This window comes from Cavia porcellus, unplaced genomic scaffold, assembly GCF_034190915.1.
Source record: "Cavia porcellus strain 051 isolate PalLab524CR breed Dunkin Hartley unplaced genomic scaffold, mCavPor4.1 scaffold_22, whole genome shotgun sequence".
Classification (NCBI taxonomy): domain Eukaryota; kingdom Metazoa; phylum Chordata; class Mammalia; order Rodentia; family Caviidae; genus Cavia; species Cavia porcellus.
The window spans coordinates 15,880,701-16,169,058 of record NW_026947505.1 but is presented as its reverse complement, the minus strand read 5'-3'; the positions used below and the strand labels follow the sequence as shown (position 1 = coordinate 16,169,058).

At 43.9% G+C, this 288,358-nt stretch overlaps 3 protein-coding genes, 1 long non-coding RNA gene and 1 pseudogene across 6 annotated transcripts; 3 read left to right on the top strand and 2 right to left on the bottom strand.

Annotated features, from left to right (window-relative positions):
• Positions 1 to 68,430: 68,430 nt before the first annotated feature.
• On the bottom strand, positions 68,431 to 80,875 carry LOC100727765 (holocytochrome c-type synthase-like; annotated as a pseudogene).
• A 33,048-nt stretch (positions 80,876 to 113,923) lies between these two features.
• Arg1 (arginase 1) lies at positions 113,924 to 125,388 on the top strand. Its single transcript, XM_005003110.3, has 8 exons — positions 113,924 to 114,080; positions 117,672 to 117,744; positions 119,964 to 120,141; positions 121,978 to 122,137; positions 122,927 to 123,021; positions 123,336 to 123,440; positions 123,561 to 123,697; positions 123,936 to 125,388. Exons 1-8 carry the CDS (start codon positions 113,952 to 113,954, stop codon positions 124,103 to 124,105), a joined length of 1,047 nt encoding a protein of 348 aa, XP_005003167.2. The 5' UTR covers positions 113,924 to 113,951; the 3' UTR covers positions 124,106 to 125,388.
• Positions 125,389 to 127,257: 1,869 nt separating this feature from the next.
• Positions 127,258 to 168,319, bottom strand: Med23 (mediator complex subunit 23). 2 transcript variants are annotated; one of them, XM_003468466.5, is made up of 30 exons: positions 168,151 to 168,319; positions 167,907 to 167,938; positions 167,686 to 167,773; positions 165,156 to 165,280; positions 164,225 to 164,336; positions 163,087 to 163,185; positions 161,980 to 162,081; positions 161,474 to 161,543; positions 160,733 to 160,845; positions 157,650 to 157,745; positions 157,091 to 157,108; positions 151,952 to 152,152; positions 149,282 to 149,425; positions 147,818 to 147,963; positions 146,679 to 146,924; positions 145,058 to 145,200; positions 143,548 to 143,722; positions 142,371 to 142,534; positions 139,939 to 140,063; positions 138,487 to 138,692; positions 138,223 to 138,403; positions 137,085 to 137,255; positions 136,444 to 136,660; positions 134,449 to 134,685; positions 133,146 to 133,311; positions 132,492 to 132,564; positions 131,162 to 131,376; positions 130,016 to 130,136; positions 129,599 to 129,730; positions 127,258 to 127,869 (listed from the first exon to the last, which is right to left on the bottom strand). In XM_003468466.5, exons 1-30 carry the CDS (start codon positions 168,196 to 168,198, stop codon positions 127,702 to 127,704), a joined length of 4,134 nt encoding a protein of 1,377 aa, XP_003468514.1. In that variant the 5' UTR covers positions 168,199 to 168,319; the 3' UTR covers positions 127,258 to 127,701. The 2 variants fall into 2 exon arrangements, with proteins under 2 accessions (XP_003468514.1, XP_005003166.1); XM_005003109.4 differs by lacking the exon at positions 157,091 to 157,108.
• Positions 168,304 to 171,630, top strand: LOC106027358 (uncharacterized). Its single transcript, XR_001200952.3, has 2 exons — positions 168,304 to 168,439; positions 170,445 to 171,630. It is a non-coding gene; the product is annotated as an uncharacterized LOC106027358 (long non-coding RNA).
• Positions 171,631 to 189,743: 18,113 nt separating this feature from the next.
• Positions 189,744 to 267,018, top strand: Enpp3 (ectonucleotide pyrophosphatase/phosphodiesterase 3). 2 transcript variants are annotated; one of them, XM_063233481.1, is made up of 25 exons: positions 189,747 to 189,915; positions 192,463 to 192,544; positions 194,544 to 194,666; positions 197,174 to 197,299; positions 207,684 to 207,744; positions 212,807 to 212,904; positions 221,785 to 221,864; positions 222,769 to 222,888; positions 223,778 to 223,887; positions 224,475 to 224,540; positions 225,312 to 225,384; positions 231,763 to 231,871; positions 233,126 to 233,254; positions 233,768 to 233,799; positions 236,354 to 236,481; positions 240,945 to 241,011; positions 246,793 to 246,880; positions 247,773 to 247,951; positions 252,647 to 252,698; positions 254,201 to 254,355; positions 258,707 to 258,845; positions 261,747 to 261,821; positions 262,532 to 262,664; positions 264,511 to 264,664; positions 266,756 to 267,018. In XM_063233481.1, exons 1-25 carry the CDS (start codon positions 189,835 to 189,837, stop codon positions 266,924 to 266,926), a joined length of 2,631 nt encoding a protein of 876 aa, XP_063089551.1. In that variant the 5' UTR covers positions 189,747 to 189,834; the 3' UTR covers positions 266,927 to 267,018. The 2 variants fall into 2 exon arrangements, with proteins under 2 accessions (XP_063089552.1, XP_063089551.1); XM_063233482.1 differs by lacking the exon at positions 261,747 to 261,821 and having other exon boundaries at positions 189,744 to 189,915.
• The last annotated feature ends 21,340 nt before the right edge of the window (positions 267,019 to 288,358 follow it).

The following is a 288,358-nucleotide window of genomic DNA, read 5'->3' as shown; positions in this document are numbered from 1 at the left end:
TGCGCTGCATCCACAGGAGACAAATTAACCTGCTCAACAAGGAAGCAGGATATAGGTGTCAACCAAAATGTAAGATTCTAGCTAAATTGTTTCCAACAAGATGTTTGCCTTGCAGTTTTCTGCTTTAGATGCCCTATAACCCTCCAGGTTGGGGCCGCTCGGTTTTGATTCTAAACGGGGTCTATGTGGGTGGTCGCTGAGCTCAGCTAATAAAATCCCAAAATTTGTCAATTTGGCTGCTTGGATTCCTGTATTGATTATGAACCCACTTCACAAATTCTTCATGTGGTCTTTGGATAAAATTCTTTTAAATATTTCACAAGTCCACAGAAAGCCACCATCATTTAGGAAGGTTTCGTGGTCCCCTCTCTCCATCTTCTCTGACCCTGATTGGGTCTGAACTGGAGCTTAGCATGAAGAGGATGAGAAAGTCAGCCAGCGAGTGGAGTTGCCAAATAGCCCTCCTCCGACTGCAGCCAGCCTCCACCGGGGCCTGAACTGAGAAAAGAGGGCAGCTGAACCTTGATGGAGGTCAAGGATCTACACTCGGCCAAGACCTGAGATTGTCTTTGCTCCCTGAATGTGATCAGAGAAGTCATGAGACATGCCCTACGTTTCTATGAGAGAGCAGAAGACACAAGGCCAGAGAGTCAAGAGGGATAGAAGAGGACAAACAGTAAAGCTTCTTTAACTAAACCCGTGAATTTTACTTGTCCAGTTGAGGGTTATGTCAGAGGTCCACTATAACAGCCTCTCTTAATTTTCTGTGCCACGTCCCTGCCATGAAGAGGAAAGGTGTTGAAACCTTTTTAATCCACACAATTTGGGTACATTTCCAATGATTAAAGAGAGTTCACTTGACTTCATCACTGGGTGAGTGTGGCTGTTTTCAAGGGAGTGTACGTTTTCACCTAACAGCAAATAATTTGAGCATAAATAAAGAATCTCCATGAAATCAGGCATTGACTCCAAATTCTGACTTTTCTACGTTACTGACTGATAATAGCAGCTGACCCTGGGACTGCCTTCTAAGCAGTTAAGCAGGTTCTAACAACTCTATGGAGCAGTAACTATTGGGTTATCTTTAATGCCTATATATTTGTGTGTTCTTCCTGATGGATAATATGTCAGTGGTGTGGCACACAAAAAACTACTAACAAAACACAACTGACTCTGGCAATCATACACCCAAACCAACAGTAGTACATGAGAGACCAGAGAATGCCTGCCACTTCAAAAACAAAGGGAATGTGACTTCAACCACTTGGTTGAAAGGAAGCAATTTAAGAATCTATCGTTTACCTCCAGAAAATATAATCATTTTTCTTAGTATTTGTCTTTCCTGTGGCAGCTCAGTTTCCCAGAATGCCCCAGCCCTGTGTCTCTGACCAGCTGTCACGTGTGTAAATGAGCAGGCTTTGTCAGTCAGCAACCTATGTGACAGTACAAATCACACATGCACCATGGAAGGCTTATTATAAGGAAAACACACCCACAGAGCCAGAGCCAAGGAAGAAAACATCACTGGAATTTCCAAAGGTCCCTGCACACTACATCCCAGCACTGCTGCATTCCCACAGGTGAATGCTAGTCTTTCATTGTGTCTGATGTTTTATTTGGTCCACATATTGAGTTCTTCACTTCAGTTATTAAATTTTTCACTGTTGGAACTTCCTTTTGAACTTTTAAACATATATTTCTATTCGTTCACTGAAATTCCCCATCACATCATGCAATTTCTTCAACTTACTACCCACACATACTTTAGACTCTGGGCCCATGAACTCCCAAAAATGTAGCTCTTCTGTGAGTCATTTTGTATTTTCTGGTTTTTCTCGTGTTCTTTAGCCATTCCACCATATTTCCTCTTATGCTTGGTTACTTTTGCTTATCAGACATTGCGTATGAAAAATTCTAAACATTCAAGGCTCTCACCTGTGGTTTTCTGTTTAGTAAGCAAGCAAGGTGGAGACTGACCATCTTAACCTACTCAGTTTAGCAGTCACTGGAAAGTACCCATTTCTCCAGGCACACAGCCTTTTTTAGGTCCCAGCTGAAAGAAGAGTCCTTCCTCCCCACTAGATTCCATATCCATGAATTTTTGTCCTATGGTCCCTTCAGCTGATAGACATTTTCCTCAATGGCCTAGCATCTCAGTATTACTTATTTGGCAAATGCTGTAAGACGTGGAGCTGAGTGGAGGCCAGCTCCTGTCACTGTGCTTCCTTCTTTCAGGGTATTTGGTCCCCAAGTCACGGATGCTCTTCTGCACCTCTAGTGCCTTAAAATAGATACTTAGATCCAGGTAAGGTGCTATATGCCCATGATCCTAGCACTTGGATAAATGAGGCACAAGACTCACAAGTTTGAGCCCAGGCTGGACAACTCCACAAGACTTTGTCTCAAAATAAAAATTAAAAAATAAAAATAAATAAATGAAAAGGGCTAGGAATATAGCTCACTGTGAAGGCCACAGGGGTCCATTCCCTAGTACCACAAAGAAGAAACACACCTCAGTAATACTCTGCCTAGTCTTTCTGTTTGTTCTTGTCAGCTGCATTGGTCAGAAGGAAGCTGGCAGAAGTACTCAGCAAGCTTGTTGTTTGCGTTACCTTGACTGTTTTTTTCAAAATAAAAATGTGAAGGGGTTCAAAACCAGTTATTCTATAGGACAGTATATTTCTATTGAAACCTAAGCCACTATATCATGATTCTGTACCCACTGAAGTTGGGCAGGATGAAAAAAGCAAAAAAAAAAAAAAAAAAAATGTACCTACTCAGGAATCGATGTTTTTTGCTATAGTCAAGCTGCTTTTTGAACAGCTCTGGAGCACCGGGTCCCCTGCTATTAGCCTCCCGGCCAGCAGGGGGAGACCAGTCATTCCCTGTGCCGCGATGCTCCTGATGGGCAGATTTACCAAACTCCTCTGTGAATGGAGCCTTCTGCTTTACTAGATCTCCTGGAACTCTTAAACTAAGCATTAAATATGGCCTTGAATTTATCCAGTTCAAAGCAAAAAATAGTATCTCATTTGAAACCAACAGTGCCAAAAAATGTGCCTGGCATATATTGTCCTGGATACCTCACCACCACCACCACCATCACCACCTCACACACCTTTTCTGTGCGTTTTATCTCTGTCAACCAACTTCCTTTTAATTATTTGTTCCCAGCAAAGTGACAGAATTGGGTCATTCTGAATCCTAGGTGGCAGATAAAACTGCTCTTGTACAGCAGGAGAAGGAGAAGCCTTTGAATCCCAGGTGCCTTCAGTGGAAGAGTATTAACATTCAAGGCTCCACTCGGCCAGACAGTGGCCTCTTTCAGGGAGTGGGTGTTTATTTATAGCTCGCTTTGAAAAGAGTGGTGTCCATTTTTGATCAGAGGAGGGAAATAAAATAAAAAACAGTTCTCTTTCCAACTTGATGTATTTTCCCTTTACACACATACTCTTTCCTGTGTTAATGTTGATTGCCACATAAGGCACAAACCTGTAAACTCAAATGCGCACTGACGCCTATAAAGTCTATGGACAATCTGGTTTATTTAACTCTGTATACTCTGAGTCCTTAGAACGTTCAAGTCTCTTTTGGAAGGCTTTAAGGATGCAAAACAATAGAGTAAAAATTCTGTATTTCACCATATTTATACTATCATAACATCAGGTCTGATGTAATTCGAACCAGAAATGTAGAAATGAAGGCTTACAATACAGACACAAAACCAGTTATTTTTGTTTGGCAACGGAAATGAAGGATGCACAGGCTGAATTTGAGCGGAATGTTAAAGGGTAGGGGACTTGCACCAAATTCATGTTAAAGTCACTTTTCTGTGAAATAGTTCCTGATGCCTCTCAGAGCACTCTCCCCCCTCATACGGACTTCCTTTGTAAAGTCCAGTTTTTCCTGGACACATCTAAAGCTAACCAAAAGCTTACTTTTGGCAGGTATTATTTCTGGCTAGATATGCCTAACCAAACAGTAAGCTCCGCCCCAAAGGGTCTCCGAGCCTGACCTGAGACTAGTGCTATTTTGGGTAACAGCAGACATGCATTAGCATTGTCTTAACTGTTTGCCCAATCGATTAAAAAAGAGAGAGAGAGAGAGTAAAAACTCTAGTTTCGTAGTTACTATTACAGTTGGGGTCCCCAGGAAGTATGTAATGACTGCACATTCAAATGAGCAGGTGAGGTTTTAAAGCATAGTTTGTTAGGAAAATTTTGTGACATTTACAAAAATAGTCTGAACAGATGAACCTGTCACCTAACTTCCACAGTTACTAACTGCATGGAGAACCTTGTTTCCTCAGGCAGGAACTGTGGCAAGCCAAAGACTTAGCCAAACATGCGTATTAACATTCAGTGTCAAACAATTAAACAAAGAGTCTGCATTTCCAGGAAATGTGATCTTTCTTCATTTTAAAAATTATTCCCAATAAAGGAATTGTTTCACCTAAAGTACAAGAGTGTCAACTAACTGTATGTAAATGCATAAGTGTCACTGACTGAGGGGTCAGTGGTCATAACTCAAGAAATAGTCACTAAAAAAAAAAAAAGAAATAGTCACTAACCAAAATATAACAGTGACTACTAATATAAAGACAGCCCTCCCTTCTAAAGGAAAAATTTTTTTTCTTTTTAGAAATTTTTATAAAAAAATTTTTATTTTCATTCTATTTAATAGAATGAAAATATTCTATTTAATAGAATGAAATTTCATTCTATTTATTATTTCATTCTATTTAATAATAAAAATTTTTATTTTCATTCTTTTACTTACCAAAGTCTTATTTCTGCTTTTCCTACTCAGAGTTCTTTTTATACTCTATTTTTTATTTATTCTCCATTTAAATATGAGAGCTATCATGTGTTGACTCAGTATGTGTTTGAAAAATGCAGTGGCCACACATTGATAAAACGGAACCGCCCATCAATTGGTAACTGTAAAAATTAATCTTCAAAAAGTTTATGTGGTAATAGACTTGAAATGTACAATGGGAATAGACAGAATGAATCTGCATACTACTAAATATTATCAAATCAAGATATTTTAAGGTGTATGATTTTAGTTCCCAAATGCCCCCAAAGCTAAGACTGTTTCTATATTTTTCACATTTTATTTTTATAATTTTTAAAAATTTTTAAAAATTTACTTTAAAAGGAATAGAAGAAAACAATAAAATGGAACAAAACAAAACAGTGAGAATAATATTGGTTTTCAAAACCAAGACAGAAGGAAATTCCCCATAGTTGCTATAATACATGCTGTTATCCTCTAAATAGATGCTCAGACTACTGGCTTTAGGCCTGAAAAGTCAATCGAGCAAAGTAAGCACAAAGCTGTTTTTTTGCTTCAGTTGCTACCGTCTCAGCCTGAGTTCATCTGAATCAGCCCGTTGCTTATTGAGGTGGTGGGTGAGGGAAGCCCTTGTCCCTGAGACTACGAGCCAGCTGGCTCACAGAGGGCAAGTTGGCTTCTTGGTTTGTTTCTACATTTAACCTCTTGTTAAAAACTACTCTAGAACCAGGGATGGTGGTACACAACTGTTATCCTAACACTTGGGAGGCTGAGGCAGGAGGATTGTTGCAAGTTCAAGGCCAGCCTGAGCTACAAAGTAATTTCAAGACCAGCCTGAACTACATAGCAAGACCCTGTTTAAAAAAAAAAAAAAACCTACTGCATAGAAAATCTTGAAAAAGTACATCCTTCAAATGTAGCTGCATCTTTAATATATAAATCAACATATATTTGGGGAGCCTGCATTATGTACAAATTTCAATCATTCTATTTTATTTTTGGTATGTCAAAACCTAAGACTTTTCCCTGACTGGTTAAATGAACAATATTATAGCTTTGACGTCTTGTAAGAATTGAAGGATAAAAGAATTAGATTTTCATTTTGTTACTTCATTTATGCTTCAAACACATGCCAAAAAAGCAGAACAACGTGATGAGCAAAAGAAAAAGATAGACCGCTTACACCCTGAAGCTCTGCCTGTGACCCTGCAGAAAGTCATCCTTCCTTTAGTTTTAATCAGAGAATGTACTTAGAAAATATGCAAATTTTCCTTTAAAACAGCACATTTTCAATCTAAATGTTATTTCATAATTCATACTGCAAGTATTTTAAGACCTTTAGAGGAAGCTAGTGTGGTGACGGATGTTTTATTAAAGTAAGGAGTATTTTGGTGCAAATGCTTCTGTGTTGGAATGTTCCCAATGGTACAGCTACCTGCTTGACATACAAGAAAACAATTTGGGAGACCTGGGAGCAGGTGGAGGATGCAGAGTGTCAGGTGTGGTGCTTTGATCTCCTTTAAAAACTGAAAATATCAGTTAAATGTCATAGTCCTTTAGCATCTGCTATGGTTTAGATTAAAATGTTCTCCCAAAGACTCCCGTGTTCAGAGATGGGGCATTTTGAAGGTGACTGGATGGTGAGGTGTTGTATTCATCAGCTGATTAAGCCATAGCTCAGTTCATGGCTGAATGTGCATATGGGCAGGGCCTGGTCCAAAGAGGTGAGACATAAGGGCTGTGGCCTTGTAAGGGTGTGTTACTGTTCCTGCCTCCTCCCTTCTCTCTCTCTTTTTTTAGCTGCTATGGGTTAAGTAGATTTATTCCACTATGCTCTTCCACCATGGTGCTTCTAAGTCTTGGTGTCAGCCAACCATAGACTGAACTCTTAAAACTAAGAGCCAAGATAAAACTCTTCTCCTTTAACTTGAGGGCATCAGGTATTTATCCCAGGCACAAGACAGTGACCATACTGCACCTAATGATAATTAGGGGGGCAATGACTTAAGAATCATCAAGTCTTTTGTTGCCACTAACAGCTCAGGAAGATGTCAGTGGGGCAGTGCTTTAGCCTTTCATTAGTTGCAAATGAGATAGTATTTTGGGCTTTAAAATGGATTGATTCAAACCCATTCCTAGTTCTTGGTTTCAGAATCCCAGTATAGCTAGTAAAAAAAAAAAAAAAAACACACACACACAATATCTGCAGGCTTCCATCAGAGAGTTCATTAGCAAACCTGCCTCTCAGGCATGGCCGTAGGTCATGGGGTGACTAGGCTCCCCCTGCTGCAGGGAGGCTGATGGGACCCTCACATTCTACAATGGCGGAGCCTATGCAATGGGTGCATAGAAATTATCCCCACCACAGATAAGATAACTTCTCTATTTTTGCCTTTTCCTGTTTCTCCAACCTCAATGAAGACAGAGCTATGACATCATGGCTTACGGTTGAGTAGAAGTGAATTTTACCATAGAAAATTATCACTGAACACCAAAAACATTCTATTTTGAAAAAATTATGAGATATCACAAATGGCAACACTGATTTATTTACTAAAATATTCCTGTAAGCTTTCTGCTGACAAAACCAGCTGGCAATAGCACCAAAAATGCTAAAGAGGATATTAGAAAATACGTATTTTAAAGCACCAGAGAACATCCATGGCTTGAGGACCAAATACCCAGAAAAAAGAGAAACAGTAACAGGAACCCACCTTCATCCTGTTCTGCCTCTCACAGCATTCCCCAAAGGAGCAACTTCGAGCAGCGGGGCGGTTGAGGAAAATGTCTAACAGCAGAAGAAACCCGAAGATTGAAAAAAAGTGGATGTGAAATCTAGTCGGGAGGAAGGACTCTATTTTCAGCTGGGACCGAAGAAGGGTTACGTGCTTGGAGCAGGGGAAGCAGGAGATGAGTGCCCTCCAGAGACTCCAGCGGAGCATGGCCGTGCTAAATCCATGGGTAGGTTAAGATGATTGTCTCCACTCTACCTGCTTGCTAGAAAAAAGGCACTAATGTGAACCTTAAATGTTTAAAATTTTTCACATGCTATTTCTGATATTCAAGCAAAAATGATCAAGCATACAAGGAAATAAGGTGGAAAGGCCAAGAGAAAAACCAGAAAATACAAAATGACCCACAGAAGAGTTAGATTTTTGGGAGTCCATGAGCCCAGAATCTAAATTACATGTGGTTAGTAAGTTCAAAAAATTCCATGATGCGATGGGAAATTTCAGTGAAAGACTAGAAGTGTATGCTTAAAAATTCAAAAGGGATGCTGGATGTGGTTGATGCACATCTGTAAGCCCAGCACTTGGGAGGCTGAGGCAGAAAGATTGCTGTGAGTTAGAGGCCAGCCTGGGCTACAAAGTGAGTTCAAGGCCAGCCTGAACTGCATAGTGAGACCCTTTCTCCAAAAAAAATCAAAAAGAAGTTCCAGAACTGAAAAATTTAAGAACCAAAGTGAAGAACTCCATATGTACCAAATAAGACATCAAACAGACTGAAGGGCTAGCATTCACCTCTGGGAATGCAGCAGTGCTGGGATGTGGTGTGCAGGGACCTTTGGGAATCCCAGTGGTGTTTTCTTCCTTGGCTCTGGCTCTATGGGTGTGTTTTCTTTATAATAAGCCTTTCATGGTACATGCGTGATCTGTGCTCTGTCACATAGGCTGCTGACTGACAAAGCCTGCTCATTCAAACACGTGACAGCTGGTCAGAGACCCGCTGAATGAGATTCCTGTAGCTCATCGTTATGCAACTCACCATAAGCAATATTGCAGGGAGCTTGTTTCCTTTGTTTAACACGGGTTGAAAATGGGTTAGGCTGTTATGCCAGAGACGCTGGCGCCACCTGCCCTTAGCCAAGCTCTAACAGCCTGCTATGGCCTTTCAGTACTCTGCTCCGAGAGCCACCAGTGTTACACGCGTGAAATGACATCAGACTTCACATTTCTGAAGCACTTCTTTTCACCCTGCTGTTTTCTCAATCTTCTCATGCATTCGTTTAGGAAGTTTCAGGCTTCGAGTGGATGGATTTAAAGCCTACGTCACCATTTTTGTTCTGACTTTAAGATGCTAAACAATTTTGAAACAGTAAGCACAAGAAAAGAAAGCACCAGTTAATCATCAGACTCTTCCTATTCCAGCTGGAAAAAAATCAGGCCCTGTCAGTGTTCCAGGGTAGTGGTCCCTAAACTTTTTGGCCCTAGGGAGGGACTGGTTCAGTTGAGGACAATTCTCCTTGGCTGACAGGAGAGGAGATGGTTTGGGAGTGACTTGAGCACATTACATTTACTGTGCACTTCATTTCTATTGTTACCTTATAATGCACAATGAAATAATTATGTAACTCATGGTAATGCAACCTCACAGGGAGTCTGAGCTTGTATCCTGCGGTTAGACAGTCCCATCTGGGGTGACAGGAGTTAACAACACCTAGAGAGTGTTACTTATGCACATAATCTTTCACTGGTTGCAATCATTTCAGAAAAGCCTAGTTCATGAACATTGTATTCTGGAAATGGGAGCAGGCTGTTCATGGCTTTTGGGGCAATGTCAGGATGCTCTGTCTTGCATGCATAGAGATTTGATATTGTGTCATGTATACTTTTGTTTTGGTACCAGGAGTCAAACTCAGGGCCTCACACTTGCCAGGCAGGTGCTGTGCTGCTGAGCTACATCCCCAGCCCTCACATACACTGTTAGGACTGTCATCACTTGTGATCTCAAGCAGATGGCCTTCATTTAACGTGACCAAAGTTGATTCACCTAGTTTATTCACGAATGGGTTCTAGATCCACCTGTTCCCAGTTTGGGGGGGCTTTTGTGTCTGTGAAGTAAGACTCAAACTCTTTAGAATGCTGAGATAGGCGATTATGCTTCAGGTTGGAGAAAGAAAGCCCTAGGTCTCTTTCAAAATCTATGCTAATATTTGAAACATGTAAAAAAATCTCAGTGTCTAACTCATCACCTCCCTAATTCCATTTTGACTTTGAATGCAGCCAGTTTACCTACCTGCTTGGACACAGCTGCCATTCTCCCCTGAAGTGAAGACTGATTCATTGGGCAGGTTTAATATATTACACAAGTAAGCAAATTTTGTGCTTCACTTTGTGCCATTGAAAGGTGCTGCCAGAGGTGACTGTTTTTCTAAAAGAAATCTCTAGAATGGCTCCTTATAACTCAAAAACTCTGGCCATTGATCTGCCTTTAGGAAGCCATCTGTACTGTGTAGAAGAGAACATATGTGTGATTTGTGTCCAGCTCTTCACAGAGCAGAGGAAATAGATGCAAATTACAGGCTGATCATTTTAATCACATCCTGAAAAATGGTATTAGGTTCAGGTACATTTTCGGTATCTAGCATTTTGTTATAGATGACACAGTGTGTGTACTCACATTCGGAAATGACCTCTTTGACCTCACAATGAAGCCAGGAAGCTGCCCAGTCAGGACAGCCTCTCTGTCTGTGGAGGGCCGACATGAAATGACCGATTCAGTTTTCCCTATGTGTAATCATTCAAGGACTTAACAGCTGTGCTGCTGTGGTTATTGGTTGGTGACAAAAATGCACATAACCTGTCCCTGTGCACATCCTCCTGAAAACCACACTGCACAATAAGCATTGTTGCTTTTTGTCAATGTAGGCAGACTTGTCAGTCTGGATTGTGTAACACAGTGGCTCAGTCCTAACACTTGTGCTACAAAATCCTCTACTGTGTCATCAGTTTGTCAAGTTATGATGCTAGGCCCAAAGGGACATTTGCCACTTTTGCAATTGTAGCTTCCCATAGAAGTTTACAACAAATGTCCTTAGCAGCGGCAGGTTCAACTGTTTGCCAATAACAAGGAGGTTCCTGGCTTTGGCAGTGCTGTGAGTCACCAAGACTGATGCGCTCAGTGCAGACACCCTTGGTGAAGGGGTGACCTTCAGTAATTGTTTTTGTTCTCCCTGCTCATGTTTCTTTTCCTCTTGCAAAATTCCAAAGGGCTGTATTTTAATGTCAGGTGCTTTACCTCCAGGTAGCCAAGCAGTTGTGGTGGTTTCATGGTTTTGTTGTATAGCTGGCCCTCACATACCATAGAGTGGGCTTGGAGAATGTGAATTGTCTGTAGCAGTGATGATTATCTACATAGATGCATTTTAAATTAAGTGCCCGCCATTTGACAAGCTATACACTTATTATACACATGCATATTGTGACATATCTTTCACTGGGGAAGCTCATTCACTGATGTGGATGGCTGGCTGGTAGTAACATATAATACACACTCCACATATAATTTTTGCGTAAGAATGAATTTTATTGACTTCACTCTGTGCATACTCCTTCAAAGAAAAAAAAATAAATCAAGTAGATTCCCTTTTCCTTCAGGAATTTAAGTGAATGTGATTCAAAGTTAGTGGCTTCAAGCAGCTCTTCACCACATCCAGTGAGCCTGGGAGTGGGCGCCATGGCTTCTCCCCGGCCCTGTGGGGCTGAGGCTCCTGCAGTGGGCAGGCAGGGCAGCTGGAGGGAGGTGGTCAGGACAGGAAGATGCTGAGTACCAAATCCAGGGTGAAAATGGGGTCTGCTCCTTAATATAATAGTCCTGGGACACACTTTCCCCACAAAGACTGGAATGAAAGTCATGTTATTAGAAGGGACTTGAATTACTCATGTAAAAGGGTCACCCTCAGAAGTAAAACTTTTATGACAAATGATGTTTGACTCTGAAAGCTTTCTGGAAGAAACCTCCAGTGCCAAGGGTGCAATCTCCCCTCCTCCCCCATTCGTGGGAGAGGGCCCATCCATTCCTTCCCCAGATGCCACTGCATCCTATGGAGCAGAAATGAAACCAGGCCAACCTGTCCTCCCTTTACAGCCAGGTGACCCCAAGCATTGGGAAGTGTGGACCTGAGGCTCTGTAAGTTGCAAGGCCAAAAGGGGAGGTGGTCACTGCCTCTTGGCCCAAAAGGAACTAAATAGGAGGCTGCTGCTCATGACAGAGCCTAGAAAGCCCCCCACAAGCTGGTCAAGTAGAACCCAAACAAAGAGAAAGTACTTTTTTGAGGCTGACTGAAAATAAGGCAGTAGAAGTGAGAGGAGGAGAGACTGATGGTCCTTGGTGACGGGGAGGGCCTGGGCCAGTCCTGCTGTCTTTCCCCCTGCTTTCTGGGTCTCAGCCAGAGAGAGCGAAACTAAACAAGAGAGAGACAAACAGACAGGCACAGACACAGAGAGAGACAGAGACAATGACAGAGAGACAGAGTCAGAGATAGAGAGGCAGAGAGAGAAGAGAGAGAGAGAAAGAGACAAAAAGAGAGATAGACACAGACACACACACAGAGACAGAGAGAGAGAGAGAGACAGAGAGAGAGAAAGAGACAGACAGAAAGAGACAGGGAGAGAGAGGAGAGAGAGGCGCCCTTTTAGGAAGCTACAAGTCCAGGAAAAAGTTTTAAACAGGAACATTAGATTTAAATACTGAACAAATGGCAGTCCCAAATTATTTATGAACTCAGAAACAAACTCCTAGATACGGAAATAAGGCAAAGAAATAAATTATATGCACTTACATGTGGACTTAATATAAATGTGCAGTACATAATTTGTGTAACTGTATATATAATATGTAACTATACTAAAATAAATCTCCATAACTCGATCCAATTAGAAATCCAAAATGTCCTTGTTAAATCTGTATAGTAAAAAGAAGTAAAGCACATGTCTGAAATCCAGCTCCTCTTGAAGCAGAGGTAGAAGGATCACTGCAGCCCAGTAGTCCAAGACCAGCCTTGGCAACTTCTCTCACACAGGTGTGTCAGAAAAAAGCGAAGAGAAAGAAGCTTAGCAATAAAAACATGGCACTAGCCAGCCTGGGTCACTGCACTATAGATTCTAACTTAATTAGCAATCATTGAAATGTGCCAATTCGGAAAGCTTCGGGGTTAATTAACGCCGGAACCCAAATTACAGTGGCAGCACAGTTCACCCACGGGAAGGAGCGCATTCATGGTAAGGCAGGGAAGCCAGTGCGGTTGTGTTTCATCACCTGATGTGGAGTTTGCAAACAGAAGCAAAATTTTGCCAGAACGCTTCTCTGGGGAACCCAGCAATTGAGAAGAGAAGCTTTCATGAGCAGAGATATCACCTCATTGTTATACCTGAGATTCACACCCTCTGCCTCTGCAACCTTGAGAAAGTAATCAAACATAAAACACAGGAGTGGGGGTGCCCCGTGTTCACTGCCACCTCCCCTAAATTCTCTTAGTTCTGGAGTGTGGTGCAACAGACCATACATGAGCCACAAAGGCTGTGACATTTAATCGTAATTAAAATTAAAGCAAGTTTTCAGCACTTGCAAATTTGCCTGGTGTTATGGATTAAAAACTGGTGGTCAACTTAACGCCAACGGAATTAAATCACGGTGGTGCTGAGCGTAGATGTTCCACCTGAGGAGAGTTGCCAGCATAAATAGACACATGGAGAAGGAGAAGGGAGGCATTGAGGCACTGAGGCGTTGTGGGTTCTCCTACATGTTGCTGTTTGAGCCGTTAGTTCTCCTGGAAAAGCTCTGGTTCTTACATGGAGCATTGCTTCCTGGCTCCAGAGGGGAAGACGAGTGCTACTTAGTCTCCAGGATGAACTCTTCATGCTGGCTTCCTGGCATGCTTGTTGGAGGAGGAGCTCGGGGCCTTCGTGTCACTGAGAATGGCTGTGGTGCTTTTCAGGGCAGTCCTGGTCTTTGTTGTGAGTGTGACTTCTCGGCTCCAGTGTAGAACTCTCATCCCACCAGCACAGCTCCTTCACCCCGCTGGCATGGACTTTCTGGTTCCCACTGCTGACCTGTGGGCCTTCCCAGCACAGATCTGTAAAAGAGCCTGGCGTGAGTCCTTGTGGGCTCTGGACCTCCAGTTGGACTTGTGGGAGGCACTGTAATGGGCTTTGGGTCTTCATCTGGACTCATGTGGGACATTGTTATGGGATTCAGGCCCGTGGCTAAATATTCTTATGTCTTTGGTGTTTTGGGTAGATTTCCTGCATTTTCTTGTGTTAACTTCCAGTGACCATCATAAAAATAGTATTATAAATTCCATGTCCTGATTCTAATTGTTCTCCTCACAACCCCTGACTACAACACCTGGTAAAATGAGACCCTGTGAACTTCCACTGAAGACATTTATGGAGCCAGTGTAATTTAAATAGGGCCGTATTACATATTATATATAATCTGCATATCATTATAATGATTATGTTACATGTAACATAAAAACATTCCATCAGAAGTATATCAGAGAGGGGACTGTCCTCCCTGAACCTTTGTTTGATATTCCCAATTTCCTCCTGTTTTCCAGTCTGAGCAAAATAAAGGGCATCTTATCAGAGATTCCTACAAACCTGGTACCGGGGTCCCTCATATCAAAGTCTGATACGACCAAAACAATTGCTGTTATTCAAGCAATGGAGGCCCAATATTTTGCTTTTATAAATTTTTCTAGATGTTTTGTTCAGTGCCCATCTCAGCAGCCCCGCCTGCAGTTCACCTTCTGCCCCAAGAGGCACGAACACCGTTGCCCGGACCCTGCTGGCTTGCTTGGAAACAACCAATCAGAACCCCCCGAGGGACAGGACTTGGGTGACACCCTGGACCCGTGGAAGGGCCTCGGCCCACAGAAGCCTCCCCATCAACCTGCTGCTGTGTGTTCTTGGCCTTGACAGCTCCCGCTTCCTGCTGGCCCTAGGTGCTGTAGGAAGCCTGCTCTCTGAGATCAGTGATAGCGGCTACTTTATTTCTGTGTTCTGCTCTGCTGGACCCCCTGTGTCCCTCCGGACCAATGCCTCTGAACAGAAAGCACCCCCACCCCGGTCAGGGCTGTCCAAGGGAATGGCTGCCTTGGTGAGGATAAACGGTACAGGATTCACAAATCAGCTGCGGGAGTGCCGCAGGTGCAAGCAGCTTTCCTGTAAGGAGGACCCCTGGTCTCAGAGTTAGCAGAGCACTGGGGCGTTGTGTTCTTCTAGGGGTCCTTTCCACTTTCTTCTTGTCCTGAACAAAGAATTAGACGGGAAACAAAGTTAGCGAGATTTTAGATTTATTAAAAGTTAGATTAAAGGTAGGAAAGAAATGTGCTGTGCAGAGTAAGTGCAGGCCAGTCGGAGGTGAGAAAGGCACACACACTGCAGAGTGCAGATCAGGCTGGTGCAAAGGCCCCAGCAGCCACAAGGTTAAGGCTGCGGTATTTATACCCTCCGTTCTGACGTCAGGTCTGGGCCATCCAATCAAAAACCTGCTTCATCCCAGGGCAGAGTCAGAACCGACAGTGCTCTCTGATTGGTACCAGATGTTCTGCACAAGTGCGGGGCCTTAGTGATTTACAGGTTGGGCCCACTTTTCCAGCCACAAAGTAGAAACAAAAAAATACAATAGCAGTTCACCCTCAGGAAAGGGTATGCATTGAATCAACAGAAAGTGAGAGTTTATGTGAGCAGCTATGGAAGCCAGGAAGTGTAGGAAGTCAGTCTGACCTCAGGGGCCCAGTCCCCGGGACCTCTCTAGGTAGGGGCACATTTCCTGCCTCTCCCTAAGTCTTCTGCTTTCCTGCTGTTCATACCCTCACTTGAGTCCTTCTGGAATGACCTTCACTGTGTCCTCCTCCATGCCGTCAAAGACACTGAAGGCTTTGGAAGAACCAATTTAAAACCCAAGTTGCCATCTTGTTCAACTTCCTGCAACTAAATAACCCTCCCATCTATAGGTACAGAGGAAGTTTCATTATAATAAGCTTTTCCCAATCTCTGCTGGAAGAGATTAGGCCCTTAGGAGGCTTCTCAGGTTAGGATGGAGGATAACTATCTTCCCGTCCAGGTGAGGCCAACACCCACACAGTCAGGACCTGGCAGTGAGTGGTCTCTGTGTCTTCAGTTAGGGGACTGCATCTTTGTGCTACTTGGCAAAGAGGAATGTTCTAATAATAAGATATAACCACATCTTCCACTGTAAACATGAACATTTTAAATTAATGAATCTTTGAAAGCCAGATTACCTGCCTTCTGTGGGTTACAATTTTTCTGTTTGTAAGAAGAAACATGGTTCTTCATAATATTCTTAGTCCTAAACTACTGAATCAGCATTAGAAATGGACATTTGAGTTGTAGTCTTCTAGTAATATGGAAATACACAACAACCATGACTATTTTAATTCACAGATCAAGATGCAAAATGGATCATGCTTTAAATACAATGTCTTATTTTCCCAACCATCTTGTTGTCACAGTGGGAAATTCAGTGTCACTCACTGCTAAATCTGCTTTTTCCCAGTTCCGCCCAGGCTATTGAAAGGTTCAAGAAGTTGAATGCAGGCCAGGACCCGTGTGAAGAGTCTGCCAGTGTCTGCTCTTTGTAGCAGCCCGTGGAAGGCAGACGGGTACTCTTGTCTATCTACAGGGAGCGTGGGGGTCTTTACCAAGTATCCAAGTCCCCTTCCCAAGTGTAGTCTGTGTAGACATGAGACACAGATTCCTTTCCCAGGGCACCGTGCTGACAACTCATCGACCTGTCTCGTCCCACCATCCCACCGAATTCACCTGCCAGGTGGCCGGGAAGCGTCTCTGCAGTGCTGGTCACTCTGCTGGCACCCTCAGCCACACAGATCTTTGTTCCTCATCTGCAGTCTCAAATGAGACACATATTTTCAAAAATTTTTGTTCTACCCTAGGGAGACAGGAAACCACTGATCTTCAGGACTTTAATCCTTGATTGACACCAGCATTGGAGTTGTGGGGGGAAGGGCAAATATTTTCATTTTTTCTGACTTTCCCAGAGCAAATAAATAAATGAAAGCAAGTGACAGAACCAAAGAAAAACAGCAAACAGCCCCAACTACATTAATATCTTAATAAATTGCCCTTCAACATACATTGACTTTTATGGTGTTTCCACAATCTGAATAGCTATAAATGTCACAATTTATGAAATTCCATTGTTGAGTCTTTGAAAAGGCTATAAAAGAAACTATTTTGATTGCACTTTGTATAACCATAAATACGTAGCTTTCTGATTTTTTTAGATTGGAGTTATTCCAGAAAAATTTTCTTCCTTTCTCAGCCCTTCTTCCCCCCTCCCCGCCTTCCCCCTCCCGGTTCTTTCCCTCAGCTTCCTTCACTCCCGCTTCTCCCCCCTAAACCTCTCTCCTTCCTCTTTCTTCACATCCTCAATTTTTTGTGGTTCGGGGGAGCAAACCCAGCACTTCATGTATACTAAGCAAGTGCGTCACTGCTGACCTGTATCACCAGCTCCATGGTTTTCACTTTTCCTTGTGTAATATGCACACTTAACTCACAAATATTTTAACTCACATTTTGAGGTGAAAGGTACAGTTTCCTGCTACCCTTTGGTCCTCTGATGAGGATAAGGATCATAGGCAGGGAGATGTAATGGTTGATACATTGTATCAACTTGAGACACAGAAGTTTAACTAAGTGACTCAGCAGGGTGCCAGGGTCCTCACTTTGTAAGCATCCTGAGCCTGCAAGAGGAGGACAGGGCAATAGTGTGAGCACTACACCTGCCTTAGAGGGTGGCAGCCTGCTTACCATTGAAGGGGGGGAGAGGTTTACTCTCCCCCTTTTCGCTCTTGCTGCTTTTGCTGTCCTCTGCCACCCTGAAGTGTCACCCCTGTGCCATGCTGCCCTGCCTTGGAACCAGCTGATTATGGATTGAAACCTCCACAAACTGTGAGCTTAATAAAACTTTCCTCCCTTAATTTGGAGTGTCGGGTATTTTGTCTCAGCAATGAGAGAAAATTAACTAAGACGGGAAATTCTGGACCTAACATTTCTTCTCCATTATCCCCCTCCAGGTCACTGCCTCCTGCCAGGTTTCCTGGTGTGGCCAGAGCAGTTTAGACATGTTCAAGAATGCATCAGTTATTTTTCCTCCTACAGAGAAAATCACTTCAGGATAAGGGTATGAGTGTTGGGTTGAATTGAAAGGATTTTTTTTTTACGTTCATTTTCTTTGAAAACCAACATCCTTTAGTTTTCTTGGAAAAACTTAAAATCCTTGCAGAGCTGGTGGTGATAAACAGCCCTCAGCCAGACTTGCCTGTATTTGGAGTTGCGGATACAGTTTCCCTTTTTTCGTTCTTTCAGGAAATTGAGGACACAGAAAGGGAGCCCGAGAGAGCGCATTTCCATTTCTCCACTTACAAACATCCACCCCCAAACAGCGCTGCTTTGTTGGTTGATAATTCACACATGGGCAGATGGAAGCCCTCACTCTTTTCCATCAGAGCTCAGGCAGAACATGCAGGAGTTCATGAAAAAGACTTCACCAAACTGCTCCAGCCTGCAGATTACTTAGACTTCCTTGTGAGGCGCTAGGACTCTAGAGTCTTAGTAAGAGTCATTAGAACCCAGGCATTGCAGTACTACAAAATAAGCCTCCTCTCAATTACATTCCTGGTTCTTTTTCTCAAAAAAAAATTTGTAAATATAATTAATGCCTCTCCCTTTCAAAAGCATGAACTACAAAGTATTTCTAAAGCCACCACCGAGTTCTCCTGCCCCCTGTGGAGGAGCCTCGGGGCGCTGGAGCAGGAATTGAACATCATGCTTGTTCCCGGGTCTCCATTTAATTTTCAGTGACCTTGTGAAAATGACAAGTGTCTTGCGCTTTTACTTGCTTTTAAGGTGAGATGAATAAAATCAGCCTCCTGCCAAGAAAGCGAGGGGGTGAATAGCAAAGGAGGGTGCTGCAAACCATTGCTACAATATATGCAGACCCGCTGCAGGTGAACCCAGCTGACCAGGTGCAGGCTGACCTGAAGTGGGGGAGGACCAACAGCCCAGATTCTGCAGCGCGGGATGTGGAACAGTTTCGGGTTTCAGGGCATGAATAACTCATTTTGGTCTTTAGAAGTGAAACATTAACATTTGCATAATGAGGCATTTTAGCAGGAATTTGGAAGAAATATGCTCACTTCTAGTTTAGCTTAAGATCCTCAAGGGCTCAGATGCCCTTCTGTCACACCTTCCTTTATCCTAGGAGCCTCCATGGCATAGGAAACTCATCTCTGAGCAGGGCCATTCCCCCACGGGAACCGTTGGTCACCTCCCATGACAGCATGTGACTGCAGTTCTTCCTGATTCCCTGCAGTGGCCACACATTGGCTCTAGGCCTTCTTTGCTGCAGCAAAATCAGTCTGTTCCTCTTCAGAGTGATAGACTGTCAGAGTCAGAGGTCGAGGTCCCGTTTGCTAGTTTCTGTCTTCAGGTGACGTATTTCCCATTCCGTCCCTCCCTGGACCTGGTCCCTGTCACTTGCAAGAGTATCCATTAATCCTAGCAAGGACATCAATTGGCCTGTGTTACAGTTTATAGATGCTCCCTCCCCAAGAGCCTTCAGGTGACTGAATTAGCTGACTCGCTGTGAGGCCGTGGGCCCTGGTCAGAAGAGACAGGTCCCTTCGAGAATGGCCTAGAGGGTCCATCTCCTCTCTGGCTCTTTCCTCCCCTCTCTCTGCCTCCCATCTGCTGTGACAGAACAGCTTTCCTCTCCTCATTCCTGTGCCCTAGGGTCTTGCCGAGGGGCCGGGGACCAGCTAAGTACTGGGACTACTGAAGCATGAGCCAAAACAAACATTTTCACCCTTAAGTCGCTGGTGTCAGGTAGTGAGTCTCAGCCACAAGAGCAGTGACCAAGGCACTAACAATAACTGAACTGTTGTGGCCAGGCGAATGGAAGGAACGTTGTCCATCTTGGATCAGGAAGGGCTTTTGGGTTTTTTTCTTTTTGAGATAGGGTCTCATTGTGTAGGTCAGCCTGGCCTTGAACTCACTTTGTAGTCTAGGTTGGCCTGGAACTTACAACAATCCTCCTGCTTCAGCCTCCCGAGTGCTGGGATTATAGGCATGCACAACTATGCCCAGCTATGATCAGGAGTTTGAAGAGAAATTAAAATTCTTGAGACTCATTCAAAACTTTCCGAATTAGACTTTGAGAGGAAGGATCCCCAAAGTGCACCTTTTTACAGGCTACAGAGCAGTTCCTACTGAAGGGGTTCACAGCTTGTATGTTGAGAACACTGCAAGCTGCAGAGAAGGCTTGGACAGGAGAGCACCAGAGAGCTCTCAGATTTGCACCTCCCAGGCTGTGTCACGTTGTGAGATGTTCGGGCTTCTGATGTAATTGACTGGACTGGGGTTCAAACCTGAGCCAACTGCTTACCAGGATGTGTGACCACAGAGCTCCCTAACTCTCCTGCCACTTACTCCCTCATGCAGGGGAAGTGCATGGCTCCAATGGTTATGGAAGGCTGAACCTAATGGGGTTTGTGAGGTCTGCTGCCAGCAGCCCTTTCCATCTTGACCCTCTGCCCATGACTCAGACCGAGCTCTCCCACTGCGCAAGGTGAGGTCCTGCAACTGTTAGTCAGGGCCTGGGATCTCAGTTCTGCTTCATATCGCTTCTCACCTCTAACCTTGCATTGCCAGGATGCGAAACTCTGCGTATCCACCTGGACCCTCACCTTCTCTCTGTCATTCCTTCTACCTGGCCCAACATTCAAACATGGCCCACTTAGGGGACCTCCAGTCTTCAAGATCTGTTCTGAGCCCAGGCTGCAGCCCTGGAATATACAGTAAACTCTCTGTATCTAAAGTTTCCTCATCTTCAGATTCAGCCAACTGTGAGAAGTGAAAAAAATCTTCCAAAACTCCAAAAGGCAACACCTCTATTTGCCACTTTCCAAGTATAATGTTGAGTTCTTGAGAATGAAGTGCTATGTAGGTATCATATTCGGTCTTATAAGTAACCTGGAGGTAGTTTATAGCATACAGGATAGTGTGTGCAGGCACTAGGCCATTTTATGCCAGGGACGATGCTTCGCTGTGTTGGGAATCTTTAGGCTGCCCTGGAAAAGCACCCTGCAGACACCCAGGGACCACTATATTTTCAAGTATAACTTAGTACAAGGAGCACTGTCTTAAAGTGAAAACTAAACTAGGTCTTTAAAAAGTGTGGGATTGTAGAAGAAATAAGTTGCCCCTTATTTTCAGCAGAAAACACCTCAGATTAAGGACTGCAGACTAGAGAGACCCACAAGGTGCCACCTTCCAAAGCTACACTTAAATAAAAAGAGACAGAAAGCTCTGGGTGCTGCACTAAATTCTCCATGTACTTGTTCTGTCATCAACTTTATTTAGGCATAAATGACAAGTAAGGGTTATTTAAGGTATACAAAGGGATGTTTGGACATATAAATATATAGTGAAATGATTGCCACAATCAAGTTAGTTAACACATTCATCACCTCACGTAGACACCTTGTGTGTATGTGTGTTTGTAGGTGCTGCAAACCTCTAAACTTGCTCTTTGTAAACTTTATATATATATATATATATGTATGTATGTATATATATTAATCAACCATAGTCACTGTGCTGTACATTTATGTATATGAATTTATTCTCATGTACTTATTTATGATGGCAAGAACCCTTTAACCAACAGCTGTCACTTTGGGAGAGAAGAGACGGAACATTGGCCTGTAATGTAGCAAGGTCATGGCTCCACGGACGGGACTTGGGTGAGATCAGAATAGCAAAGCTTAGCGCATGGTACTTATGGAACAGAATACCACACTGTAGAAAGAGACTGTGAATGAAATGGCATCAGCACTCTGTTCTCATGTCATCAGAAAGTACTTCCCCAGGCAAACAGGCAGGCCCTCCGCATGCTGCCAAACGTCGGGGAAAGAGGTTTGTACAGCCGCTGCTCTTCGATGAGGATGCTGGGCAAGCACAGTTCTTCCCAGTGCCTGCTTTCCTGGCATGACATCTGCTTTGCTGTAGGCTGCATATTCTCTTCTTCCTGGTGACTGAGCTGATGCCAGAGGATGTCACTGGACTTCTCACCCAAATTGCCCAGGGGTGTTTTTCTGTACTTGGTTCCTTACAGTCAAGTAGCATTTTTCTTTCATAGAACCCGAAGTTGTCAAATACTTTTTTGGGATTTTCTTATCCTGCATTGTTCAGCATTTTCCCCTCCCTGTGTCTTCTTTGTTGAAACAGCACTTACAAGTGTTTGCATCCAAAGATGAAAAGACAGGGTAAACTTTGAAATCCAGATTTTATTTTCCAAATCTATAGCCCTCCAGGGAGGAGAAAATGTATGGGCCAAAGATAAGTGACTTTGTACGCATGGTGGGCAAAGGATTGCTCAAGATGAAAAACATTCTCCAACGGAGAAAGAGACCTCATGTGCTGCTACTGTGTGGAGTTCCAGAGAGGTCAGAAGACCACTTGGGGTCTGTCTTAGTTTCCTTTCTCTCACTGCTGAGACAAAATACCCAATGCTAAATGAGGAAAAGTTTATTTAGCTCACAGTTTATGGAGGTTTCAGTCCATAATCAGCTGGCTTCAAGGCAGGGTGGCACGAGATGGAGGGGTGTATGCAGGCTACCTGGCCTAGGGGTGGATGTAGCACTCATACCATTAGTCCTAGCCAGAACTGTGCCAAACCAATCAGGGGAGTGATTTACTAATCACACATCTTTGACCCCAGTGCCACACACTCCAGATTCAGCCACCCCTGAAAATACTCCATGGCACATGAGGCTTGAGGGGGACATCTAGAAAAAAGCCACAACAGAGTCCAAGAGCAGAAGGGACTAAGACCTGTGCAGTGTAGGCTTTAGAGACACAAGTTCTGTGGACTCCTTAGACGGGACCATCAATGATCATACCCAGGGTCCTGGTGAGTAACACGTATGAAAATCAGGTTTGGACCAGTGTACATGGGAAATTCACAGGGCTGGTGTGGAACTATGAGGGCAAATGAAATGAGTAGATCTTACCAAAATTTGGCCGATGGCCCAGTGACCACATTACATGAGTTAATAATAGTGTCTTATCTAGTGTAAACAGATTACTAAAGTCCAGGAGCTCCCACACCTGAAAGTCATGTAAGCCATTAAGCACTGTCATTAACTCACATGCTGGAGTGGATGGCATCCTTCCTTGGCACTGGGTAGCAAATACCCATGAATTAAGGAAAAAGGGCTTTATTTTGACTCAAAGATTGTAGAGGTTTCAGTCCATAGCTGGCTGGATCCAAGGCGGGACAGCATGGCAGAGGGGTATGCAGGAGAACAGCTGCTCATGACATGGCATTCCAGAAGAGAATCCAGGGAGTGGTGAGGAAGGAAGACAGACCCTTCCAGGTCTCCCCAAAGTAGCCTGCTTCCTTCAACCAGAACCTTCTACTAGCAAGTCAGCTACCTCACCCCAAAAACCTGCCACCTTCCAAAATGCCCACCTTTGAGCATAGGCTTTGGGGAGGGGCTGGGGATTTAGCTTAGTAGCATAAGCTCCTGTCTTGCAAGTCTGCAGTGGTGAGTTTGATCCCTGGTACCGATAAAAATGAAAAAGACCAAAAAAAAAGGAGGCTTTGGGGGACCTGCTAGATATAAACTACGACAAAAGGAGTAAAAGCCTTGAAATGACTTGGGTTAGCTACTTAAAGTTCCAGGATGAGACTTAAAGTAGAGAGTAAGCTGGGTTTTAGAGATTTTCAGAAGGTTCCTGTACACCTACCTGGCTTTGTGGGCTGTTCCCTCCATCAGGGAGGTATCGAGGGTAATTTGGGCTTCAACTATGTAAATCCTGGTGTTACTAACAAGCTATGTGATCTCAAGGGCGATACTTAGCATTTCAAGCCTCAAGTTCTTCATCTATTAAGGGGGAACAATAGGCATACAGGTATTCTTCATTTAATGACCTACCTGCTTAATAACTGGACTTGAACTTCAGACCCATTTTATTGCACAGTTCTTTACATCTTGTTTATAGAACTTCAGTGTCTTTTTTTTTGCACAGTACAACCTGTTTATTCAATATTGTAACTTTTCCTGATTGCCCTGTGCAATACAGTACTAGAGTTTTATGTTCTTTCATACAGTACAATAGTGCATGTAAGAGTTACACAAATAAAAGCAAAGTCACCAAATTGGGGTTCCCTTTGACAGTTTCCTTGTTTTGAATATTGTAACATACATACTATATACAATTCCTTAATTAGTGACCAATCCACTTAATAAACTGTTCACAATGATTATAATTAGGTCATTAAATGAGGAATGTCTGTATTTCCTTAAAGTGTTGCTGGATTAATTGGGACCATTTAGGTCAAAGACCTAGAACAATGCTTGGCTCCTAAGAAGCAGGCTCTCAGTGTATAATAATCAATAATCCTGATACCTGTTGCTCATAGAGTATTTGTGTCATAATACTTGGTGAACTTGAACTTCCGGGAGAACATGGCGGACAGATAACAGCAACTACCGGAGGCTCTCTGAAAAACTAGGCTCAGAAGCCAGGTATGGTGCGGACTAAAGAGACATAAGCAGGTGGAGTTATGCTCTGCTGACTCAGGAACGAACTCGGCTGAGAGAAACCAACTTGGAATGCAGTCCTGGTGCTAAAACAGGAACAGAAAAGTCTCGCTGCTGAGGCTGGACCCTGCGCCATTGGAAGCTGCGATTTGGCTTTCCCGCCGCGCAGTGGCTGGCTGCCTCTACATCGGCTCGGCAAGGAGAGAGACGCGTGGAAACTCTGAGAACGGGAGTCTGCGAACGGAGTCAAAAACAGGACGGGCAGGGAGGCATGTTCTGACTTGTGGCGAGGTGAGTGAGAGAAACTGACACTCCACCACAGTTTGACTCCAGCGGACTTTCTGGGCCCGAGCAGTCCTGCGGGAGCAGGGCGCAGTGGTGACTCCAGCCACACATTCCCCTCTTGGGCGGGATTGGTGAAAAGTGCCTGGCCTGCGTGACACTGCCGGCGGACCCCGTAGGCTGGCCCAAACCAGATCCCAGAGCCTGACGGAGGCCGGGAGGGTCGGGCCCCGCGTAGGCTGCCTGGTGCGCAGCAGTGAGCGGGAACACCTAACCGGCGCAATTCGATCAGGCTGTGGCTGACAGGGAGAGAAGCTGGGCCTCTCATATAAGCTTGCATATATAAGGAACAGAGAATATGGGAAGAGGCAGCAACAAGAAAGGCTCCTCAGCCCCCAATTCTGAAAAACAGGCAATAGCGGACACCGCACCAATACACATAAAGCACCATATAGAGAGCCTCATAGACCAATTCAGGAATGAAGTTATCAACAACCTGAAGCTAGAAGTATGCAAAATAGTTAGAGAAATGCTAAGCCCCACCCAAGAAAAAACAGATGGTGGAATGGAAGAACAGAAAAAGAGGGGAGAATTGTTTGATGGAGAAAACAGGGAAAGCATAGAATACGTGAAGCAGGTTCAAAGGGACTACCAAGATACTAAGAAGTCTATCGAAGACTGGCATAACAGCTTGAAAGAAACTAAGGACAGACTATCTGAACTGGAGGGCAGAATTGTAATATGGGAGAATGAAATGAAAAACTTCTTAAAAATAACAAAGAAACAAACAGCAATAATACAAAGACAAGAAGATGATAAGAGGATCCATAACTTAAGGATTAAGAACATAAAAGAAGAAGTAGGGACACAAACAAATGAACTACAAAAGCTACTCACAGAAATAATCCAGGAGAATTTTCCTAATTTAGCAAAAGGTAAAGATACTCAGATGTATGAGGCATACAGGACCCCAGCTACCTACAACCCAAACAGAGCAACACCCAGGCATATAATAATAAAAATTCCAGAAATTCAATACAAGAACAGAATATTAAAAGCTGTCAGAGACAAGAAACAGACCACTTACAAGGGAACACCCATCAGAATTACAGCAGATTTCTCTGCACAAACCATCAAATCATGAAGAGCGTGGGGGGAAATAATTCAAGCTTTGAAAGATAATAATCTCCAGCCAAGATTGAGATATCCTGCACAACTGTCCCTGAAAATTGATGGAAAAACAAGGTGCTTCCAGGATAAAGAGGAACTGGGGGAATTTGCAACCACCAATTCAACTCTACAGAGAGTATTGCAGGATATTCTAAAAAAAGAAAAATACAAAGAACCCAGAAATAGTGGCAGGGAGGCCACAACGAATGGAGCAGAGAACAAAATGAAGAAGACAAACTGACAGCTACTGACAGAAAAAGAGCTCAACAGAAATGAGACAGAGAAGATTGGATGATAGGAACAGCTATTTTGGAGAAAATGACATCTTAATAGGTAATACTGATTTAGTATCATCTTGTTTTGAAGTCTCATCTAGCTTTTGTCCTTCTGTCTCCAATGGTCTAAATAGGTTGTATCTTACTGGATTTTATTATGTACGATAGTATAAGCAAAAACCTTTTAAAGACAAGGAGATTATACAGAAACCATTATTCATTTTCTGTTAGTCGATTCTAAATACTCTGTAATGCTGTCATTCTCTTAAGTGGTTTTACGTTGTTTTGATATACTTAATGCTACAGTATACGAAGTTGTACTCAAGGATTTCAAGGAAATAGACAATATGGTAACTACTTTTAGGTCAGGATTATCTGGTGGTGAAACACTATTCTGCTTAAATGGTTATGTTTTGATCTGTGCTGTTTCGTTGTTATGCCCTCTTTTATCTCAATCTCCACTCCATTATTTACTTTTTTAATACTTTTTTAAAATTTTTATCCTTTTAATTAAAGGAAAAAAAATAACAGGATATATTATAGTAACCCACTTTGACTTTCCATTACCTCGATTTAAAGCCCTGTATTACTCTCACCATCTGGTTTTTAACTGATGTTCCCCTATTCTATTTTGCTGGATAGTATCAGGTTCGAAAATTTAGGCATCAGCTGTGAAGATAATGAGATTCATTATAACGCCCATTCTCGTTGACTTTTATCTACTTTTGAAGACCTATAATGTCTCCAATGGTTTGGTTTTTTCGGTTTTGTTCTTTACTGTTTTGTTCAATTGTATTATAACTAATGGTATAGGCAATTCTATTAGAGATAGCGGGAGGCATTATGGTAACCATTGTTGATCACCTTGTATTATGTTTTCACATTATCTATTATGTCCACCCTTTTGACTTGACCGATTCTGTTCTGTTATGTCACATTTGGTTTTACTCTCTTCCAAAAAAGTAATAAGAACCGTGAGAGCAATGAAACCCAAAATGTGTAATAGTCATTGTACAAAAGAGAGGAAAAGAAAGTGCTCTAAACTATATAACTGCATGTATATTTAAGTGTATAAGATAGAATATGATATCACAGAGTTTTATTGGATCATTAAACAGAACTGTTTGCAATATCATTGATGGAATGTCCACTTTACAAGCTTTAATTTTGTGACTTGAACAATTATTTCTAAGATGACAATATGTAATCCATTAACTAGTAATTTCCTACTGTTCATTTTTTTTTCTGCAAATCTGTATAACTTGTACCCTTTCTCTGCTTTTTTTTTCTTTTCTCCTTAAATAAAATTAAAAAAAAAATACTTGGTGAACTTTCCTTATATCAATATTCAAGATGTTGCTAATAGAGTCTTTCATCCCATAAGAGGTGTTACTAATCTGACTCCCCTCAAACCTTACACAAAAGAACTCCTAGATTCTCCCCCATCAGTCTCCAGACAGACTCAAACACCTAAATCTTAGAAATCTTAAGAATCGTAGGCTTGATGCATCTTAAGACCACAGTGCAGTTGCGCTTCATGGTCTAGCGTGAGAAGATCATAAAATGAAATGGGCACTAACGTGAGAGACCACACTGCCACCTGTGCTACCTGTGCATGTACAGTCTTGGAATTCCAATTTGGTTAAACCAAAAGCTAGAATATTCACGGAAGTGGAAGAGTAATAGATGTTCCTGTCCTAAAATCTTCAGCTATTGCTTGTCTCGCATGGCCTGCTGAGTTGCTGCAAATCTTTGTTTCTAGAAGTCTGTTAATCTTCATACTTAAACTCTTTTTACTGGGAGGAGAAAAACTATGCAACTCACAGATCTCCAGCCAGCACTTTCCCATTACCTGGAAATTCTGGACTTCCCTTTATCTTTCTCTTCTTTACTATGTTTAATGTCTATTTCTATGGTCTCCTCACTCACTCCCAATACACCGTCTTGTTTTCTACTTGCTCTAGATTTTTCTCTCCTGCCTCCTCTGCAACCACCCTCTGTGCTATATCTTCAGCCTTTCTGTGCCTGTTACCTAAGCTTGCCCACAGAGCTTCTTTAGTACGAAGCAAACAAAAAGTAAAATCGTCCCTGTACCCCGGGTCTCCATGCGGCCAGCCTGCTGTCTGTGTCTGTTTTCCAATTTGGAAGTGCTGTGTCCACTGGTCTCCACTTCCTCACCTCTCAGTCATTCCTCCGCCCACCGGAGTCTGGTGTGTGCCCGTGACCCGTCCCCAGAAATTGCTGCTTCGTGAGAGAAGTCCAATCGCAAGCCTTGAGTCCTCGTCTTCATCCAGAGGTGTCTTCGACACTGTTGATCCTTGACTGTCCTCTCAAGGACACTTTAGAGCTCTCTAACAGGAAGTCATCCAGCCATTACACATCTGTGTTCCTCTTGGTTCCCTCAGGAGCCTTGTCTCTCATTCCTTATTCTCTCCAGGGGTGAGGTGTCTCATTCTATGCCTTTGTTACCACCTCAAAAACAATAGCACAATGGGAATAAGTCTCATCTTTTCACTTTCTCGGCTCACAAATACAATTACCACGTCCCCTCCAGCCTTTGCCTTGGCACCTGGAAACCTGGCAGTTCCCTTTGCTGGCACTGCCCTAGATTCACTCCAGCCTCCTGTCTTTTCTCACTGAGACTTGAGCTAGCTTTCTGGTAGTAGAGTGGGTGGGGAGTTGGGGATGTGCTGTCTCTTAGCTTAGTTCCATCCAAGATGTGTTACAGCCAGACTGATCTTTCTAAACCAGAGGCTGCACCTTCTGAGCAGGGTCAGATAGTAACTGTTTTAGACTTTGCGGATCTTGTGGTCATTATGTCAATCTACTGCTGTAACACAAAATCGGCCATAGAGAACATATAAACAGATGGGCACCTGTAGGATTTGATAAAAGTATAAAATAGGCTACAGGCCAGGTGTGGCCCACAGGCCATAGTTTGATAATCTCATTATACATCAGAAACACAATCATGTTCTTCCCATTGCATTTAGAAAAAAACACATATTCTTACAAACAACCTGTAAGGCCAGCCATCTCCCTCTGACACACACTGAGCTCCAGCCTTGCTGACTCATCTGACTGCTTTGAGTTTTTAACTAAAACTCAGATCTGGGTGAGGTGGACATAATAATACAACTGAGAGAGGCAGGGAGTGCTGGGGGCTTGAACTGCAGTTCTATCCTTCAGAAAATTTAGATCACGAGGAAGCCTCAGTTCTTCACTGAATCAAAATGGAGATACTTGCGTCGTCTGAGCATAGAAATATTACCCACCTTTACACACTTCAGTCGCCTAAAGCATAAATAGCACCGTGGAGAAGGAAGGAGCACTCATGCGCCATAAAGTGCCATATGAGTGTCCATGCTGCCTGCATCGGTTGGCCTGTCCCTGCCTCTCCCCCTTCCGCATCCCTGGCCCAGCCTGTGCTCTCTCTCTGTCTGCTCTTCTCATCTGTCTGCTTCGGAGCAGAGCCATTCAGCTCCAGCTTAGCAACGCCCTAGAGAATTCAGGCCACCTGTGCCCTCCTCACTGGCCCACTTCCTCCCCTGCCTGAGCAGCGCGTCCCCAACTCCCCACCCACTCTACTATCGAGTGACTGCAGCCAAGCCACAGCCCCTGTCCTGTTTCTGGTGCAATTTCTATTCCAGTGAAAGAAAACCAGAAATGACCTCACTCTCTTCGTGTGTGTCTACATGTGTGTGTGCGTGTGTGTGTGTGCATGCGTGTGTGTGTGTGTGTGTGTGTGTGTGTGTGTGTGTGTGTGTGTGTTTTGGGGAGAGACTTTGATAGACAAGGGAAGAATTAGGCTCTGCCCTCTTTTTAGTCCTCCCTTACTCCCTCGATGTTCCAGGGAATGGAAATGCATTTTCCAGGGAAGGAATTATGGAAGGAGCAGGTGTATTAAGCAGAAACAAGTCAAACCAATGCATAATGTATAAACCACATATTCCCTGGAGCCCTGGGATTATTTCTACCTCTTTGCAGCATCAGAATATGGTCCACACTGAAATATCAAAGAGGACCTTTGACTTTTACAGTTGCTTTTATATAAAGCTGATTTAAACCTTCTAGCTTTGGTTGTCTTAATGCTTAAAGAATCTCTGGCTCGTTCAGGCTGCTCAGTGCACCATACTGAAATTTTCTGACAAGCACAGGGAACTTGTCTTCTATACTCTTTAAAAAAATAACAGCTCTCACATCTGGGGGGCTGGGATTGACTTCAAAGGACAGTAAGGAAAGTGCACAGGCCCAGAGTGTGGGAATTTTTACTTTGCTGCCTGGTACTTAAAACATACTTTTAAATGAAGGAAAACTATAAGATGCACTTATTACATAATTTACACAAGGTTCACCTTTTGGGTTATGAATTACCAAAAAGCATCACAACAAGAATTTACATAGATAAAATCCAATTACCATGAATGGCACTGCTTACAAAGAATCTTTTGTTTATACACAAATTTCAACCTCTTTCACAAAGGAAAATGTCCCTCATGGGTTCCTGTAAATGATTTCTGCTTCAGCTTTGTTAGAAACACATCTCATTGTCTTAATCATTCTTTTACCCACTTAAAAATGTTTCTATATCCCTTTATGTGAACTCATTAACTGTACCAAAGCCTCTAAACTTTATACTGTGACAACTGCTTTGTAAATCCCAAATTCAGCCATTGATGGACTGAAGGGAGAGAGAATAAGGCCACACCACGAAGCAAGCCCAGTACGGAACCAGCGCCATGCATGGGCTGCCACTGGACTGGGAATGGGCAGACCGCACCCCCTTCCAGTGTATGGGTTGACAAAACAAGAAGTACCAACCTCCTCCATCCCCACCCTGTAAGCAACCAACCTATCCAGAGCAACACAGGCTGTGATGATAACTAGGAGGTGAAATGCAATTGGATGCCTGTGGTGCTTTGGGGTTTCACTATCATCATAGGTCTAGGGCCAGTGGTCTGATCATCGGCTCAGAGCACAGTGATGTGACATCCAGGGGGATCTCCTTCTGAGGGATGTAGCTATTGTTGACTCCCTATGGTCTTGTTTTAAGGTCCTATACCATTTCTGTTGTTTTGTTGAGTTGGGTTTTATTCTCTTTTGTTTTGTTTAATTATGTTAAATCCAATGGCAGGAGTAGCTATTTCAAGGATAGCAAGATATATTATGGTTGCAATTTTGGATTTAATATTGGGTTGTTTTGAAATCCCTTATTGCATTGTTTTGTTTTTATTGTTTCTATTCTATTCTTTTCTGTTTGATTTTTACTATGTCCAAAATTATCTGCAGCTATTTTGAAGACATCAAAAGGCATTATGGTAACTATTGTTGATTTCATAATGTTTTGAAGCCCTGTATCTCTTACACTGGTTTTTTATGATTGGTTTTATTGTTTTATCATCTTTAAAATAAGATAAATATAAATTCCAAATTCTAGGTTAAATATTAAACTGCAGAACATTTGGCCACTGAATCTATGATTAGACTTCCTGGGCATCTTTGGGTAAAAACTATAGTTCCTTAAAGTATTCAAATGGATACAGAGAGGATTCATTATTAAGCAAATAAATTGAACATCTATATATCTCCCATGGCTTGGATGTAGAGTATGGCCCCAAACTCTCATGTGCTCAGAGGAAGGACTTTTGGCAGGTGATTGGATCATGGAACATTGAAATGTTTGATACACTGTGTCAACTTGAGAAGTCTAGAAGGTTACCTAAGAAACCCAGCAGTTCTACCTCCTAGGGTATAGAGGACATGCCCTTACTTTATAGGACGTTGCTCATTGTGTCAAGTTAAAGTTGAGAAATTTAACTAAGTGACTCAGGGAGGAGCCAGGGTCCTTACTTTGTAAACATCCTCAGCCTGTGAAGAAGGGGGCAGGCAGATATTGTGAGTGCTACACTCACCCTAAGAGATGGTGGCCTGCTTCCAATATAAGGGAGCAAAAGAGGCTTGCTCTCCCCTCTTTTTGCCCTTGCTGCTTTTGCTGTCTTCTACTGCCTTGAACTATTGCCCCTGTGCTGTGCCACCCTGCCTTAGAGTCAGCTGATTATGGACTGAAACATCCACAAACAGTGAGCTAAATAAACCTTTCTCCCTTTAGCTTTTGATGTTGTGATTTTTTTGTCTCAGAAATAAGAAAAGAGTAACTAAGATAAGCACTAAACACAACAGTGGATTTGTCTCCTAGTGAGGCGGGAGCTGGGTGTGCTGTTGGTCAGAGTAAGGCCCTTGAGAGTGTGACCTGAAAGGGTGTGTCTCCTTCCCAAGGTCCTCCTTTTCACCTCTGCTTCCTGGAAACCATGATGTGCACAGCTTTCCTCTGCCCAGGTGCTTCCCCCATTCCATTTCTGTCTTGGAGCTAGCTGACTTACACCTCTGAAAACCATGAGCCCAGCCCTTCTTGCTTTGCTGCCTTCTGCCCACCGTGAACTGCTCTGCTCTGCCACAACACTCTGTCTCAGAACCAGCTGATTATGAACTGAAACCTCCACAAACTGTGAGCTAAATAAACCCTTTCCCCTTTAACTTTGTGTGTCAGGCATTTTTTCTCAGCAAAGAGAAAAATACCTAAGACACTGAGAAACCCAAAGTATAGATAATTTAAAGAACAAAATAAAACAGAGATGAATAAAGAATAAAATAAAACAGAGAACAAAAGAAAACAGGGAGGTAGACTCTATGAAGATGGGAAGGGGGTCAGGGAAAGGAAGAAGAAAGGAGAAAGGAGAAGAGAAAACAAAAATGTAAAATGCATGTACTTTTAAATTTCTCACAAGGAGTACAATTATTAGATATTGCAAATGCATACCATCAATGAAAGGAGAAAACGAATGTACAAAAAAAAATATTTTCATACCTGCCTATGATATATGTCCTACTAGAACATCTGAGACATGTCTTCTGCTTTTAGGAGAAATTGTACCCAAATTGAAGAGAGGTATAACTGATCATAGACCCAAGAGATAAGAATGTCACAACAAAGAGACCAAGTACATAACCTAATTATGGAAGCTTAGTACTGAAAAGATTTTTTTAAATTCAGCACCTATTTTGGAGCATTACCTCTATGTAAAACACTGTTTAGTAGCAAGAGTAAAAATATCCCATAGCCAAGAAGCTTCTATTTGGGTCTATGAGTGTTTCTCAGTGATCAAATACATGCCTTACCAGTAGGAAGGCCTGGGTTTAATCCCCAGCAGTGTAAAATCAAAATGGAAGGTAAAAACTAAAACTTACATCATGTTAAGGGAGATAAATAGATAAAAATAAGCCAGTAACCATTTTAACTAATATCCATACATCTTAAGTGGAAAAATAATGTAGGACAAAAGGCAAGAAGAAAGATTTATTTTCAATGAAGTGGTTTGGAAAGTTTGAGTGGATTCCTAAAATGAGTCAGCAAGAACTATGAAAATGTCTGGGGTGTTTGGATTCTCTTCAAGATGAAAACCAAGAGTATATTTTTAAGGTAGAAATAATCTTGGAGTGTTTAAAGTTTAATTATAAGGTCAGAGTGACCTGAATAGAATGAGTCAGAATAAGATAGATTATAGGAGAGAAGCCAGAAGGTACAGCATTCTGACATAAAACTGGTTAAAATTTGCATTGAAAGTATAATTCAGCTTTAAACATGATGAAGCCATGTGGGTATGGTAGTGCATGCCTGTAATCCCAGCACTCAGGATGCTGAAGCAGGAGATTGCCGTGAATTTGAGGTGAGCCTAGGATACATAATGAGATCCTGACTCAAAAAAAAACAAAATAAGACTCACAAATGCTTAAGCCAGATAGAAACATGTGGAAGCTATTATGAAGAATGTCTTAGGCCAGATGCAATGGCTCACACCTGTAATCCTAGCACTCGGGAGGCTGAGGCAGGAGAATAGCTGCGAGTGAGCTCCAGACCAGCCTGGGCTACAAAGTGAGTTCAAGGCCAGCCTAGTGAAACTGTGTCTCAAAAAGACCAAAAAACAAAACAAAACAAAAAATCTTATTCTAATGAGCATTGTTTGTAACAGGTGTAAGAGTCTATAATATCTAGTAAGTCATGCCTCTCTCAAATTATTTCTTAAAATACCTACATATAGTCATATATATTATTCAATAATTAATTTGACTATCTGAAGTCCTATGTATTTTTCAAAGTGAAATTTGACTATCTGAAGACAATAGAGCAAACACAAAATTCACAACTAACAACCAGTTGCTTAGAATTAGATTCAATTTCTGTGTTAATTGGGAAAAGACTGATGTACTTATGACAGTATTTTCACATTATAGTGATTATGTGTTTCTGCTAATGTATTGAGTAATTTTGAAACAATATTGCATAGTATATTTTATTTAGATCATACAAATACTTTAATTATAATTATTTTTATAATTTTTGCAATATTTTACCTTATAAAATTTCCCAGTTTCAATTTCTCTTGTTCTTATATTATTAATATTATTATATAAAAATATTATTATGATATTAATATAATAATATAATATATTAATATTACATTATAATTTCAGATTTATCTTTTATTAAATTTATTTTGAGCATATACTATTTTTAGTGTTCAGTTATCTTACAGATATATCAGCATAAAGATTATAGGTAAGATAAATTTCTCTCTGCTAGAATTTGCTATGAATTTTCTTTTTCTTCTGTAACTTAAACAGGCAAATTAGTAACAATATTACAGCAATGATGAGAATTAACTTCTAATTTTATGTGTGCTACTTTGGAATTAGTCAATTAGTATAATTTTTGCTTCTAGATATAATAAATATTCTTATTCATGTCAGAGATCATTTGAAATGAAATTTAGTATTAATATATGAACCGAAGTTTTCAAGTAAAAGAGAAAATTCAGTAAAGTTATAAATGGTAAAATTGTAAACTCACTATAAGATTATAGAACAGAAAAACTACTACTAATAATCAAACTATTAACATTTATATTGATTAGACTGTTTTCTTTTTAATTAAGCTGAGAAAATTTTGAAAAATCTTAGAAAAGTTTTTTATTACATTTTCATTAAAACAAGTATTTTTAAATACCTGAATGTAATATTTATACCAAGTGTATACTCAGTTCTTGTGTATGTTCCAAAGACAGAATACAGTAATGTAGAAAACTGCTGTAGAATTAAACTCTGATTACATTGGACAAGTATTTTTTCCACTTCTTTGCCATATTCCTGAATTAATTTTAAGACTTGTGTTTATAGTTTTAAAAATCTTTCAATTTATTTCTAAAATATTTTGTTACATATATCTTGCTTGGTCTCCTTGGTGAGGTGCATCATTATTTAAAATTATCCACTCTTTTTTCGCTTTTAGTTTCTGCGTTAAATGTAGTATTTATTTTTAAATTAGTTTTCCTTTTTCCTTATTGTTTAATTTTAAATCATTTTTGAGATCTTCCTTTAGCATTATTTTGCCTTAACAAAATTGAGTTTATAGCTATTTAATCAAATAAATCACTTCATTTTATTATCAATAAAAACCATAAGTCTAAACAAACCTCTCCTTTTTTAGGTTGGCTGTGTTGGGTATTTTGTCCTAGTGGTGAGTGACTAAGGCAGAATTTGCTACTGAGATGGGGGTCATTGCTGCAAATATACCTGAGCATGTGGTTAAGTGTTGGGAACTGGTTCATGAGTGGAGTTTGAAAAGTTTTGGAGATGCAGACTAGAGCAGCACTAAAATGTTGCCAATCATGGTTGTGGAACACTAGGCAGAGCTCTGAAGGCCAAAATCCTGATAGAAATGCATATATCAAAGATAAGCCTCAGGAGATTCCAGTGGTAAATAAAAACTTCACTGACTTTTGGACTTGAAGTCATGTGCTTTAGCTGAAAATTTGTCTAAGTTTGTCCAAGTTCGTCCAAATCCTGAGATTTTGCTGGAGACTAAGATTAAGGCTAGCAAACTAATTAATCTGGCAGAGGAAATTTCAAGGAAGCCCAACATTCAGGCTGTGGCCAGGGTACTTTGAGCTATAGCTATTGTAATAATCAAGACAACAATCCAGAGCTGAAAAAGTTGAAAAAATTTGCTGTTAGCTAAAAAGGAAACAAAAGTTAGGACCTATCCTATAACATTTAGGCTAAGGAGAGTTTGGTTGCTGAAACAATTAGTATTAAAAAGAATTCAAGTGGCCAGCATGGCTTTCCACCCTATGTCCTCCAGGGTGCACTTTTATTTTTGGGAGGTGTTTTTGTTTTTGTTTTTTGGTACTGGGAATTGAACTCGGGGCATTGCACTTGTCAGGCAGGCACTGTGCCACTGAGCCATATCCCCAGCCCCAGTGTATACTTTTTATCTTGATTTTTTTTCTCTTTTACTGGGCTCAAGCTTGCTCTGCACAACCAATTTCTGTCGTATTCTTCACTTTTACTTTTTCAAGTAAACTTTGCTACCATTTTTCATTAATTTCAGTTAATTCTATGTTCAAAATGAGAAGAACCTGGAAACCAAACCCAGAAAGAAATATGAACTCCACAAAACCCAATAATGTTTATTTTGCAAGCCACTTTTAGGAGGAGCTATCATAAAAGGACACAGACACCAAAAACAGTTTGCTGTTGTGGCTTTCCTCATGATAGCCCACTCGTTTTCTCCAATGTATATTTTTACCTTGCTTTTTCCTTATTTACAAGCTCACTCTGCAGAGCCAGTTCCTCTCTCTTTGATTTTACTATTTCAAATAAATTTTTATGCTATTAAAAATAAAAATTAGCCAAGTACTTTGGGTTGAGACAATAGGAAAGATGCCTTGAGGGGATCTCAAGAATCATCAAGATCTCACTCTTTGAAAACTCAAAGGTACAAGTGAAAGGTTTTGTTTTGAGAAGATAGTCCTAGGGCACATAGCTAGAGAAGAGTCACCTAGGAAATTGGTTTCTAGTATTTGGTTCATAATGTTCTATTATCTAGGCACTGGGAAGCCTCTACAGCCATGATTTAAGGAGATCTGGCTACTGCTAGTGCAGGTGGCAAACTTTAGTGTCATCCACTGAGATGCCAGTTTTATGGGCCTGCAGAATGAAAAGCTTTGAGGGTCAGGGAGACTTCCACCCAGATTTCAGAAGAAGGCCTGGGAAGCCAGCCTATGGGCCTTTGAGAAGGCAGTGCATGAAGCTGTTACACTGAAACCAACAGTATAGTAGAAGCCCCAGGAAGTTAGAGAGCCAAGAACATGGAACATCTCAGGAAAGCCACAGAGAATGAGTGAAGTCATCCTAAGAAAATAGTCATGAGGGCTTAATCAGAAATGGCATAGGGGTGGAACCACCGTATTAGAGCTCACATTTGGCTGCAGTTTGCTCCTGGAAACAGACAGAAAATACAGAATTTAGTATTTTTCCTCTTGGGTTTCAATTTTTCCTTGGTCCCATTCTTTCTATCCCCCTGTTCTTCCCTTTTTGGATGAGACTATTTACGCCATGCTATTGTATGTCTGAAGTACATACATTACAAGAACTCATTGCTAAGAGTTTGCCTTGAGTCTCAAAAGACTTTGGACTCAGACCTTTCAGCAATGCTGGGTCTCTTAAAATTCTGGTGTAATTCTTAGAGATAGATTAATTGTATTAATTTACACAAAGAGATGTGCATGCATCTTTTAGGGGCAAGGGGTAGAATGTTTTGGTTTGGATCTGGAATATCCCCCAAAATTTTCATGCACTTTGAGGTGGGTTTTTGAAAGAGGATTAATCATGGGGATGCCATATGCTCAGTGAATTCAATCACCAGTTACTGAGTGTGCTGTGGGAAATGGGTTCTGGTTAGATGTGAGTCACTGGGAGTGTGACCTGGAAGGGTCTGTCTCTCTCCCAGGCTCCTCTTCTCACCTCCATGTTTTCTGGCACCATGACATAACAGGTCTTACTGAGGCCTTTCCAGCATGTTCTTTCTGCCTTGGAGCCAATTGACATAAAACTCTTAAAAACATTGATCTCAAAATAAATGTCTTCTCCTTTAAGTTGTAGAAATTAGGTATTTTGTCTCAGTGATGAGAAAGGCTAAGATGCCACCTAACAACAGAATCCTATACATAAGACAAATCTGATAGAATTAAATAGAGAAATAGACTGCTAAACAACAATATTTGGACACTTTCTTTTTTATTTTAAAGAGAATAAAACCAAACAAAATAAAGCCAATCAAAACAAAACATTGAAAGTGATATAGGACTTCAAAACAAGATAATAGGAAACCAGTGATGGCTACCATAATGTATCTTGTTATCTTCAGAATAGATGCCCATACGATTAGACATAATAAAATCAAACAAAACAAAACAATGAAAATTATATAGGACTTCAAATCAAGATAATAGAAAATTAACAATGGTTGCCATAATGCCTCTTGTTATCTTCAAAATAGCTGTCCAGATCATCAGACATAGGCATGTAAAATTAACCAAACAATGTAAGCATTAAATTGCTTTGTTACTTCAGATGTTATCTTTCAGAAATTTCAAGTGTTTGATCTCTAATTTCTGCTATGTCTTTGATTCCTGATCTTGTCCTGTGGGCCAGAGGTCTGAGATTGTATTTTGCTCCTTCATCTTGATATTTTCCTGTTCCTTTAAATCAGCCCATTGATGCACCCCAGGTGCTTCCTGCACTGGCTGCCGGTGCCTCAGTGTAATGGATTGGACTAGGCACCACTGGGACTAGGCACCTGGGTTCCTCCAATCTGGGGTTCCTGAGGTGATGGAGAGATATGGGGCAGTGGTTCACCAATGCTCCCCAGAGGACAGCAGAGTCTTAGAACTTGGACACTTTCATACTTTGGATTTTACAATGAACACAACAGCTAGGAAAATGATAAAGAAATCAAAACTTTAAAGAAACTACAAACAAATTAGACCTAAAAGACATATGCAAGACTTCCCACTCCAAATCACTTGAATAGGTATTTTTCTTGAGTGCACGCAGAACACACTCATGGGATATGAAGCATATGGGATGGACCATATGTCAGAACATAAAATAAATCTCAGTCATTTTACAAGTTTGCAACCACCACTGGTAATTGATAACAGAGGAAAACTAGAAAACTCACAAATTTGAGGACGTTAGAGACCATACTCTTAAAGTAATTCATTCCATAGGAAGTAGGATTGTGTTATTTCTCAATTTTGATTAGAAAATAAACTGGCAAAGACCAGTGCTGCCCCTGCCCCAGTCAACTGTAGCAAAGAGGCAGATCTGTAAGAAGATAGAAAATCCTAACATCACCATACCATGGACTGGGTGATTTCCCGGAGCAAGAGGGGCATCTGGTTAGACAATAACGTAGATCCACCACACTGACAGTATTCCGTATAAAGTAAAAATTATGAAGAAACCAATATTCATAATACAAGAGAAGAAAAGAGAAGTGTCCTCTAATTCTCGGTCACCCTGTGCCAGTGAACTTGAGGATGGGTATCTTTGGCTTTCAAAGCCAACGTGAACAGAACCATATCCACATGTTATTAAAATCACAGTGGCCTAATCTGGGTATGGTGGCTCATGCCTGTAATCCCAGCACTCAGGAGGCTGAGGCAGGAGGATTGTTGTGAGTTCGAGACCAGTCTGGGCTACAAAGTGAGCTCAAGGCCAGCCTGAACTGCATAGTGAGACCCTGTCTCAAAAAGACAAAACAAACAAACAAACAAAAAATCACAGGGGCCTGAGCTCATCATTGAAAGCTGAAGTACAGAGGAAAATCAGTGGACTAATTGAGGGAAAATAGGAAAGGAAAACAGGCATATCTTAAGTGAATAGCTCTGGTTGGAATGTTGCCCAAAAGAGGATCTCCTTCACCTTTCCAGAAGCTCAGGGGAATTGAAGTCCAGGTCTAATAAGAAAAGCTGGAACAGCAGTGAACATCAGAGAGGAAGTTATAAGGGTGTCCTCCTGAAAGTCCAGCGAGCCAGGTGTATTAGTCAGGTTTTTGTTACACAAATACCCAACACCTACTACTCAAAGAACAAGAGGTTTTATTTGGTTCAGAGTTTCAAAAGATTCCGTCGATGGTCAGCAGGTTCCAAGGCAGAACATCACGGTGGACACTAGAGTGGAGCAAAACTGCTCACTTAATGACAGTGACCACAGAACAGAGCACACGGGAAGAGTACCAGCACGATGTGTCCTCCTCGGCCCCCAGTGACCCGTCTGCACCTGGACCACACCTTCTCCTGGCACTTTCAGCTCTGCAGCAGTGAGATACATACTCCCATAACCCAGTTACCCCTTGAGGAGTCTAAATACAGTCAGGTTGACCATCAAGCTTAACCATCACACCCAGAGTCTCCAACATTAATAAAAAGACCAAAAAATACACATGAATGGAGAGTCAGTTCCACTCATGGTAGGAAATGGGTGCACCTTGAGACCTTAGTGTTAAGTGACATATATCAGACTCACAAGCTTAACTACCACATGATTGCTCTGGTATGAGAAACCCAAAGTGTACACAAGTTAAGGAGCAAAATAAAAGACAGATAACAGGGAACAAGGAAATAGACCTTTCACAAAAAGGAAGAGGACCAAGAGATGGAGGAATGAGGGAGAGAGGAGAACGAAAACAGAATGAGATGTGTCGTGTACCTGTGCCAGCTCCCCGCGATGGGTGTGATCATTGTGTACTGCAAACAGGAACTCACACAAATAATTTTTAAAAAGCAAAAAGAAATTTAACAAATAGGGTCAAGAAAGAGTAGAATTAGACTGAAACAGACAAAAAATAAAATGGTAGGAAATCAAGTCAGGATAGGTTGTTCTCTGAAGGACCTTGACTGGGGCTTGAAAGGAAAGAAGAGGAAGAAGGAGCAGAGAGGGTGAGAGCAAAGGTGAGTACATGGCCCAGGACAGGACAGGGACAAAGACGTCGAAGGGCGAGGGACTTGGTTCTAGCAGTGGTCAGGCTTAGGAGAAATGACCAGAAATGTGACCTCCAAACCCAAGCCTGTCTCTTCCAGATAATGTAACTGACAACCCATAAATTCTCACTCAGGGAGAGTCCCAGCCAGCTGAGAATTTTGCTGTGATTTAGACACCGCTGTGGGGCCTCGGGAGAAGCCCAGGGCTTCCAGGGTCAAGGATGGATGCTTGGGGCGGTGGTGGGGTGGGATACAGCTGAGCGGCACAGCGCCTGCCTGGCAAGTACCAGGCCATGAGTTCAGTTCCTGGGACCAAAAAAGGGTGATTACTGGGAATCGTAATCGCAGTTGATATTTGCAGGGTATCTGTATGTTAGAAGTGTGACGAGGACTTCGTTTGAGAGAATTTACATAAAATTTCTCTCTTCTCATCTATTCATCTCTAGTCTTCATTTTATCATTTACACATGTCCTAAAATTTATAGTTTCATGTTTACTCATATGGTATAAAAGAATTTAAATTAACTGCAGGTTAGTTTTGAAATAAAAATATCTGACTTCTGACACCTGAGACCTACTCTTCTCTCTCTTTATGATTCTGACCACCCCTGAAATGCCAATCAGCCAGGTCTCCCCGACACTATTCCATGTCAGCATTTCTATACTTAGCCCAACCACATGCTGATGATCTGCACTTCTCTTCCTGGGCCTCCTGCTGCAGGTGTGCATCCTATTTTCCACTTTGCAAGCTCCTTGGGGAGAGAGTCTTCTGTCTCCTTAGCATCTCTCAGGTCTATTACAATTTGTTCTGGAAACCACAGGCGTGGAGTGCACCGTACTGAGTAACAAAACCGAGTCCCAGCCTGAGAGGATTCTAGTAACAACCTCTTTGCCGTCTTCTTCTTTCATGCAGTTCCATTGGTTTCCTTGCCTCTCTCGGAGGTGGAATGGGAAGGACCAGGATGAAAGGTTTACATTGCTGCTCACTCACAGAAGACCTGGTCTTTGTTCCCTGTGTAACCCTGCCAGGTGCTGGTGCTTTTCCAGCTGTGCTCATCTCCTTGGCTGGTAATTAGCAGACTCTCTCTGCCCAGGTTTAAGAGAATTTCCTTTTCTTCTTGCCCCTGGCACTGACGGGCCATACTTCTTAAAATAGTTCAGTCAAATCCTCAAGAGAGGAAGAGTAAGACTAGTTCTCAGCAGATGATGGCCAGGGGAGCTCCTTTTGTAGGGAGTTTAAATTACGAAAACTATTGAGTTTAAATATTTTGGTTCTGTTTTAGAAACTTAGTGGAGCGTCTTCAGATACTTTAAATTCATTCATAAATTTTAGATATATTTGTGTTATATATAGTTTCTTTCTTAAGCACCTACACTGTGTGACTTAGCTAAGCAACAACAGCAAAGAAATTCAAGGTAACTTAAAAATACAAAAATCTAGCCAGTCGTGGTGGCTCCTACTTTATAACACCAGCAACCTAGGAGGCTGAGGCAGGAGGACTGCTAGCTTGAGGTCTGGGTAACTTTCTGGTTTAGTGAGCTCTTGTCTCCAGAATTTAAAAATTTTTAAAAAGGAGGGTTGGAGTCTTTTTTTTTTTTTTTTTTTTTGGCAGTACCGAGGATCACACTCACAGCTGCACGCTTGCAAGGCAGGCACTTATGCCCCTGAGCTAAATCCCCAGCCCAAGAGTTGGAGTCTTGTTCAGTGCAGAGGCCCTGGGTTCACTTCCCGATTCCGGGAATATGTCTCCTCTGCCAAACAAGGGAATGGGGGTGGCAGATAACATAAAGACAAGCTGACTGGGGCTGGCACTTTCGATCACTTTTGATCAAGGTTCAAGGCTAATAACGTTCCGACCAGGTCTTACTTTGTGAAAGAGGGTGTATACATAATATATAGTATGTAATATTCGAGGAAATTTTCTCTTAAATGTATTCAAACTTTCAAACTGTAAACCTAGTAAGATTTCATTTTAAAATCACAAGTCTAAGCTACTCAGTTACACATTTTAAATTTTATGTACAAAGCTGATCTGCTACTCTGGGCAAATTCTTAGAAATCTAACAAATGTATAAAAGATTTTTTAAATGTACAATATCCCAAATACCAATGCTGTGGTTTTGACTCACTCATTTCTGTATTCAATTCTAAATCTTTACAGAGCTGAAAATATGCTTAGATACCAAGGAAATAATTACGCCATCACAGGTGACTTGGAAGTGGTTCTCCGACCAGCTCATTTTGCTTCTCCTGGTATTTTCAGGTACATATACATTTGTTGCTGAGTTTTCTATCTAACGGAGATGATTAAAAAAAAATCCAGGACTGTAAAAGCTAGTGTGAGCTCCCAGATGCTGGCCGCAGTGGTCAGATAGAAGTAAACTGTGCTCAGGAAAGTCTCCTTTAGCTTCAGCTGATGCTCTAGGAAGGGTGGAGCAATTCCTCCTTACCCAGCTGGGCCCGTCAAGTGGGTCTGGAGAGCCATTTGCCTGATGGGCCCTGAGCCTCAGGGTTGCCAGACTGCCCTCCCTTCCTCGGCTCAAGGGCTGTCTCTGGCTCTGTAGCACTCTCCTCTTTCTCCTCCAAGTACTGCTTTCTCTGCTGTGCTCTAACGCCTTGTGCAGCTCTCAGAAATAACTTCCCGTCGTTAAGGGGGCCCCTGGGAGGCAAAGCTACACTCATGATTCAGGGGGATGATTTCAAGTCTCAAATGCCCTCTAAATATAGAGCTTATTTGCTTGAGAAGAAAAAAAAAAGTGTCAGGTTTCTAGCCCCCTGGAGTGTGGACGGGAGGGAGGAGGGAACTGTGCAGTGAGCTGGGGTCCCCCCACTCCCCGCAGGCTGAGCTGTGTCTGCACCAAGCGTGGCACGCAGTGGGCGCTGTCTCCTTGTGGCTTTGTAGCTGAATGACCTGAGCGTCACTGTTTCAGTTGTTTAAAAGCGAAGTGTGACTGGTGGGAGAGCTTTGAGCCATTTTTGATTTATGACCTCATTTCCAGACACTAGACATCACCAAGAAGAAATGAAAAGGAGCGGAGCACAGCAGCTGCCCTGGGATGGTGATGCGTTGCTGGGAGCCAGCGGGACCTTTGTCAGCAGCGGGGGGACAGCCCCGGCCTGGCCCTGAGGATCTGCTGGTCCCCTAAGGATTCATCACTGGCACTCCCCTGCTTGTCATGAACTTTAGCTTCAAAAGGCAGATGGGCTGGCTTTTTGGAACCTGTTAAAAGAAAAACAGAAAACAGAACCAAAAATCTCTTGTAGCTGTAATGACCTCATGCATGCGTGCTCTCACATACACATACACACACACACACACACACACACACACACACACCACTCACACCAGAAGCCAGGTTCTGTCTCCTGTCCTCTACACTTCATTTACCCAATTTTTGAGTGAACAGAGCCCTCTAAGCATCATGCACATTTCTGGAATTACACACAGAGATGGAAGAATCCTTTGCTCTGGAATTTGAAGGACTTCAAAATCCAGAGATACCTTTCTTCTTGCTTTACACACCGTTCCGTGGACACTTAGTAAGTAGCCTTCCAGAAAACAACCTTATATAAAAACCAAGTGTAGAAAAGGAGCATCACGATCCAGTATACCCAAAATAGTAAAAGAAAAAGGAGGGGGAGGGAAGGGGGAGGGGAGAGGAAAGGGGGAGAGGGAGAAGGAGAAGGACAGGAAGAGGAAGAGGAAGAGAGAACATGGGAAGAAGGCCACCCACTTGGGACCCCTTCTGTCCCTCTTGGATAACTTTCTTTCTCTCAGCAAATATTTCCTACTCTTTAAAAAAATACCAGCAGGAAGTAAGATTTGAGCTAAAAGACTTTAATGCTGATTTGACCTTTTATTCACTGAATATGACTTTGTCTGATTCAGCTAATTTTACCTCGTTTTTTCCTCAGACACTGTCAGATTCATTCACACACGCTGCACCGGCTAGCATGGCTGTTTTAGTTTGCTGCATTAGCTGTTATTACTGAAATTGGTTATCACTAATCCTGTTTCTGATGTTACTGAACAGGAGCTAGTGTATTTTAATTCAAACTGTTCCCTTTGTTTTTGGAGAGTGGATTAGGGAACTATTCCAGTTCCTCCCCCCATCCCTTTAGGGAAGGCTGCCTCTCCACTCTGTCTTGTGGTGGAATCTGCGTCCCTGCCCTGCTGACTTTGGAGGTGGCCACGTGACCATGTTTGAATCCAGGACATCTACTTATGTGACTCAAGGAAAGGTTTCACATGTGTTTCTTCTAACTGTCATAGAATGAGCACACCCCAAATAGCTGGTAGCTCTTTTTAGAGGACTGAGAATAAAAATATGGCAAAAGAAAATGGAACTAGAAATGGATTTCAGCTTGGCATAGCAAAGTCTACTCTAAATCAGCTAAACTGCTGCAACATACAGACCTGTGATAATGAAAATAAAAGTTTATTGTAAGCCACTGGAATCTTGAGTTTACAATGCAGTAAGAATGGGTGGACTCAGACATTGATCCTTCAAGTGTGAAGTTAGCCATGAAAAACTTCACCTGTGCAATGTTGTCATTGGCAGTAGGAGGTGGGTGACGTGAACCACTGCATCGGCACCTGGAAAACTTAACAACCAGTGTTGCATGCTGGCAAAACTCTCTTTCCTTGGCTTCCCAAAAGCTGAGATTATAAGGTATACGCCACCATCATGCCTGGCAACGTCATTTTTTAAAACCAGAAAAAATTGAGACTTCCAGGAGAACATGGCAGACAGATAACAGCAGCTATGGAGACTCTCTGAGATAGCCAGCTTAGAATCCAGGAATGGTGCAGTGTGAGGAATCCTAAGCAATGGGAGATACACCCTGCCGACCCAGGAATGAACTAAGCTGAGAGAAACGAACTGGAAATGCAATCCCGGTGCTATAACCGGAACAGATAAAATCTCAGTGCGGAAGCTGGAACCCGCGCCTCTGTAAACCGCAATTTGAATTTCCTGCTGCCGCTGCTGCATCTGAATCAGCACACAGCAGGGACAGAACACAGAAGCTCTAAGAGCAGGAATTGGCCAATGGAGTTGAGAGCAGGACTGGTGGGGAGCCCTGCATCGACCTGCAGTGAGTGAGAGGAATGGGACCCTTTCATAGACTAGGAGGCTCCAACAGAGGACATTCTGGGACCGAGCAGTTTAGCCGGAACAGGATGCTGCAGTGACTTTAGTCACATATTCCCCTTTCAAGCAGGATTGGTGGGGAGCACTTGGCCTGGGTGATGCTGCAGACTAAGACCCAGTAGGCTAGCCCAAACCAGGTCCCAGCACCTGGCAGTGTGCCCTAGCAGTGAAGCCTTTAGTAGGTTGGCTTTGGAGGGGCAGGACCAGCAGAGGCTGCCCAGGTCTGTGTCTCCCTAGTACACTGCAGTGGGTAGGAACACCTAGCCGGTGGATTCAAACAAACTGTAACAGACAAAGAAAGAAACTGGGCCTCCTATATACACTTCTATGGAAGGAACAAAAAGTATGGGAAGAGGGAGCAACAAGAAAGCATCCTCAGTCCCCAATCCTGAGAACACTGATCCAGGAATGGTTAATGCAAAGGAGAATGAGGACAGAAAACATGCAATATCAGACACAGCACAAATAGACATAAAGCGATATCTCCAGAGCCTCATAGAGGAGTTCAGAGGTGAAGTACTTAACGAAGTAAAGCAAGATATAAGTAGAATAGTTAGAGAAATGCTAAGCATTGCCCAAGAAAAAACAGATGGTGGGATGGAAGAACAGAAAGAAAGGAGAGAATTGTTTGATGGAGAAAATAGAGAAAACATAGAATACGTGAAGCAGGTTCAAAGAGGTTACCAGGAAACTAAAAACTCTACTGAAAGCTGGCATAATAGTTTGAAAGAAACTAAGGATAGATTATCTGAACTGGAGGACAGATTTGTAATGTGGGAGCATGAAATGAAAAACTTCTTAAAAATAACAAGGAAACAAATAGGAATAATACAAAGGCTAGAAGATGATAAGAGGATCTATAACTTAAGAATTAAGAACATAAAAAGAGAAGTAGGGACTCAAACAAATGAACTACAAAGGCTATTCACAGAAATAGTCCAGGAGAATTTCCCTAATTTAGCAAAAGGTAAAGATACTCAGATGTGTGAGGCATACAGGACCCCAGTCACCTACAACCCAAACAGAGCTACACCCAGGCATATAATAATCAAAATTCCAGAAATCCAATATAAGAACAGAATATTAAAAGCCATCAGAGACAAGAAACAGATCACTTACAAGGGGACACCCATCAGAATTACAGCAGACTGCTCGGCACAAACCATCAAATCATGAAGAGCGTGGGGGGAAATAATTCAAGCTTTGAAAGACAATAACCTCCAGCCAAGATTGATATATCCTGCACAACTGTCCCTAGAAATTGATGGAAAAACAAGGTGCTTCCAGGATAAAGAGGAACTAGGGGAATTTGCAACCACCAATTCAACTCTACAGAGAATACTGCAGGACATTCTAAAAAAGAAAAATTCCAAGATTCCAGAAATAGTGGCAGAGAGGCCACAATGAATGGAGCAGAAAGCAAAATGAAGAAGACAAACTGACAACTAATGACAGAAAAAGAGCTCAACAGAAATGAGGCAGATAAGGTTGGATGGTAGGAACAGCTATTTTGGAGAAAACAAGACATCATAATAGCTAGCATTGATTTAATATCATCTTGTTTTGAAGTTCCATCAAGCTTTTGTTCTTCTGTCTCCATTGGTCTTAACATGTGTATCTTATTGGATTTTATTATATGTGATAATATAAACAAAAACTTTTATAGACAAGAAGATTATACAGAAACCATTGTTCATTTTCTGTTAGTTGATTCTAAATACCTTGTAATATTGTCATTCTCTTGAATGATTTTACATTGTCTTGATATGTTTGATGCTACAGTATACAAAGTTATACTCAAAGATTTCAAGGAAAGAGACACTATGGTAACTACTTTTATGTCAAGATATCTTGTGGTGAAACACTATTTTGCTTAAATGGTTATGTTTTGACCTCTGCTGTTTTGTTGTTATGTCCTCTTTTATCTCACTCTTTTTTTATTATTTACTTTTTTATTTTTATATTTTTAATTAAGGGAAAAATAAAAAATAGCAGGATATATTATAGTAACCCACTTTGATTTCCTATTAACTTGATTTGAAACCCTGTATTGCTCTCACCATCTTGTTTTGACTGATTTCCCTCTGTTCTGGTTTGCTTGATAGTACCAAGTTCGAGAGTATAGGCAAAAACTGTGAAGACAGTAAGATTCATTTATGACACCCATTCTGGTTTGACTATTATCTTCTTTTGAAGTCCTGTAATGTCTCTAATGTTTTGGTTTTATTGGTTTTGTTCTTTACTGTTTTGCTAAATTTTATTATAATTGATGATATAGGAAATTCTTTTTAAGATAGCAAGAGGCATTGTGGTAACCATTGTTGATCACCTTGTATTTTGTTTTTACATTATGTATTATGTCCATCCTTTTGATTTGACTGACTCTGTTTTGTTATATCACATTTGGTTTTATTCTCTTCAAAAAAAGTAATAAGAACTGTGGGAGTAATAAAACCCAAAATGTGTAATTGTCATTGTACAAAAGAGAGGAAAAGAAAGTGCTCTAAAGGATATAACTGCATGTATATTTAAGTGTATAAGATAGATAACCATATTACTGAGTTTTGTTGGATCATTGAACAGAACTGTTTGCAGTCTCACTGTTTGAATGTCCACTTTATATGCTTTAATTTTGTAACTTGAACAACTATTTCTAAGACGACAATATGTAATCTATTAACTAGTGATTTCTTACTGTTTATTTTTTCTGAAATCCTGTATAACTTGTATACTTTTTCTGGTTTTTTCTCCTTAAATAAAATTTTTTAAAAAAAGGAAAAAAACCTGAAAAAATTAAAGTAATGGTAGAAGATTCTTATAGAAATGTAAAATTGGCTGCAATTCTAGTTATAATCAGAATTTTTTGGTGATTAGTTCTTCTAGTGTCTTATCTAATAATTTTTTGCTTGTCTCAGAGTCAAAAAGTATTCTTTATTTTCTTCTAGAAATTTTACAGTTTAATTTTCCCATTTAGGTCCAAGACATTTCAAGTTAATTTTTGCCTATGGTATGAAAAAAGCTCAACTTTTTTGATTTGTAGATAGCCAATTAGGTCAAACATCTTCTTCTCTTTCTTTTTTGTTTTCAGGTGGGATCTCACTAACTTGCACACCTGGCCTTGAGCATGTGACCCTCAGCCTCCATGTAGCTGGGATTCCAGGATCCTGGCACTGCTTTCATTTCAGGATCATTTATTGGAAATATTTTCTGTCTCAATTAATTTTTTAAAAAATTAATAAAAATATTTTTATGTTTAATCATATATTGTTTTTTCCAATATTTTAATTCTTTCCCAAAGCTCCATACTTGATCTAAGATACTTTCTTTTCAGCCCAAAGAACTGTCAATAAAATCTCACTTGTTCTGCTGGCCTGGAATTCTCTCAGCTGTGTCACCCTCTCTCATGCCTTGGATTTTCAGCAGTCTACTGTGGTGTGCCTCGTGGGATTCTTTCCTTTTATACTGCTTGGATTAGCTCTGAGGGGTAGTCCGAAGGATACTTTCCCATGAGTTTTCACCCTTCCCCACACTGTTTTAGCTTTGTGATTATGAATACCCCTAATTAGCTGGCCTGGTTAAATCCTGTTTGTATAACAGGCCATCCCTGATCAAAAACCCTCAGCTCCAGAAGAACAGGGAAACTTACACAAACACACAACGGACCAATAACCATGGACCAAGACAAATGACCTGATCCTAGAATGGTTTCCAGCTTCCTCATCTCTGCTGCTGTGTACAAACCCTTACTCTAAGACAGCGCTGCTCTTGTGTCTGGGAGCCAGTGACCCCTCTCAGGGCCTGTCTCAATAAAGCTTTCCTGGCTAGGAGTCTTCTCTCACTGCTTTATTTCTAGTGTTAGCTGAAACTCTTAAATCCATGAAATATTTCTCCTGCTATGCTCTCCTCCACTTTTGAAACTTCAGCTTTTTACACTGGCCCATTTGACATTGTCTCATTTGTCTGTTTTTGTATGACCTGTGAGCTAAGAATAGTTTTGACATTTGAACTCCAGTTATAAAGTTATCCCCACACCAAGAGCTTTATTCTTCCCTTTAGTACATTTCAATGACAAAAATCTTAGTGCAGTGGCACACACCTGTCATCCTCGCTATGCAAGAAGCTGTGGCAGGCAGGTCACAAATTAGGGGTCAGTGTGGGCAACTTAGCAAGACCCTATCTTAAAATAATAAAATAAATTACAGGGCTGGAATTCCCACTACTGCAAAGAGAGAGAGAAGGAAGGAAGGAAGGGAGGGAGGAAAGAAAAAAGAGCTCAACTGTTTAGATACTTTCAATTTTATCAATAAAAATTATTCTTATTATAACTACCTTTCTACTGTCCTGGATTTTACTTCTTGACCTACAAACTCTAAGTTACCTGCCTCTTGGCAGAAAAACTCATTGGCTTCTAAGCTAGGCAACAGAAAAAAAATTCACTAAACATCCTGCTTATTTGACATTTTAAACTATTGATTTTCCAGTTTAACATAAAGGAATCGTGTGACTAACCTCATTAGTTTAGGTGCCTTAGGTTTTTTTTTTTTTTTTCATGTATCATTTCTGAATAGGTTAACATTTACATATTGAATTCAAGTCAGAAGTTAGAAGGCTTTGTAATGGCCTTTCTCTATTACTCTAGAAACTTCTATGGCTACAGCTGAGGGTTTATCACTTAATAGTGTCTTTGCTTTATACTTAGTCTGAAAATAAAAGGGAGTAAGCTGCTTGAAGGACAGAATATTGCTTATCAAAACTGTCTTTTTGTTTCCTTTTCTCCTTGTAGCAAGTTACTTGCATGATTTAGGGTGTTTTTCTTTGTTTTGTCGTGTTGTGTTCAGCACTCAGTATAAATTGCCAACAAATTAGAGCTGGTGTTTCAGCTATGGGGTATGTTACCCTTGGGTGTGTAACAAATGACTCCAAAACTTGGTGGCTTAAAGCAGTGACAGTTTAGAATCTCTGTGGATTGTCCAGGTTCTCCTGCAGAGAGAACCAGGGTGTTATGGTGTCTGAGAGGGACAAATGACCTTATCGACATTGCTGGCCCTTGGCGGTAGCTATCAGTTGGGTCTTCCCTTTGGGTGGTGGGGTGGGATTTAAGTAGGTTTTTCCATGCAGCTTCCTGACACTCTGTGCTGCATGGAAGCTGGACTTAGGCAGGAACATGACATTTCAGCACTACAAGTTCTGCACCGTCACCACTGTCCCGTGGTTGTGGAACCTGTTATCTGTAGGGAGGTCTGAATGAAAGTGACATTATATTATGTTTACAGCTCCTCTGGGAGATAAACCTATTTTCAAGTAAACAGTTTAAAAAGAAATAGGTCACATAGTCAACCTAGATTTAAGGGGAGAGAAAACAGACCTCATCTTCCAGTGGGAGGATGACAGGGTTATATCACAAGACGGCTTGGAGGCATAGCATAGCTGTTTGATCTTGAATGCTTTTCTGAGTCAGCTTTGTTGGTACCGCGGCCCACTCTTGGCAGATCTCTGCTGAAAGTGACTCAGCGCGGTGCAGAAAGAATAGATAGTCTTAGGTAAGACTAAGGAGCAGTCACTGACCTGACCGTTGTGTGTCAGGTGACCGGAGGAGGCAGAGTCATCTGTTGAGTGGAAACAAAATGAGCTGAAGCAGAGTGTTTTGTTCCAAAAATCTGGGTCTGCAGGCTGCACCGTGACTGCTAAGGCTGAGTTTTAACGTTGTGAGCTGCTATCCCACAACACACCACCATACTTGGAAGCTTTGTTGTAATAATTTGCAAATTGCTTCTAAACTCTTCAGAATTCATTGATGATCACATTTTACCTTCTGCCTTGGTCTTCTCTGAAGTTGCACTTTCTGCTCTTTTAACTTTCATATCGGAACATTGGGAATATGGAGTTTATAAGGAAAAAATAAGAAATCTGAAGTTATTTGGCATAGAAATTCTATCAAAGTATCACTGCTTAGGAAAGCACCATGTTCATAAATTAAGTTCATCTATGTTCTATTTTTGTGCTATTTCAGATTTGGCATAAAAGATATGCTAGCTTTCTAAAATGATGTATGTTTTATTTTTGTGCTCTCCATATCAGATTTGGTATATGAAATTGGTAGTTTTCTAAAATAAGTTCAAAAGAGTTTCATCTCTTCATGCTTAGCAATAATTTAAATAACACAAGTGCCCTCTAGGCTTTGAAAGTCAAATAAAAAGTACATATCTATAAACTCAGCTAGACTGTAAGTATTTCTTAGAAGTAAATCTTTGATAATACTTAAAAATTTCAGTGATTATTAGTCTATTCGAGTTTTCAATTTATTTTTCAATTTTTAAAATTTATATTTCTAAGAAAAGCAGCAATTTCACCAGGCCTTCATATTTGTTGGCAAAATGATAGTCATTTTGAGTCATCTCCCTGCAGTATAATGAATAATTTAAAAATATTTAGAGTAAATCAAGCATAAAGGACAGGGAAGAATAAAATGAGCATGTTTTAATGGCATTTAGGTGGATACAACCTGCCCTGGCTGCTGTCAGATTGAAACTTTGGACTTCTAAGAAAAAAATTACTTAGAAGGCTGTATTTCAAGAATCAAATGCATGAAATGTCTTGTTATTTAATGATAGTCTTTCTCCAGTCAGCATTATGTCCTTCCACATTATGAAATGGAATTTCTCTCTCTTCTTGAAGCAAAGATAGATAGTGAGAGGCACAAAGAGGTTTCTGAGTCACTGGGAAGCGACTGGCCTGCCATCATTTTTACAGTTTAGGGAGGACAACTGAGATTGACTTAGAAGTACAGGGTTCTGTTTCAGGCTTCAGCAACTGCAGGTTATAATAAAAGAGTAATTTCTTGGTTTCAGATTCCTCTGGCGTCATAACATAGGTCCTAATTTTAGTGTAATACTTTTTCGAGTATTTCATTTAAGTCAGACAATAACTAGATAGATAGATAGATAGATGGTAGATAGATAGATAGATAGATAGATAGATAGACTGACATATGTCAGTCAGTCTTGTCCAACAATGATAACAAATCACAACCTGGAACTCTGCCCCAAGTACAAGATGCCCTCTGGGTCTCTGGATCTGTACAAAGCATCGTACTACCCTCATCTGTGCTATTCTTGTGTCCTCCCAGGAGATTCCTATCTTTCACTGTGGGGCTGGGCTGACCCACTCTGAGCGTGGACCATCATTGAATCTGTGCCACCGTTCTCTTTCCTCTTCACAGCCACTCACTGCCAATCCAACCTTTGTTCCTTCAGCACTGTTCTACTTCAGACTTCCTTTGCTAGCTTTGTGTTTCCTGGGACAAGAGAACTCAGATTCATTGAGCATCTGTCCTACGTTAGAAGCTGTAGGTGTTGGCTGCTTCTTTTGTCTTGTTCTTTGTTTTGTGATCCTTTACGAAAGAACTGTCATGGTTTATGTCATGCATTTGTGATTGGTTCATTATCTAGAGCTTGGATTGATGATGTCAGTGCTACAACCACATAGGGGTGGAATGTAATGGCAGGAAGAAGGCTGTCTCTTTCTCTTGCGGTTTTCTGCCTTGCTGTTTGCAGCCACCATGAACTGCAGCCCCGCCATGCCTCCTTGCCTTGGAGCCAACTGAGTACAGACTGAAACTTCCCAAAACTGTAAGAAATAAACCTTTCCTTTCCCAACTTTGGGCATCAGGTATTTTGTCTCAGCGGAAGAGTAAAAAGTAACTAAGACAAGAACCATAGCTAACAGGACATATTATAATAACCATTGTTGATTTCCTACTATCTTGTTTTGAAATACTATAATTCTTTCATTCTTTTGTTTTGATTGGTTTATTCTATTTTGTTGTATTTGATTGTGTTATATGTGATAGTGTGGACAACTATTTTGAAGAAAGCAAGAAATATTGTGGTAGCCATTGCTCATTTCCTATTATCTTGTTTTGAAATCCCATAATGTTTTCGTTCTTTTGTTTTCATTGGTTTTAATCTGTTTTTTATTGTTTGATATTATGTATGAAAGTATGGACAGCTATTTTGAAGAAAACAAGAAACATTATTATAGCCATTGTTGATTTCCTGTTATTTTGTTTTGAAGTCCTGCAATGCTTTCATTCTTTTGTTTTGATTGGTTTGTTCTGTTATTTTTTATTTTATTATTTTTTTTTCGTGATTGTGTTGTATGTGATGGTGTGGGCAGCGATTTTGAAGAAAATTGAGACCTTATGGTAACCATTGCTGATTTCCCCGTTGCCTTGTTTTGAAGTCCTGTATCACTTGCATTGTTCTGTTCTGATTTGCTTTATTCTGTTTTGTTTTGTTTGATTTTATTCTCTTTAAATAAAATTTAAAAAGAAAACCATAGCCTGGATTAGAGGCAACAGAAATGTAATTTCTCCCAATTTTAGGGGGTGGAGGTCAAGATTAAGGGGTTGGCAGAGTTGAAATCTCCGGAGGCCTTACTCCCTGGTTTGTCAGTAACCATTTCTTCCTCCCCTTGTGTCTGCATCCTAATCTTTCCTACTTGTAAGGACACCAGTCATACTGGATTAGGTCCCACTTAATGGCATCACCTCCACTAGCCATCTCTTTAAATGTCCCCATCCCCAAATACATTTACCTTTTGAGATAATATTGAGGGACAAAGTGGAGGCACAATTCAGCCTAGAACACTCTTCTGTACGTTCTCTCCTAATCTGCTACCCCTGACTTCTCTAAGATGAAACTAGGGAAAGAGGTAAAGATTAAAGGACAAATACCTTTAATTTAGCTGATGTTGCTTACCCTACTAGTGTGTCCAATGACTGTCCTCCTGCCATAATAGAATTTAAACTGCTGATATTTGTAGTTTTTCTGGATACCCCTTGCTCCGAGCAGTGGCTTCTACCTTGCACCTTCTCTACTGAGGTTCACAGAAGCTCAAAACCCACACATCCTTCTTTGGTCCCCGCAGTTACAGTTTTACCTCTGCCCTTTCCACCAGAGGTGAATCCAACCAATCTCTACTTCAGCTCCCACATCCTCAGGTATGTAGAACATATGTTAGTTTCTTCCAAGAAATTGTGATTTTACAATGGGCAGAGGCCATGTGTCTCTAGTGAAGGACAGGGTGACAAGTTTCTGGGCCACAGCAAACACTCCCCTGGGCATCAGGGCCCAGGCTTCTCACAGCCAGGACTTCCTCTCCATGAAGTGCTCTCTTTGGGCTTCCTTATTAAGCTGAGGTAGGTGCAGCAGGGAAATGACACAGGGCCGCACTACTGCAGAGTTTCTTCAACATTCCTCTTACCTATCAAATCATCAAGGTGGCTGGTGATGCATCAATAAAAGCCAGAGGGAGGATGACAGCAAGCTGTGACTTCCAGAAGGAATGATTAAGGGCAAGGCATAATTTTTTTTCAAAGTACATTAAATAAGACAGTAAGGTGATAAATAGTAGAGGCAATTAATCTCCTTGTTAACATTTTTAATAAATCTACAATTACTTTAAAGGTCAAAACTAAAATAATAAAAGCAATGGAAGAAGAACACAGAAAAATCAGGGGACAAAATTACAAAAACAGGATTTTTGGAAATGGCTCCCCACTACCTCAGTGTGTCAGGTCAACCGCCGCCATTTTCTAGGTCGTTCCTTCTACCTTCCTGCTTTACTCCCCCACCTTCTTCACCGGGCTTTGTGTGATTGTTCTCCACTGCCGTGAGTCCTTCATTTCTCACCCCCAGACAGCTGCAGGATCATGTTCTTGGTTTATTGAACAATGGCAGTTTTCAAGATAAGAATCAGAACACTGGTGCCAGAGATGTTAATGGATGTTACCACAACAAAACAAGGGTGCCATGTAAAACACATTTGGAAAATGCCAAGAGAAACAATGTTAATAGGTATCACTCTAGTTTGGCTCTGTGTATTTTTTTTTTTTTTCTTTTCTAAGGTTAACATCAGGATTTTGGTTGTGGAATCGATTTTGCCCATTTCTCAGCAGGTCCATAGGATAATGTAGCTCTTTCTTATACTACCACCTATCGTTCTCTGCTTTCAGATTATAAAATGCAGTTTCAGTTGCTTTGTGCTGTGAAAAATGCTTTTTCTTGTTTTCTTACATTGAAAGAACTGCCATTGACAACCTGCTGGGCTGTGGCCTAGCTTCCCCGTAACCCTTCTGCGTCCCCTCCACCAGAGGTGAGAAGTAATTGCATCCATTCTTGTGCCAAACAATCCCTTCTAATACACCGACACTGACTCTGTGCATAACGGGCCTCCTATTGTCACCATGACGACACACTATCCTTGGTCTTATTCAGACCATTAGGCAAGCATTATAAATAGACTATTCGGCTTCATTCCATACAATTTTGTCTTAACTTTTATTGTAAGAAAACTATAGCTAATAAGTGGCATATTAAGTTTTGGCTTTAAAACTCATAAATGTAAGTTTTATGAAGCTCTTATTTACTGGTTCATGCAGTCATCCAAGACCTACATGATTACTTCAGTTTTAGAAACTGTTTTGTTCCCTAAACAAGTAGCAGAAATCCACTATCTGCTAGATGTAAAATGATGTTCCAGAAACACAAAGATAAGCAAAAATATCTTTCCTTCCCTCAGGACACTGACAACCTAAGGGCTTATATACATCTATATAAACTTTGGATCTGTAAGGTTAAAATTAGAATACTAAAATAGAATAACATGGTTGGAAAGTGCTCCCCTCATTTCCTCTAATACAAACACAACCAACTATCTTTGTATTTGTAGATTATTTCAGGCTTCCAAGTCTCTTTATCATGGTACTGTAGACTTTATAACTTGTCAGATGACGAACCAGCCACATTAAGGGCAACAATGCATTCATTCCAATTTTCTTCTGTTATGTTTCAAAATATATTGGTGAGAAAGCATCTTGCTTTAATTCATACCATAAAATGTGCTCCAGGAAAGTTTTCAGCAAATAAAAAATGTCCACATTATTTAATTATATTTTATATCATCTTACCATTTTCAGACTGTTCTAGAGACAGGGAAGATGTACAGAGCTGGCTGGAATTGCTAGTAATGATGACAATATAGTTATTATGGAGCAATGAGCATGTGTTGGGCACAGTGATCTGCCTGTTTACAGTCATTACCATTAACCTTGACAGTAATCTAAGGGGGATGAATCACCACCAGTCCCATTAAAGATGAGGAATCTGAGGATCAGGGAATTGAATAATTTGCCTGGCTCCTCAATGGTGGAGACAGAGGGAAGTTGTTCATTCTTGTTAGTAAATGGCCCACTTTTATTTGATTTTCAGGTAAGTGACAGATAGACCATGTGTAGCAGTTTTTACAAGTGATTAATGTATTAAGCCAAGGCATTTCTAGTCCTTTGTCAGATATCTTGGGTTGTTAACTTCCTTTATGGCAAAACCTACTTCTTGTCACTGGTTAGTATCAAAACATCTCCATCCAGACTGGATCCTAAAAGTACCCCGGAGGTCACCACAACGCTTTTTCTCTTTAGACCTTCCTTCCTCCAGAGCCCTGTCCAGCCTCCAGTCAAGGGACACGCTAATGACTCCAGGGAGCCACGCTGCCCTGCACTTTGCCCATTAGCAGCCAACACTGTGTGAGTGGAAAAGAAAATAACTCTCTGTTTGGGATAAAATCAAAATGCATCATTCCTGAACTCTGTCCACTACATGCCAGGAGCTGGCCCCTTTTCACACTTACAACATCCAAACATGTCTCCAGATATTGCCAAACGCTCCCCGTGATGCAAAACCACAACCAGCGGAAATCCCCTCTTAGGGAAGACATTTTTCTTGCAAGATCTTGCGGTGTCTGGTGCTGCAGCTGCCCAGTGCCAGCCCAGTGGGAAGAACTCCTGCAGATGGCTGCAAAACCCAGCTCTTTCATTTACTATCTCTGATCCTTAATCAGACTGCAAACTAATATTAGCATTTACTTCTTGGATGATTATTATTCATTCATTTATCCAATCAAAATATTCTGGGAACCAGGAAAAGTACTGAGTGTTGGAGATAGAGAGTTGTACAAAAATAACACTGCCTTCTGATTTTGTGAAACTTACAGCTTAGCAATAAGGTGGATATTAATCAAACAACCATCCACAGAGGTGCACAGTAGTTACCCTTTCCGATGAGTGCTGTGGAGTGCATGGCACTGGCATAGGATGTGTGGTTGGAGGAAAATAACTAACATTATTCAGGCATTCTGAAAAATCAGCAAGGCTTAACCAAAGACAGCAAGTTTGCCATACTCCAAACACTACTTAGGAAGGTTCCATGTGGCCTAGCCAGGTACCAGTGCTGTTACTGAGCATGTGAAGGTTTGTGATATAATCTCTCAGCTCGTCAGAGGATTAGAGAATATAAATGCAGGGATTCAAGACCAGATCTGTTATACCTTTGAGCCTTGTGTACTTTAATTACTCAGATATGACTACTTCATTATTCCATCTTTTATTTTATTTAATTGACTTACTTTTCATAATGAAAATTTTCACATATGCACAAAATTATAGATCACAATAGAATAGAAGCCCATTTGGCCATCACTCAGCTCAAGAAACCAAATATTGCCACTTCGTGTAGTCAGGGTTCGCAAGGGAATATATTTAATACAGGACATATAATTTATAGGATTATTTTATAATATCCACCCAAAAATTCAAATGCAGAAGAATGAAAGGGATCTACCCACCCACTAGAGACTCAAAGAATCCAGATGATCTCATGTCAATATCCTCAGCTGAGATCAGAGGATTAGAGAGTCATGTAGAGCCCATGGCAGTGCCCTCCATGAATTCAGCTGGAGGCCTAGAGCCCACGACAATGTCTCATGAAATCTGCACTGAGGATCTGTACTGGGAAGACACAAAGGTCAGTGGTGGAAGCTAGAAAGTCTGCCCCAGGTGGATGAAGGATCTGTGCCAGGGCTGAGGGATCTGCACTGGAACCGGGAAACACACTCAAAGTAAGGACTAGAGCTCCCCCAGGAGAACTGCAGCCATCCTCGGTGACTGCTCCAATGCTCCAAATGCTTCCAGTGATTAGAACAGCTGGAGTTCATATCAGGACAACCAGTGTGATAAGCTCCAGGAGAATCTACAACACACCATCTTCCCTTCCAGTTCTCATTTTTATGCTGTTGGAAACAATCCTCAGGAGGACCTTCTGCACCACGCTGATTCAGTTCAGCTGGATGTTCCAAGCTGACCATTGTATATCCGGAGCCCTCTGCATACTGCTTCCTGGTCTTAGTGTCACCTCCAAACCAGGTTCTCCAGAAACAACCCCCATCTCTTGAGTCAGGTATGAACCTCTGCCAGGCACCCCTTTCCACCTTGACTGCATATACTGATAGCCGGCCAGAAAGTGCAGAGTATGGTGAGTACCAGCTCTCACAGTGCACAAAACTTTGCCATGCCACATGCATCCTGCAGCTTGCTTAGCATGCTTTCTTTCAAGGTTCATCCAGGCTGACATATAAAATTCTAGTCCATTCATTATCCATCAATAATATCCACCATATAAAACTTTTATTTATTTATTTATTTATTGACTCGATTATTGACAAACTATACTGTTTTCAAGTTTTTCACTGCAGCAAACAATGCTGTGATAATAGGTCTTCTCCATAGCCTCTTGGGTACAAGTGTGTGTTTTTCTGAAGCCTTTGTGTGGAAACTACTAGACTGAAGAGTAGAAGCCTCTTCAGTTTTACTACACTTTGCCAAATTGAGCTTCAAAGTGCAAGTAGAAATCTTAATCAAGTAACCGAGAGATCTGTTTGTCTCGTGTCTTGGCCAGTCTTAGCACACTGTCAGCCATACAACATTGTGTGCCTCCCAGGCTGTGGGCTGTCAGTTCACTTTATTTATGATGTTTGCTGGTAAGCAAAAGTTAATTCAAATGTAATTGAATATATCAATCTTGTCCTTCATGGTCTGTGTTTTTCTGTGTCTTGTTGATGAAATCATAGAAATTAAGGATTATGAAAGTTCATCGCATATTCTGACTAGCCGTGTTTTGTGAGTGACATATACTGGTTTCTTCCTCACTTCTTCCTGCCTGTTGTCATTTGGTTCTCTGTCCTTTTAACCCTGATAGATCAGTGATACAGGTTGCAAATATCTTATCCCAGTCTACAGCTCTTCACTCTGTTGATGCTGTCTTTTCCCAAGCAAATGTCACTAACAAATGATGCAAATGTATCATCTTCTCTAACGGGATGAGCATTCTGCATTTCATTTAAGAAAACACACCAGGTGTGGTGGCGCACACCTGTAATTCAGGCACTGGAGGCTGAGGCAGAAGGATCATTGTGAGTCAGGGCTGCCCTCGGCTAAATAATGAGTTCAAAGTCAGTCTGAGCTATGCAGTGAGACCCTGCCTAAAAACAAACACAACACAACACAACAAAACAACAACAACAAAAACTTACATTATCTCAAAGCCACAAATATGTATTCTTCTGGACTAGTTTTATTTCACAACTAGGTCTTTGAGACACCTACAGATGATATTTGTATATGGTTTAAGATGAGCACTGAATTTTATGTCTTTCATGTAGATGACTAATTGTCCTACCGCTTCCCCCTCTGCTAGTCCTGCTTTGTCTATCACGTGATCAGGAGCCAAATATACGCATGACTCTGTCCAGGCTGCATCTTTTCTTCCATTTGTTTTATTTCTTATGCTTTATCAGTTCTTAGTTTTATGATGTCTGATTAATGTTGGTATTCTGAGTTCTTTGTTTCTCTAATGTTGTTTTTATAGTGAACTTTCCAGTTCTACCAAACTCCTTCAGCATTTTTATTGGAATTATATTGAATTTAGAGGGTAATATGAGATGTTATATTTTCTGAACTCAAACATGACCATGAACACCTTTTCCTTCAAGTCTGCTTTATAATGTTTCCCCACAAGTCATACACATATTTTATTGGATTTATTTCTAGATCTCTTTTCTATTAGTTTGCATGCACTACGTTTACCCTCCTGGTGTGGAGCTGCTGCAAGCACATAACACATCTTGCTTCATTCACCCCCTTCCCTTCCTCCATCCCTTTCCCTCCATCTCTTGGTCTCCTTTTTTAGAAGGCTACTTCTCCCTACTTTGTACTATCTAGGTCTTATTTTGCCCTTTATAATCTGAGTTCTCACATGAAAAGAAACCGTATGATTTTAAACTTGCTTATCTGATTTATTTCACTTAACATTGTGGTATTAAGATGCTCCGATTTTCCTACAAACAGTGCAAGCTTACCTGTCTTTATTGGCAGTGTAGTACTCCATTGTGTGCATATGGTGCATTTTCTTCATCCATTCATCTGCTGATGGACATGCAGGCTGCTTCCCAGAGCTCTGTCTATGAATTGTGCTGCTATAGCCATGAGTATGTGTGTGTCACTGTAATTCCTAGATTTCATATTTTTAAAAACCACGTTCTCTCTGATGGTAGCATGTGAAGAAACAGTTGAGTTTTGTGTAGTGTTCTTTTGTCTAACAACCTTCTTGAACACTGCTTAGACCTTACCAGTTGCCTACAGATTTTCTGTGGAATTTTTGTTAATTTCTTGCCTTAGTGCATTCTGTGCTACTATAACAAAGTGTGTAATTTATCAAGAACAGAAATCTATTTACTGTTTGGGAGGCTTAAAGTCCAAGACCAAGTCTATGGCTTATTCTGTGAGTCTTTGTACTGCAGCTTCACCGGGAGAGGAGAGAAGCCAGGAGATGAATGCTGTGTCCTCGTAGGCAGGAGACTGCAAGAGGAGCAGCCTCTCCCAGGAGCCCCTGACACTGTGACATTAGTTCATTTGCATCATTTGCACACACACACACACCCGTCAGGCTCTGCCTCTCAATAGTACCACAGTGGGGATTAAATTTCCAATACATAAATATCAGAAGACACCCAGCAAACCTCGAGTATTTTCTATATTTTTGTCCTCTATTAGTTAAGACTTTCAGTAGGTCTGATTTCCATTAAACTACTAAATATATGCAACAGAGAGGACAATTTTTTTTTTTTTTTTTGTACCAGGGATTGAACTCATGACCTTGCGTTTGCCAAGCAGACACTCAGCTGAGCTAAATCCCCGGCCCACAGAGGACAATTTTATTGTTTTATTTGAAAGTTGTTTCTACCTTCCCATTTCAAATATAACATTTGCCATAGGTTTTAATATTTTTTTCTTTACTGATTTAAGAAAGTTCTCTTGTCTGGAAAGATGCTAAAACATTTTACTATCTTTGGAAGCCAGATTGTTTTTAGTGCATGTTTACCTGAATGCTTTAGATGTTTTTCTTCAACATATTATTGTATTTTTGTACGGTAAGGAGCCTGGTGAGTCACAGTAACAGCTTTGAGCATTGGTTTTCTGGGCGTAAATTGCAGAAAATAATCTTTACTCTGTTAGAATTTTGTGAGGGTTAAATCAGAGGGCATCTGAGAATTTCCAGGCAATCACAACATAAAAGCTGAGCCGTTATCTCCCTTCTTCCTTTGCAGGAGTGCCCACTACTCCGCCTCTGTGCCCGAGACCCACTCAGTGGCTAGCTGACTTTCTCACTGACTCTGACTGGCACCGGCTTGCAGCAAACATAATCACTTTCATCTCAGGAAGCTGGTACAAGCACGGGGCACGTCGCGATCACTTCCACCCTTTCTACTCCTCTCCAGCCTCCTCCTCCCTTTGTCCCCAGATCCTCTCCCCACGTCCACGGAGTCCACCTTCCTCTCTTTTGTTCTGCTCTTTGTATCATTTGCATGTCGGATGTTGTCTACTGGAGAAACCTGCAGTATTTAACCTTCCGTCTCTGACTGATTTCACTTGAACTATGGTCTTCGAGCCATCGATTTTCCTACAAATGACTCACATTTATCTTTATTTGTGGCTGAGCGATGCATTTTCTTTATCTCTTGATTCCCTCTCGGGAAGGGAGCGGCAGGGTGTGGAAGGTGAGAGAAGTGGGTGAAATCAGAACATTGCTCTCCTGTGGCCTCCTTAGCAGGCCGCAGGCAAGTCACCCGCTCCTCCTGGGGAGGACCCTGTGCCCAGGCACAGCACTCTCCGTACAGCTGGCTGCTCCTTCCTGCTGCCCATCTCAGGGGGCAGCCACTGTCCGCTCGGCCCCACGGCTGCTGGCCCTTGAATGGTGCCCTGCCCTGCACTGAATCTTAACTTTGTAAACTTTATAAACTTCATCCTCACCTTCAGAACTGTCCTCACCTCACTGTGCTCGAATCACTCCTTTTGTACCTGTGCTGAGTAAACCGACTGATAGAGAAGGAAGCAAATTGTTTGTGGCTGCCCACTACGATGTGGAGAAGGGAGAGATCGGCTTTTAAGCATTTCTGTTCCGTGGAACAGCGATTGGTTATCCCGAATGACTGAAAAAATTGGGTTAATAATTCTGTGTCTGGTGGTGTTTTCTGATTGCTCTCTTTCTTTTTCTTTAATTTGGACTCTTTAAAGCTTTCAAGTAAGATTTAAATAAACAGTGTTTTTAAGGAGCCTCGCACAAATCTTGGAAGCATTAGAAAGGCCCCGAAGCATTTATTTTGCTTAAAAGAAAAAATGGAAGGGTTAGCAAAGGGTTTCAGAGTAGAGACTGGAGCTGTTACCATGATTTTCAAGGGCGCTGTGCTCTGCAAACCCAATATTACCTCCAACCTGTGATATTATAATGGAAATTACAGAGCAGCAGTCAGATCCGGAGAGCAAAGATAGTAGAATTGTTTAACATATAAAAGGGACCTCCACGCACCGAAACCTTCTTCGGGTTATGCTCAGTCTTTTTCATTTCCCAGCATCTTCCGGGAGCTCTGTGAGAGCTCACGGGCTGTCATAATGGCAAGCGGGAACCCGGGAATGGTTAAATAATCGGCCCAGTGAGAAGGGGGTGACCACCATGCTGCTGCTGTGTATTTGGAACTATTCTAGGATAAGAGATGCCTCAGGTGAATTTTAACACTCAGGGCACTGTAGGATATAGTTTTCCAGCTCTTCATGAGGGAGCAAATACTCCTGGGCAAAATGAAAACTGAAAGCAATAACCAGGAAGCCACTGTCTTCTCGCGGCTTCCAGTTCTGCGTTCCATCTATGCAAAGTATAATTTGACTCCTGTTTAGAGAAATACTCAACAAGATATTGCTAAGTTTGATTATCTGAAGAAATGTTCAAGGAATGTAGTTTCAAAATAGATAAATATTTTCAGAACAAATATAGATTCAAAAATGTTCAGATATGTCATTTCAAGTAAACATAGGGCCACATTATGGAATTGCTGTGTATTCCAACTTCCTCACAGTATTGTTAGAACTAACATCGACCTCTGAGGAGTAACGTATACCAACTACTAAACCAAATAGTAGTTATAGAAAACAAACGAAAGTGAAGGACACAGCTGGGCATGGTGGCACATTCCTGTCATCTCCGCACTTGGGAGGCTGAGGCAGGAGGATCACTGCAAGTTCGAGACCAGCCTAGGCTACTAAGTGAGCTCAAGGCCAGGCTGAACTGTATAGTAAGACTCTGTCGAAAAAAAGATCAAAAAAAGAAAAAAAAAAAAAAAGAAAACACACTTTGATTCTCTGGATCGGTCCATTTAAAATATATTTCACTGTCTCTTCTTGTTCTGTAAAACAATCAGGTTTCCCAGGCTCTCTTAAAGGAAGAATTTCAGATAGAAGTTAGGTTCTATCATCTCAAAGTTGGCCTGAGAGATCTTAATCGACCACTGAGTCCTGTACAGAGAAGGCCAGAGCTCCAAGGCTCCATGTCACCAGCACTGCTCATGGCCCTGCTTGCAAGTTTGCGCTGGCAGGTGTGACGGTGGCTTTCTGGTCCCACAGCTTCTGATGGTGGAGGAGACAGCAGCTCCTGGACAATCCCTTAATTCCCTGGCATGCACTGGTGGAGTGGAGGCTGCAGCCTGCCTTGGAAACCCCGCTGAATGCAGCGGGTTAGGGTGCACCATTGCGTTCTGGGCAGAGCCCAAAGGAATCCTAACACGGAAAGAGGACAGCCTTGGACCCCAGCCAGGAGCGGCTGGCTCGGGGCTAACTGCTCCGTGCGGCCTTCGAGCTCCTGTGAGCTGGTTACAGCTGTAGGAGTGGGGTGGCAGCCAGGAAGGACGACAAAAGGTGACACAGGTAACAGCCAAACGTTAAACATGGTTTCACGTAGAACATACAAAGTTTGCCACTCTTGGAAGCCTTTTGAAATCAATTGGGTAAGCAAGAAAGGAGGAGACAGAAGAAATCACGAATCATTATTTACATTATGAATATGTAGAGAAGAAAAGGGAAAGAATATTTATAAATGTCACTGACCTGCACAACGCACAAACATTATTGCATTTAAAAATTCATACAAAGTACCAAGGAAGAGTCAGGAATATGGACTCCATTTTAGAGATGAGAAAATTGAGTCTCAGAGTTTGGGATTTAAATCCATATCCATCTATCTTGCAGCCAACGAGCTTTTTCTTTTTCTTTCTTTCTTTCTTTTGTTTGTTTGTTTGTTTGTTTGTTTGTCCTTTTGAGACAGGGTCTCTGCAGTTCAGTCTGGCCTTGAGCTCACTTTGTAGCCCAGGCTGGCTTCAGACTCACAACAATCCTCCTGCCTCAGCCTCCCGAGGGCTGGGATTATAAGCATGCGCCACCAAGCCTGGCTTGACATTTTTCAATGTAGCATAATATAACAATGATAAAGAAAGACTTATTACAATTTCCAGTTATCTTTGCCAAGTCATGAATTGAATGTGCACCTAAAGATGTAACTGTAGGATGAGACTTAGAGCCGTGAGCATTCTTTTCCTTGGGCTTTACCAAATCCCATAAAAAATTTTTTTTTGCTCTACATAAATTCAAATCTGTACAGTCTGCATGTTCCAACTAGGCAAATTTGAAACCAGAAAATGGGTGTTTCCAGACACTTTTCAGACTGTTCCTGAGCGTTTTGCTGACTTGGCCTGTTTGTCCCTCTGACTATGCTGGTGGGATGAGGGAATGGAGCATTGGCAAGGGCCAGCACGACAGAGTGGCCTGGGCAGTAATCACAACACAGCTCAGATATAAATTAAGCAGCCATGTAATGAGCAACCTTTGGAAGGACATGCTGCGTGACCAACAGGGTTTACTTAATTCATTTTGGCAGCTGCTTCTAATTAATAAAACATATTACATGGTAATAAAAAGGCCTAATAGTATGAGGCCTCGGGGCTTTCTCTGATCAATTGAGGGGTGTGTGTGTGTGTTCAGGGATTCAGAGAAACTTTTTGATTCCCAGCTATGAAAGGAGGTCAAGTTTCATGCAGAATACAGAAACGATTGTTTAATTACTAAATATTGACAATTCTCAGCTCAAAAAAAAAACACCTAAAATTTGTGTTAGGTTACAATACATGCTAAAAGTTAACGTTTGTGGGGTCGCCCATTCTATGTTGATCCAGCGCCCTCTTGTGGGGTAGATTTCAAAAACAAAGTCTCAGCGCCAGTACTGGCATTTGTACATTATGCTCTGATCTCTAAAGGATGCGGACAGCAGATAATGTTGTTATTTTACCTTCTTTGTTTCTTATGTTTTATTTAGAGACATGGTCTTTCTTGGTGCTAGGTTTCCTAGGCTGGGCTCAAACTTGCAGTTCTCTTTCCTCTGCCTCCCTGAATACTGGGGTTCTGGTGTGTCACCAGCAAACCCCGCCCTATCCTTTGTTTTTTTTTTTTAATCTCCAAAGTGTATGTAGCAAAAATATGGAAGTAAATCTTGGCTAAGGTAGTACAGTCTGTAATAACAATAGCATAAGTACAGTCTAGAAAATGACAAACTGTGATGACTTAATTTGCACCTTAAACCATGAGTACAAGATTTATAGTTATAGGCATGAAAAAAATGATTGCACAATCATAATAAAATCTCAAAAAATCATAAAATTACATACAGCAAATATTTCCTCAGTAGAGAGATTTTTACCCAAAGGGGAGACAATTTTTAAAAAGATAAAAGGGAAAAATAGAGAAATTAAAGAAGAGAAAGATTAGAACAAGGGTAAATGGTAAAGAAAATTTACTCAAGATTTGGGAAACTTGGGTGAAGAAGACAGAAGGGAAAGAAACAAGAAAGAGACAAAAGCAAGAACAAAACAAAATTAAAAAACAGTATTCACACGTGTGAAGAAAAAAATCAAGAAAAGAAAAGGCAAAGACAAAAACGATTCCTCCGTGATCTCAACAGAAGTCCAGGCAGGTCCCGTCCCCCCGGTGTGGGGCTGGGGGCTGGGTCACTCAGCCTGTGACACTGGGCATCCCTTGCCGGCCTGACATTGGCTGCAGGCACCCCGGTCTCCCAAGGTTGTCCCCAGCCAGTCCCTGGGGACCCCAAGAGGAGTTCCACCTCCTGGCTGCTCCCAGGCTGAGTTGGCCTCTTTCTAAAACGTGTCAGGCCGGGCTCCCTCTCCCTGGAAGGGGACGCTGGGACTGTGTCACTCACCAGCCGCTGTGACTCACTCACTGTGCTTTGTGCCTGGAGGCCTCTGCAGTCACGGCCTTCTCTGTGTCCCTGTAGCCTCAGCCCGGGAGTCGGGGAGACAGTGCACCCCCCTTTTTCTGCATGGAGATCTATCTCCTTATTTCCCTGCAGGTGCCAGGGCTCCCTTTAGAGCCTTCCTGCACCCTGGGACCCACCTCCCTCCTTCTCTTCCCCGGCTTATTATATTCCAGGGTCTGGACTCCGAATCTCGGAGAGCTTGATTTGCTGCTCTTTACCTGCTGTCTTCACCTCCTCAGAGCACTTTTTTTTTTAAACCATTAACTAAGCTTTATTTAAAAATATGTAAATATTTGACATGTACAACTTAAAATTATTATATTTCTGAAATCCCACACAGAACTGACACAACAGAGAAACCACATCAAGTTAATCATTTACATTGTCAATTCCATCCACTAATTTAGCACTACAGTATTCGAGAAAAATGAAAGATTTAACATTAACTGCAATAAAGAAAAACCAGTCATTTGTAACATGCTGCTATAACTAGAATAACCAGTCCAATAACCAAATTCCAACCGCAAATTTAAAGCTTCCTTAAAAACAAAAACACATTCAAGTCTCTGTATTGATGCCAATACTCTACATTTGAGGAAAAAAATACTCTTCTTGTGAACTTTAACCCAAAGACAAATGTCCTCGTGTCTTACAGAGGGATCTGTCCTGGCCCTGTGACTTCAGCAGGACTCTCAGAGTTTGGATTCAGCCTCTCAAGCTGCAAAGGAATGTACTCCAAGTTGGGATGACCTGTTAAGTGCCAGAGACAATGATACTCGTTTTGGGGGGAATAGACTTACATATTAAAGTTACAGAAATAAAAAGGAAAAATTTAAAGTTAAAATATGAGTTCCAAAATATATGCGTTACCACTTCCCGGTGTTTTAAATTTCTATAACAAGGTCCAGTGTGAAAAACTCGCATAAATGAGAATTTGGAGAGCTGAGATATGCTTATTCTTTTTTTTTTTTTTTTTTTTTTTTTTTTTTTTTTTGTCTTTTTCGTTTTTTATTGGTACCAGGGATCGAACTCACGACCGCCTGCTTGCAAGGTAGGTGTTTATGCCACTGAGCTAAAACCCCAGCCACGATATGCTTATTCTTGCTGGGTACATTTCCAGTGTATATCTTTGCATATTGTTCAGGGCTACTCCTACATTGCAGGGACTTTAGAAATGCTGGTCATTTTTTAAAAAGCATAACTATGTCTTATTTCTAAGTTTCAGTTATAATATTTGACCAGGAAAAAGTTCGTGAACATTGCACTGACTTTCAGGTTTTACATCTCATTCTTGAAAAAACAAGACAACTTTAAACACTTTTCAAAAGTTCTTTTATAGAAGTTAAGACTTTTTAGCTGAACTACACAGGCAATATGAAGTTAAAGAAACTCAGTTTAGGGAAATAGTTTAATGTACTCCTCAGAAAAAAATAGTTTATATTTTTCCATCACAATCAAAACAGTGGTTATGACGTCCAGCGCCACCAAGCGACCTTCATCTGTCCCACACAGCCGAAAGCGAATCCAAGGCTGGGCACACATCCAGGATGGCAAACTGGCAGTCCTTGCTCACTTGGCCGCTGTCATAGTAACTGATCACGTATCTCACTTCCGTCCCACAGCGGTTGATGATCCAATCATGCCTGTCGAAAGGCAGCTCATACCCCATCCAGAAATGAATGCTGGCCCTTGGTGAATACCGTTTTGCTTTCCCTCCGAATCGGATCAGCGAGGGACCACAAGGACACTCCTCAGCATAAAGGGCTTCCCATTTCAAAATCTCCTTCCAGGCCTGCTCGTTATTCTGATTGTGAACCTCAGTGATATTATACACACCTTTCTGACTAATGTCCTCATCCATCCACCTCCACCCTTTCCTTAGCACTGCATTCCAGGACATCTGTTCGGAAGGGTAGACCCACTTTTTCTCAGAGTCTGCTCTTGGAATGGAGGATTCCTCTCTGACCGTAGACAAAACAAACGGCTGGTCGGGGGCTGGTGTTTGATTAGGTGGTGGCATCAGATCTGAAGGATCCAGGTTCTCCTTATTGGCCCTGGCACCAGTAACCGGACACTCCACATACTCGTACACTCGATCTGGTGGGCAGGCACAGAGGAAGCTTTGCTGTCACTAGCTGGACTAGATGGTTCCTCGCTCACTGCACAGCCTTGACTCCTCCTTTCATGCCTTGGGCATCCTGAAGGTGGTGATGCTGTCTGATGATCTGAAGCATTTGGGGTCAGTATTCCTATTGAAAAAAATTAAATATTTTGGTAAGTTTTTGATCCTTACAGCCCCATTGCACTGAGAAGGCACAGTTAGTCAGGGTCCGTGCCCAGGGAGAAGCACAGTGCCGGCTCTCAGGAGCATCAGCTCAGAGCCTTGGACACACAGAGCCCTAGCAGAGCCGGAGCTTGGAATAAAGTGAACCCAGGATTTTGGGCACTGGGAACCCCACACGCCCTGCATCTCTGACATCAAAGGAACTGCAGTTAATCTAAATAAATTCAGGAAGAGGGAGCAGGAAGAGGAGCCGCTGCAAGGCTGGGGTGCATCAAAGAGTTGGACATTCAACTATCACTGCACACGCAAGCTCAGCTCCAAGGGAGCCCGATGTAACCTGGATAAGGCTGATAACCAGGGTCTTGATTTTTCTCCCTCATCCTTTGTTCTTGTGTAGCTCACAGGTGATCTCAGACACTGCCCATGGGTCCTCTCTCTACCCACTAACCCTCTAACTGGGGCAGAGACGCTTCCAAGTGCTGAGTCCTCTGATTGGCTCAATGAATCTCACGCCATTGGATTTTATCTCTTCATTCCTGTCCCTGATCTGTACTGTCCGAGCTGCTCTCTCAAGCTGACACACATGCTTATAAATACAAACATACGCTTTCCCGTCAACTTTTATGAGACTGGAAATCCCCCTTCTTTAGGAGGCCTTCTGTCATGGACTATGTCACGAGGAGGGCTGAAATGTAAATTGCCTACTTTTACGCTTCTCACTTTGGACAGGGACGCTAGATGCTGTCCTCGGCATCGCAGGTGACAGTGTCAAACAGCACTAAATGTTCCAAACGTGTTTGCTCTTCTTTCCCAACAGCACCTTGCACTTCTCCCCGTTCCCAGGCCAGTGGCTCACACATTATAACTTTGGCCAATAGAGCTATCTGCAAATGACCTTATAGAACAGAAGCTAATGACCTTCATTCAGGACAATCTGATACTTGACTCCACCCCCTGGCTCAGAGAGCCTGGAGCATTTGTTCACGTCTCCTTGACTTGGTCCCAAATTTAATTTTATTAGAAACTTGGTATCGTTGGCAAATTGGTGAGTTTGTCACCAAGCGCGCCCCTGGGGTGACCTGGTCCTACTGTCCGATCTCAGGAGCAGGCGTCTTCGCCATGCTCCGATGTCATCACAGACTCCATCGTGTGAGAATGTAATGTCGAGACATGGCGTGCTTGATATTTTTAGGAGCTTCCTCCTGTTCTCCCTCTATTTTTCTCCATTCTAGAGCAATTGCCAGTGTTAGCACAGGGAGAGCCACAGGGACAGAAGCTGTGTGCTGTGCATTACTTACGGGCCCTCCACTCAGCGCGGCTGCCCTGGTTTCTCACCTCCTTGGAGACATCCTGCCTGCTTCACTTTGACCATTAGCAACCCTGGCAGACAATGGATTTTAGCCAAATCTAGGCAACCACATGACCCTAAAACTTGCCAAGAAAGCAGAAGCCCTTCTTGGGAAGCCGATGGCCAAGACACTTACCATCTACTGGAACAGCCTGCTGTTCTGAGATGGTTCTCCAAGGATCTGCTCATGGGACTCATGTCAGAAGGGTGTGCGAGGCACAGTTACCTGGGTTAAACTTGCATGTCTTCCAGCCACAGAGGTACCAGGGAGCTTTTGGTGAGTGCATCTGTCAGTGTTGTCATTGCTGGGATGAAACACCTGACACCTACACCTGAAAGGAAAACAGACAGTTTTAGCTCCCAGTTTCAGACCGTGATTAGCTTGCTCCAAGGTGGGAACATCAAGGCAAAGGGCTCAGAGGAGAAAGAATGCTCAGCTGATGAGACTCAAAAAGCAGAGAACAAGAGAAGAACAGAAAGGAAGGACCAGACACAATCCCTAGCTCACGAGTCACTTCTTCCAACCCGCCCCCGCCTGTTAGTCCATTCAGCTAGGAGCTCATCCATCTAATGATGGGCAGATGAAGGTGTGTCCTCCAATCCAGTGACCTCTCCAGAAGACTTATCCCAGGCAGGTGGACATCAACACTCCCTGACACAGTGAGGATGAGTGATGCACACCTCAGCCAATGGTTCTCATTTTTTTTTTTTTTTTTTTTTGGTCTTTTTGAGGCAAGGTCTTGCTATGCAGTTCAGGCTGGTCTTGAGCTCACTTTATAGCCCAGGCTGGTCTTGAACTTACAATGATCCTCCTGCCTCAGCCTCCCAAGTGCTAGGATTACAAGTGTGCACAACCATACCCAGTTTGGTTCGCAAATTTTCATCTTTATCATAATCACTAGACATATTTGAGGAAAAAACCCAGAAGTCTCTCTCTCTCTCTGTTTCTCTCTGTGTGTCTGTGTGTGTGTGTGTGTCTGTCTGTCTGTCTTTCACTTTTACCCTACACAGAGTCTCTGATTCATTGGACAAAGGAGGCCGGGGTTCCAGGAGCCAGCCTGTCACCTGAGGACACTAGGGAGTTGTTGCAGGTAGTCCACAACCAAAAATGTGAGAAATACTAGTAGCATACATTTATAGCTGCATGCAGGGGAAACCACACAATGGAAATCCACTGAATGCACAGGGTTGAAATTAGACATTATGAACAAAGATGAATGCATGCAGCACATCAAAAAAGGATATGAGACTAGGCATGGTGGCATATGCCTATAATTCCAGCACTCCAGGAAGCTGAAGAATGAGGATGGTTTCAAGTACAAGGCCAGCCCAGACTACATAGTGACCTGCCTCCAAAAATCAATAAATAAATAAAGAATATGAAACACTGATAAGATAATAGCATCTTGCATTTGTGTGGTGTTGCACAATATTTAAGTGTGCTTGCGTTCACTGCCTCCTCGCCGCCTCACCTACGTGAGAGAGGCAGGGGAATGACTGGTATTTTCATCTCGCAAAATGAATGTAAGGAGTTTCCCCAAGTCTACCTGATAAACTCCGTGATGGCTGCTATACGACAAACACAGGTCAAATCCAGGACTTCAGACTGCTAGGCCAGGGGAGCAAAGCTGCAGTGACAGGTGTAGTAATCCCCAGAGGACAGGGGAGATGTCCACTGCTGTCTTCATCATGAGGAACAACTGGGAACCCCCCAAATAGTCACCCATGGCAGACTCATGTTTTAAAATGTAAATACCATGGACCCACTTGGTGTAATATTCTATAGTCTCCCCCAAAGAGTAAGACAAGTTTTGATTTACATTGAAAAATATTTATGATGCATTGCTTAAAAGATTTTTAAAAATTTATTAAAGTCTCAAAACTCTGTAAACTCTATCTAGAGAGCACAAGAGATGGAGGGAGAGAGAGACTGCAGGAGGCTTCCTGATGAGCAAGACCAACAATCTCAGGACCTAGGACCTCCCCTGGACCTTCGCGGGGACAGGGCACTCACAAGATAATCTTTCTTAGTTAAGTTGCATGTTAATTAGAGAAGTGTTCAGAAAAACCAAAGAGAAAAGCAAAATTATAAGGAAAAACTTACATTTGGCAAGATGGCTGTGAGGGAGAGATTCCTCCCTGTTTCTAATTATGATAAACTTACCATGCCATTTCAAATGGCACGACAGCACAAAAGAGATATGTTACATTATTTATTGTGTTATTATATATTAACACAATGCAGCTACTAGCTTAAATGAGCCAAACATTATGAAAAGCCAAAATCTATACTTTTGTCAAAGCATACTATGTTTACTTCAAAGATTTTGCCATGCAAAAGGTAAATCTTTGAGTCTCAAAAGGCTAGATTTGGCTAGGAAGAAGAAAAATACATATTTATTAGAAAAACAACCCAGAGAACCTTTCCAGAGCATCATAAAGATAATACTTTAGGCCAGGCATGGTGGTGCGTGCCTGTAATCCCAGCATTCAAGAGGCTGAGACAGGAGGATTGTTGGAAGTTTGAGACCAGTCTGGGTTACCAAGTGAGCTCAAGGCCAGGCTGAACAGCATAGTGAGACCCTATCTCAAAAGATTTTTAAAAAGATAATATTTTAATACCCTGTCTGTGGGGCTTTTCAAATGTGAGTAATGCACGTTGTCAGTAAGGCTCAGCTCTCAACCTTCACAGGCTGCGGTCCTCTCCTTCACAGGCCGTGGGTGCACGAGGATGCTAGCACCCCTGCCCTGGGAGAACAACAGTCTCACCCTGTACTTTTCAAATTGCAACAAATTCTATCAATAACACAAAACAAGATGGACCTTCATCTGCAAAATGGCTCTTTGATGAAGAGGTTTGTGTCTGTAGCACCTGGTTTATTATTATTTTTTTTTAACAAAATGAAATGTTTTCTGTGCTTGCCAATATTGAAGTGGGGCAGTCCACAAAAGAATATTTTGTTTTTCTATATTAATGGAGATAAAAACCTAGAGGGAAATGACACTTAATTCTCTGCCAAGTGGCTCATCCCGTTTCCAGGTCGAGGTTCCCCCTCGTGAGTCTGACGAAAGCCCAATGTGGTAGAACACGCTTGGGAAATCAGCTGCTCCGGAGCCTGAGGTAGGAGGAGGAAAAGGCTGACAAACACCCAGGGCAGCACAGAGACCACATCTCCAACAGCAGTCACAGCCACACACCTAAGAAATGCGAAGCCAGAACAGCAAATGAGAGGGAAGCGAAGCCCTGAGCTGGCAGGGCCCGCCTGGGCGAGACTGCAGACCTGCAGACAGTCCTGGCACAGGACATTTTCAGGGAGCTGGTTAAGCAACACTTCGAGCAATGTGTTCTTTCCAAATTCACATGTTGCAATTCTGATTCAGCAAATCTGCAGCATCTGTCCTGTGCAAAAGCTATGTGTGTTGCTGTGAGGGCCCGGGTACCTCTGACCCTCGCTCGTTCTTGAGCCCCCCTGACTTCCATCAAAGCCCCCTCCATTCCTGTCCCGAGAGCTGCTGATTTATTTGGTGTGGCATGAGAGGCCAGTCTCTGGAGTCTTTTGAAACCTCTCAGAGAATTCTCACATGTAGCCATCCCTGGGACCCCTGGGGTTAATTCTGCAGGGGTGCTTGCTGGTCCTGGACACACATCTATAGCTTTAAGAGGAGAGTCTGAGGCTCCCACTCAGCTGCAGACAGTCCTGCCTCTGCCATCCGCCCCAGGGACCTGGGCATTGTGCTCCCACCCCAGCCTCACTGGTCCACCGTTAGAGAGCAGGAGCCATGAATTTTGCTTTCCTGCTAATTAAGTCTGGCTTTTTAAATGGAGAAGCAAAGGCACAGACCCAGAAGCCAGGAAATCGAAAATCCATTTTTAGGGTGGAGGCTTTTATCTTCCAGTTGCTGTCCTTTGTGATAAACAGATCGATTTTCGTTACTAATTGGCCACTCTGCTAACAGTTACCGTGAGACACTGCTGTTTCACAAGTAATGGAGAAATCTTTGAAGAGTTTCTAGGTTATTAATTCACACGAGAAATGATCTTTGCAAGTGTCTGTCCTCTGGAATATTCACCTTCAAGGGGCTAGAGAAGTCAGATACGAGCCACTGCCTGGCCTAAGAGAGTGGTTTTGACTAAATAAATCTCTCTTTCTCTTTCTCTATTTATGTCCTTTGCACTTTATTATAAAACTTTCCATTCTGCCAAGACACAGAATTCTAAAGTTTACATCATACTTCTATAAGTTACTGTACCATGCACAAACTTGTGACAGAACTCCCAAGTTTTGTAACTGAACATTTAAATCTTTTTATTTATTTATTTATTTATTTTGGTACCAGGAATCGAACTCATGACCTCGAGCTCACCAGGCAGATTCTTACACCACTGAGCTAAATCCCCGCCCCCCCTTTTTTAATCTGCTTTTTTTTTTTTGAACATTTAAAATGTTAGCAAAAATAGCTACAAAACTCTCCTCTTCTCCCTTTTTTCCTTTTTCCTGTGAAAGCTGCCTCTGTGTTGGGCTGACAGGATACTCTCATACAACACAGGACTTACTTATTTGAGAGCCGATAGAATGGATTTACCCAGTCACACTCTCATCTGTTACTGTGGTCAAGGAACACTGAGTAAAATGCTGCTCTAAGAATTCTGTGCTTTTCGGGGAAGCTGCGCCGTCTCCCAACGGGCCAGCAAAGGCCCTGCTGGCCGGGAAGAAGCATCAAGGAAGCGCTTCTGCCTCCTACCCGTAAGCAACCAGACACACACTGGCTGAGATGATGATAACCCAAACAACAGAAGCCGGGAAGCACCCTGACATTTATGCTGTTTGACTGACTTTGCAGGCCTGGGGCTGGTGGTCTGGGTAACTATTCAGAGGATAACAACATGTAACATAGTAATGATTGTAAATTTCCTACTGTCCAGTTACTGTTTCCTTTCATTGTACTGTTCTGTTTTCCTCCCTTTAAAATAAAAACAGACTAACGTGCTTTTTTTTTTTTTAGCAAATTGCAGAAAAGCTCACATTTTATAAATAAGAAAATGCCCACTTAAGGCCTAATTAATGTGATTTGTCTTTGTTAAAGAGTACAAAGAAGCTAGGCGTGATGGCGCGTGCCTTTAATCCCCGCACTCAGAAGGCTGAGGCAAAAGGATTATTGCAAATTTGAGACCGTTTGGGCTACAAAGCAAGTTCAAGGCCAGCCTCAAATGCATAGTGAGACCTTGTCTCAAAAAAGAAAAAAAAAAAAACAAGACAAAGATACAAGTTGAATCTTCACTCCGTTTAGTGACATGTTGCTAACATGACAATAGCTTGTGGGAAGGGAAAGATTTAGGTAACACAGAATATTGGTACCTACTTATGACTTAACACCATCAAGATCCATCAAGTATTAAAAATTATAGTAGTTTATAACAAAATGGTGTCCCCTAAAAATAAGCATTAGATGCAAAGTTTATAGTTTCTGTATCTCTCCAATTATTCTCTTAGAAGCCAGGTGTTGTAGTCTGGAGCAGTGAGAACAATTAGAAGCAGGACATGGAGTTTAGAATATTATTTTATGATGGTCATCCAGAGTTAATGAAAGAAAATGTGGGAAATCTATCCACAACACCAAAGACATAGAATATTCAGCCAAGGGCCCAGACGGTCTCGAATTTGCAATAATCCTTTTGCCTCAGCTTCCTGAGTGCTAGGATTACAGGCATGCACCACCATACCTAGATTCTCATTAAAAAAGACAAATCACATTTAATTAGGCCTTAAGTGGGCATTTTCTTATTATAAGCTACGAAGTCTGTGCCAGCTGGGTGAAGGAGCTGTGCTAATAGATTAAGGGTTAATGAAGACCAGGGCTGCCCTGCAAAGCATGACAGCCATCCTCAGTGACACAGAGTCCCCAAGCTCCTCCAAGCACAGTCCAATACAGGCCAGGAAGCCAGTGTGATGAGTTCATCCTGGAGACCAAGTGGCACACGTCTTTCCCTCTGGAGCCAGGAAGCAATGCTCAGTGTGAGCACCAAAGCTTCTCCTGGAAAATCAACAGCTCAAACAGCAACTCATAGGAGAACCCACAGTGCCTCAAAGCCTCCCTTCCTCTCCACATCTCTGTTTATGCTAGCGACTTTCCTCAGGTGGAACATCTACACTCAGCATCATGGTGAATTAATCTCACTGGTGTTAAGTTGACCACTAGTTTTAATCTATAACACCAGGATTCCCTTAAAGTTTCTGAAGAAGACCTTAGAAATCATTCAGAAATCACTGACTTGTTCAGGCTCTCATGTGGTAGGCAGGATTTACAGTATCATTAGATGTGATTACACATTATAACCATGTACCTGTTTCACCTCAAATTGTGAAACTGATTCATGAATGACAATTTATAAACTTCTATCATGTTGGATTATATGAGCCCATTTTTATAAGAAAAGAAAAAAATAATAAAGCAACCAGTTTATGGACAAGGAAAGTATCATGCAAAAATGACAACAAAATTTTGACCCAAATTCCATGTTTTCTCATGACATCCATGGCCGTTAAATGCTTATACCTACTATTGTCTGGAAAGGCCAAATTGTTTGAGATAATACATATTAGGAATATTGCTTTCTACTTACAAAAGGATATTTTTTATTTGATAGACCCTGCTAACTTTTCAGAAAAGAATAGTTGTCAATCCATACAATATTGATCGTCAGTAATAAAAACTTTTGATACAGATGAAAAGAAAGGTCCCTAAACACAGCAGTTATGGTACTGAATGCCACTGTCCTTCATTTGCATAGCATTGGTACAGTTTTGGGAAATCAAATGTCGAAATAACTTTCAAAAGCAATACTGTACATCCTCCCTTGTTTCTCTTACCATTTGAACATTTTCTTCCTATTTCACAATATCCATTACACATTTTGGTTCTTATTTACTCTTTTGGCTTCTCATACCAGAGAAATAATGTCATATTTACATGTGTGTCCAATTTATTTCACTTAAGAGTGTGGTCTCAAGATACATCCATTTAGCTAGAAATGTCTCAAGCTTATCTTTCTTTATGGCAGAGAAGTACTCCATTGCATTAAAAAAAAAAAAAACACATCTTATTTATCCATTCATTGATGGAGTGGGATTTGGGCCATTTCCAGGATTTAGCTATTACAAACTGTGTTGCTATAAATGAGTGTGCATACATCACTGTCATATGATGCTTTTAACTCTTGGGGAAAGATACCAAGAAAGGGAATTATCTGGGTCAGATGGAACCTCTAGTTTCAGTTTTTTGTGGACTCTCCACACTGATTTCCACAGTGGTTTCACCAGTCTACACCCCACCAACAGTGGAGAAGGATTCCTTTTTCCCCATAGCTCCACCAGCGTTTGTTATTGGCTAGATTCTGGATAACAGCCATTTTAGGGGAAGTAATACAGACTTGCAATTGTTAATTTGCATATCTCAAATGACCAATGATGTTATTATCTGCTGTTTCTATATCTTCTTCTGAGATGTGTCTATTTCAGATGCTCATTCTTGGACTGGGTCTTTAAATTTGGCGTGGGGTCTGATTTTTTTGAGTTCTTTATAAATTCTACATAGTACACCTCAACCAAGTAGGATTCATTCCAGGGTGCAGGGATGGTTCAACATATGCAAATCAATAAATGTAATACACCAGATTAACAGAGCCAAGGGCAAAAATCATATGGTCATCTCAGCAGATGCAGAAAAAGTGTTTGATAAAGCATCATTCATGGTTAAAAACCCTACAGAAAATTAGAATACGGGCTCTTTATCTCAATCTGATAAAAGCCATGTATGACAAACCAACAGTCAACATCATACTAAATGGACAAAATTGAGAGCTTTCACTCTAAAATCAGAAACAAAACAAAGATGTCCTCTGTCACCATTCTTATTCAATATAGTTCTGGAAATTAGCCAGAGCAATTAGATAAAAGAAATAAAAGGAATAAGGATTAAAAAGGAAAAAGTTAAATTATAATTATTTGCAGATGACATGACACACTACATAGAAGACCCCAAAAACTCCACCGAAAGACTTCTAGATTTGATAACGAAATACAGTAGCGTAAGTATATACAAAGTCAGCATTCAAAAATCAGTAGCCTTCCTGTACATAAATAACAAACTCACTGAGAGAGGAAATTAGGGAAGCAATACCTTTCACAGTAATATCGAAAAAAATGAAATACCTAGGAATCTAATGAAGAAAGTAAAAGACCCTTTACATTGAAAACTACAGCACTCTGAAAATGGAGATTGAAGATGATATCAGAAAACACATTCACTATAATAGGAATAAAATACTAATTTTGTCCATTAGCAGGAAGAAAAATAAACGTTATGGGGAGAGTGGCAAATCACCTAATAAATAACTAAAAATTAACTACTGAAATGTTAAATATTCCTAGTCAGTCCATTAGAGATACTCATGCTGTAAACCCTGTAAAAGGTCCAGGTTGGTAGCATGTGTCTTGGAAGTCTGCTCTTACAAGAGCTTGGTTTGCATGTGTACATTGTTTTCACGTTGAAAACAGAGCAAAAGCCCCTGGCACAAAGTGGACACTGAATAAATATTTGTTGATTCAATGAATGAATGAATATGTACAAAATGATGCCTCAGGCTGTTCTGAGTGGAGAGGTCACTGCGGGACCACTTCCTTCTCCCCTTGTAATCTTAGATTCCCTTGTTTTTAAATCAACCTACACGTATGTTTACAAGCATTTTTTTCTGTAAATGTTTTGATCATAATTTTCTCTATATTTTCTGTAGGAGATTAGTTTTAATGTACTCATCATACTGACCGGAATCCAACTAATGCTAAAAGTACATGTGTCTTAGGGTGGGTCTGATTTAGTTTTTTCAATCGATAGAAAAGAAAATGTCAGATTTTGAACTTATGCACAACTGTCTGAAAACATACAATCAAAGGCTCCTCCCCAAAATTTCCCTTGTAGATTTTGGCAGCCAACTTAATAAACATTACAAGGTAAATGCTGCTCGTAGCATCACCTCTCAATGCCTTGTTGGCAAAAATTTCAAAATGCTAGAAAGTGCATGCTCAGAAAGTAGACCTCAGAGGAATGGAAGGCAGTGCATAACCTTAAACCCAAGAAAAGAACAGTCACCACGTCCTCTCACCTTGGAAACGATTTCTCCACAACAGTAGTTGTATTTTTATACTCCTGGTGGTTTGCAGCTGTTCCCTAAATCTCATTTTTTCCACTGGCTCTCCCAAACAATTTAGCACCTCTTTTTTTTGACAGCTACAGGTAAATCAGTTTATATTTCAAGATAAAGAATGTTTTTAAAACATTTTAAATTTACTATGTAGTTATTGGGTTTTTTTTTTTTTACATGCTTTGAGACTACTCAGAATTTGAGGTTGCTTTTGGGAAAAGTGTAAAATATAGTAGTGAAAAAATTAAAAATCAGGACCAAGATCAAAATCAAAGTGTGCACACACACACACTTAACCACGCCCACAAACATAGTGCTCAAGTATACTGTGACACGCTGGCTACAGGTAGAAAATAAAATTGCTTTGAGCATCCTGGAAACAGCTTAAAAGAATCAGTTGCATAGTGTTCATTTCCAAAGGAAGAAAACATACATAGATTCTTGTCGATGTCCGCTCCCGGCCGGCAGGAAGGACACACGACATAGTCTGGTAGTGGACAACCTTTTCTTTTTATTTTTCTTCTCCGTACAGCCTGCCCTGGGTTCTCCCAGCTGAAGCCTCCTTTGGTCCGCTCCCCGCGGCTCCTTTTGGGCTTCACTCCGAAGCCTCTATCGGTCCGCTCTCCGCGGCTCCTCTGCTTCCGGGCTTCTACCTGGCTTCTACTTCCGCCCAGGGGTGGCACCGGTATATATACGGGTACAGTGTCCAATCATGTTAAAGTAAGCAAGGCAAGCTGATTGGCTAACATCATCAGTTGCCAGGCAGACTATATTGTTGAGCGGGTTGTTTACGCGGTAAGCAGGAAACTAACATATTCGATGGGAGGGGTAATCTACCTCAGGCCTCACTCTTTACTACAGGCCTCACGTCCGCCAAGTGAGGCGACCGGGCTCGGGGCTGCGGCTCCCAACATCTCCCCCTTTTTTATTTTTTATGAATGTGCGCATCGTAGCCCTTCCTGGACTGGGTGCAGAGGCTTATGCCCTATGTGTAGGCCCACCGTAGGTCCTTGGCTTAGACCCTGGTCGGCCGTCCCATGGTCTGCCAAGGCCCTGAGGCCCTCGTCCTTTTTCTAGGGCCAGGCACAAACTGGACGGAACCTGGATGCACACAAGCTTGCACTCATTCTCTCTCCGTAAAGAAATCCCCTCGGAGAGAAATTTAGACCTGGGCAGCATCTAACAGTCCAGCGGCTTACGTGCAGGATGGGGTAGGGCCTGGCTTAGGTCGAGTCGTGCTGGGGAGGCACGCTCTTACCCGTCATTGACTCATCTACCCTGCTATATCATAATTTTTTAGAGGAGGAGTGTGGGAAGCTCACCGTCCCTAGACTCGGTCGTAGGCTAGGCGAGCGAGCCATGCATATGCCTGAGGATCTTCTTGTCCATTTTGGGCTACCGCTATTTCTATTCATCTTGTTGGTTGGTCTGTGATGGATCTCCAGTAGGGCAGGTCTGATCTTCAGTCGAGGGCTTTGTTGCCCGTGTCAGTCTCTCCGGTATCCACAGTGGTTCTCGTCCCGGTTCCTGTGGGAAAACACAAACCGCGCCTCGGTTCCAGCTGATTACCGGATCCGGGCCCATCCATTGTCCTGTCAGGACATCTTTCCACTTCACCCACCCTTTATGGTTGGGGGAAGGGTTGCAGTGCTCCACAGCTGGGGAGCGATTATCATTATTTAAATTTAAAAAATTGTGTGTGAATAGTGCCATGGATAATCGTGCCTTTGGGGCCAGGCCTTGGCCTACTCCCCCTTTTTGTTTTTGTAAAATTTTTTTGAGGCTTCTATGAGCCCTCTCAATGATTTCTTGACCTTGGGGATTGTATGGGATACCATGTTTTAATTGAACCTCCATCATTTTGCAGAACTCATTGAAGGCTTTGTCTATATAGGCTGGTCCATTATCAGTTTTTAATATTTTTGGTTTGCCCCATGCGGCCCAAGCCGCCAGGCAATGATTGATTACATTAGACACTTTTTCACCTGTTTCTGTTGTTGCAAATATGACGCGAGAACAGGTGTCTGTGGAAACATGAACATATTTAAGAGTCCCAAACTCCTGTATATGTGTGATGTCCATCTGCCAAACATCACCAGGGATCAAACCTCGAGGGTTTACTCCCATCGGTATGGCAGGTTTGTATGTGGCACAGGAGTCACATAGTCGCACGATATCTCGTGCATCTGCTCTAGAAACATGGAAATGGTTTGCTAGTGTCCTGGCATTAACATGAAATTTATCATGGAAGGCACGGGCTCGCTCGATTGGTGTTAGTAAGGTAAAAATCCATAACGGGCGAGTGGCAGTGTCAGCAGCCGCATTCCCCTGTGCCATGGGCCCTGGCAGGGATGTATGTGCTCTTATGTGGGTGGTGAAGACCTTATGGTGTCTGTTCTGAAGCAATGTCTGGATAGACAGGAACAGTCCAGCCACTGTGGAAGTGGATCTAATTAAACCGGCAGTCTCAAGCACTTGCATAGCATTGACCACATACCTAGAATCGGAGACAATGTTAATGGCCTCTGAGAACCGTTCAAGAATCATTTTAACGATCTGCAGTTCCACCACCTGAGGCTGATCTGGTTCAAATTGTATGGTAACCGGGGGCTTGCCTAGGATCACATAGGCGCCTATCCCCGTCTTAGAGCCATCTGTGTATATTGTAGTTGCTGGGACTAATGGCTCAGAGGCAGTAACCTTTGGAAAAATTATAGGGTGCTGAGTGACAAATGACAAGATGAACACCCATATAAGTCTGGAGGCGACACTGAGGTCCACACCTGCTGACCCAGGGGTGGCCCTTGTTGAAGGCTGCCACCCTGAGCTGTCCTGTCTCTGGGGCGGGGGCCCGTCTGTGAAGGGGGCCCCCTCTGGCCGTTTTTTGGCTCTCTAGCATCTTGTCCACAAATACGGTTGCCCTGAGCATCAAAGACCGACCTACACTCCTCAGCTTTGTGTGATCCCTTTTTGCATCGCCCACAAACATATGGTTCTTCATTCCTAGGGCAAGGCCTAGCATCTGCATTGTTTGGGCAGTGACGTTTAATGTGTCCTGGCTCCCCGCAGGCAAAACACCCTTTAGCCTTACATTCCCCTTCTAACCCGCGAGGTCCCCTCTGCTGTATAGCCGCGGCCAGGAGAGCAGCCACTCCCGAGTTGGAGAGCGGCCCCCCTATCTCTCTGCATATCCTAATCCAGGCATTGAGGTCCTTGTTCTTATGAGGAGCTATCGCCGCCTTGCACTCCTTTGTACACTGTTCGAAAATCAGCTGCCTTACCAGCGGTCGAGCCACTCCCGGATCAGAAAATATCTTATCGGCAGCATCTTGCATTCGGGCCACAAAGTCAACAAATGGCTCTGTGGTACCCTGAATTATTTTTGAAAGACACAAGGAGGCTGTTCCGGCACCACTTACTTGCTTCCAGGCGCGGAGTCCTATGGCATTGATTTGCTCATAGACAGCGCCGGGGAACTGGGTCTGGTCATCAGCGTGCCGACCTTCTCCCATAAGCATTTCCTTGTTCCACCCCCGGTTTCCTCGATTGGCGTTTTTCTCAGCCTGCTCGGCAGAGAACTCTGCATACCAGGCTCGCCAATCCAGGTAACTGCCCGAGGGCAGACAGGCCTTTGCCAGCTGAATCCAGTCCGCGGGGGTGAGGGGCCCAGAAGACAGATTCTCCAGCATGGCAATGGTGTAAGGCGCAGTCGGCCCAAAGGTTGTAACTGCATTTTTAAGTTCTCTAATCTGCTTTATCTCAAAAGGCTCCCATGCATTGCGTCCCTGGCCCATAGCTACTTGTACAGGAAATATCTCGTAGGGGCCACTATCTATCCCAGGTGGATGTACCTCATGAGACAAGCGTCCCCCCTGCCAAAGCCGCCTGTAAAAATACCGACCTGCCGGCGGCGGAGCATAAGACAGCGGCCGTGATTGGGCGGAAAATGGGGGCCCGTGCATCACTTCCTGTTCTGGCGAAAGGGGAGGGAGCTCCCAGACGGCCGCCTCGTGGCGAGGGATCGCCTCCCTCTCGCGCCGGGGCGCACTCAGGAGCTCTCTACTCCTCCGCAGACCAGGTTGAGCAGAGCGCAATTCGCGGCGTGATGCTGGAAAAGAACCCTGCGACTCCTTATTGAGCGACTTAGGCTCCTGACAGCTGGTCTCTTTGGCCTCCCTGCCATTTAACTTTCCCTCGTCCTCGGAGTCAGACGACTCCGAGGCTAGAGCCCCGTCCTCCTCCTTAGCATCCTTGTTCCCCTTGACAAACACCTCTCGGGAGCTCCCTGACTGGGCCTGCTCAGATACCCTGCATACTTTTGTAAGCTCTTGAGAGCTTTCTCCACAACCACCCTCGCTCTTAGTGCCGCTACCTAGCATGTTTCCCATTTTTTAATATGTTACTCACCGCGTGAGGCCCAAGGAATCCGCCACTTACGCGTGAGCCTGAGGGGAGTCTAAAAGCCCTGTAGGTGCGCGCCACCCAGAGCCCAGGCTTATCCCCAACTCACCTGTCTCGCAGCTCTGTACTGGAGCGTTGTCCACTTCCACGTCTCGGGGGTGATCAGTCCCCGTGCGGGCCACCAAATGTCGATGTCCGCTCCCGGCCGGCAGGAAGGACACACGACATAGTCTGGTAGTGGACAACCTTTTCTTTTTATTTTTCTTCTCCGTACAGCCTGCCCTGGGTTCTCCCAGCTGAAGCCTCCTTTGGTCCGCTCCCCGCGGCTCCTTTTGGGCTTCACTCCGAAGCCTCTATCGGTCCGCTCTCCGCGGCTCCTCTGCTTCCGGGCTTCTACCTGGCTTCTACTTCCGCCCAGGGGTGGCACCGGTATATATACGGGTACAGTGTCCAATCATGTTAAAGTAAGCAAGGCAAGCTGATTGGCTAACATCATCAGTTGCCAGGCAGACTATATTGTTGAGCGGGTTGTTTACGCGGTAAGCAGGAAACTAACATATTCGATGGGAGGGGTAATCTACCTCAGGCCTCACTCTTTACTACAGGCCTCACGTCCGCCAAGTGAGGCGACCGGGCTCGGGGCTGCGGCTCCCAACAGATTCTCAGTTCAAGCAAAGATTTGATAGTACCCACTTCTGAATGAAGTTATTCTGTGGACTGAGATGGTGAACACGTAAAGGTAAGCTGCCCATGACCTTGGCATATCCGGATATAGATGGCATAAGACAACTTCTTATGCACTTCCAAATAGGTCAGTTTCATCATGTAGGAGACAGAAGGGAGAGGGAGTTAAGGTGAGCACCTCTGACTCAGTGCTGAAGAAAAGCAGTTACTCCGGGGCAAAGGTGAAAGATACAGTCTGATAGGAACAGTAAACAAACAAACAAACAAACAAAACCATGTTGGACTAAGATCCGAAGTTTTGAGGGTGAGTTAAGGGAAACTGGCCCATGCCTGTAACATTGTACCCCACATCCCACCTTAGACCTGACACCTAGGTCATGTTATGAAAGAGCCAGTAAGGTGCCCTCAGAGACAGCCTGGATTATCAAACACATCACAGTCCAGTCATCCTGGGTAACTCCGGCCCAGGATATTGAAGAAACTGAAAACAATAGGGAAAAGTTTCACAGGCATGCATTTCATAGGCATGCATTCTAGTTCCTAGAAATGGTGATGCTGAGACAGCAGGAGAGAATCTTCTCCCAACCCAGGCAATTTTTAAAAAATAATAATAAGATAATAAGCTATTTATTTCTCCCACTTACAATCAGCTTCCTACACTATTGTCAGTGGCCTCCACAGAGAGAGGGACACCAACAGGGAAGGACAGAAGGAAAGAACCCTCAGTTCTGTGATAAAATCAGAAAATAGCTCCCAGATAGAGAAATAGTATCTGGAACATAAAGAGCTCAAAAAAGTTAGACCTCCTGTTACGGTTTGAGTATGGATGTCCTCCCAAACTCTCATTCAGTCCTGGGGGCAGGCTTCTGGAATTTCTGATTAACTCATGATCAATGCTTGGATTTGGCCGTGCATGCTACACTCACCCCAGGGTGGGTAGCCTGCGTACAATATAAGGGACCGAGTCTTCTCTTGTGCTCCTCCTTTTTGCTCTGTTGATTTTACTGTTTTCTGCCACCATGAACTGTTGCCCTCTGACATGCCACCTGGCCTTGGAGCCAGCTGCAGACTGAAACCTCCACAAACTGTGAGCTAAACAAACCTCTCTTTCCTTCAGGTTAGGCATCAGGTATTTTTGTCTCAGCAATGAGAGAAAAGTAACCAACAGAATTTGATACCAGAAAAATGTGGTTGCTGCTGTGACTATAATCTGACCATATAATTCAAGAGCCTTTGGGAAAGGCTTGGGGGGAAGTCTGGAAAGGTTCAGAAATGTTGCTTGAAGGAGTAGAGCTGGAATACCTTAGGCTGTTCTGTATGGGAGATTCTAGTCTAAGCTCAGAAGACTAAAAGACTGATAGAAATCCTGGGAGTAAAAACCAGGCTCAGGAAGTTTCTGCTGGAAGGAAGAACTGCGTTGGTTTTTGGAGTCCAAATGATATTATGGCTTGACAAAACTTTTGTCTGCATTTTGCTTGTGTCCAAAGACTTTGCCTAAGACTAATGTTAAGAATGGTAGACCAATTAATGTGGCAGAAGAAATTTCAAGGCAGTCTAATGTTGAGGTAGTGTCATGGCTATTGTGGGGGGGAGGGGTAGCCAGATTTATGTTGAGAATCAAGATTAAAGAGCCCAGCAGAATGATTTTAAATTTTTGAGAAAGAAAGCTCCCATAAAGCTGTGAACTGGAAAGATAGAGCTGAGGGCAATTGCTGAGAAGGAGCAGAAGAATGTAAAAGGTGGCCTGAGAACATCATGAGAGGCAACTAGTCTTCATCCTTTGCAGTCTCAAAGCTACAAAAGTAGTGAACTTTGCTTAGAGGAAAAAGCCACAAAGAACATGCTCTGGAATGGTGGCAGCCATATTATGTTCCAGAAGGCAGCAGCAACTGTTTAGGTACCAGAATGGCTACAGCGTAGAGAATTTGTTTCTCCGAATCAGGTTCAGAGTGCTCAGCAATGCAGGCACTCAACAACTACAGCCAAGAGAGAAGAAAGCCTGGCTACTGCTCCAGCTGGCAGCAGACCATGGCAGGATCCATGTGGTGTCCTGAATGAAAAAAACAGAAAGCTGAAATGAATAGACTCTTCTCAGCTATGTGGAAACTTTGGCAACTCTTGGAGATGGACTAAATATCTTTTGCATAAATCACGTACATGAGTTTTTGAAGGGTCGGGGCAGAATATTATGGTTTGATTCTGGATGTCCCCCTGAAATCTCCTGCAGTTAAGGGGGCAGGCTTCTAAAATTGGTGATTAATTTATGGTACAATGCTGGGATTATGGGTGTGAGGGCTGCATCACTCCAGGGTTCATGTGGCCTACATGTAAGATAAGGGACAGAAAAGTCTTCTATCACGCTCCTTCCTTTTTGCTCCTCTGATGTTGTGTTTCCTGTTTTCTGCTACCATGAACAGGTGCCTCTCTGCCATGCCATTCTGCCTGGGAGCCAGCTGATTTTGGACTGAAACCTCCACAAACTGCAAGCTACATAAACTTGTCTTTCTTTCATTTTGGGCACTAAGTATTCTGTCTCAGCAATGAGAGAAAAGCAACCAACACACTCCCCAAAATAAAAAACTTGAATGAAAAAACAGGCAACTGAGATGAATAGACACGTCTGAAAAGAAGTATGAGTGCCAATAAACACGTGAAAAACTGTTCAGCCTCACTGACCACTACAGAAATGTAAATTAAAACAATAGCAATATTATATCTTACTCTAGAAAAGATGCCCATTGTTAATAAATCAAATAACGACAAGTGATAAAGATGGTGTGGGAAAAAGGATCCCATCTACATTGTTGATGGGAATGGAAAGTAATATACTTTCCATTTATGGATATTTATGAATAAATATTCATAAAACTAAAACTAGATATTCCAGTTTACCCAACTATTCCCCTTCTATCTCCCAAAAGTTAAAAACATCATATTACAGTGATACAAGCATACCCATGTTTATAGCAGCATAATTCACAGTAGCTAAATCCTGGAAGCAGTCTATATGTCTATCAGCAGACAAACAGATAAAGAAAGCATGGCTTATATTCACACAATGGACTACTACAGGACCATAAAAGATAAACTTGAGTCATTGCAGGAAAATGGTGCAACTTGAAAATACAATGCTGAATGAAATAAACCCGACACAGGTTCTTAAGTACCATACGGTTTCTCTCATGTGAGAAAAACAGTTTAAATAAAGTAAACAGCAACATAAAAGACAGAAGAAAATAGGAAGTTAAGTATTTGCAAGTGGTAAGGGGAGCAAGAGATGGCAGGTGGAAGTGGGGGGAGGATGTGGAAAGAGCAGATGTGTGTTACATACAGAGACTAACTTCCCCCAGTGACCATGACCACTGCATCACAAGCACAAGCAAGAAAATTAACGAAATAAAAATGTGGGAAGGGGGGTCTAGAGACAGAAATAGGGAGGAGGGAGTAGAAGGCAAGGGGAATAAAAAGAATTAAAATGTGTTAAGTACACGTACCTACTCCTTAAGGTGAATGCAAATAATGTGCGCTACAATCACGTACCTACGAAGAGATCGTTCCGTTTCTGAAATGAGAGTCCAAGGGTGTTGCTTTCTAAGATGTTGGCATGAACCCTGGGTAAAATCTACATAGAAATAGAAGAGGTGGGTTCCTTTCCCTTTGATTTTTTTTTATCTATCAATAGATAGAGATACTTAATATTGTGGATTTCAGGAGATTTCAGACAAATACCCTAATAGCACTCAAATGCTGAGGCTTCTTCTTTAATAAACGAATCCATCCTCAACAGCCATTCTATCTTGGCTAGCAAAGGCACCTGCATGTGGATTTTGTTCCAATAACCATCTTGATACAGCTGATAGACTGAGTTGTGTTTTATAAATAAATGTATGTTAGAGTGACAGCTTATAACACTTGGTGCTTTTATGAATTTAAAACTGTAAGCATGTGGGATAACACAGTTTGAAATCACCCAGGAAAATAACACTTGGCCTAAAAACAACTTATTGTCACCCATAATGTCAGACCCAGTGGAGTCAGCCTGCCTCACTGAGCTTTTGGTCACTTAGAAAACGGGGATATGTGATCAAAGAGCAAATGACATAAATAACTGGATGGTGCTTTGTACACTCAAAGACACCAATCAAACACTAGAGAATGTTATCACACTTGCTAATGTTTTTAAATTACCATCAGAACTTAGTTCAGACTAAATATCCTGATTATGACTCAAACAGTTTCCCATAAAGATTCTTTACCACGGTGATACTTAATTTACGTGTCCACTTGACTGGACTAGGGAATGCCCACAAGCCAGGGGAACACTACCTTTGGGCGTGCCTGTGCGAGTGTTTCAGGAAGCACTCATCACCTGAGTCAGTATCTGAGTAAGGAACACTGCCACCATCAGCAGTTGGAGGAACCATCCAATCCACTGTGAACATGACTAGAACAAACGGGATGGAGAAAAGGGCAACTTTTCTCCCTCACTCGAGTGGGGCCATCTGCCTTCTCCTGCCCTTGTACACTCTAGCCTTCAGGTTTGGACTGGGCCTTGCCTTGTTGGCTCCCTTGGTCCTTAGTGCCTTAATGTTGAGCTGGAACCATAACCTACATCAGGCTTTCCTGGACTTCCAGCTTGTGTATGGCAGAGTGTGGTCATCATAACCTTGGGATCCAGTCCTTCCGAATAGATCTCCCTGCATATGCCCACGTACTCCCTGTGGGTTCTGCTTATTCAGTAAGGAATACATCAGTGGACCAGTCCACCTAATGAAGGCACAGCCCCCATGGTCAGCCACTCCCCAGAAGCCCAGGAGCTAGGAACGAGACCTTCAACACAAGGAGCCTTCAGGGAAACGTTCTGTATCACAACCTTAGCAGAAAGCAATGCTTAACAATTGCCCCTGGTTGGAGAACAACAGGCCATTTTCCATCTAAGATTAAGCTTTATTCCTTGAGCTTAGATCTTAAGAAATAAGAAAGCCTGAACCATTTTCCATCCCACAGACAAGGGAAGGCGGTTTCCTCCTGGATACCCGGAGAACCATGCGTGAGATTTGATGCAGAGGCACCTTAAGGTACCAATTTAGCTATGTGTAATGAAGAGGAAAACTCACCTACTTCTTTTAATTTGGGGAATCTGGATTTAGTGTTTGCTTTCAAAATCAGGACACATAAGAAACGTACCCAAAATCAGATTCTGACATTCATTTAGAAAATGAAATGGCCCAAGAAATACCAAAAGAAGTAAAAGTACTCAAGGAGGGGGCTAGGGATTTAGCTCAGTGGCATAAGCGCCTGCCTTGCAAGCAGGGAGTCGTGAGTTCGATCTCTGGTACCAATAAAAACGAAACACACACACACACACAAAGTACTCAAGGAAAAAGTAAGCATTTTAATTGCTCAAACCAACAGATGTCAAATAATTCCAGTTATTAACTAAAAAAAAAAAAAAACCAGCTTGGAGTTATTGTAAGAAGTTTTTTTTTTTTTTTTTTTTTTTTTTTTTTAAATTTTAGATTCAAATCTCATTTCAAAGATGCCTGTGGGGAGTGGGTCATGGTGGACTACAAGCGAGCAGCGCTTAACAGCTGCTCCAGGATGTCTGCCCAAAGCAGCAGGTGAGACTGGGGTGCCGGAAGTTGCTGGACTGCAATTTAAGCAAGTTAGGCTCACCTAGCAGGGGCAGAGAACCTCCCTCTAGAGGGCTACTCGTGCGAATGCAGACTTCACTGCCACACAGGTGAGCAAGGCTGCCTTGAGTTCTGACCTGAGTTTCCTGGTAGGAGGGAGGTCATCCCAGCACCTCCAGTGGATCAGACAGTGCTGGGATGGGAGGCATCCAAGAAGCTCCCAGTGTCTGGAATACTGGGGCAGGAGAATGGAAACACTCCAGTTTTTGCTCTCTCCAGGATGCAACAGCTGCTTCCTTCCAGGAATGTAGAAGGTACCTCCCTGAGTCAGCCTGGGCCCAGGAAAAGGCTGGCTGTGACACAGAGTGGCTAAGAATGTGAGGCAAGAGGGTGTGGACCAGCAGCTCCAGGCTCCAGGAAGACAGTGATGCAGCTGCCTGGTACTGTGAAACCCAGATTTGGGGGATTTCATTTGGCCAGGTCAAGGGAAGTGTCATAAAACAAAACAAAACAAAAAATGGTGGTTTGAATATTGCGGCAGGAGAAGAGACTAATCATGTGGGGTCTTTAACCAGGAGCAGCGCTGCTGGGACTGGCAGAAAGCCTGTTATTTCTCAGACTGGTACAGACCCCTCATGCCCAGCTGCCTCTGCCCTGCTCTGGAGCAGAGTATACAGCGCTGCACAGTCACCTGCCAGCCATGCTTCCAAGAGCACTGACTGTCGACCTTTGGAACCGGAGCCACCAGAGCACACCAGTCCACAGGCTGAGTGAGAGGTTGGTGGGCAGCCCCAGCCGTTCCCACACCTGCATTCCCAGGTACAAAACCACTGAGTACCACATGCAAACCTAGCCCCTCTGCCAACAACCTTGCCTTAGCACTCAACTACAACACAGAGGGGCAGAGACTGGCCTGCAGGTGGCCCTAGATAATCTGGCCAACTTGGACAAGGGCCTGAGCAGGAGAAGTGCAAACTACAAATACTTCTTTGCAACACTCTTTATATCAGGCACAGTCCAATACTGGAAGTCTCAAGGGGGGAAATATCTCCATTGTAAATATCCCCACAATGAGGAGTATCTAATTTTATGAATATCTATTGATTCTTTAACTGGTTTAATCTCCCTGTTTTCTCCCTTCCTGTTTGTATTTCCTTTGCTTCTCATATCTCTGTCTCTACTTCCCCCTTTTTCATATATATAGGATGTATTTATCACTAATACCTAATTTTTCTAGTCTATTTTAAATTTCTAATGTCTTTCTCCTATTTTAGGTAAACAGTGGAAATCTTTTCAAGTTCATATTATATGTTGATATATGTTTGCTTTTGTAGTTGTCACTATTACCGGTAGTTATTCTCTTTGCTTAAAGCAGTGCTGAGAATGGAACCTGTCACTCTGAATAGGCTGAGTAGCTGTGTTCTCACAACATCTCAGGAAGCATTGTAAAAAGAAAGACAGTTACAAAAAAAACCCAAAATCCCACACCCCACACACTAGTGGAAAAGATGTCAATTCTAACAGGCTCACAAATCTCAACACATAAACAAGAAAACAGGAAAACCAAGTGCTTCCAAACATTAATTACTCTAATAACTGATTCCATACAAACAGATGTGGATGAAATGCCAAAGAACACACAAAAATTATTGTTAAAGTGATCAGTAAACTCAAAGAATATACAAGTAAACAGCTTAATGAATTAAGGGAGGTAAAGCAAGGACATTGAAGCCATTTCAAAAAGAGACAGAGATTCTGAAAAAGAACCAACAGAAATCCTGGAAGTGAAAAGCCTCGTAAATCAAATTAAAAACTTCAATTTAAAGTCTCATTTATAGCCTAGATAAAGAAAAAGAGCAGTAAGGCTTGGGGACAAGAAGCAAGAACGTTTGGACAGTAATAAAGAAAAAGAATATACATATTCTTTTGGGTGCAAAGAGAATATACAATATTTTAGTATGAACAGAATACATAAGAGCTCTTTGACAGCATTAAAAAGCAAATTTAAGACTCATTTTTTTAGGAAGAGAAATGGAAAGAAAAGCAAGTTATATCATGTACTGTTAAATTCTCTGTGATAAATGTGGTCATTACATATAGCTAAAATGTACCAATAAAAACTAACAAAAAAGACTCATTTATCTCAAGAAGAAGGAATTCAGGTTAGAGACATGGAAAAAATATTCAGGAAATCATAAAAAAGTTTCCCAAATATGGGAAATAAGGTGGACATTCAGGTACTAAAGATACTTAGAACCCAAAATATACATAAGCAGAAAAGAATTCTCCACAATTTATCACTGTCAAAAGGAGAAAAGTTCAGGAGGAAGAAAAAACATTAAAAGCTATGGGAGAAATGACAAATCACTTATAATTCCAAACCCTTCATAATAACAGCAGGTTTCTCAACAGAAACTCTAAGCCTGGAAGGGCTTGGAATGATGTATTTCAAGTTTTGCAAGAAAATAACTTCTAACCTAGGTTACTGTATCCTGTAAGGTTGTTCAGAGTTGAGGGACAAATAAATATCTTCCAAGACAAGCATACACTAAAAGACCACTAGGTCAGTATTGTAGAATTTACTGAAAGGAATCCTAAACCCAGAAGACAAGTACAACCACAAAAGTACAAAAAAAAGAGTAACTCTCATTAGAAGATCAGATAAACAAGTGAGAATCGAGTGAATCCAACATTAGAAATGCAACAAAATTCCTTTGATAATGGTTGAATGTAAACGGCCTTAGTCTTCCAATTAAATGACACCAATTATCAGATTGGAAGAAAAATAAAACCAAGATCCAACTATATGTTGCCTGCAGAAAACACACCTCATGGAGAGGACAGTGGCCTATGAGGGTCATTACAGACAATCTGTCAGTCAAGCAAGTGCTATCGTGCAGTAGCAGGACCTCATGCCAGCAGGGCAGCCTGGGCTTTAGCCTCCCTCGGTTTCCTGAAAGTGGGTTGCTGACCAGTGAGTGGTAGTAGCAGAGGCCAAGGTTCCAGGGCATCGCTGTCCTGGGTAACTGCAGTGAATTTCCTGCTTCGGAATGGAATTTTCTTCATTAGGATGTGGAGATCCTTCAAGTACCAGGATGTGATGCATTTGTTTGTTCACTGTATGATAATTTATGGAACACATTCTTTAGCCTAGCATCTGTCTTATAATGGACATGCCAAGTGAATACTTTTACTCTACCAGACATAAAATTGATAAGGGTTAGTGATAATTTGGATGCGAAGCAACCAACCTGTGTTAAGAAGAAATAAATTCCTTCTGGTACAAGCCTCTCCTTCCATCTGCTTTATCTCATTGTCTCTGTGTTACTGCACAGTGGTTTGTTCTAAACAGTTTTACCTTTTCATAGTCAGCTTGTGGGCAGGATGCAAAGTTATCACTGTTGTGCTGGATAAAGCAGGGGGAAACTACCATCCTTTACTAATTTTCTATGAAGTTGTACAATATCACCTATGACAGAAAGTAATGTAGAACATGGGATATGGGATATTAGTGACTGAAAATCTCTTCATTCTTTTTGGAACATTTATAATATTAGCACAGAGTTTATTATGTTGTTGTGGACAGTACAAAGATTTCTATAACTAGAAAAGAACTCTGCAAATATTAGCTCATGAAGACAAGAAAAGCTGAATTGCTGGGCTTTGCTAATAAAAAGATGTTTAAAATGCATGAGTGGCCAAGTGTGGTGGCACATTCCTGTCAGCCTAGCACTCTGGAGGCTGAGGCAGGAGGATCACCATGAGTCTGAGTCCAGCCTGGTTTGAGTTTGAAGCCAGTCTGAACTGCTTGGCAAGTCCTGTCTCAAAGAGATAGAAGAGAAAGAGAGAGAGAGAAAGAAACAGAGAGAGAGAGAGAGAGAGAGAGAGAGAGAGAGAGAGAGAGAGAGAGAGAAGAAGGAAGGAAGGAAGGAAAAAAGCAAGCAAGCATGAGTGTATCCAAAATCTCTCAGCTCGGGCCAGGGGTTTAGCTCAGCGGCGTGAGTGCCTGCTTGGCAAATGCGAAGTCATGAGTTCGATTCCTGGTACAAAAAAAAAAAAAAAAAGTCTCTCAGCTTTGGGAGATTTTAAAGATTACCGGCGGCCTGTCCAGGAATGTTACATACTTTGTGGTGAAGGTTTATCCCAAGGACTTGAATGGATGATGTCATGATTTAAGATCTAAGATTAGATGTCTATATTGACTTCTTCTTGCAGACTTTGTATAAACAAAGTGCTGGAATTTATTTGAAACTCACACAAATTAACTCTCTCTATACATGCATATATACATGTATATAATGAACATTTTTTTCTATTAAGAAGAAAAACTAAGACCCACTTATTTGAAAACAAAGCTAGAATTTCCCCTTCTAATTTACTTTCTCATTTGTTCCTTCAAAAGTGTGTTATTAAAGTGGTGATTGATAGCTTTCTGTGTGGCCTGTGGTAAGTAAAAAGGGAGAAGAAGATATTTTCAACTTTAAATGCTTTATTATCCCTAGCTGAATATGGTTGTCTGCAAAAGCTCCCCCACACCAGGTGTCCTCTGTGAACACCTGGCCTGCCAGCCGCCCTGTGTCTGCCTGCCTGCCTGCTGCAGCATTAAACTGAAAACATTGAATGGTGATACACGATCCAGGGAGATAGTTAAGGTCCTGTGGGGCCATGTGCAGAGCTCCCAAAACAGACTCCAGGAGCTGTGGTGTAAAAGGCCCTAGAATCCCCTTATTTATTTCGTTGTTTTAATTCCTTCGATGCCTTCCACCCCATTTCCTGATATTCATGTGTCACCTGTTGGAGATTATTAGGGTCTGGCCTGCCTACAACGGGGAGCAACAAGCCCCGACCAGATCCTTGCTGCCAGAGCTCTTGGTATTTAGACAAGCTGGGGTGGCCTCCACTAACCATCAAAGCTTTGGGAAGTACAGGCCATGAAAGGGGTTCTTCATCCTCCATGTGGTCTCCTCCCTTTCCTTTGTGGGGGCGCAGAGGCAGTCGTGGTAGCTGTAGCCCTACAGAAAGGTTCCAATGTGGCTTTTATCAGATTCCACACTGAAAAAGTTTCTGGGGCAATCAGTTCATCCCTTCCATGGGCTCTTCTTAGATTTCCTCCCACGGTCACCCAATTTTCTGCATCTAAGGTTCCTGCCCTGAGGAACCAGGCATAATGCTTGATAGTAACCTGCAGCCTTTTTGAAAGAGACACAGTGGTGCCTGTCTGTAATCCCAGCACGCAGGAAGCTAAGGCAGGAGTATCGCCACAAGTTAGGGGCCAGTCTAGGCTACAAAGTGAATTCAAGGCCAGCCTGAACCGAACAGTGAAACCTTGCCTCAAAACAAAACAAACAAACAAAAAAACCAAGAGCTAACCTGAGCTCTGGGCTGTTTCAACAACATACACAAAAGCTGTATATTATGGTTGATACATTGTGTCAACTTCAGAACTTTAGAAATTCAACTGAAAGATTCACAGGAGGCCAGGATCCTCACTTTGTAGAAATACGTCATCCTGTGGAAGAGGAGGGCACACAGATTTTGTGCTACACCCGCCCTGGGGGGTGGGGGTGGCCTGTGTACAATATAAAGGAGGAAAAGAGCTTGTTCTCCCCTCTTTTGCTCTGGCTGCTTTTGCTGGCTGCTGCTTTGAAGTGTTTCCCCGGTGCTATGCCTCCCTGCCTTGTAGCCAGCTCATCATGGACTGAAACCTCCACAAACAGTGAGCTAAACAAACCTTTCCTGCGTTAATTTTGGGTGTCGGGTATTTTGTCTGAGCTTCGAGAGAAAAGTAACCTGGACATTGTACATATCTCTGCTCCTCCACCGACAAATTCTGCCCTATTGCTCCAGGTGAGAAAAGCCTTTCCATACCATGACGCACTTTCACCTTTTCCAAAAGCTGGCTTCTGGATTCGTCTTGACCTTTCTACTCCGGGGGGAGTTTCCCCTTTGAGTGTCAGGTCCCCAGTTCAGATGCCAGCTGTGGGAAGTTAATCAGCTCCCTGAGAACCTGTTGGGGGAATGGCAGGGAATAAATGAAAGGCAAAGACAGATCTTCAGAGATCAAGGGGAGACCAGGAGGAGTTTGCTGCTAGTGGACTGGCTCCCTGACCTCCTTGCTGGCCCATTTTATTAGCGAGAAGCACAGAGGTAGTGCACTTTCTCTGGAACAGCCAGTGCAGTAAGAACAGAATAATAAAATGGGGATCAAGTTTAGCATTTCAAAGAGAACAAATTAAAGGTCCTCCCACATCTGGATGCCTGCATTTCGTATGCTGCCTTCAGCAGATATTAGCCTGCCTCAGGAGACTGTGAATATAAAATTTCCCAACACAGCTGGAGAACATGCAGCTATTTGCAAATTCTCTGGTTTCCTGAGGCCGGGAACACAGGCACGTAGCCTGCTCCCTAGCACAGTAAAACATTACTTATATCCTCTGGTTCCTGACAGTACTCTTCTGGTATCTTTGAGTCAAAATACAAATCAGTACCAATACTGTTTCTAACATTTTGAAATGCAATGTTGCTACAGGAAGTATTTTACTGAAGGCTGTATATACTAAGGTTCAAGCTTATGGCTTTGATTTATATTCTAAAGGAAATCAAATGATATCCTTGGTTACTACTACAATGCCAGTGATGAATATGGCATTGGTGGCAAAGCGCTATTTTGCACTTTTCCCTGTAATAACTGTATTCTGCTAACCAACTCCCCAGATCACTGAGCTGCTCTTAAAAAAAGCAAAAACAAAAAAGAAGAAAAATCTTGACATAGTACACCTATTTTTTTCTTGTTCAGTAGCACCCATGAAAATGTGCTGCCACAGAGTGGATGGTCATATTCTTGGCTTAGTACTACAAATGTGCAGAATTTTACAAGGAACAATTAATTATCAGACTGGTCCTTTTGTTGGTCTTTATTCCATCTAAAATGCTGACTAAAGCATTAATCCATTAATCGAGTGACCATAAATCATGATCTAAACTTTCAAGATATTTCTTCCTATTTAATTTATGTTGAAACATGTCTCTCCAGAGTGGTAACATTTTATAAATATTATTAAATAATTAGCTGCAGGCTTTCCAAGTATTAAATCATATGTCAAGAAATTAAAGTGAATTTGAGAACACGAGTAAGGCATATTTCCCAGAAAGTATTGATAATTTATAATTTGTGAATTTTTTAATTTGCAGATTTCTTATTTTGGTAGTTGCAATAGTTTTAGACTTTTTTGTTTCTGTAAATTTCTTGTCTTCTACCATATAAATGCACTGTTTGACAGTTATAAGATGTAATATTTAATGCTTCTATCTATTTGAAAAATTGATTGACATGATATATTATTTGTACTAAGAAAGAAAAAAAAAGAGAAACAGAACTCACCAGCAAACTCACACAGACTGACAGTGAAAGGACAGAAATCTTTGCTGTTGGAATGTAAAAGTAAGTAGGAGTAGACGTGCTTAAATCTGACAAAACTGACTTAAATCATAGTCAGAAGAGAAAAAAGGTCACTACGAAATGGTAAAAGGAAAATCCACCCAGCAGGTGTAACAGCTGGAATTATATACGCACCGAATGTCAGTGTAGCCGAGATCCTAAAACAAATAGCTTGACATAAAGGGACACGCAGACCCTAACACCGTCATTGTCTGTGATTTCAGTCTCCCACTCACACATACTGAGGTCATCTAGACAAAACAATCAACAGAAACAATGAACAGAACGATGAACAAACAGAAACAAGAGTTAAAGTGCACTATAGAACAGCCTCTGCAGAGGCTTTCAGCCAACAATGCAAAATACACTTTCTTTTCAGCAGTTCACTGGGTGTTTCTAAAATAAACCACTTTTAAGGCCATAAAGAAACTCTTAATAAACCTGTAGAAAAAAATGGAATAATCTCATGCATCCTATTAGATCACAAAGGAATAAAGCTAAAAATAAGCAGCAGGAGAAGCCACAGAAACTAACAAACACATAGAGATCGAGTAATGTCCTTCTGCAGTCAGAGAGATCAGTGACAGGGAAGTAGGATGGAGACTAGACAACGGGAAGGGGGGAGGGATGACGAGATTAGGAAACATAATCATTGTGTGCTGCAAATACGTACTAATTAAGAAAGATAGAGAAGAGAGCCTGGCGTGGTGGCGCATGCCTGTAATTCCAGCACTCGCGAGGCTGAGGCAGGAGGATTGTTCAGAGTTCAAGACCAGCCTGAGCTACGAAGTGAGCCCAAGGCCAGCCTGAACTGCATAGTGAGACCTTGTCTCAGAAAAGACCACAAAAAAAAAAAAGAAAGAAAGATAATAGGCATATAAAAATAAAATATTTTATATGTATACACATTATATCAAAATTAAACACACCTTTCTGTATAAACACGTAAAAATTTGTAAATGTTGCCTTTGGGTATTATTTGATCATTTATCAAAGAAATGACTGAATTCTCAAAAAAAAAAAAAAAAAAATCCAAAGCTGTAGACTTAGATGCAACTACACCCTAAACCTTAAAAGATCTAGCTGCAGGGCATCCGCTCTTTCCAGCTGTAAAGGTCATTCTTTCCCCCTTATCTTCTTGGATTTTCCCTGATACAGCTTCCCTCTCCCTTGCCTGTAGCTAATGCCTTTGACTTTGGGACAGATTGACATCTAAAAGCCTCAGAGGTTGGCTGATAGATCAACTTCAAATTGTAGCAGAAATTTCCAGGATTGTAGTAGTTACTATGTTGTTTACTTCCTTGAATAATTTTTTTTTTAAATTTTATTTAAGGAGAAAAGAAAAAAAGCAGAGAAAGTGTACAAGTTATACAGATTTGCAGAAAAAAAATGAACAGTAGGAAATCACTAGTTAATGGATTACATATTGTCATCTTAGAAATAATTGTTCAAGTCACACAATTAAAGCTTGTAAAGTGGACATTCCATCAATGATACTGCAAACAGTTCTGTTCAATGATCCAATAAAACTCTGTGATATCATTTTCTATCTTATACACTTAAATATACATGCAGTTATTTAGTATAGAGCACTTTGTTTTCCTCTCTTTTGTACAATGACTATTACACATTTTGGGTTTCATTGCTCCCATGGTTCTTATTACTTTTTTGGAAGAGAGTAAAACCAAATGTGACATAACAGAACAGAATCGGTCAAGTCAAAAGGGTGGACATAATAGATAATGTGAAAACATAATACAAGGTGATCAACAATGGTTACCATAATGCCTCCCGCTATCTCTAATAGAATTGCCTATATCGTTAGTTACAATACAATTGAACAAAACAGTAAAGAATAAAACCGACAAAACCAAAACATTGGAGACATTGTAGGTCTTCAAAAATAGATAAAAGTCAACGAGAATGGGCGTTATAATGAATCTCATTATCTTCACAGCTGATGCCTAAATTTTCGAACCTGATACTATCCAGCAAAACAGAATAGGGGAACATCAGTTAAAAACCAGATGGTGAGAGCAATACAGGGCTTTAAATCGAGGTAATGGAAAGTCAAAGTGGGTTACTATAATATATCCTGCTATTTTTTTCCTTTAATTAAAAGGATAAAAATAAAAAAAGTAAATAATGGAGTGGAGATTGAGATAAAAGAGGGCATAACAACGAAACAGCACAGATCAAAACATAACCATTTAAGCAGAATAGTGTTTCACCACCAGATAATCCTGACCTAAAAGTAGTTACCATATTATCTCTTTCCTTGAAATCCTTGAGTACAACTTCGTATACTGTAGCATTAAGTATATCAAAACAACGTAAAACCATTTAAGAGAATGACAGCATTACAGAGTATTTAGAATCGACTAACAGAAAATGAACAATGGTTTCTGTATAATCTCCTTGTCTTTAAAAGGTTTTTGCTTATACTATCGTACCTAATAAAATCCAGTAAGATACAACCTATTTGGACCATTGGAGACAGAAGGACAAAAGCTAGATGAGACTTCAAAACAAGATGATACTAAATCAGTATTACCTATTAAGATGTCATTTTCTCCAAAATAGCTGTTCCTATCATCCAATCTTCTCTGCCTCATTTCTGTTGAGCTCTTATTCTGTCAGTAGCTGTCAGTTTGTCTTCTTCACTTTGTTCTCTGCTCCATTCGTTGTGGCCTCCATTATTTCTGGATTCTTTGTATTTTTCTTTTTTTAGAATATCCTGCAATATTCTCTGTAGAGTTGAATTGGTGGTTGCAAATTCCCCCAGTTCCTCTTTATCCTGGAAGCACCTTGTTTTTCCATCAATTTCCAGGGACAGTTGTGCAGGATATCTCAATCTTGGCTGGAGATTATTATCTTTCAAAGCTTGAATTATTTCCCCCCACGCTCTTCGTGATTTGATGGTTTGTGCAGAGAAATCTGCTGTAATTCTGATGGGTGTTCCCTTGTAAGTGGTCTGTTTCTTGTCTCTGACAGCTTTTAATATTCTGTTCTTGTATTGAATTTCTGGAATTTTTATTATTATATGCCTGGGTGTTGCTCTGTTTGGGTTGTAGGTAGCTGGGGTCCTGTATGCCTCATACATCTGAGTATCTTTACCTTTTGCTAAATTAGGAAAATTCTCCTGGATTATTTCTGTGAGTAGCTTTTGTAGTTCATTTGTTTGTGTCCCTACTTCTTCTTTTATGTTCTTAATCCTTAAGTTATGGATCCTCTTATCATCTTCTTGTCTTTGTATTATTGCTGTTTGTTTCTTTGTTATTTTTAAGAAGTTTTTCATTTCATTCTCCCATATTACAATTCTGCCCTCCAGTTCAGATAGTCTGTCCTTAGTTTCTTTCAAGCTGTTATGCCAGTCTTCGATAGACTTCTTAGTATCTTGGTAGTCCCTTTGAACCTGCTTCACGTATTCTATGCTTTCTCTGTTTTCTCCATCAAACAATTCTCCCCTCTTTTTCTGTTCTTCCATTCCACCATCTGTTTTTTCTTGGGTGGTACTTAGCATTTCTCTAACTATTTTGCATACTTCTAGCTTCAGGTCGTTGATAACTTCATTCCTGAATTGGTCTATGAGGCTCTCTATATGGCGCCTTATGTGTAATGGTGCGGTGTCTGCTATTGCCTGTTTCTCAGAATTGGGGGCCGAGGAGCCTTTCTTGTTGCTGCCTCTTCCCATATTCTCTGTTCCTTATATATGCAAGCTTATATGAGAGGCCCAGCTTCTCTCCCCGTCAGCCACAGCCTGATCGAATTGCGCAGGTTAGGTGTTCCCACTCACTGCTGCACACCAGGCAGCCTACGTGGGGCCCGCCCCTCCCGGCCTCCCTCGGGCTCTGGGATCTGGGTTGGGCTAGCCTACTGGGTCCGCCGGCAGCGTCACGCAGGCCAGGCACTTTTCACCAATCCCGCCCAAGAGGGGAATGTGTGGCTGGAGTCGCCACCGCGCCCTGCTCCCACAGGACTGCCCGGGCCCAGAAAGTCCTCCGCTGGAGTCAAACTGTGGTGGAGTGTCAGTTTCTCTCACTCACCTCGCCACAAGTCAGAACATGCCTCCCTGCCCATCCTGTTTTCGACTCCGTTCGCAGACTCCCGTTCTCAGAGTTTCCGTGCGTCTCTCTCCTTGCCGAGCCGCTGTAGAGGCAGCCAGCCACCGCGCGGCGGGAAACCCAAATCGCAGCTTCCAATGGCGCAGGGTCCAGCCTCAGCAGCAAGGCTTTTCTGTTCCTGTTTTAGCACCAGGACTGCATTCCAAGTTGGTTTCTCTCAGCCGAGTTTGTTCCTGAGTCAGCAGAGCATAACTCCACCTGCTTATGTCTCTTTAGTCCGCACCATACCTGGCTTCTGAGCCTCGTTTTCAGAGAGCCTCCGGTAGTTGCTGTTATCTGTCCGCCATGTTCTCCCGGAAGTCTTCCTTGAATAATTTTGACTCTGTTTTTAAAAATAAAGGCAGTTTATTTTAACCATCAGATAATACTAGTATTACAGCTTATTGTATACCACGTTTACAAAAAGAAAATTTCCTTCCTTTCCTAAAAGTCCCCTTGAATCTTACGTTATAGCTCTCCCTTCGCCCAGTGAAAAACTCCAGTCCTTAGTAGTTCTCTCTACCGCCTCATCCTGAGACGGGTCAAGACTTTGTCCAAAGCCAGGTTTCACAGCAAATGGGGTCACGTGGAGTTGTTGGTCACCAGGATTGCCACGGATGTGTCTGTGACTCAGTGTAAAAGTTCCCGTCGGCCCACTGGTCCTCAGTAGCTGCCAAGTTGTTGTCAGGGGCAGAAACCTTTCTGACTGCTTCCCATACGTGAGTCAAAGCACATCTCCCTCTTGTGCCCTCTGGGTGCTGCAAAATAGAACCAGGAACAGGAAAGAGAAGGATGAGCCGTCCAAGAAACAAGGATCTCACCACCTCTGTACCAAGGAACAGAGTACCGTTCTCACACCTCCACATGCTTAGGAAATCCCCAGGGTTTTCTTGGAAAAAAACTTCCCTTTTTATGTTTCTAACCCAAACGCGTGGTCCAGACTGTATACTGACTTTCAATATGCACACTCCCCGAATCCTCTGTCCACACCAAGGACTTTAGGAAATCAACTTGGGTGTACTTTCTGCCTGGCTTTCTCCCTCTGATTGTCACTGGGATAACATGGAAGAGGAAAAAAAACACAGATTTACTGCAAAATCTTATTGCTCCGCATCTGTGCATAATTAGATTTTCCCAGGGTTTTCCTAACTTGTTATTGTTCTAATAACAAAGCAGGAAGATGGGGAACATGAGGTCAGCTGTTGCATGCTATTTGAGAACGATTCTTTCAAATATTTTCTAAAATGATCCCAAACAGCATAGATTATTTTTAGGCATAGCTGTGTCTTTTCCTTCTCTGCTCAGCAGACCATGGACTTCTGCATTCCCACTAAGGCTCAGGTCCACCCAAACCAGTTATTTATAATATAAATTGTTTTGTGCTAATTTATGCATTTCAAATCATCCCTTCATTATGATTATCAAATGTGGGAAATAGGAATTACATCAAAGTCTAATTTTTAAGAATTTTTTTTCATCCCACTTTCTCCAACAATCATTCCCTTAAACAAAATTGAGGGAACAAAGACCCTAAAATATGCAAAGACCCAATGATATCATGAGTTTTTATATAGAATCCATCACATTTTTGATAGGCTATTGATACTCCAAATCAAAAAGTGGAGTAAGTTGAAAATTCCAACCAGTTAAACTGAATACACAGATCATCAATAAATGTATGTAACAATGCAAATATATATAACATGTAATTTATTACATACAATTTAGTTCCCATTTAACATTTATAGTTATTTTCTGGGCTTGTTTGCAATTGAACAGCTGGTAGATTTAAACACTGGCTATTTAGAATATAAATAACGTGATATTTTGTGAAAATCTTAAACCTAGTCAAGGTCATCTACAGTAAGTAGTCATATGCTAGAAGTATGATTTCCTTGTCATTGATGTGCCTGTTTTATGTGTCTGCTACTTCAAAGTGCTCAATGTCTTGGTTGTCACTTTATTTGAAGACCAAAAGGAGGTATTTTCTTAAATAATTTCATGGCCAGCCTTTTCCCCCACACTGGCCTTCTGCTATGGAGAGCTATGAATTTCTCCCACTTATACGAGCGTTGACTATACCAAAGTGAAAGACAGCTCCTGAGAGAAGGGGATTCCAGTTTGATTCAGTCACCCTCCTGCAGGAGGGTGGTTAGTGCACATGGCCCCCCTTTCTTTTAAGAAAGTAAATACCAGATGAGGAATTTGATGAACTAATTTCTCAATCAAACTTAAGTTAAAAGGAAAGCTTCACTGATATGCAAATGATATGCTCAAGTAGCATGTTTATAATGCGCACATTTCGATGGGTGTGGACATCTGCATAAATCTGTAATACCATCACCACAATCAGCATGTTTATCACATCTATCTAATGTATCTGACATATCTATCATTTCTAAAAAGGGAGAGACCATTTTTCAGTACTGCAAGGCAAGAACAAAAATGTAAAGGAAAACAACATACTTGCGCAATGACGAGCTAGTAGCCTCAATATAAAGGAACTTATAAGTTGGGGAAAACAAAGGAGAAGAAAAGATAGACAAAAGATCTGACGAGAAATTTAAAAAGAAATGCATACAGCATATAAAGATTGTTGAAAATGGAAGTCAGGACAGACTCCAGCCTCTACCCTTTAGTCAGGGCCATTTGAAGACCCAGGAGAGAGAGAACAAGCAACACCCACAACAAGCTCAGTCTGGGGACCAGCATCATGTGTGGGCTGCTGCCAGGCTATAACAGACAGACCCCAAACCCCTTCCAGTGCACCAGCTGGCAAATAAGAAGTACCAACCTCCTCCACCCCCACCCCATAAGCAACCAGCTTCTCCAGAGAAACACAGGCTGTGCTGATAGCTATGGAGGTGGAATGCAATTGGATGCCTGTGGTGCTTTGGGGTTTCACTAGACTGCAGGTCTAGGGCCAGTGGTCTGATCACAGGTTCAGAGGATAGCGGTACACAGTGTGGCATCTGGGGGGATCTCCTTCTGAGGGCTGCAGTCCTTGTTGACTCCTTATGGTCTTGTCTTCTATATCATTTTTCTATTGTTTTGTTGGGTTGGGTTTTAATCTCTTTTGTTTTGTTTGATTATGTCAAATCCAATGGCAGGAGCAACTATTTCAAAGACAGCAAGATATATTGTGGTAGCAATTTTTAATTTACTATAAGCTTGTTTTGAAGTCCTTTATTACATTCATTATTATGTTTTTATTGTTTCTGTTCTATTCTGTTTGATTTTCACTATGTCTGAAGTTATCTGCAGCTATTTTGAAGATATCAAAAGGCATTATGGTAACTTGTTGATTTTGTAATGTTTTGAAGTCCCATATCTTTTATACTGGTTTGCTTTGATTGGTTTTATTCTGTTTTATCCTCTTTAAAATAAAAAATAATACATTTTTAAAAAGAATGAAAATCAGATTTTTCACAAGAAAAGAAACTCTGTGTAAGGAAAGACAAATGGCTAGAATCAATTCCATTCAATTCATTTGGAGGGTCCATATGAATGTAAGGATTGAATGTATTTGCAGGTGTTAGATACAGAAATAAGAATAGGTGTGAGTGTGTGTGCATGTGTGTCTGTGTGTAACTATATATCCTAGCTCTGTTTTGAAAGAACCTAGAGACAATGATTTCACATTATCAATAGACACACAGATTTTGGTCCCCCCATACCATTTTCAGATAAACAGTACCAGGGGTTCTGGGGTAAATGAGCAGCCTGCTTAAAAGACAGACATAATCTGGGACAATAGGAGGAAAAAAATAAATAATGATAATAATTACTTATATTCCATACAGTAAAATAGGTTCATAGTGGGGTAAATTATTGAATAAGAGAACTGGGAGAGAAATGAAGGGTCTTCCTAAGAGCAGAATCCCAACTAACAAACATAAACAATGGTAATAGACAATTGGTATTTGGCAAATATCACGGTAACGATCATTGTATTGATAATCATCAACATATGTGAGGCTTTAGAGGTTAGGTGTGACGAAAGACAGGATAATCATACAATATTCAGGCTTCGCTCTCCACCCTGTACTTAATGATTACAAAGAGAAAAACAGTTTACAGAGAAGAAACACTGACTACGTCATCCAGGTTAAGGTCAACTGGAGTGGGAAAAGTCCACGTCCCTTCTTCCTATTATAGTAGGCCGAGATGTACACAATGTTACTTCTGTGTTCTTGAGAAAATGAAAGCCTGAATTGGTCAAAGGACACCTCAGAGAAACACAAGTTTGTGAAGTTCATGTAAGTCAAAGAAAAAAAAAAAATGGAGCATACTACATTAGTAGGTGATTAAAGGTGACAATTTCACCCTGTGATTCTGAGTTAAGGGTACTGACCCATGTCACCTAGCAAAACACATAGAAGCCAGCACTATACAACATAATCATTTAGTAAGTATTCTGACTCCTGTGTTTAAAGAATAAATAGCAAACTTGCTAATAGCTACAAGGAAAAGGAAACCACACAAGAAATGAATAATACAACATAGTAATTAAAATTAAGAATTCGTCACACAGATTTCACTGAAGAGAGAATTGGAAAACATGAAGGATATTACCCACAATGCAACATGAAGACAAAGAGATAGGAAAATAGAGGTAGATCTAACATGCATTTATCTTTACTGCTGGGAGAAGAAACAACATGAGCACAGAATATAAGATGTTCACATGCATAAAAATGACTGGGAATTTTTAAAAAATCTGATAAACCATATCAATACACAGATTTAAGTTCAAAAAATATTGAAATTCATACCTACATAGCACACTAAGCTTATAGAACATCAAGGTCAAAGAGAAAAATCTCAAAATACGTTAGACACATCCGTTTTTCTTCAGAAATGTCTCAAACAAAACTCAATAAAGTAGTTCCTACAGCATGAGCCAAGATATTTTATGTTGCAAGAAAACCACCATCCCCTTAAATAAATGTTTTCTTTTAACAGAAGAAATTTGTATCCAGTGATAGATACACTGAAATTCTTCAACAGAAAATAAAAGTTTTCTTTTAATTTTAGTTTCATATTTCAGAGAAGTTAGACTTGAAGGACACTAATCATTTAGTAGGATGACCACTATGCAGTAGTCAACTCGGAAGAAAGAAAATGTGAAAAACCAAAACATAAACTTGGTTTGACCTTCAGGGTTTCATGGAGGAAGTGATTAATTTTCTGCAGATCTTTGCAAGGTTTTAGCGGGGTGATTCACTTCTCATCAGGTTTTATTTCTGAGATTCTAACAATCTCTAATATTTTAAGAGCGAAAGGCTGGATCTTACTTGTTATAATGAAAAAGTCTTACAGGTTTGGAGAAGGTGGCATGAAAGGGACAGCTTTGAGGGACCCAAAGAATTGTGGATTTCATTCTTAGTTCTGGGCTCAGTTGGCTTTGTAATTTGGACACATCAGTCTACTTGAGTGGCCACGGCTGCTTCTTGTGTCTCTAATTCTATGCCCGAGGCCATGATTACCTTACAGTAAACCCATCCCAGTAACGGAGATACACAGTAGCAACTCTTAGCTGCGAATTTGAGGTAGTGTCAAGTACCCACGGTCTTTCTAGGAACACACAGAAACAGCTCGTGTGACCGAGGACCTAGTGATTTGAATAAGCGGTGATCTATGCCTCCTTCCTTCTCCTGTTTGTAGGCTCCTGGGAACCTGGAGCTGCGGCTTCCAAAATGAGACAGATCCCTGACATCAGGAGTGACGCTGAGGGTTTTATTTGGGCACCAGGTGAGCCCTATGGAGGCCTCATACGGCATCCAAGTGAATAAAGCTCTCTCTTTGAGTCACCGTCTGTCCCAAGCACTCCTGCCTTGAGCTCACTGTGTCCACAGGGATCAGGGATGTGGCTGTCTGATGATGCATGTGGATGTCTGATGACCCCTGCGCCATTCCCCAGAGCTGCTTCCACTTGGGTGAGCGAAGCAGTCAAGGAGAAGGTGAGAAATCCAGGCACCAAAGGAAACAATTCCCAGAGTCCCCCCATTAGATATGGAGCCCTACAGGCTTTTCTCAGCTTTTCAGCTTTCATAAAAGTGCTGAGGACCCTGGGCTTCACCTAAAAAGTGTGTTTGATCTTTGCTGGTGGATGAAAACCTAGCGCAGGAATGGGTCCGTAGCGCAGAGCATCAGAAAGAGAAACAGAGGACCAGAGATGCGTCCATTTTTTGGCTTTGCTTATCATACAATGTTTTATTATTTCAAAAACCTGAGTGGAAATGCCTTAGAGGCTGAACATATCCTCCCCAAGTGTGTGTGGAAACCTTTACTGTCACTGCGGTCAGCTGTGGCTCTATCTGGAACCAGGTCACTGCAGGTATAATCCACTAAGAGGAGACCGTGTCGGAACAGGGCAGGTTCTTAGGACACTATTATCAGTGTCCTCATAAGAAGACAACATGTGAGTGTGAAGCACTGCAGAGATGCCTATCTGCAAGCCACGGAGCCCAGAGATTTCCAAAACACCACCTGAGGTTAGGAAAAGGCACAGAAAGATTCCCACTCAGATTTCAAAGGGCGCGTGAGTCTACCAAAGCCTTGATTTCAGACCTCCAGCTCAGAGAGAACAATATTTCTGCTGTTTGAAGCCACCTACTTCGTTAGAGCAGCCATAGGAAAGTAAGAAAGATGACCACTATGCACAAGGTCCTATTCTAGTGTCTTAGGCTCAAGGTCAAATGTGATGCGCTTCTACTGCAGGAAACACCAGGGAGGGGGCAGGGCAAGATTGGTTAAGAGGCCTTTACTGTTAGAAGAGCTTTAAAAATCTCCCCTACATACATATACTCCAAGATAAATGAAAGAATGAGCCAGAAAGAGGACACACGCACACGCACACGCATGCACAGCTTCTTTAGAAGTCCTGAGATGACAGCTTTGGATACTGAAATGAGACTTTGTGCTTATGACAAAAAGAAAGTGTGATCCTTAGAAGTCAGCGTGAGGTCACCAGGAACAGGACTTTCCAGCAGCTGCTCATCTCCCTCTACCAGGAAGTCAGAGTGGAAGATGACGAAAGCTCTCCCAGAGACACTCAACAGATTTCTCTTTGGGGCCAGATTGGGCGGTTGGGCTGGGACTTAGTCAACAGCTAACCCTACGGCCTGGTGCATGGCAGGGGAGCCGGGCACGGAGGGCTGCGCTTGCTGGTACCCATGCGGCTCTTACACAAGTGATTCCTTGGTCAACAGTGTTATTCATGGGCTGGAAAATGCAAGCATTGCCAAACTTGTGCTTGACAGAGCAGATGACCCCAAGTACAATTGGGTGTAAGGACTGGTTCTGGGTTTCCACTTACATAGATCAGAGGGAAGTTGTGAGATGTTTTGAAGGAAGTAACCAAGTTGATGACCTGAATGAAATAATAACCACATAATACAAGGAATCAGGAAGTAGATGGTGACACTCAGCCTTGACAAAAGGGATCCAAGAAAGACGTGACAGCCAAGGAGTCTCTGTTTCGCTTGCATCAAAGTGCTGTGACCTGTGGCTTACATGACAGAAAACCAGGGTCAGTTTGGTATGCAAAAGCCTTTTAAAATGTTAACATTCAAGCCAGGTGTGGTGGTGTGTCCCTGTAAATCCTAGCACTCAGGAGGCTGAGGCAGGAGGATTGCTGCAAGTCTGAGGCCAGTCTGGCTTATAATGTGAGTTCAAGGCCGGCCTGCACTGCATAGTGAGATCTTGTCTCAAAAAGACCAAAAAAAAAGAAGGAGGAGGAGGAGAAAGAGAAGAAGCAAATAAATTTCTGTCATTGAAATTTGACAGATAGAAAATCTGTTACTTCTGTCTATGCAATAAGATATAACATAAAGCCATAATAATAAATAACAATAAAACATTCTTGATCTAGTACAGACATAGATTTTTTTTTTTAAGCCAATGAATGGCACAGAAGAAATTTCACAACCATGACTCTTTTTGAAAGGGAACTGAGTATGAGGAGATAACACTCTAAGCCCTGGCAACACAAGAGGGCTGTTTGATGGATGCTCTGGATGAACCTGTTGGATGATAAAGGAGAGCAGTACATTTGGAATTCACATAATGTGCAAAGGTGGTGTTAGGTGGCCTGAAGAGTGAAATGTGAAAGAGAAACTTTAAAACAAACAGAAGAAAAATTTAGAAGTAAATATTTGTGGTTTGGGGAAAGGGCAAGATTTAGAACACACAAAGCACAAGGCAGGAGGGCAAAATTATTCAGCTATTTTAGAACTGAGGATTTTGAAGGATAACACACATAAAATTATCAGATTCTGACAGATTAAGAAAAGTCGCTTGCAGTGTCAGTACTGTAAGAGGTTAATAAGTAAACTATACAAAGAATATTTGGAACATAGACGATGTGACTGAAATATAGAGGGAAAGTTTACATTTTAAAAAGTGTTACAGTAAGAAACAAACTGTCATAAATCCTTCCAAAATAGTCTTCCTTGCTTTGAAAACACCTATGCTGTCATTCGTGCCCCTTTCTGATACAGTTCTGACAGTCATCTTTTGTGTCTCTAGTTGCACTCTTAAGGTTGCTTCTGTGTCCTGGATCAGCTCAAAATATTTATCTTGCATGGTCATTGGACTGTGGAGCAGTGACGCTTGTCAGACGGGAGGACACGCTGTGTTGTGTTTATGAGCTGGCTTTCCACTGAACTTGGCAGCAGCGTTCACCGCGTTTTTAATCACATCTCTTGAGGAAAGATGCTGCTGCGGGGGGACTTCCAGACCTGCTCTGGTAGCGGCAGGAGTGGTGGGGTAGTGTGTTCAGAGCGAGGGGGAGACTCAGTTAAAGGCAATGTGCCTTTTACTCCGCTAAAACTTTTTTTTAAAGAAACAAATTAAACATTGGCCGTATGTTTTGACTATATGGTGAATCCACAAGTGAAACAGGAAGCTCATCTGGAAAACAAGCCTGACTCCATTTATCCACCGAAAACTATGTACTCAGTGCCAGTCAGCTGTGTTGGGGGCGTGGGGTAGCAGACAAAACCTCTACCTCATGGGGTTTAAATAACCCATGGCTCTCCCCTCCATAGGAAGGAGGAGGATTTTCCTTTAAAATCGTGATCATACAGTTTTAAAGTTGGGAGGGCCCTTGGGTGCATGTTTTCTAAATTCTTTTTTCTCTCTTGAGTAACAGACAGCCCAGACCCTTGTCTGAACCACACCCCTTTCTTTTCTATGTTTTAACTTAGTGATGTTGGTAATGCAGGTCAGCAGGCTTCCCTGGCACACTGGTAACGGTAACGCACAGATCACGCTTTGATTGTGCCCATCCCCCTCCCTGCATCTTCACTCTCCCTCGAGCTCCTTCCTGATCTCCACTAGTTTACTTTCTATTTTCCTGACCTTGCTCTAAAAAATCCCTCTTACAGGAGGAAACGGGATACTTATCTGAGGCTAGCTCACCGCACATAACCAGCTCCGGTTCCAGCCATCTCCCCCAGAACACTTGATTTCACCTCCTCTGTGGCTGAATCACAGCCCACTGTGCACCAGCCCGCTCTTCCTTTTCCTGCTCACCCGTGGATGGGCCGCAGGCTGTTCCCACAGCTTTAGCTACGCGAGCTGCGCCTCCGTCTGTGGGGATGCAGGAGTCACTGCAGTGCATCATCGCAGTTTTCCCAGGAGTGCACCGAGGAGCGGGTGTAGCTGAGAAATCCGTCCACACCCTCCCACAGGGGCATGCGACTTCCCAGGACTGTGTGCGCACTTAATCTCCAATGCTCTGGCAGTGTGTTTACTGCCTAAAGAGAATATTTAATGTAACAGTGGCATAAGGAGGTAATGAGAGAACATAAACTGATCATCATGCACATAATTAAAGCTCAGGTATGGAGGTGCACATCTGTAATCCCAGCATTCAGGAGGCCGGGGCAGGAGGATTGCCGGGAGTTCAAGGCCACCCTGAACTCCATAGTGAGATGCTATCTCCAAAACACCAAAGAAAGAGAAAATGAAGCTCAGTGTTAGCTATTCCTGTATCTTGATTACGATATGATTTTAAAATGCTGTTTTCCTCCATGTGCATATCAAGAATGGTATCAATCAACTAACTGATTTTCCAAAATAATAATCAAAAAGGAGATTTCTTTATCCAGGATTAGCGGACCTGTGGTACTTGGTTGTTCTCCCTCGAATGACAAGGCTTTAATTGTCTGGGTCATAACCATCACCTGAGTCCAGTACCAAAGGATGGGGTGCTGAGCCAACTTCTCATCTCTGATAAAGTGGGAATGTGGGATCTTGGGACAGACTTAAAGCCTGAGAACCACCTACCCTTCGACATTTCAGGGGAACAGACAATCTTCAGGGAAGCCTGGATACTGGTGGCAAAGTTCTTCCCAAACAAATTGAAAGCATCATACCACAACAACATATGCACACCCATGTTTATAGCAGCACAGTTTGTAATAGTTAAATCTCGGAAATGGCCCAAATGCCAATCAACTGATGAATGGATAAAAAAGATGTTTTTTAATGCAATGGAATACTACTCGGTCATAAAGAAGGATAGATTTGACACATTTATAGGTAAATGGATGCACCTGAGACTATATCCTTAAGTGAAATAAATCAGACACGTGTAAATACTGCCTTGTCTTTCTGGTGTGAGACACTGAAAATGTAAGTAAGAACCAAAGTACAGTAAATATTTTGAAATAGGAAGAAATTTCAAAAGAAAAAGGGGAACTAACAAGGTGGGAGGGGGGAAAGGAAGAAAGGGAAAAGAAAAAAATGAGAAAAACAGTTTTGTCAATAAGGAGGGGAGGAGGAGTTGAAGGGAGGGGAGAGGAATGGCAAAAGGAATCACGTGTGTCACGTACAGCTTCAAGTTCCCCGTGATGAATGTGATAGTTATTATGTACATCTAAATGGTACCAATAAACTTTAATAATAATAATAATACAAAAGGGAAGTAACACACCATCCCCGAGAACACCCTCCCGGGGTGCACAGCGACACGTGGTGGGTCAGCCAGTCACCCCAGCACAGGGCACCTGGACTCCGGAGTGGGCCGGGTGGGAGTGTGCGACCCTCAGCCCCCTCAGCCGTCCTTCTGCAGCTGCTGGTGGAATTCCGCGCCAGGAGGAGGTGCCTGGCCCTGGGAGGTGAGACCTATTGTGCTTCTTCCCAGTTATGAAACCGCATGTAATTGCCACTTGTCCAAGGAGGATTAATGGCACTCAGCTAGCTTTCCAAAAAAGGGTGTGACCAGGAACATGAATAACGCTCACTTCATTAGAGATCTAGGCTCCCAGGAATTCGCAAGATCCTGGAGGGCCAGGCCTGCTAGGGGCGGAGCCAGCTGTCCTCATTAGAATAAAGTAAACAAGGGCAAACCTATTTATAAGTGGAAAACATGCATGCTCATCTGCAGGCGGCAGAGAGTGGCCACTGGTCGGACAGCTCAGGCGGCGGGACCAGCAGCAGGCAGCATGAGTTCCAAGTCAAAATCCATGGGGGTCATCGGAGCCCCTTTCTCCAAGGGGCAGGTGAGTAAAAAGCCTGCCTTGGAAGGACAGGTCCTCCTGGGTATTTTGGGAACTTTCAGATGCCTCCGTGGTTACTGCCTTGTTAATTCAGTTTCCCCACCTTATCTGGCAAAAGCATGCATGCTTTAAAGCCTGCTTACCATCTTGTGACATTATCTTACTAGGGTCTCATCTCTTGCTACCTATGCTTTTGAGCCCTGCTCTCTGCCAAGCTGAGTTTCATTTAAATCTACTGAATGTTTGCTCACATTTCAGCAAAAAGAATTTATTTGAATGGAAATGCCAGTTTCTGCCTTGTGGCTCCTTCTCTGGTTTTGTTGGGCTGTCTCCTGAGGATGGAGAGGAGAGAGAACTGTAAAAACGCCTCTGCTTGCCTGGGTGATGGATGCTTAGGAAGTTTTCATGGATGTGTGGGAAGCTTTAGGCTTCTTTAAATTTGGTAAATGTGAATATCGATTGCTTTATGTGACTTTGTGTGACTCACCTCCTCGGAGGGCATCAGTGAGCCTGGGAAAGCTCAAGGCCTAGAACCCTTCATGGACATCTCTTGGGGTGGGGAACAGCTGACCTACATATGGGCCCCGCTGGCAGGAAATGAGCTGCTCAATCTTTTCATCACCCCAAAGCCACCAAAGTGCGAGTCCGCACCTGACAGCAATGTTTAACTTGTCTCTTTTTTGCCAGTCACACGTACTCTGGCAATCACGAGATGACAGAATACCTTAGAACTGGCAGTTCTGTGCTTAAAGGGAGAGGGGGCACCCAGCGAAGGCAAGATGTGAGTCGCAGTTCCTGAGATTGAGTCTCTCTCACAGCGGCCTTCCGGTTCTCTTAGGATCTAGGACTTTCACCTCCTCTTAGTTTTGAATTCTTTCTGTGAACTCTGACTTTTTATTGCAACACGGAATTGGGAGAGGTCAGAGCCAGAACCCAAACGGCATTTGCACTGTGAGTAAATATTACTTCCCTGCCCCGGAACCCTCCAAGAGCTCAGCTGGAACACAGGGGTGTGTGCTGACCTGTGTTTCTTTTCAAAACCTACAAAAGACTCATCTATTCTTGGCATGGATGATGACTCAGATAGACTGAGAAAACTGACTGGAAAGAAGAAGGAAATAAGGGGAAAGGAAGAGGGGAGAGAGAGGAGGAGGAAGAAGGGAGAGAGAAGGAACACGCTCTGGCCTCTGGGCCTAGCAAGTCCCTAGCCTGGAAGGGGACGGGATGATGTGTTAAGATACATCTTGATATATTTCCCATCTCAGGAATCCCCCCCAGCTCATCTCCCATTAAAACATGACCATAAAAAAATGAGATTTCTTAGACAGCTGTGGTTGTGCACACCTCAAATCCCAGCACTCAGAAGACTGAGGCAGGAGGGTTCCTATGAGTTCAAGACCAGCCTGGGCTCCACAGTAAGTTCAAGGGCAGCCTGAACTACTGTCTCAAAAAACAAAAATGATGCTTACTATCCCATGATTGTAAGGGCTGACTGAGATCAGTTTTTCTGTGCTAAGCCACAGAGGTGCAAAATGGCCACTTGTCAGCATCTCTCCCCACCTAAAAAAGAAAAAAAAAAGGTTAAAAGAGAGTAGAGGGCAGGTGACCGCACAGTTGCATCTGAGAAAGAGCTGTGTCCTCTGCCCTGACCCCTTGCAAGGCAGCTGGTAAACGGTGAGACAGGTATTATTTTTCTCTTTTGGTTAATCAGGCTCAGAGAGGCCTGGTAATTTGTTCAGATCACACAGCCCTGACCATGTGACTGTAGCAAGACTGCTTGATTTGAATGCCAGTCCTCCAGTCCTGCGCTGATGCCCCTGAGACAGCTCAGCATAGTGGATCTCATACCTACGGCCAGTGAGGAGCTGAGCTCTGTCCAGGAAGTCTGTGGGTAGATAACGGAGAAATGAGGGGAGACCCCGTGACAGCCAGGCGCGGTGGTGCACTCTCCTAATCTCAGCACTCAGGAGGTTGTGTCCGGAGGACTGCCACAATCTCAAAGGCCAGCCTGGGCTAGTTAGTGAAAAAAATCTCTTTTTTAAAAAAAGTCACGAGAAGCAGTTTGAGCCAAACAAATAGGAAAAAATACTAGAAAGTGTCTGAGAAATTCTACGACTGTCTCAGAGCAAATACAGCGTCATCTAAAGGTTCTCTGCGGTTTGTTCTGACTTCTGAGAGGGGAAGGGCCAAAGGGGCTAGAGGGCTTCATTGAATTGTTAATGTGCTGAGAATTCACTGTGCGTCAGAACTGCGCACGTCCAGTGTCCTAAAGATAAGGAAGTTTAGATTGAAATTTGACAACAGAGAAAAAAACAAAAACAGACACAAAACTAAAGGCAAAATATAAACCAAGTAGCACCTTAATAAGGGTCAAACAGGGAGGAGACACTGCAGCTTCTCCATTGGGGAAGAGCTTGGTAGGAAGCACAGTTTGGAATGAATTCACTGTGAAGAATAAGAGCTCGAGGTGACAGACAGGCTGATCACCTTGAGTCGTTTCTCTCAAGGTGCGGCTTAGGTGAATGAGGACATCACATAGACTTGAAGTACAATATCACGAGCCAATCCAAAAAATAAATAAATAAAACAGGAAAACGGAAGTGGAGTGAAGGGAGAAAGTATGGCAGGCAGAGCACATGGGGTGCCTTGACATCAGGGAGAGGAATTTGACAGGGACTATTTGCCTGACATTCGGGGCAGGTTCTGCTCTCATTTGACTGCAGAAGAAATAATTGCCGATTTCAGGGCTCCAGTGCCGATCTGGGAGACAAACGCGTGTCTCTTGGCCCACTGCTTGCTCATCTGACAGCAGCGCACAACTTCCAGTGTCTGGAAGGTCCGGTTTAGAAAACAGGATGGGGAAGGCACAGGCGGGAAAGAGAAGAGCAGCTTCCCCCTGGCGCGTGGAGGGGAGCATCTCAGGGGCTGCAGGGCCAGGACTGAACCTAAGCTCCCTGGGTTGGGCTCACGTGTCCTTTCATCTTCCAGGAGATGGTTTGCTCTGTGTCCCTAACTTTGTGCTTTGCAGACTTGCATGCCGGATTCTTTCTCTTCTGGGGTCTTTGTCTAAGCTGCTCCCCGTGTACATTTTCTCCCTCATCCTATCCCGTTTTCCTGACCTCTCAGTCCTGCCACAAGACTGAGCTCAAAGAGGAGGCAGCCCTTGCTGACACCCCCGTCCCTGTCCAAGTCAGAAGGACCCCGCCTTTACCCCATGACCTCGAGCACCCACACTGCTGGGATTCGATATCCACATGCTCTGTTGCCTTACAGTTTCTGTCTGCTCTCCGTTATGTTGTCCCTGCTAGCAGAATGATTTGCCAGGATTCAGTATGTGGGCAACAAGGGGGTACAGGTCTTGGGACCCAAAGCACTGGGATGATCCCGTGTCTGCCCCTCGTTAGCCCTGGGCCAGCCGTCCATCCGTCTACCTTACTGTGAAAGTTACACAGAAGAGTCTGTGGATGTGGCATCTCCGGAGGAGCTGACATAGAAACAGTTCCAATTCAACTGATGCAAGGGTGAAACAGCTCTCTGTGTGTGCTTCGGATGGCTGGGATGCAGACTGCAGTGCTTTATGTTCTGATTGTGCAGCCTCGAGGCGGGGTAGAACAAGGCCCTTCGGCGTTGAGAAGAGCTGGCCTGCTGGAGAAACTGAAAGAACAAGGTAATTTTTAAGTTGAAAGGAGATCAGCCTGGCTTCCTCCCTGCCCTGGGAACAGGGGGTGCGGCGGTCAGAGTGCTGTTTACAGAGCGGTGGCCCTGGTGGTCACTGCCGCCACTTCTGTTAGAAAGCAGGGCACTGGAAATCATTCCTCAGGTGGTTTGTCATTCCAGCAAACTACTGTGCAAAAGCACGTACATGTGCAAGAAGTGGCATTGGGTGGGTGGGAGGGGAACCAGAGAATTGAAAAGCCACAGGCACAAGAAGTACCCTAGTCTGGAGTGGGTACTTGTGGGGCAGCTGGAATCCTCTGTGTCCGGTGGGACATAAAGTGGTAGAGTCACTTTGGAAAGTAATTTGGCAATTTCTTCAGTGAACATGTATGTTTATTTAGCAGTTCTACTTATTGATATTTCTTAAGAGAAAACAAATGTCCATGTAAAGGCTTGTACTCAAATATGTAGCAGCTGTATTTATGATAAGAAACAAATGGAGCCGGGTGTGGTGATGTGTGCCTGTAATCCCCACCCTTGGGAGACTGAGGCAGGAGGATCGCCAACTGGCAATATAGGGAGCCAACTGGGCTATATAGGGAGACCCTGTCTCAACACCAAACAACAACAACAACAAAGTGCCCATCAGTGATGGATGAATACATAAAATGCGGTCCTGTGATAGTGAGGTGGTACCCGGCCTTCAAAAGGACCAGGCCAATAACGCAGACTCCTGCTCAGAGGCCAGGCACAGAGGCCCACCTGCTGGCTGATTCTCTGGGTGGGACATTCTGGAGAGACAAAAGCATAGGAAGAGACAGCAAGCCCCAGCTGCCGGGTTGGCTGTGTTTCACCCACTGACTGTTGCAGCAGTGGTTATAAGATGGTCGATACTACCCGAGCTCACTGACCTGTGCCCTTAAAATGAGGGAGTTTTAGTGGCTAAGGATCAGATCTCATAAATAGGATACAGTGGCACACTCTTAGCCTGAGAGGCTAAGAAAGGCGGGTGGAGAGTTCCAGTCCAGTTAGGCAAGTTAGTGACCTAGTAGACATTGTTTCAAAATTTAAAAAATGAAAAAAGGCCTGCAGATGGGACTCAGTGCTTTAGAGCACTCAGCTGCTCCCTACCAGTTCTGCAGGAAACTCTAGTTGTTCTTTTTTTTTTTTTCCAATACTGAGAATCAAACCCACTGAGCTATATCTCCACCCATTATTATTGTTGTTGCAGTACTAAGGATTGAACCTAGGGCCTTCACCTGAGCTACCTGCCCAGTCTTTTTATTTTTATTTTTTGTCTTTTTAAGACAAGGTCTCACTATGCAGTTCAGGCTGGCCTTGAGCTCACTTTGTAGCCCAGGCTGGTCTTGAACTTGCAATGATCCTCCTGCCTCAGCCTCCCGACTGCTGGGATTACAGGCGTGAGCCACCACGCCCGGCTCAGTCTTTTTATTTTTATTCCTTGTGGTACTGCGGATTTAACCCAGGGCTACTTAGCTACACTCCTCGCCTTTTGTCTTGTCTTATTTTTGAGATGAGTTCTCACTAAATTGCCAGATTGCCCAGGCTGGGCTCAAGTTTATGACCTTCCTGCCTCAGCCTCCCAGAGTGCTGAGATCATAGGCTGACACACCGCTCCTGGCTGAAACTCTAGTTTTAAAGCCTTTCTTGCAGGGCCTTCCTGGAGGCACACCCACATCCTGAGTTACTTGCAAATTTTCCTTTAAAAAGTATAAAGGTTTTCTTTTCTGCGTGCTCTAAAATCTGAGGCTCAGAGCTAATTAAGGGCCCTCCCTTGCACATCACTACCCAGAGGCAGGTGAAGCCCGGAGAGGAAAGCCGAGCTGCTTTGGCAGTGATGAATGGGATCAAACCCAAGGACCATTCGTGGTTAACAGAGTTGGGAAACTGAGACAACGTGCATGTGTTTTCCTTTGGACCCGTTAACTGTTTATTAAAGAACCCAAATGCCCTTGTTACAGAAAGACAGAAAGCGCACAGGCAGGGACAGGGATGGAGACACAGCAGCGACGTGCTGATCAGGGCACGGTGGGAAGTGAGGGGCGCTGCCCCTGGAGTCCTGTTTAACTGGATGGACTGAGGCAGCGCAGGGCTTGGCACCCAGCAGGTGCAGGGCGGTGGCAGGGCGGGGCCCGGCAGGCAGCCCTGAATCATCCCACACGCACCCTTGCCACGCATTTTAATAACTTGGAACTTTCCATTTAACAGCAGAGTGTGATGTGAAGGACTACGGGGACCTGTGCTTTGCGGACGTCCCTAACGACGCTCCTTTTGGAATCGTGAAGAATCCCAGGGCTGTGGGCAAAGCCACCGAGCAGCTGGCGAGTGTGGTGGCCGAGGTGCAGAAGAGCGGCAGAGTCGGCGTGGTTCTGGGTGGAGACCACAGGTGTCGTGTGGGGCCCCATCCCAGGTGGGGCACCAGGGGGCGGAGAGGGCGAGAGGACGTGTGGATGGAAAAGCACCGACTGCTACCTCAGCTTAACTTCTTTCTGTAAAGAATGCAGTGCACACAGGTTGTAAACTATGGAAACAAATGTTTGAAGTCACAGGGTGTCCTTAGTGTAGCAGGAAATACACCCAAAATGAACGGTGACAGCACAGCATTAGGTACAGGCTCACGTGTCTAAATCAGTAGGGGTGGAGGAAATCCATAGCTTATTCCACGTGGCTATGAATGATACCAACAGCACAAAAGTACGTGCTTTCCATTATAAAACTTTTGAAAGTGTGTGCACACATGCATGCGCATTATATCCTTTATCTTAATCTACAGCACAGATTTCCTTGTTACTGTCCCACATGCACAAAACCCTCATAACCATCACTTTTGATGGCTGCACAATATTTCATCAAGGAATGACATATATGCATATACATATATATTCATATTGTCAGCTATCGAGGCTTTTCTTAAATTCCCACCATTGGGGCTGGGGATTTAGCTCAGCGGCATAAGCACCTGTATTGCAAGCAGGCAGTCGTGAGTTCGACCCCTGGTACTGATAAAAAGGAAAAAGACAAAAAAAAAAAAATTCCCACCATTAAGGACAATGTGGCAGAGACCGTCTCTTTGCACCGAGCCTTCTCCTGCTCAATGTCAAGGACGATGTTACCACAAGAAGCACCCCCATCCTGACCCCTCCCCCAACCCTCACTTTCTTCTCCTCAAGCCAAGTGCTGTGAGCAACAAATTGGCAGTCTTGAGCCTGGAGCTCAGAATTTCCACTTTCTTTTTTAAGTGGAAACATTTGTAAGTGGAGATTTTAACAGTGGCAAGCAGCCAGAGGAGAAACCTAAAGGAAAACAGGACATCAAGCAATGCCTGGATGTCCCAGCACGATTACTCCACTTTGATAACCCGAGAGTTCACGATCCTTTTTTTTTTTTTGGCTTTTTGTGACAGGGCCCCACTATGTAGTCCCGGCTGGCCATGCATTCACTATGTAGCCCCACCTGGCTTTGAATTCCTAGCAAACCCTTCCGCTTCAGCCTCCAGAGTGCTGGGACTATAGGCGTGCGCCACCAGAGAGGCAGGTTCCGGATTCCTTGAATGATACTTCCATGTTCAGAAGTGAGAAGCTACAGGCATTGTTTTTACTTTTTTCTTTTCATAGTACGTTTGCACTACAATTGATTATGTTTGCTATGTGGAGTCGCACACGCCCATAACTGTTCCTCTTTCCTCATTCTCTTCCCCTTCCCTCTCCTCTCCTTCCATCTCATGTCTCCTAGTGAGTCCCAGTCTGTTAACTCCTGAGCAGCGTAGTACGTGCATCTTCCATTCTGGAACACACTTGGAGGCTGGGGTTTCTGGGACAGACGTTGTCAGTTCTGGATCCAGCAGGCATGGCAGGAGGGCGGCGGTCAGAACGCAGTGAGAGAATTATTTACCAAGAGACTGGGGGTAGTGAAAGAGAAGGTTAACCCTGAGAATTTAACAGTGTCTCACAACAGGGGATTTCTTGCTGGCTGGCATTTGGTTAGGCCATCACCTGTGACTCCATGAGACACTGTAGTAACTACTTTAGTAACACCTGGGCTTCATTCAGCCAGCTGGCAGAGCTCCTGTTCTCTGTTGTCAGAAGTGTCTGATGGTGACCTCTAAGGCCCAGCAGAAGCAGCTGCTCTGTCTCGGAGAAGCCAGCAGCCACACACAGCAGCTGCTGGTATGATGACCTACGTGACGGCTTTGCAAACCTCACGTGTGCACTTCTCTTCCCAGCCTGGCGATTGGCACCATCTCCGGCCATGCCAGAGTCCACCCTGACCTCGGTGTCATCTGGGTCGATGCTCACACGGATATCAACACTCCTGTGACCACCACCACCGGGAACTTGCATGGCCAACCTGTGTCCTTCCTCCTGAAGGAGCTGAAAGGAAAGGTAAGACTGGCTGGAGCCCAAGCTGAGGAGCTCGGAGGCGAGCCGGAAGTGTCTTTGTTGTTATGAGATAGAATCTTGCTAAGTAGTTTGGGTTTGCACTGAGCTCACTTTGCAGCGTGGGGGCCTGCCTTGAATTTATGACAGTCCTCCTGCCCCTGCCTCCCAAGTTTTTTTTGTTTTTTGTTTTTTTGGAAGCATCTTATGCTATTTTGAGTAATCGCAAGCCATTTTCTCTGTAGCACACAAGCAAAGGATGGGTTGATGAAAGTGGTGATTCTCCTGCGTCAGCCTTGCTGGTGCACCACCATCCTAGCTGTTTTGACTTTTTTTTTAAGTACAGGGGATTGAACTCACAACCCCTCACTTACCAAGTAAGCACTTGAACCACTGAGCTAAATCCCCAGCCACTGTTTTGACTTTTTAAACCATCCCTTCTAGCACAGCGGCAAGTATTCTTTTACAAACAAGCCTTGCCTAACTTTCCCCAGCTACTCTGGGCCGTTCTGGGGATGGAGGCCGTACTGACAGCCCAGCAGAGGAGCAGAGCCTCGAGGGGACGCAGGTGGGGCTCAGGGCTGAGCCACAGGTGGCCTTTGTAAGCCTAAAACCACCAAGCCTCCTGCAAGCAGAGGCAGCATCTACCTCTTTCTTAATTTTGTGATCTTTGTATGATTTCCTATAAATCTATATTCTAAAAGTAAGATGTGCAATCCAGCTGGTGTCCTCATCATCGCCTGCAGCACTGGCTGGAGAGAAACATGCCACCAACGTGCTCCCCTTCCCTTTCAGACCCCAGAGGTCCCGGGCTTCTCCTGGCTGACGCCCTGCCTGTCTGCCAAGGACATTGTGTACATCGGCTTGAGAGACGTGGACCCCGGCGAGCAGTGAGTTTCCCCGTGCTGGGATCTGCTTTCACTATTACGCCTCTGCGCACTTAGATATGCTTACTGGCCAAATCCCTATGAAAGTAATTTAAACAAGTCATATATGTGTCTGGATTTACGTACGTATAACTATACAGGCAACTTGCCTCTGAGATGAGATTGCTGTTAAAATAAACACAGCTACACACATACACATACATTTCCAGAACTGAAATATCACAAGCTTCACCGTGTCTCCTTCTAGAAGGTGACCGAGGTGGGCACAGAGTCACCCTCACTAACCGCAGATTATCTTAATCACTCTCCATTTACAGCTACATTGTGAAAACCCTGGGCATCAAGTATTTCTCAATGACCGAAGTGGACAGACTGGGGATCGGCAAGGTGATGGAGGAGGCGCTGGCCTATCTGCTGGGAAGGTAGGTGCCCTGGACCTTCACGACGCCACTACATTCTATAGAGCAGGCTGCTCACTGTACTTGTCCCCCAAACAGTACCCCATTGCCTTTAAAGTGAAACCCTTTTCTACTCCTGAAAAGGAAGAAAAGGCCGATCCACCTGAGTTTTGATGTCGACGGGCTGGATCCTTCCATCACACCTGCCACGGGCACCCCGGTCGTGGGAGGTCTGTCTCTCCGAGAAGGCATCTACATCGCAGAGGAGATTTACAAGACAGGTAGGCGACATGGGGGTAAGGGGCACCGGTGTGACCCGGGGCTGTTTGTATTCATGTCTCCCTGACATGGACACCAAGCCCCAGTGGACACATCCAGGATGCCGAGTGCATGACGCAGTAACTGAATGGTTTTTCGCCGGTTACCATCTCTGTGCTACAAGTTCACCTCTTAGGTCTGCACTCATGTTTAAAGGTCAGCTACTGTACAAATGACATTCTCACTGTGTGTTGATTGTAGGGCTCCTCTCGGGACTGGACATCATGGAGGTAAACCCTGTTCTGGGGAAGACGCCTGATGAAGTCACTCGAACCGTGAACACGGCAGTGGCAGTGACTCTGGCTTGCTTTGGAGTTGCTCGGGAGGGTAACCATGACCCAGAAGAGAACTACTTGTCACCACCTAAGTAAACGTGCAAAGAGGAGAGTCTCCCAGCTGATGGCATCGTTAACAAACCGATAATTTATTTAAGCCTGTGATTATCCTCCCAAAGATCTGTTCTTTCAGAAAAATGTTTTCCCAATCAGTCTAATGATGTGAGCAGGACGGACACAAACCAGCTCACGCCCCCGTCTGTTTGGAACTCTGAGTTTAACTAGTGTGTGATGGTGTGGCGGGCACCAGCCTGGGCACCTGTGTGACACCTACCCTGTGACCCCCTCCTGAGACACTTTGGACAAAAGTTAGCTAGAAGTCTACTTTACCGTGAAGAAAAGTGTATTTTTACACTGTAAGATCAGCACCTTGGGTCAGGGCTAGAAGCTCAGCAGCACAAGTGCCTGCCTGGCAAGCATGAGATCGTGAGTTTGATTCCTGATACCCTCCACAAAAAAAAAGTCAAAACAGATCAGCACGTTGTATTGTGCATGTCGTGGAGGGGCCTCAGGCTGCCCTAGGCTGGGGCTCCTGGGTTCCACAGCTATCTGTGGCCATCATCCTTCCCCCGTCTGGAGGCTTGGGTGGCACCTGGCTGTCCTGGTCTCTGATTGCCATGAGTGCTGCCCCCTGTGCCTGTGCCGTGTTGGCCAGCTGGCTGGATGGAAGTAAGGTCCTGCGCCATGGGCACCCCGGCTCTGCACTGCTGCCGTGCTGAGCTCTCCTTGTCCCGCAGTGGTGATTGATGCCCAATAAACCACGGGGCTCAGGATCGAAGACTCCCAGCATCTTTGTCTGGCAGATGCGTGACACATTCCCAGGGCTTCCCGGCCTCAACAGTGGCCTCCATGTCCATTACAAAGTCTACCAATTTCCTTTGCTATGAAGTTCAAGATTTGGCAATTCTAATTTGTGTGACATTCAAGTTTGTTTCCTGCTTTGGCAAAAACCCCTGCCCTCCCCCAAACTTACCATTCACTTAAAGCAGCATACATTAATTTCCCATTAAAAATGCACTGGCACAAATAGAAGATAACACAGATAGATACCTCCTCTCCACCCCCACCTCAGGGTGGGTTTCCTATTTGAACACAAGGCTGTCCAACCTGGAATGGTACCATGTCCATAGTTCAAAAGGGTTTTTTGAAACAGGGTCTTGTTATGTAGTTCGGGCTGGCCTTGAACTATGTAGCTCAAGCTGACCTCAAACTCATAGTGATCCACCTGCCTCAGCCCCCTGAGTGCTGGGATTACAGGTATGTGCCACCACTCCCAGCTAAAAGATGTGATTTTTGTAAATAAACTCTTTATAATAAGACTTGGTTGTCCACGTGTTTCTGAGTATATGCAAGACACACAAACACATATTCTCTCTCTCTCAAGACTACCATAAAGATCATTACCCTCTAAACATTGTAAGCTCTCAGTAAAGCTATTAAAACTCTAGTGCTGGTTTCTTCATCTGTCAAATGAGTAACCACAGATTCAGGACACCTTCAGCTTTATTAACATTATATAATCTTCCTTTTTCTAAACCTTGAACACCATCTTTTTGTTGGCTGTTTGCATACTGAGACAGGGTCTTGCTATGTAGTTTTGACTCCCTCAAACTCACACCCGTCCTGCCTCGACCTCCTGAGAGCCGGGATTATATGGTATTGTGGATGCTGTAAGCACAGACAACTATTTAGATGGGCTTGGGAAGTAGGAGTTACTCCTGAAAATCTACTCAGGAGCTCGCGAAGTCAAACTGACATTTGATTTTCAAAACCTAATTCAGACCGGAATTTCATTTAAAATTACCTGGGGCTTCAAAACATCCCACCCCTCACTCACCGCCATTGCAGTCTCCTCAGCCCCCTACAAACTCCCCGGGGCTCCGGAGGAAAACACGTTGGGGATAATACAGCCAAAGGGGAAAGCAGCCTCTCCGTCCTCCCTGTGTGCACAGGGCCCACGCGGACTCTGCAGTGCAGGAGGCCCCATGGAAGGGCTTTGTTGGCCTTTTTTTTTTTGGATCCGAGAACTTGGGATCTCACATTTGCCAGGCAAGCACCACGCCACTGAGCTATATCCCCATGGAAGGGTTTTTACTGCGCTGCTTTCACAGCTCTGCATTAAACAGCCTCGCCTGACCTCGTGATGTATGCCTGTAATCTTAGCCCTCAGGATGCTGAGGCAGGAGGAGGAGCGTCTTGAGTTTGAGCTCAGCCTGGGCTACAAGGGAGTTCAAGCGCAATCTGAACTAAAAAAAAAAAAAAAAAAAAAAAAGGTAAATAAAAATTAATCATTATATAAAATTTAAACTGGCCTTGTATTAAAATTGCAATATTACTGATTGCAATAACGTGAACTATGAGGAAAATAAATATCTGAGAGGGATGGATTTAGAAGAATTTTCAGTGTAATTTTTTTTTTTGAGACAGGGTCTCTCTATGCAGTTTGGGCAGGCCTTGAGCTCACTTTGTAGCCCAGGCTGGTCTCCAACTCACAAGGATCTTCCTGCCTCAGCCTCCCAAATGCTGGGATTACAGGCGTGAGCCACCACGCCCGGCTATTTGGTTAATTCTCTAAAAAACAAAACAGTAACTTTGAATTCCTAGGCCAACTGAGTCACAAGTACTAAAAAACACATGGCGTGGGCCACTGCCCTGCCAGGACAGCCTGCGGCCTGCAGACCGGTGTTAAACAAGCCACACTTCATTCAACCGACAGACTGCAACAGTCTCTCTCTCGACGTCTGCTCAACCCCCAAAACACAAATGTACATTGCATATAAAAATATAAACATTTTAAAATTTAAGATTATAAAAACTCAAAAGACTCATATCATCTGCCAGTGTCAACACACACAATTAATTACTTAATTGAATTTTTTTTTTTTTTTTGGTACTGCAGGTCGAATTTATGACCTCAAGTGTGCCGAGCAGGTACTTACACCACTGAGCAAAATCCCCCGGCCTTGTTTTTTTTTTTTTTTGGTAATAGTAATTAATTTTTAAAAACACTGGAGAATCAATCACAAAGGCATGATTTTTATTTAAACTGAAGCATTGGCAGATGTTATTTTCTTACTCAGCTTCCAACTCATTTCATAGTTTCAAGCAAGGCAATAAAACCTGCCAACTGACCTTAATAAAAGTATTATACTACTTTTTTGGAAATTTACAATAAAATTTTCAAGCTGTTTTTTAAAAAAATATGAAACTTTATTTGGTTCTGCAATGCAATGAAATCTACAGTCCTCCAAGTGTAAAAGTCTCTATTCTGAAGTTATGCCAGAGAATTCTGTACAAAGGCCTTGTGAAGACGACTTGGTATGTACTGTATCTTTAAAACAATGTCCCTGAAGACCCAGTATAGCACTCAAAATCCAATCAATGTCAAAACGGGGGGCTGGGTGCCAGGAGCAGTCATCGGGTCACCCCGCCGAATCTGAGGGCGCCAGGCTGCTGTCGTGAGTGCAGACCTCATAGTCTTGGAGATCACACAGCTGGGCAGGTGGGAAATCAGGTGTCCAGAGTCAGCAACTGAATGGGAATAAGCTACCTGAATGCGCAGCCACAGCAGGCCGAGTTCAGAGTGACAGACGCGCATGCGTCCTCGCGCTCAGCCCTCGACGGGTCGGGCGTCACTGTGCTCCGGGGAGGGGCGCAGGCACCGGGTTGGACTGGGGCACCGGGGAGCCGCTGCTCATGGCCTGCGGGGGCACTGCGGCCGGCTCCATCTTGCTGATGTGGGTGATGAATCGCAGGCGAAGCTTTAGAGCTGGTTTTAAATTACAGATAATCTTTTCTACCTAGGAAATGAAAACACAAAACTTACTTGCTCTAGAGAACTTCAACTCACCTTTTTTTCTGCAGGGCTTTTTGAGACAACATCTTGCTCTGCAATTCAGGCTGGTCTCCAACTTGCAACGATCCTCCTACCTCAGCCTCCAGAGTGCTGGGATCCCAGGCATGCACCACCATGCCCAGCTAACCATCTTTAAAGAAGACCAAAAGGCACCTAGCTAAAAAACAGAATATGCAGTGCCAGCCAGGCATGATGGTGCACATGCCCAATCCCAGCGTTTTGGAGGCTGAGGCAGGAACAATGCTGCAAGTTCAAGGCCAGTCTAAGCCACACAGTGAGTTCAAGCCCAACCTCAACTACACAGTGAGACCATCTCAAAAAATAAAATGAGATAAAATGAAACAAAGTAAGAAGGAGCCCAGTGGGGCAGATGAGAAGCCTCTGTACCCCTTCTGAGTCTGTTACCTGGGAGGTGACATGTGTTCTCCCTCACCCCCACACCACACACACTTCCAGAAACCTACCCTTCCCCACCCAGTCATCGATGCTGAAAGCTAGCAAAGCTTGCACTGGCAATTTTCCATATCCAACAATTTGATCATCCTTTTAAAATGCTGTATCACAGAAGCAAGAAGCATAATGACTGTGAAAGTCCTTGGTGCACTCAAGTCTGCAACGCCTGTCTGTCCCTTTCCTGTTTTGATTCTTTCTTGGATTCAAACTGAACATTAGATCTACTCTTCAAGTGGTTTCCCAGCATTCTCAGCTTTATTCAAATGCTCTTTGGCCTTAGGAGGAACAATCAGTCCATTAATAATTTTCTTTTCCGTATACGTTTGTGTAAAAGCTACTTGGGGTCAAGGATTATGTGTGTGTGTGTGTGTGCGTGTGTGTGCGCGCGTGCGCACATGCATGTGTGCATGTGCATTTTTTTAAATTAAAGTACTGCTTTCCTGGTTCTCAACATGTTGTTTTAACAAACTGCTTAAAGAAACACAGCTCCTCGTTCTCAGGACAGAACATGTCAACTTTCCTTGACATTTCTCCAGAGGTATGAAGGAGTCAATGTGCTCCCCACTCCAGCTCTGAAGACAGAACTCAGAAGACCAGGATTCAAAGGGTTCTACAGCAGTTTTTGGTCCTCTCTAGTAGCATAAGAAGTGTCCCAGGAGCCCGGGCCCAGCGGCGCTTCCTACTCCGGGAAGTGCAGCTGTGACCGGGAGTCTGCTGGCAGCTGGCTCTGTAGGAAGCGCTTCTCCTGCGTGGAGCAGGGACACACGGCCTCTGTTGCTCAGGTTCTCATGCGTGCTGTGTCGTCACACACCCAAGGCTCACCCAAGATGGAAGCCTCCGAACAGCGAGGACTGCACGAGGCACTCGCCATGAGTCTGTCTCCGGGTCCCTACAGTGTGCCTCAGGCACGGGGGGAGAGTGACCTCAGACCTCCCAACACACCATACTGTCCCTCTAGTGCAACCACGATTCAGTAATTAACCATCACTCTTAACTAATCAAAGACTCCCGCTCTGTTTTGTATAGCACTGTTTCATATAACCAAAAAGGAAAAGTGAGAGAAATTAAACATAAATTTATTTCACTACTATGTGGAGAATATATATATATACATACACACACACACACACACACATTCTCACCCCAACAAACTCTACCATCACATACTTAAATTTTATATGTTGAGCTCCATTAAAAAACATGACATAAATTTAACTTACTTGCTCTTTTACACTGTCACCGGTAAACATATACTTCATGTGATACAGGAAGTCACAGATGGGGTCCATGTAGTGTAAATGTGTGCTACACTGGTCCACGTTCAACAGCATGTCATAGAAGGCCACACCAATCTAGGCAACAGACAACAGAAAGTCATTCGATGGCCCAGGTCATCTAACATGGCGCAGCCGGTGGCACAATGCCAGCATGTGGGGACCACAGTTCTGGGTCAGGTAGCAGCCTGCATCTTTAATTTCTTCTTCTTTAACTCCACAATGGCCGTTCCTGCTGCAGCCCCAGTCTGACACACCCCATGCCAAAGGTGCTCCTAGTCACCCAGAACTACTACCTTACTAATGCCATGACTTCCAGTAAAATAAACTTAAATAGCTAATGCGAAACTTATCCTGTTTTACCTCTATCATACAGCGAGTTCTCTCCTGCTGAAATCTCTGCAAAAAGGGTCCTACAAGATGGTAGACATATAGTAACTGGAATTCAGTCTTCACTATAGGAATAAGGACTTCAGTGAGAAACCTAAATTGGGAAGTTAAAAACAGAAATCTCTTATAAAGTGAAATCAGTCGAATTCTTTGACTTTTGTTAATATTTATAAAAGTACTAAAAGTGTTTCCAAAACCTGTGATTTTTTTTAAAGTTCCTTTTCATTTTTGGAACGATATTTAAGTTATCTCACATCTCTGATTCTCCCTTTCATTTGATTTATTTCAATTGCTTCATTTAAAAATCTTTTTTTTTTGTCTTTTTGAGACAGGGTCTCGCTATGCAGTTCAGGCTGGCCTTGAGCTGGTCTCGAACTTGCAATGATCCTCCTGCCTCAGCCTCCCGAGTGCTGCGATTACAGGCGTGAGCCACCACACACTGCTAAAACTCATTCTTAATAGTGTACTTATTAAATAATAGAAGGTGAATAATCTAAAACAAAGAAAAAAAAAAAAAAAAAAAAGAAGCCAGGGATTTAGTTCAGCGGCACTAAGTGCCTGCCTAGCAAGTGCGAGGCTATGAGTTCAATCCCCAGTACCAAAAAAAAAAAAAAAGAGAACAATCTCACATAAGTGCTATTCTCAAGAAATCTGAAACTAATACCAATTTTGTGGTCAAGAAATATAAGCAGAAAATGGGTTGACAATCAGTTTTTCAGTTCAACAGATGACTTTTGGGGTACATTCTGGAAACATCATGCATTGACTAACCCTCCTGAATCTATAATGGAAAAACAAGATACCATACTATTATGTACACATACAAATACATTTTTAGATAGTCCTGAAATAAGATACTTTCTGATTAAACAAGAACTCTACTTAAACCACTCTGCAAATTGTCCTCCTGAAAACCATATATACTTCAGGGCGAGGTAGGACACGCCTGGAATCCCAGCATTAGAGAAGTTGAGGCAGGAGGACTGCACAAGTTCAAGGACGGCCTGAACAGGTTAGAGAGAGTCTATCTTTCCAAACAAACAAACAAACCAAAACAGAAGAGATACGTACTCCATCTGTAAATGAAATCTGAACACACAAGGGACCTGTGACACTCACTTGGGGATAAGCGAGAGCTGCCCGATGCTGGAGTGATGCCACACAGCATGCGCCAGTGCCAGCGTGTAGCTGCAGCTCATCTCTGAGTAGGATTGGTGGCAGGCGGTGAAGTCGAAGAGGCGGAATGGGTAACCCACCCACTCGGTCTCGGATGTCAGGCTGCTGCTGCTGATCACGCTCACAATCCTGTCGTGAAGTACGATCCAGTACGGCTCCTTTGTGGCAGAAGAAGGCGGTGAAAAGACCACTTCTCCAGGGAACACCCCAAAGCCTACCAGCACACACCCCTTCTCATCCATCCTGTCGGTTGCAAGGCTACTCATGGGTGTCTGACTCGCCTGTTATCTGCCATTTCACATGCACTAAACTGGTACCTATTGCCAGCGTTTACCACACAGACGCAGTGATATAGAGACACGATTCAGAAATAAATGTGTGTATTCTGAAGGTGAGTAAGGAAAGCACTATCCACAGAGCTATGGCATCAGACAAGCCAGAGCCCTCCATATGAGACAGCGCTACTCAGAGGGCCAGCAGCCAGCTGAGGATGCTGGTCACACACCTGATGAGTGGGGTGTGAGCCGAGGTCAGAGCTGGCCCTGGAGGAGGAGGGAGAGGGAAGAAGGGTTCGCCTGCCGACTCAGCACTGACCTATCAGAGACCAGCACCTGTCTCAACAAGCATTGTTCGTGTGAGGAAAGACTCTATAGGGTGTCATGAGCTAAATGGACAAAAGCAGATCATGCCACAGTGTCAAAACTAAGCTTGGAGCAGGAAGATGGACAGCAGGGGGTTCAGAAATCTTTGAGGAAGGTAGACACATTTAGATCTGATGCACAAAGGCAAACACAGTCACTGTAGATTTTTAAAGTAGGAGTAAAATGAAAAACTTAGAAAGTATAAAGCGGTTCATTAACTGCTGGGAGCCGTTGAAGCTGGAGCATGAGCATCCCAAGAGCACCTGGGGCAAGCTGCGTGAAGAAGATGCTGCAGTCCAGAGAACCCTGCCTCAAGACAGTCTGAACAGTGGGTTGCTAGGACAACAGGGTGCCATGTGACATTAACCTGCTAAATGGTATAAACAAACACCCTGCAATGAGGAACCAGTACCTCCCCTCCCCTCAGGAGGATAAAGGCTCCACCTATCCCAGCTTTGTCTTTTTATTTTCTCATCCTCTTAACCCCAAGAACCTCAGGAGCCACATGGCTTGTGGCAATTAACGCACACAATGTCCTCACACACTCCTCCTCTATGCATCTTTTTCCTTAAGTCAGCATCAGAGGGCTGGCTGCATGCCACTGCTGAGCAGGAGGTCCCACATTTACTCACTGGGAGAGCCGTGATGATCAGACCAATGGCGTTCATCCACGCTGTGATGTTCTCTCTGGGCACTAGTGGCTGACTGTAAATGATGGAAAAAAGAACACAGTGTGAAATTATGAAATCATTTTGCATGACAGACCCTAGTCTGAAAACATCTATAATTCAGAGGAATGACAGTTGATCTACTCCAAAAAATATGACTTTTTAAAGTAAAAGTTTAATATATACCAAGTCAATAAGGCTTTTTATGAGGGTAGGGTGTCTTTTCAATAACCACTGCTAGTCTGAAAAGATTATTTATACTTAGTTCCACTTCTCCTTCAGTCGTCATCCCCTGGTTTACACTGCTCTTTAAGAAGACTGGTTTTCTTTTTCATTTCTGGCAGCGCTGGGAACTGAACCCAGAGCCTCACAAGTGCTCTATCACAGAGCTGTGACAACACCTTGAGACAGGTTAGGATTATCTGTATGCCACACCAGTAGTAGGGGGTACAAGTGTGCACAAAACTAGGTCTTCTGAACCTGGCCCGGGCTGCTCTCACAGACGAGAGCGGAACCAGAAGGTGCTGTTTTTCAAAGAGTGCCCGCCTTGTCTAACAGTTCTAAATAAACTTGCACTCTCTCTCCAAAGTGTCTCTCAGCACAGGACAGGATGATCACCTCTTCAGGACGACGTTCAGGAGTGCATTGCCAACATCCTTGCCTGACACCGCCAAGGCCATGAGCTCCACACACGTCACGTGCAGAGCGTGGGCAGCTGGGTTGGGAAACTCATTGAACCTCCAGTCACAGTTCGGGAAGGGACCAGGAGACTTGCCAGCCATGGGTGCAGACAATTAAGGTAGGAACCGTGGATTATTCTGAGATGAATGACACATTTGTGGGGGCAGAGACACAGCTCAGGGGCAAAGCACCTGCCTGGCAAGTACCAGGTCCTGAGTTTAATTTCCAGTACCAAAAACACCCCAAAAACAAACAAACAAAAAACCTGACATAGTTGCATAAAACTTCAGAGTTTTCAAAACATTATGGGGCCAGGGATTTAGTTCAGCTATAAAGCACCTGCCTGGCAAGCCCACGGTCATGAGTTCAACCCCCGGTACCAAAAAAAAAAACGTCTCTTGTGAACATCTTATCTCATCATCCGTTGAGCTGATTATGAGCTGCTAGCAGCGATCAGCTCTGGAAAAGCCTGAGGCAAGCAATGCAAAGCAGGTGCAGGTAGGCTGGACACGGCTGATGGGCAGTAACAGCCCTGGGCCTTCTCAGCCTATTTTTTTTAACAGCGTCAGGGCAATGTGATACGAAAATTATCTCACTGTAAGCAATAATTTTATCTCAGGAAATAAATTCTTTTGCCTAGTAAAATAAATCACATTCATTTATGTGAAATTTCTGTTAAATAGTGGTTTGGTGTAAAGACATTACAGAGTATGCTGATAAATGAAAACATGAAATCAAAATGAAGAAACACAAATATTAATAGAATAGCCTTTTCACTAAAAATTAAGTTTGGTTATTGTCTATTCATATTAATATTTTAAAAGTATTCAAGGGGGCCGGGGATGTAGCTCTGTGGCACAAGTACCTGCTTGCAAGCGCAAGGTCCTGAGTTCCACTCCCGGTATCCCCACCCCATCAAAAAGGTATTCCAGGAGCTATTTAAGTCAACAAGACTCTCATGTTCTCTAGTACCAAACAGATGCATCTGCCATAATACACACTATGTATATATTTAGAAACAGGATCCTTTTCTTTGAAACAAAGCGCCATAAGATGTTTTTAAATATAAAAATTAATGGAAAGAATTTCAACTTATCTGGCATGATACCATAAATTTAAGATTTCAAAACTTTTACAGATATAAAAGTAAAAAGATCATTAAAAGCTCAAAGTGCGAATACCAGTGACTCAAACCACTGTCATTACTGGGCAGTCTGCAAAGTCAGGATAAAAAGGATATTATCTACTAGTCTGCCAATCAGCTTGCAGTAGTAGGAGTCATCTGGGACCCATGGATTGTCCTCTCGTGGATTCATGACATTCTTCAGGTAAGTGTCACTCAGACACCAGCCCTGTGGTCGGTTATCCTTGAGCGAGCCAATGATCGCATGGACGAGCTTCCTTTTGAGGTGGTCGCGGTTTCTCAGGTAGCGCTCATAGTAGTGCAGTGTGTTATACAGGTAAGTCACGGGGCGGTCTGTCACAGGAAAAACAACACAGAACGCTCACAGGGTTACTGACAACTGTGAGAATGCACCACCTGCTTTTAAGATTATTGAAAAGTGGCTCAGAATGTCATGAAACTACTTCATGAGCTGGACAGCTGCATACCACGAGTCTTCTACTTTTAAGACAGGGAGGAAGATCCAAATGACGCACACAGTTTCGTATTTAAGGATGATGCTCTTGCTTTGAGTGAACAACCGTGCTGCAAAAGTCCTGCCCGCAATATGGAATGTTGCTGTAGTCTTCTTCACTAGCAGAAGATTAGAGAAGACTGAAACAGTCATGAACAGAGGACAGGGAAAGGAACTTACGCTTGACTGAAGCAGGCCTTACTGTGTGGGATCAAATGGTTGGCTCCCACACACAGCACAGGCAGAGAACACATGTGTTTACCAGGTTGTATGGGGCTAAAAACAAGTATGGGGATCTAGGTGAGGACACACAAACATTAGAAGTGGCTGCATCGAGAATGAAGCAGATCAGTCCGCTCGCAGGCAGGCCCTCCTCTCCTCAGGCCACTCAGCACGTATTACCTAATGCAAACGTTTTTAAAGAACCTGAACGCTGTACCTCAAGTGATAGCACACAATTTAACCCACCCACGAGACAACACCCTGCCCCCTCTGGGGCTACTCGGTGACCTTCCACTTATTGCTGACCACGCGTTCTCCAGGCCCATGCTTGGGACTGCAGGTCACCGCTGGCTTTTGCTTTCTCTGTTCACTCACTGAATCCTAGCCTTTTTCTTGGCCGTCTGTCCCTTCTGTCTCGTCTCCAGGGCCAGTGTCCTTGCTTCGATACTAACCACATCCCTGAGCTCGGATGGGCCTTTGAAACGCTGTCTTCTTTCCATGTCAACTCCACCTGCTCTGAACTTTCTACATTACTGCTCCGTGCCCCAGTCCTACACAGTACTCCCGGGTGCCCGTTATCTGAGCACTGTAATGGCGGATCTGGCATTGAGGGTGACTTGACAGTCACCTGCAGTCTCTTTCCAGCTTCACTTCCACAAATTCCTGGCGCAGGGGAACTCGGCTCAGTCCAATCCAGCAGTTCTCCTTCAAATATGCCTGGGTTTTTCTACCTCAAAGTTTTTCCCAAAACATGGAAACAAAGCTTTTGCAAATGGGGAGGAGAAGACAGGTTGAAGGAAGAGTAGGGGAACGAGGGGGGAAAAGTTCTATCATGTATTCTCTATGATGAATGTGATTATTATATCTAAAACGTACCAATAAAATCTGATTTAAAAAATACAGTTTTTCCCCAAGTGATCCTTTCTACTCTTTCTGCTTAGTCATATGCATTGAAGTTCAAATCCTACTCATCTAAGAGGGCCAAATGTTCAGTTTACAGTAATATTTTGTTCTAAATTGAAATTTGCTCTGAATTGAAATTGAAGTAAAATCTTAAAACCACTATCACCACATGGTCCTGCCCAGCCTTTTGGCCCTAGAGCTTAGATGGGATTAAAACTTGAAAGAAAAGGGGCTGGGGATTTAGCTCAGCGGCATAAGCAACTGCCTTGTAAGCAGGCGGTCGTGAGTTCAATCCCTGGTACCAGAAAAAAAAAAAAAAAAAAAAAAAAAAAGACAAAAACTTGAAAGAAAAATAAAACAACTCATTGCTGCCAGGAATGTAGCTCAGTGCGTAAGTACCTGTCTGGCAAGTGCAAGGTTCGATTCAGTTTGCTCCCGCCCCCAAAAATTAAAAAAACCCAAAAAAACCTCACCATGAAATTTATACAAGCCTCCTAGGTGATCCAGCAGGGTCTCCAGTGACTTAGACACGGGGAGTAACTCTAGAAACCTGTGGATCACTATATCGAAGACAGGCAGGAACCGGAGACACACGTTCCCGAAGTAGATGGGCAGGTAGGGGGACTGGATCTGCACGGGAGGGTCGACCTGCTCGGCCAGCCCCTCAAAGTACAGCTTCTCGGGGTATTTCTGTGGAAATGAGGAGGGAATAAACGTTTAGGGCATCCTGTTGTTTCCTCTTAGAACAGCTAAATAAACTGAAAACACTGTTTGCATCTTTTTCATACAGAAACTTTTCTCCTTTTTCAGTATGAGAGACTGGTGCCAGGGCCTGGTCAGCAAAGCACAGTTCACCCCCGAGCGCCACGTGAGTCCCTGTGTACGAACACTTGCAGTTTCACTTTATCACACCCTTCTCCATCTTCCACTATCTACTAAAATCTAGTAAAATTGCAGTTTTAACATGTTCCACCTTCATTGGAGCGACCCAGGGCTATTCCGCTTCCACAAAGCCGGAAGGTGCACAGCAGAATCAGAGGAAGCGGTCGAGTAATCAGCTGAAGGACGGAGTGTGGTTTACAGGCAGGACGTGTGGCAGGACCTGGAACTGTACCTTGTGGTAGTTCATGTGCTTGGTATGCCAGTCGTTCTGTAGCCAGTGCTCCGGGGAGTTTTCCTTCACAAAGTCACTTACTCGATTTCTGAAGTCATTTGGTTTGAGTAACAGCAACTGGATTATGAAGTAACAAACCTGGGCTTCATTTCCTTCATGACTACGCATGGCCTTTAGAGAACAGAACAACAAAAGGAAAACTCCAGTCCGTGCAAAAGCAGGTGTCCACTGTAGTCTAAACCTTAACAGGGTAACACCTCCCTATCATCAGAGTTTCCCTGGCTGTCAGGGATACCCCAAGCCACCAATCAGGATGCTCCAAGCTCATCCCTCCCCTGCCTTATTTTTGGTACTGGGAATCGAACTCGGGACCTTGTGCTTGTCAAGCAGTTGCTTATGCTGCTGAGCTGTATCTCTAGCCCTCATCTGACCCCTTCTTAGCTATTCTGTCTCAGCATTCCTCTCACCAAATGCCCAGTTTTATTTTTTAAAATCTATCTTTCGCAATCCGTCATCTAAGTAGAGAGGAGGTCTCATCGCCTCCCACCTCTGTCTTAGCCTTTAATTCTGTCAGCTTATAGACTTACCTCATTTTCCATAAGATTATAACTACTCTCCTATCTATGTTCCAGACCTAGAAGAAAAAGCTAGTGATACTCCAAGTATCACAGTATCTTTTTAAATGTACCATTTTCCTAGTTTGCTTGGAGTCTCTTCTTAGAAATTTGTGTGAAATAGACTTTAATGTCAGGAGAAAAAAACACATGGTGGACGCAGAGTGGCTAAGCGAAGCGCTCCGGCCTGACGGGGCTGCCGAAGTGAACAGAAACCCTCATATTCGTGCTCAGCAAAGACACAGGGTGAGGCTGAGCTCTTTCTGCCCTAGCTGGAGCCTCTGGATCAACTCACAGTGAACTGCTCACCTGTTACAGCCTCACAAGGCCAAGACTAAGTCTATTTATTTGCCTCTGCACTGTGTGTGCACAGAACAGTAGATAATAAATAAGGAATGAATGCTTGATTTTCGTATAAATCCATTAAATCCCTTGAAGCACTATAGAGCAGACCAGCATAAGGTCAATCGGTCACATGCTTAGATCTAAGAGAGTAATAAAGCTAGAAACACATGGATTCTTACCAGGCAGAGAATTAATCTGTCCAGAGTAACGATGTTGTACTTCCACACCATGTCATTAAGAATTTCTATGCATTTATTGAGCTGCTGACCTCCTGCTGATGTAGAGAACTCATATACCAGGAAATCAGCAAACGTTCTCACATGGGCAACCAAGGCCCTGGCTCCAATTCTCTCTAATACCCTGGAAAGCAGATAGCAAAGAGTTCTGTCGCTACAGGGACCCGCAGTCTGCCGAGTGCAGCACACAGCTAGAGGCTGGCTCACCTGTAGCCGATCTGGTTAATGTGGTCTGTTTCTAAGAGCATCTTCCAGAGGAGACAGAGGAAGAGCGGCGGGGAGCCCTGGATGGAAAAGTGGGTGATGATGTCACTCTCGTTGGTCATGGACTTCCACTTCCTGTACTCCTCCTCCACGTTTTTCTTCAGATTGAAACGGCTTTCCTGAGGGACATTATTTTGCTTGAAGAATGCCTATCAGGAAGACAAAAGCCTTTTTATCACAATGAAACAACACCTGACATGGAGCTAAGAAGCCACTTCTAGATTCAGTTCTGACATCAACACATGCATGAAGTGACCTGGAGTGTACAGGCAAATAAGGCTTAGTTAGACCCGTGTCCTGACTAGGAAATACGCAGACCTGGCCGGCTAGGAACTCTAAACATCCTTTTCCTCAATTTCCCAAACAAAAACTCCATGTGAGCAAGAATTCAAAGTTCCTGTAGTCATTTATCGCTGCTCTGGGGTGTGTGTGTAATATATTTATCCTTTGTATGTATTTTAGCATCCCTATATAGAAAATTCATTGCATTGGGCCAGTGGTTCTTACCGTGTGAGTTCCAGACTAGCAGCACCACTGTCAACAGAAGTTTGGCCAAAAAACAAAACAAGACAAAACCAAAAATACAAATGCAGAAGCCCCATCCCAACTTGATGGCCCAGAAGGCCCAGCTCTGCAAGCCTGATGAGCTCCAGGACCAGCATTCCCAACAAAGGGCATGGAAAACGGATGCTCATCCGGTCTACATTTTTTCTGAAAGTGGACGCTAGACACATAGTTGTGCTGTGCGAGTAAATAAAATTTAGTGAAGTACAACGCATATGTACATGGAAAGCACCACAAAGCCTATTTCCCTCCATTTCAGTTCTGCAAGCACTTCTCATATAATGCATTTGTTCTTGTGAGACTCTAATAAAAGTGTGAATTAATATGAAACATAATACAAGTTTAGAAATATGTCCAGTTTTAGAGTCACATGAGAAACAACTGAAGAGATTTTGGAAGTAACAGCAATTTTTGTTATTGTTTGTTTGGTTTTTGGGGCTGGGGATTTAGCTCAGTGGCATAAGCGCCTGCCTGGCCAATGCGAGGTTGTGAGTTCGATCCCTGGTACCACCAAAAAAAAAAAAAAAAAAAAAAAAAAAAAAAAAGAGCATCTGTTTGTTTTTTGTTTTGTTTTTCTGAGACAGGGTTTCTCTATGTAAGACTGGCCTTGAACTCACTATGTAACTCACACTGGCCTGAAATTTGAGGTAATTCTCCTGCCTCAGCCTTCTAAGTTTTGAGATTACAGGCCTGTGCTGCTATGCCCAACTGGTTTTTAAAAAATATATGAAAGCTAATATTCTTTGGTTGTCACCAAGACTAGAGAAACCCCCTGAAAGAAACTAAATAGTAAGACAGATTCCATACATATCCAATATGGGAAAGAATTACCTGCAATGGGCCTGGAAAACAGCTAAGAGTATGGGAAGCCCAATTATGAGGAGTAAAACTCATGATGGTTTGAAGTATATCTTTACACCATGTTCCCTGAATTGAATCAGAGCCTGTAAAAAAATCTAAACATAAACAGACAGATGTAATCCAGATATAAACGATCATAGCCACAACTCACCAAAAAAAATATATAAACGAACAATACACACTCCATGTTTCACTGCAGTATATTCATTGCCACTTAGCTATATTCAACCCACTTAGGACTCACATTTTTCTAGTTTATGAGTGATCTGGCTCTACCATATTAGGAAACAAAAACAACTGAAGAGACAACGAAAGACATCGGGAACTGGAATCTCTCTCTCTCTCTCTCTCTCTCTCTCTCTCTCTCTCTGCGGTGATTCACTAGTTCTTCATTGAATGGAGGCAACAGAACTGCAAAAGCTGATGCCTCTTCTGATGACACAAATACAAGTCTCTAAATCAAAGAAGTTTACTTATGCAAAATAATACACATGAAACAGTCTGAGGCTGCTAAATTCAACAACTGTTTTTGTAAGCAACAGTTCTTAAAGAGTGGTCTGCTGATTTCTGGGGGTCCTCAATGACCTTTCAGGGATTCAATAAAGTCAAAACTGCCCAAATAATATGAAGATAGCACTGGTTCTTTTTTTTTTTTTTTTTTTTTTTTTAAACCGGGGATCAAACTCATGACCTAGCATTTGCCAGGCAGGCACTTATACCACTGACTTAAATTCCTAGCCCAATCACTAGTTCTTTTACTTGATATACACACTAATGGGTCCAAGCTACAGCAGCGACACTGCTGTCTTTATACAAATCAATTAGCATCAGATTATATTAACAGCTGTGATATGCTCCACCTTGATTCCCAGTGAGAATCAAATGCCCATTTTACCTAAAATCATCACCAACAACATACCATACAATGTAAAAAAACTGCAGGAAGGCTTTGAATGTTTTTATCACAAAGAAATGACAAATGTTTGAGGAAATAAATATAATTAGCCTGATTTGAAAGCTACATAATGTACACGTGTTGAAACATCACGTGTTTCAATGTACACGTGTTGAAACATCTAATACATATGTATAATTCCCTTTGTCAATTAAAAAATAAAGACAGTATCACTGATGAACCTGTAAAAACTATCAACCTATCTTTAGTATTCTGTGTGGCAAAAAAATAAATAAATAAAATTTTAAAAAATTCTATGTAGCACAATGGGAAGCACAGATGTGTCCCAGGGTACAGGATCAGAGGAAAAGCACGCGTGGAACACAAGTGTGTGAGTGCTGGGTTGAATCAACTGCTTTTTTGTCTGTGATTTAATTTTACTTGAAAGAATACCTGATAGAAAACTAATTTTTCAGAAGTATGTGTTCAGCAAACGTTTTCTTACAAATTAACAAAATGACACTGGCATCTGAAGGAAAGAAATGGCAGTATCTGTTGTTACCAGTGATAGAATTTGATGTTTCAAGTACAAATTAAAAATTAAAAAAAACTTATATCCATTATAAATGTGAGTTTTCCAAAACTTATAGATTTTCTTATTAAATTTGCAGTGATATTAACAATTGTAATTTTCTGATATCATTTAATGAAAGGTGGCCAACATCTGCAAGAACTACAAAACTTAATGAATCAGTTTTTTCCAAACGACCAATTCACCAAGCTAAAAAATACATGTGGATTAAAAAAAATTCCTTCAACATACAGAATCAAACAACAGATTATAACGTAAAGAAGTATAATCCGAGCACTGGTGAATTCTGGATTTCACATTGTGGTCTCCCCTTCCTAAGTCCAGGGGTGCTCAGAATGATCCTCCTCTCCCTCTTCATACCTATGCGAGGCCATGTTTCATCTGCTTTAACTAAAATACTACTGCCATACTGCACAGATTCAATGTAGAAGCAAATAAGAGAAGACATTCCCCTAATACTATAAGCCCAATGTGAAGTACAGAACAATGGCACTTCTCACTGAAACTTGTTTGACAACACTTTTTCATAAAAAAATTATTTATGAAAAAAAAAAGCGGGGGGGGGGGGGCGGCTGGGGATTTAGCTCAGTGGCTTAAGCGCCTGCCTGGCAAGTGCGAGGTCATGAGTTCGATCCCTGGCACCAAAAAAAAAAAAAAAAAAAAAAATTATTTATGTTAACACATAATGATTTGATTTTTTAAAATGAAATTTCAAGCATCTCCATTTTAACATCTAATGGTATAAACAACTACAGGTCTGTCAATAGATGCAACATTTTTAACACTGACAATACACAAGGGAAAACAACAAGCATCTGCTACACGAATGGGCGGTCTTCAGAGTGTTCTCACAGTAATGACTAGGACGAGAACTAGTTTCCTCTGTCACCGTGGCAGGCTACAAAGAACCCCTACCTGTCACATGAGTGGCCCGGGCCAGGGTCAGTATCAAGGCTCGGTTCAGTTCTTCGGACTCTGCAGACAGCACGGTCTTGGGGTCACTGAGGAAGCGGGTGAACTGCGGCTGAACCTCGGAGCTCCCGAGCGCCGTTATCAGCCTGAGCGCGGTGCTCTCCACACTGCATTGGACAAACAAAAGGAAAGAGAGGCTTGCACATGAAAGTGTAGAACTAGGGACTTAGATCAAATTCTAGGTGATTAAAATGTAAAATATTAAAACTATAAATGTCCCTTCTTAGACTAAAAAAAAATTTTGTACGAGAATGAGCCATACTTAATTTGTTTAAAAAACAAACAAACAAACAAACAAAAAACCTAAGGTGCCAAATTATTTTTTTGTCTTTTTGAGACAGGGTGTCACTATGTCATTCAGGCTGGCCTTGTGCTTACTTTGTATCCCAGGCTGGCCTCAAACTCACAACAGTCCTCTTGCCTCAACCTCCCAAATGCTGGGATTACAGGTGTGCACCACTACACCCAGCTAAAATTATTCCAGGACAGTTTTTTGGGTACTGGGGATCGATCCCACAACCTCGCATTTGCCAGGCAGGCACTTGTGCCACTGAGCTACATCCCAGCCATATGTGCCAAATTTTCTACTGAAAAGCCATCTGATACTCTTACACAAATGAAAAACAACAGCTTGCAGCCAGTAAAATTAAACATTACAAATCTGAAATATATTTTCACTTAAAGCAAACAAGAAAGATGTGCTAACCATGATCTACATTCAATGTGCTACTGGGCGTGGTGGTGCACATTCTGTAATCCTGGCACTCGGGAGGCTGAGGCAGTAGAATCGCTGAGATCAAGTCCAGCCTGGGCTACAAAGTGAGATCAAGGCTACCCTGAACTGCACAGTGAAATCCAGTCTCAAAAAGACAAAATTAATTAACTCACTGTACTAAATTAGAAGTACTAATTCTTACTCCAAAGATCCTAACCAAGGTGCTCAACTATCTATTAACACAACAAACTCCACTCCTACCATATAATAGAAATACAGAATTTTAAAAGCAAACTCATTTTACAGTGAGTTGACTACATTTTACAGTGAGTTGCGCGAAGGACAAAGTCCCTGGTCCCACCATAGCCTGGCCTCACCCCGGCACCGGCACGCGCTGGAGCTCACCAGAGGTGCAGCTGGTTCTGGTTGGTCTGTGCCACGGCAGCCAGCGTGTGCAGGTGGCTCAGCAGCTGCACCCTGTAGTGCGGCTGGATGTGATGCATCCGGTAGCTGAACATCTCCAGCAGTGTGTGCAGGATGCCCCAGGCATGGGACTTGAAAACAGTCGGCAAGAGCTGACCTGGAAGAACGATTTAAGACATCAGCTAGGAAAAAGCTATGCAGTAAAAGACCGCTGAAGAATATAATGTTGAATAAAATGTATATGAAGATTTGAAAACACACACACATTCTCTGCATTTTCTCCCTATTTTTTACTTTAACTGTAGTCCAGGTCCCAATTATAACATCCAATCTTTCCTCACTTTCTTTGTCCCTGGGACGAAATACCCAACAGCTACAACAGACAGGAAGAGAGGTTTACTCTGGCTCAGGTTTTGTTCACGGCTGGCTGCAAGGCAAAGGGGCATGGCAGAGGCAGAGGGAGCTGCTCACATCAGGAGAATGGGAGAGGAACTGGGAGGGAGGTGAACCCTCCACAGGACACCCCCGGGCTCCTCCTCTGCAGATCACGTATGAGGCTCCAGGCCAGTGATGGCCAAGCTTTTAAGGCTTCCATGGTAACAAACAGCCCACAGGAGCATGAGTGCCACAGGCTCACCACCGCCACTTAAGGAACCTACAGTCAGAAACCTAACACCAAGTTTGTTTTCTCCTTGTGCAATTTGACAATGAGTCTCAAGTTAGTCCACAACACTAAAATGACAAATGAGACAATATACTGCTATACCTCCCTCACTTTTCCATGATCCATATTCCAGACTAACAAGCACCAGGTTTGGTTTTTGCAGAGGGAGATGCCAGAGAGGCTGAGCTGGGGCATCAGGCGTGCTAGCCAGCCCTCTACTTCCAAGCCACATCTCCAGCCCCTAGGTTCACATTTTAACATGAAATGTCTGATCCCATCTTCCCTGGCTGTCTCCTCCCTCCCAAGAAAGTTGTGTTCAACTCTCAAATCTAGAAAGGAGATTTACTGTAGTTAAAATTACACACTATTGCTGAAAAACTCTATCAGAAAAATACATCTGTAGTAGAAAAAAATCTATTAATGAGAACTGCTAAAAACTCAGACAGCTTCTGCAGCAGCAGCAGCAAACTCCCACCCTGCCAGGCTTAGCACAGAGAGCACAGCACTGCTGCCAAGGTCCACGGCTGCGTGCCTGGGTCAGGGCCAGGTCTGTCCCAACCACTGCACCCCAGCATCCACCCTTCACCCTTCTCTCGCCCTTAAGGGTGTAGCTGTCCCCCCTCCCTAAGCTCGGCCCTGCTTCCCTCTTCTTTGTAGCGCACAGCACCTGCAGGGCACATATTTCATGTCTGCTTTACTGCCTGCCCCAAGTCTGTATGGACGCCCCATGATGGCAAGGACTTTTGTTCACTGATGGTTTCTAGCACCCGGAAGCACACTCAGCTTAATAAACAGCAGATTGTTATAAACACCAGAAAGGAGCCTTACTGATAAATCCTTTGATGCCCAAAGACTCGATTTCCATATAGACCAATAAACGACTATAAGTTTCCACCAGGGCTGGAGCTAATGCCACGCTGGACTTTGCATGAGCAAGTTTTATCACCCTGGTTGCAATGCTGTGAATAAGGCTGAAGAAACAAAAGGGAAGACAATAAATATAGAATTTGCACTTTTTATAAAAATACAGTGGTTACCTGCTTGGTAACACTGTAACACCAGGTAACAGTGGTTACCTATGGGTAACAGTATAAAACGGTACTGAGCTGATTCAAATTGACTCGACTCCCTGAATGTATTCAATCTGCTGGGGACAACTGGTAACGAGAGTGCAGGACGTGAACTGAACTCTGCTTTCTACAGCACTCTTGGGTGGGGGGTGAAGGGAATCACCGTGTCACAGAAAAACAAATTTTGGGTACAATTTCTAAGATCATACTTTTTCAAATATATAACTGTATTTGAGAAATTAAGTCACTTTTGTCAGAGAATTATTTAATAACTCTCTGCTAAAGCTAAGTGTTAGGGTGCTTAGCTCACATCTGTCACACATACACATACACATACACAGGGCAAACACAGTTCCACAGCAGTGTTTACCATTAATGACCGCATAACTTTTCTAGACCTGATGCCCCATTGGGAGGCCTAGAGATGTGTTTCTTGTGGCAGAAATGCTTTTGCTGTAAGTCTGAGCTGCTACCTAGAAGCTGCAAGACTACAGCTACAAATCTGAAGTTAGGGTTAGAGATGGTTCTTTTGGAAAACTTTTTAAGACCTAGATCAATTATCTGCACTAGCCTAAGAGCAGAAACGCGCTCATGGGCAGCACTGATTCCAGACAGAGGCGCCCCATCCCTGGCTGGCCTCGGCCCCCAGTGTGACTGCTCCCAGACCCTGCTAATCCACACTCTCAGTTGGCTCCTCTGGACCCTGGACGTTCTAGGATCACGCCCAACAGAGGCCTTTTTGTTTTTCAGAAAATAGGTTGACAATTCAAGAAATGTCCTTATGTGTATTCAATACAGCAAAAGTCTTCAAACTGTCACATTCCTGGAGTCAGTAATTCTGCTTCCAGAAAATGATTTAAGAAATATGCAATTAAGTAAAAAAAATTAAAAAGAAAATATAATTATGGTGGTGCAAAAACTCCCATAAGGACTGCCTTCATTGTCACCTTTATAATGCAAAGACACTGAAAAATCTCCATGTTCAACATTGTGGAACTGTTTAAATCATTATGTATCGATGCACTAAAAGCTTTGCAGCAATTTAAAAATTATCTCTGAAAAACTGAAAAAGTGATTATATTTATAGGAAGAACACAATCATGGAATAGTTCATTTTCATCAAAAGCAAAATAAACTCATGTATTTAGTCATATTAAAAGGGAAATTAAAAACAATTTTATAAGGTATACTTTTGATAGAAATTTATGGCAATTATTTTCTTTATTTGCATATGGTAGAATTCCTAAAATTAACATTTCATCTGTACAACAAAATAAATTAATTATGTATTTGACCATAAAACTTACACAATCATGAAACCCAATTTTTACTACCCTGACAGTAGTAGCCAGACATGGAGCCACATAAAAAGAACATACCTCATTTTGGCATGAACCGTTAGAGAATCCAGAAGATTCATTGGTAAGGGAGTTATAGACCCTGAAGCCAAACAGCTCGTTCCAGGGAGGGGTATCCTCATAATTCCGTTTCCATAAATAGTTTCCACCAGAGCACCCATGGGTAGCGTGAAACACTCTGAATTTGTAGAGTATGCATTACACAGCAGGGCAATTTTATAGTCATTCATCTGCAAGCTTTTATTTCGCAGACTTTGCTGGAGGAACCTAAAAATTCACATTATTTAGAAAGAAAGAATACAATTTCCACAAAGGCAACTTGTATTTTTAAAAAGCTCAACTTGATGCAATTACTAATATGACCATATTTTTATTTTACAGATTTTGTGTGAAGTACCAAGGGGAATCACATGTAAAAGCTGTATAATAGTTCAGAAGAAACCCAAGTAATTGTAAGTTAAAAATTAATGGATATTTTGCTAAGCACATGCTATATAAGCACTATATTTGGCTATGTTTCTCACAAATCCATGAACTAGGCTTCTGCTGTTTGCCTCTCTGCTAAAATACAACATATGCCTCCATTAAAGATGCCCATCTCTCATGGAATGAAGCCTGAAGGTGTCATCTGAGCATCTACCAGAAGCTTTGAGCTGAGCTCGTCCCAGCCCTTGGTCCTGGCGCTCTGTGGGAAGGGCGCCCCCCCCCACCAGTGCATCCCGCCCTTACCCAGAGGCCGACTGAGCACAGGCAGAGCTCCGAGGATCAGCTCGGATCAGCTCGGATCAGCTCGGCAGATTCTGGTGCCGAGAGTCAAACATGTTTGGTCATCAAGCTCAAATCCTAAGTACCTGAGAAGTTTCATAAATTTTCACATAAGTCACTCAACTAAACTAAGCACCAGGTAAAAACAGATCAGCCTTTAAACACAAAACCCCGCTCTACACAAGCACACATAAGCAGATCAGTCAATCTGTTCCTCCTTTCCTGGCTCGGCTTCCAGCCAACTCTCCAGCTCCGACACACACATGAAACACGCGGCCTCACCTCAGGAGGGTGTGGGGGCTTTCCAAGCCTCTCATAAACAGAGACCAGCATCGGTCTGCCGTCAGACTCTATTTATTAAACAAGAGCATAGCCATTAGGCCAAAATGACTTACTCATGGTGCAGTTTTAGTGAATGAGGGATGGGAATCTGTAGCTTGGAGTTGTCATTCTGGGCTTTTCTGTTGAGATGAATCCAAATACAAGTCATTGCAAAGGCATGAGTTGACTGGGGTTTGTTAATATCAGGAACTGGGATATACTAAAAAATAACAAGTAGCATGTTTTAAGACAGAATTAACTTTTTTTTTTTTTTTTTTTTTTACCTTTTTGAGACAGGGTCTTACTACATAGCCCAGGTTGGCCTCAAATCTGCAACGATCCTGCTTCGGCCTCTCAAGTGCTAGGATTACAGGCATGTGCCACCAGGCCCAGGCAAGAATTAAATTTTTAATCATATATATTTTAGTAATCCTTTTCAGGTATATCTTTTTAACATATCTTATTTTAAGTTAGCCCCAATGGTTCTTTGTATAATAATACAAAAGATCTAACAGTCATAAAATCTTAAAACTATTACAAGACTCTTACTTGGCCTGCTTTGACTTGGCAACAAAGTAACAGAGAGAGGCCTAGACAGAAGAATGGCAAGTGTGAGCCCCTTTAGCAAGACCCAGTCTCAAAGCAGTAACATTTCAAAGGTTGAGGATGTAGCTCAGCAAGAAGTCCCTGGGTTAAATCCCCAGGAAGCCCCTTCCCAATTTAATAAACATGCAGTCTAAATAGCTATCATTGAACATACTGAATATTAATGAAAGGATATGGATGTCCAGAATTTGCTTTAGAATTGTCCATAATCGGCCAGATGTGGTGACACTGCCTGTAACCCCAGCACTCGGGAGGCTGGGGCAGGAGGATCACCATGAATTCAAGGCCAGTCTTGACTCCACTGTGAGTTCAAGGCCAGCTGAACTACACAGCAAGAGTATGTCTTTTAAAAAGCTGTCTATAATTAACAATGAAAAAGAGGAAAATGAAACAGGAATATTTCTAGGTGATGGGTACATGGAGGTTTACTGCTCTGGTCACTCTATTTTTTGTGTATGTTTCAAGTTTTCTGTTAGAAATGCTCCAAAACATGGCAACCCTCAAAATGCCCTACTTTCATCACTGTGTAACGGAACACTTGGGAGGGAGGTTGCTGAGAAGCACTGGCAACAGGTGGCTGAACACAGAAAGCAGGTACTAACTGACACCTGTTTGGGCCATGCAATATTACGTACTGACTAAAAGTTAATAGTGCTTTCAAAGACTGCAGACCTAGAGAAGGAGCTGCTGCACTAGATACTCACTGTGACTCAGGATAAGCTTTAGACATAACCTCATTCAATCTCTTTATAAGTAAGCTAGTAAAAAAAGACTGACTACCCAGTCAATCATAGGGTTAACCACAAAACTGGGGAGAAAACTCACCCAAATCCAGTGCTATTTTTTTTAAAAAACAAAATCCATACTAAACACCTTAAACACAGAGTACATGTAATTCACTCATCCCATTGTTAACTGTCAGTAAAACTTGCCTCTTTCTCTGGGTACAGAAGATCAAAGAGCTTCATGACCGGGAGAAAATCGGCGAGGGCGTTTTTCTGAATACTTCCAGAGATGAACTGCAGGAGAACCCACATCAAGTGGTCTCTGCCTTTTATCAGTCCTCGCCCCGCCAACTGCAAGAGATGGGGAGGGGCTGCTGTATGCACGGCTGCTTCAAGGGTGGCCACACAGGTCTCAGGGCTTTGCTGATGCTTTCAAGAAACACCCTGGTGTTACAGTTTGGATCTTAAATGTGCCCAGCAACCCAGGTACTGAAACCTTGATTCCGAGTGGACGGTGCTATTGGGAGGTGATGGGACCTTGGAAGTGGGCTTCTGTGCTTCGGCAGCACACACATGAAGAGCAGAAGTGGACCTCATGGAGGAGGTCTCTGAGGGGGACCCCTCCAACCCCCGAGAGCCACAGGTTTCCACAACCACATGATCCCACTATGAGGTGCTGCCTCGCCACAGGCCCAAAACAAAAGGCCCCAGAACCAAGGCTGGAACCCTGCAGAACAGTGAACCTGAGCCACTCTCCCCTCCTGGCAAGCTGCTTGTCTCAGGTACTCTGTCAGCACAATGAAAAACTCACTAATGTATATATGTCTCGTCGAAAATCGGAAATTCAGTGTTTCAGAATATAACTTAATTGATCTTGTGTATTTAAGAATCAAGATCGAGCAAATTAAAACAATACTGAGATACCACCTCACCCCGAAAAGAATGGCTATTATCAAGCAATCAACCAGTAATAAACGCTGGAGGGGCTGTCAGGAAAAAGGAACCCTTCTTCACTGTTGGTTTGAGTATAGACTGGTGGAACCACTGTGGAAATTAGTGGGTTGATTCCTCAAAATAATAGGATTAGAGGTTCCATTTGACCCAGCTAGTCCCCTTCTGATTACCTTCCAAGAATTAAAAACATCATACCACAGTGATATATATGCACTCATGTTTAGAGCAGCACAATTTGCAATAGCCAGATCTTGGAAACAACTTAAATGTATACAGACTGAGGAATGGATAAAAAAGATGTGATATTTTTATATAAAGAAGCACTACTCAGCCATAAAGGACAGACTTGAGATTTTGATAGGTAAATGGATGCAACGTAAGAACATATTCATAATCGAAATAAATCAGATACCCGTGTAAACATCGTAATGTCTTACTAGTGTGAGAAGCTGAAACTCTGTGTGTCTATGATAATTAAGAATTTACACTACTGATTTCTGAGTTCACTGAAGAGAAAGGTTTGTGCTAGTATTGTTCAGACAATTAAATGCAGATATCTTGTTCCAATGCCTGGAATCCCAGTACTCTTTGGGAAGATGAGGCAGCAGAACTGCCCCAAGTTCAAGGTCATCCTGCGTTAATAGTGAATTCAAAGCCAGCCTGAATTACTTGTCTCAGAAAAACAAAAAACGAACAAAAAAAAAAAAAAAAAGAATAATTCTTGTTAAAAGTACCTCAAAACAAATACTTTGTTACATAATTTTTGATATCTAAAACCCCCAAGGACTGGCTACCATAAAGCATTGCTTGACTCACTGAGGTCAGAGAGACACCAGCAGCAAGGCCAGGGTCTGACAGAAAGCCTTCCCCTCCCACCAACACAGGCACCCATGCTGCAGAGATGGCACCACCGGATCAACACCTGCCTTACCCCCTCAGGGTGTGGACAGCCTTCCGAGGAACGTCCTCCCTTGTTCCGTGGGTTCGCAGTCCCGTCCTATCCATCATCACGCAGGAAGCAGGAGCAAAGCTTGCTGGTCCTCCGCTACCTGCCAGCCATCTGGACCCGCACACGGCCCTTGGCACACCTGACCTCTTCCTCCCCTGCCTGGGCAGGGCCTTCAGCGCCTGCTCTGGCCCACTGCCATGACCCCACCACCCTCCTCCTCTCTGGTGCACCCTATGCCCATCCCCACACTACTCTTTCTCCATGGGGCCGTTAGTAAAGTTCACAACCTATATACCAAAGAAAATGGAAGTGCTCGATAAACAAATAAGCTTATAAAGCTGACATAAAAATGCTGATGTCTATTCTAAACACCCGGTATATATTAAGAATTTTTAAAAATAATAAACAGGCTGAGTAAAGTTCGCTGTGTCTCCCTTTGCCTTTCTGCCTTCCTATCACCAATATTTCTCCTTTTTTATTTTCCTTTTCAGTGCTCACACATCTCTATCTCTTTCCAAATAATGATCTCATTGCTGGGAAGACACTTTGCTATTTTTCTTCTTGGCAAATTTCAACATCCTTCAAGTATTAACATAAAGATCTCTGCTACAGCCAGTGCTGATCTTTATTAGTGACTACTCCTTTCCACGCCTACCCAGGAGAGCATGGCTCCACGATGCCGACTACATTCCCAAGGAACTGCTAGTCCACATATCTGCCCCTCCAGGGAGGCGGTCCTTGGGGGCACTAGGAGGCCTTTTCATGTTGCATCCCCCGGTCCCTCAATTGTGAGTATGTAGAATGAATGACTGAATCCAGTATCAAGAAAGCAAAAAAAAAAAAAGAAAGAAACCATAAGAGTCCTCAACAGGACAGAAATGGGGACTGCAACTCCTGCCGCTTGTGCAATCACCGGGCGGTGCCCACACCAGTGTGAAACACGCCAGTCCATGGGCTGCGGGACACGGACATACCTTCTGATGCAGAGAAAGGACCATGTGCGGGAAGCTGGCAAACTGGAAAAGCACAAAGAAAATGAGCTGGCTGGAGAGATGCTGCCACAGGAGTTGGCTGGTGCCTCCGTCGTCGAACTTCTCCTCGGTCTCCGACCGCTCCATGGCGTACACCACCAGGTCCACCAGCTGGTCCTCCAGCACTGGGCAGCGCTGCTTGTGCTGTGGGGCAGAGAGTGGACACAGTATTCCACAGGCTTCCCGATTAGTCCACACACCACCAGCTACCGGACATCAGTATACAGACAGGCTGAGAAGCACGGAGTGAGGCAGAACCCAAGAAATTAAGGTTAGATTCAGTCTATTAAAGCTGCATCACGTCACAGTAGCAGAGGAGGCGTCTGATGAAAAATTCTATTTAGGTCTTCCACAAAGCAGATTTCCCATTAAGTTTTAACTCTTACAACAGACATCACTGTTCCAATCTGACAATGGCACAACACAGTACAAAGTTTCATTTATCCTTTGGGGGAAAAAATAACATTTTAAGGGTCAAACAAAATGGGAAAAATGGTATTAATTTTGCAATTTGGCTCAAAGATGAAAACCCTAAATTTCCAGGGATCAAATATTAAGAAAGAACAAATAACGCAGTACGTGAATCTATTGGAAATTAACAACTCAGAAATTTATTTATGGACATTAATCTAAATAGCTGTTGTATTTAGTATGTGATAATAATCCTATTAAAACTGAAAATTCCTCCCCAATTAACAACAACAAAAATCATCTCAAAGTTAATCTCTGCTCGTTCTCCCTGGAAGACAGACATAATGCAGCTTTAATTTTAAATTAGATCATTTTAAAATCTAAAAGAATTGAGTTTAAACACTAACAATGAAAATGCAACTTCCCTTTCTAGAGGCAAAAAGGTTTATGATTCTAAAAAATGATTTAAAATATATATATGCTTTTTTTTTTTAACCAAAAGATGTTGGGCCACATTTGAAAAGCCACTTATTTTTCCTTTAAAAATATATGATTTAGTAGCAGGCAGTTGGAAGCCTTTCAGTGAATACAATTACGAATACAGATACTTTCCCCAAACTTTAAATGTAATTAACAAATCTTTTGCCATGAAAAAGGGATATGATTTCTTTAAATTTAGAGGAAAAAATGCAAAGTGGGGATTAATTTGGAAATAAACAAACATAATGGATCGCATCCCCTTTTGCATGCTCTTTGCCAGCTCCAAATTGTAAAGCTCCAATATAGCTGCACTTTCTTCAGACATGCAGATACAACAAACATCTACCCAAACAGGAAGCATTAATGCTTGTTTCGTATTCTTCCCAAAACACAAGGCCATGATCACGGTTCAACCACACTACAGGTTTACGAAGAGCAAGATTAACACCACCGGCTGGGACTACAATACTGCTCCTCCAGATGGAACTGTCATTACGCAGCAGAGCAGAGTGCAACAGACAACACTACAGACTAGTTCCCAAGTCAGCATGCAAACTACTGTGTACAGGGCTTGAAATTCACTAGTTCTGCCAACCACCAACAACCTAGGAAATGTGTCAGACAACACAAATTTAGAGTGAGATCATCTGAAGAATGCAAGAGTCAGGAAAATTTGTGAAAAGAAGTAAAGCCAGGATTTCCAGTAGGAATTTTTCACAAGTGATGAGAATTTGCTTCCACTTTGGAAATTGATTTACAATCTATTTCTCCATCCTAGGTGGTGATCCATCAGTTTACTTCAGGAAAAAAAGAGCACACAGATAAAATTGGTGTTCTGCACCTGAGCGACTTTGGCGTTTGTTTCCATTTTTAGTTTTAGCTATATTTTCTTAAAAAAGAACTAGATTCTCACCTGTTTTCTTAGGTGTATCATGATGGTCAAAGAGTTAATGATTTAAAGGGAAAGCAAAAAAAAAAAAAAAAAAAAAAAACCCACTAAACTTTTGACAAGATAAAAACAACTGGGAAGCTTATAGTTAAAACTGAAGATTTTTCAAGGTACACCAGCCATGACCCAAGATTCTCCCCCACCAATCTGCTAAAGCTTTGGTATATCACAGTAGGGGGACATCTACCAGGATTAACTATAAATTTCCCAGAGGGTTTTGGATAAAAACCAAGGATATTTCTCAAGCCAAGTTTAACGACTGCTTTAAACATGTTGCTTTGTTTTGATAGTATCAAAAAAATTGTGAAATATAAAATGATCTGACCTACTTTTGAAAAACACCTTTTGCTTTAATTTGTAATTATTAAAAATAGATGCATTAAAATTAAGATTCTTTAACACATAGTAGATTGTTTTACAATGTGGGATAAATGAATATCTGTTAAGCAGTTTAATGATCTATGAATAAAACTATCAGTCACTAGGCTAAGCTAATTCTGGCAGTCAGCAATGCTAGACCTTTGGCTACCCCTGTTTTCTGAAGATATCAGTCAAGTTAAGGCTGTAGAATACTGACATTAGTTAATTTTTTTGTTTACCTCAAATCTGTAAGTATATTTAGTGAAAGCTTGTTTTAATAGTAAGAATACCCCTAAACTAAGTATTTTAACAATTCTATTTGTACATCATACTCCAAACTGTGAAGATAATTTTGAATTTTCAGCTTTGGTAAAAGCTAAATGTCCAGCACAAGGCACTAAAATAAACATTGGTATTAACCTTTACTCACTTCCCCGATTCTTTCCCACCACTACGTCACCTGGCAAAAGGACATTTTTCATTCTTAGTATCCCAAATCCTATGAGTGGCATTTGACATTTTGCCTGGTACCAGTGAAAACGTAATTGTGCTAACAGGGCTTATGTTAATTCAAATCACTGTATCAGTGTTCTACCTCTGTTTTAAACCAATACTTATTCAGGTCAAGTTGGGATGGGAAAATTCCTTTTAATGGCATTTATGAATTTTCTGCTTTTCCCAAAGAAGCTGCCAATTGGAGCCAGAGGCCATGCTGGGTGAGAACTTTCAGGTTATTTTATGGAGAAACCGAGCAATCCGGTTTGAAGTGGGCTCATGGCAGCCAGAGTTCAGTGCACCACCTAAGAGCTAGAGCAGTGTAGCTGATTCATTTTAAGTGTTTTTGTTTAGCAGAAAATAATACAAGCTATTATACATAAACACCTAAAGGATTTTTCCACCATGCTGGTCATAGACCTGGGCTATTTATGACCTGAATGTCACCAATTTTAGAATAAAATACAGCCCAATTCCTACTGGAAAATGCAATATGACAGTGCTTAAAAAGTTTCAAGCTTCAAGTAAATTATTGCATTGCTAGAGGAAAGACCAGAAAGTATAGTAGAAGACATAGTTCTGTAATGATAAAAGTTGTGATAAGATGATTTGGTTATTTTTAATCATATGCTTTTTATTTTATGTTCTCATTTTTTAAAATCTACTTTCTCGTAGGTAAAAACAATATATCAAATCCGTTTAGCATATTATCTTCCTATGAGTCCCCTCGCTATAGTTTTCTATGAAAACAATCACTGATGAAGTGTGAATTTTTGACAATGTTACACCACAGTGGAACCAATATTAATGTTCTGTCAGCATTTCCATTATAAACTTTATTTTTTATGGATTTATGTCTTAGTCATAAACTTTTTTGAGGTTGAAACTTGTTACTGAAATTATCAGATCAGAAACACTCTTTTGGGAGTTGTTTTTGTCAATTTCCATTTTGAGAAGATCTCCCCGCAGAAAAGAAAAAGCCATGGACAGTGAAAGCTTTCTGGGGGAAGGTACTCAGCTCAAAGGACCATGAGTACGTTTCTCCACAAACTGTAAAAAAATTGAGTCAGGTATGACTTAAGGTTCATAAATTACTGTTAAGACATCGCATGAAGCATTCTTCCCAAGTTAGTTGAATACTTACCTCCAACTCAAGAGAAAGGTGGTCAGAATTAATGACTTGGTACTTAAGATGTTAAATTGGTAGACTACAGGAGGTAACTGTCAGGTACTCTAGTGGTGAAGCAGTTTCAGTGTCACAAGTACAGAAGGCTTGTCCAAACAAGGAAACTTGGTCAATTTTTCAGAAGAAAAAACTTAAAATAATAAGAGATATTGCTACTGGGGTGAGGTTTGGCATGCAAAGTTTCAACACTGAGCAAGTTTTATGGCCAAGCTATATGTCCTTAAAAACAGGGCTTTATAAATGGAAGCACTGGCACAACCTTCACTATAGTATTGCAAACAGGAACGCTATTTTATATAACCTAGACAAGAACGTCTTTTTAAAATCAAAAAGCTGGTCTGTTTTAACATATTGGGCTCAAAAACATTTTATCAAAAAAGAACTGGAACCACTATTTTGCTTAAAATCTCACAGGTGAAAAGTCCTGGAACCCACTTGGGACTGCACAAGAGTCTGGCTGACAAGCTGTGGCCGTGGTGTCGCCCCCTCCACGGGGGCTGCAGCTGAGGTGCCCGCACATGGACCAGGACACATCTGGCAAGACTGAGAAAGACAGGTGTGCATCCAGTGATGCGGGTCACCTACGGGTGTGACATTCCTCAGTCAGTCTCCGAGGCCAAAAAAGCCTTCCCTGATAACATTACCACTCAGACTTTCACAAGTGGTAGAGCTATCACAGTGCTTTGTTTTTCTTTCTTTTTTGTTTTAACTTGTTTTTGTTTTAAGGCAAAGCAACATAAGCGTTTTTGTTGTGGTTTTATTTATTTTACTAGTCTGGAAAGATAGATAGAGATTACCCCCAAATCTTTCCATCTTGAAAATTCCATCAGGCTAACTTTAGCCCTAAAGCAGGCAAACAGTAAAATTGAGTGGGAAGGAAAAAGAACCTGTCAAAAAGTGACAGGTGTCATTGAGTGCCAGGTGTTGTCTCTTTCTTTAAAAAAAAAAAAAAGAAAAAAAAAAAAAAGGAAAAAAAGAATATAAAAAAACAAACACCGAAAAAAACCAAAAACCAAAAACCAAAAACCATCCACCAAAAATAACTCTCATATCCCAAGAGGAGATTTTGTAGTGGCCTTGGTCTCAGCACGGCCCTGCCAATTTCAAGCCCCGACCACACGCGTATCCGCAATGGGATCAGTGGCTACAAAGCGGCCAGCGTATAGTTAGTCACAATACAACAGTAAGGTTGTGGACGTACCTGCGCAACGTTCAAGGTCTAGAGCATTGGAGGGTGGGCAGGACAAGACAGGACAGAACAAAAATAAAGGAAGAAGAAAAGAAAAGACAAAACAGTGACTATGAGGCCAGCCTCAAGGGACCCAGCGTCAGCATAAACCCTCCCACATGTTAAACCACCAAGAACACCAACACACACCAAGAAAAGAAAAAAATCACCAAGGCGGCCACGCTGAAGACACCAGGGTGATAAAAACAGACACCCCAAACAACAAAAAAAAAGGGCAAAAATTATGGTTAAGTCATGTGTAGGTTTCTCTGGCAAAAGGTATACTTGAAACTGGCCTTATAGAAAAAAAAGCAATGCAAAATAAACCAACTTTAAAAATACTGTTTTAAATTTAAACATTCTTAAAGCAATATATAAATGGTTAAAATAATACATTGTTTGATACACTATATTCTTCAAAAACGTCACCAAAGAGTTCTTAACTGTTTTGCTCAGTCAGCTACAGCAAAGAAAAGAGAAAAGAATAGTGCAGATTCTATGCAGATCACACCAGGTTTCCAGCATACAGTACCTGCTTATTTAAACCTAGCATATTGCAGACCATATCCCTGGAATAAGGCTGCTCCAATACATATCTCAACAAAGCAGTCTGCGGTTCAAACAGATCCTTTAAAGAAAATGAAAACAATTATTGCTTCAAGAGAAACATAAATGTTAATTCAGATTATTTTAAATTGAGCATAAGTCTTTTAAAGGTACTTGTTACCTTCCCATAGTAGGCAGAATCTAGTGGAAAAAATTACAGGATTTTAGTGCTTTCAGTGAATCTGCTGACACCCCTCATTTGACAGCTGAGGAAGTTATAAGGTCACGCAGAAGGACAGTGATGACACGAGGTTACTCCTCTCCCCAGTGCACACACAATCATACACACTTCTCAAGCTGAGAGTCTCACAGTGTCTATTTATATGATTTTTGTCCTAGGTGACAATGGTTTTGATAGAGGCCTTATCAAGCTGTTTGCTTCCTTTCTGTGAAAACCTAAGACAATTTTGCACAAAAGTCTAGATTTATAAGCTTGCAAATTCCAATAACCACATCTAGTTTATAAAAACTACAAGGTGTATTTAAAAGTAAAGTCTTTTTAGTGTACCGTCATTTTATCCATATGCCTTAATGGAAGCTTATCAATCTCTCATTTCCCTACGAGACTGCCAAACTGGCCAGGCGTGGTGGTACACGCCTGTAACTGCAGCACCCCACAGGCTAAAGCAGCAGGGTCACCATAAGTTTGAGGCCAGCCTGGGCTACCTAAGTGAGTTCAAGGCCACCCTGCACTATGCTATATACCCTGTCTCAAAAACAAAACAAAACAACTCAAAAAAATAGTAGTAACAAAAAAATTGCCAAAAAAGCTTTCTTGAATTTAAATACTTTCAGAGAAGCAGATGACACCATCACATGCCTATTTATATTTTTTAATTTAGTTCACTTATATTTAAAATAGACTGATTTTAAAATACTTATACTGATTAAATGTATCAATTTTTTCTTTTGTGTCTGACACAGGGTCTGGCTACATAGTTCTGAATGGCCTCAAGCTTGCAGCGATCCTTCTGCTTCAGTCTCCTTAGTGCTGGGATGGCAGGCATGCATCACCACACCCAGCTAGATGTATTAATTTAGAAAGATTTCTTCTAAGTTTATTCTAACCCTTCTATGCATGCTGGACAATTTCTGAATTACATCTAGTTTCATATAGCACATCATTTCCATTTTGATCTATGTTGTCGGAGACAGTGTTCTGACCCAGCCAATCCGGTTTCCTTTGAGCAGCCCCTTTGAGCAGCATGATGCTGGTGTGTTTTCACTCTGCACTCTCGAGCTACTGGCAGCAGAGATAGGGGTGGTGGGAGACACTTCATGTACTGTGTTTGAAGACACTGAAAACCATGCTATTTAGGTGTGGTAGAACACTCCTGTAATCCCAGAACTTGGGAGGCTGAGGCAGGAGAATCATTTGCAAGCTCAAGACCAGCCTGGGCTACAGAGTGAGCCCCAGGCCAGCCTGAACTGCATAACGTAACCCTGTCTCAGAAAGACCAAAAAAAAAAGAAAGAAAGAAAGAAAAGAAAACTGTGCTATTGTAATGGTAAAGTAAAAACTCTGGCATAGTTACTCCCTAAGTTTCTTCCTTTTTTCTTTTAAACAGATTATCAAGTTGTAGTCTCACTCTCTCGATTCAGCCCCATTACCAGAACTTCCCAGGATTCTGCATCTTTCCTCATTTAAATAGTCAAGATCTGTGAAGGTGGACAGGTACACAGCATTCACTTCAAGGATTAGTTTAAGGGATTCCTCAGGTCACTTTAAAGCCAAATTACTAAGAGCTGATTTAATGTGAGTACATTTGTAAGAAAAGGACCAAGATGCAACATATGCATGGATGAATATTCCACAGTGATTACATGTCATGTATTGCAATAATGCTCATTAGAAGCCAAGTGTGACGAATCACACCTATAACCTCAGTACTTCGGAGGTTGAAGCACGGGAATCGTTGCAAGTTCAAGACCAGCTTGGGCAACAAAGTGAGTCCATGGCCAGCCTGAACTGCATAGTGAGACCCTGTCTCAAAAAGACAAAACAAAACAAAAAAAACTCATTAGAAAAGCAAAACAAGTAAGGGTCCTACAGAAGACCCAAAAATCATAACCAGCCAGGCGTGAAGGTGCACATCTGTAATTTTAGCACTCAGAAGGCTGAGGCAAGAGGATTCCCTTGAGTCCAAAGCCAGCCTGGGCTACACAGTGAATTCAAGGCCTGCCCGGACTGTATAGTGACATAGTGTCTCAAAAAAAAAAAAAAACCAAAACCAAAACCAAAAAACAAAGTCTTAATGAATAGGAGAGGAAAAAAGAAAGAAAAAAAAGCAACTGTCTCAAAAAGCAGCGGTCCAGTCGCCAATACTGCTCATCAATACAACAGTCTAGGAGTGGTGCTCCTGGAGCAAATGTCACAATTCCACACCTCTTCCCCTGAAAACTAGCATTGAAACGGGACTGCCGATACAATCCTGTAAGTTTTAAGCATCACTGAATGGGAAGAATTTTCTGCCCAGAACTCTAAAGAGAAAGGAAGGGAGCTTTCAAACACTTTCCTACAAGAGAAAAAGTATAAATATTATTTCTAATTTTGGAGAGGGCAAACGGCTTGATAGCACAGTGGTTAAGAGTAAGGATTCTGGGGGCTGGGGATTTAGCTCAGCAGCATAAGCGCCTGCCTTGTAAGCATGTGGTCGTTTGATCCCCAGTACCAATAAAAAGAAAAAAAAAAAAAAAATAGAGTATGGATTCTGGATCAGACTGAGTTCAAATTCTTTTTCTTGAAATGTGTGGTCTTGGTCTAGGGGTCAGTTTAAAATGTGAATTCTCTAAGTATTTTGCCAGAGCTGAACTGCTGAAAAAGAATACTCACAAGAGCACCACCACCAAGCTGTACTTGGACAGTGGAACAATGTGACATTCTACAAGCAGTCTTAACTTAAACCCTGAGTTCTTCAGGCCAGGAAGAGGTAGTTGGTGTCATTCTCTGTATAATCCAGGATGAAGGCCGTACAGTGAACCGCAAGTGCCATTACCTTTAGAAACATACCTTGTCATACGGCAACAGGCCTTTCAAAGGAAAACGAAGAGTTGCAGGATCTAATTTCCAAGAATTACAAATGGCGCCTGAGTTATTTACAACGGGCAGGAGACTGCAGCGGCCTGTACGTATTGCAAAAATGTGTTTAAGTAAATGTGAACGCAACAGTGCCAGCCCCTCCATCCCCTCCACGGATACTTAACTGTATATGCTGAACTAGGCACTGGTTTAAAAATGGCTTTAAAAATGTTCTAATGAGATTGAAATGTGGGGATTTTCTTTGATTATATTTCATCCTGATGGTTCAAGATCAATTTGTTCAGAACTTCCACACTTAAAAAGGTTGCATTTTGTCTCAAAGTCTAAGCCAACAATCAGCAAACTATAACCTGCCGGTCAAATCTAGCCTGGTATCTGACTATGAAAGTTCTTTTGGAACCTGGCTGCTCTTGCAGTAGAATAGAACGTAGAGCTGAGCAGCTGCAGCACACTGCACCGCATAAGAGATGACCCTTCTGGCTTTCAACAGTCAGAGCTGGGTACGGCGGTGAATGCTGTGGTCTCAGCACTATGGGAGGCTGAGGCAGGGGCTTACAAATTCAGGCCTAGCTTGGCAACTCAGCCAGACCAGCTCTCCAAATAAAGATAGGGTGGGGGTTATGTCTTAGTACAAAGGTGCCCTGGTCAAAGATCGAACAAAGGCAAAAATCACCAAAACTCAGGCTCTATTGAGCACTGTTATAATCCTACCACAAATGGAGTTTATCCTCGCTGTGGGTCTGAAGGTATCCACAAAGTCCGACACTAGGTTTCCAAGTATCTAAAAAAAAAGTATAAAAATACCCTGAATTGAGGGGTTACCTATATACACAAATACATGAAAATATATAATGTAATACCTGGCACACAATAATTAGGTAATTATTCAAACATGAGATCCCTTTTTTTTCCCCCAAACAACTACTTATCAACTCATGAATAAAACTGTGTTACACCACTGTGTCCTTAGCTACTTGAGAAAGTTGTGTATGTAACAGAGGGCATAAAAATGTCTCAACTGGCCATCATAAAAATGAAACATATGATGCAAAAAAAAATATGATGTGTTATCTAAAGATGAAAGTAAACATTTTAACATAAGCATAGAAGGCCTTGGAATCAATCAATCCCTGGTCCGTAAAAAAAATAAGCATATAAGCAAAATTAATATAAATATTTTAAAATTTCTGTTAAATTCTTAGAACAATGAAATGTACCCAGTGTGGAAGTTTCCCCTCGGGATACAGCTTCCTGATCTCCGTGACTGCAAAATAGGCTGGCAGGAGGCAGGCGTTTCTCTCCAGGATGTACGCGATGACCTAAGAGGAAGAAAGGGCAGCGGTCCTCTCACCACCCACTCCAGGGCCTCAACACTCCAGGAGGCAACAGACAACGTGAAACACTGCAAGACTGCTTTCCTGGGAAGACGCTGATCAAGGGACACAACGTCAGTGCAACACAAGGAATAACTTCCAGAGACTGACTGACTATCTTAATGACTACAGTTAATAATTACATATCGTACACCTGAAACTGCTATGGGAACAGATGTGAAGAGTTTCTCCACAAAAAAGTAAGTACTAGGGGACTGGGGATTTAGCTCAGCAGCATAAGCGCCTGCCTTGCAAGGGAGGCGGTCGTGAGTTTGATCCCCGGTACCGATAAAAACAAACAAACAAAAAAGTAAGTACTAAGGTCAATATATATATACATAAATGTCAATATATACAGATTTTTACTTGTTAATTAAACAAAAGGAAATTAGCACCAAAGGATTCCTTTAAAGAACATTAAAAATGTCTAAAAATGAAGGATGATGAACAATAAAATGGACTGTGGTTAACAAATGTCTCTAAAATGCTTTACATATTATTGATTTAGGAGAGCAGTAGACCAAAATAAAATTATTGCAACATTAATTATAAAGCAGAAATATTTCAAGTGGTTCACAGGTTGGTATATGCTTCAAAATATTTTAACATTTATATTGCTGTTACATAATTAAAACCAGAAATTGCAATTAAAATTTCATTTTAAAATATAGTAATGTTGAAAGATCACTATTAGGAATATAAATGGTTTTTTTCTGTAGAATAAAACTCTCCACAAAGTAGTATAGGTTTTAAGAGCAGAACCCAAATAAAACTAGACTTTTGTTTTTTGAGACAGGATCTTAGCATGCAGCCCAGGCTGGCCTCAAACGCACAGAAATCCTCCTGCCTCAGCCTCCCAAGTGCTGAGATTACAGGTGTATACTATCATGCCCAGCTAAAACTACACTTTTTTGGAGCTGTGGGGAACAGATCTGACCAACATCTAGGTACCTCTCTTGCTGTCAGAAGTTGCTGTACGACAGCAGAGCTCACTGTATTAGGAATTGTCAAGATTTTCTCCAAAATCGCTTTTAAGAGATCTCGAACACCCTGATACAAGAAAGAAAGACACAGGTTAAAATGAAGTAATGAGCGCTCTCATGTTAGCCAGAACATTCAAAAGTTTCAGTATTATGGACTCCTTTCAGGTTACATCTTTAAGATTTCCAAATCAGAATTAACATTTAAATTCCCACCACCAACTCAAGCAGAGAGTCATGCTCCAAAATAGAATTCTCAACTCATGTCTCACGTATGAGTTAAGCTGCTAATAAATAAAAACTAGAATTTCTGTACCCCACAGAACTTTTCAGCCCTCCAAACATTAGAAGAGTTTCTAATGTTCCAGATGAGTCAAGTTTCCCTTGTGCTGTGGCGAAAATCAAAACACGACATGGACACAGTGGAAACGCAGGCAGCTGTGCTCAGCTCTCTGCAGAGGACTCTCTCTGTTCATTCACTCCTCTCAGTGTAGTCTAACTGTATCCCCGTTTCATCCAGCACACACTTGAACCCCTCAGGGGTGTCCCCCACGTTATTCTGGTAGGCATCTCTACATATCACTACCAGCTGTATTATCACCTGATACACAGACAACCTTTTATTCAGCCCCGGGCATTTATGGGGTCTACGCTGTGTGCCCAAGCTTGTAAAAACAGGGCAGACACATGGATGACATGTACTTGTCACCACACAAGCAGAAGGGACAAACTGGCTAGGTCGAGGGAAAAGAAAATAATCAGAAAAGGTTCCTCAAAGTGAATCTGAGTTGAATCATGATTGAAATAACGATCTGCCAAGTCAGTAAGTCACTTCAGGTTGGAGAAAATACAGACATAAAGCACAAGGTAAGGTATTAGCAACTCTGAAAAAGAACAGTAGAAAATACATGTCTTCTGCAGCTCAAAAGGCAAAATAAAACAAACTAAAATAAGAGTGCAAGGTCATGACTTCAATTCCGGGTACCAAACAAACAAAAATTAGACAAGTTATGCAAATACTTTCACTTGGTTTCTCCTGAAAGTCAGATAATGCACTCTGAAAAGTATACAAAAGCAACTACTTTTTGCAATTAGAAAAAAAAAAATACCTTGTAATCCACACCCCCAATTATTTTCCGAACCAGTTTAAAAGTTAGGGCCCACAGCTGTGTTCGTTCCCATTCGAGCGTGTCGGAGTTTATCAGGGACTCACAGACCATCCTGGAAGAGAGGGAACACACGTGTCACCAAGCCACCGGGACCAGGCACATCCCCGCAGCTGTGACCCAAGTGCCTGGGAGACTCGCTTGGCAGAGCAGGCACCTGTCATAAACTCGGCACACCTGACCAGACTTTAGGACTGTATTGGTCTACAGTTCTTACTTGTACAAAAGACCAGACACCAAGTAGAACTAAATGATCTTCATAATACACTTTACCAGAAACTGCTTTTACTAGAAAAAATCTACTAAAAAGCTTTTAGTTGGTGGCAGAATGTACTTTTTCCAACACAGCTACACCACACTTTGCAATCCCACCTGCTCTTTTCTTTTTTGAGACCAGGTCCGAACAGTCTGAGTGTGGAATGCTCGAGTATACTACTGATGCAACGTACAGTCTCCGCCATTCTGACAGTACATCAGACACTAATACATACACTCACTGTACATACACTACTACATACGTGCTAATACATATACCCTTCTTTTATCCGCATAAAACTGAGGTAAGACAGTAAGGCTTGTTACTAGAGTCACTTAGAGATTACCGAGTTTAAATCATTTCCCGATGTTTCTTAGGAAACATTCTCAGCCTGCTGCAGTTTAAGTCCAGCAAGGAGAGCTTTCCTGTCTGTTTGAGGTGACAGACAGTCACAGAGGCAGGCGTCTGCAATCGGGCGCTAACATGGTGGAGCTGCTCAGCAGCAGGCTGTGGCTGAAGCCTCAGCTGTGCCGTCTCCCAGCAGAAGAGTCACTTTTATTTCACTACAGGAACTTGCCCAGGCTTCATTAAAACCCAAGCATGCACGGGCACACGCACCTGGGTGGCAGCAGCCCGGTCTCAACAGCCATTGCCAAGCAGTCATAAAGAAACGAGATCCGTTTGGGACTATGCTGGCCATGGATAAACTTAACGATCCACTGGATGCACTGCTCATGAGACTCCTGCAGCCAGAGAAGAGCTGTACGTTACATGTGAAATTACATTTCCTCACCTCACAGACACAGCAATACAATGAGATGCAAGAGACTGCACTACCACTGGGAAAAGTGTCACACATCTGCAATTCCAGCACTCAGGAGGCCAAGGCAGGAAGATCATCGTGTGTTTGAGGCCCAGCTGAGTTACACAGTGAGTTCAAAGCCAGCCTGAACTAAAATGGCAACATCTCAGTTCAAAAAAAACCAAAATATAAGTAAATGAATAAATAAGTAATACTTAAAATTTAACACCAATGGATGGAACTAGTCTCTTAAAAAGTAAAATGTGGCGTCGCATGGCAGTGCACGCCTATAATCCCAACACTTGAGGGGCTGAGGCAGGCGCCAAACCTGCCTTCAAGTTTGAGTCCATCCTGGGTTACGAAAGTTCAAGGCCAATCTGAACTGTTTAGTGAAACTGTCTCAAAATAACAAAAGAGAAAAAGAAAAAATATTAAAAGATAAGAACAATTCAATATTTGTTATATTATGTTTAAAACCTTGCAACTGATTGTTTTTTCAGTTTGCTACATAATTCAGATTGGCCTTAAATTTGTAGCACTCCCCCTGCCTCAGCCTCTCAAGTGCTGGGATTACATAGGCATGTGTCACACTCAACTCAAAATAAAACTTCAAGACATGAATGCACTCCACGATTAGCACCAGTGGCTCACACAAACAGAGGCCATTTCCCTACAGGCCAACCAGAGGAGGAGGAAATGGATGAATGGAAAGCAAGCTCTTGAAGGACACTGTACTTCATCTCTTCTATGGACATGTTTTCTGCTTTCTGTTACTAAGTCTATGGCTTCTTTTCTTGTTTTTGCTACTGTATCTGGGTATCCTCTTTACAGAATGTTCAAATTGTTACTGTATCTTTGCTATAGTATCTTTGTCATTTTTCATTCCATGATGTGCTTTGAATAAAAAAATGAAATTATTGTTTTATGAGAAAAGTTTTAACATTTGTTTTGAGATTCTTCAAATAAATCAAAACAGGATGAAAATGATTTTTACTAACATGAGACATTTTTAGTTTGGTGTTTTTGTTTGTTTGTTTGGTTTTTTGTTTTTTTGAGGCTATGGGGTTTAGGCTGGTCTTAGGCTCACTTTGTAGCCCAGGCTGGTCTCGAACTCACAAAGATCTTTCTATCTCAGCCTTCAGAGTGCTGGGATTACAGGAGTGCACCACCATGCCTGGTTATTTGTCTGCTTTTTGAGACAGGCTGCCTCTACTATATAGTGGAGGCAGGGCTCAGAGTCATGGTGATCCTTTGTGTCAGCCTGCCAAGTATTCAGATAATAGGTGTGGTTCAGCATGTCTATCATTATGGGGGACATTTTAAAAACATCTCCCACTTTCTGATTAAACTGGCAAAATAACCAGCTATGGGCTATGAAGCTCAATGGAACAGAACAGAGGATGCAGAGACAACACAGGCAACTTGGCTGCTTCATCTGTCAAAATTGTGCACAGGAGGAAAGAGCATCTCTTCAACAGACGGTGCTGGGAGAACTAGCTTTCCACATGTGGAAGACTGAATCTAGAACTGTATCTCTCACTATGTACTAAACTAAAAAGCAGAGTGGATCAACGACCTAAACATTACATCAGAAATACCTAATCTGGTGAAAAATGAAATACGTGTAACTCTTGAAGATATAGGTATAGGCAAGAACTTTTTGAACAGAACTCTAATGACACAAGAATACTAAGAATCAACAAGTGGGATGGTATCAAACTAAAAAAACTTCTATATAATAGGATAACCAACAGAATGAACAGTCAACCTACAGCACAGGACAAAATTTTGGCCATCTATTCCAAGGGCATAAGACTAATATTTAGAATATATTAAGAACTCAAAAGCTTAGACCCACCCCCCAATAAAAGACCAAATTTTATAACAGGCAACTGAAATGAATAGGCATTTCCCAGAAGAAATACAAAGGGTCAATAAATATGAAATGTTCAACATTGCTGGTCATCAGAGGGATGCAAATTAAAACAACACTGAGATTCCATCTGACTCCAGAAAGAATGGCTGCCATCAGAAAATCAAATAATGGACTGAAGGGAGGGGAAGGGGAATGAAAAATAAAAACGTTATAACATGTACAGATATAAAATCCCTATGATGAATGTGATCGCTATGTAAATCTAAAATGTACCCATAAAATCTGATTTTTAAAAAATCAAATAATAACAAGTGCTGGTGAGGCTATGCAGAAAAATCCTTCTACTCTGTCGGTGGAAATGGAAATTACGACAAATATCACAGAAATCAGTATAGAGAGCCCTTAAAAAACTAAAACCAGAGACCGCATTTGACTTGGCTATTGCCCTTTAGAGGCACGCAACTGCTCACCTGAGAAAGTCCACTCCAAAACTGTTTGAAGGCGCTCAAACAGCTAATTAATTTTGTTTTCTCGTCTTCAGGTGTGTCCATAAACATGCTATCAAAACACAACCCATGTTATTTGCTATTTTCGAAAAGCGAGTAAAACCCGGCCCCAGGAGCGGATGTCCTCCTAACCCTCAAGACAAACCCAGCACTCAGCAAACACGACGTGCCGCGCGCACACTCACCCAGGGAACGCTTCTTCTATAATCTCCGTTTTCTGCAAAAATGAAGCAGAACATACAGACAAGTAAAGGGCCGGAATGAGAACGGGGCGCACGGACGAGGCCCGGGGCCGACCCAGCAGGACGAGGGTCGCCGAGGCCGCGCACAGCCCGAGGTTGACACCGAGGGCGCCCGGGTCGAGCCGAGCCACCTGCAGCCCCGCGTCTCCCGTCCCCACAGCCCCGCCCCGCGGGAGGCCGCACTCACCACCACCTCCTCGAAAATGCTCTGCAGCTGAGTCTCCATCTGTACCATCGCCCCACGTCTCCCGCGGCGCTGGGACGGGACAAAGCGCGCCCAGCGCCGGGAAGAAACCGGTGGAAAGACGGAGACACCGCCTCGCCCCACGGCCCGGAAGACAAATCCCGGAGCCCGACGGACGCCGGGAAGGGCTCGTACGCTCCCTTTACGAACCCCGCGGAAACTAGTACCTCTGACTGCTGGTTCCGCGGCGGAGAATGGCGGCCCACAAACATGAGCTTGGCTCCAAGTGCAGGTATGAGGCCGAGAGTCACAGTCCCGGTGACTGCAGGACGCCACCTGTTTCCTGGAGCCAGAATTGCTCTTATTCGGGGTTGGCTAGGAGCATGGTAGTCTGAGTGGCCTTCCATGAGAAGCACACCTTTCGGTGAATATTGGAACAGTTATTAAAACAGTATGAACTCATCATTATTGATTTTCAATTAGAATCACTGGCTGGGCGTGGGGGCACGCCTGTAATCCCAGCACTTGGAAAGCTGAGGCAGGAGGATCACCGTGAGTTCCAGGCCAGCCTGGGCTACATAGTGCTAGAGCAACCTGAACTAGATAGTAGGGCCCTGTCTCAAAAAAAAATTTTTTTTCCGTATCATCCTGGAAAGTTCCTGATGCACCATTTTGTAGCCAACACCCTCTCTACCAGACACTACTTTTATAAGCATTAATTAATTGCTCATGTTCTTAATCTTCGTTATGGTTGATACTCTGTGTCAACTTGAGAAGTTTATAAGTTTGAGAGACTCAGCAGGGAGCCAGGATCCTTACTTTGTAATATTCTCATCGGTGCAAGAGGAGGGCACAGAGATTTTGTGCCTGCTACACCTGCCCTGGAGGGGTGGTGGCCTATGTATAATATAAAGGAGAAGAGGCTGGTTCCCTCTTTTGTTCTGGCTGCTGCCTTGAAGTGTTGCCCCAGTGCCCTGCCACCCTGCCTTGGAGCCAGCTGATTATGGACTGAAACCTCCACAAACAGTGAGCTAAATAAACTTTTGCTTCCTTCGTTTTGGGTGTTGGGTGTTTCATCCCAGTAACAAGAGAAAAGTAACCAAGACAGTGTTTATATGATTAAGTTTTTACTCATTATTATTATTATTTTTGTCTTTTTGAGATAGGGTCTCACTATGCAGTTCAGGCTGGCCTTGAGCTCACTTTGTAGCCCAGGCTGGTCTCGAACTTGTAATGATCCTCCTGCCTCAGCCTCCCAGGTGCTGGGATTACAGGCATGAGCCACCACACCTGGCTTTTACTCATTATGAATCCTACAGCTTCTCATAAGTGTATTCATTTGTAGAAATTCCATAACACATTCCATATTGAAGTTCTTCACTGTGGTGAATGGTTTTTTTTCTGGGCTAACCTCCTTATTTTTTAGGTGATACCCTTGACTATTACAAAATTTTAATTTTTTGCAGCCAGTTAATTATTTTTAAAATGTGATGGCTATTGTTTTAATAGCCTTAACAAATCTTGCATTACCTGATGTTATCTTTTAATGTTTTCTTCTAGAAATTTGACAGTTTTAACTTTGCTGTTTAGGTCCATAGTACATTTGCTTTTTTTTCCTGAGAGAAGTGTTCACTGTGTAGTTTTGCTGGCCTTGAACTCACTATATATTGTAGACTGGCTTCAAACTTGAAGTGATCCTCCTGCCTTAGCCTTCTGAGCACTGAGATTACAGGTATGGGCCATCCCGATTGGCCTGTCTTTTGTTTCTATGTCATGCTTTCTCATAAGAGTGAGGACCTGGGGTTGGGGATTTAGCTCAGCGGTATAAGCGCCTGCCTTGTAAGCAGGCAGTCATGAGTTCGATCCCTGGTTCCGATAAAAACAAAAAAAGACAAAAAAAAGAGTGAGGACCTTCTGCAGTACAATGTCGAAGCTGAACAGAAGAGATGAAAATTCATCTATGCCTCGTGCAGCTCTAAGGGGAAATACTTAGCTTTTCATCTTTAAGTCTGACGTTGGCTGCATGGTTTTCATTGTGATCTGTCACATGCTGTTACCGCACTGAAGGAGACCTGTTGCTGAAGATTTTTATTGTGAACCTGCATGGGAATTTGTCAAATGCTTTCTCTGCCTCGCTTAAGAGCTCTATAGGAGTTGATATTTTATTGTGTGGTGAATTTAATTGATTGACCTTGAGATGCTGATGCTGACCTTGAAGATGTAGTCAGGGTTTGCAAGGGAATAAATTTAATACAAAACTCATAATTTATAGATTATTTTGTAATATTCACCAACAGAGTAAGATTCAGACGAGTTCAGGAGATCTGACCACATACCAGAGACCCAAAGAATGTAGCTGAGGATCCGGATCCCACAGCACTGTCCTGTACAAGTCCACCTGAACACCTAGAGCCCGTGGCAGTGGCCCCCAGGAGTACAGCGGGAAGCCAAGAGCCCATGACAATGACTCACATAAATTTGTACCAAGAATCTGGACTGGGAAGGCCCAAAGGCCAGTGGCGGAAGCTAAACAGTCTGTGCCAGAGGGATGAAGGATCTGTGCCAGCAGGCTGAGGGATCTGCACTGGAGCCAGGAAGCAGTGCTCAAGGGAAAGACCAGAGCTCCTCAGAAGAGAACCACAGCCACCCTCATCCACAGCAAGGACTGGAGTGCCTATGATGATGAGAACAGCTGAGATCAGATCAGGAGAACCAGAAGGACAAGCTTCTCCAGAATCCACAGCACATCATTTGCCCCTCTGCTCTAACACAGTTGCCAGTGATCCTCACGTGGACCTTCCACCCCCAGGACCGCATGGACTCAGTTCAGGTGGGTGTTACAAGCAGACCGTCAGTCAACCCACCCCATCAACTTTGCTCATGTGTTGAGTTTTTCTTATTACTATTTATTCATTGTGTTCTTCATATGTCATGGTGATTGCCAGCCTCTAATCCTCTGTATGCCTGGTGGGAAAATCACCACTAGGAGTCCTCACCCCAAAGAGCCTGTACCATGCCAGGGGCTGTGCACAGTGCAGACCCCTGAGCATGCGCAGCGCTATGTGGCTGCTGGGCCCTGGGCTGAGGAACTCGGTCCTGTCCAGGCCAAAACTGAGTCTCCTAATGATTGCAGTGTGCACCCACAACCACTGAATGTTGTGTAGTCCTGCCAGTTGATGCTAAAAACAGATGAATCATTCAAATTCCTACAGGAGAATAGCTTTAAGATTCAGGTATCCCTACAATGAATGTGATCATTATGTGTATGGGGGGAACTGCTCAGCCTGAGACAAGGCTCGGATCATGTAAGGGTGCTTCCAGACAGCCCTGAAGACATGACCCTGTTGTCAGCCCGGAGCACATGGAGCACAAATGACCACAACTTGGCTGTGTACAATTGTTCATGGACCAGGGAGGCCTGCATGTAAGAATGTAAATCAGTGATGCCAACCTTTATACACAATAAAGATTCCGGTGGCTGTAGTGCTGTGCTCCATGCTGTCTGCTGTTGTTGCTGATGCCTGTTACTATAGAAGACCATCTGGAAGGCGCTCCTTGAATGCAGAACAGTCACCTCTGCATTAATTAAAGTAGGCCCTGGCTCCTTGTACTGATATGTACAGAGCTGGCTGAGCTATTTCCTTCTCTCTTCAGCTGGTTCTAAGCAATGTAAATAGGGCTGGCCGAGGTACTGAGATGTAATCTTTGAAGCCGCCAACAGTCTCACCTCATGTCTCCCTGTAAATGGTTGAGCACAGTGCGATAGCAGAGCCACATAGCTGCAGGAGTGTCAACAGGCTTCGAGCCTCAAGATGAGAGGCTATGACTTTCCAGGGCACAAAAGTTTACGTATCAGAAACTGAAGAAACAGCCTCCTAAACACTCAAATGCTTCCACAATTGAGTTATGCAGATTGGTCTTTCTGAATGAATTTTGCCCTAGAATAAGTTACATGATATTATGGTAGTGGGAAGCTGAATCAGGGGAGGGGGAACCAAGGGATGTTTACCTTAAGGTCACTTCCTCCTTCCCCTATTACCACTTCCTTTTTCCTTTCCCAGTGCACTTGAAAAAAGTTCCAATCAGCTCCTTACACCTCATCAATGCCTTCCCTAAGTGCCACCCCAGTCATATATATATGACACACATATATATCCCATACCCCACGTTCTGGTCACAGGAAGCTAGACCGTCTATGGTCATGGACTCCTCTCCACCTTCTTGGAATAAAGGCTACTTTTTACTTTCTATTTTGCTTTTTTATCACACCAAAACACTAACACTTTCTGCATACCCTTCTCTCTGCATGTTGCAGAGGTCTTTTTGACCACCTAGTTCAGCCTAGCTCACACACCCACATAATTCCCACGGTTCTCACCGTCACTCATCCTCAAGCCACTCCCTTCTTCACAAATTGATAAATTCTGGGAGAGGCACTGGGGTGAGGGTTTTGTTCTGTGAACCCTCACCTGGACCAGACTCGGGACCCCTCGGCTGTCCATAACTATAAATACGTCTTAGTGTCTTTATTCTCACTGTGGGTTGCACTAGAGGTGACAGATTGGAATTAACTCACTGGATTTCCAATAATGTTTCAAAGGGATTGCAAGTGTAAATTTCCTGGTCCCTGAGAAAGATGGTAAAAAGGGATTGCAATATTTGGATAATGATATCACACACATGCATTCTTTAACCTTAAGTATCTCACCCTTGAAAATCTCCCTTACCCTCCACTCCCAAGCAGGCCAACAGTATATCAAAAATGTACCAGTAAAATTAACTTTAAAAAAGATTTAGATTTAAACCAGGCATGGTGATGCATGCTTATAATCCCATACTCGAGAGGCTGAGGCAGAAAGATCACAGCAAAATCAAGCCTGAACTACACAGCCAGTTTGAAAAAAAAGAACAAAAAATGAACATCATCCTCATGGTCATAGTAATTGAATAAAATAGCAGACCATGAGCCCACCGAGCCATGAAAATTTTGAAAACAAGCTGGTGTGCAGGTTAGTGACGGGCTGCTGGCCTAGCATGTTCAACCTCCAGGACAGCTCCCCGGAAGTGCCTCCAACTGCTTCCCCCTCCTCCACTCCTACCACACTGGCAGCCTCTCCACAGGTCCAAATGCAGCAGAGCCAACCACAAAGGACCACACCCTCAAACCAGAAGCTGAGATAAACTCAGGAGGCTGGGGCAGGAGGGTCCTTGCGAGTTTGAGGCCGCTCTGGAATACCTAGTGAGAGCCTGTCTTAAAAAATGCAAAGGCAGAGGCAAAGCAAAGCCCCTTTCTCCTCTTAGTCACCTGAGGAGTCGGGAGGCTGTGGCCAAGGAGAAATCAGGTGAAGAGGGGGTGAGGACGGAGGTGGCTTTCAGGGCAGGATAGGCAGGGGACTCTTTCCTGAGTCCCTCAGGTTCCGGGCCTCTGACACTCTGGCTTTAGCAATGAGATCTGTGCTGCACTTGGGGTCAGTATGACTGTAAATAAGAAATCTGTGTTGTTTTAAGCCACCCAGTGTGCGGCAGTTTGGAACAACAAGCACAGAAGATTAATCCAAAAGTGTAAAGCTAACGTAATGCCTAGGTGTCGGGTATCTTGGTTTCCTGAGGGGCACGGATTATCTGACCTGTCTGACCATTTGCTCCAACAGAGGGGGTTTCTTGAGTGGCTCATTATGTGGCCTTAAAGGACAGTAATCCTCCTGCCTCAGCCTCCTGACTACTGGGATTATGGAAATGGGCATCCGTGCCTGGACTGAGCTGAGTCATTTTAAATTCACGTCTTTGTTAGAAGATGTTCTTGCTTCACTCCGGTGCCAGTGCCGAGGATTTCCAACGCCGGCTCCATAAAATGCTCCAGGACTCCAACAGACCGGGAACTTCAGGGGCGTCTCTCTGGGAGACAGAGCCCTGCTCCAGCCAGCTCTGCAGATCCCGTGACCCTCCTGCTATGGACAAAATCTAGAGTCGCTAGGAGCCGCCCTCCCCTCCTGTGTCCCGCTGCCACTGACTTGCCTGGGTGGTTGTCACCGTGCGCTGATGAGTCTCTAAGAACAGAACAGCCTCACACACACACACTTTCTCACACATACCCACTCACACCCACACCCCAAGGTGCGATGTGGGCCGCAGGCGCGAGGTCTCCACGAGTGCCACCTCGTCCCGGAGCCTGCCTAGTCCCTGAGAGGAGCCGGCGGCCTCTGCACAGGGGCTGCGCTCTGCTAGCTCAGAGCTGGATGCAGAGCGCCCCCTAGCGTCCGTCATTCACTTTGCCATCCTTGGGAAAAGCTAGTTTTCCTTCATTGAAAATACCCAAAACGTAGTGGTGCATGCCTCTAATCCCAGCACTGGGGAGGCTGAAGCAGGAGGATCGTTGCGAGTGTTAGGTCCACCCGACTGAGAGACAGCACAATAATCATGGCAATGGCTCAAAGCTGTGCCACGACAATGCACACCTTCTTCCCAGGGGCCCTATGGCTTCTCCCTCCCAAAAGTCTATGCCAAAGCTCAGGCATATAAAGGTTTACCCAATCCCTGTGCTCTCACAAAATAACTCAGCTCACGCGAGCCACCAAAGCCCCTCCCCCATCAGAGCCTGTATCAGGCAGAACCTGCCCTTTGTCTGTAGAGAGCCACCACAGCCTTCTCTGTGGTGACCTCTCTGTGCCTCCCTGCTTATTAAACTCTTTTCTTATCTACGTGCCTCGTCTTTTTAATATTCTGCATTGCTCTAGATTGAGGACAAATCACTCCTTGAGTTGGTTCCATGACTCCAGAGGTTTGAGGCTGTGTGGCTCCTGGGGAATCTGTCCCCTGGCCTGAGCCCCCTCCAGCCTACGGACCTCTCCTCTCTGCTTCTCTCTCTCTCTCTCTCTCTCTCTCTCTCTCTCTCTCTCTCTCTGGGACTGGGGACTCCTCAGTCTTGCCGTTTCTAGCCAACATCCAACACTGGCCTTCATCTTGTCAGGTCCAACGTGAGCCTCCCCTCTACTTTGGGGTGCCTGTCCAAAATCGTGGCCACATCAGGACATCCCCCTACTACTCTACGTCATTCTGGGTCCTCTGCGTCCTTTGGGACCCCACAGGCCTCCTCTGGTGAGGACTAGAGAGGTCTTGTTGGGACTACGCTGCTACTGGCTGTGCCTCACTGGAGGGTGAGGATTCTCCGCTGATTCCCAACCCTCCGGACACTGGCTCACCTTCCTAATTGGAACACATGGGTAATAATTGTTACTCGACAAAATCATTCCTCTGGGCTGCGCTTAGACACACTGGGGCTACAAACTCTCAGACCAAAGAGGCTCACATTAAGAGATTGTGACTTTTACTACTGAAACGACAAGTGGGGTAAATACCTTATGGACAGCTGCGGGCACACCCTGACCTATTCCAAACCTGCAAGGCCTCCTAAATTCTTGTAACTCACTTCACAGGTCCTCCTCCTTTATCAGCTTGCCACTGTGACTCTCTCCTCTCTTGTTTCTGAGACCGGTAGATGAAATACCTCCCCGCTATAGCCATAACTCACAGTGAGGCCCCTGCTCTCTCTGCCCCACCCCCGCCTTCTTCCTCCTCCTCCTCCTCATCTCACAGTTACTCTCAGAGGACTACACCACTGTGAGCTCCTCCTCTGTTTACCCAACTCTGTCCCCCCTTCTCTCCCCCTGTCCATCATACTTGAACCTGTGGTCTTCCTAAACTCCCATTTTATTTCCCAAGCAGCACCAAACTTTCAGACTAAATTCAGAACATCCGACCCTGGTCTTCAATCCCCTCAGGGAGACCTCTTACATATGACTTTCCATGTCTTCAATGATAGACCGAAAAAAACAGAAATAGGATGACCTTAAAAAGGTTATGTTCCAGGCTAAAACTCTAAGGCCAATTTATGGCCACAGCAGCTATAGCTGCAGTGAGCGGCACTCCAGGCTCCAGATAAAACACAGGCTGGAGGAAAAAAAAAATCTAAAAACCCGAGGACCCCCCCCCAACATCATGTTTCAAGTTTGGCATAAAAACAGCGCTGGACACAAGCCTATCCTGACTTGCAGCCATGACTGGGAGCCGGACCTATCTGCAACCAAGAAGGCCACTGGAAGTACAACTGCCCTGTCCACACCAGAGTGGGTCAGTCATCACCTGCCCCAGCCTCACAGGACGGGACACTGGTGCCTCGGCCTCATCACCAGCTGATCTGCTCTGCATGGCTGCTGAAGGGGATGGTGGGGCTGGGGCCACGGCCTCACCAAGGTCTCTCTCTCAGAGCCCTGAGTCTCCCTGCACATCTCAGGTTAAACCTTCTCTTTCCTTACTGACACGCAGGCCACCCGTAATGCTCTTCCCGAGTTCCCAGGCCAGTGTTCCCGTCTGCAGTCTGTGTCGTGGGAGCTGACAGCCAACGTACATGACCTCCTCAGACAAAACCTGCTCCTGCGGATTCTAAACGCTGCCCTTACACACAGCTGTGTTACTATCCCAACCTGTCCTGTGCTTCTTTTTGATTAAAGTTCTACTCCAAAAACTCAATTTCTCTTACACTCTCTCCCTTTCCCCACAGACTCCAGTCTCACCATCATAGACCCTGACTCAGCCCCTCCCCTGCCCTCCTCCCTCAGGGACCCTGCAGTCTGAGACACTCATGCCACCCACATTACTCCACTGCTAATTCACCTCAAACACCCCTCAGTCTTCCCTTCTGTTCCCCAATACTTAATGGCCCCTAAACATCAACAGGGACTTAAACCTATTATCTGCTGCTTGTTAACTTGGGTTTCTAAAAGTCACTCACTCGCCTTATGACACCCTGTTCTCCCTGTCTTCAAATCCAGCAGCTCCTATCGCCTAGTCCAAAATCCCAGAGTCATCATCAGTACGATAACGCCAGTTCACCCGGGGGTGTCAAACCCTCACACTACGCTGTCTCACATTCCTCCACAGATCTCTCACTTTCCTGCACTAGACATAAAAGTACATTTTTCACTATTCCTTTATATCTGATGCCAAGACCTTTTCATGTTTATATGGATGGATTCAGTTACTTTTCTGTCCACTCAACTACCACAGACAGTGCTACCCCAGGAATTCAGAGACAGCCCTCACTCCTTCAGCCACGCCTTAGTCAACGATCTTATAACTACAAATCTACAGCCTGGTACACTCATTCAGTACATAGATGACTTCTCTGTTCCCCTTCCTGTGCCACAACAACACAACACACAGCTTCCTTACTCAACTTTCTCTGTAGTAGAAGACACAAGGTCTCTCACTCCAAAGCTCAAATCGCCTCACCAAAGGTCAAATTTTAGGCCTCATGCTTACATTCACCACATGGTCCATAACCTCTGACCACAAGACTCCTTTCTGACTTACAGACACCAATCACAAAACAAAGAATATTATCCTTTTTAGACCTATCAAACGTTTTCACCTCTGGACCCCCAACTTTGCTTCCTTAGCTCAGCCACTATACCAGGTCTCTAAAGGGCCTCTTTCAGAACCCCTAGACCCCACTATGCCAATTGACACTTCCTTCACGAAGCTTAAGGCCCCCAAACAGCTACAGTTAGAGGATGGCCTCCCTGCCATCAGGTGATAGCAGCAACAGCCATCCTGACACAAAAAGCCAAAAAGTTCACTTTAGGACAGCCAATCACAGTCTACTCACCACACCAGCCAGTCAATCTAATTTCTCACAAGATACTCCCAGGTCTAATGACCCCGTCACAGCTACAATAAATACATCTAACTCTACTATGAGACCCCACTGTCACAATCTCAACCAGCAACACCCTATTGCCCACTCCTACAGCAGACACAGAGATAAGTCCGCTATGTGGCTGCACAGATGTTCTTCAATGAACTCATACTTCCTTCTCACATACACATGATTCTTCTCTCTCTACTCCTACCTCTAGCCCCTACAAAACTCCGAGCTCTTCCCAGGTCACCTACTCAGTCAAGCCCCTCTGAGCTTATGTACAATACACCATTTGTCTTGCAAAACTTGACTTCACCTTCTCATCTTCCTCCCTTAGCTGACTATAGTGTGGTTCTCTCATTCCTCCAACACCTCCTTCAATAATATGTAGATCTTTGTCTCCCTCAACCCTTCGAGGGACACACACCAGATCCTCCTTTATCTCCATGACACTTAATCTATATTAAAATTCCTAAACCCACAGGTTCAACTTCAACTCCTCAACCTGAGTAAAACAGACTTCACCTGGTAAACCTTGTGACTTCAACTGCAGTCAAGGTAGAGGGATTCTCATGCTGGTTTCACATCACCCAGAGGAAGAGATATCATCTGCTGCCTGGTAATCTCAATCCCAAACATACTAAAGGGAATTTATGGCTTTCATGTTCAGTAGTTCCCACCCATCCTCGATTAACACAACACAAACACTAACGCTTTGCTGCCCCACCTGGTTTTGGCCTATATAGAGCTCTGCACTTCTCCTCTTCCTCACAGGTGCTCTAACACTCTACTCCAAAAAAAAATGCACCAAAAGGCTAACAGTTATCACACTCTTCATATTAATAATCTTACTGTTTCCATTCCTCAATTGCCTTAGTCAACATGATAGGCTTCCTCCTCTACCTCAATCTATTCCTTCACCTAACCCTACAATACTCACACACCCCCAAATGTTAATTCACTCCAAGATCAAATACACTCACTGGCCACAGTAGTTCACCAACAAGAAGGAGACTCAGTATTCTCACAGCAGGAAAAGGGCGACACTATGCCATGTTAGGAGAAGAATGCTGCTACTTTGTCAACCAGTCAGGTATAGTCAAAGATCAGATACAAAAACTCAAAAAACTAGCAGCTGATATACAAGGAAATAATATTTTCCAGAGCCACCCCTTGGTCTTCATGGTGGGATTCCCTAGGGTCCTGAGCACCCATTCTAATGCCTCATAATTACCATAGTAATGGGTCTCATAATTACCATAGTAATTTTTTTGCTTTTTTGCTCCCTGTGCCTTTAGGCTCCTCTCATGATTTGTCCAAGCCAGAATGTAGGCATTCACTACCAAAGAAATCCTACTACTGAGCAACATCACTACCCTACAAGCTCAGACTTGAAAGGGATCCCTCAATCCCATTCTCTTCTACCTTAGGCTCCAGTGGCAGCCTCCTCTCAGCAGGAAGCAGTCAGAGAGACTCCACAGTGCTCCCTAACACCAAGAGATGGGAATGTTAGATCCCCCATCTGAGAGACAGCACAATTGTCATGGCAGTGGCTCAGTGCCGAGCCATGACAATGCATACCTCCTTCTTCCCAGAAGCCCTGTGGCTTCTCCCTCCCAAAAGCCTGTGCCAAGCATGTAAAGGTTTACCCAATCCCCTGCACTCCCACAAAATAAATCAGCTCACACCAGCCACCAGAGCCCTTCCCCATCAGAGCCTTTGTCTGCAGGGAGAGCCCCCAGCCTTCCTCATGGTGACTCTTCCATGCCCTCCGCACTTAGTAAACTCTTATTTACTTGCTTCCTCTCTTCAATATTCTGCACTGCTCTACATTGAGGACAAATCACCCAATCACCTTTGGCTACTGAGGACCAGGAATTCACATGGACCTGTGGGATGAATGGAGGCTTGGGATTATGGCATCACCCTTTTGAGACTTCCCGTTAACTCTTGGGATGGGCCATCCTCTTCCACCACTAAGGCTACATTTAGATGAAAAAGAGCGCTCCAGGGCAAGATCCTTCTTAGCATAACATCGTCTCTGCCTTTTGAGTCAGCCCAGGACGACCCATTGCCTGCAGTGTCATCAACCTCTGAATCTTCCACTGGCCCTCCTGTCACTGTGCACACACACCCTGCACTGCACACACCCAGTAACAGTGGCTGGCTGGAGCATCTGGGTCTTTGCCCGTCCTGAGGCACTGACCTCCCAGGCCCCATCACACATTACTAGATTTGTCTCAGTTTCTTATTTCCTCCATCATCTACCCCTCCTATACGCAGTTGGAGGGTCTTGGCCGGGTCCCTGATATTTGGTGACTGACCTGGTTTCTCCCTTATTATGATGATCTCAGCTGCAAAATCTTCAGTATGGCCATTGAAGTGCAGTAAGCTGTCCAAAAAGAGAGAGAGGGAGAGCCTGTGAAGACCTGGAAAGTATGTGGAAGTAAAATTGTTTCAGAAATTTGAAACAGACAGGAGTCTTGCCATTTTATTTTTTCGAGACAGAATCTCACTATGTCATGCAGGCTGGCCTTGCACTATGTAGCCCAGGCTGGCCTCACATTTGCAGAGATCCTCCTGCCTCAGTCTCCCGATTACAGGTATATGCACTGTGCCCAGACTGCAGAGGCAGTCAGCATAGGCTGGCACCCAGAACTGGTGTCAGGGGACTGCAGGTGACCTCAGTCCCACATTAAATTCCTTACTGCCCTTGCTGCTTGCTCACAGGGCCGAGCTGCTGCCGCTAAGCAGGAGTCCACTCTTCCACTGTTCCCATCCAGCAGTGCTGCATTTCCCTCCATTCACTCTCGGATCAGCCCTGCCGCTGTCCCATTCCCTGCTGGGTCCTGAATCCACTGCTGCTTGGCCTTGCTGGCTGCAGAGAGCCGGTCCTCACCCAGCTCATCCTGAACCTACTTGACAAGGCGCTACCTCCGTCCTGCCCATGCTTGTTGCCCACGGGCTCGGCCTGTTCTATGCGTGGTCCACCATCCTTCTCTGCCTTTCTTGCATCTTTGGCCTTCCTGAAGTTGACCCGTCTGCCTCTGTTATTATGTGATCTGAGGTCTCCTTTCTATTTATTTATATATTCCTGGTTTTTGAGGCAAGATCTAACTATGTAGCCAAAGCTAGCTTCGAACTGATGGTGATCTTCCTGCCTCAGCCTCCCAAGTGCTAAGATTACAGGTGTGCATCTCCATGACAGGATAAAAAATTTAGTGACTTAGAGATCATCTGAGGTCACTATGAAATGAAAGATTTAGCTGGGCCTGGTGATGCACATGTGTAACTCCAGCACTCAGGAGGCTGAGGCAGGCGGATTGCCACTGAGCTCAACTACATAGTGAGACTGTCTCAAAAACAATGAAAACTAACCATCGCGGAAGTGACCAGAGTCAAGCAGTGTAGAAAGAGAATCCCAAGTGCAAACAGCAGATCAGAACCCAGAAATCCACAAAGCTGAAGCACATGACAGCTGATTATACAAAAACCAAACATCTTGGGGTGCTAGAAATTTGAGCCCATCTTTGATATCAGTTGGATTTTTGTTTTGGAAGTACCCGTGCCAGGACGGCAATAGATGGGGTTGATGTGGGTTTTCATTTCTGAGCTACACTAGCCATATGCAGGGGCACCGTCTGCATGCAGGTTGACCCCACAGCTCAGGGGGGCTCCTCTGAGAAATGAGCAAGTCTGCCTGCAAAGGTCAGAGTTTGCCCGAGGCACAGCGGTCAAACCCCCACCCCAGGGTCCCTGCAGCAGGAAGCTGAGAACATCCGGTCTGCCCTTGCGACATTGTGACCCAGCTAGACCCAGGATCAGAATTAAAACAAAACAAAACAACAACAACAAAAAAAAAACTGGGTGCAGCTCGGTGTGAAGGTCCCAGGGCTCCATCCTAGGACTGGAAAACAAAAAAACAAAAAACAAATCCAAATCCTGGGTTCTGTTATAACCTAAGCCCCCCTAACTATCACACCGAAGCCGGTGGGCCCGTCACAAATTGTGTTAATTGCATTAGATTGTATTAGATTGTACATTCTTCACAAAAATAGCTTCGTTTGTATCATACCTATAACTTGGCCTTACTGTAAATGTGTGTTTTCCTTTTCCCTCTGAGTAAAGGATTGATATATTAATCAATGCTCTCCTCTGTAAAGAATTGTAAAATCTTACCTAATTGATATGTTAACCATTGTTGCCCTCTACAAATAGAACAGTTGTGGTGCTAAAGTAAGGTAACTAAGGTTGTTAATTACTGTTAGACTTCTCTATTCTTTGCTAAGGAAAACAAGATTTCTTCTTATCTAAACTTGCTAGTATGCAGGGAGACTTGCATAGTATGCAGGGAGACTTTCTGCTTTGTAGTGCGTCACACCCCCATCCCCTTCCTTAGATTGTGTGACCAGCAGCTGCTTGTGGATTTTACAAGATAAAAGCCCTGACTTTTAGCTGTGAGGTGTGCAGTCTCCAAATTGGCTCCTGGAGGCTGTGTCACCAGGCCTGAAAATAAAGCCTTTGCTTCCCAAATTTTAATTTCTTGCTTTCTTGAATTACATACCGGGGTCCGAGTTAACACAGGTTCAACAATTTACATGGAATCCCCTAATTTTCAAGTTTTCTTGGGGAGGGGATTTGGGCAGAGTGCTAAGCACCAAAAGGTTACAATCAATGGGACACACCATGGTCTTTGGTTTCAGGGACCAGCCATGCTCACACTAACTGGTTCAGTGGGGAGAAACAGTGAGGGGGGGTGAGGGATGGAGGGAGGAGGCTCACAAACCCTCACCCTGGAGAAAGCCCAGGCTGCAGTTTTTTGTGCGGGAAGCCATGGGAAGCAGACAGGCAGACTGCAGGCAATGGATTAGGGTACTGCAGGGCTGGCAGTGTGGCACTGTCAGTCAGGGAGCCCAGGAGGAGCATGGGGAGAAGGGCCACGAATGGAGGGGAAAGCTGGTTTGTATTAGTTTTGGTTTTTTTAATTCTACCGGTACATTTTAGTTATACGTAATGATCACATTCATCACAGGGAATTTGTACCTGTACACGATGTTTCTTGCTTCTTTTTTCCATTCCCTCCCCTCTAACTCCTCTTCCCTTACTTATAAAAGCTTTGTTTCTATTTTTTCCTCCTCTCTCTTTCTTTCTCTCTCTCTCTTTCCTTATCTGGGACCCATCTAAGAGTGCTGGCTTCAGGTTGCAAGAAATCAAATAGATTTTTAATAGGGTGCCCTAGATTTGCCCTAAGGAGTGGGGGGCACAAAAGACTGTGGTCTCTGAGCCAGGGGCCATTGCAGCTCTGTCTTCAGGCAGGTCTGCACCTGGTACTGTTTGTTTTAACAAATGTAAAACTGTAGAGAGCCCTTTCCCATCCTCATCTTGGTCCAGGAAGGTTTGTAACTGTAATCCCAAGGATTATTGATTGCAATTCCAGTGGGTTAGTGCCAGTCTACCATTCCCAGTGCAACCCACAGGGAAAAGAAAGACACTGAGGCATAGATATAGTTATGGGAGCCAAAGGGTCCTAAGTCCAGCCAAGGTGGTGTTAACGGGAACAAAGGCCCTGCCTAAAGCCCAACCCGGGCTTTATTAATTCTCCCTGAGGGGAGTGTCTCGGGGATGTGTGACAGTGAGAGTGGTGGGAGGTAGTGACTGCCTGACTGCCATGAGTGACTACCATGAGCTGGGCTGGGTAGGAGGCCTGAGACCACTTCTAGGATAAGCAGAGGGCAAGAATCGCAGAGAGAGCAATCTGCATGACACAATCGTGTAGGATTTAACAATTTGGGGTCGGTGCTTCAGTTCTCATGCACAGTCCTGTTTGTCCTGGTGATACCAGGGAATGTAACTCCCAACCTACTATGTCCAGAACTAGTTTGTGTTCTCTAAAATCAAAGAATGAATTTTAGGAACAACAACAGGTTAAGAGCAGAATGTATTTATTGAGAAAAAGAAAACTTCTGAGAGAGACAGAAGGGGACCCGAGTGGGTTGCCAAGGACTCTGTCTTTTCCAGGAACTTCTATAGAACAAAATTGTGAAATTAGATGGGTCAAAGATACAGGAAAATGGGAATTTGCAAGGTGGGCATAAGGTGGGACAGAACTGTGGTCAACCAATAAGATGAATTACTCAGGGAAAATTGATTCAATTAGGAGCAAATAGGGGAGGAGTCCCCTAGTGAGCAGGCATGCTCAACACCAGGGACTCTTCCTGTAGGGGAGTGGGATGTGACTCCTGACTTCTCAGGTGATAGAGAACTGTTTGGACTCTGGATCTTCAGGATGTGGGTATATTTGCTTTGCCTTTGTCTTGAGATCTGGCCCACAGCAGGTGATGTCTCTTCCAAGGCTGCAATGTATTTGAACTTCTGTCCTGGCTCCTTTGAGGGCCCAGCCCTGTCTGACCCCTATAATATTTCTAACTCAGCTGCCTGTAACACTGGAAAATCACAGTGTCTTTCTCCAGGCTCAGTCCCAGCCATCAGTGTGGAGCACGGCTCTTTATGCTGCGTTATGCAACCATGTTTTTGGGGAGTCACTGGGTGGGGTAACACTGACCTGTGGTTTTGCTTTAGAGATTATACATCAGCTCCTCAACCAGCCCAATTCACATTGCTTAACGCCAACTGAAGGGACAAAGAAATAACCTATAGCTGGGTACATATCAGTACATGGAGATAAGGCCACGTTATGCAAAACGGACATAACTGCTCTTTTCAAAGACAGTCAAGTACAGTCATCTTCATGGTTCCCCACATAAAACCTGACTTCCCTTTTTCTAATCATTTTGACTAATTCATTGTTTAGGGCAATAAGAACTCAGGAAGAGCCAGGCATGGTGGCACACGCCTGTAATCCCAGCACTTTGGAGGCTGAGGCAGGAAGATTCCCATGAGTTTGAAGCCAACCCAAGCTGGATAAGGAGACCCTATCTCAAACAATAAAACAAAACAGGAAAAAGCTTTAGACATGATTTTTAGAAATACTGTTCTAAATTTTTATTTCTGTTAATACATGTTTCTATTAGAAATTCATTGCTGCTCTTCTGAGTCAGGGTCTCACTACACAGTTCATGCTGGCCTTGAACTCACTGTGTAGCCTGGGCTGTCCTTGAACTCCTTGTGATCCTCCTGCCTCAGCCTCCTGAGCACTGCATTGATAAGCATATGCTGCCACAGTTGGTTCCTTAACTCATTTTTGACAAGAAACAGTGGTGGCTGGGGATACAATGGCACAGCAGACACTTTCAGACCCGCTTCCTCCCTCCTGTACCTGGACCTCTTCCACTTTTGCCTGTGGGGGTAAAATGGGACCTGGGTCTCTTGCTGAGGTGTCTGTATCTTCTGTATCTTCTGTCTGGCCACAGGCTGAACCCAGGAGAAGTGGGGTTTTAAGCCTATCGCTGGGTCATGGTGCTGGTATTATAGACAGCTAAATTTAGGTAGAAATATTCCAAACAGTCAGACAGGGCTGGCCCTTAAGGGAGTCAGTGCAGAAGATGAGAACCCATCAGGACTGTGGCTGGAGGTGCATCTGAAGATTAAAATCACAATGGCCAGTTTTACATGTGTTCCCTAAGGGATGGCTAGAGGCTCGGAATTATGGGTATCCCCCTTTGAGACTGCCTATTATCTCCCACCCACTAAGACTAAGACTACTAAAACCAAAGACAGGTTTAAGACTGCAGATATTGACCAGTATTATTTCGACAATGTCACTCCTGCACCTTGCTACCGTTAGACCAGTATTACCTGAGCTGCTATACTTGCAATCTAATTGGCTAATCATACTTTTGACCAACATTGTACTCTCCTCGTGACTGTGCTCTATAAAACTTCTCCTGAGAAGTGGGCTCCTTGGTAACCCATTCAGGAGGCCTACCCCTCCTGGCTCAGTGATACAAGGGAATGAAACTCCTAACCTACTAGATGTCTCATATGAGTTCACATTCCCTAAAACTGAAGAATGAATTTTAGGAACAGTGGAGGTTGAGTGGAATATATTTATTGAGAGAAAAAAAACTTCTGAGAGACAGAAGGGGTCCTGAGTGGGTTACTAGGGACTGTCTTTTCTAGGGACTTTTGTAGAGCAAAATCATGAGGATAGGCAGGTCCATAGTGGGGAAAACATGGGAACTCACAAGGTGGGCATAGGGTGGACAGAACTGTGGTCAACCAATAAGATGAAATGCTCAGGTAAAATTGATTAGATCAAGCACAAATGGGGAAATGGGTCACGTAGTAAGCAGGAATGCTTAACAGCATTCTGTAGGGGATTGGAATGGCAACTCTGGACTTCCTCAATTTTGTCTTGAGATCTGGCCCACAGCAGGAGGTGCCTGTCTCCTCAGAGGTCACTTGTGACTTTCAGCATTTGGCTTCTTTGAGGCCCCAGCCCTGTCTGACTGCCTAGAATATTTCCAACTAACTAAGCTGCCTGTAACATCAGGAGCTATTCCTATTCCCCATTCCATTTCTCCAATAGATTTTCCTACTATTTACCTCCATTGTGCCTTAGAATTCATTCTTAGACCTGATACTCGCATTTCCCCTGTATCAGTTGGAGGTGCACCCCTTGGTGGCCAGGCTGCAAGATAAGACAGAATGACCAGGACTACATGGCCTCCGCAGCAGATAAGCAGTACGCTGTAACTGGCGTCACCAGGCCCAACAAGATCCAGAAGGATATCAGCGCTTGGGTGGGTGGCCAGCACCTCCGGATTCATCTCTTCCTTGCTCTTTCCATATACCAGTGACAGTACTGGCTTTCCTATTGGACAGATATTACTTTAGTAGCTGTACTTGTAATTTTATTGGTTGATCATAGTTTTGCTCCACGTTGTAACCACCTTGTGGTTTTGCTCTACAAAACTTTCTCTGACAAGCAGGTTTGTTGGCAATCTGTTTTCTATGTCCCCTTCTGTCTTGCTCAGGAGCTGTCTCTCTTTCAGTAAAATCTTTCTTTCTTTCTTTCTTTCTTTCTTTCTTTCTTTCTTTCTTGTGTGTGCGTGTGCATGTGTGTGCGTGTGCATGTGTGTGTGTGTGTGTGTGTGTGTGTGACAAGTTCTCGCTATGTAACCCAGGCTGGCCTCAAACTTACAGCGATCCTTCTGCCTCAGCCTCCTAAGTGCTAGGATTACCAGTGTGTGCCCCCTCACCCATTTTAAAATTTGCTACCCTTAACCTCCATTGTTCCTTATGCTAAAGAGTGTATGATACAGGGATGATACAAGACCTCCAAGTAATTCACATGACATAAGGGAAACATAACTCCTGACCTGCTAGAGGTCTGAGACTACAAGTTCCTGTTCTCTAAAATCAACGAATGCATTCTAATAACAAGGGAGGTTAAGCGTAGAAAGTACCTATTGAGAGAAAGACTCAAAGGGTAACAGAAATGGGGTCCCGAGGGAGTGACCCAGGGAACCTGCTTCTCAAAAGAGTTTATAGAATACAACCACAAGGTGATATGGGTGTAAAGTGAGACAAAACTATAGCCAACTAATAAGATTACAGGCATGGTCGCTCAGATAGCATTGATCCAATGGGAAATCACACGAGGGGGTGGGACGGGACAAAACTACGGTGAGCCAATAGGAGTGCGAGGATAGGTGCTTAGGTAATAGCCACTGCATGGAGAGCCAATGGGAAATAAGTCAGGTGCAAGGGCATCTGGGACTTTCCAAGGACTTTCCTGGAGGGGGCATAGCAAAGAGGTTGTGGTCCCCCTCACAGGGTGGGATGTCACTGGAGAGCATCAGTGCTACTGTTGATTTGATTATATTTTTGGAAAACTTAAAGCTGAACTAATATTCTTATTTGGATAACCAGCTATCACCAAGCTCGATTGGCTTTTCACCTCTTAGGGGGCGTCAGTGGGTGCGGGGCTCCTCTCCTGTCCTGAGCCCCGGCCTGCAAGTGCACCTGGCCAGGCTGGTCCTCTGCGCTGACCTCCCAGGCCCAGCCCTCACCGCCTGCCTGCGACAGAAATCTCTAAATAACTTAGCCACCTGGGATGCTAGGAATCCTTTCTTTGATTTGGGGAGAAGTGTGCCTGACCTTTGGCCCGTTGGGAGCGATCACATTTCTCTACCGCGCTATTCCAAGGTCCTGTGTCACCAGCTGGTGACACGGGCACAGAAAACCCAGTTTCTTGCTCCGCGCGCCCTCTGCATCCTTCTCACCCACTCATCCCCGGAAGATCACAGATGCTTTTGAGGGAAGATGTGTGGGTCCCAGAGTGAGGTATCAGGAGGTTTTTTTTTTGGGGGGGGGGCAGGTAGCCTGGGCTGTGACATGTTCACATAGGTGGTGAGCGCTGCAGTACAGCTGGTTTATACAAAGAAGACAGAAGTGATCAATGTTGCCATGTGGGTTTGGTTTTGGTTAAGACAGGGTCTCGCTATGTAACCCCGGCTGGCCTCTTCAGAAATCCTCCTGCCGCAGCCTGCCAGCTGCTGGGATTATAGGCATGCACCACGGCCCTGCTGCCATTAATTCATCTGTTATAATCATAAGCCTGTAACCCTCAACTCAACACACAGTAGAGTATTTGAACTCCGCAGCTATGTACATCAGAAAATAGGAAATTTTAGTGGATTCGTGAAAATTACCTTGAATCGGGAAGTTAGGATGTTTGCATTTTAGTTCTGGTTCTGGCATCTGGTAAATATGTGACTCAGGGGGAGTAAGTCACACAGTGTGCACCATTGCTGTAGTTCACCTACTAAACCCCAATCAAGTGGTTTTTCAGGGATACCACTAATTTTGACACGAGCTATCAAAACATGTCTTAAACTGTGAACATGTAAAGTGAAAGACACAACTGTCACAGACTTCAACACTTTACAATGGTTCAGTGCAGTTTAAGGACTCTTAAGATATGGGAGGCTGATGCAGGAGGACCGCCATGAGTTTGAGGCCAACCTAGGCTACATCGGGAGTACAAGTTCAGCCTGCATTACGCAGCTAGACCCTGTCTCAAAAAACAAAAAGCCCCAAAATAAAGAATTCTTAAAATGATAAAACAAGGCTCATTTTCTTTTGAGACAGGATCTCATTATGTAATCCAGGCTGGCCTCAAACTTGATCTTTCTGCCTCAGCTTCCTGAGTGGTTGGTGTCATAGGCACACACCACCGCACAGCAAAAACACATTCTATTATGTTAACTTTCAACCATCACATGAAGTGTATATCAATGTACAACCATCTTGTAATAATACGTCTTGTAATAAACCATCTTGTAATAAGACTTGCTGTTTTGGGGTTATTTTTAAAGAAGATAAATCCAGCGTGGTGGTTCACACCTATAATCCCAGCATTTGGGAGGCTGAGGCAGGAGGATCACCACAAGTTTGAGGCCAGTTTGGGATGTGGAAGATAAATATAAATGATCAAATTACATCGAAATTTGATGATTGTATCTATCTATCTATTTATTTTTGTCTTCTTGAGACAGGGTTTTGCTATGCAGTTCAGGCTGGCCTTTAACTCACTATGTAACCCAGGCTGGCTTTGAACTTGAAGCAATCCTCCTGCCCCAGGCTCCTGGCCAATGATCTCATCATTCTTGATCAGCATTCACTATAAAGGAAAACTGGGCCCACAATCTCAGCATGCAGGAGACTGAGGCAGGAGGATTGCCTCAACTTTGTGGCCAACCTGGGCTCCATAGTGTCTGATGCCAGCATGGGCCATGGAGGGAGACCTTGTCTCAAAACAAAAGGAAACAAAACAGAACAAGTCAAGTGTGAAGAGAATAAGAAGACCTGCTTACCTGGTCCTGAAATGGACCTTGGTCCCAGGTCCCTGGGTCAATAACATCCTCCCCTTCCCTCCCCTCCCCCTCTCCCTCTGGTCCAATCCCCGAGGGCGGCCAGCGTTTAAGCCCAGCGCAGCCTGCGCCTGGGTCAGTTCCTCCTCGCTGCAGAGGGAAGCCAGCCGAGGCCGCTGCCTTTCGGACAAGCAGGTTCTCGCAGCGCTCACGATGGACTCAGATTCCAAGCTGACCTTGGCCGAGGCGCCTGCCGGGAAGGACAGCGGGAAGAAGTACAAGGTCCTCTGCGTGGTGAGTGCCGCCCTGCAGCCCAGTCCCTGGAGACGGGAAGCCAGCTGTTCCCGGGCTCCGAAGTGGAGACTCCGGGCCCCTGGGTAAAGTCTGAGCCCAAGTCAAGCCAGTGAGCGCTCTGCTGCCAGCAGAGCCTCTGTCACTTTATGCTGCGCCAGGGTGACACATTCTTCCTGGAACTCTTGGCTTCTCTTAAATTCCGAAGCCTGTCAGTACCCTTTGCCTATCCCTCCTCATCTTTTTAGGAGGTGTGATCCCCATCCTAAAAGATGCAATCAGAGCTCTGCTTGACTGTATTGCTTTCTCCTCCCCATCAAAGCTCTAGGGGCCACTGCCTCAGTTTCCTCCTCACCCAATGCCCGGGCTTTGCTTTCACTCTGCCAAAGGCAGGCTCAGAGTAACCCCTCCCCCTCCATACTCCCTTGGCCCGAACAATGCATGCAAATTGCTAAACCCTCCCTTCCTCCCTCTCTTTGGTTGTCTAGATAGGGCCTTCTCACTATCTAGGCTGGCCTCCAACTCCCAGTGATCCTCTGCCTCAGCCTCCTGAGTGCTGAGATTACTTGTGTGCACCACCCTCCTGCCCAATTTATCTTTCTCCTCATTGCACCCAACCCATAAGAGGTTCCCAAAGCCTGGAGATCTGAAGGGGCTGTGCCGGAGTGCTAGCTAAATTGTCGCTGTCTCCTGGGTTCCTCCTGCCAGCCCCTCCATCATCTCCAGGCAAAACCCAACATATTCTCCACTGAGTTTCCCCATAGTGCCCTCAGCTCAGGCCTTTGCACTGAGCTGCATACACCCGGGGGCTTTTTATTTTGAGACAGGTTCTCACTAAATTCTAAGTTGCCGAGGTTGGACTTGGACTTGTCCTCCTCCTACCTCAGCCTTCCAGAGTGCTGGAATCACAGACATGGCTGCCCCACCGGGTTCCTTCCAGCATCAGTAAGAGGAGTCCAGGAGACAGTGCGAGTCAGCACCGAGCCTCCTAATTACAGCAAAAGAAACTATCAGTGTCTTCTGATAATTCTTTAGGAAATTAAAAAAAAATTTTTTTTAAGACAGTCATGCTGTGTAGCTCAGGCTGGTCTCAAACTTGTGGCTAAGCCTCCTGTCTCAGCCTCCTGGGCGCTGGGATTACGAAGTCCACCCTGCTGTGCCCGGTGTCTATGCTTTGTACTTTGGCGACGGTGCTATAAAACCCTTATGGAAGTCCTCTGTGTTTGTCCAAGCTCTTTATGGCACTGGTGCATCTGCCAGTCCTGCACCCAGTGCTTATCAGGGCCATCGTGGGTTGGGGAAGGACTCAGGAAAAGGCGCAGGTGCTGCGGTGGCGGAATCGAGTTCCAGCCTAAAGTCCGCAGTGAGGACCTCAATCAGCAGCGCGGACCTCAATCAGCAGCAGGGAGGGTGCTGGGAGCCGGTCCACACTGAGGAGCCGGGAGCGCGCGGCTGCAGGCACAGGAGTCACGCAAGCTGCACGCTGTCCTCCTCCGTTGGAGGTGACCCAAGGGCTCTGTGCCCAGGGCTGAGGAAGTCAAGCAGCTCGCAGCTCTGCTCTGTGCCGGATGCCTCTACAGAAATGATCTCCAAAGTGATGCCCACTTAAAAAAAGAAAAACGACCCGGATAGTGGAGCACTCCTGTAATCCCAGCACAAGGGAGGCTGAGGCAGGAAGATCACTTTGAGTTTGAGACCAACCTGGGCTACATAGTGAAATTTTGTCTCAAGAAAGAGACCGGGCATGGTGGCACATGCCTGTAATCCTAGCACTCAGGAGGCTGATGCAGGAGGATTGTTTCGAGTTCAAGATCAGCCTGAGCAACAAAGTGAGTTCAAACCTGTCCTGAAATACATATTCAGACCCTGACTCAAAGAGACAAAAAAAAAAAAAAAAAAGAAAAAAAGTTGGGGGTTTAGCTCAGTGGCACAAATGCCTGCCTGGCAAATGCTAGGTTACGAGTTTGATTCCTGGTACCAAAAAAAAAAAAAAAAAAAAAAAAAATAGTCGAGGATTTAGCTCAGTGGCATAAGCGCCTGCCTTGCAAGCCGCAGTTGTGAGTTTGACCCCAGTACCAAACAAAAATAAAATAAAACCAATAAATAAATAAATAAATTTAAAAATAAAATGAGAAAAAAAGGAAAAATGGGCAAAGATAAATGGCTTCCTGGATACCTGGGGTTGAACCCTGGGTCCTCACACGGCTGAGATACATCCCCAGCCAATTTTATGTTGAATTTTGAGCAGGGTCTTGTGCAGTTACCCTGGAACTTACGGTCTGCTTGCAGCCTCCTGAGTAGCAGGGGCGGGAGGCACACACCCGAGTACCTGGCGCTCTGGTTTTAATTCCATCTGGGTAAGCTCATAGCTGATGAAGTGTCTCAGTTGGGAGATCTCTAGTAACTGGGATTTTGAAATGTCTGATCTGTCTGGCGTTAAGCAAGGTGCTCACCTCCCTCCCTCTGGTCTCCCACGTAGCTGGCGAGATGAGGTTATTTTTCATTACATTAAAAACAATCATGGAAATGCCTTTTCCTCCTTCCCCACAGGTTCTCCTGGCTTTACTGGTGATAGTGACACTCGGATTGGGCTTGGGGCTTGGACTGAGAAAATCAGAAAAGGAAGAGCAAGGTACAGGCAGCCCCTCTCTTCCAAACTCCGAGCTCCTCCCCTCCCCACCTTGAGCCCCACACCCCAGCAGAGGGCCCCCCCCTCCCTAATCACTCTCCTTTCTGCACTTTACTCTCTGTCCTCCTGCCAGAAGCCGCCCCTGGAGATTTCAATTGCCCATCCCAGGAGCTCTGATAACTGTCGCCAGCCTTTTGTCTCAGCTGGCTGTGATCCTAAATACCTGCTGACACAGTGTCTAGCTCTCTGAGCCTCCCCACCACCTTCTCCTTACTTTAATAAATACCGAGTTAGAACTGTTCTGTCTCACACTGGGTGTGGAGGTGCACACCTGTAATTCCAGCACTGGGGAGGCTGAAGCAGGAGATTCACTGCAAATTTGAGGCCAGTCTGGGCCACACAGTGAGTTCAAGGCTATTAACATTCAGTTAATACCACAGGACACAGAGGAAGTGAAAGGGTGACTATTAGTTGGAAAACATTTATCATCTGGCCATTGTGTTTCAACAGTGATGTGGAGATCGGCCACAGGAGTGGGATTCTGACATTGCAGAAAAACAGACACTACGTGTTGGTTTTTGTTTTCTTCTTCTTTTTTGAGACATGACTCAAGGCATTCCTCCTGTCTCAGCCTTCTGAGTGCTGAGATGATAGGCATGCACCACCATGCCTGGCCTTGCGCTGTGTAATATTCAAATCAAGATAAACATGTGTCTTTTCTGGTATCACTCCTTTAGGATGAAAACACCCGAATTCCCTCTTCCTAGTTCTGTTTGAAACACGTCCCACTGCCATCTTGCAGTCACCTTCCTGTGTCACCCCGCCCGGCTTTGACTAACTTAGCTCCCTGGGACAGCCTTCCCTCCTCCTCTCTCCAGCTCTCCCTAACCTCTGGCGGCCACCCCTCTACTGTCTCTCGGTGAGGTCAACTGGTTAGCAACTTTCATCACATACGCAGCTATGCAAGGTGGCGCACACCCGACATCCCAGCAATGGAGAGGATGAGGCAGGGGGACTGCTGTGAGTTCAAGGCCAGCTTGGGATACACAGTGAGACCCTGTGTCCAAAAAAAAAGCCAAAAACAAAACCAAAACCACACACACACATACACACACACACCCCAGAAGTCTCATCTGCACAGCCTGGCTGTCACATGAGACATGAACGCGCGGCCAAGGGACGAGGGTGTGGCATGCTCTTGGGGGACCATAATTCCGCCTGATTCCTCCTCACTTAAGTTTCCATTCCTGCTCTGGCATCGGCTACCTTGCTTTCTGCCCGCAGTGCCCTTTGCCTTCTGTGGCTGTGAATCCTGGGAGGTGGGGGTGGGGGTCAGCGCCGAGAGCGTGCGCTTGCGCGATCCCGAGCTCGCTCCCGGCTTCCTCCTGTGGTTTTCTGCACTTGGGGGTCTTGACCATGCCTTTCCATCCAGCCCAGCCTTCCTCTGTGAGCAGAGCCTCTGCCCCTCAAGCCCTCCTCGCTGTCCCTCTGTTCCTCTGCCCAGTCCCCAAAGGGCTGAAGCATTGACGGCTGGGAAGCAAAAAAAAAAAAAAAAAAAAAAAAAAAAAATTGGTTTTTGAGGCAGGGTCTTGCTCCCAGGCCCAAGCTGCCCTCGAACTCGCAGTGACCTTCCTGCCTCAGCTCTGCTCTCCTTTGCTTATTTATTTATTGTGTTTTTGAGACCGAATCTCGCTGTGCAGTTTAGGCGGGACTTAACTTGTAAAGATCCTCCTGCCTCAGACTTCTGAGTGCTGGGATTACAGGCATCCGCCAGCCACCGTGTCCCGCTGCTTCGCTTATTCTTTAAGCATTGCAGGACCTGTCAGGTTGAGGCTCCCAGTGCAGCCCACCCTCCCCTCCCCCACCCCACCTTTGACCACCCCCCCCCTAGTTCTCCCAGCACCCCTGCACCACCCTGCCTGTCCTCCTGGCCTGGACCAGGCACTGCTCTGGATAGAGACCCCGAGACCTCTGCCCCACCGTCTTGCCCCCTGTGTCACAGGCAGCTGCCGAAGGAGGTGCTTCGAGGCGGAGTTCCGAGGCCTGGAGGGCTGCCACTGCGATAAGGACTGTAAAGGCCGAGGCGACTGCTGCTGGGACTTTGAAAACACCTGCGTGGAACCAAGTAGGACTTAGCGTCCAGCTTCACCCACACACACTTTAGTTAGTTTCCTGGGCCACCATAACAAACGGGGGCAGCTTACAAAACAAAAATCCAGCCAGGTGTGGGATACATGCTTGGGATCCCAGCACTCAGGAGGCTGAGGCAGGAGGATCACGAGCCTTAACCACCCAGTGAGACCCTGTCTCAAAAAAACAACCGAAAAGTAAAATCACTCCAAACAAACTCCTTGTCACAGTCCCATAGGCCCAAAATCCAAGGTCTAGGTGCTGGCCAATAGAAACTGCCCCTTCTCTCCAGGTTCCAGGTGGGTTGGTGGTAGTGTTACGGGGCTGCTGGACTCAGTTGCCCTGATATCCAGGCTCTTTGTATCCTGAACAAAGAACTGAGCATGGAGTAAGTAAGGCCGGATTCCTGCGAAAGAAAGTGGGGACTCCCAGCAGCCCCTCTGGCTTTAGGTTTTGAGGTTAAAGGACACTGCAGGGGGGCGGGTATGTGTTCTTGAGCAGGCAGACCCAGGAAATGGAGTCCACCCCAACAACAGAGGGTGGCCAGCACCCAGGAATGGCAAAGGCAGTGAGTTTGGCTGCCTTTACCCCAGGGGGCATAAATTTCCATTGCTTGGCCAAGCATGGCGGTGCCAGTCTGTGATCGGGGAGGCCGAGGCAGGAGGATTGCCAGGTGTTCAAGGCCAGCCTGGATTATGCGATGAGACCCTGTCTCAAAACACAAAATGAAACAAAATTCTACAGTGCCAGGTGGGAATGTAAATTAGTACAACCACTGTGGAAACGGTTAGGAGAAAGGAAAAGAAGAATCTGAGGTGTGAGCTGGGCTCACCCGGGCTGGTTTATTGCTGAAGAAGAAACCTGAGAGGGACCACTGAGGAGCTGAGACTGCACTAGCTGCTCTCCTGTAAGGGATGGGGAGGGGGGCAAACCTTAGGGGGCCGTGGGGAGGGGAGAGCAGTGAGATTTTGTGGCTCCCTGCAGAGAACAAGGCTTGAGAGCTAGAGCTGCTGAGGACAGGTCTGGGGAAGCATGGGAGCAGTGCTGCTGCCCACAGCAGGGCTGACCTGTCCTGAGCCCTGGGTGCAGTTGGGCTGGGAGGGGGCTGTGTGGCGGGGGGGTCTCTGATCAGGATGGTGGGGATCAGATTCCTTTGAAGATTACTGTGGAGATTACTGAAAAAAACTCAATAGAAACTGGGGCATGCTTATAATCCCAGCCCTCAGGGAGGCTGAGGCAGGAGGATTGTTGTGAGTTTGAGACCACCCTGGGCTATAAAGTGAGCTCAAGGCCAGCCTCAGCTGCATAGTGAGAACCTGTCTCAAAACGCCAGGAAGGAAAATAGAAATCGTCCTGGACCCAGAGCATATTTTCAGGTTTAGGTCAGGGTGCTGGCCCACCGGCAGTCCGGTCTGTGGTCTCCAGGGCAGCTGTGTGTAGAAGCTCTCTTTTGCTGCGGCTCTCCTGTCTCAGGCACAACCCCAAACTCCCCCTGGCTCTGTCCACTCGGCTCTCCCACTTGGTGTCCCTGCCCATGTCCCCTCTGAGTCGCCCCCCAGCCCAGCAGGGTGCATGTGACTCATTAGGAGAGCAGAAAGGTGACCTTAGCCCCAGTACCAGCACCGAAGAGCAGCCCAGCCTGCTGTCCCTTGGGGAAGCCTGGTTGTTTTCAGCATTTAATGCCTAGGTCTCCAGAGCAGGGCCCCTAGTGGTCGGGGAGCAGTGATGGGCTAGCAGAGGCCTTGATGGTCCCAGCAAGGGCCGGAGGAGCTGACCTGCTAGAGCCAGCGATCTGTATTCATTCATTTCCCCTAATCTTTTTTCTTTGTAAGTCACAAGTGACAGAAAAGGCAGAACTCTAAGCATAAGACCACTCACCTATCCAACGAGTTGGGCTGCTTGCCGGGGTTGTGGGGTGGGGGTGGATTTTAATCACTGGCTCCTATCTATCGGGTGGCAGTGGGAAGCAAATTTACTCCAGCCTCTCGCCACTACTGAAAACTCAATTTAGTTTTTGAGATAGGATCTTGCCGTGTAGCCCAGGCTGACCTTGAACTTGTGGCAATCCACCTGCCTCAGCCTCCTGAGTGCTGGAATCACAGATGTGTACCATCACACCCTGCTTTTTCTTGCCATTTTTAACAAGTGAATTTATTTAAGCTGCTGTCACAGAGTCTGAAGCCAGAGAAGCCCCATAGGGAGGCTGGCCTGGGGTGATCTGTGTGGAATCCTGCTGCTGTTGCTGGGCTCCTGTACAAGGCTGCCCCTGGGTGGGAAAAGTAGCCCCATCAGAGCCAGCGGTGCAGCTGTGAAGGGCCTTTCTCTGCCATCCATGCTCAGGAGAGCAATCCGGGGCTGCTGGCTCCGTATATGCTTTCACTGATTAATGCAGGGAATCTCACTGTTTTATCATAACACCGGGAGAAATGTGTGACACTTGCATTTGTGTGTTGCACACTGCAAATACATCCAATGCTCAGAACTGATGGAGAATTTTTTCAGCTCGGATCTGGACCTGCAACTTGTTCCGCTGCGGTGAGAGACGCCTGGAGAACAGCCTGTGCTCCTGCGCCAACGACTGCCAGCAGGTCGGGGACTGCTGCACCAACTACGCCAGCGCATGCCAAGGTGAGAGCCGCGCATGCGCGACGGTAGCTTCCTAGAGTCCTCAGGGGCTGCGCTGTGGTGGCTGGTCAGGGACCCTGCTGCGCCTGCGCCAAGGAGAAGGGCGGTGAGGGCAAGTGGTCCAGGAGCTGGGACAGGGCTTCCTGAGGTCCAGCTTGGGACCCATGCATGTGCGGAGCAACTGTCCTGCCAGGTCCGGGAAGAAAGTTAAAATTCTCCGACCCCTGGTTCCATCAGCTCTTCCAATTCTGTATTTTGTTCTTTGGAGGGTCTCAATAGTTGCCCGGGGTCCCCTCAAAGTGCTGGCAATCTTCCTGCCTCAGCTTCCTGAATGCTGTGTGAAATTCTTTTCTAAAATCGCTAATGCCTCAGAACATCCGATGAAGTATATGAAAAAATGAACACCATGCTCAACCAACCTAAATAAACTTATACTTTTAATAATTCTGATGTTCAAGCCGGGCGTGGTGGCTCATGCCTGTAATCCCAACGCTTAGGAGGCCGAGGCAGGAGAATCATTGCGAGTTCAAGACCAGCCTGGGCTACAAAGTAAGCTTAAGGCCGGCCTGAACTGCATAGTGAGACCCTGTCTCAAAAAGACAAAAAAAAAAAAAAAAAAAAAAACACAGAAAACTGAAGAAAAGAATGCCTGCTTGCTACATGACTTGCTTTCCCATTTGTCCCTGATTTGGTCAACTTTACATGAACAGTTAATCTTATTGGTTGACTACAGTTGTGTCCCACCTCTAGCCCATCTGCCTTGCAAGTTCCCAAGTCTTCCCCACCTGACACCTGCCTCACTTGGTGATTTTACTCTATAAAAGTCCCTAGAAAAGACAGTCTTTGGCAACCCACTTGGCACCCTCTTCTGTCTCTCTGTCAAACAGAAGCTTTCTTTCTCTCAATAAATATATTCTGTTCTGAACCTCCTTGGTTCCTAAAACTCATTCTTCGATTTTAGAGGACATGAACCTGTACTGAACATCTAGTAGTTTGGGAGTTTCATCCCCCTATATCACATAAACCTTTTAGCTGATTTTTAATTATATTTCACAAAAAACTAATTCATCTGTTATTATGAAAATCATTTTGTTTGTAATCTCAGCACTTATGAAGCTGAAGCAGGAGGATCACTTCAAGTTTGAGGCCAACCTGGACTATATGTTAAGTTCAAGGCCAGCTTGGACTACATACCCTGTCTGGAAAAAAAAACCATAATCTCCTAACAGATTATAGTTAATAATGTTCTTACTATAACATTTTTCTCATTTGAACGTCAGAATTTTTATTTTTTATTTTTTTGTCTTTTTTGAGACAGGGTCTTGCTGTGCAGTTCAGGCTGGACTTGAGCTCACTTTGTAGCCCAGGCTGGTCTCAAACTCGCAATGATCCTCCTGCCTCAGCCTCCCAAATGCTGGGAGGTACTTGGTGGTATGCACCACCAAGCCTGGCACAAACAGGCATTCTTAAAAAACAGTGACTCTGTAGGGGTTTGGGATGGTGACTTCTGGCTTCCTCAAAATGATCCATACCTATTTAGAATATCAATCCCTGATGTTTATACATAGGGTGTGATTACATTTGTTTTGCCTTTTGTCTTGAGATCTGGCCCACAGCAGAAGTGTCTGTCTCCTCCAAGGTTGCAAGGGCTTCTGCACTGGCCCCTTTGAGTGTCCAGCCCTGTCTAACTCAGCTGCCCATAATGTTCCTCCCTCTGAAGAAGTAACCAGAACTGCCATGAGGGAGCAGTGGGCATTGACCATTCTGGCTTCTTCAGGCTGAAGGAGCTTGTAGCTGTTGAGCAGCAGTCAGGGATACTCTGCAGAGATTCTAAGTAATGGCCCTCAGTAGATACCAGGCATTTTCATCTTGGCTAGGCGTACAGCTTTAAATCTGAAGGACACAAAGCCGAGGAAACAATTAAGTATGCAGGGGCCAAATAATAGCATCAGGAGGATTATTATGAGTACAAACAACAGAGATTTCCACCAAGAGGATGTAGTAAGGGCTTCCCAGAAGGAGGATAAAGAGAAGGTCCAGGACATTTTAGAATCTGATATGTCATTGATTTGTCATCTAATATTTCGAACAGTTATTTGAGATATTAGCAGAAAGATCAGGAATGTACACACTTTAGTTTTTTTTTTCAGTTGTGTAAGTACTTTTTGTACTGTTAGAATATCTAATGCCATCGAATTTTGGAGGATGGCCTGGTTTATTAATTTTACCTTTCTAGTCAGGCAAGAAAGATCAGCTTTAAAGTCTGTTGAATGAACCGGGGATTTAACTCAGCAGCATAAGTGCCTGCTTGGCAAGTGCAGGGTTCTGAGTTCAATTCTCGGTACAAAAAAAACCGAACTATAAAACCCATGGAGTATAGTTAATTAAGGGCTCAATTTTTTCTCCAGACAAGATCTGATGGATCCCAGTAAAAGAAATCTAAAAGTAATCTAGCATATGTGTTATTGGTTTTATTTGTATGATGCCTTGGGGCTTGGCACCTTCTAGGCAAGAACAAATTTTAATCAAAGCACATATAGTCTAAATATTTATACAAAGGCCTGTATGATCAAAGCATGAGCATTAGAGCTGACAGGTAAGTTTAAAAACTTTTTAAGGGAAAGCAATTTTGTGACTGATTGGCTTTTAAGTCCCTTTATTGATGGAGGCTAAAGTCCCTCTAGCTTTAGTTATAGTTATCTCTATGTTTTTGATACATATGAGAACCAGATTAATATATTATTTTATATTAAATGAAAATACAAATGAAAAACTATCTTAAGATTTTGTACATGAACAACAATATGTGCTGTATTTGTAGAAACCAATCTCAGCATCACTGATAAATTGGCAAGCTTGATCTATATTACAGCATTTAAACAGGACAAAATCTCTCTGGGATGGGAGCTGTGCTTTTAGGCCGAGCTAAGAGGAATGATTACTCAGGGCTCCTCTGTGGAGATGACAGGCAGAGATGACAGTCTGGCCAGAGGAAGGAGATGAGTGCCCTGAGGCCCTTTAGTCCCGTGGGACCAGCTGATAGCATGGGTCTGAACTCTGGGGCCTTGGCCTCAGAGGACAGTCCAACCTCCAGTGGTCACCTTTCCAGTCAGGGGATGGCTTGGGGGCCTCTTAAAGCAGTCCCTCTTAAGTGGCCTGGCCTGTGGCAGCGATAGCAGGTCAGTGTAGTCTTCTTTAAGGCCACAACAAAGACAGCAGCTTCTGGTCTCTGTTTTCTCCCTTTGTCTTTATTCTCTCAGTCCAGGTTATAGAATGCTAAGGAAGACGGTTTTTACTAAAGTGTCAGATGAACTATCTGGAGCAAAGGCTATCATTTGCAAATTTTTCTAGTATCTGGAGTTGACTGGGTAATAAACTTTTCTTTAAGAATAATTTGCCCCCCTAATTGAATCAGGATCTAAGGAAGTATGTTTTATTAGTGCCTCTAGTAAACAATCTAAGAAGTCAGGGCAGTTTTCATCTCTCTCTTGAAAAATAGCTGACAATGTAAAACAACTAGAAAGCTTGGTTTTTGTTCTTTTTAGACCTTCAAGAAAACACACTTGAAAATGTCTGCAGTTTTGATATCCTGTCTGGTTGCTAGACTACTAGGGGTCTTGGATGGGAGCTGCTTGTGCCCCAGTGGGAACTGGTGTTTCCCCTGGCTGTCTATCTTTTGGCCTTTTAAAATTAACAATATGATGTTATCTCCAAATGCAACAGCAACTGGTAATGCTGTTTGCCTCTTCCTAGAAGTCAGTGTTTGATTTAAGAGTAACATTACATCCTTCCAATCTAGCTCATAGGTCTGAGTACATCCTCTAAGGACTTCAATGTACTTATCAGGGCCTTCTGAAAATTTTCCAAGGTCGAACTTAATTTGTTTTAAGTCCCCTTAAAAAGAGGGACTTAAGAAAAAGGCATGTGAATTCTTTTAAAGTCCTAAGTTGTCCATGTACTTCCTGTAAAGGATATTGTCCTTGAGGAGCTTGCATGGACTCAGCTACAGATGGATGCATCCCTCCAGATGCCAGGGTGACAGCTAGAAGCCCCATCTTTAAGACTAGAAAGGCAAGTAGGGGAAACTTCAGGTTCAGTAAAGGTGGATGCAGTTTTGATTAAGGCTGTCTTGTCCTCAGATTCTAAAGGTTTGAGAGGAGCAATCTCAGGCTCCAGAGTAGTAAATGCCTTAAGGGCCCGAAGTGCTGAGTTTTCCTGTGCCTCGCGCTTACATTTAGAAATAAATAAGGAGTATTTCTCAGCGCAAAGGAAGACTGAGCATAAGCAGTTCTGACCACTTCTTTTTTACAGTGTACCTCCGGTAGTAAAATAGCATCATAATTAATACTTCCCTCTGCTCTGCATTTTGCCTCTAGGGGGTAGGTAGATGACATACATGTGCAGAGAAATATCAAATGGCTCTTGAACATGGAAGGGTTGAACATCTCCCAGTGCTTAAGACTCAATTCCAAAGGAGTGAGGGGCTTTGGCATTGAGTTGCCTGTGTCTGTAATGTAAAAGGCAGGGCATAAGGGTATGAAACTTCTTTTTTTGTACCAGGCATCAAACCCAGAAACTTTTGCTGAGCTATGTATCTAGCTCTTTAGTGCAAAAGACTTTGCACCACCTATATGCAAAAACAAGGAAACAATTTAGATGTGGATGCCATCTAGAGAGAGTAGTTTGGCCAGATTTTCCACCCTCGATCTAGTACTGGAATCTTATCTCCCTAGGTAGCTCCTAAACTTTGTTTCCATAAGCCTAGTTGTGACAGGACTGTTTAAAGATGGAAGCTTAACTTTGTTATAAACTACTGCTTTTGTTCATTAGAAGAGGGCAGACATAAAAAGTTGAGTTAGTAGTTACAGGGTTTCTCTGGCTGCACGGTGAAGGAGATGGCCTTGGGAGATAGATAAGGCAAGGCATGACTTGCGGAATTCCAGCCCTGGGCCCTAGGGCAAAGAAACCTCTCAGACCTTTGTGTTACCCATCTAATCACCTGGGAAATCTTTCCTAGTAGCAGGACATGGCTATGCTTTATTTAAATTTCTATATCTTTGAGGCTTATAGTCAACCTTATTAATTATCATGGAACAACCACATTTTGTTAGCAAAGGCATATCACTCTTCTATCACACAGACAAGAAAAGGCTGGCCACTTACTCTTTTTTTTTTTGTCCTTTTGAAACAGGGTCTCTATGCAGTTCAGGCTGGCCTTGAGCTCACTTTGTAGCCCAGGCTGGTCTCGAACTCGCAACGATCCTCCTGCCTCAGCCTCCCGAGTGCTGGGAGTGCTGGGATTACAGGCGTGAGCCACCACTCCCGGCTGGTCACTTACTCTTAATTAACATAGGCAAGGCACAAATGCAAACCATGCCCCTCCCTAGCTGCCTGGAAATGTAAACAATTGTTGGAGGCTGGCCTGAGTCTAATGTCTGAAGGGAGGGGGTCTAAATGATTGTAAAATCCCCTGAAAAGCTTGAGAGAGTTTCTAGTCTACTAAGAGAAAAATAAATATGAAAGATAAGTAGAGATTTTCAGTGGTCATAAGCCAGTGTCCAGTGAGGAACCTTCTTGGGTGCCCTGCAGAGTTGCTTTGGCCAGCAACCCTCAGTTCTCTGTTTCTATCGGCTCAGATAACCAGAGGTCAGTCTCCAGAAAGGAATCCAGCTGTCTGTCTGATCAACATTCCATTGACTCCACTGGCCACTGGCTTCAATGGGGAGTCACGAAACAGATGCTAGGGAATCTGTCCTCTGCATTTAAGGGTGGCAGCTGCTGTAAGAGCAGTTAATTAGCTGGCAGAGTAACCACTGTTTGTCAAAGTTCTATAAAAGATAGTTAAAAGCCTGAGCAAGATCATTACCTACCGCTCTTTACAGTCAGTCCACAGCTTGAAAGTTTGGAGAGCCTCCTTAGTCTAAAAGTGTTTTGGTCCTGTAAGTGTGCTGCTTTTGGGAATAGCGCCCTCTGGTTTCACCCAGAAGTCAGTTCTTTCTTCCTCACCTAGAACACTAAGCTGGGACATGGCTTTTCTGTGTGTTCTTCTGATGGGCAAAATTCAGATGTCTCATTTGACACAGAGAGGAGTATGGGTCTATCATCTAAGATGATTTCCCTGTCTTCAGTGTTAGCAAACCCTTATTTTCTATGAGCTTATCTTAGGCAGAAAAGGTTCCAATAGTCCAGAATTCTTTTGTTTCTAATTTCACATGCCTCTAAAAAGGAGAGTACGAAGTGGGAGAAAAGATTAGAAGTAAGGCCAACGAAAGGAAACTGAAGCAGAATAAGCTTGACATTTCCTCTAGAGTGTAGAGGAGAATCAGAGGCAGTCTGTCCTAGTGAAACCTGTCCTTCAAGTCTTAGATGCCAGCCACCATCCTAGAGCTTTTTAAGTGGTGGAAGTAGTCTTGGTTTTATTATACACATGCATATTTCTAAGTCTGAGCTAGATTTTATTTAAGAAGACTCATTTTATAAAAGTTTATATTGAATCTACCAGGGGCATTCTAATGTTACTCTCTGTAGTGCAATTGTCTAAATAAAGTCAGGCAAGAAATACCAGTAAATGTAGCAACTAATTCTTTTGTGTGTGTGTGTGGTACCAAGGATTGAACTCATGACCTTGTGCTTGCCAGGCAGGCGCTTATACTGCTGAGCGAAATCCCCAGCTTCTTGTAGCAACTAATTGAAATGTAAGATATATGAGAATAAAATAAAAATAAAGATGTCCTATTAAAGAAATATAACTTTGTGACTTTCCCATGTTTTAACTTAGATTTATCAGTTATTTAACAAAACTAAATAAGAGACAGAGCAATTATAAAACATGGACAAAAACAAATCACAAGCAGTGGGCAAAGCTGAAGCAAAATTTGAAGCATAAACATTTGTTACCCAAATGAGTCACAGTCCAAAGTCTATGAAGAAAAAGCAAACTCTTACTTCCATCTGATGATCTCGGTGGAAGACCTCCAAATACATAGGGGAATGAAAATCCCAGTCTACTAGATGTTCAGTACGAGTTTGTGTTCTCTAAAATTGAAGAATGAATTTTAGGAACCACAAAGATTAAGAGCAATATATATGTTTTGGTACCGGGATTGAACTCATGACCTCATGCTTGCCAGGCAGGCACCTATACCATTGAGCTAAATATATTTATTGAGATAAAGAAAGCTTCTGTCTGGGAGAGAGACAGAAGGGGTCCCGACTGGGTTGCCAAAGACTATGTCTTTTTTAGGGACTTTTGTAGAGCAAACCAGGAGGTGAGATGGTTGGGTCCAAGATGAGGAAAACATGGGAACTCGCTAGGCGGATGGACCTGAGGTCGGACAGAACTATGGTCAACCAAAAAAATTAATTGTTCAGGTAAAATTAACCAATGCAGGGACAAATGGGGAAGCAAGTCACATAGTAAGCGGACATTCTTATGGAGCAGTGACTCTTCCTGTAGGGGTTGGGATGGGGACTCCTGGCCTCCTGAAGGTGATCCATACCTGTTTAGGATATCAATCCCTAAGGTTTATACTTAGATGTGGTTGCATTTGTTCTGCCTTTTGCCTTGAGATTCTGGCCCACAGCGGAGGTGTCTGTCTCTGCCAAGGTTGCAAGTTATGTGGTCTTCTGCACTGGCTCCTTCTAGGTCCCAGCCCTCTCTGATGGCCTATAATATTTCTAGCTAACTCAGCTGCCTGTAACATCAGGACAAGAAATAGCCTGAGGCAGCAATTTCTTATTTTTTTTATTGTTTATTGGTACAATTTAGCTATGTATATAAGGATCACATTCATCAGAGGGAATTTGTACTTGTGCATGATATAACTTGATTGCTTTTTCTTCCCGATTCCCCTCCCCTCCTTCCAACCCCTCTTCCCTTCCTTATTTACAAAGCTTTGTTTCCATTTTGTCCTTTTCTCAGTTTTATCTTTTTTCCTCCTTCTTCCCTTTCTAAAATAATAAGTATATGTTACTTAATATTGAATATTGTCATTAAAAAGAGCTGTGAGTTCACAGAAGTAAGACTAGGTTTAATTTGCTGCTTGGCCTCTTCAGTCTCCCTTCTGTTCCTACTTTGTAATTTTTGAATTCTTGTAGCAAAACTAATACTTGGCATTAAGCTCATTTTGTAGATTTTCCACTGAGTTTATTGCACAAGATTGCTTGAATTTAACAGAAAAAAGTAATTTTTATAGCTAGTGTTGAAATTTAACTGCATCACTCAACACAATAGACTTACTTTAATCATTTCAGTGTATTTTATTATTTATGTATTTTTGAGATAGAGCGTGTATCGCTGTGTATCCCAAAGCTGGTCTCCAACTCTCCTGTCTCAACCTTCCAAGTGCTGGCACTTGGAATTACAGGCATGAGCCACCATACCCTGCCTAAGCAGTTAGTGTTTGTATTCCTGGAGGCTTTCCTTTGCGCAGCTAATCTGATAGGTGGGGCTCAGAATTGAGCCTTTGGGGTGGAGTGTTCTAGGGTGTGTTTTTCTATCTCTGGCACACATCTATAATCCTAGCGGGTGTGTGGTTGGCAAAGGAGGATCACCAAGAGTTCCAAGGCCAGTTTGGGTAAAGCAATGAGTCCAGGCCAGCCTGAACTACATAGTGAGTTCAAAAACCTGCCTGAACTACACAGCAAGGCCCTGGGTCAAAAAACAAACAAAAACAGAACAGGACCCAAATACATGGGATTTATTGTAAGTGGCCAATATATTTAAGTCTTGAATATATGTGCTCCCTTTCCCCCTTTGTCACAGGCGGCTGAGCTAGTTAGAAATATGCTAGGCAGTCAGACAGGGTGGGGCCTTGAAGAAGCTGGCACCGAGGACCAGATGTCTGGGGACCTTGGAGATGCACCCCTCTTGCTGTGGGCCAGATCTCAGGACAGAAGGCAAAACAAATGCAACCACTCCCTTAGGTATAGTCCTTAGGGATTAATTATGGATCACTTTGGGAAGCCAGGAGTTATCATCCCAACCCCTATAGGAGGAGTCACTGATTCATAAAGAATGCTGTCTCTCTCTCTCTCTTTTTTTTTTTTTTTTTTTGGTCTTTTCGTTTTTTATCGGTACTCGGGATCAAACTCACGACTGCCTGCTTGCAAGGCAGGCGCTTATGCCGCTGAGCTAAACCCCCAGCCAGAATGTTGTCTCTTGCTACACAACTGGCTTCCCCATTTGTCCCTGATTTGGCCAATTCTACCTGAACAATTAAACTCACTGGTTGACTATAGTTTATTCCACCTCATGCCCATCTAGGTTCGAGTTCCCAGTTTTTCCCCCTTTAAATCCACCTCACTTCATGGTTTTACTCTATGAAAATTCCTAGAAAATACAGCATCCTTGATAACCCACTTGGGACCCCTTCTGTCTTTCAGACAGAAGCTTTCTTTCTCTTAATAAATATATTCTGCTCTTATCCTTCTTGGTTGCTAAAATTCATTCTTTGATTTTAGAGAACACGAATTTGTTCTGGACATAGAGTAGGTCGGGAGTTTCATTCCTCTGTATCACCTTTCTTGTGTTTATTACTAGAGAAATGGGGTCATTTGTCCTATGGAGTTTTTCTGGCTGGGTTTTGCTAACTGCATCCTTCATGATTTAATAAATGCTTCGTTCCATGTATTTCATGAAAATTTGTAGTTAGAACCTGATGACTGTTGAGATTCTGATGTTATTTATTCATGTATATGTTCAAGTTACTTCCATAGAGCATCCTGTCTACTTACCCCTTTGAGGGAGTCTGTCAGTGGTAATCACTCCTAGATCCATTAGGGGCAGAACAGTGCATAACTGTCACCTTCTGTCAACTCTCCTTCATTATTTAGCTAGAACGTACTGCAAAGAGAAACACCCGTGAAGCGTTACATTTTTGTTAAGATTTTAAGCATTTGTTAAAATTTCCCCACTGGTTACCACTATTTCTCTTTTCTATGCTTTCAATTCTTCCTCGGTTGTGTACCTACTTCTATTTGTGTATTTATTTTGCAGTACTGAGAATGGAACCCAGAGCTCCCAACCCTATTTAAATTTTCTCTTTGGAGACAGGGTCTTGCTAAGTGGCTGAGTTGCCTGGGCTGAGCTGGAATTTGTGATCTTCCTGATTCAGTCTCCTGGGCACTGGGATTACTCACTGTGTATCTGTGTTTATTAAACCCGGTTAGCTTAGCACTCGGGAAAACACTGTCATTCCGGAAGCTCAAGGGACCGGTTTTTCTTGGCTTCCCGGTACTCAGCAGGTCAAGCTTGCAAGTCATTGGCAGTCCTGTGATCGCCAGGGGTGACATGTCGGAAGAATTAGCCCTTCGGGAGGCGCGCAGGCCCGAACCCCTTGCTCTGCTGTGCGGGGCAGGCATTCTAAAGACTGTGTTCTGCTTGCAGGAAGAACCCCCTGGGTGAAAGCAGAATGCAACTCGAGCCAGGAGCCACAGTGTCCTGAAGGGTGAGCATGGGGTGCCCACGCATGCTGCTTCCACTATTGTGGGGAGGAGGTTGGGGCTGGGGTTCCCTCTGCGCTCTGATTCTTCATGTAGAGGAGTTAGCTCTAAATTAGAGTCCTCTTCGACTCAAAGTGAACACACTTTTGTTTGCTTTATCATTGTATTTTTTGTTTGTTTGTTTGTTTTGGTCTTTGTGGGACAAGGTTTCACTATGTACTTCTGACAAGCCTTGAACTCACTTTGTAGCCCAGGCTGGCCTTGAACTGGCTGCGATTTTCCTGCCTCAGCCTCCTGAGTGTTAGGATGATGGGTGTGCACCACCACGCCAGGCTGGTTCTAGTGTTTTTAGAGACAGGATCCCACTCTGTACCCAGGCTGGCCTGGAGCTCAAGGCAATCCCACTGCCTGGCCTCCTGAGTGCTGGGATTACAGTGGGTGCCACCGACCCTCGTGGTCTCTGTTCCCCAGCACTCACACCCAGCGGCCCGCTCTACACTGACTGAAACAGCTGTGTGTGATTGGAGGCCTGGTTTTGCCCACGAGGTCTCATATAGGTCCTTGCTCTGAACTTCGCCTGGGGAACTGGCTCATTTTAGTTCCTAGGTGTGGCACAGAGCAGGTGTTCACGAAACCATTCATATTTTTTCCTGTGAGGATTTTCCTTCAGTCACTCATTTTGTTCGATAAAACCTGGCCTTTAAACCAAACCCATGGGTTTAGACGGCCTTTTCTCAGGGCCGCACTCAGGTTACACTCAATTCATCTCTGACAGCAGCAGAGAGATGACCCAGGTAGACTGGCGGTCAGCTCAGTGGAGGAGTGTAGACCGAGCCTGGGCAAAGTCCTGAGTTCAATTCCCTGCCGCGCAAAGAGGATTAGTGTGAACCACTTACTGTGAACCACTATGATCTTTACACCATAGCTGTCTGGCGTGTTCTGCTGTGTAATAGCCCTCTGAACTCGGCCCCATTGTCGCTGTGCACTGGCTGTGAAACGCAGCTCATGAAAAGGAAGCACGAAGCCTGCCCAGGTCACACTGTCCGACAGCTGAGACCAGAAGCAGCTTGGGCTGTGAGGTCTCTGTGGCTGTTGCCACCCCCTCCACCCGTGACAGTCGGAGCCTGTGACACTGTGCAGATGACCATTGGCAAGACTTCAAATTGACTTTGGCAGCTGTTTGGACAAACTTCCCAGGGCCCACAGTTTAAGGAAGGAGAGGTTTACATTGGCTCATCTTTCTTTCCATTGTGAGGCTGCTCCTTTGCAGGACAGCGCAGCACAGGGGCCTGGTGGAGGCAAAGCTGCTCAGGGCATGGAGGGCAGGAAGCGGAGTATCCAGGGGCGCACACTCTTCCAGCCAGGCCCCCTCTCCTGAGATCAAATCCACCATAGGCACCCATAACCAGTCACGGCCCTGAGGTGTGCTGTCAACGACTGCATGAGGCTTTAGGAGGACATCTAGATCTAAATATGATAGCACTTTGAATCAGGGTAAGACCAGACAGGAGGAAGCTGGTGATGAAGGGGTGTGGGGTGAGGTGGGGCACACTGGCTGTCTCCCCTCAGTCCGTGTGGAGTCAGGCCTCTCTCACACTCTAAAGCCCTGTGTGCTGTGTGTATCATGATTCTGCCCAGTGTTGGCAGTGTTCACTGGGAACAGTTCCTGGAGATGTTACATTGCCCGCAGCCCTCTTTCTGCACAGCTAAGCTGTATTTTTTTTGCTTACTGTTTTTAGACAGAGTCTTCCTCTGTAATCTCAGCTGGCCTCAAAATCCAGACCCTCCTGCTTCCTGCAGGAGCTGCCATATTTCACTCATCACAGGGTGAAAAGGAGCCCGGACCCTAAGACAGACAGATATGCCCAAGTAGTCTAGGTGTGACACCCCTGGTGGGGTGGTAGGGGGCACGTGGAGAATGAGTTGGTCTTTTCGCTTCCTATATTTATTTGCTGATGATAACACAAAATATGAGATTTGGGATGCCAGTTTTTGATACCCTTAGTACCTTTATTTAACTCTCATGATAGGCAGGAAAAGCATCATGATGCAGTGTCCAGCGTTACTAACAATCGAAAAAAAAACAAAACACAAGATAGCATTTTAATTCCCCAAAGAAGCAAACACTGCACCGTGGTTTGCAGGAAATATCAGTCACCTGTTGTGACCATAGGAGGCTAAATTGATAGGGGTCACTGGAAGGGAACTGTGACTTCCGTGAGCAGGAAAGTAAATCTTTAGGAATGTAGACCAACGACATAATTAAGGATGTTTCAACTACATGGGTCTTCATGATAGCAGAGTGCAAAATGTGCTCTGAAGGGCAAGGAGGAGCTCTTGGAGAGCAGGGAGGCCATTAAGAAAGAGATGTGGGGTTCGGCAGCCATGCTGGTCATCCAGCCCTGCAGGCTGAGGCAGGAGGATTGCTGGGAGCTACACACTGAGACATGAATAGTATTAGATTAGTAGATCTCATTCTATAAATAGTTGGCCTTGTCTTTAAGCTGCAATGATATTATGATGGCATATTTATAATTATAAAATTTTTAATGAGAATTATGCTAATGGCTTCATGAAAAAATAAGTAATTGCCCCAGGCCTTTTTATTTATTTATTTGTCTTTTTGAGACAAGCTCTCACTATGCAGTTCAGGCTGGCCTTGAGCTCACTCGGTAGCCAAGGCTGGTCTGGAACTTGCAAGGATCCTCCTGCCTCAGCCTCCCGAGTGCTGGGATTACAGGCATGGGCTACCATGCCCGGTTTTTTTTGTCTGTTTGAGACAGGGTCTCCCTACAAAGTCCAGATTGGCCTTGAGCTCAAGGCAGTCCTCTTGCCTCAGCCTCCCAAGTGCTAGGACTACAGGTGTGCACCACCACACCCAGTCTAGGAATCTTCAATTTTATGATGAATTTCCTACATAAGTCATTTCACACCATCCCTTGTCATGTTTTGATTGAGATATAATCCATACACACTGCACTGCTCAGATCTCATGTCTGTGGCATAGTGAGAAGTGGAAATTCATAGACTTGCAGCCTATTGACAGAATATTTACACCACCCCACCAGGCTCCCTCATTCTCTGCCCACTCCCTACTCCTCAAAGCAACTGCTGCTCTAATTCCTACCACCGCAGGCTCCTGTTGCAGAATTTTTCTTCACTCTGCTGAGTCACGCTTTTCCGGCCTGACCCTGTATTTCCTTGACTCTGAGTATTACTGCAGGCATCACAGTGGGCTTTGGCACGCTGTGGTTCCCTGATTCAAACGTGGATTCCATGTCCCTTCCACCTTATTCCCACTGCTAAAACAGTGTCTTAGTCATCTTTCTTGTTGCTGAGACAAAATACTCCACACCCACAAGTTATGGAAGGGAAGGTTTGTTTGGCTCACAGTGTGTGGAGGTTCAGTCCCAAGTTGGCTGGCTCCAGGGCAGGGTGGTGTGGCGGAGGGCACTGAAGAGCAGAAGACAAGCAGCAGCAGCAATAAGCAACTAGTGAAAGACGAACAACCCCCACCAAGCCTTTTTCTGTCTCTTATATCTTATCTTATCAGGTGGGTAGCACTCACTCCCTTAATCTTTTAATCACATTTGAGTAATTTGAGTAATTTATCAGAATATCAACAGCCTCACCCTAACCAAATTTCTTGGAAAAATGTTTTCTTTCAAGAATTTAGACAATGCAACTACGCGGCACTGCGTTGGAAATGATTTCTTTTGCATACTCTTTGTATGTTCTGTTTGGAATTTAAATGTAACCTTGTACACAGCTGCTACTCAGAGTGGCCTCAAGTTGGAAAAAATCCAGATTTCCATCAAGAGTAGAAAGCGTGAGCTGTGGCTCGTTTGCCACCAGCATTTCTAGGACACCGAGGACACGGTCTGTGAGTGCGTGAGGGAGAGGGCCCTGTCTCCTGTGTAATTCAAGCCAAAGGTGCCTGACACAGCAAAGGCCTCCTTGGGCTTCAATGGTGTGCAATTTGCATGTGTAATTTGCATATAATTTACATGTTTATATCAGTACAAATCCAGGCAAAACTAATCGAGGCTACTGGAAGTGCAGACATTGCTCATTCTGGCAGAGGTTGTGGGTGGCAAGGTTGAGGACTGGAGGGGACCCCAAGGAGCTTTTAGGGCTGTCGAGGTCTGCTGTCCTTGGTGGTTGGTTACAAGGCAGGGTTCAGATAGTATCAAGTATAGGTCTGTGGCTTGGGCATGTGTGTATACACAGATGTGAATACTACAGGTGAAACTCAAAGTCAAGGGAATACTAACTGCATTTATTCCTTTTTATCTTTTTGAGACAGGGTCTCTTTACGCAGTTTGAGGCTGGCCTTGAGCTCACTTGGTAGCCTAAGCTGGCCTCAAACTCGCAGTGAGCCTCCTGCCTCAGCCTCCCAAGTGCTGGGATTACAGGACTTGCACCACCATTCCCGACTCAAGAGTACTAAATCTAAAAAAGACAGTTTCTGGCTATAACCCCAAAGTTACCTTTGATCATTTTTGCCTTAGAAAAATGTAAGAAATTAAAATGCTTTGAGGTATATATCAGTATTCTTTGGATATTGGAAGACTCAGTAAAAAATACAGAACTTTAGAATAATACATCCATAAACTGCTTTCTGAATTCCATCTCATATGTAGTTCAGGTTGGCATTAAACTCCCTGTGTAGCCAGAATGGCCTAGATCTCGCAGCAATCTTTTTGCCTCTGCCTCCTGGGTGCTGGGAGGGCAGGTCTGTGCCACACACTCAGCTAATACTAAAATTTAAAAAAGACAATCTTTGGCTATAACACAAAAACTAACCTTAACTATTGATTTACAAAGCAGTTGCAATGCTGAAGTGTACATATATATTAGTTTCTTTAGATGTCGCGATGCTAAGTTAAAACACTCAGACGTTTAGAATTAGAAGACCTCACAGAGAGGGTTTCCAAATCCCAAATCCGAATGGCCCTCAGGAGCTGGCGGCCTCCGCGCCCTCGGGGTCTGAGTGTTTCCCGGGGCCCACGGTGCACACCGCGGTCCGAGGACGGAAGCGGTGGCGAGGCGCTGCTGTGTCCGCAGGTTTGAGCCGCCACCCGTGATCTTGTTCTCCATGGATGGCTTCCGCGCGGAGTACCTGGACACGTGGAGCCGGCTGCTGCCCAACGTCAAGAAGCTCAGTGAGTGCGGCCGCCAGGGGGCGCAGGCGAGGGGGGGGCGGGGCCGGGGGCGGGGCGGGGCGGGGCGGGGCGGGCCCGGGCCGGGCCGGGGCGGGGCGGGGCCCGCTTTCCTCCGGTTCCCCAGCCGCTGGGTCTTCCAGGCTCGTCCACTTTTACTGCTTGGCGCTTGTGGATTCTCAGCTGGGACGGCATGGACTCCACTTTCCATTGTTTGGTTGTTTGGTAGCTGGCTTATTTGTGTGTTTAATCTGATTTGCTTCGTGTTTGAATATAATACCTGTTCTGGGGAGATCTGTTTGTATCTGCTGGCTTTTTGTTCTGGGACAGGGTCTCACTATGTGTTCAGGCTGGCACTGAACTCATGGCGATCCTCCTACCTCAGCCTCCCTCCGCAGTGCTGGGATTACAGGGTTGTGGCCCAGCTCTATGATAATTTCACTGGTATCCTTTTTAAAATTGTTTCAGAATTATTAAGAAAAACAGCTGTTTGACCTTGAGCAAGTGGATTGACTTTTCTGGGCCTGAGTTTCTTCTCTTTTTCTCTCTCTTACTCCGCTGCCTTTTTGCAACAGGGTTTCACTATTCAGTTTAGATGGGGCCTTAAACTCACTTTGTAGCCCAGGCTGGCCTTGAACTGGAAGCAGTCCTCCTGCCTCAGCCTCCCTACTGCTGGGATTACAGGCATGTGCCACCATGCCCAGTTTAGGCCTGAGTTTTCTCATAAAACGAAGAATAAAAACCAGGTGTGGTAGCACACACCTGGGATCCAGCACACAGGAAGCTGAGGCAGGAGGATCATTGTGACTTCAAGGCTGGTTTGAACTATAGAGGGATACCCTATGTCAAAAAAATCTCCACAAAAACAACAACAAAAAGAGTCTAGATCAAATGTGTCCTTCTGTCGATTTCAATTCCAGCTCTAAAATTACCAGGACTGTAAAAGGCAATCACTGTACTTTCCCTGCAATGCAAGGGTCACTCTCTTTGGCTTTTCCCTTGCCCTCTAGGGCTGGTCTTCAGCAGAGTTTGAGAACCTTCCAAATCCAGGCCTTGTCACTTCCCGATGACTGATACCGGCTTAGAAAGTTCACTAACTCCTCTCTGTTTTTGCTTAATTATCTAAACTTGTCTTGACCATTTGGGAGCCAAATCCCAAGTCCGGAGGGAACTGAGCAAGCCGGGCTGAGCTGAATTCTTTCTGAAGGGGACTTGTTAGGCTTTCTCATCCAGCTGAAAACTGGAAATGACACGGATGAAAATATACTGGACCACTGAGAGCTCTCTGGGTTCCAGTGTATAAAATAGTTTTATTAGTCAGACAAACATCCCCTTGATGCTCGAAGGCATTGTGCATAAGTACTGACGTCTGCCGGGTCCGAGTCAGAGCAGGTGTGAGGTGGGGTTAGGAGTCGGGTAGCTTAAGGCTGAGATGGTGAAAACAGTGCCACTTCACGGAAGCAGCCTGCATCCCTCATGTCCCTCCAGGCCTGGTTAGGGCCACAGAGCTTGCAGGATCTGGTCACCTGCAGTGACTGAGGCTTGAGAACGCTGCTCTCCGGCAGCTCACAGTGAGGTAAGGACTTGGTCTAGTGAGGGCAGGGGACACAGAAGGGGCCGAGCCAAGGCCAGGCACTGGGCAGGGAGACAGAGGGAGGCGACCTGGGTTAGAGCCAGGCTCCCGGAAAACGAGGTGAGAGACTGTGCTGCGGGCATAGGATGGGCACCGTGCACCTGTAATCCCGACACTCGGGAGGCTGAGGCAGGAGGATGGCTGTGAGTTCAAGGCCGCCTGGGCTACGCAGGAAGACCTTGTTGCAAAACAATAACTAAGCAAAAGCACAACGTGGACTTGTTATCTATACGTGCAGGGCTACACAGCAGCTCTTGAGAACTTGGCTCATTTTACAAAACCAAAATTTTCTACGATTAATGATTTCACCCAGGTCCTGGCTAGCACCCTTCTCCATTGTCCTTTCAGGATTTTAACTGTTTTAGGCACCATATATGAGTAGAATCGCGCAGCATTCATGTTTTTGGTTTTTTTTTTTTCACTTAGTATAGTGTCTTATCTAAGGTTTATCCATGTTGCTGCGTGTTACAAGATTTCTTTCTTTCAAAGGGGAAAATTATCAATGTGTACCCCACATCATTATTGCTATTATTTTTAGTTTCTCTAAACTATTTGGAGCTGGGCATGGTGCCTGCAACCCCAGTACTAAGGAGGTTGAGGCAGGAGGATTGCTGTAAATTGGAGGCCAGCCTGTACTACATTGTGAGATCTTGTCTCAACCCCCATGCCCCAAAAAAGAAACTGACATAGGTTGGAGGTAACTGGGGGCTGGATACAGGGACTTCACATTGAGCTACTCTTCAACCTCTTTTTTATTTTTATTTTGAGACAGGGTCTTGTTATATTGCTAAATTGCCTAGCCTGGGCTTGAACTTGCAGTCACCTGCCTCAGCCTCCCAGAGCATCCCGTTTGTCAGTACTTGCCTCTGTCAGTACTGTGAGCAGAGCACAGCGGTGCTCGTGTCTCTGGGATCCTGATTTCTGGGTGTCTACCCAGAAGTGACATTGTATTATCATATGGTCATGCTGCTTTTAATTTTTCTGTTTGTTTTTGAGCCAGGGTCTCCCTATGTAGTCCAGGCTGACCTTGCACTCACAGAGATCCTCCTGCCTCAGCCTCCTGAGTGCTGGGATTACAGGCGTGTGCCACCATGCTAGTTGCTATTTTTTGCACGACTTCCATGCTGTTTTCCTTAGCAGCGGCACTGTTTTGCATTCCACAAGGGCTCCCGTTTCCCCACACTCTTTTCAGCACTTTTTTTGGGGTGAATGTCCGTATACAGATTTTGCTGCTGTTCTGACTTACATTTCATCATAGTCACTGATGCAGCTTTTCGTCTGTCTGCTGGTGACTCTGTCCTTCACCAGAAATGGCTGCTTCAATTCTTGCCTTTATTTTTTTTTTGGTACTGGGAACCGAACTCAGTACCTTGCACTTGCCAGGCAGGTACTGTGCTTGCCCGTGGCCCTGCTTTTTTTCTTTCTTTCTTTTTTTTTTTTGGTCTTTTTCATTTTTATCGGTACCAGGGATCGAACTCACGACTGCCTGCTTGCAAGGCAGGTGTTTATGCCGCTGAGCTAAATTCCCAGCCCCGCTTTTTTTCTTTTTATAGACAGGGTCTCACCGTGCAGTTCAGGCTGGTCTTTAACTCACTGTGTAGTCCAGGCTGCCCTGAAACTCATGGCGATCATCCTTCCTCAGCTTCCAGAGTGCTGGGACCACAGGACAGGCACGTTTCATTATGCCTGGTTTCTCCATTGTAAAAGGCGATCATTAGTTTTTTAGAATTGCACTGTAAGAATTTCTTGTCTATATTCACTGTGAACCTTTGCTAGGTAGGAGTTGCAAATATTTTCTCCTGCCCCAGAGCTGTGTTTCCGCCCGCTGATCATTACTCTGCCATGTGGAACTCTGTGGTTTGGTTTGCCCTCCTTGTCTGTCTCTGCCTCTGTGTCACTGTGAAATCAAGGTCAAACTGAGTGCCGGTGAAGCTTCCCCCCACTTTTCCTTCCAGGTGTCCCACAGTTACAGTCTGTGTGAGATAAAGGTTTGCGTTTGTTCTTCTCTGTGGGAACTTGAAGTTTTCTAACCGGCCACTTGTTGAGACACCTGGTTCCCCGTTTGTATTCTCTCCACACCCTCCCTGGGGGCCAGCTGATAGCATCTGCCTGGCTTCACTTCTGGGCGTTTGAGCTCACCAATCTGTGCAGCTGTCTCTATGCCATACTGGACCATAGTGTTTCAACTACTGTAGCTTTGAAGTGTATTTTGAAATCCTAGATTGTTCTGGCTATTTGAGGTCTTTGTGCTTCCATATGAATTTTTTTCTACTTCTGTAAAAAGTATCCTCATGAGTTTGACAGGGTTGTAATGAATCTGTGGATAGCTTTGGGTGGGATGAACATTTTAACAACATGTCTTTCAGCCCATGAGCGCTAAATGTCCTTCCATTTATTTTCTTCTTCAATTTGTTTCCTCAGCATTTCTCAGTTTTCAGTGGACAAGTCTTTCACTTTCATAGTAAAATTTACTCCTAAGAATTTTATTCTTTTTCATAGTGTTACCAATGATACTGTTCTCCTAAATTATCCAGTGCATAGAAACAAACAACTGATTTTCATGTTAATTCTGTATCCTGCAACTTTACAGGATTTCTTTTTTAAATTATTTTTAATTTTTTTATTTTAAAAGAATAAAACTAAACAAAATAGAATAAAGCCAATCAAAACCAAACAGTGAAAGTGATACCGGACTTCAAAACCGGATAATAGAAAATTAACCATTGCTACCATAATGCCTCTTGTCATCTTTTAGAGTAGCTGCCCACACCATCAGACATAATAAAATGAAAGGAAACAACACAATAGAACCAATAAAAACAAAACATTGAATAAAACAAAGCAATAAAGTGGAGCAAAACAAAGTAGTGAGGATAACATTGGATTTCAAGAACAAGACAGAAGGAAATCTCCCATAGTGGCTACATTGCATATTGTCATCCTCCAAATAGATGCTCAGATTTGCAAAGTCAATCAAACAGTACAAGCATTAAGCTGTTTTTGTACCTCAGTTGCCATCAGCTCCGCCTGTGTTCCTCTGACTCTGCTGGCCCCTTGGTAGGGGGGTGGGGGCTGAGGTTGGCGCTTCTTGTCTCCAACCCAAGTCCCGGCTGGATCATGGGAAGGGCTTTCCTGTTTCTCCTCCTTTCGTCTTTGTTTCCTGAGACAGGGCCTTGCTGTGAAATGCAGGCTGACTTTAGACTCTGTTTCGTAGGTGTGGAGAGGCTGAACATTTTGCCTCATTTCTGATCTTAGCAGGAAGCTTTCTGTTTATAACCAAGTAGGATGCTGGCTGACGGATGGCAGTCATGGACTTTTACATGTTAAGGAAATTTCCCTCTATTCCTAGAATGTTGAGAGCCTTCACATGAACATGAATTTTATCAAAGGCTTTTCTGCATCTAGTGAGATAGTTATGATTTTTACTCTCCGTTCTGTTAATGAGGTGTACTGCAGTAACTGATTTACCTAGGTTAGACCATCTTCGCATGAATCCCACTCCATTGTCATATGTGGTAGTTCTGCTGTTCTGTTGAATTCAGTTTGCCCAGCCCTTCTTTGTAGTTAGCTGAGTTGTTTATTTGAAATCCTTCTTCTTTGTAAATTGAGGCACTTTTACAATTTAGAATAACTTTTGTTGTCTTTGTACATTTTGCTACATTGCATTTTCACCTTTATTTGTCTTATCTCAAAATGTTTTTTACACTTCCCTTTTGATTTCTTCTTTTGTGGCATTGGTTCATTTGTGTTCATTTCCACATATTTGTAAATTTCCCAGTTGTCTTTCTAATATATAGATTTCTGGTTTCAATTGCTTGTAGTTAGAGAAGATGTCTCCTATGACTCCAGTCTGCTTAAAGGATGTATTTTATTGCTTTTTTGGTACATATTTACAGTACACAGCGATCACAGGCCCTGCAGGAGTCAGTCCATTTGCAGCGCGCGGTGGTTCTGTTTTCATCCCCTTCTGGTTCCCTTTTCCTCCCTCCTCTCTCTTCCCCTTCCTTTTACAAAAGAGTGATCTTCTGAAGACCTGCCTGTTATGTCACCGTCCAGGTGTAAGTGGGAAAATCGTGTGGGCCGGGGTAGTTGATTTTTCTTACGTATGGCATTGGTACTCTATTCCCTGTCTACTGTTTGTCGTTGTTTTGGGGTTTTGTTGTTGTTGATCAACGTCTTCCCTGTTCTCCTTTTATATTTTTTATCTTGAGACTAAGTTGTTAAATTTCCACCCTTGGGCTTGAACTTGTGGTCTTCCTGCTTCAGCTTCCTGGGTGCTGGGTTGCAGGTCTGCATCAGCCCGCCTAGCAGGTCCATGCTTCCTCCCTGACTTGCTGTCTGGCTCCTCTCTGTTATGGGAAGCAGGATCCCCAACTCTCCTGCTGGCCCTTTCCCTTCTGATCTGGAATCTTTATGTGCTCAGGGGCTCTGATTTGGGCTGCATACACGGTAAAGATTTATAGTCGTTGTACCTCCTGGTGGATTCACACTGCTGCTGTTGTACGGTGTCCTCCTTGATCTATTTTGCGAGTCTTTGAAAGTCTGTTCTCTTACATCAAAGTTTATCTGCCCCTGCTTCCTTTTGGATGCTGTGTGATGGAGCCTCCTCTTCCATGGCTGCACTTAGCCCATGGGCTCTTAAATTTCAGCAGAGTCTCTGTTGCTGCAGAATCTTGGATTTTGTTCTGTTTTTATATTGTATGTTTGCTTTTTGAGACAAGGGCCATGTAGCCCAGGCTGGCCTTGAAGTCTCGGTGATCCTCCTGCCTCAGCCTCCAGGGTGCTGGGATTATAGATTCGCACCACTTTTCCTGGCTATTGGATGTTGTTCTGTAATCCAGCTATACTCTGTCCTTTTATTGGGTATTTTAATCACTTTACAATTAATGTGATTATTAATATGAAATGATTTCCGATTGCCATTTTGTTGTTTAGTTTGCTTTATAGTTGTTTGTTCCTTTTTTCCCCTCTCTTGCTATCTTTTTGCTTGTTTGTTTGGAAACAAAGTTTTACCAGTTCAGACTGACCTTGAACTATGTAGTACAACTTGACTTTAAACTCCTGATGACCCTCCTGCCTCAGCCTCCTGAGTGTTGGGAAATATGATGCAGCAAATCATCAAGAAGATTATACACCATGACCAAGTATGATTCATCCGAGGCATGCAAGGATGGTTCAACATACATAAATCAATAAATGTAATCCACCATATCATAAAGCCAAAAGTAAGAATCACACGATCATTTTTATAGATCCAGTTTGGATTTTTTACTTGTTTGTTTTTGTTTTTGACTTAATGTGGGTGATCTAAGATGCTTTACCTAGAAGCGATCTCTCAGACCTTTAACTCTGTCTCCCAGGGCCAGGTTTCTGGGCTTTTCCCCATCTTCTGGGTGGAGGATAAGAACCCAGGGTCCCTAAGGGACTTGGGGCATGGGATCTAGAAGAAGAGAAGCCAAAACATGGGGGCCAGAGGTGTCGTGCAGCCTTCGAGGCTCCCATCTGGACTACCTAGTGAGACCAATACAGAAAACACACAAATAAAATAAAATGATACACAAGAGCAGTGGGGAGGATCTCCTTTGTCTAAAGGGATTAGGGCCCACTGACCTGTATGACTGCAGAGATGGCTTCCTCAGGGTGCCACCAAGGCCAGTCCCCTGCACTGTGGCTCAGTACCAGTCTGTCCTGCAGTATGTGAGAAAGCTTGGCTCGAGGTGCCCGGGCAGAGGGGATCTGGAGACACAAGCCTCACTGTGCAGGTAATTCTTAGAACATGTAGGTTAGATGCATAAAGAGATTTACTGGATAGAATTTCAAAGATGGATAGCCAAAGACAAGAGTGTGGGCCCTCAAGACAGCTTTTCTTTACATGATCTCTTAGCAATCGTGAGTTTTTGCTGAGGACGTGAATTATTTATAAATGTCTTTGACTCAAAAAGAAAAATAAAGGGTAGTTTAATTTTAAATTATCTCTTGTGAACCAAGTCTGAGTAATTTTTACACTTAAGTGTATCTGAATCATTTGGGGTACTTGTTAAAAATGTAGATTGTTTTGTCAGGTATCAGGGGCACACTTGAGCTCTTGGAAGGCTGAAGCAGGAGGATCACCCCAAATTGGAGGCCAACCTGGGCTACATAGTGAGTTCAAAGCCAACCTGCACTACAAAGCGAGACCCTGTCTCAAAACACGAAACAGAAAAAGACTGTGGGACTCTCTCTCCTCTGCCTCCCCTCAGAGGGCCCTGAGTTGTGTGCTTGTCCGGGGCCTGGAGGGTCCCCAAGGAGGCAGTTCCCGGAACATACTGGAAACTGAACAGGGGCTGGGAAGCAGACCAACCCTGCCTCTGTCTGAAAACATTTATTGTTTCCAGCTGCAAAGCTTGTGACATTTTGGCCAGCAATTAGTGTCACTTTTTATTTTAAGTAAAGTAGAATTTGTAACAGGGAAGCTTTCTTTCCAAGTCAGAGGCGCTAAGATTTGGGTATGGGGAATTTCTTGTCCTGTATGGTGGCAGAGGAGACAGTCATGTGCCCCAGGAGCTCTGTCCTCCTGCAGGAAGGTCAGGGCCCTGGTGGAAAACAGCAGAACGGTGAGTGCAGGACAAATGCCAGACTTTGTGCACAACAAGTTATAGGTGGCTCGGAGACCGAATGGGAACTGAGCTGCAAACAGAAAGCAGGGAGCTGTGCTCGCTTTGTAAACATGGCTGTGACGTAGCTCATGCGGTTGTAGAAGTCAAACCAGTTTGGGTTTCCTGGTCAGTTTCGATGGTTTTTGTGGTTTTCTATGCTTCATACACAGGCCAGATCCTGCCCGTTCTGCTTGATTTTGCACAGCTGGCCGCATAGTAGCTTTTGCTGTATGTTTTGAATGGTTTAAAAAAGAATGTCTTGCAAGGAGTGAAAATTATATGAATTCACATTTCCTGTCTGTCAATAAAGTTTTATCAGAACACAGACATGCGTATTTGTTTGCCTCTGTGGGTGCTAAGATACAACACATGTATTATCCGGCTCTACAGAAAACATTTATAGACTTTGACTGGGCACCCTCCTCTCCTAAAAACTGACCTTCCTTGGAGGGGAAGAAGGTGAGGGGTCAGAATTTCAACTTCCTTGCATTTTTGATCCACACTTGTTAGTTTTCTGTTCTTCTGGAAAGCTTTCGCGTTCAGAGTTTTAGTTATCCAAAATACTGCAGGGGAAGAAAAAAACTTTTTCTAATTTATCACCCTGTTTTGTTGCAGAAACATGTGGAATTCATTCAAAATACATGAGATCTATGTATCCTACCAAGACATTCCCAAACCATTACACCATCGTCACGGTGAGTGGTCTGCCCCATGGGGAGACCAACGGTTCACAGACAGGAAGTGGCTTCGCAGGAAGTGGCTATGTCGCTCAGAGAGCCAGACAGGAAGTGATTGTGTCTCATAGACGAGGTTGCATGGTATTGGCTGATGGCTTAATTCAGGCCAGGAAGGCCTGGGTCCTATGAGGTCAATAGAAGGATGTGAGGCCTTAACAAGAACGAATGTCCTAGCATTCACATGTGTGAGCAAACAAGATAAGCCTTGCCCTGAGAAATACCTTTGGTTTAACAGAACTGCTGGGAACAGTAGGCTATTCATGAAGTAAACTTTGGCATGGAAAGTTTTGTTCTTTCCTAATATTTTTATGATTATTTGACCTGATAAAGATTTCTTTTTTATAAATGAACCCATCAATGGAATAATTTAACAAACTCAATAATCTCAGCCAGATGTGGCGGTATACACTTGTAATCCCAACACTTGGAAGACTGAGGCAGAATTGCCATCTATTTGAGGCCAGGTTGGGCTACATAGTAAGTTCAAGGCCAGCCTGGCTGGAATACATAGTGAGACTCTGGCTCAACAAACTAAAAAAGAAAATAAATAAATAAAGGCTTCTACCTAATACATTTTTGTAGTTATGGCTAATATAAACAGTGGCAATCATTATGGTAATGTGGAGACTTTTGTAACAATTACTGAGTGCCCACAGTTAATTTATAAACACACCAGCAATACAGATATCTGTCTGCCTCTCTCTGTAGCTCCTGAACTTTGGATCCAGGTCCTGGTGTTTTATGTGGGTAGATGTACACCACCCTTATTAGATATGGATATGGAGCTCACACTACTGTAACTTCAGTGTATGTTTTGCCAGTAAGTTACTTTGTCTTAATCTCTTTTGAAACTCACATTTAGGGGCTATATCCAGAATCCCATGGCATCATTGACAACAACATGTATGATGTGACTTTCAACAAGAATTTCTCACTGTCTTCAACAGAGAAGAACAACCCTAAATGGTGGGGTGGACAGCCGGTGAGTGGCCCCCACTTTGGTTGCCAAGGGCTGGGGTGTGAGGCTGTTTCACTACTATTTAGCACTAAAATTTGAATTTTTTCTTTCTTTCTTTTTTTTTTTTTTTTGTCTTTTTCCTTTTTATCAGTACCGGGGATCGAACTCACGACTGCCTGCTTGCAAGGCAGGCGTTTATGCTGCTGAGCTAAATCCCCAGCTCCTAAAATTTGAATTTTTTAAGACATTCATGATGGGTCATCCAAATAGTCTTGTGTGAAACTTGGGTGATGTGTTATAAATGGATCAATTTGACCTGGACATGTGGGGTACACCTGTAATCCCAGTACTGGGAAGGCTGAGGCAGGAGGATTGCTGTGAGTTCAAGGCCAGCCTGGGCTATCTAATAAGACTCTGTCTCAAAAGAAACATACCAACAAACAAAAAGGAACACAGAAAGATGAATCTTCCCCTCAATTTGTTTTGTAATTTATTTTAATCATTTAGCGCACTTATACATATATGTATGTATTTCTCTTTTGAGACATAGTCTTACTAGGTTGCTAAGTTGCCCAGTCTGGCCTCCAACTTGCATTCCTCCTGCCTCAGCCTCCTAGTACGCTGTGATTATAGAGATGCACCACCGTGCCCGACTGTAATTCTTTTACAGAGAAAGGAAAACTGTATAATTTTATCAATTTGAAAAAAAATGAACTTTGTTTTTATTGTTTTCCCTATGCTTTTGTATTTTGGAGGAAGATATTTGACTAATTATACATTTTAACCACCATGAACAAATTGTAATAATTACAACAAATTTTACAACCAAAATCTTTGTTCCTGGTAGCTTGCACCATGACATGAACATTGATTCCCCCACTCTTTCTGCTTAACCTGTTTTCCCTCCCCCCAGATCTGGCTGACAGCCAAGTACCAAGGGTTGAAGACTGCCTCTTACTTCTGGCCTGGATCAGACGTGCGGATCAATGACTCCTTTCCTACCTTCTACAAGAATTACAATGGGTAGGCAGGCAAGCACTTGCAGATGAGGCTCCGTCTAGGCGCAAGCGGTTAGGCCTTGGTGTTTCGGTTTGGTGAGGCAGCCTCCCGCTGTGTAGCCCAGGCTGGCCTAGAATCCATGGCAATCCTCCCGTCTCAGCATCCTGAGTGTGGGAATCATGGGTGTGCACTCCGGCACCCAGGCCGATGGGTTTTCTGTTTTCTCTAGCACCAGTCACCTGGCAACACACTAGAATTTTCACATCTGTGTGCTGTTTGCTGCTTGCCTGCCTCTGCTGAGCTGTAATCTTTCGTTTGCACACTGGTGATTCGGTTTCAAACAAGCCTGGGTGTTTGGCAGTAGGTGCTGGAGGTTTGTAAATGAGCAGGGGAGAAATAGACCAAGTAAACTGAGCAGAAAACAGCTCACCACCCTTCGCTGAGGCTGAGGCCCAGCGCTCTGAACGCGAGAAGGTACAAAGCCATGCACTGCACCCTGTGCAGGGCTGAGCCCACAGAGACCCATGTGGCGTCTGCACTGCCTGGAGAGGAACGGACGGAATTAGTTTCCATTCAATTACCTCTTAACGGTGTTTCATGCTTCTTCTCAGCTCCATCCCTTATGAGGAGAGGATCACCACACTGCTGAAGTGGCTGGACCTGCCCAAGGCTGAGAGGTAACATCTGCAGCTCCCGGGCTGAGGTCTTGTGTAGCGGGACAGAGGCCAGTCAGAAATGCTTTTTTTTGTCCTTTTGTTGTGCTGGGAATCGAACTCAGGGCCTTGTGTATGCCAGGAATAGAGCTCTATCCTGCTGACCCACACTTCCTAGCCGCCCATGAAAGTTCTTGAAAAACAACTTGGCATTGCCTCTTTGATTTTTGAGATGGGATCTCTATGTAATTAAGGCTTGAATTCACTGGGTAGCCCAAGGTGGCCTCTGTGTCCCGGAGCTCTTCCTGACTCAGTGTCCCAAGGGCTGGGATTAAGGGTATATAATTGGCTTTTAGTGGGCACTTTTCAAGAGTTACTCCTGAGAGCTGTTTGCTCTTGAGGAGACAGTTGACATTAGTAACCACAGAGGCAGAGCTAGTGCAGGAGAGGGGAGGCTGCACCCCAGGGTGAGGCAGAGTCACGGAGGCACCGACTGTCACTACAGAGGCTTCAGGAGCGAGAGGGCCATGGAGGGAGCGCTGGGTGACACCACAGATCCTGGAAATGCTCCTAGCAAGTGTCCTAGACTAGCTTGCAGCCAGGGCTTTCAGAACCCCACAGTATGGGCCCACCACAGGTGGCAGCTGTGGGAGCTTGGTGGGAGCCCAGAATGAGGCACCTGGCGCTGTCCCCATGCCCGCCAGGCTCAGGGAGAGGAGGAGGAAGAGGGCAGTGGCAGCAGGTCCGCAATGCGTGCCCCCTCTCAGCCCTGCATCTCTGTTTTGGTTCCCCCAGACCCAGCTTCTACACCATCTACGTGGAGGAGCCCGACTCAGCGGGCCACAGCAATGGACCAGTCAGCGCTGGGGTAAGAAGATGGGAATGCATTCACCCATAACCCACAAGCCAAGATGGTGCACTTCCTACTGAGCACAAGTGTGTTTGATGAATGCATGCTTATTCAAATAGTGAAAGTCTCAGAAGAGTTAAAATTTTAACTCTGGAATAGTCACAATTCTCTAAAAGGCCTTAGCGCAGATCAGCTCCTTTGATTAAACACTTACTTGATAAACACTGAACATTCCAATGTGGCACTGTTGAATCATGCATTCAAAATTTCAACACCAAACACTGTATGTGGCTGGGTATGGAGATGCACACTTGTAATCCTAGCAATCAGGAGGCTGAGGCAGGAGGGTCGCTGTGAGTTCCAGGATAGCCTAGGTTGTATACTAAGTTCAAGGTCAGCCTGGACTACATGATGAGGCCCGGTCCTAATAAATACATACACACAGACTACATTCTTGTGTACATATGTGCACAGGTACAGCGTGTGCCGACTCACTGTGCTAATGGCCCATTTATAATCGGATGTAGATCGTGACTGCTACACGCTGTGTTAGGCTCCTCCCAGGCCCTGTTATTGTTGGAGTGAGTTTAAATGTTACTTTCTTCATTAGCTAGTTTTTGTTGCTGTTGTTCTGTTCTTGTTTTTATTTTTTCTTCTGTTTTCCTCCTGTCTCCTCACCAGTTTCGCAGTTTGTGCAATCTGCCTTTGTCCTCCAGCCTTGGTTCTACACTCTCCCTCTTCTTCTCTATCTTTTCCCCCAACCCATTTTAAATTTTCTCTTGAGTATAAAATTGGCATATTGAGGGCCTTTGTTGCAACCTTCTGGGTTGTTCAGATTTTCTTATTTAATCACACATGGAGTTCACATGGCTAAGGGAGACAGCCTAACAGTTCCACAGTGTCAGTTCCTAGGCTATGTCTGATGCTGTTGCTGTTCCTGACTGTGCTGCTTTAACTAAGTGCTGTAATGTTCTAATCATTTGTTCTTCCTGGAATGAAAAGACTGAGATTACCTAAGAGTCACAAAAAAATGCTATAAGCTTGTGCCAAAGAACCAAAGGTGAGGTCAAGCAGGAAGCGACTTCTCATCCCCAGTAAACCAAGGAGGTCTCCGACAGACTCAAGCTCAAAAGCCAGCTACCCCTGGAAAACATCTCTGAGAAATAGTTGTTTCCTAAGGGTTCTAAAGACTAGCAATAAAGCTGACTGCCAAAAGCAGTTTATGAGCATCACCCCAGGAATTAAACTAAAAAAATTAAAAAATGAGAAGACATTAAGGAAGATGCAACCCCAGGCTTCCAGCTCACCAGATGCAAACCCAGGAGTAAATGAGATGGAACAGCTCTAAAGCAGCTAACCTGAACTCTGTAGTGTTAAGAGCAGAAATAAAGCAGATGAGTGAGCCAAGAAGAAATCAAATCAGAGACAACTTCTCAGATAACTAAGAGATGATGATCATAATGAGAGGCAAGGATAGTGATTCTAGGACAGACACTGATAGAAAAAAAATGGAGGCGCTTCAGAAAATGACAGATATTTCCTAATCAGGAAGAGCATTTGACATAAAGACAAATGAGTTATATAGAACTCCAATTAGTCATGATCAAAAATATCATATAATAATTAAGATTCCAGAAAGTCAATAGAAGAACAAAACATTGAAAGTTGTTAGAGAAAAGAAACAGATCACCTATAAAGGAAAACCCACCAGAATCACAGCAGGCTTCTCAACACAAGCCTTCAAGTCAAGGAGAGCTTGGAGTAAAGTATTTCAAGCCCTAAAAGAAAGCACCCTCAACTCCAGATTAATATACCCTGCAAAACTTATCTTTCAAAATTGATGGAGAAATGAGATACTCCCATGACAAACAACATTTGGAGAAATTTATAACCTCCAGACCAGCACTCCAACATATTTTGAAGGACATTCTAGAAAGAGATAACAAGAACTACAACTTCACAAGCCCTGAATAGAATGAATCTACCATGCAAAGCAAGCAATTAAATGGGGGGGGGGGACCCAAATTAGGAAAATAAAATGACAAGGAAAAGTCAGTACATGCCAACTATAACCATCAATGTTAATGGTCTCAATTCACCAATCGAAAGACACAGACTGGCAGAATGGGTCAGAAACAAGACATAACAATATGCAGCATACAAGAAACACATTTAATTCCAAAAGAAATTCATTTACCAAAAATCAAAGGATGGATAATAATATTCCATGGGATGGGAATCTTGAAACAAGCAGGGGTAGTTATTCTATTTGCAGACAATGTGGATTTTAAGCCAAGACTGATTAAGAGAGACCAAAAAAGTCACTACATCTTTACAGAGGGAACACAGTCATAAATATGTATGCAATCAATACATCTACACCAACAACATAAAACAAATACTAATGAACATGAAAAATCAAATAACCACTAACAAAGTTGTTATTGGGGACCTTAATGCCCCACTGCAACAAGTAGCCAGATCACCTGGACAAAAAGTCAAGAAAGAAATACCAGAGCTGAACCTAACTTTTGAATAGATTGACTTAGTAATATCTACCACAGAGTGTTTCAGCCCACAACATTGGAATACACACTCTCTTGGGCTGCACATGGGAAATTCTCCAAAATAATCACATACTAGCTCAGAGAACCTGTTAAATAATGCAAAGAAACCGAAATTACCGCACGCATATTATCAGATGGTAATGCAATGCAATTGGAAAACAACAGCAGAAGCCACAAGAAGTTCATAAACATAAAAATTAAATAACACTGAATAACCAGTGGGTCACATATCAAACTAAAGAAGTTAGACAGTTTCTACAATTAAACGATACTGCCAGTATCATAGATCTGAACTTGTGGGATGCTATGACAGCAGTCCTATGAGGGAACTATATGGTGATGAATTCACATTTCAGGAAAAGAGAGTAAATTCAAATAAACAACCTGAAACTTGGAACTCCTAGGAAAAGAAGAGCAAATCAAGCCCAAAGATCTTAGGAAGGAGGAAATTACAAAAATCAAAGCAGAAACTAATGTAATGGAGTCTAAGAATACAAAGAATGAATGAATTGGAGAGTTGGTTCTTTGAAAGATTCAGTAAAACTGACAAACTGTTAGATCAATCTTACCAACAAAAGAAAAGAAAAGACTCAAATCCACGCACTAAGGAATGAAAAGGGCGAAATCACGACAGATCCTGCAGAAATCCAGAAGATCCCCAATACCTACTTTGAGAATCTGTATTCTACTAAGATGGGAAAAACAGAAGAAATGGAGATTCCTAGACACATATGAATTACCAAAGCTGAAGCAAGAAATTATAAATATTACCTATGAAATTGAAGGTGTAATTGAAAACCTACTACCAAAGAAAAGCCCAGCTCTGATGGATTCACTGCTGAATTCTATAAGAAATTTAGAGAAGATTCAATACTACTTCTTCTCAAACTCTCATGAAATTGAAAGGGAAGCAGTGCTCCCAAATTCATTCCTGAAGCAAGTGTTATCCTGATACCAAAACCAGAGAAAGATCCAACCAAAAAAGAGAACTACAGGTCAATCTCCCTAACGAACATAGACACAAAAATCCTCAGTAAGATCCTGGCAAACAGAATCAGCAAATCGTCAAGAAGATTGTACACTATGGCCAGATAGGATTCATCCCTGGGATTCAAGGATGGCTCAACATATGCAAACCAATAAATGTAATCCACCACATTGACAGAGCCAAGGAACATGATCATCTCAATAGATGCAGAAAAAGCATTGAAAAGTCCAGCACCCATTTATGATAAAAACCCTACAGAAAATTGGAATAGATGTTCTTTACCTCAATCTGGTAAAAGCCATTAGTGAAAAACCAATGGCCACCATCATACTTAATGGGCAAAAACTGAAAGCTTTCACTGTAAAGTCAGGAACAAGACAAGGATGTGCACTGTCACCACTGCCGTTCAATATGGTTCTGGAAACACTGAGGCAGGGAGATTACTTGTGAGTTTGAGGCCAGCCTGGGTTACATAATGAGTTCAAGGACAGCCTAAACTACACAGTGAGACCCTGTATCAAACAAACAAACAAACAAAAAATGAGCATGGTATTGGAGCAAACCACACCTGAGGATCAGTAGAACAGATTAGAAGATGTGGAAACAACTCCAAACACACTCAGCCACCTTATCTTTGACAAAGGAGCCAAACATGTTCACTGGAGGAAAGATAGCCTCTTTGATAAATGGTGCTGGAAATACTGGCTTTCCCCACATGCATAAGATTAAAACTTATGCAGATTAAAGCCATATCTCTCATCATGCACTAGACTAAATTAAAAATGGATCAAAGGTCTAAATATTGAAACAGAAACACAGTCTGCTGGAATACAGAATAGGTAGAGCTCTCGAAGACACTGGAATGGGCCAAATCTTTCTGAACAAAACTGATCACATGAGAAATATCACAAAGAATTGACAACTTGGATCTCATCTTATTAAAAAGCTTCTGCACAGCAAGAGAAACCACCAACAGAGGGAAGAGACAACCCAATATGGGGAAAAATTTGCCATCTGTTCCTCAGACAAAAGACTGATATCTATTATATAGAAAGAACTAAAACAATCAGACCCTCCAAATTTAAAGACCCAATGCAAAAATGGGCATCTAAGGGCTGGAGATTTAGCTCAGTGGCATAAGTGCCTGCCTTGCAAGAACACGGCTGTGAGTTCGATCCCCAGTACCGCAAAAAAAAAAAAAAAAAAAAAAAAAAAAAAAAAAAAAAAAAGGCATCTGAGATGAATAGAAACTTCTCAGATTAAAAAAAAAAAGTATAAAAACAAAAAGTATAGGAAAAACTGTTCAACATCACTGGTCATTTGAGAGATGCAAATTAAGACAACACTGAGATTCCACCTCATCCTAGGAAGGATGGCTGTCATCAAGAAATCAACAACAAATCAAATGTTGGAGGGGCTGTGGGGAAAAAGGAACCTTTCAGCACTGTTGGTGGGAGTGTAGACTGGTGCCGTCACTGTGAAAGTCATGTGGAGATGCCTCAAAAAACTAGGACTAGAGTTCCCATTCAACTTAGCTATTCCCCTTGGGTGTCTTCCCAAAAGAATGAAAAGCATCATAGCACAGTGACACAGGCGCACCCATATTTTGTTTTGTTTTGTTTTTTGCCTTTTTGAGACAGGGTCTCTCTATGCGGTGCAGACTGGCCTTGAGCTCACTTTGTAGCCCAGGCTGGTCTCGAACTCGCAATCAGCTTCCCAGAGTGCTGGGATTACAGGCATGAGCCATCATGCCTGTCTTGTACCCGTGTTTATAGCAGCACAAGCTGTAAGAGCCTATCCTGGCCACACCCCAAAGCCCATCAACTGATGAGGGGGTAGAAAAGATGTGTTTTTTTTGGTATACAATGCAGCACTATTCTGCCATAAAGGAGAATAAGCTTGAGACATTTAAGCTAAATGGATGCGCCTTGAGACTGTACTCTAAAGTGAAATAAATCAGACACCTGTGCATTGTTTCTCTACTGTGAGAAACTGAAAGTGTAAATAAGGGGCAGATGTATAAGAGATAATGGGAAACGGTGAGAAAATGCTCAAGTGAGAAGGGAGAGAGGTAAGGGAAGAAGGGAAAAGAAGAGAAAAGAAAAGAAAATGGAAACAAAGCTTTATAACTAAGCCGGGGAAGACGGCCTGCAGAAAGGGGAGGGGATGGAAAAGAACTGAAGAATCAAGTTACAGCACGCACAGGTACAGATTCCCTGTGATGGATGTCATCACCGTGTTTATCTTAAGTACCAATAAAATAAAGTTCTTTAAGTTAAAAAAAATAGCACGAACACAAAGAAAGAGCAGTCCTTGTTCCAATAGCACGGGGGGCGGGGGAGGATTAGATATTTTTCCTGGTCTATTGCCATGACAAGTGTCCAGTGATCAGTGACATTTACTTAGCTTTAAGTCAGTGCGGTGCACTGTACGATAAAGTATAGGATTTAAACTTTTAAAGAACATAAGCAACAAAGTAACCCGGTCTCTGGCTCACTGTTTAGAGCAGCCTTCCCTGCTGTTTTCTGTGCCTGCACTTGCTAAGAAACGCAGGCCATGGCAGAGCGTCCCAGAAGGCGCGGAGTGGGCTGTGTTTTATTTTTGCAGGACCAGAAGCTGTACATCCACTGGGGGACACATGTCCCTGTCCCTCATCCTCACTGGCACTCCAGGTCCTCCCCTGCAGCACACACCCAGAGTGGAATTTCTGGGTTGCAGAATCTGCTCCTTTCAGCTTTCTGGTGCCTCATGGTCCCATGAGATGCGCTCTCCTGCTACTTGGTCAGAGGATGGCACAGCTGATGGGCACCCTCCTGCACCCTCTGGCCCTGCCCCTTACAGGTGATCCAAGCCCTACTGCTGGTGGATGAGGCCTTGGGGATGCTGATGGAAGGGCTGGCGCAGCGGAACCTGCACAATTGTGTCAACCTGATCGTGCTGGCCGACCATGGTATGCTGGGTTTTTTTGGTTCCAGGAATTGAACTCAGAACCTCATGCTTGCCAGACAGATGCTATGCTACTGGGTTATATGCCCGGCCGGTAGGCTGGTTTTTAAAGTCATTTTGTTTGTTCATTTGTTTTTCATGAGACAGAGTCTCCTTCTACAGGGCAGGGTGGTGTCTAATTTGAAGCAGTCCTCCTGTCTCAGCCTCCCAGAGTGCTGAGATTACAAGTGTGTGTGCTTTGCTTCATTTATTTTGTGTCAATTTTTGATGTTTTTGTTGTGTTTTGTTCTAAAGCAGGTCTAACTGTATAGTTCAGACTGGTCTTGAATTTACTGTGCAGCCCTGGCTGGCCTTGAACTCATGCCATCTACCTGCCTCAGCCTCCTGAGTGCTGGGGTTATAGACATGCACCACCATACCAGATCGTTTTTGGTCTTTTGAGAAGAGGTCTTGCTATCTAGCTCAGGCGGGCCTGGGATTCACTGTGTAGTCCAGGCTGGCTTCAATCTGGCTGAGATCCTCCTGCTTCAGCCTTCCAGTGCTGGGATTAGAGGCTGTGCCACCTAACATTGTCCCTTTTCTTTAAAATTAAAATGAAACTTTTAATGCACAGTTTATTACAGGAAACTCAGGCTTTCACAGCTCTTCACGGTAACCTACCCTGTGCTGTAGGGTGTATTTTTCTTTATTATTTTTTTCCTCATTTTACTTGGCCCAAACTTGCTCTACGGAGCCTGTTTTCTCCTACCTTTAATAAATGTGACACTTTGCCACTATTAAAAAGGAAATTGTTAAAAATAAATTTATATGCAGCCCAAGGAATCTGCCAATAAAAAAGGTCTTACCTAACATTTTGGATTACACCCTGCTTAGTCAACTTATACAATATACATTTAAACAAATATTTTTGAATCTTTATTCTCTTGATGTATGTCTTATAAAAGTACATCTCTTCCCAGCAACTCAAGAGGCTGAAGCAGGAGGATTGCAGCGAGTTCGAGGCCCAACTGGGCTGCCTAGTGAGACCCTGTCTTAAAAAAAAGTACATGTTATTCTATTTTCAAAATGCATCATTTGTCTTATATACAAATCAAATATCCCATTGTTTTTCTTATTTGAGACAAGATCTTGCTATGCAATCCAAGCTGCCCCCAAACTCTCAGCAGTCCTCCTGCCTCAGCCTCCGGAGTGCTGGGATTGCAGGTGTGCACCACCATGCCTGGCTCTCCTTCCTGTTTCTATCTCTTTTTCCATTCAGGAATGGACCAGACCTACTGTGACAAGGTGGAGTACATGACGGATTACTTTTCCCAAATAAACTTCTACATGTATACGGGGCCGGCTCCCCGCATCCGGGCTCGGAATATACCTCAGGACTTTTACACCTGTGAGTACGGAGGCCCCGTGTGAAGGGGCCGGGGGAGCTCTCTGATCCTGAGGGCATGCAGGTTACCAGGCTGTCTTCTGACTTTCTGTGAAGACCACAGAAGCAATGCTAGTCCCAGCCCTAGTGTCTAGCGCAGTGCTGTTTGCTGTACTGTTGGAGTTCGCTACTCTTTTCCTTCCTTTGTGGTGTTGGGAATCGAACCCAGTGCTCTACTGCTGACCTGCAGCTCCTGCCCTTTTAATTTATATATTTATTTTGAGCTAGGGTCTTGATAAGTTGCTTGGCTGGCTTGAAACTTGCAGTCCTCCTGCCTCAGCCTCCTGAGTAGCTGGAGTTAGAGGCACGTGCCCAGCACACAGTACCTTGCACTCTCTCCTGAAATGCTAAGGTGGTTCTTTGTTGGCTTTGCTTTTGTCATATAAAGCGTTGTGAAGCTCTCCTCCACTATTCCCAGGTTCTGCAGCTGTCAGGTTTCACTTTGTAATGTGATTTCTGCCTTTTCCTTCTCAACAGTTGACTCGGAAGAAATTGTCAGAAACCTGAGTGTAAGTATCTCAGTCCCCTTTGTCACACATCCCAGGGAGCAGGGTGACCTTCCTCCGGGTTCCCAGAGAGTCTGGGATGCGACTCTGAGTCGGGGCCTCTTAGGGAACTCTGTCACGTGCACTGCAGTCAGTTTCACCCCGGGTGTTCCTGTCAGATTTGACACCAGCAGGGCGAGCGGCTGGGAACAGAGGCGCTGACTGTGGCGGGCAGAGTCCCTTTGGGACTCATTGTGCTGGCCAGCATTACAGTGCACCCCAGCCAGTCACAGACGCTTAGCGATCTTTTCAAACAAGTAAAAAAAAAAAAAAGACTTTCCTCTTAGTATAATTACAGCTACTTTTTCTGGGTCAGGTGAGTAGTTGGGGACTTCATGCTGGGCTACAGTCCGGCCTTGTATTTATTTATTTTTAATTTGTCTTTCTTGGGGGGGGGGGTTTGAGACGGGGTCTTGATGTGTAGTTCAGGCTGGCCTTGAACTCACCCTGTATCCCAAGCTGGCTCAAATTTTTGGCAGTCTTCCTGCCTCAGCCTCCTGAGATGTGACCAAAATTATAGCTCAACTCTGCTTTCTTCATGTCATTTCCCAAGTGCACACAGTGGTCTCGCACTTATTCGGCCCTTGCCACTGCACCCCAGTTTCCTCTGGTTCTTCTTCAGCTGCACCCCCAGGCGGACAGCATTGTCCTGGGGCCCCTTCGGTTGCCTTCCCCCTAGGGGAGCTGTGGGCTCAGCGCCTGGAAGTCCCACAAATATGGGCTCAGGAGGGATGGAAGGGAAAGCGGAAGGGCAAAGTCGGAAGTCAGAAACATCAAGACGGGCAAGAGAAAAGCTGGTGGAGGTCTGCACACAGCCACGACTTCCCTTCCTGTAACTGCCCTCCGTCTCCCATTGGCCACACTTCCTTTAAGTGTGGTTTGTAAAGCATGTCACACTTTTCTGCTATAAATTGCGTGTGAGGTAATGGTGCCTGGGTTTCTAACACAGGTGAGACACTGGCCTTTCCAGAAATACACGAGGGACTGAAGTAGAGAAGTCTCGCTTTGTCACGTTACTGTACGGTTGTTCTTTTCCTTTGGTTCTCAGAGCTCAGGAGAGGCCGTGTCTGCCTAGAACTGTTTCTCAGAGCCGCGTTTTCTTTTCCATCAATAGATAACAGTGTAGTTTGCAACTGTACAGGACTAACATGCTCTATGTTTACAGCACTGGTTATCACAGAAACAAACTTTATAGACCGTTAACCAGATGTGGTGGTGCAGGCTGTATCCTAGCGGTTAGGAGGCTGAGGCAGGGGGATCGCCGGTGAGTTCGAGGCTAGCTTGGGCCACAGAGTGAGTTCAAGCCCAACCAGGATTACATAGGGAATCCCTGTTTCAGACTACCCCACTCTCAATTTTTTTTACTGTAATTTGTGATGAATCCATGAATTTTTCAAGTAGGAAAATGGTTTCAAAAGCTGTTGATTTGAAAACTAAACCAATAATTTCTTTTTTAAAAAAATCCATTTTATTTCAAAGAAAAAATAAAATTTCAAAACACATCAATCAGGGGCAACAATGGTGCATACATTGTGCATTACCACCCCCAAATCATTCACCCCGAGCACAAGACATCTGCATTCAATTGTCCGAACAGTACCAGTGCAAATGTTTCTCTTCAGTGAAATATGTGTATTTAATATATATAACCAATGATTTCTTAACATAAATGGAGTCAGTTGGGGAGGGATTTTTGGTCAATGAAACTGATTTTTAATATTATTTTTACCATATTTATTAATGTTTTATGTTTTCATATATAATTTAGATGCACAGTTGTGTTTGTAGTCTAACTCCAGGTGTACTGATTTTTGGCCAAGTAAAAGGGGAGGTTTACAGCGGCTTCAGATGTATGTTGAGGAGTAAACCAGCAAACACCTGCTCATGATTTTTTTGTGTGTGTCTTTTTGAGACAGGGTCTCACTGTGCAGTTTAGGCTGGCCTTGAGCTCACTGTGTAGCCCAGGCTGGTCTCGAACTCACAATGATCCTCCTGCCTCAGCCTCCAGACTGCAGAGATTACAGGCATGAGCCACTACACCTCTTTTTTAAAGAGTAGAATATATTTACTTGAAAGAAAGCTTATATCTGAGAGAGATAGAAGGGGTTCTGAGTGGGTTGCCCCCAGTCCTAATTTAAATAAAATTTTACTTCCAATCTAATTATTGTAGCCATCCAAGTAATGGAATCAGCGAATCTTAGCCTGCTTGTACTACATATAATAATTTCTGTTTTATCAGCTGAGCTGAAATCAGCTTACTTTAAGTGCTCAGAAAATTATCTCAAGGTGAAGTTTGTTTTGTTCTGTTTTTCTTTTTGAGACAAGTCCTTTCTCTGCAGGTCAGGCTGGCCTTGAGCTCGCTTTGTAGCCCAGGCTGGTCTGAAACTCTCAGGGATCCTCCTGCTTCAGCCTCCCGAGTGCTGGGGATTACAGCCACCATGCCTGGCTTCAAGGTGAAGTTTTAGGGTTCCTTTGAGTCCCTGATGTTTCACCGGGGAAATTTCTACCTTTTCTGCAGTGCCGAAGACCCGACCAGCACTTCAAGCCCTACCTGAGCCCGGACCTGCCCAAGAGGCTGCACTATGCACGGAATGTCCGCATCGACCGCGCGCAGCTGCTGGTGGAGCGGCAGTGGCTGGCCGCCAGGTGCGTGTGTGGGAGCGAGTGTGGCCTCTCCCGCGCCCTGCCCTGCGGGACTGGCAGGCGTGGCTCACCCGACCCCAGGTGCCCTTGCCTTCCCGAGGTGGGTGTGAGACTTGGGTGGCCTGAGCCGCCCTGGGGCAGGAGGAGAGCAAGGTCTCCATCATCTTCCTGGCTCCAGTACAGAAAGCCTTTGAGCCAGTGTGGGGTGGCAGGCTCGGAATCCCAGGAAGCACTTGGAGGCTGAGACAGGAGGGTCATGTCAAATCTGAGGGCAGCCTGGGCTCTGTAGTGAGACTTGGCTCAAAAACAAAAGAGCCTTCTGCTGGAGGTGAGGAGGTCAGCCAGTGAGTTGGGACATTTGTGTCATATTTCTAGTAATAATTCATGCCGATCACCCAGCCTTTGTCAGATGCAGGGTTCTCAGAGAAAACCAAAACCACCTGGAATCCACGTGGAGCCTGTGGTGCAGCCGAGGTCCCGTGTGGCCCACTCCTGCCGGGTGCAGGGCTACGGGGACCCCCTGAGCGGCAGCCAGGACAAGCACGGGGTGCGCACTGGTGGCAGCTACACAAAGTGCCCTGTTTTTGTCTTCCCCTGGTGTTTCTTTTCCTTGCATATAAAGGGGACAGAAGCAAATCAGGGTCACAGGCACTCCTGCCACCTCCTCCAGAGAGCACAGCCCAGACTGGCCTCAAACTCGAAGCGATCCTCCGGCCTCAGCCTCCCAGGTGCTAGGGTTTCAGGTGTGTGCCACCACGCCTGGCCGTTGTTTTTTAATTTTAAGTTTTGTTAGTACAGTTGCAGTGTGCCGTGATCCTGTCTGTCGTGGGAAGCTGGCGCCGGCACATAGAGCATCCAGTTCTTTCCTTACATCCCCGCTGTTCCTCTATCTCTTGGTTCTCTTCCCACGTGCAGATCTCTCGGTTCCTATTTCTTATCCTTTATTTTGCGCTGTGATTTATGTACACCTCACATGTGCCTTACACGGGTGTTAGGCCTGCATGTCTGCCGTGCGCTGCTGGTTCCCTTGGCCCCCCAGTCGGTGCCTCCGGGCTCCAGTCCATGCAGCCCGAGCACCCTCACTAGGTGATGGTGGCCCCACCGTGGGGCTGCGCTTCTCGGCCTTGTACCCTCAGCACCGCTTCGGAAAGGATCCCCCGCAGCGTGGGGCAAAATGGAGCTTTATTGACTGGAGAAGCAGAAGACCGCCAGGCCTGGTGGCTCACGCCTGTAACCCCAGCCTTGGGAGGCTGAGGCAGGAGGGTCGCTTTGAGTTTGAGGCTACGTAACAACCCTGTCTACATAACATAACCCTGGGCTACATAACAACTCTGTCTCCAAAAGCTGAGGTAGTATAATAATACTTAATGATGATAATAGTGCAGTACGTTAGGTAGATGATGCATAAACAGAGCCAGAAGGTGGCGCTATCTGTGAACATTTATAGCTGGGGCTGCAGATTGGGAAAGAGGTTTAGGAGCAAGCAGTCCCAGAATACCTTTGCATGGCACACACTGGTGCCGATCACAAGTGCCAGGCAGTGTGTTCTTTATCTTTGCTGTTTTTTTGAGATGAGCTTGCTATGGATCTCAGGCTGGCCTTGAACTAGCAGCAACCCTCCTGCCTCAGCCTCCTAGGACAGGTATACACCACCATGCCCAGCTCTGTGGGCACCCACAGCTCTCCTCTTCCCCAGTAAGCAGTGAAATATCAAAAGGGTCGCAGCCTGAGAGTGTGCTGGCCGCCCACCTAGTCGGACTGGCTTTGGGCCTCCTGTGCCTGTGCTGGGATGCATGACCTGCTTTGGCCTGCTTTGGCCTGCTTCGGCCTAGGTTAGCCGGAATCCTGTTGTCCACTGGCCAGGTGCGCGGAGTGGCATCCGAGCAGCAGCATGGGCAGCCTCAGCAAAGCTGTCCGTGGTCTCAGCCTCCCACATTCCAACTCCGTGCTGAGGGCTCCTTGTCTTAGTCCGAGGCTGCTGTCGGCAGGGGAGCTTTGTGGGCACCGCGTGCTCCTCCTCTCTCTGCCGGCTCTGCATGCAGAGCCTCAGGCTGCAGTGCCCCGAGTGGAAGTCTGGCCCTGCAATAATAACTGCATTGTCCAGGCACCAGACAGGAGGCCCTTTCCATGGTAGAGCTGATTTCAGCATTAATTTGCATCATCCTCAGCTGTCTCTTGCCTGAAGTGTTGTTTGATCTCACTGTGGATTTGGAGACAGCAGTCACTGAGAGCTGTGGCCGAGGAAGTGTTAATGTGCTTGGTCATCTTGGGGTATTCACCGACAGCTACACCCCAGATGCCTCTCTGAGAACTAGAAAGGAGGCCGGGATGGTGGCACATGCCTGTGATCCGGCCCCCTGGGAGGCTGAGGCAGGAGGATGGCTGTGAGTTCTGGGCCAGCCTGGGGTACACGGTGAGATCGTGTCTCAAAACAAACAACACAAAGACAGGAAGGTGTGCCTGGACCCCTTCCTCATCCCTCAGCCCCTTGAGAGGCTGTGGAGCTGTGGGCTGGGCAGGGAGCAGTTGGAGAGAGCAGCTCAGGATTACCTCCCTGCAGGCTCTGCAGGCAGTGTGGGTGTCGAGTCTACTTTCCTAACCAGCTCCCTGCCCTGAGCCCCTGGGATATGGAGCTCTCAGTTTCCACCCCGGGGCTCCGGCTCTGGAGCTCGACCAGGGCTGGGAAGCGTGCGGGGCCCAGACCTTCCGGCCTCAGCCTCTACGGCTATGTGACAGTTTGCGCTGTTTACTGTAGGGTTTGTTTTTTTAATGGGTGGGGTAGGAGATGGAAGTATGATAAATATTAGGGTTTTTTCCTGAAAATAGGATTGTAAATATAGAACCAACTTTAGAAAGTGGATCCAAAGAGGTGGCTGAAAATACTTTTCTTTTAATGAGTGAACACTCTAGCTTTTGGTACAGAATTTAAATCTTAGTTAATTTCAATCCGATAATTCCAGTGAAACGTAATCAGATAATTCCTTGTGAAACTTAATGTATGTGTGCAATAAGAAATACAGAGTTTTGTTGATTTGGTTTTTGAGAAAGAATCATGCTAGATAGCCCAAGCTAGTCTCAAACTACTGGTGACCCTCCTGCCTCAGCCTTCTGAGTGCCAGGATTACAGGTTTGCACCACCATGCCCAGCCAATGATGCTTTAAGAAACAAATTCTAACCTATACTAAGATAAGGCAGGAACTGACCATTTCAACACCTTACAAAGCAGGGCTCTGCCTTCTCTCACCCATCTAGGTGTGTATGACCCCTCCTCCTAGCCACAGGTGTGATTTCATTTTTACTTTGTGATTCATTTTTATTTTCTGCTTAAACCGAGTGAGAGTCTATTACAAATTTTTAAAACTGTTTTTGGAAACAGAGTCTCAACATGCAGTTCAGGCTGGCCTTGAACTCACTCTGCAGCCCAGGCTGGCTGTGAACTTGCAGCAATCCTCCTGCCTCAGCCTTCCAAGTGCTGGGATTACAGGCAGGTGGCACCAAGCACAGCTAAAACATTTTCTTTAAGGCTCCAGATTTCTCATCTCTTCTTAGTGAATTCTCCCTGTGAAACCAAACAGAAACTCGGTGTGTGCATGAATATGTGTGTATGTGTGTGTGTCTGGCCTGTGTGCTCCAGGGAAGCAGGGGGAAGAAGCAAATGAGAGAAAGTGTTTATGTTCAGACATTAGAAATTGGACTCTTGTTCCCTTCAGGGACCAAACATGAGCTGATAGAACACTGTGGCTTTGAGAAAGTCTAGGATTATTTGTCACTGTTTATTCTAAGATAAAAACCAGCTCTGCATGACATTCTGACACCACTCAATTTGAAGGTGAAGACTTGAACCGGTGAACAGAAGACAAATTAATTACAGATTCAGAGTTATTCAATGAGGGCTGGGGTTACTGCTCAGCAAGATTACTCCTGCCTGGCAAGTGCAAGGTCATGAGTTCGATTCCTGGTATGCAAAAAACAAAAAACGTTATTCAAGGAACAGAGCTACAGTTCATAGGAGGCCATCCCAAGAGTTAAAAAGAAACTCTGAATTTTAGAATATGCCAGCTTTTCCTTACCAGGTGTTGGGATCAGCTGGCCTGGGATATTCTTTTGTGGAGGGTCTGGGCGCTCTTTTTGAGAGGTGGTTCACTGTGACCTTGAACTCTCTAAGGAGCCCAGCTGGCCTGGGGCTCGCAGCAGGCGACCCTTCTGCCCCCTCACTGTGCCTCAGTCCTGCTTTGATATTGTGTCTCTGGACATTTCCTCTATGCATATGAATCCGTGCTTTTTCCCAGCTCCAAAACTGTAACCCCTGAGCCCTGGCGTCAGTCAGAGGCCGCAGGCAGCTGCACCTGGGCCTGGACACAGCGCCTCCCTCTTCCCAGACTCTGTGCTGTCCCAGGCCGCAACACTTGCTGTGCAGCGAGGCCCTGCAGACACTGGGCCGGGCGCTGACATCCTCTCTCCTTAGGTCCAAGGCCAGCACGTCGTGTGGAGGCGGCACCCACGGCTACGATAACAACTTTAAGAGCATGGAGGTAACGAACTGCTGGCATTTTAAAATTTTTATGTGTATGTATTTTTTGAGGCAGGGACCTGCTGTGGAGCCCAGGCTGGCCTTGAATTCATGGCGATCCTCCTGCCTCAGCCTCTTGAGCGCTGGGATCACACCCGGCCTGTCAAACCGCTGATTTGAAAACTGAGGCTTCTTGACCACGGGATAAGCAGTATCTAAGCCTCTTGACAATGTGCGAAGAACAGATGTCTCTCCTTTTGGGAAATCGCGCTGAGGAGGGGGAGGAGACAGCGGTAGAGAGGTGGCAGATGGAGAAAGGGCCGAAGGCAGTGAAAAGCAAAGCGGGGGAAAGATGGGGGCCTAAGGCTGGGGTGCCTGGTGCACGCTTGGGAGTGGATGTCAGGCTCGGTGTGCTCCAGGGAACCCGGGTCAGAGGAACTAGTTTTATTATTGGTGCGTTTCAGGTATCCATGACAATCCCGTCCCTCTTAGGGAATTTGTACCCATACTTGGTGTATGCTGCTGCTTCTTTTCCCATTCTCCTCCCCTCACTTCATCCCTCCCCTCTTTATTTAGAAAAGCTTTGTTTCCATTTGCTCTTCCTATTCTTTTTTCCCTGTGGTCCTTTTTTAATTTTCCTCCACTGTGTTCCTAGTTCCATTTCTCATTTGAACACTTTGTTCCCATTTCTCAGTATCTATGACACATTTTGGCTTTATTTACACTGTAAGTTTCTCACATCAGAGAGACAATGCGGTAGTTACACGTGTGTGTCCCATTTACATCTCAAGATGCATCCCTAGAAGTGTCTCAGGGTTAGCTTTCTTTATGGCAGAGTAGTACTTCACTGTATAAAAACAAGTCTTTATCCAGGTATCAGTTGGGGGGCATTCAGGGTGTTGCCAGGATTTAGCTATTACAGACAGTTCTGCTATAAACATAGGTGCACATATATCACTATAGTATGATGCTTTTAATTTTTTCAGGAAGATATCAAGAAAGGAAATAGCTGGGTCAAGTGGGACCTTAGTGTTAGGCTTTTGAAGAGTCTACACACTGATTTCCACAGTGGCTGCACAGTCCACAGTCCCACCAACAGTGGAAAAGACTCCTTTTTCCCCACAGCCCCGCCAGCATTTATTACTGGTTGATTTCTGCATAACAACATTCTTTCTGGGTGAAACAGAATCCCTTGATTGCTTTAGTTTGCATCTCTTGAGTGAACGGTGATGTTGAACATTTTTTAATACACTTATTTTCTATGTCTGCTTCATCTGAGAAGTGTGTGTTCATCTCAAATGCCTGTTTTTAGATTGGGTCTTTAAATTTGTGGTGTCTGATTGTTGTAGTTCTTTATATATTCTAGATAGTATTCCTTTGGGGAAAAACTGGTAAAAGTTCTTTCCCACACTGCAGGTTTTCTTTCCTCTGCTTATTTCTTTTGCAGTGCAAAAGCTTTATAATGACATGAATCCCAGTTGTTGATCCTTTGTGATACTTCCCATGTAATTGGGTTCTGTTCAGGAAGTCTTTGCCTGAACAAATGTCTTCAAGAAGTCTACCTGTTGGGGCTGGGGATTTAGCTCAGGGGCATAAGCGCCTGCCTTGTAAGCAGGCAGTCGTGAGTTCGATCCCCGGTACCGATAAAAAGACAAAAAAAAAAAAAAAAAAAAGAAAGAAGTCTACCTGTTCTGTTTCCAGCAGATTTAGTGTTTCTGGTTTCTGTTTTAATATTTAAGTCTTTCATCCGCTTTGATTTTAGTTTTAGTGCATGGTGGAAAGTACAGGTCTAGTTTTAATCTTATGCGTGTGGAAAGCAATTTTCCCAGCACCCTTTGTTAAAGAGGCGATCTTCCTTCCAGTAAACATATTTGACCCTGTTGTCAAAGACAAGGTGGCTGAATGTGTTTGTAGTTGTGTCTGCATCCTCCAGTCTGTTTCCCCGATCCTTGGCTCTGTTTTTTTGTTTTGCCAGTGAGATGCTGTTTTATTGCAGGAGCTTTGTACTATAATTTCAAGGAAGGGATTGTGATGCCCTCTGCCTTGCTTTTGTTGTCCAGTATTGTCTTTACTGTTCTAGGCCTCTTCTGGTTCCAAATGAATTTTAGAATTGTTTTCTCTTAATTTGTGAGGTATGCTGTTGGAATTTTGATTTACATTGCATTAAATCTGTATAACAGTTTTGGGAGTATGGCCATTTTCACTATATTGAGCAAAGGATGTCTTCCCATCTTCTAATATCTTTTTCAACTTTCTTTTTCAGAATACTGTAGTTTTCAGTGTAGTGGTCTTTTACATTGTTAGATAGATTCCTAAGGCATTTCAGTTTTTGGATGCCATTGTGAAAGGTGTTGTTTCCCTGATTTCTCTCTTTGTGAGTTGGTTATTCATGTACAAAAACCTATTGATTTTTGAGTGTTGGCTTTGTACCCAGGTATGCTACTGAATTTAGTTATTAAATTTAGTTATTAAATCTAGGTAGAGACTTTGAGGATTTCTATATAAAGTATAATGCCATCTGTAAATAATGATAATTTTACTCCTTTTCCTATCTTTATTCCTTTTGTTTCTCTCATGTCTAATTGCTCTGGCTAATGTTTCCAGAACTCTACTGAATAGGAGTGGTGACAGTGGACGTCTTTGTCTTGTTCCTGATTTTAGAGTGAAAGCTTTCAGTTTTTGTCCACTTAGTATGGTGATGGCCATTGGTTTGTCATATATGGCTTTTATCAGATTGAAATAAAAACCATATATTCCAATTTTCTGTAGGGTTTTTGTTAAGTTTTTTTCTTTTGGTATCAGGAATCAAACTCAGGACCTTGCAGGTGTTTATGCTGCTGAGCTATATTCCCAGCTCCTATAGAGTTTTTATCATGAATGGACATTAGGCTTTGTCAAATGCTTTATTTTGCATCTATTGAGATGATCATATGATTTTTGTCATTGGCTGGGTCAATGTGGTGGATTACAATTGTGGATCCATCCGTGTATCTCTGGGCTGAATCCTGGTCATGGTATCTAATCTTGTTGACGGTTTGCTCCATTCTGTTTTTAAGGATCTTACTGAGAATTTTTGCATCTATGTTCCTTAGGGAGATTGGCCTGTGCTTCTCTTTTTTGGCTGGATCCTTCTCTGGTTTGGGTTCCTGGTAATGCTTGCTTGAAGGAAAGAGTTTGATTTCATTAAAGAGTTTGAGAAGTAGCAGCATTAGGTCTTCTTAAATTTAGGCAATCTCAGCCTTGGTGTGCCGTGAAGCACAGCCGATTAGCACACTTACATCACCATGGCAACAGGGCAATCGGCAGTAACATCAAACTCAGCCTAGAAGATGACAAACTGGTGACTCTTAATTTGCCACCTGTAACCAGGTACAGTATTTGTGGTTGCATAACAACATCTGAAACAAAATAAAAAATTACATACATTTAACATGCCCTCAGTATGGCGATGTTAGGAGGAAATTCTAAAGGCTTTATGGGGAAAAATAGATGATAAGATTAGAAGCAAGGCTGGAGGACAAAGGAATATGAGGAGAACTTTGGAAAAGTGAGGAAGAAGACCAGAAGAAAGAGGTAAAAACGAGAACAGAACAGAACAACAAGTACAAAAATACTAGACACGGAGTTCACACTCGCATAAAAACAAGAACAAACAGGGAAAAAGAAAACAAAAGTGAAGGAAAGAAAAGGCAAATGTCCACTTCAGGGGGTGTCGCTGCTGTGACTGGTAGACCATGTGGACACACAGAACCCAGCTCCGTGGTGATTATCCCAGCAAGCCAGTCGCAGATTTACTGGGGGGGGGGGGCAGTCTGTGACTCCAGGAAGCTGCACCTGCAGGTCAGGCTGGTGTCTGGCGGTGACACTGGAGCTGGTTTTGTTTAACCTCCTGCCACTGGAACTCGGCTCCCTGCTGGCCAACCAACTAGAACTGAGCTCCACCTCAAGGTGACACTGGGGGCTGCTGGATGGAGCCGGCCCACAGCTGCTCTGAGTTCCGATCTCGAGTGACCCCTCTCCAAGATGGTGATGGCCATTGCCTTCTCCTGGGGGTGTGTGAACCTGAGTAACTCACCAGCCACTGCAGTCAGCTGCATCCCCTGCTCCAGCACTCACACGCAGGTTTCTCCCCGGGTCTCTGTGGTCATTGTGGTCACTCCCCACTCGAAGGTTTCTCCCCAGAGTGTCTGTGGTGGCTGTGGTCACTCGTGTCTGTCTGCCACCTGCTTGGGTTGAGATCTCTCTCCTCTCTCCCCGTGGGCTTCAGCTCTCACTTCAGATCCTTGCTGGGTCCTGGGGACCCACGTCCCCCTCCTCCTCTTCCTCACCTTGCTTTAATCCAGCATCTGAGCACCAGGTCTGAGAGGCTGTTTTTCGACTGCTCTCGGGATCTCCTTAGAAACAGTTTAAAACTCACAGAGTTAGATGAGAGCCCCGGGGGTGGGGTATGGGTACAGCACAAGCACTGAGTGTGGGACGCTGCTGTTTGGGGGTGCTCTGGAGAAAAGGAGTTCCGGGGAACAGCGGGATGTGGAGGCTGTGATGAGAAAGACCACAGTCCAGGAGTTTGAGGAGGAACAAAATACACAGGGCAGCCTGGGGGCAAAATGCCCAGATGTTGCTTCAGGCGGAGTTCTCTGCTTTCTGTTTGTCTTCTCTGGTCCACTTATTACAGGAAGATGTGCACACACATGTGTGCACACACACATATGCACAGACGCATACACGCTCCTCTCCAAATAGGAGGATGTGTATCAGGCTCTTCCTGAACACTCTGCCCTTCCCCAGATTCATGGTGGGTTACATCTTTCTGTAAATGTTTGAAAATTCTCTGGAAACAGACTTTTCTGTTATGTAGCAATTAAATTCACAACTGTCGAAAAAAAAAAAAAAAAACTATGCCTCCAATCCGTTACAGATTAGCTTAGAGAAAATATTTCTATGAGCCTGGTTACGGAGAAGAGTGCTTGTGTATGTTTGATGCTTTTCTTCTGCTTTATTGCAATCTTAAATCATTAGGCTTATTATAAGACACGGTGTGAGCGTTGAGTAAATGTGAATCAAAATACCTCGGTCTCAGCCAGGTATGGTGCTGCATGGTTGTAGTGTCAGAACTTGGGAGGCTGAGGCAGGAGGATTGCCATGAGTTTGAAGCCAGTCTGTGCTACATGGTGAGTTCAGAACCCTATGTAGTGAGACCCTGATTCAAAAACAAAGCAAAACAACAACAAACAACTTAGATCTCTTTATGACATCATGCAAAATGTCTTGGAGCAATGAAATGAACAGGATGGAGGGGGTAGATGGTACTACTCGCAGACTCACTGCTGTGCACTGTCCAGATGTGGTAGAGTGTTGGGGGTGCAGGCTGTCCAGTCTCCTGTGTCCCCCTAGTCTAATGAAGCAGATAGAGACACAAATAAACACAGCATGGGTTGTATTTGACTGGCATTGGGACATCACAGGGGAAATGACTTAAAAGTCATTTTCAAATCTGAAGAGAAATCCTTATGCTGGGTGGGTGGTGTAGGCCTATAATCCTAGCACTTGGGAGGCTGAGACAGGAGGATCTCGGGGAGTCCAAGGCCAGCCTGGGCTATAAAGTGAGTTTAAAGCCAGCCTGAATTGCATAGTAAAACCCTGCCTCAAAAAGACCAAAACTAAACTAAACTAAAATAAAAAACAAAAAAATTATGAAGGCCAAAGATACTGATAGGAGATTTGTCACAGGAAAACAGTGTCTTTTCTGCACTTATGTGTGTGTGTGGATGTCACTGAGTAAAATATGACCATTATCTCCTAGGCTATCTTTTTGGCACATGGATCCAGTTTTAAAGAGAATTTGGAAATTGAACCATTTGAAAATATTGAACTCTATAATTTAATGTGTGGTAAGTATATATAAATGCAGTCACAAGCAAAGGTACATAGCTTTCATAAGAGTAAATTCTTTTTGCTGTACTAGGAATTTTACTTTAAACATTAGGAAACCATGCTTTTCTCTTCATAATTATATGATAATTTAATTTTAGAAAATTTAGGAAAACAAACTTTAAAAACTCCCAAAATTTTCAAGCCAGTGTAAACATGGCTAAAAATACTGTTTGTTTGCTTTTTGAGGCGGGGTCTTGCTATGTAGTTGAGGTTAGGCTTGAATTCACTGTGTAGCCCAGGCTGGCCTTGAGCTCACTGAAATCTTCCTCAGCCTCCCAAGAGTGCTGAGATTACAGGTATGGACACCACACACCGAGAAACAACGTGTGCTTAAGCAAAGCTATTATTTAGGCAGAGAAGCTTTCCTTCAGGGGAGCAGAGGAGGTTCATGGGAGGTGCTGAAGAACATGAGTAGATATTTGTTTTCCCCATCTCCTGTATGAGAGCTATTGCCTTCTAGATTTTTCATTTATTTAATTTGAGAGGGGATTCATGTAGTTCAGGCTGGTCTTGAACTCACTTATGTAACTTAGGCTGGCCTCGAACTCACAGCGATCCTGCCTTAGCCTCGAGTACTGAGATTGTACTCGCGTGCCATCACGCCCAACTGTTACTTTCTTTCTTTTTCTTTTTCTTTTTTCTTTTTTTGGTCTTTTTTGAGATAGGGTCTTGCTATGCAGTTCAGGCTGGTCTTGAGCTCACTTTGTAGCCCAGGCTGGTCTCGAACTTGCAACGATCCTCCCATCTCAGCCTGCTGAGTGCTGGGATTACAGGCATGAGCCACCACACCCGGCTCAAAGCTGTTCCTTTCTAACTGAATGTTGCTTTCAACTTGTTTTTTAAAATCAGATCTTCTACGCATTCAGCCTGCACCAAACAATGGTACCCACGGGAGCCTGAACCATCTTCTGAAGAAGCCTTTCTATGAGCCATCCCATCCACAGGAAGTGGCCCACTTGTCAGTCTGCGGCTTTACTGCCTCACTGCCCATGGACACCCTAAACTGCTCCTGCCCTCAGCTGCAGAATGTGAGTAGCCGCTTTGCAAACCCCCAGGATCATTAAGGTGCAAGCGGGTCTCTCTGGGGAGTGCTGACAGTCAGGTGTGTGCCCTGGCTTGCATGTTTCCTGAGCAGAGATGCGAGGCTTCTCAGAACTTTACCTGGAAGTAGAGGTTACAGTGCCTGCACTGTGAGATACAGGTATGAATGCGCTTTGTACTTGGGAAGCATGGTTTGGGAAGGAATTGTTCATTCCACTGTGAGCTGATTGTCCATAGTTATTCAAAATATTACTGCCGGAGCTGTCTTTGATTTCCTTTATGAACTGATCTTAACAGTTTAAAAATCAGACCAGTGGCTGTGCGTGGCTATGTGAACCCAGCGTAACTGGAGGGAGAAGAGATTGGAATTCAGTGTTAGATGGAGCAGGCACTGAGGGTGCCCCTGGGTAGCGGCGGGGAGTTCCTATCAGGCATCTGTGTATGACCGACAGTGGACCCCGGGCAGATCTTTCTGGTGCATCAGGCCCGGGCTGAGTCCAGAAGCAGAACCTCAGATCCAGGACACCAAACAAAGCCCAGTTCCCCTGGAGCATCCCCAAGGCAAGAGTCAGAAACACAGGGAGTGGGGCAGTGGCACCATGAGAACCAGAGCACCCGGGAGGTGCTGGGTTTCAGAAGGAAATCGGAGCCCCGTTATCAGAAGACCACACAGCTGGGTGAAGGTCAGATGCGTTTATGCTGAGTGGAGCAGTTGGCTGTAGAGCTAAACAGATACCTTCTCGGCTGGTGAAAATGGTTTCTTACTGGGCAGGGTGGGCAGAGACTCTGCGCTCTTTAACCCTCAGGCTAACATTACACTCAGGTGTAAATAAATATTCACCCAAACATGGTAAATCCATGGCAAGGTCAGAGTAGGGAAGTGAGGCTCACAACTGTGTTCCACAGATGCCCACGGCTTCCTGCCTGCTGCTCCATAGCCTCGGAGGAACGGCCCTTAAAGAGAAAGTGAAATAAATCAGGCCTTTATTTCACATTTAAGAGATAAAAAGGACTCAGAGAAACTAGACAAGCTGCCCAAGGTCATAGAAGTTTGGTCTGTCTGAGTGCAAACCCAGGGTTTGTCTCAGTAGAAAAGGCCTCTGCCCACTCAGGAGTGTGGTCCTGGAACCAGTACCTTCATCACTTGAAAGCTGGAAGGAGATGCAGAATCTCAGCTCCTGCCCTGGGTTTACTGAGTTAAAATCTACATTTTAGCAAACCCTGAGGAGCTTGTGCGAATGTCAGAGCACCTGGGAGCACTGAGATGTGGCCAGCTGTCCATGCCTCTTTCCCACCCTTGAAAGAGAACACCTGACGCCTCCAGCTTAAAGGAGGGGAGGGCTATTTGGCTCACGATTTCAGTGGGTACAGTCCATGATCGTTGCTCCAAGGTAGAAACAGCATGGAAGAAGAGCCTTCCTGAGGAAATCTGCTCACGCCGTGGAGGTCAGGAAGCAGAAAGCAAGGGAGGAACAAAGGACAGGAACAGAGACTTCCAAGTGACACCCCAACTGACCCACCTCCTGCCAGGCCCCACTACCTAGCATCACATTGAGTTACTACACCCACCAGTGGATGAGTCCACTGGATCACGGGGTTGCTTTGAACTTACTTTTTAAAATCAGATCTACACATTCAGCCTGCACCAAACAATAGGAGCCATCAGGGGATGAGTCTGCTGATGACTACAGCAACCCTGTGATCCAGTCACCTTCATACATTGCAGGGGACATTTGAGGTGTAAACCATAACATTCAACCCCTCACTTGCAGGGGCCTATCTCATCTCGTTAGGCAAAGTGCACTTAGTCTGTATCTGGGAATCACCAAAGTCTTAACAGTTCCGGCATTACTGAAAGTCCAAGTCCAAAATCTCCTCTGAGACTCAAGGTACACTTTTAGATGGAAGCTCCTATAAAAATCAGAAGGACAGTTCAATACTTCCTCGATATAATGGCACAGGGGGAAAATTCCCATTCCCACAGGGAGGAATAGGAGCATAGACAGAAATGGGACCCATGCCGGTCCAAAACCCTGGAGGGCAAACATCAATCTTGTAGCTCCAGGACCTGGGGCAGGTGGTGGTGAGATGGAACTCCAAAGGGCTCGGCAGCTTCATCCCATGCCCTTGTGAGTCACTAACCCCACACCTCTCCCAGGGGCTGTCTCCTCTTGCCGCCGTAAGCTTTCTTTAGCAGATCTCCTGCCCCTCTGGCGTCTCTACCCTGGGGTCTCCTCTGGACTTTAGCTTCAGTCTTGGGGCTTCACTCACTGCCTTTCTGGGAGGCACCTGCCTGGCCTCCCAGGGCTGCTTCTGATGTCTCCATGTGAAACTCTGTCACTCCACAGTTCTTTTTTTCTTTCAAATCCATTTTATTTCAAACAGAAAAAAAGTAAAATTTCAAAACACGTCAGTCAGGGGCAGCAATGGTTCATACACTGCATAATGTCATCCTCAAGTCATTCACCCAGAGCATAAGACATCTGCATTCAATTGTCTGAATGATACTAGCACAGATCTTTCCCTTCAATGAGCTCAGATCAGTATTATAACTACTGTAACTGTCTTTTTAAATACATATACATACGTTGTTTCTTTCAGCTTCTCACACTAGTGAGACAATACAGTGTTTACACATGTGAGTCTGATTCATTTCACTTATGACTGTGGTCTCAATTGCATCCATTTACCAGCCTATCCTTCTTTATGGCTGAATAATGCTCTGCTGTATAAAAAGACACCTTTTTTATTCATTCCTCAGTTGATGGGCTTTAAGGTTGTTTCCAAGATCTAGTTATTACAAATTGAGCTGCTATAAACATGGGTGCACATATATCACTGAGATATGATGTTTTTAATTCTTCTGGGAAAATACCCAGAAGGGGAATAGCTGGGTCAAATGGGACCTTCAAACTTAGTTTTTTGAGGAATCTCCACACTGATTTCCACAGTGATGCCAGTCTACACTGGAACCAATAGCTGAGAAGGATTCCTTTATCCCCACAGGCCCTCCAGCATTTGTTATTGGTTGATTTCTTGATAATAGCCATTCTTTCCAAACCCTCAATTCTTGTATTGTGCATGTTTGAAAAATCAGCACCACACAGATGATGCCAAGATCTCTGTCAATAATAGTGGTACCGGTATCCCCTTAGACTATGGCTGTAGTGGCCTCTGGGTTCCTGGATGACTGAGCATGGTAATGGTAAAATGAATTCCAAGAACCAATTGCTTAGGCAGTCTTTCCTCATCACGACTGCCTCTGTTCATCAGCTCTCTTCTCAAATGAAAGGTTTACCCTTTGGCATCTTTGAACCTGTGACCGATGGTGTCTTGCTGATTTCTGGGTGCCTTAATGCCATCTTTCCTATGATCTTGACGTAAAGTACTTGGTCCCCTTTGATGCTAATCTTCTCAGCAGCCATGCTATCCTTTGCCTCAGCTATGCAGGCATGTGCTTCCTTTCTGGCCCAGTCTTTTTGCTCTGCATTTTACTTCTGACTCTCACTATAGATCTAGCTAAATCTAGCCATCACTACCCATGCCACAACCTCAACACTGAGCTGTCTTGAAATTTTCTGCACCAGGTTAATTAGTCCACAGCCTTTAAGTTTAGCCTACACAAAGCCTTAAGCCAGGGGTAAAATCTAGACACACTTTCTGCCAGAGTTGTAGCACACATCGCCTCTAATCCAAAGTTAAATGAAATCCTTATTACCAACTAAAACCTTATGAGCTTGGCCTTTATTGTCCACATTCCTATTGGTGTTCCGATTTCCTAACCACTTACCAGAATCTCCCATCTATCTCTGCTTACTCTATCACAGCATTCTAAGGCTTCTTTAGCCACTATTTCCAAAGCTTTCCAGATTCTTCTTGCAAGCCATTTTTTTAAGGCTTTGGAATCACATGATCAGGTGTAGTCACTGGAACAACCCACTCCTGGTACCAGTTTTTGGTATGAGTCACTTTCTTGTCACTGGGACAAAATACTCAATGCCAACAATTTAAAAGAGGAGAAGCCTATAGGTTCACAGTCAATGGTTGGTAGTCTCCAAGGCAGAAACAGCATGGTTGGTGCAAGTTGATGATGGGGGAGAACGGATCTTGCCATGGCAGCCAGGAAACAGCAAAGAAGAGGAGTTGGGGACAAGAACATAGTCTTCCCGATCCACACCTCCAACCAAGCCCTACCTCCTATTTTCACATTTAACCCCTGACCTCATCAATGGATGAACCCACTGCTGAGCATAGCACGCCATCATCCAGTTACCTTCCAAACACATGAGACTTGAGGGAACATTTCCAGTTTAAATATAGCACTATCATAACTAAGATATCGATGCTGGCTGTTGCCTGAATGTTTTGCCTCATTGTTAATTCTGTCTTTCTGGATGCCTGCACAAGAGAAGGATGAGGGGAGCAGCACCATTTCCATATTTCTGAGTAGAGACAGAATAAAAATTTAAACCCAAATCAGTCTGGTTTCTTTGTTCAGATCTAAGAGTTTGCCTTGAACCTCAGAAGAGACTTTGGACTTGGACTTTTCAGCAATGCTGGAGCTGTTAAGACTTTGTGACTCTCGTAGTAAAACACTTCCTGTAACTGCTGCAGAGATAATCTTAATCACACATTCGTATGCATTATTACTTTGATTTACTCTCTTTCTTATTATCTTACAGGATACTCAAGTAGAGTCTATGAATCAGCTGCTAAACCTCACCCAAGATGAAAGTAAGTCGGTAGACAATAGGTGGTTGGGTATTTAGAATTAAATATGAAGCAGTCTTGCCCTTTCGAGTTTTCCAAAATGAGCTCACAGGGCCTCTTATACCTAAAGATTTTGTTGCCGATGCACTAGAGGAAAAATCCCACAGATCTAAGAACAAGGAATAGGAAGCAGGAGGGGAGGGGCAGCTGTCCAGGAGCCCGATAAACCCTGGACCCGGTTGTGCCTCCTGTACAGCTCCAAATTTCCTTTCTAAGATGCGAACAGAGCAAACTACCTGCGTTCGAACTCTGTCTGCCCTGCTGCCTCCTGGATGTCAGTCCTGGCTTGCTGTCTGCCAGGCTTCCTGCCTCCTCTAGTAACTGTACCCACTGCATGTGGCTGTAAAGATTAAAAAGTTAATCCGTGAACAGAATTCCCAGCAGTCCTGTCTTGCAACACTATTACTTTGTCCTGTTATTTGTTAAGTAGTCTTGGATTAAACTCACCATGCCTCAATTTCATCATTTATAAAACAGTGTAGTTATTCCTTGGTGTCTGTGAAAGATTTGGTACCAAGGCCCCTGGAGAAAGCTAAGCTGAATATGTTCAAGTCCCCTGTATAAAATGATGCAGTACTTGCATATGACTCATGCACATCTTACCATAAACTTTAAATTAACTTTTATGTTCCTACTACAGATGCAATCTGTATGCAGAATAGGCATAGCTATGTTTCTAACCTGTAGTTGGTTGAATCCGTATAATAGCATGTAAGTAAAAATATAATAGGACACGTCATCATCTGTTCAGACTGCTGTAACCAAACACCATAAATGGGGTGACTTACAGAGAATGGAGTGTTATTTCTTGAAGCTCTGGAGGCTGAGAAGTCCAAGGGCAGGCTGCCAGTAGGCCCAGCGTCTGGCCAGGGCCTGGTTCCCTGTGGGCAATTTTCTCCCCCTGCCTTCCCGGGACAGGAGGGACGAAGCATCTCACGGGGTCCTTTTGGAGTCTTACTCCCACTGATGGAGGCTGCACCTCAGGACCTAAATCATCTCCCAGAGTCTCACACTCACATGCCGTCACCTGGGGGTTAGGGCTTTCACATGATTTCAGGAGGACTCGAACATCCAGACCATCGCAGATGTCATTTTGATGAAGTCCCAGTGTCTTCCCGTGATGATTCCTCACGTACATCATCTTCGTTATAAAATACGCCCTGCTGCTCCCTAAGGCTTTGTCTCTTTAGATGTATCTGTGAGCTCTTAGGCATGGGGGCTAATGGGAGCAGGCTTCTGATCTTTGCTGAGCCCCTGGCTCGGCCAATTTACCTGCTCAGTTTTGTCATCAACATGACTGGATAATAGTGCCTACTTTGCAGCGTTGTTGTAAAACTTAAACAGGTCAAGTGGGTAGACTGTTTGTCAGAGCTTCCAACAGGTAAGTCATCCGAGAGTGATGATCTCTGTCTACCTAGAAATACGTGCTTATCTCACAAGTACATTTTACGTTATTCTGATTTCAGTAACGGTGACAGTGAAAGCCAACCTGCCGTTTGGGAAACCCAGGGTCATACAGGAGAACCAGGACTACTGCCTCCTGTACCACCGAGAGTACATCAGCGGGTTTGCAAAGGCACTGATGATGCCCCTGTGGAGCTCGTACACGGTCCCCAATCCGGTAAGGAAGCCCCACCCCATGTTCCGGGGCCCTGGCTGGCTGCGAAAAATGTGTGCTTCGTTCCTGTGCCAAGGCTTGGATTTTGTTTGGCTGCAGAGATCATGATGGGAATTGGCGGATAAGGAAGTGTTCCAGGTGTTACAGGAATGTCTTGATAGTTGCTTTGTGGATGTGAGAGAAGAACACATGGTGCTTTGCTAGAAAAATTGGAAGGTTTTTTTATGGCCAGTTTGCCAATTGGAAAGCAAGTAGAAAACAAAAAAACAGTTCAGAAAGAAGCAACAGGAGGTTCGGAGGCACCTTCATGGGGATTCCCCAGGGGTGGGGTGGGTGTCTCAGAGGTGATGCCAGTGGGGTATAAGAGGCTTTATTTATTACTTGAGGATTTTACTGTCCGCCGTGTGCCATGGACGGCACAGGGAACACAACAGCAGGGAGACATAACCCTTCCCTGAGGACCTGCACCCTCCAGGCCGGGCTGTGTTATGAATGTCACAGTCTCTCCGGGTGGAGCTGGGGAGCCCACTCACTTAACTCCCCCCTCTCTTTACTGTCTGGCAAACTCCACTGCCCTCAGTGAGCCAGGACAGCCTGCTCTTCATCAGGAGAAAACCTTGGATCACTACCTGACTCTACACAATGATTTCATTGCCCATATACTTATAGACCTATTCATGAATGGCAAATCCTTATTTTCCTTTGTGCACAGCCTTCTGACCTTGGATTACAGACTGATATCTTAGAACAGAAGAGTCATAGCTCACGGAGGGAACTAACTTGAATATATTGGCATTCATGTGTGGTAATTATGCAGGGGGTAATGTATTTGCATTGCATAGAAGAAATAAGTGATGAATATCCAGAATAGTAATTAGGGTCCAGAATAGATGTGAAATTTTCTACCAAGAAAGAAGAGAGAATGACAAGGGCCTTAGTTAATAAATGGTAAAAGATTTGCATTAAGTACCACATGCTCATTAGCAATCAGGAAGAGAGAAACCAAAGTTTCAAGGGTGCCAAAAGCTAGTGCAAACTCACAACCTGGAGCTTGCCAGGCAGGTGCTTGTGCCACGGAGCCACATCCCCAGGTATTTTTAAAGACTTCTTAAAGACAGTTGTGCTGCCAACCAGGAGAGTAAATAAGTAATCAGGAAGCTGTTCGGGGTGAGAAAATCATAAAATTTTAGATTCAGAGACCGATGGCAAACTCTAGCTCTTAACGGCTCTTCCTAACCATGCGGCTTCTCTGATGGAAAGGAAGTAATTGCTTGTATCCTGTTTATCTACCCTGCTTGGTCTGATTCAAGAGCTTTGGAGGAAAATGAGCATATTTTCCCACCACCAAGTCAAGCCGTGTGTGTTCTGAATGGCAGCTCAGCGTCCACAATGGTTCCTTTGTGGTCCCTGGTGAAAGTGGTAATGTAACTTGTTTCCCAGCCTCCATAAATATTTCCCAGTGTCCTGGGTTTACGTGTGGGCTGCCGGCAGCATTACTTTCCCTAATATATGCTTGTCGCAGTGTTTGGTTGTTCCTGATTTACTTCAACATTCCTTAAACTAATTTCTATTTTGTTTTTGTTTTGGAAAGGGGGCGTACTCAAGGTCAGCCTCGGTATTCAAGTCTGTTTTGCAAAGTCCAGACAGATACTGGGAATTGTATGATGCTGAAGGGAAAGTTTATATTTTTAAATATTCTCCTCTGCTGTCTTGCATTCCTGAATTTCTATGAGCTCTGGCAGAAACCAAAGCCAGAGAGATTTTTAAGTGAGTTTGGACTCGGAGTTTGGTACAATTGTTCTTTGTGATTGTTTAAAAACTGGCTTCTTTGTTAGCAACAGATCCTGTCCTTTCTTAGGCCCCAGAACTACTTGTCTCTCTCTGCCTTCCCCACCACAGGATGGAATTCTAGCAATTTTCTGCTTTCTAATTCAGAAATTACCCCGTTCATGTGTTGTGGTCCAAGAAAATTACATACAAGGATATTTTGAGATTCACATAAAAAGTGTTGTAAATCAGCCCTGTGTTTGAAAAGTCAGACTTGAAGTAAGCACATATTGAAACATGGATCCAATTGGCCTGCGCCTTGAAATTTTACAGGGTTTTGTTCTGCTGAGGGTTTGGTGAGCTTTCTGATTTCTGTTGTATCGGAAGTCACTGTGAGTTGAAGGCCAGCCAGGTTTTACTGCGCCTGCTCGGCAGAAAGATGTGAATGAGCTTTTCAGTTGCTAGATGGAAAAATAAATGCAAGAATTGTAATTTTTTAGATTAGATGCTTCATACATTTAATATAAAACCAAAGGAGTTTTTCAGAAGAAAAAAATACAGCATACTTTGAAAAATAGTCTCCTAGAGGTAGACTTGAGCTCACTTTGGGCATACACAAAATTGTATTTATCCACACACACACCCATATATATATTTTCTGTATCACTGAATCACTGAATTTTGGCAAGTGTTGAGAGGGAGTCTTGCTATGTGGCCCAGGCTGGCCTGGAACTCACAGTGATCCTCCCGCCTCAGCCTCCCAAGTGCTGGGATTACAGGTGTGCACTACCACACCTGGCCGCCATGGTTTCCAATATGGCCCTGTCGTGCCCTGTGGTCTTTACTGCAGTGGTTTCTCTGGCTTAAGCTCTAGAGAGTAAGCACTCTGGCCTTTCCTACAGACTGCCAGTCTCTCCTCTGTGTTGAGCCCCAGTCATACACTCTGTCCTGGGAAGAGGCCAGTTGTACCTTTGTGAGCCTCTCTCCAGTTCTCTATGCTTTGCCTCAGCTGGCTCTTGGGGGCCGTGTCTGCTGGCCTGTGCAGTCAAATTACTGTTTGCTCATCTGCTTTGCAACTTCAGAGTGTTCATCTCTGATGTGGCTTCATTATTACTGATATTCTTGTGAGATTTGAGAAAGGCCCAACAAACGAGAGAGTCTGTGCTCAGTCATGGTGAGAGGTGGACTTCATTACTGTAAGCCACGCTTTTTCCAGTCAGAGTTTTGTGGGAAGTCGGGGTGCACAGGCATGGCCGGCTCTCCCTGGCTTCTTTATGCAAAGCTCCCACAGAGATTAGATCTCGGCACCATGCTCCCCTGCCTGTAACTACGGCAGAGAACGCACATGGCTCTTTCTTTGCTCTTTGTTGATTTCATGAACATCTGACCACGTAGCTAATTTCTGCTTTCAGCACAGTGGAATATATAAAGGAAAGTCAACCTAGTTTAATTTAATTTCTTTTTTAATATACTATTTGTGCTGATGCACACCTGTAGTCTTGGCACTCATTCAGGAGGCTGAGGCAGGAGGATTGCCATGAGTTCAAGGCCAGCCTGGGCTCTGCAGTGAGCTCAAGGGCAGCCTGAACTGCATGGTGAGACTTTTTCTCAAAAAGATCAAACCGAATAAAACAAAACCCATTGTGATCATTGTGTATGTAAATCAAAATGTCTGAAAAAAATTAAAATTAACCAAGGAGCCATACCGTTCATTTATCCTTGATTATATAATCAAAATGATAGCTATGTGATGCATAATTACCTTGATGTGGAGGCCAGGCAGCACCTTTATAGGTGCTCCAGGTGCATTTATAAATAGGGTTACAAAGAAAGTTATTTAAAAATTTATTTCATCATAAACGAAGCATAGTCATGAATTTATTTAAATAGAAAAATAAGTATGTTTAGACAATAGTGGCTTTTTGGAATTAATCTTAGGCTGATTAGAAATTTTTACCCTGGGGTAGGGATATAGCTCAGTAGCGTAAGTGCCTGCCTGGCAAGTGCAAGGGCCTGAGTTCAACTCCTTGTACAAAGGGAAAAAAAAGAAAAATTCTTACCCAGCTAAACATTATTAACACAGCAAGTTCATATCTACACGGGCATTGCTGCACATGTCTGTAATTGCAGCACTCGGTGGGGCTGAGGCAGAAGGATCCTTGCGAGTTCGAGACCAGTTTGGACTACAAAGTGAGCTCAAGGCCAGCTTGAACTCCAATAGGAAGACATTGTTTCAAAAAAACAAAAAACTACACGCGGAAAACAAGTGGTGCCTATGTGATTTCCGCTGTGGTGTGCACCCACTGCGCGCATCTCCACCGGGGAGCCGTCCAGGAAGGCCTGGTGTTTGGCAGCAGCCCCGCCGTCCACTCCGGTGTCCCCGGGCTGGCCCCCCACCCCCACCCACGTCCCCAGCCGGGAGGGAACCACAGGAGGAAGCCCGACTGGAGACACCGCCTCCCACGGCTGTGCAGGCCTGATTCACTAAGAAAATAGGAAGAGATGGAAAGAAAAACAGCGCGGGAGCTCGCGCGGGGGTGGGGCGGCCGCGGCGTGGGTGGAACGGCTTGATTTCTCCTGCCTGCAGGGAGAGGACGCCGCGCCCGCGCCGCCCGCGCTCCCAGACTGTCTGCGGGCTGACGTCAGGGTCGCTCCCTCCGACAGCCAGAACTGCTCCCTCTACTTTGCAGACAGCAAAGTCACCCACGGCTTCCTCTACCCGCCCGGTAAGTAGCGCCCGCCTGCCTCGGGCTGCGTTTAAATTCTGGCCTCCGCCCAGAGTGGGGCGGGGAGGGTCCAGCCCTTCACCCCAGCCTGGGCTCCTGCTGGGCGCTGCAGCTCCGCCGGGAGTAAGGTCCGGGGGCCTGGTGTCTCGGAAAGGATCTTTCATGGGAACACATAAAAGCCAGGGCAGATTTTCTAACGCTCACGTCTCTTCCTTAGTAGGAAATACCATTTTAAAATAAGATTTTCAGTAAATTCAGCTTTTGGGAATGGATTTACTTATTTATTGCTTGGTCTTTTCGAGACAGGATTCCCCTGTGCAGCTCTTTAGGCTGCACACTTTGTGTCCCAGGTTGAGCCTGAACTCGCAGCAGTCCGCCTGCCTCAGCCTCCCGAGTGCTGTGATGACAGGCATGCACCACCATGCCCAGCCTGGATTTACTGGATATATAGCTTCATTTTCTTTTCTTGAAGCCATGACCAAAACATAGTCAGTGTAGAGATTTGTAATTTAGAGATTCTGAGACTTATAGTGGGAAAAGCCCTAATTGAAAGAAGAGAGAATCAATTCTAAAGTCCTGATGCAGAATTAGGGTCAGTAAACTATTCCGCTTTAAGTGTCTGGATATAGTTGGGTTTCCCAAATTTATGTACATTGGAGAGTAGAGCTTTAAGTTGCAATATTTTATCAATAAAAAATTTAAATTCACATGTAAAGTTTTAGGCAGTGAGCTATGAGGTATCACTTGATACTTGTGCTTACAATGGCCAGGAAATGAAATTAATAACTTACAGCTCTCTCAAAAGATTCAGAATAAAATGAAACTTCCTTTTTAACTTCCCATCCTAAATTCTATTTACTAGAAATGAAAATGAGTAAGGAATTCTTATTTTTTCTCTGCCATGGAAGTGTGTTGGTTGCCCTTCCACTGTTCAGGATTCAGTTTAGAAAGTGGAATAATCTTACTGGGGTCTGAGTAGAGACTCACTCCTTGCTTGAAGACCTGTCAACAACTGTTTGGACTGACAGTCTATCTTTTTTTTTCTTTATATGGTTCTGTGCATCTTGTTTGTTTGTTGCTAGTTTGTTTGAGGCAAGGTCTCAGTGTGTAACCCAGCTGGCCTTGAACTCATGGCGATTCTCTTGTCTCAGCCTCCCAAGTGCTGGGGTTACAGGCCTGCCCTCCCAAGTGCTGGGGTTACAGGCCTGCCCTGCATGGCCGGGTGCATCTTGTGAGTAGACCCTCAATGCCTTTTGTGAACAGGACACCTTGTTTATACTGTACAGTACTTCACTTAGCATTGTGTCTTCAGAGTTTGTCCATGTTGTTTAATGCTGACCAACCCAAAAAAGTCCAAATACTAGAATCAGGAGGTGAAATGGAGATTCCCAGGGCCCAGGGGAGGGATAAAGGCAAATTACTATCATTGGGCATAAAGTTTCAGTTGAGCAAGATGAGCAAGCCCTGGAGATTTTCTGTACAGCTCTGCAGTTTACCATGGCTTGCCAGGTTTGCCCTCTGGATTCCCATCTAGATGCAGGTTTCCAGGGTAGCCATGTTAAGACGTGACATGACCTGTAAGAGGCGGGGCTTAGCAAGAGGCCTTTAGGTCATGGGTGCTGACCCTGGGAGAGACTGTTGCCAGTGTCTGGGAGTGAGTGAACTTTACAGCGTGAGCTGCTATAAAAACAGTCTCCTGACCCCTCCCCTGGTCTGTGGCTGCCTGCCTGTCCCTGTGGTCACTTCTGCAAGAGACCATTTCTCTTTGTTTATCTGTATCTTGGGACCAGAGGCCAAATAGCTGGGTCCATGTGAATCTTGGACTGTCAAGCTCTGACATTGAGAACCAAATAAACTTCTTTGCTTTATAACTACCCTGCCTTGAGTATTTCATTAGAGCTACAACAAACCTAGAGACAACAGTACAGTTAAGTGGGTAGAGTTTGTGCTTAGTGTTTTTATCAAAATAAAAAGTTTCTTAAAATATTATAATAGTAGAGTTGCTTAGCACTCACTGTGCTAGGTGATGGTTCCATTAACAATCTTCTTTGAGTAAAAACACATTTTCTTAAGACTGTTGTTTTGGAAGTTTTGAAATTACATAAATAACATTTTGTGCATGGTCAATACCTATCCATGCATATATGGCCTTGGGCTGCTGTAATAAATTAGCACAGGTCACTTAAAATAGCAGAAATACGTTTGTTCACAGTTCTGGAAGGTAGAAATTCTGAGTTGCAGATGTTGCCTATCTGGTGGCACATGCCTGTAATTGCAGCACTCAGGAGGCTGAGGCAGGAGGATTTCTGGGAGCTCCAGGCCAGCCTGGACTACTTAAGTGTGTTCAAGGCCAGCCTGAATTACAGAACAAAACTCATCACAAGGAATGGAAATCACAAGTAAAATAAAATCAAGGTGTTGACCTGGCTAGGGTGTCTCTGAAAGCCCTGGTGAGAATCATTCCCTTCCCCTTCCAGCTTCCAGGGGCTGGAGGAGCTGCTTGGGTTATGTACTGTTGCTCTCAGCTTTCTGGTCCTCGTCACATAATGTTCGTCCCTCTGGGTTTTCAAGTCTCCCTCTCCTTGTGAGGACGGCAGTGATTCATTTCAAACTCACTCTAAATCCGCTACACACTCATCCAGGTTCTTAACTGCGGTCTGCAGAGACTCCGCTTTCAAACATGTCTGCCAGCCCAGTGTGAGGGCTTGAGCACAGCCCTGGAGGTGCCTGGTTCAACCCACGGCAGGTGCAGCATTTCAGGCCGCCTGCATTGTTAATGGGTTCTATCTGGAAGTCCCATTGACCATTCCTAATGTGCATCAGCACACAGTGGTCACAGACCTATGATGCAGTGTGATACATTTTCTTCCCTAGATTTGACAACATTTATTTGTCTTGCAGAAAACAGTAAAACTGATAACCAGTACGACGCTTTAATTACAAGTAACATGGTCCCTATGTACAGAGAATTCAAAAGTAAGTACTTAGTAATCTTCAGTTCCCCGCAGGTCCCTGACTTTCAGGCTTTTGCCACTGTTTGTTGCTGGGGTCTGTCTGTCCCGATGTTTTCCGTAGTATGTCTGGAATGTTTCCTGTCTCGGATCGCTTTCAGATTCAAACCTGAGGGATCCTTTGCTAGAAGCTTGGTGATTTTGAGCTCTTAACTGTCATAAACTATTCACAAATCTGAGATGCACTGGGTTCATTGTGACTGAATGATGAGGCAGCAAGTGTTTCCCAGGTGTCCCCAGCATCCCACATTGCCTGGCCAACTCAGCCATAGAAGGAATCTGGACCTATTTTTAATTGTAATTTGAAGATGGAACTTACAGCAACAAAAAGCTATCATCAACATGGCTGTTAATTCATTAGTTAAATTTGGGTTTGGGAGACAGGGTCTCACTGTATAATTCAGGCTGGCCATGAACTCAGTAGCCCAGGCTGGCTGGAGTTGGCAGTGATCCTCCTGCCTCAGCCTCCTGATTGCTGGGATTACAGGTATGTGTTGCCACACTCAGCTGATAACTCTTAATTTTTATTGCACGGACTACTTACAGAATTGTCTGTCATCACTGATAACAGCTGAAGTAGGATTGGATGCTGTTCAGTGTACCTGTCTGTAATGAGAAATATTTCCACGTTCACCAGAGGCGGGTATCTTTGACGCCGTATTCTTTTATTTTTAGAGATGTGGGACTACTTCCACAGTGCTCTTCTGGTGAAATATGCAACGGAGAGAAATGGAGTGAATGTGGTCAGTGGACCAATATTTGATTACAATTACGATGGCCATTTTGATTCTCCAAGCGAAATTACAGAGTAAGTAATCTGACTTCTGGATTTAGCAGTAGGGTTCCCTAAGGGGAAATCCTTAAATTTTAAATATGAAATCTCTGTCCCCATTACATATTCAGATGTTATGATTATTTCCAGTGTAGTCTGTGTAAATATCTAGATAGATAAAAATGTTATATAGAGACATTTTAAACTAATGTTCCAAAACATCTCCAGGCAAAACTTAGTAAAACCTTTATTTGGAAATTTTCTAATGAGTAAAGATAAAACTGAGATTTTATTAAGGTTAAGGAGTTTGGGAACTCTCAGTGTATCATCAGTACATATAGAACTGGGCCGACATAAATGAAAACCAGTAAGTCAAGGTTAAGTTTATCTTAGTAAATGTCACGGGGCCAGAGAGCAGTAAACACACCTCCCAAAAGAAAGTGTAAGATTTCACGTAGAAAACAAATCCAGCTCAACTATATATCTTAATATTAAACCTTCTCAGATTGTTGGATTTTTTAGTTTTATTTATTTTTAAATTTTTATTTTGTCTTTTTGCGACAGGGTCTCGCTATGCACTTCAGGCTGGTCTTGAGTTCACTTTGTAGTCCAAGCTGGTCTCGAACTCAACGATCCTCCTGCCTCAGCCTCCTGAGGGCTGGGATTACAGGCGTGAGCCACCACACCTGGTTTGGATTATTTTTTAATGTAGCACAGAGTAATAGAAAGTTTTAGAGAGCAGTTTTACCCCTTTACTTTATTATCAAAATAAAGGATGAATCAAATCCAACAATTGTATGGTCTAAATCTAGGTTATGTGAGACCTTGATTTCTATTTAGTGCTTCTGATAAGTAACATGATTACCAACTGTGTGGCATTTCTCTATTTCACCTTGTCCTTATTTCAGTGTTCACTGGTTCTGTCTTTCAGCATTTTATAACTGGGGCAAACACTTGAATAGTTCTTGACTAGGTCCCATATACTTTTCTAAGCCTTTATTTTGGAAAATTTCTAAACCAGTGAGTAAAGATGAAATGAGACGTTACAGAGTCTAAGGGGATGGGGAATGCTCAGTGTGTCATCCTTTGCTGTGCAGTCGTAAGTGAAAAAAAAATGACAGACCAGTTCACCGCAGTAACTTTCCCAAGGCTGCATCAACCCAGATGTAGTCTGCGGAACCACCATGGGTCGGGTTTCATTAGTCCCAGCTGGGATGGGACACCGAGGCCTGCTGGCCAGGGGTGAATCACCACCTGGACCTGCCCTGGTTCCTCTAAGTGAATGTGTGCTAATGCCTTGCATATATTTGCTGCCAAAAACTTTTTAAGTGCTTTAGTGTTTGTTGTTTGGAACTGAAGCATCACTGCACCCTTGTAAGGCTTTCTGTCCCCACCACCAGCAGCCCTGGAGTGTAAAAGTGTTTTGGCGCCCAAAGGGCCAGGGGGTGTGTCCAAGTGGCCTCCTGCCCCCCTTCTGCTCCGTAAGAAAATTCCCCTGTGAGGCTTGACGTCAGCAGAACCCAAGAGACAGGCATGCTGGCGGCGCCTTAAATTCTGGCCATGGGAGGCTGAGGCAGGAAGATTGCCAGGAGTTCTAGGCCAGCCTGGGCTACATGATGAGACTGTCTAAAACAGAAAAAGAAAAGAAAAAAATTTCACGCTGTCTTGTTTGTATTCGAGTATTTTCCCATAATGTTAGAAAGACCAAGCTTAGCCATCCACAGTAATAAATCTTTGTACTGACTGATTAAAGTAAGAGATATATGAGGAAACTTTATATTTCCTGCCTATTACTTTCTTTTCCTCTATTCCTACTCCTCCCTGGCACTCTTTAAAACTACTGAGGCTGCTCGCTCACCCGCCCTCTCCCTGCTGCCCGCAGACACCTGGGTGGCCGTGTGCCCCTCCCCACGCACTACTTCGTGGTGCTGACCAGCTGCAAGAACCGCAGCTCTGAGCACGCCAGCTGCCCCGACAACCTGGATGTCCTGCCCTTCATCATCCCTCACCGGCCCACCAACGTGGAGAGCTGTCCGGTGAGTGGCTGGGGCAGGGGGTCAGGCAGAGGCCCCTCGGGCTTCCGCAGAAGCAGCAGTGTCTGGAATTGAGTTCTGCAGTGTTGCACGGCTGGAGTTGCAGTAAAAGCAACTTGGTCTTTGCGGTGTTCCTTGGTGACTGATCTCTGTGTGATTAACATCAAATGGAAATCTGCATACGTGAATGTGTGCTTATGTCTGCGTGTCTTTGGAAGCATGTAGTCTAGGCCAGCCTCAGATTCATGGTGACCCTCTCGCCTCAGCCTCCAGAGGACTGGGATTACAGGTATGCACCACTGCACCTGATTACATGTCTTAGATATTTGTCTTATGTCTATCAAGGGAAGAGGTGATGCCATCCGTTTTTTTATTCTGGATGCAAAGCTTAAGGTTCTATCCCAAGGCTAGCGTTCAGAATTTCCTGAATGAATATGTAAATATAAATATTCCAACAACTTGCAGAATGAGCTGTTTCGGGACAAACTGGTATAAGATGCTTAACCTTTGACCACCTCAAAAACATTTCGAACCAAGGCAACTTTTTTGTAAGTGATTACTGCAACTTAAATATATTTTTTTCATAGAAAAAATACACTGGATGTTGGATTTTATTGAAGTTATTCAATGAATATGTTGAGTAACTGTTAAACACACAATGTCATGATAGAAACTCATTAAAGCACACAGAGCATGAAAAGAGAATTAAGGTATATTATATACATGTACCAACTGTACATGGGAGTGTAGTCATGTACTGAAAAAAAGCTCACATACAACTGATGTAGGCATGTGAATGGGCCAGTTGATAGTACAAGAATTATTTTTAAAGTTAAGAGAAAAAAATAAAAAAAATTAAGAGAAACCAGGTGTGGTGATACATGCCAATAATCTCATCACTTAGAAGGCTGAGGCAGGAAGATTGCCTCAAGTTTAAGCCCAGCTAGGGCTACATAGTGAGTTCAAAGGCAGCCTGAACTAAAAACCCGAGACCCTGTCTTAAAATGCAAAAAAATCCCAACCAACCAAACAAAAACAACCCCCCCCAAAAAAAACCCCAAAAACAACAACAAAAAAATCCAAAACCACATTAAGAATTGACGCAAAGTTTGGTTTATTGCAAAACCGTTCAAAGGAGTTGGTGTTTGGCTGGAGCAGTCAGTAGAGGTTGCAAAGCAGGAGGAGGAGGTAGAGCCGGGCCCTGCAGAAAATGCAGAATCCAGGAGAGCAGCAAGAGGATGGGAGGCATGGAGAGCTTTTCAGCAGGGTGTGATCCACGAGGTCAGGGGCCTGGGGCCCTCTGGGGTCCAGGCAGCTGGACAGTGATCGGCGGTTCGGCCACGTGGGTGGGGGGTAGGCTGAAGGGTCACCGTACCATGTGCACTTCCTGGAAACCCCAGGATCCAAATGGAGGAACTTTTTTGTAGGCTAAGAGCTTGTTAAAAGTTGAATGCCTACACTCTTGGAGGACATCTGGCACTGTAATAACACAGGGCGATCGGCCTGCGCGCCCACAGGTGGACAGAGCCGAGGGGCTGGGAGGGGGGTGGAGCACCCGACCTGGCACGCATGTGTTCTGTGACAGGGTCGCTCATCCATCCCAGACAATGTCCCAGCTGAACTGTTCCTGTCTGTACCAGTACAGCACAAAGGTCCACCTGGCCTGCCAGGGGAAGCCGCGCTCTTCCAGTAAGACGGGAGCATCACAGACCATGCTGCAAACCACCCCTAGATTTAGACAGCACAGTGTGTAGGGGCCTGGAATCCCAGAAAGGAGGAAGCTGAGGCAGGAGGATCACCATGAGTTCAGGGTCAGCCTGAGCCCCATAGAGAGTTTAAGACCAGCCTAAAGTACATAGTGAGACCCTGTCTTAAAAAACAAAAACAAAACAAAAAACCCTCAACTTTGTTACTTTATGGGGGCCTGTGTTTCTCCTATTTTGTACTTTTTCTGTTTTATTAAATAACTAAATTTATGTCAACTTAGGCTTTTAAGGCAATAAAAAACATCTTTTTAGTAATAAAACATCTTTCTGGTTAATGCAAAATTATGCCCTGTGGAAAAACAGCCTTGTATTTCTTTTTCGTTTTCAGGAAAATAAAACTGAAGCTGTCTGGGTTGAAGAAAGGTTTAAAGCACACATCGCCCGGGTCCGAGACGTGGAGCTGCTCACGGGGCTCGACTTTTATCAGGAGACAGCGCAGCCCGTCTCTAAAATTTTGCAGCTAAAGACATATTTACCCACGTTTGAAACTAATATTTAACTTCAGGGGTAAAGCAGTGTTGGTGAAATGTAGATGTTTTCTGTTGGGAAATCATGAAATAAAGTTTCTATTTTTCTTGGCTTTCCTAAAAATCCTGGTGCACAGATTCAGTTACCCAGCTCCCGCCTTCACTTTTAGAACAGTTAACATGAAGTTAACTGTTTTTGCAAGGTTTGTACCACACTATACCTTTCCTGTATATTTATTACTTCTTTTCTCCTCTTCTGCTGGAGCTTTCTGCTCACCATTATCTAAACCAAAGCAAGAACAAGAGAAACATCACACTTGGAAACTGAGTCCGTTCAGCATCGGTCTTGTCATAAAACCCCTACATTTAAAAAATGCATGTAACTTTTGTTCATAGTTTTACCTGTGAAAACTACCCCAGCAGATGTACCTTCCCCAAAATGCAGCAAAGGACCCAAGCTGGGAAACACGGACTTCATTTAAATAGTCTACAGTGAAAGAAGCAGCCGATGGTCTCTTATTCTGTGCTTTGTCATGAGTGTCTGGGTCTCTTACCCTCATGATTAAGTTCGTGCTACACATTTGGGGCAGATGCAGCATTCGTGACATGTCTCTTCCATCCTTTGTATTTGAAAGTGGAAGATAATCACGTATGCTCTTATCACGGATGCCAAATTGGTCATGCTTGTGTTCCTAGGCTTCTCTGTAAGGGGGCTATTGTTGCCTTTCTAATTTATAAGTTATTTATGGATAGACACATGAGACCCTATACCTACTCTAATTTTTATTACATTTTCATTCATTAACTTTAGCATCAGGTTATAATCCTCTGATTCAGTTTTTACTGTGGCAATTACAAAGGCATGATTTTTAAAAGCTCCCATTATTTTTCATGTATCAGCCTTCAACTGCAAGGAGACATTTCCTCCTCTTATTACCTGCATGGACTCATGGATCCTTTTGTATCTGATAGGTTAAAATACCCCATCCTCCTGATTTACTTCATACTCAGATTAGCCCAGGTTCAGCCTTTAGGGGCTTCTCTGAGTGGACTTTGTGTTCTTTAGAGATGGCCTCGACTTTCTTTTTTGTATTTCCTGGTATTAAAGAAGTACTTCTGGGCTCATCTTACCTGTTCTGTGCACTGACTGGAATGCGCCTTGTCTCCCAGGCATCCCTGTCCGGTTCTGAGGATCCTGGTGGCCTCACACCCTCTGGGTGTGGTCACAGGTGGACACTGCAGCCAGCAAGGTGGATCCTGGGCCTCCCTGTCTATATTTTTAGCTACATAGATTTAAAAAAAAAAAAAAACCAAAAACCTGGTGGGTTCAGTTGCCATGCAGTACGGCATGGTTTTTTTCTACCCAGCTCCTGTTTTATAATTTTATCTTGGTTCTCAGTATCATCAATGTATTTGCTTAATCCTACAATGCACATGGGAGGGATTGCTAAGCGAGGTCATAGAGAGAGAGAAATTCACCTGCTGGAGATCGAGAAATGTTTCCTCGCCTGTCCTTGAACTAGGAATTCAGAGCCACAATCCTGTGACCCCAAATGACTTCCAAACATCCCCCCTTCACTGCAGTTACACTGATCCTGTGAAATATGACGCCAGTTGGGTATGGTGGCACACACCTGTAATCTCAGCACTTGGGAGGCCGAGGCAGGAAGATCATTGTGAGTTGGATGGAGACTAGCCTGGGTTGCAAAGTGAGCTCAAGGCCAGCCTGAACTGCATATCCAGACTGTTTCAAAACAAACAAAACAAAACACAAGATTTCCAACTTGTTTCTGTTTTTATTCTCTTAGTGGTTTTCCCAGGCGGCTTAGTCAAAGTCTTTGTTTTCTTTACTATATAAAACAGCATGGTTCCAAAAGCAAAGACCAGATAAAAGGCTATTTGAAGGCATCCACACTCCCCTTTATAACCTTTACCCACCTATCCTGTGCAGATGACTAATACCGTTTCTTTATCATTCTTGTATTTTTTCCTTACAAAAATAAGCAGATATATTTTTCACATTTTCCTTTCTTACACAAAAGAGATACCGTCCAGTATGCAGTTACGCATATACGTTTTTGTGACATTAGAAGTGTATTTTTGAGTAAAGTACTAAATATGGCCAAACATATACCCTATCGTTGCATTTTTTTAAAAGTAAAACTATTATATTGGCCTAAGTTTTTTGTTGTAATATGTTTTTTGTTGTAATATGTTTATATTGGTCATCATCAAAAGCTTTCTGTGGGTAAAACTACTACTGCTAGATTTAATTATGGTCACTTGGTAGACATATATAAAAGAGCTGTTTCCCTCTTAGTATAGACGCCTTGAGTCGGGGTATCAGGGTGTGGCCGGTGACAGAGTCAGTGCGTATGACCTGTCAATCACAGAGATCCGGGACACATAGGCCCAACCCTTGCATCTGGGACCAATCAGAAGACGCTTTCTTCAGTTCCCCTGGTGTGAAATCAAGCAGGCTTTTGATAGGATGGCCTCGATTTGACATCAGAATGGTTTCATACAAAGAGGTTTCCCTTAGTCTTCTGGTCACTGTAAGCGCTTTCAGTGGCGCATTCTGCATCCTACCTTTTTTTTTTTTTTTTTTTTTGCCTTTTTTGAGACGGAGCCTCGCTATGCAGTTCAGGCTGGCCTTGAGCTCACTTTGTAGCCCAGGCTGGTCTCGAACTCTCAAGGATCCTCCCACCTCAGCCTCCCAAGTTCTGGGATTACAGGCGTGAGCCACCACGCCCGACACTGCATCCTACCTTTAATACCTTTTTCTTGTTTAAATTTATTTATTTTAAGACAGGGGTCACTGTGTAGCCCAGGCTGGCCTCAAACTTACAGCGATCCTCCTGCTTCAGCCTTCTGAGTGCTGGGGTTACAGGCATGCATCAGAACACCCAACTACTTAAACACCTTTTTAAATACGTGTAAAACCCACTACCTATTGCCCATTTCTCATCTAATTGTTTGGGGCAACAGCACCCTAGACCTTGGTGACAGCCACATTAAAAAAAAAAAAATCAGGGATTTAGTGCTGTCTTGGAGGCAGAGGGGTTCGGAATCGGTCCTTGAAAGAATCAGAAACAAAAGCGTTTTTCTGGCCAAACACCCACGTTCCCCAGAGGCCTGGGGAGTAGATTGGGTACCGGGACAACCGGATTAAACCGCCTTGATCTGTGCGCCCCAGGTTCATCTTCAGCCTGTCTCTCAGCTGGAATTTGGTGCACACAGCTCCGCTCACATCCGATGCTTTTAAAGCCAGCGTCTGCAGAAGTGAGTGAGGGTTTCTACTTCCGAGTCGGGCCATCCTGGCGCAGGCTCCATCTGGCTTTGGCGCTTCTTGAATTTATTTTGAACTTGGATTTGGGTTCTTTGAACACCCTCCTGCCCTAGGGAAATCTCTTTCCTTCCTCCACCTCCATCCACCCCTGCATCACCGCATGGTGGCCTCTGTGTGCTCCAGGAAGGGAAATGGGACTTCAGCCGCTTTCAAAAGCACAAACAAGGCTGTTGGAAGCAATGACTTCCTTTTTACTCAGCACCGCTGGCAGACCACAGTCCCTCCCTCCGCTGGGGACTCACACTGGGGCAGACTTCCAGACAGACCCAACCTCAGCCTCCCAGTGTCAGAAAATCAGGGCGCCTCTGCCACCTGCCCCAAACCCACAGGACGAGCGGGGCTGGACTTCAGCTGGCAGTGTACGCTACTGTACTAGAGCCGAAGGGCTCCTTTATTTTAACATGTTTCTTTTCCTTTTCTCTTTGTTTTGGGAGGCAGGAGGGACAGGGTCTCACTATGCAATTGAGGCTGGACTTGAACTTACCATGTAGCCCCAGTCAGGCCTTGAATGATCAGCAATCCTCCTGACTCAGCTTCCTGAGTGCTGGGCTCACAGGTGTGTACCACCACACCTGTCCAAACTGTGTTTCTTAATGTGAAAATTAAAGGCCCCAGGGTGGAGGAGGACTCTGGAGACACAGCCAGTCCATGTCTTCAGGCTTCCTCTACCAAGATGTTCTGTTATGTTGCTTATGTTTAATCATTTCCATCTCTAAGGGGTGAATGAAGACTTCACAATGTTTTCTCAGACTTCTTGACATTAAGACTAGTCACCTGCTGTTCAGGCTTCCTGGCTTGACCTCTTAATGCCACGCCCATGAGCTTGCTTGTCACAATCTCCTATGGACTCAGCTGCACTGTATTGCCACATGAGTCCATGTGGCAGTAGTGTGTTGATAAAAGTATGAATTCACCCCTAAGTCACAGATGTCAGGGTTTAAATCCTGTCTTCTAGACGGGTGAGCCTGAGCAGTTAACTCCAATTTTACAGCTGAAGCCAGGCGAGGTGATGTGTGTCTGTCATCCCAGCACTTGGGAGGCTGAGGCAGGAGGATTGCTGAGAGCTCAAGGCCAGCCTGGGCTGCAAAGTGAGACCTGTCTCAAAAAAACAAAGGAACACATAAACAAACACAAAAACAAAACAAAAACCTGAAAACCAAAGCCAAAAGAATGGAACAAAATCATAAAGTGAAGAAATAGCCTTTAGGGACATAAAATATATTTAAAAAGAAATAAACCTAGGTTTAAAAATTTCTTTCTTTTGGGAAAAATTATTAGAGATACACAGGAAGTTGAACAAAACAGCACAAAGAGTGTGGGTCCCCCCTGGCCTCCCCAGGGCTCACATCGGATGTGCAGCAGCAGAGGGGCAGAGATGGGGACTCAGGGTCCCCACGTAGGCCTCTCGGGCTCTGATGTGTGCTCGGATTTACTACTTTATATTTGGATGACCTCATCTTCTGCCCAACCCGAGAGCAGACCAGGCATTGAGCAGCTCCAGTGGGTGCTCCAGGCCAGGCAGAGTGGGGGAGCCCACCCCTGGAAACTTTTCCTTCTGGGCTTTAACTCTTCCCGTCTCATCTTGCTAAATTAATTCTGATTTTCTGTGCCTTTCTTTTTGATTTTTGAGACAGTCTTGCTATGTAGCCCAGGCTGGTCTCTAACCTGTGGGTTCTCCTGCCTCAGCCTCCCAGGTGCTGGGATGACAAATGTGTGCCACCATGCCTGGTTATTTGTGCCTTTTTTTTTTTGGAGACAAGGTCTCCCTGTGTAGCGCATGATGACCTCGAACTCACAGTGATCCTCCTGCCTCAGCCTCCTGAGTGCTGGGACTGCAGGTGCACACTGCCACCAGGCTGTGTCTCTTGACAGGCACATATCCCCGGGAAATTAAGTCCTTCAGTTCTAGTTTTTTTAGGGCATCTGAAGGAATGAAGCCTGCCTAAGAGCTGCAGGGAAAGCTTGAGGCTAAGACACCAGGGACAGGGAAAGGACCTGTAAAAAGCTCCCTGGGGCACACAGCAAGGGCAAGGGTGGTGTCAGCGGGGGCAGGGACAGGAATGCGGAGACGGGGAGGGGGAGGCGGCGCTGGCCGGCGCAGCGGAGGCGAAGGCTTCTGGGGAGCCGCGGCCGGTGAGTCAGCGCCCCGCACTCCCCGCGGGTGGAAACCTTACTGCCCGGGCCCACACGCTTGGAAAGGGCGGTGGCCTCCCGTAAACAGCCGGAAAACAGCGGGGTCGGGCGCTGACACCCTCCCTGCGGCGCTCCCCTCCGCGGTTAGGCGCTGCGTCCCTCGGAGAGACTTCCCCACTGTCTCACTAACACGCATCGGATGATTGAGAAGACTTTCAGAGGTTTATAAGAAGATTTCTTTAAAATGTTTACACTGGAGCCAGGCTTGTTGGCACACACCTGTGGTCCCAGTACTGGGGAGACTGAGGCAGGAGGATCGCCAGCCTGGGCCACGTTGGGAGACCCAGTCTCAAAGAACAAACAAACAAGTTGACTGTGGTGTGAGTTAGTTTGGGAGATGTGGCAAAATAATGAATTTGGCTTTGGAGTGAGCACAGGGTAGGAGAAAGTGGCACAGAATTCCAGTTACCATCTGGGTTACAGACTTTCAGACAGTGACCTGCGGCATATTGGAAAGTGCTGATGTGTCAGGTTGTCTGCTGTTAACCCCATCTGCTCTTAAAATAATAAGACAAAGTTAGGTGTGGTGGCCCACTTGTGAGATACCAGCACTGTGGAGGCTGAGGCAGGAGGACCCTTTAGAGTTCAAGGCTGCACCCCAATCAATCATCAATCTCAAATGAGTATTTTCCTATGTCAGTGTTTTGTTTTACACATGCTTTATTATTGCTGGTTGCTAATAGAAATTTTAACACATTTCACCTGCTAACAGAAACAGGGCATCTTGCAAATAGGCCTTTGTACCAGTCTATAGCTGGCAGACTTCCCATTAAAGGGGTGATGGACTGGACCCTTGCGCTGAATGTAAAATAGTATCTTTAGAGAAAGAATGGCAATGTCATTTATTATAAAGCTATAAATATTTCTTTTAAACAGAAGGATCCCCAAGGGCACCAAATGGAGCACAGCACAGGCGCGGCGGCTCTGGCCCTGGTTACACACACACGGCCTCTCCATACCTCTCCTTGGGCAGAGGCAGGAGCCTGCAGGGTGCGCTTCAGCTGAGAACCCTGTGCTCCCTCCCGGGGCTGCTGCCTGCTCCTCTTCACATTGAAAGGCTGGGAGCAGTGCCTCTGACAGACACTCCGAGTGTGTGAGCAGTGTGAGAAGACTTTTCCAGATGACACTCTTAAAGACAGAGTCTGTGGAGTGTGAGTCACCCCGGGGACCTCCGGGAGCGTTGGCCTGTGTGCCCTCACTTGCTCTTCAGGCCGGTCCCAGGAGATGACCTTGCAGGCTGAGGCAAAGAGGAAGAGCCAAGGGCAAGAACAAAAGTACCTCACCGGCCATGGGGTTTTACACATGGGCGTTTCTCGCCCGAATAAATATTCCTGCTAGTTTTACTGAGTTGGGGTGGAGGTGGGGAATGAGGTCTCACTATGTAGCCCAGGATGGCCTTCAACTCTTGGAGATCCCCCTGCCTCAGCCTCCTGAGTGCTGAGATTACAAACCTGCGCACCACCATGCCTGCCTTAAGCAGCTGGATGGTTTTCATGCCTGAAGGCCTTCCTTTCCAGACGCAGAATTTAAACCGTAGGACCATAATTGAAGGACAGATTTATAAATGTATTGCAGCCTTTCTGCCTCTTCAAATTGGCTGTTCCGGACGTAACCAAGCATTTTGGTGAAGACCCTGCTCATTAACATGCACACACGCGCTCCTCTTGTTTAGTCTCCTTTTTGATTTTGAATGTAATGTGTGCATGCTCTTCACTGTGTCCTGCCTCCACCCAGATGCCTGCCTCTTGGTTTCCGGCATCAGCTGGCTTCTTCTCTGTCTGCCACTGTGTCACTACTGTCGCCAGCATGTCACTTTGTTTGCATACCAGGGACTACTTTATGGGTTTTAAATTGTGTCCCCAAGTTCTGTGTTGAAGTCTTAACCTGGAATGAAACCTCATCTGGGCACAGGGTCTATGCAGCTGATTAGCACGAACTCTCTCGTTAGGAAAGACTTGGTGTCTATGTAGGAAGAGGCTGAGCTGGGTATTGTGATGCACACTGGGAATCCCAGTACTCATGATACTGAGACAGGAGGAACCACCATAAATCTGAGGCCAGCATGGGCTGAGGCAGGAGGAGCCTCATAAATCTGAGGCCAGCATGGACTGAGGCAGGAGGATTGGTATGAGATGGAGGCCAGCCTGGGCTACATAGTGAGTTCAAGGCCAGCCAGACCTACCCAGCAATACCATTTCCAAAAACCAATCAAAGAACTCAAAAGGATCATGAAAAATGTGTTTTGAGTCAAAGAGGCAGCTAGTACGACACAACTCAGACATTCCTGAAAGAGGACTTACAGAACTGCTTCAGAAAGTGGCCAGGACACTGCAACATGAGTGTTCAAAGAGAAAGGAACTATTTTAAGGGACATTCATGGTAATGTGCTTCTCAATGTAGTATTTTTCAAATATGAATAATCACCGTATTTTTTTTTTTTTTTTTTTTTTTTGAGACAGGAGCCTGCTATGTAGTTAAGGCTGAACTGGAACTCACTATTTGGTCCCAGGTTGGCCTTGAATTTGTGGTGATCCTACTGCCTCAGCCTCCCAAGTGCTGGGATTACACTACACCCAGACCACTGTAATTTTTTATAACATCTCATGAATAAATGAATCATGGCCTTAATTATCTGTCAATTACAGAGATAAAAAGAAGTCAAAAAGCTTGAGATATGGTGTTTTTCTTTTTGTGTTTCTTGTTTTTGAGAGTGTTTTGCACTCACTGTGTAGCCCAGACTGGCCTCCAGGCATGTGCTGCTGCAGCTGGTACCAGAAATAGTGACATTTATGAGAGATCTGTAGGTCATGGAGGAGCAAGGCGACTGAAGGTGAGGTTAACAATAATAATAAAGATAGAGTGGTCTTGAGTTGCGGAGAGTCAGCTCAATGGATGGCTGAGTTGCAAACACAGGTATCATGGTGGATGTACGTCTATCACCTGTGGAACCTATTGACACCTGCATCTTCTAACACGGTACGCTCGCAAGTCTGCCTGGTTCAATGCCTGCTGTCCGCTGATATATGATTGCATTCACCGCCTACCCTTAGGGAAGGAGTCTCCTCCTCCAGGTGGCTTCTAGGCTCTTTCTCACCTTGAACAAAGAACTGGTCAAGACAAGTACAAAATTAGTAAGGTTTCACATTTATTAAAGGTAAGAAGAGAACAGAAACGTGCTCTGTGGAGCCCTGGGGGCAACTGAATGTAAGAAAATTGATCCTCCCTACAATCCACATGAAAAGCCCACAATGGCAGCGCCATATCCCTGGCGGCCATCTTTGCATCTGTCACGCCCATTCTGACCATCTGCTGGAGTTCTCGCGAGAATAACTGAAGATGGAGCTCTCTGATTGGTTCTACCTGCAGGGTCTTGGGAACCGTCCTGTACATGTTTTCCAGAGACTCTCATTGATAGGTCAAGTCCACTTCCTTCCAGTCGGGCCAGTTTGCAGTCTCCTGCCACAGCACGCCTCTTAATGGACTTGCAGGAACACACACAAGTCATCAAACCTTGTAAATCGTAGTGTCTTCCCAACTGATGTACAACCATATATGTTAAAATGCTTTGTGACTAAGAAGCTTTGTTCAGTTATGATTGATTGAAGAAAAATTAGGTAGGGCCAGGTAAAGCAGTGATGAAAATTAATCAACAGCAAATGAAGACAGGGCCAATTCAGGTACAGGGAATATACTGTTCCTCAAATTACTTTATGTCAGAGAGTAAGTATGTGGCTTCCGTGGACAGTGCGGATTTCCCTGTGTATACTGCGGTGCTTCCTGCCCGTTGCCATGGAGATAGTGGTGACGTTCAGGCAACCAGACACAAGTGCTGTTTCTGTGCATTGACATTTTTATTCATATTAGTACATATTTGCTACAGAATGATCTTCTTCTGCCATTTGAGTGCCGAAATTACCAGTTGTATTGTTTATTTATTTTGTTGGGCACCAGGAATCAAACTTAAGACCTGATGCTTGCCAGGCAGGCGCTGTGCTGATGAGCTGTATGCCTAGCCCTGTATCTGCTACTTAGAAACAAAGAAAGCAGGTCATTGCTGTCCATACAAACACATTTCGCGTTTCTTGCAAGGTCCCAGATGTCTGTAGCAGGCCCCGTGGCTGGGAAGCTCAGAACACTGGCTTTCTCCCCTCCTGCACAGATCTCTGGGAAAGGGTGTCAGTTGCACAAGGTCACAAATGCCGCACGATCTGAGGTCTCCAGAGGGAAGGAGGCGAGAAGAACCCTCACCCTGACCCAGTTATCACAGGCGGCTCCTTCCCCACAAGGGCTGCTTTCTGCCTCCTATCACTTGGCTGACTGCCCATCTCCCTGCTCCCGGGGACAGGGCTCAGTGACCAGCACAAGAGTAACAGCTCTTGGCTGACAACTCAAGGAGTGAGACTGAAGGTCTCCTGAGGCTAATCGTTGGCTCCTTTGGCAGATTTCCAAGGCCTGGAGTCTAAAAATATAAAAAATGAAAAAGAGCAGAAAAAAGATACAATTGTTTCAGAAGCCAGCCTTTAGCTCAGGAGAACCATCTGGAAGCCATGAGTTCATATTGCAGCTCCCAGTTACCCCAGGAGCTGATGCAGCTCCTGGTGGCCGGAAGTCCTAGGTCCCTCAAATTCCTTTCATGCCCCACACTTTGTTTTCCTTAGAATCTGTGGATGGAGCTGAGGTGCCCACAGGTTTCAGCCCTGCTGGAGGAACTCTACAGAAAAAAGCATTTTATTTTTAAAGTTTTTATTTGCTTCTTTATTGTTTGAGGCAGGGCCTCATACCCAGGCTGACCTGGAAGTCATGATGATCCTCCTGCCTCAGCCTCCTGAGTGCTGGGATTAGTCTTGTGTTGCCACCCCCTCATAGAGCTTCAGGTGTGCAGATCTTTGTGGAAAGCACCAAGAAAAAGGATGGAGCTTCTTATGCTGTCAGTTTCTGGGAATGGTGGAAAAGTTCAGAATATTTAGTCTATTGAGAGTAGCAGGAATAAATGAATGATTAAATCCAAAGCATAAAGGCAGCCACTGAGTCTGCTTGAAGGGGTCACGGCAGCCAGCAGCAGCTCATCCAAAGTCAGTTTCCAGATGCACTTGGCTTCAAAGAACCTTTTCATGTTTCCTGAGGGCTCTGAAAGGTTCTTTTCTTCTTGGGCTTTGCTGTAAAGAAGGCCTCTCTGAACCTAGGCTCATTTGAAGGTAAGCATGTTTTTTAAAGGAATAAAAGCTCAGCTCAGAAATGGTTTTTGTTGTTGTTGTTATTGCTGAGTTGTTTTTTTTTTTTTTTTTTTTTTTTGATATTTTGGAGTTTTGTTTGTTTTTTGAGACAGGATCTTGCTATGTGACAGTTTTCAGTGCCATTAAAGAAAGAATATAAAGCAAAAAAAAAAAAAAAAAAAAAGCCTCTATTCCAAGGACGTGAAGAGAAGTCCATGAGTACAGGCGGCTTGGCTTTCTCTGCCTGAACATAGGATGTGGGATCTACATATAACCTCTGACCAGGGTGGCGCTTAGGACGGGCATTAATGAGGCGTGAGGAGCTGATTGGGTTTTCTTCATGCGTAAAGAGAAAGGGGAGTTGCAGTTAAGGCTGAGGAAGAAGCAGGAAGTAGTAGGTGTTCCCACTTTGGCCTTCCGCCATTTAGATCACCGCCATAACTGTACAGTGATTTATTCTAGGGCAAGCACCTTTCATTCCCATCTTTGTATTGTTAGGAAAAGGGTGAAGCCTCTCTCTTACTACCTCCTGTTGAAAGGGGCGCTGTATTGGGGTTTAGGAAGGTTGTTGGGATGATGGTTGGTGCCCATCTAGAAGCTGATACCAGGTGTTTCAGCCAGGACAACTTCATCATTGGTGAATGCCCGCTTAGAGTGGAAAAACAAAGAGACAAGGTGCTATGAGGAGGGAGGCCACTATCATATTTAAGGACCCAGGGGAGGTAGAAGGAAAAGTGTCTTTGATTTAAATATGCCATTCCATCAGGACCATGGTGAGGTAGAATTCTGAAAATAACTGGAGTTAGGAGGAGTGAAGTTATGAGAGGTGATAAGTCTCTCATCTGAAAGGGTATAAAAGTTAAAAGTATAGGTAGGTAGGGCTTATCTGTGGCCCAGGAGTTGAGCTGGAAAGAGTAAGAGGGATGGGGAGGGGTTATGTCACTATAAGGGAGATAAGAGCCTAGGCCACAGGGATCTCACATTTAACTAAATAGCTGAGGGTGGAGAGAACTTAGTTACAGTGAAAAATTTAACTAATAGAATGTAAGGAATCAGGATTAGGATAACAAAACATGATCTAGCCTGAAAATTGTGGCTGTGGGGCCTTGGTGACATGGAGAGGGGAGATAGGAGATGAGATGACCTCTCAGGATGTTTAGAGTCAGGGGAGTTAGGGTTAGGAGGGCACCGCTTAGCTTGAGTGATGTGGAACCAGGATGCAGTCCAGCGACCTTGACCACCACTGAAGTTCTGAGGAAGACCTGGTGAGGACCACTCCATTTTAGTTGTAGTCCTTGGGATGATTTCCTGTAGCAGGACTTTGTAACTATATCAGCAGTCTCCCTGGTTATAGGAGAGGCTTTTATCCATCCTGAAATGGTACAAACAAAGGTGAAAAGATATTTGAGAGTTTTGTGGCAAGGCATGTGTGTAAAATCTACCTACCAGTCCTGACCAGGGATGTGTCCACAAAATTGATGAATAGGAAAGGAAGGGGTGCTATGTATCCCTGAGGAGAGGTTTTACTACAGAGATGACAGGTGTAAGTTGTTGAGAGTGTCTGGGTCAGTCTACATAAACACAATGAAATTTTTAAAAAAGGCATTTTAAAGATCTACAACTGTAAAGTGAGTGGTGGAGGGAGGGATATGAGAGAACATGGTATAAGGGTTTGGCACCACTGGGTGGGTTGGGGGTAATGGCATATTGATTACCACAAGGTCCTGCACTAGATGATAAGACCTATCAGGCTTGAGTACTGGGAGAATGGGAGTATTATAGGCTGAGTGGGTAGGTTTAAGAAAACCATTGTCTAAAAGGTGCTTGATTTAAGTCCCCATAAATGTTTGGGAGCTGTAGGTTATTTGGGAATGCAAGGAAAAATTGAGGGATCCCTGAGATGAATTAAAATAGGCATGGCATGGGTGGCCCAGGTGGGATTGGAGGTATCTTAAACTGTGGGATTGGGCAGAGAAGAAGGGAGAGGAGGGGATGGCTTTGCAGCACACTGTGAGGGTATCTGGAAGACAGAGAGCTGTGGGGAGGGAGAAGGTAAAGGAGAAGTTAAGCTTTTGAAGCTTTTGAAGAAGATCCCTACCTAAAAGGGATGCGGGACATGTTGGAATTATTAGGAAGCTATATGGGTAAAGAAGAGCCTGGAACGTGCATGGAATAAGCCCTGTCTGCAAAGGCTGTGTAGGTTGGCCACCAACACCCACTACAGAGACTGAGGACATAGTACAATGTCCTGAAAACTCAGGAAGAACACTATACATGGCCTCTATGTCCACAAGTACAGAGAATGTCTTACCTGAGACCTCCAGTGGGACTTGGGGCTCTGAGAAGGATACCTTAATGGAGGGCTGTGGACCCCGAACCCTGTCAGTCTTCAGCAGCAAGTCCAAGCAGATCAGTCAGTAATGAATCTGGTGGTGATGAAATTTCCTGTGAGGGCAAAGAGTTAGTGAATGGCTTATCCACTCTCTGGAGGCTAGCCCTTAAGATTGCAATAGGGGCAAGGCCCCAGAGGAATGCTGGGGTTGGGGCACTCTCTTGCCCAATATCCTTTGTCACACTTGAATCATGGTCTGGGAGGGGCTTGAGCAGCTTCATCTTGTCATGGTTTACCTGTCTCAGAGTTCCAAATGTCACTGCTAAAAGATCAGATTGTTATTTTTCTTTTGATTTTTATTTCTGTTGTTGAAAACATGAAAAACCATATTAAAAAGGTCTCCCTGTGGGATCTGAGGGCCAAGTTTAGCCTTTTGTCTTGGGATCTGGCCCACAGTGGAAAGTATCTGTCTCCTCCATGGTCACAAAACTCTGGTTTTTATCTTGGGTAGGTGTACAGCTTTAAGCCTAAAGGAGGCAAAGGCAAAGAATCAATTAACTATGCAGGAGTCAAATAATATAATCAACAGGGTATTTATGAGTATAATTTTAGTAATAGCTTCCCATAATGAAGATAAGGATAAGGTCCAGGGAATTTTAGAAACTGACATGTCATATACACATTTAAGTTTTATAATTTTGTAAGTACCTCCTGTGCTGTTAGAATGTCTAATGTCATCTAATTTTGGAGGATGGCCTGTTTTATTAATTTTATCTTTTTATTTAGGAGAGGGATCAGCTGTGGTGTCATTTAAGGCCATTGAATATAGTTAATTATGGCCCCAATATGCATCATGTAACCTTTTTCTGGAAAAGATCTGGTGGGTCCCAGCAAAAGGAATCCAAAAGGAATTTATAATTATCTCTTAATTTTAGTTGTTGAACATCCAGAAGATTGATAACAGTACAGTGCAGTAGAGGCAATAAGCTTAACATAGAACATTAAATGGAACTATTATTTTCTGTTAACCATGGGTGTTTTAACATTTGAGCACTGAAGACATTTATGACACTGTTTGGCGTGCTCACTATTTAAGCATCTCTAAGTATTACATATACATTACATAAATTTTTGTTTAAAAATTATTGTTTGACTGGTGACCTTGTGTTGGTCTGACCTGAATCTCCTGGCTGGAGCACAAGAAAAAGGCAGTCCTTTGGATCTGAATGAAAACACTTGTCATCATAAATAATCCCAATTTTATATTTGAAGGCATGAATATACCATCAGATAGCAACAATGAATTGTCTTAGTCATATGAATTTTATTTAGTTGAGGTGTCTCCTATAAAGCTATGGAGATTATTGGGTCCTCTGATTAATGAACAAGAGCTGGTTAAAGTTACCAGGTCATTACTTTCTCATTTAATTGAAGTCCTGTACAACGTCTCCTCACCTCAAGGAATTTTGTTTAAACAATTTTAGCATCATTTTGACCAGCTGGCAACCTAGGTGGAAGCATGCTTTTTTAAATCTATAACCCAAATAAACCTTGATTAAATGGTCTGAAAATGTAAAAGAGGAGGAAAAAATTTTTGAACTCAAATAAAAAGGAACAGCTGTTTATAGAGCAGGCAAATGAACAGACAATAGATATATAGACTGACAATCACCTCATAAAATCAGAGTGTACTCAAATATGTTTGGCCAATTTGAACTATAATAAATAGACTAATGTGAACCTTTTTGTAGATCAATTAATAGAGATATCTTGAAATAAGAATGGCAGAAAAGGAACCTATTTATGGCTAACCTGAGATAGGTCAGAGAGGAAAAAAGGAACATGCATATTATCTAATCCCTCTAGGCCAGCATGTTTTTGAAGCAGAGTAGAGATTGAGGCTAAGAAGGAAGACTGTAGAGTACATGGCCACTGAGTGGCCAACCGTCTGGCAGGCATGTGTGGGCAATTACCCGATGACTGGCTACAAAAGGGCCGCTTGTCACCATGTGACAAGAAACAGGCTGTTGGCAGGTTACGGTGTGACCCACAGCAAGATGGCTGCTGCTGATCAGACGAGGGGCCACAAGGGGGTAGCCATTGATCCTGTGACCTGTCTCAAGATGGCAGTGCCCTGTCATGTGGCAGAGGGCCACAAGATGGTGGCTGTCCTCCATGTGAGCTTCAGCAAGATGGCTGCTGAGAACCATGTGGCCTGCCAGAAGGATAGAACGCCCGAGACCACTGGCGTTCTCGGTGAGCTGGTGGAGAAAACGGCGACTCAGGGGACAGGGACAAAGAACCCTCAGATGAACAGACGGCTCGGGTGGGGGGGGGAGTGAGAAGTTGGAGAGTGGGGAGAGATGCTAGGGGAAGGATTAGAGGCCGCTGTGGGTGAGGAGTGGGGAGAGGACGGCACGGGGGCACAGAAACCTCTGGCTGAGAAGGCTGCAGGGTTTGGTCTTGGAGATACAGGGAGGAGCCATAAAGTTAGGCCTCATCTAAGGGTCCAGTGGGCAGGGGGAGAGATCCTGGGGGCGCAGAGTGAGCCAGAAGTGCTTGGGCCATCACAGAACACAGTGAGAGAAGGACACGTCCTCACAGTGAAAAAGGCCTAAAAATGAAGAGTTTCTGCCAACTTGCCGCCATTGTGACAAAAGTGTAAAGAAAGATGAACTTTTTGGTTTTTATAGCCTTCTAAAGGCCAAGAGCACCCAGGTTATGAACCAGGCACCCCAGAGGTGTGTTTTTCAGGGGAGTGGAAGTGGTCCCCATGACCGAATTATAAGTGAGCCGAGAGGACAACTTCACCTCAGGATGTAAGAGCTTTAGCTCCCCCCAAGGAACGTGGAAGCTGTGCTGGGTCACACCTATCAGAAGGGGTCATCACCTGTTTTGAAAGTGTGACACGGAAGGTCCCAACACCTGTTCTCGGCCGGTCACAGGCCAGCCATGTTACATAGTGAGTTCAAGGCCAGCTGGAACCACACGGGGAGATCATGTCTGAAAAATAACAGAAAAGCAAACAAGCGAGCAAACAAAGAAAAGCCCATGTTATTTATCACACGGCTGGGATTGATGTTTTTATTCTGAAGTCCTTTATTCAGTACCTGGTACACACCAGACACTTAGTAGCTGATTTTGAATGAATGAATAAAGGAAGGAATGAATGCATTTATGTTTCATGAATTGCCTGAGCCCTGCTTCTCCCTCTGACTAGTTTAATGTGTGCATTTCCCAGGGGCACCCAAAGCCTCACCTGGCAAGGCAGGAGCCCCTTGATGAGCTTTGGCTTCACCCTGTCACTTATTTGAAGCCGAGCTGTGACTCTTGCAGCTCAGGCATCCGAAAGGACAGCCGCTCCTTGTCCTCTTCTGTCCCTGACCGAACAAACCACAGTTCATCCCAACAGTAACAGGACATGGCTCAGAAATCTTTTTCTTTTCAAATTTTCTTTTTATCCATCCGTGTTTGCAGTACATAATGGTCACATTCATGGTGGGGAGTTGGTACATATGTGCAACACCTCTTGATTCTTTTTCCTTCTTTTTTATTTTGGTGTGATTTGCTTTGGTAGTTTAGGCTGCCTTTCACTGTAGCCCAGGCTGGCCTTGAACTCACTTCGATCCTCCTGCTTCAGCCTCCTCTATTAATGGAATTTGCATGTCTTGCTTTTGCTCTCAAATCCAGCAGTCTTGCTGTTACTCAGTCTCCAGTCAGACCTGGGATCTGGTACAAACAGTCAGGTGACTGTCACAGGAGCTGGAAGGATGGTGAAATGTGGACAGCATCTCACATTTCAAAATCCACAACCTTCTTGCAGGGTGTGGTGCACACACCTGTAATCTCAGCACTCAGGAGGCTGAGGCAGGAGCATCACAGCAAGTTTGAGGCCATCCTGGGCCTCAGGACCAGCCTACACTACATAGTGAAACCTCTGTCTCAAAACAAAACACAACCGAATAAAATAAACACTTAATTTTTTTTTTAGAATAGAAGCAAATTTTTTTTAATTTAAAGAAAAACAGAACAAAACAGTAAAAGGGTACAAGTAATACAGAATTTCAAAAAAAATACATTAAGAAATCACTAGTTAATAGATTACATATTGTCATCTTAGAAATAGTTGTTCAAATTACAGAATTAAAGCATACAAAAGGGAAATAAGCATTTAAATTAATTTTTCAAAAATAAAATGGTATCATGAGATTTTTTTTCCCCCTCCAAACAATACACCTTCCTGAAATTCTCATGTACGGTACTTCCTTGAGTCACTGATCTGTAAGATGAATGAGCCCAGCTGGGACCCCAACCCCCTTGGCTTGGGTTTGGGTTGAGGGCCCCTGGACCTGCCAAGGCTCGCTTAACTAAGACCCGGTGCTCTGGACTCAGTAGTGGTGTGTGGCTGCCACCAGAGACAGGGATTTGGTGATGAAACCGGTGACTGAATTAAACACAACCAGCTGGAATAATTAGACTGATAAGCGCCTTTCCTTCCCTTCAAGTTTGCCTGCTGTTCATTACAGAACAGATGATTCCCAGTTCTAAGACTCATACAGAGGTTCATGCTGATAATGGGGGGAAGACTGGAAACAGGTGACACTGGGGGAGCCAGGAGTCTTTTCTATAAGTTTAATTCTTTTCCATTACTATCTTCTTTTACATGCAGGAGAATCATTCAAAATACTGTTTCTCCTGGAGGATCTTATCTTTCAATCTCTTCTGTCTACTGATAGCCATCATAGTTCAAGCTTTTTGGTCTTTAATCACCATCATCATAATAAATTTTTATATAACAATGCTGTCTTAGTTATGTCTTTGTCACTGGCACACAATACTTGACACTTAAGACTAAGGAAAGAGAGGTTTATTTCAGGTCAGTTTGTAGACGTTTCAGTCCAGAGCTGGCTGGCTCCATGGTGGGGCCACACAGCAGAGGGGCGTGGCTGAGGAGAAACAGTCCTTGGCAGGGCAGCAGGAAGCAGGAAGGAGGAAGAGGAAGTCCCTTCCAGGCCACACCCCCAGTGCCCACCTCCTCCAGTCAGGTTTCACCTCTGAACAGCACCTTTAGCTATTAACTATCAGCAGACTAATCCAGTGGTGAGCATCACACTCCATGATCCAATCACCTCCCAAAGCACCACCTGTGAGTGCATGAGGTTTGGGGGACATCTGGATAGAAACCATGACTTATACCCAATTGTACAGCAATACCATGGTCATTGTCATCATTGTCTTTGTAAAGGAAGAAACGAAAGAGAATCAAGGAGCCCAGAAGGGCTCAGGAAACAGTCACTGAGTGTCACATTATTATCTGAAATCGCTGTGGGGCACAGGAAGTGAAGAAGGTCCAGGTCAGGGTCACGGGGAGCCACATGTGGGTACGAGCAGTGCCCCTGTGGTTCCTGTCGGATGCAGTAACGAGGGTGAAGGGGCTAGGCGAGAAGAGATTTGCTTTTTCATTCAAATTTTATACTGAAACAAAAGATCATTTTCCTGCCCAGAGTTCTGTGTATTTAGAGCTTTACTTGGCTTCTCAGATGTGTCAGATTTACACAACTGTCACCTCAGGGCAGAATATGTTTTGGAGCTGTTCAGAAAAAGCAGTTTTTTTCTCTGTGGTTTAGCCTGCATTTTTTTTTTTTTTTTGAGCGTTAAACAAAACAAAACAAAACTAAAAAAATTTCTGTTTGTATTCATAGTATGAATTTAGAAATGAATATTTTTAAAACATACAGTGCTTCCATGTTATATTTGCAAATATTTACTGAAACATGAAAAAAACTAACCTGTAGGAGTTACAGATGAAACAAAGTCCAGAGTGGCAAATTTCTCCTTTAGGGGAATTTTGGCTTTAACTGGAACTACTGGTAATCCTTAGTAACTATGACAAGCCCAAATGGTTCCTTAAAATTTACAAAGCACTTTCATGCCCAGCATTCTAATTATTATTGTTGTTGTTGTTATTTTATTTTTTTGCAGACAGAGCCTTGCTATGTAGTTCAGGTTGGCTTTGAACGCACTAGGTGGCCTTGGCGGGGACCCTCCTGCCTCAGCCTCCTGAGTGCTGGTGTTAACAGCAGTGCATTATCACATTGGGCAGCACCCTAATTAATGTTTCAAGTGGGTCTTTTTGAGATCAGAGGGCAAGCAGTATTTTTATCCTCCTCCTGTAAGTGTGGGAAAGCAGAAAGCTAAATCTTGGTTGGAGTCTAGCAACTCTTAAATAGAGAAATCGGGGCTTGGAAGTGCTTTCGGCTCCAAAGCTTTTTCTGGACGTGGTGTGAGTTCCCTCCTTTATTCCCACCTGGCCGCAGCAGCCTGGCACAGTTGTATTTGGTGCCATCTTATTAGGATTCATGGACCTGAGGCACAGCCGCCTGACCTCACCTGCTGCTGCTCCAGGCCCAGCCTCCTCTCACAGCAGGCGCAGCCAGGGGAGCGGTGTTTGAGGGAGTGTATTTCTGCAGTAGGCTTTGCACCTGTGCAAAAAAACAACCTTGCTGGAGACGTCTCACCATCCAGCTCACTATGCATTGTGTTCAGCTCAATTTGCCTTGTTTTCCTCAGTCATAAAATGATCATACAGCTCTGGGGAGGCTGAGGCAGAGGGTAGTTGCAAGTTCGAGACCAGCCTGGACTGCAAAAGGCTCACAGAGCGAAACCTTGTCTCAAAAAAAAGACAAGAAAAGAAAAAAGAAAAAAATTGATGATGAAAGTAATAGTAGTGTACTAGCTCCCAGAGTTTGAGAGGATGAAGTGACAGCGTGAACCAAAAACAGCACCTAAGATACAGCGGACAGTAAGATGTGATCACTGCTGTTATGAACAGGAGAGTGTGGGGATGTGACAGGAACTGTGCATTGCGGGATGAGAGGAAACTCACTCGCCCAGCACGGAGGACCATCGGCGGCAGTGAGGACCTCGAAGCCTAGAAAGCCGCGATGCCGACGTTCCTGTGACCAGCTGACAGAGCGGCATGGGAGGGCCCATCGTGAGGACACAGGCGTTGGTGACGGTGAAGCCTGCAGCACAGAGCCGCGGTTGCTTTAGGCCTTTGCTGCTGATATCCTGCTCCATCTCTGTGGCTGTGGCCGGCAGCTTCCCGGCAGCTGTCCCAGAGCTCAGCGAGGCTTGCCGGGAGGGTCCTCAAGGACAGTCCTTCCTGCTCTGCTCGGGCTCCATCCCTGTCTGCAGACTGCGCTGCCAGGGGCTGTGCCCAGCTGCGGGCCGGCTGACCTCCTCCTGGGCCTGATACTGTGATCCATGGCTCCGCATGCCTGTTTTGAGAGACACAGGCACATTTCTTTGGACTTTGATGGCGTTTTACAGTTTGCAGCCTTTCTAAGACCCAGAAGTCCTTGCTCTGAAAACAGTGTGAAAACGACCAAGGTGAATCCATCTTGCATTATTTTGCAGCTTGCCGAGCCCCCAGGCCCGTGAAAATCTTCCAAAACTTCCAGAGATTGAAGTCAAAATGTGAGATGCACCACTTCCCATCCTAGGGTAAGGCGTTCGACACTCACGATGTTCAAAACTCAAATTAAATTAAAACAAGAAGAAGCCTGGTGTGCCGTGCACACCTGTAATCATGTTGGCAGGAGGGGCACCCTGAGACTGAGGCCAACTTGAATTACACAGTGAGACCATGTCTCAAAACCAAAGCAAGCCAGGCACGGTGACATGTGCCTGGAATCCTAGCACTTGGGAGGCCGAGGCAGGAGGATCACCTTGAGTTTGAGGCCAGCCTGGGCTACAAAGTGAGTCTGAGATCAGCCAGAACTGCATAGCAAGACCTAGTCAAAAATACAAACAAACAAACAAACAAAAATTTACCCAGGTGGGAGGATTGCCACAAGTTCAAGACTTGCCTGTCTCAAAAATCAAAAACAAACAGATATCAAACAGAAAATTAAAATAGCAAGAACAGAACTTCACTCATTTCCTTCCTCAATACCTTTCTGTGACGTGACGTTTTCTTTTCTAATATTCTTTCAAACGTATAACTTTTTAAAATTAGTTTTACATTATACATTTGCAAATAGTCATATAAAATGTCTTTCTTTTATAAATAAAATTAAATATATTTTCATATGCACCACCTCTCCCAGCTTCTAAATACATTTTCAACTTCTATGAACTCTTCATTCTTTTTTTTTTATTTTTTACTTTTTTTAGACAGGTTCTTGCTGTGCAGTTCAGACTGGCCTTGAGCTTACTTTGTAGCCCAGGCTGGTCTTGAACTCGCAACGATCCTCTTGCCTCAGCCTCCCAAGTGCTGGGAATCCAGGCACGTGCTACCATGCCTGGCTAAGACCCCTCATTTCTGACTTGAGCATTTTCAGCTTCAGTGTTTTACCACAGTATATGCCACTCT

Coding starts and splice junctions, on each gene's coding strand:
- Enpp3 (XM_063233481.1), top strand. CDS start 189,835: ATGGACTCAGATTCCAAGCTGACCTTGGCCGAGGCGCCTGCCGGGAAG. Junction 189,916..192,462: donor AGTACAAGGTCCTCTGCGTG/GTGAGTGCCGCC, acceptor CCTTCCCCACAG/GTTCTCCTGGCTTTACTGGT. Junction 261,822..262,531: donor TATGTACAGAGAATTCAAAA/GTAAGTACTTAG, acceptor TTTTATTTTTAG/AGATGTGGGACTACTTCCAC.
- Arg1 (XM_005003110.3), top strand. CDS start 113,952: ATGCTCATCTGCAGGCGGCAGAGAGTGGCCACTGGTCGGACAGCTCAG. Junction 114,081..117,671: donor CCCCTTTCTCCAAGGGGCAG/GTGAGTAAAAAG, acceptor CTGATTGTGCAG/CCTCGAGGCGGGGTAGAACA. Junction 123,698..123,935: donor AGAGGAGATTTACAAGACAG/GTAGGCGACATG, acceptor TGTTGATTGTAG/GGCTCCTCTCGGGACTGGAC.
- Med23 (XM_003468466.5), bottom strand. CDS start 168,198: ATGGTACAGATGGAGACTCAGCTGCAGAGCATTTTCGAGGAGGTGGTG. Junction 167,774..167,906: donor ATAGAAGAAGCGTTCCCTGG/GTGAGTGTGCGC, acceptor GTGTTTTGATAG/CATGTTTATGGACACACCTG. Junction 162,082..163,086: donor AACTTCTGACAGCAAGAGAG/GTACCTAGATGT, acceptor TCTTCCTCTTAG/GTCATCGCGTACATCCTGGA.